Source organism: Megascapheus bottae, chromosome 5 (genome assembly GCF_031878675.1).
Source record: "Megascapheus bottae isolate mThoBot1 chromosome 5, mThoBot2.hap1, whole genome shotgun sequence".
Taxonomy (NCBI): Eukaryota; Metazoa; Chordata; class Mammalia; order Rodentia; family Geomyidae; genus Megascapheus; species Megascapheus bottae.
The window spans coordinates 26,577,451-26,865,808 of NC_143513.1; the positions used below are offsets into that span (position 1 = coordinate 26,577,451).

Below are 288,358 nucleotides of genomic sequence, written 5' to 3' on the forward strand. Positions count from 1 at the left end.
GGACTTACAGAAGAATTTGGAGAAGTGTGTTCAAGAAGATGGTCTATAGTTTGAAAGCGAGCACTGTTAGATAATATGCAGAGGTTGTCAATAACCACACAATGTCCAGGTACAGGGAACAAAGAAAGAAGTTTAATGGCCCAGGGAAGAGGGACCAGCAGGCCCTTCTCCCATATGGCGCACATGAGAAGAAGCACGGGCTATTGTCTAGGGTGACCTATATAACCTGCGTGGTTTAGGGGGTGGAGAAGATGTAGAAGATCCATCCTAGGATAGATGTGAGGCCTAGTGGCTTCATCATAGATGAATTACTAGGATTTATGGATACTGACCAAATGGCAGATATGGGATATCTGCTACTTTCCAGGCCTGAAGGTTAGCTGCCCCAGTGAAGGGCCATCTCAAGGTAAAGGGATGGAGGGTAGCTACTTACTGCCCTAATGAAAGGATCTAGTATTGCTCATGCAGGGAGCACAGAAAACTCTGGGAGACGAGGCCCTGGGACTACGGCATCACCATCAAGCACATAGAGAGGGAGGGAATAAGGGCCCTTCACATTATAGTACAAACCACTATGGATTGTTTCTTGCATAGACATATGGCTAGAGTACATTATTTAAATATATAACATTATGGCACTGTTAATTTGGGAGGCTTTCATTAAAACGTTGTAGAATGAGAGATGCAGGCTTAACTTCTCTTATTCACTTAAGTGAAAAAAAAAACCCATCTGTTGTAAATGACGTTTTTTCCCCTGGAACAATTTCAAAATATGTTTTGAGAACTTAAAACTTAAGGCACCCTGTCACACAGTATTATTTCTTATGTCAAAAAATACATTTTAAACTATTTTTCAGATTCACTTGCCCTTCATATCTTTGGAATAAGAATAAAAGAGTAGTCAGGTACCAGTGGCTCTCATCTGTAATACTAACTACAATGGAGACTGAGATTCAAAGGACTGAGGTTCAAACTCAGCCTAGACAGAAAAGTTCTTGGAGCCTGTTCTCCAAAATTACCAGCAAAATGTTGGGCTGGAAATGTGGACTCAAGTGGTAGAATGGCAGCCAAGCAAGCCAAGAGAAAAAGGGTTGTGAGTTGAAAACTCACAGCAATTGCCAAAACAATGCAAAACCAAAAAAAAAAAGTGGGATGGCATGGATCTCTGTTATAGAATGATGATTAAATGAATTGCATTAGATTCACAATCTAAAATCACAAAATGTAACTGGCTGCATTTTTTTTGCCAGTCCTGGGCTTGAGCTCGGGGCCTGAGCCCTGTCTTTAGGCTTTCTCATGGCTAGAGCTCTACTACTTGAGCCTCAACACCACTTCCATTTTTTTTTCTATGTATGTGGATACCAAGGACTCGAACCTGGGTCTTTGTGCATGCTAGGCCAGCACTCTACCACTAGGCCAAACTCCTAGCCCAGCTGTATTGTTAAAGGAAGTAGTAAAGCAGGAAAAAAAATCATCTGTTGAGAGACTAACTGAAGAAAACTAGAATGGGAAATTTATGAGTTAAGGAATGTCATTAAAATTTATATCTCTATTTCTGAGAAATGAAAATACAATTTTAACACATGTAATTATAAATTGTATAAATAGGAACTTAACACATTTATTGCTGGAAAAAAATCTCAGTTTGAAATTTTTTGTATAATTTGTGGCACTTTATGTGTTTATTTTCATTTCATTTTAAAGTGATATACGGAGTGGGGGTCACAGTTACATGATTTAGGGAATAAGTATATTTCCTTTTGAATAGTGTCACCCCCCCCCACCATGCCATTCTCTCCCAGTTTTTTCCCTCCTGACTTCCCTCCCCAGAATATATCAAAAAAATGTTAAATATATATACCTTATATATACCTAATTATATATATACATTATATATATAGAGAGAGAAAGAGAGATGCTTACCCAATTTTAAAAAGGGAGAAAGGTTCCTTTTTCAGAGCAAAGCCTTTCCACAACATCCAACATGCAAGTGACATGGATGGAGTTCACCAGATTGCAATTTATTTGAAGTTTCAGTTTTCATGTAGATCTTACTGCAGGATGCTTTCCCAGCAATATACAGCTTTCAAGCTCATATTAGAATGAAGTTGCTTCCTAGTTTATAGATTCATATTAGTTATATTTGGAAGCCTTATTTATTTATTCATTCATTCATTCATTCATTCATTCATTCATTTATACAAAGATGGCTTCCAATAAAATACATGGGCTACTTGGAATTGTAGCATCCAAGAGTGTAACCTTTTCCCACAGCTGCCATCTGGGCAAGCTCTCTTTGTAGCTACTGAGAACTATTGTTTTAGAGCTTTGTACATTTTCATGATGGCATAAATTTATAATGGCTAATGTCCAGGAATGTGCATTATTTGAATTATCTGTTTGGTGCTTAAGTTTTGCTTCTGAAGAGGTTAATTTGAATAGATTACGAGTGTAGTATAATTGATATCAGATTTATAAGAACAGGTTCCTCATACCAACTAGTTCTGCAAGAGTTTTATTTGTACAATGAAGGACCTAACTGAGGCCTTTCAATTTAGGAAAAAGATAGTGTCATTGTTTAAGTAAATTTTTAACATATATAACTATGTTAGCCTGAGTTCTTTGCGGGGTCCTGAGTGTGTGCCAAATAAACCACCATCTAGTGACAAGAGAAAGGACATGATTTTCCCAACATGTATAATAGAGATATCAAGTATAATAGAGATATCAAGCACCTACATCCTCTTCACATTAGTTCAGTGTTCTTTTTATGTTACCTCTTTGGAGGAGTCTATACCTAGAGAAATAACATCAAACAATTGTGTTGAGAGCACAGGAAATATTTGATTTCAAACCACAAGTATTAAGTAAGTCAGACACTGGTAAAACCTGCCTATAATCCTAGCTGTTCAGGAGGCTAAGATCTAAGTGAGTCTGAAATCATGGTTCAAAGCCAGCCAAGGCAAAAAAAAAAGTACATCAGATTCTTATCTCTGAAAAATCTGAAAGTGGCCACTCTAGCTCAATTGGTAGAGCACTAGCCATGAGCATAAAGAGGCTCAGTGGCAATCCCAGGCCCTGAATTCCAGTCATAGGTATATCTGCCACACAAAAAAAAGAAAAAGAAAAAGAGAAAGAAAAAACAAGTAAAAATATGGGAATTCATAAGGAAATAGAAATATAAAATGCACAACCTTACTCCTGCTTCTATACCTTCAAATTATGTTTGTGAAATTGATCCTATTTTCAAAATATTGCTCATAATATCTATCATATGATTTGCACACCCATGAGTGCATTACAGATCTCTTTTTTTTGGTTGAGAAGCACTTGTTTTTAATTATATGTGATTTTTTATACTCCTTGCAGGAATTCTTCATTGCTCTGTTTAGATAATTTTAGAGCTCTGCTTTGTTTATTTCTGGGTAGTTTCTGATAGTTCAACTTTCATAACACTTACTCACTGTTTTATGTGTTTTCTTCAGAAGTTACTTTCTTTTTTAGAACTAGATGTATTATGTAATTTTCTATTATCTTCTATTATTATAAATTATTTTCTAATTCGTTACCTTCCTGTTTTTCCTGTTTCTGAAAATTAATTTGATGCACTTAGTATTGTCTTAAGTAAATATCACTGATTAACTTTTCTCCAAGCTTAATTCTACATTTTAATTGATTCCAAATCCAATTTATTTAGTTAATTAAGATTTTCTTTTCAGTGTATTTTTTTCCTGTTTCTGCCTGCTCGGTATACCACACAGATACTCTAATCCCTTGGACAATAGATTAGAGCTCACCATTGGATAATTTGTAATTTTATGACGCAAGTATTTTCAAGTAAAAATGACATCATTTCAAATGACTACTATAACATTTGATTATTGTAATGTCTCATAAATTTATAAACATTATTTTATTCATCTGTAGTAGCGCATGTTTTAACAAAGGAACTTTGAAAGCTCCAGGGACAAAGAAGCAATTCATCCCAGAGCCCTAATAGGAATGTAGACTTATAAATGGATTCAAGATGACACTGTTAAATATTCCCCAACTCACCTTCATTTAATCACATAATAGAGAACTCATATAGGCTCAAAATGATTGAACAAATTGGGGAGAAAGGTTACAAATGTGTTTTTTAATTGTCTTATCTCTATGATTTTATCAAGAAAGGTCTTTTCCTGCTCATTATTGTTAGTGCTGTGACTACTTCATATTGTTTTCTGTTAATGGCTTCAGTCCAATAATTCTCCTTACCTCTCACTTTATCAGTCTCAAGATACTTTCACTATCTTGTATCTAGTAGTCTAGATTACAATGAGTTAGCAATCAACTGGTATATTTGATGACACTAAAGTGTTTCCAAATTAAGCTTTGTGTCACTCATAGAAACTATTAAACAAGCATCCTGTAAGTATGTTAGAAACATTAGCTAAGTAAGGCACATGTTACAGAAACATGCCCATTCTTTTTTTTTTTTTTTTTTTTTTTTGCCAGTCCTGGGTTTGAGCTCAGGGCCTGAGCACTGTCCTTGGACTTTCTCAAGGCTAGAGCTCTACCACTTGAGTCTCAGCACCACTTCCGGCTTTTTTCTATGTATGTGGTACCGAGGAATCGAACCCGGGTCTTCATGCATGCTAGGCAAGCACTTTAACCACTAGGCCAAACTCCTGGCCCACATGCCTATTCTTTAAAACAGCTTCTCATGTGAAATCCTGTATTCACTGAAAGCCTTTACCATAGTTAGAATGCCTCATGGCTCCACTGACTTTGAAGAATATTAGCAAAGGTAGCTGAAGGAAGGAAGGAGGGAAGGAAGGAAGGAAGGAAGGAAGGGAAGGAGAGAAGGCTGGACAGAGAAAAAGGAAGGAGGGGAAACAGGGAGTGAATGATAAAAGAAGGCAGGCTGGAGGGCAGGAAGGTAGCAAGGGAGAGCGTCTTTTCTCAATAGTCTCAAGATTGTTGTAAAATCAAAGAAGAATGCCTTGGTTCTTAACTTCAATGAGAATTATGAGAATGGGACTCCGTTTTCTAAATACTTGTCCATGTGAGGTCATCTTGTCATGTACTTTACCCAAAGCAACACACTAAAACTGAATAGAAAAGCAGGTGTGTCAATCCAACACTCTTCTACCAGCCCAGACCTTAGAGACTGGCACAGATGTGGCATTTCCCCTTTTTCACTTTAGGAAAATATGGTAATTTCCTGTAAATATGTTATTTGATGTTGGATTCTTACTTTTAAGAATTTAGTATTTTAAACCCTCTAATTTCTTGCAGTAAATTTCACCACACAGGACCAAAACATTTCTGTGGTCAAAAACATTTGTTTTGAGGTATCAAAGGACACTGAGGCAAAAATGAAAGGGTCAGTGGTAAAGAAATAAACTCAGGAAGGGACAGAAATAAGTTATTGATGAATTTACACATGCCTTACTACAAACATCCTAGAATTCCTATCTCCAAATACACTTGCCTCTTGAAATGAAGTCACAAATTCCTGAAGAAAGATATTAATAAACACCTGTGATATGAGAGTAAGTTAACTGAAAGTAGTTGTTCTGGGTACATTTATACAAGACAAAGTTTGTAGATAGGTAAGAATTAGTAGAACATAGTTGAGTAGAGGATGAACTATCTCTGTGAGCCTCAGAAACAGAGATAAGAAAATTAAATAAAGTGGAATTTGCTGAAGTCTCTCAATACAAGTGTTGTAATTTGCATTATATGGTGATATTTTCAGCTGGAGCTTTTAAATAGTTTGTCATGAGATACAGTTCATATTCATTGGGGGGGGTGCCAGTATTAGAGCCTGAACTCAGTATCTGCCTGAGTGCTCTCTCTCATACTCTAACACTTGAGCCACAGCTTCACTTCTGCCATTTTACTGGTTATTTGGTAAGAAGAATCTTCCCAGGCTGACTTGGAATTGCTATCTTCAGAATTCAACATCCTGAGAAACTAAGATTGCATATGTGAGTCACTGGTGCCTAGCCAGTGTGGCTAGTTTGTTCTGAGTGGCAAATGATTTAGACTGTGTTTCAGAGCTATTCCTAATTTTTCCTAAAACAACAATATCTGAGAGGTAGTACTAACCAGGAGTCTCATAAAAGAGCTGTCAGATCACATTTATTTATTATCTCTCAAATCTGTCATTTCACTGGCTTTGTCAGCTTCTGCTTACATGGGATTCTTCCTTCTCAGATATTTTCGGCATGTGGAATGCTACTGCAACATTAGAGATATGCTAGGCTCCCTTTCCTACAGAAACATCAATTCAGTCTATATCTTAACTTTCAGGAGAAAAATCTCATCTTTTTTTAGAAAAAAAAAAGGAGGAGCAAAAAATTCTCATCTTTTTTTCAGAAAAAAAGAGGAAATATATGAATGAGCACTCATCAGAATGCTAATATTGTTCATCTAAGACACTCAAAATATCTGTGTGCAGCTATAAGGAGAAGAGGGTTGATTTTAACTCTCATTTTCTCTGGACACATGGATGGAGGGATAGATAGATGGATGAATGGATTTACAGATGGATGGAGAGAAAAATATAATTAGGAACTATGACAGATAGATGGATGGACAGAGAGACAGACACAGAAAAAAATATGATAAGATACATGGATGGATGGATGGATGGATGGATGGATGGATGGATGGATGGGTGAGTTGGTAGATAGATGCTACATTAGGAAAAGGAGAGATTAGAGCAGATTATATCTTTCTACTCAGATTCCAACTTAAGTCTAGCATTCTCATATCTCTTATCCTTCTATTGCACCAGTAAGAGAAGATCAAAGTGGCTGGTGGCTCATGCCTATAATCCTAACAACTCAAGAGGCTGAGATCTGAAGATAGCTGGGTCCAAAGCTAGCCCACACAGAAATATTCTGTGAACCTCTTCCCTCTAATTAGCCATCGAAAAAGCTGGAAGTGGAGATGTGGCTTGATGTAGTACAGTTCCAGTCTTGAGCAAAATAGCTAAGGGACAGCATCCAAACCCTGAGCACAAGGCCCAGTACCCACACACAAACGTGAAGAGGAGGTCAAATATAAACTTAATCATGAAAAATTCTTCTAGAATGTGCTGGTGTTTGGGGCTGAGTCCCATCCTCATCTGTAGAAGTTAGATGTCAACCACACTTGCTCTTGAACCCCAATAGGGCTACAGCTGCCGTGACCAGCACGTGAGCACTGTCTTCATACATGCTGGCTAGGATGCCAATGGCTGAAACAGGAGTGAATATTGAATACAAGCTAGGAAAAATCAGTTTGTTCTTACAGTGACTTGGAAATGGGACAGGAAAACTATACTACCAGCCAATTAAATTAAATTATATAATACTTAATAATGCTTCTCAATTCACCTAGAAGATTAGTAAAGCATCATTCTTGATGGGTTGGGAGAGCATTTCTATAGACAGAAGAGGAAATATGAATCCAGAGACACCATTCTTCAGGCCGATGTCCTGAATGGATTGAAATGAGGGAAGGAGAGACACCTTAAGCATAGGCATACATGCTCTTGACCTTTGGTAAGGTTGCCTGTTGGGTGGAGAGAATCAGCTGTGAATTAGCATTCATCAGCCTGTGGTAGTCTCTCGAGGACCTGATTAAAATTTTTGAGACATGAGTTGGTAAGGAAGTATAGGTTTATGATTTTCCTAGCTGGATGGAAAAAGTAGGAGGTTGTGATATTTTATCCTAATTTTATTCTACATAATATGCTCTACTGAGAATTCTTTGAGGTTTAATGAACCTGCACAAATAAGTTATTTCATGGAGACTAATGCTGAAAACAATAAGAAAATCCCTTTTTTTCCCTCCTAACCTCTCATTTGAATCTTTGTTGGAGTTTGATCAATTCAGATATTTCTGTTCCTATTTGATCATTGTTATGTCAACAAATGTCTTTATGTTGCTTAATTTTAACAAATACATATAGTCAATTATGAAATTGTGGTTTCACAAAGGGAAGTTTAATGAAATTAGTTAAAGCCAAAAAACAAAAACTTAGATAATTAGCAAGCTTGCAGATCCTAACATTCAAACACAATCTAGCTTATGAAACTCTGACATTATTCTCTCTTATTCTTTCACTATCTGTTTTTAATTCCATTAAGTATATTAAAATTTTGATAGCAATTCTATTAAATCTATACATCATTTTTGTATTATGAATATTTTAACAATATTATTTAATTCATGATCACAAAATATATTCCCATTTATTTGTGTTTCCTTTAATTTATTTGATATGTATTTTATAGATTACTATAAGCAGATTTTTCCATCTCCTTGGTTAACTTCTTTCTTAGTACTTCATGTAGCTATTATAAATGAATTGTTTTCTTGATTATTCTCTCAGATCATTTACTGTTAATACAAAATTTTCTGTTGAACAAACATTTCCCCAGAGAATACATACAAATGGCCAATGGATATTTGAAAAAGTACCTAACATTCTGTTTTCACTAGAGAAATGTGCATGAAAACCACCATGGGATAACACTTTACACTTGTCAGAATGGTTGTTACTACAAAGATAAATGATTACAAGTGTTGGGGAGAATATGGGGATAAACAATTGTGTATTATACAGCCACTACCCAAAACTGTTGGAGGATCTTTATGAAATTAAGACTGGATGTATGGCTCAAGTGGTAGAGCACTAGCCATAAGCAACAAAGCCAAGTGAGTACATGGCACCCTGAGTTCAAGCCCATGTACTAGCAAAGACAAAGGCAGAAAAGGAAATAGAAGCAGAGACAGACCCAGTCAGATGGAGGAGAAGAGAAAGACATAAAAACTACAAATAATATTGCTTCCTGATGAGCAACAACATATTCTTGGGGCATATTCTTAAAGGATTTGAAATTATGCCAAAAAGATGTTTGTACTCCACATTTATTGAAGCAGTATTTACAATAGTCAAATTATGGGACAAGCATCATTCAACAGATGTACAACAATTGTGCTACGTGCATACAGACACAAAGACACAAATAAACATACATACATACGTACATACATACATACACAAACACATTCTCACACACACACTGAGACACTATTTAGCTTTACAAACAGAAAATATTATTTGTGCTAATACAGATAAACCTTGAAGTCATTATGTTGAATGAACTAAGTCTGATACAGATGGATAAAACTATATAATCACAATTTTACATAAATTTTAAGACAATTAAACCCACAGGTTCCAAAAGATCCTTTGAAAGAATCCTTTAGGAATAAGCAGAATCTAGTTACTAGAAGTGGTATAGGGAAGGTGGGTTTGAGCAGAATATAGAAATATAGTCAAAGATGGTGAAGGTTCAGTTAGACATGAAGAATAACCGGCAAGTATATCAGGAAGCAATATGCTCATTAGATTGATCCAATTATCTCACCATGTACACATTTATCATAATATCACTTTGTGTCTTATGAATATTCAATTTGTCAATATAAAAATAATTCAGAAAAAGAAGATCCAAGCAGTACATGATGGGTGATTCAATATTCAAGTACTCAAGGTCATTGACATTATCTTGAAGATATAAATATAACTACATAGACATATAAATCTATGATGGGATATAGACTCTATACACATAATGTTATATAGATTAATATTTACTGATGACATACACACTCTCAGCTTAGTTTTAATTTTGATCTTAAATTTATGTACCATTGATTGCAAATAGAAATTCCATTCTTGAATACATATTTGTCAAACTTGACATTTGAAATACTATGTAAAAAATCCATGTTAATAAAATCTTTAAAAAATAATAATTCAAAAAGAGCAGACAAGACTACCCTCGTTTATCTTTGTATACAAAAATTTCACTTACGATGTTTGGGAGCTTAAGGCTTCCACACACACATGAATTGTTTTCCCCACACAGTATTAACTAAGAGGCTGATGTTAATAATTTTCTCTGTTATGTTGGTGCCCAAATGTTTAGTATTCTAAACAGTACTTAAATGTGGATTAGATATTATTTGTGAAAAACAATCAGTGTAGTAGTCAACTTGCTTGGTCCTCTTCTCTGCAATCATAGTGGGGGCTCTTATGCTAATATCTGTGGAGAGCAGGAAGTGAGGGTGGGCCCAAATCTGATGATGTCATAGGTAACTAGAGGCACCAGTGGCTCATGCATGTAATCATAGTGACTCAGAGTAAGATCAAGAGGACCATGCTTAAGATCAGTCTGATAAGAAAAATTTAGCAGACCCCATCTCCAAAGTAAACATCCAACTTTGGGGCTAGATGTGTGTCTCAAGTGAAAAAGTTCCAGCCTAGCAAGTATGAAGCACCAAGTTCAAACCCCAGTGCTGCCAAGAAAAGTGATGAATAAGATATTTCTTTTTTTTGAGCTTTTTTATTGTGATTAATAGAAGGGATACATTATATTCACCAGATAAAAGGTGCATTACTTTACAAACATTGATACTCTTTCTCATGACATGGTCCTCATTTGAATAAGACATTTCTTAGAATCATTGAGACCACTCAATGAAATGACTATAATATGTATTTAATCTTAATTTAATGGTTTCTACACTGCTTTTTTTAAGCAGCTGACACATTGGTTTCTACACTGCCTTTTTAAGCAGCTGACATTCTCATACACACACCCCTCTCAAAAGTGATTGTATGAAAATCCATAGAATGCAGAATGGTAAGATGCAAACCCACTCTGGTTAAAAGAGGGAAAAGTCACTGCAGGATACAGTATTTCCCATTAAATTCAAGGTTCCAAAAAACAGCACACAAGGTGGTCGTTCAATAAAAAAAAGACTTCCATTCAGGATGGTTTCTAAGGTAACATTGTCATTGTTGTCTATCTAAAATGTTCTAGAGGCAGCTCAGTTAGATCCTGCTGGAGATTCATTTATATTTTCCTTTTGGTGCTCTCTCTGAATTTACATGATGTCAATGTCATTTCACACTGCCTTGAGCCTCATTGAAGGCTGGCACTGGTGATCAGCTTGACGTCTCCTGTTAATCCTGTTCTGATCTGATCAAGAGCACTGTAAAGGGAGATTTCCGTCTGCAAGTAATTTAAAAATCTGCCACTGATGGCGTAGAGGAAGGCAGTTGATTTTTGAGGGTTAATTTTATACACTGCTACCCTTCCAAGATTTTGAATCAACTCAAGGAGCTTGGGAGTAGAGTCTATAGGATTCTTCAAATACAGAATCATGTCATCCGAAAAGAGGGAAAGTTTCACTTCCTCTTTCCCTATTGGATCCCCTTTATGCTTGCTTCTTGCTTTATTGGACTGGCTAGGAATTCTAGTACTATGTTAAAGAGGAGTGGAGAGAGTGGGCATTCTTGTCTCCTTCCTGATTTTAGAGGGAATGGCTTTAGCTTTTCACCGTGAAGTATAATACTAGCTGTGGGTTTGTCATATACAGCTTTCATTATATAGAGGAATGTTCCATGGATTCCTAGTTTCTCCAGAGCTTTTAACATAAAGGGGTGTTGGATCTTGTCAAATGCCTTTTCTGCATGTATTGAGACAATCATGTGATTTTAGTTCCTGCTCCTATTGATGTGTTGAATTATATTAATTGATTTGCGTATGTTGAACCAGCTTTGCCTCGAGGAATGAGGCAACAATAAGGAAAGCAACTCCTTTCACAATAGCCTCAAAGAAAATAAAGTACCTAGGAATTACCTTAACTAAGAATGTAAAGGACCTTTCCAATGAAAACTTAAAACCTTGAAAAAGGAAATTAAAGCAGAACTGAGGAAATGGAAAAACCTCCCATGCTCCTGGATTGGAAGAATCAATATCATGAAAATGACAATCTTGCCAAGGGCTATCTACAAATTCAACGCAATACCCATCAATATCCCAATGTCATTCTTTAAAGAAATAAAAGAGGGAATCCAAAATTTCATATGAAATAATAAAAAACCCCGTATAGCAAAAACACTTCTTAGCAGAAAGAACAGCCCAGGAGGAATTTTAATACCAAACTTTAGACTCTATTACAGAGCTATAATTATCAAAACAGCTTGGTACTGGCACAGAACAGGCCTGAAGACCAATGGAATAGAACTGAAGACCCAGATATTAAACCACAGACCTATGGCCACCTAATCTCTGACAAGGGAGCCAAAAAAATAGAATGGAAGAAAGATAGCCTCTTCAACAAGTGGTGCTGGCAGAACTGGTTAAGCACCTGCAGAAAACTAAAGTTGGATCCTTCTTTGTCACCCTGCACTAGAATTAACTCCAAATGGATCAAAGACCTGGAGGTAAAAGCTGACACTCTGAAAACTTTACAAGAAGGAATAGGAGATACACTAGACCTCCTTGTCATAGGTTGAAACTTTCTTAATAAGGACCAAGAATCACAACAAATCAGAGAAAGGCTGGATAAGTGGGACTGCATTAAACTGCAGAGCTTTTGTACGGCAAATGACATAACTAGTAAACTAATTATGAAGCCTACAGAGTGGGAGAAGATCTTCACCAACCATACAACAGACAAAGGCCTCCTATCTAAAATATATCAACAGCTCTAAAAATTGAATCCCTCCAAAACTAATCTCCAAAGTAACAACCATCCCACTAAAAGATGGGCCAAAGACTTAAAGAGAGTCTTCTCTGAAGAAGAAATAAGAATGGCCTATAGACACATGAAGAAATGCTCAACATCTCTGGTCATAAAAGAAATGCAAATCAAAACAACTCTAAGATTTCACCTCACTCTAGTTAGAATGGCCAGGATCAAGAAAACTAATAACAACAGATGCTGGAGGGGATGTGGCCAGGAGGGATCACTACTACACTGTTGGTGGGAGTGCCAACTCGTTCAACCACTATGGAAAGCAGTATGGCAGTTCCTCAAAAGACTAAACATAGAGCTCCCCTATGACTCAGCAATTCCACTACTTGGCATTTACCCAACCATCCAGAAACAAGGACATACTAAATCCACCAGCACAACAATGTTCATTGCATCACTATTTACCATACCAAAGATATGGAACCAACCTAGATGTCCCTCAGTTGATGAGTGGATCAACAAGATGTGGTATTTGTACACAAAGGAATTCTATGCTGCTGTCAGAAAGAATGACATTGCCCCATTTGTTAGGAAATGGAAAGTCTTAGAAAAAATCATATTAAGTGAAGTAAGCCAGACTCAAAGGAACTTAGGCTCAATGGTTTCTCTCATTTGTCATAATCAGTAGAAACCTTGGGCTCTCCTACCAGAGATTTGCAATAGAGCAAAACCTTGATATAGAAGGCCATATAGTAGGACGCTAAATGAAAGGATCTCTAGGATATAGAAACAAAAGCCATATAATGAATGATTGTTGTTCTTAAGGTACTATGTTGAGGGTCCTATCAGAGTTTCATATTCAACTTTAGAAGTGTATTTGAAGAAACTGGGACAGTTAAATATCATTGGTGGGGGAAATAAATTTACTCAGGAAAGCCTGCAAAGGGCTCTGGACATCTACTGCTTCAAACACCCACTCAGGTGATTCCTGTAAAAGCAACATACTAAATGGTGTTTGTCCAAGAGAGCTAAGTCCTAGAAAAGCTTTTGCTTTACTTCATTATGTCGCTACACCTCTCCATCTTCACAGACATTGAGAAGGGGTCAGAGGTGACAAGAAAGGTCTATGTCTTCAGCAGGACTCATGACCCTCCACTTATTCTGCCTGTAATTTCAGAACATTGAATAAAGTCCATTGTCACCTCCTAACCTTGCATCTAACACTGCCTCCTGACACATAATTCTGTTCATTGCCACCTGGCTCCTCCATCTATTTCTCAACTTGTGGAATATCCATAAGCAGACAATAAAAGTGAATTCCCCCAAGATGGAAACATGGCTCCTTGGAGCAAAGAATATGAGGATGTGATCAGCTCTGTCTGCAGCAATCTCGAAGAAGGAATGGCAGAAACTATGGAGATGTTTCCCCAGAGGAGAAGCTGAAAGGACACAAGGACAACAAGAGGGCAATACTGACCCCTACAAGCCAAGCTGGGGGTGAAAGAAATCTACATTGCCTGATACATGGCATTGCACCATAGGAAGGCCAGAAGGAGACAAGGCCTCCTAAGAGCAGACCCAGAAGTTACCTTGAGCTCATCCAGTCTTCTTTCCAACATGGCTTCAAGGGTCAGCAGCATCCAGAGGCATCCCAAAGTAACTGATTAGGAGTAAGAATCAAGACAGCAGAATAAAGTTTCAGAAGAATTCACTCTGGTGTTCTGTAACCCAGTAGAGTAACTACTGGCTACAACAGTTCATATTACATTTTAAAATCACTAATAGAGTCTCCTAGCATACAGAATTGATAAATATTGAGGAGATAAACATCACTTTCATTTAATCATTGTGCATTGCCTATATGCATCAAATTTCTGTACCCCATCAATATGAATAAACATAGTTCAATTAAATTTGTAAAAAAATCTAAAAATATAAATAAGTAATATTTAACAATAGCTCCATAATCTTAGACATTTTTTCCATACATTTTTATTGTAATTAATAGAAGGGTTACATTATATTCACCAGATAGAAGGTGCATTACTTCACATACATTGATACCCTTTCTCATGTCTTGGTCCAATCTTAAACATTTTTATGCTTTACAATCCTAACAGTTCTGCCTATCATTTTCTTCAGTGTTTTTCCTTACATGATTTTTAATTTTTAAAGTTGAAATACATTACTAATGAGAAGGAATCAATACATACAATACATATGGTTAAAATACTACTTATTGGTTTGTGTCTTCTTTTTCTATTTTTGCAAAATGTGGAAGCTTTTCTTGTGATAGTTGTACAAGGGCATATTGCTTTTTCCTTTTAAATATTTGCTCGTGTTTATTTCAAGTGCTCTAGCTCTAAATTTCTGGTTTTGGCTAATATTTTAAAATTAGACATTTAGATTTTTCTATACATTTCAAAACTATGGAGCAGAGTATACTAAGTTTTCAAGTCATTTGGTAAATATGTAAACTTTTTCCACGTTACAAACAAAAAATTTTAAATTGAATATTTCTGTACTCTGCCCAAATTACAAAATTTATTCTGACTAATTTTATCACTAATTTGTAGATTATAAAGTATTTAGGAAAATAATATATTAGAATTCATTTTAAGTGATATATATTTAATCATATCAGAAATATTTTGACAATAATGTAAACTCCACTTTTTAAAAATATACAGTTATCAGTGCCCCATTTACCTCTATCATATGCTTGTTATTTTTATTTTCACTCATTCATTCAATAGCTATGGATATTTGCTTAAGACTGCAATTACAGCAATGAACCACAAAAAACTCTCATCCAAGCCATGTGCAATGGTTCATTCCTATAATACTAGCTATTGGAGAAACAGATCAGTGGATCACATTTCAAGACCAAACTTGGGATAAAAGTTCTTGAGATTCCTTTTCAACTAATGTCTTCTCATTGTGGCACACAACTGTTGTCCTAGCTATGGGAGAAGCACAATATCTGGATGCAATGCCTTTCATCCCCAGCAATATGCATAGAAGTATCATAGTCCAAGTGCATCTGAACATAGAGCAAGAATTTATCTCAAAAATAATCTAAACAAAAGAGGAATCAAGGCGTGCCCCACATGGCTATGAAAACAGAAGACCCTGAGTTCAAATCATTAGTACTGCTAAAAAATTAAACTAACAACAACAACAAAAGACCTCTCTCTCTCATCCTACTAGAGCTTGTATTCCACTGGGAAATACAGAAAATGAACAGGTAGACAAATGAATGTAAATACAAAATTCTGCATAGTAGTAATCTTGATTTTAAAACAAAGGTACAATATAGAAATTTAACCAAAGAGTACAGATTTGGGGTTCTCTGGAGCTAGATTTAAATCCTACATTGATTCCATGTTAAAGTTATGAGTGGGAAGTGTGCCACCAGAAGCAAGCCCTGAAACTCACCATAGCTCCTCCTCAGCTGTTTTTCTTCTTTGTTCATTTAATGTGTCTAGGAAACCGTGGTCCTACTGCCTTCTTCCTGGGATTAATGGAAGGACAAATGAAGTCATGGCTATAACTCCTGTTCTGTGGCTGGCCCATCAGAGATACTAAATTATTCTTGCTGCATTTCTTCCTGCTTAATCATACATCCAGATAATTTAAGTTTATGTAGCCAAGCTCTTTGCACAACCCAAGCACAGTCCATATGTCTTCCTGATCCCTTGACTCATGTATGACAGATCAATTTGAAGTTTATGACAGCCAAAGATTATCTAAGGGCCTTTTCATGAGTCAATCCTACCAGAAAAAAATTAGATGCCAAGAAGAATAGGACATAAAAAGACATTTTCTCCCAATAAAAGTATATTATAATATTTAGCCCCAGCAGACTGTTCCTGCTATAGGTAGATGCCAATGGTCTGAACAATTCTTCAAAATGGTTTTCCTGCTTTCTCTTTCAGCAATTACTTTACAAAACACCTGCTGCTAGAGTCCTAGGGATATAAATGACAAGTTACCATCAATTTCCAGAAATAAATTCTATGCAAAATGTTCTGCCCCATCGATATGAACAACATTAACAGCTCTCACTTCAGGGTAGCCAATCACAGAAGACAATATCCTGAGACTTCTTCCCCACAAAGTATTTATCAGCTTCCTGTTTTTCCTGCCGGTCTCCCACCCATCTTTACCAGGGTGATTCTGCACCCATACTTACACACATATACAAAGTCCCTAACAACTAGCAGAATGAGGCCTCACAACTGATAGGTCTTCATGTTTAAACATTATTTTTAAGTAGTTGTACAAAGGAGCTTCATTCAACATGTTAGTAAGTATAATGGATCTTGGTCAATGTCACTCTGTGCTCCATTCTCCCACCTCTCTTCTAACCCCACGTTACTTGATTCTACTTCCATGTGCACATGTATACACTGAATATTATGGCTATATTATCTCACCCTTCCTTTCTTCATTCTTCTATACCAGTCCTTCTGGCACTTCAAATTCTAGCTTCATGGTAATCATTTTGTTAAATTGTAAGTTACTTATCAGTGGAGTTCACTGTTGAACCATTTTAAGTGTATATCATACCTTGATTAATACATTTGTATGTATGTAGGTTTACACATATAGTTATAATTTAGACCCAATTAAGTATGTGTCCATGGTTCCTCTGAAACTGATTTACTTCTCTTAACGTGGTTTTTTCCCAAAGTCTGTCCATTTCACTGCAACCAACATAACATCATTCTTCCTAATGATGAGGGAACTTCCAAACTCCTTCCACAGTGGTCACAACAGCGCAGAGTTCCTTTCTCGCCACATCTATGCAAGCATCTGCTGTTTGTATTCTCTATGACAGCCAGTACTTACTGTGGTGAGTTGTAATCTTACTGTTGTTTGGATTTGCATTTCTTCAATGGCCAGAGACATTGAGCATTCCCTTACGTAGTTTCTAGCAATCAGCTTTTGAGTGTTGGCAGTGGCAGACACCATCCTCACAGCAGATTAAGTGTGTAAACCCATGCCCTGTCTCGGGGCTCAGCAGCTGAGCTTTCTGTAAAGCATGGCAGGCAGCAAACAAACTCCAGAACAGGTCATGTGCAGGCATGATTCCTGTCTCCTTCAGTTAATCAGTCCTTTAGAATGGGCTCAACGTAATTACCTTGAGCTTTACAAGTGGTGGTAGGATCTGATCCACAGAATAATTTTATTCCTTCTGTGATTTTCTCTTTCATGCATAGATACTGTACATTTGGCTCACTAGTCTTTTTCTTTCTTGGTAGTTACCTCTCCTCACCATTGTTTTGATTCAAGTGAAGCCTTTCTCTTCTCCTGATAATATTGCAAGGAAATCATTTCAGTCTTTTCATTTGGAAGAAATAACATGCAACTGAACTCTCTTAGGTCATAAGGGAACTTTATGGGCTCAATAATTGAACCATTTCAAGATTTGCAGCTTGATGTGCCTTCTGCTCAATACCACGCACACTAATGAGGGTATTCTCACACTATTTCTCTGTTGTTCTCTGAGCCCCAGAAGGATGTTATTTGTAGTACCAGGGCTTCAAGCTTCACAGCTGGGGAAACTATGTGCCCCTTCCAATAGTCCCTGTTTATAGGGACACGGGTTTCTGAGTCTTGAATCCAGGGCATTGAACATGCAAGTGTATACTCATCTCAACTTGCTCTTCCAGTAGTTTCTCTGTCTGTTCCTTTGCTTTCTGGCACTGTGACTTAAGCTCAAGTCCTCATACTTGCTTGGCTTTCTTGCTTGTTTGCTCATGGCTGATACTCTATCCCCTGATACATGCCTCTAGCTTTCCAAATGTGCTTTCTAATTGGAAATCGAATCTCTTTTCTGCCAGGTAGGCTTTAAACTATATGACACACCAGGCCTCAGCCTTCTGAATACATAGAATATTATTCGTGTCAGATCTATGTGCTATTGGTTCATGCCCTTTAACAAATCTCATCCACCAAACCACAGATTACAGGTGAAATTTGATCTGATTACAGACATGAACCCTCACTAGCTTGGGAAACCTTTCTACACAAACAAATATGACTGTAAGCATCATCTCATAAATTCCAGAGAAAAGCCAGGCACAAGTGGTTCACTTTTGCAATCCTAACAACTCAGAAGAGTGAGAACTGAACCCCAGGCAGGAAAATTCATGAGACATGGATTTCCATTAACCACAACAAAGCCAGAAGTGAAGCGGTGAGTAAAATCATGGAAAACCAGCCTTGAGCCACAAATCAAAAGGTGTATGCCCAATCCCCGAGTTCAAGTCCTAGTATCAGCACACTTCCACCAGCATAACGTCCTTGGCAAATCTAGACTTATCACTGGTAAGGAGACACTGCTTTATGGAAGAGGAAAAATTAGAGAGGAAAGACCAAGAGCAAGAGAATCATCACACTAGGCTTTAAAATTCAATCCTTTACCACTTACTTAAAAGGCATTTACATACAAAGCATCAGGAAAATTTTTAGTGATAGATATTAAGTTGTTACATTTTGATGAGAAAAAAATTATACTAAGACTGTGTAAAACAAACCAACCAAATCAAACATGTATAGGTGCTAGAGACAAAAGCACTTATGTTCATCTTCAAGAAAGGAAATATGTTTTTAATAGCAAAGGGAACCATGAAATTTTAGATTACAGCATTCTAAATAGAGATTCTAAATAAAAGAATAAGTTGCAACCTCTCAGTGAGAATGCTTTATCTAAGTGATAACCATTATATTTAGATAAAAGGGTTAATAGCTAATTCCTCAGATATTCAATATGGCATCTGCAACACTGACCTAGTCCATGATTAGCCCAGACAATGCTATTTCACACTCTGTTTGAAAATTTTATTCAACCTGTTAGGCCCCTGTAATGTACAATGATGTGCAGGAATATAGAAAATATTATACATAGACACACATATGTAGATATAGACATATCCAGTACAACAAACTTTTAAACTTTAAAAAGAAATAAAACTGCATCTCTAATTTTGAAGAATTCTCATTTTCATCAGTAAAGCTCCACCTACAGTACCATCAACCAACAAGACATGCCACAATTCTATTTTCCCCTCATGAAAACCTGGATCTCTGAGTTCTCCTTGGCTGAATTCCCAGGTGCTGGAAGCCTGAGGTTTATTACAAACCTTGCCCATTTTAATCTGATTCATTCTTGGTGATACATGAGCCTCTCTTTGCAGGGTAAGTTCATTCGAGTGCAGTGCTCTCATTTTAAATTAATCAGCTGCTTTCCACATTATCCAGATTGAAGTGTTGATTGTGTACTATTTATCTTCTTAATAACAAAAATTAATCTGCAAAGGAAAGATCAAAGGAGATGCTCTGTTCCTCAATGTGAGAAATAATGTTCTCTCAGAGAAGTGCCTTTGCCTTCCTATATTTATTTCTGGGTGGCCATTATTTTCTTTAAATGTGTTTTCTTTCTAGACTTTATATTTTTAACATTATTCTCAGAGTACCTATCAGAGTCATTTAAGGTCCCACTGAGGCCAAAGAATTGTGTTCTCAAGGGTCCTTCTAATATTAGTGTGTGTGTGTGTGTGTGTGTGTGTGTGTGTGTGTGTGTGCGCGCGTGTGTTCTTGCACTAAAGGCCTGGGTACTTTTCCTTAGCGTTGTTACCCAATGCTGCTGTTCTCTTTGAGCTACAACTCTATTTCTGGCTTTTTGTTGAGAGGAGATAGTTAATTGGAGATAAGGATTTCACAGATTTGCTTGCCTGGGCTGATTTTGAACCATAATCCTCAAATCTTAGTCTCCTGTGTAGCTAGGATTACAGGCATGAGAGAACAGAACGTGGCCTAATTTCCAGTTTTAAACCAATTCATATCCTCTCTAGAGCCAATATATACTATCTACACCCAAATCAAAAGCTTACAAGAGATATAAAGACCTACAAAGCATCCCTCCTTTCCAATTGGTCCATACAAGCTTCCTCCAACAGTCCCTGGCTTTGTTTCCACTTCATTCTTCACTGTGGTATGGAAAGAGGTGCTCAATCATAAAAGCAGAGAGAACCAAGGAAGACATCAACACACAATGTCTATCAAGTTAAATCAGCTGATCAGAACTGTGCCTCCTAAGATACCATGGCATTGTTTTACTGGAGAGCAGCAATATAGGGTCACTGCAGTGATAGGCTCTAATAGAAACATACATCCCTTCTATAAAGCTGTGTTGAAAAGAGTAAGTCAAGAGAGCAAGACCATGCCAGAAATATCAAACAGGATGCTGCAGTTGAGTCAGGGTCTATGTAATCACTTCAGTGAATTTTATCGTTATTTAACCAGTGTGTGCTAAGTACCTAAGAATGAGAGAATAAGCCATAAGGTCCCAGGCCTGCCCTCATGTATTTAAAGGACATGATCCATGAGAAAAATACAGGCTTTCAGAGATGGCTTGTTAGGTATGAGGCGTTCACTACTTGGTTCCCATAGATATAATTGTGGAGGTCACTGTTATTGTCTCGATTTTAGAGAAAGTAAGATAAGCACTAAGAGTCTACACAAGTTGTCCCAAAACACATGGCCAGCATGCTGCAGAGCCAGGCCTTGTGACAGGAAGTGGTAGTCCAGAGCCTGTCTTCAGAGCCTTCACTATCCATAAGCCTGCTTTCCACAGCACTAGGCCAATCCACACAATTGCAGACTCCTCTAGAGCTAGAAGTCAGAGGAGAGAATGTCCTATAGAAACTCTTATATCTGGGGAAAGGAGACTGGATCCAAAGTAGAGCTTCTGACAGGCTCTGAGACTCACATCTGTGCATATCATTTTGCCTTTCTTTCTCCCTCCTTTAAATTGATGTATGGCTGAGCACTGGTAGCATATTCTACTCAGAAGGCTGAGATCAGAGGATGGTCATTCAAAGCCACCAGGACAGAAAAGTCCTATCATGAGGCCCAATGAAGCACCAAGAAAACCAGAAGTGGAGCTATGGCCCCAAGTGGTAGAATCTGAGTCAATTCTTGAGCAAAGTAGCTCAGGGACAGTGTTCAGGCCCTGACGTACGTTGAAGCCCCAATACTGGAACAAAGATTAGATAGATGACAGATAGATAGACAGATAGATAGATAGATAGATAGATAGATAGATAGATAGATAGATAGACAGACAGACAGATAGAATCTATGGCCAACGTAGATCTGTGTCTGGTCCACAACCCTATGTGTAGTACAGGAGAAAGCTGGGAGTGGTGGGTCAGGGTTGGCGGGGGGGGGGGGGGGGTGGGGGGGCCGAGGAGTAACAAAATATTGACTGGATCAGTGTCTTCCATTTCTGTTTTTATAAACCTGAAGACCTTGTCTATGTAACTTAAAGCTGTACATACTTCTATTCAGGCCATCATGTGGCAAAAGAGCTTTTATTTTTCTTTGCTTAGATGTACCACAGATAAATCATAATTAGACTTCTGATGACTTGAGGAACATCAGGAAATCTCACAAATACTGATGCTATCTGAGAACAGCTAGATGGACATTTCCAACAGTGTCAAGCAATGGAACCAGCTAGGGTAGGACAGAGTGTGCGGTGATCAGAGATCTGGTAGAGAGATGCATGAATCTCAGCTCCACCACTGGTAGTTTTGGTTCTCTAGTGGTTTGCATGTTCTTACCTGAAAATAAGGATGCAAAGTGTATAGTCTCTGGAACACTGGCCATGTCTGAACAAGTGCTAACAAATAGATTGTCTACTATCACTCCATGAAATTTCACTGACAGAGGTTACTTGGATGTTTTCACTGGTGCTTTCCAGTGTTTGTGTTTTCTAGCATTCTTGATGTAAACTATAAAGTACTCAGGATCTGAGATCAAGTCTAAGTCTAAACCTTTAAGACACTTTTCTTCCTTTGCAGTTTTGGCAAGTCTCCTAATCGGTCCTGGCCTCACCAATACAAACATTAACTTTCCAGAACTCACTTGGGAAAAGCAGAGTAGCCACATCTCAAACACTTTGAATGCTTTGATAATTTTTATAAGGTAAGAGCTTGTGTTTTCATTCTTTCATTCTCTTTGAAATTTTTTTCTCTCATCTTTTGGAATGTACTGGGATTCAAACTCAGGAACTTTTTCACTTCCTTGCACTATCAATGGACATATAACCTCAGCCTGTTTTCTTTATTGTTCTTTTTCCAGATACAGTCTCATGTGTATGGCCAGGGAAGGCCTCCAATCATGATCCTCGTACTTATACTTCCCATATTCCTGGGACCACAAGCACATGACAACATGCCTCTCTTTGCACAGGCTGGGAAAATTATCTTATCTTCCGCCCCAAATCTGCTTTTTCAGTAGCTAGAATTATAGGTAGACACTACCATATACACTTGGCCATTTTTATTGTATTATTTTTTCACAAATGTCTGTTGCAGCAGGTAAGCAAAAGTTTTATTTATGTTTTTCATTGATTTCCCCCCAAGAAATAAATGTTTCTTACCAAAAGGATAAGAGTTTTACTTAAGGTAGCACTAAAGAATATGTGAAGATACATATTCTTTACACAGTCCCAGTGCTAGATAGAAAGATTCACTAAACAATTGTTTTGTCTCCCATCCAGGTGAAAGTCACAAAACCCTGCAGCTTAATACAGCCCTTCAAGACCTGGCTTTATAATGGATCATCTCTAGCCAACAGCCATGGTGTGAAGCAATGTGTATTTATGTCTGTAATTACTTGATTTGCATAGCTAATTGCCCTCTATTGCCTGTGCAGCCTACACTGTGCCAGTCATCTAGATGTGGCTGAGAGCCAACAACAGCCTAGTACAAGCACTCTTTCTGCAATTCATTTACTGAATGGCTCAGACAAATCATTTAGCACCTCCAAGTCTCAATTTTCCACTATCTTGTAAGCATGGCAGTGGTTTGTATTTATTTACTAATTAGTTGACTTTGTTAATAAATTTAAATTGCCTTGTGGATAGGTGATATTGAGTTTGAGGAAGTATTAATTATTGTGATTTGTGAACAGTTCTCAAATAGTGAGTCTTACATGCAAATGAAGCAATAACTGGCCTAATTTGGTGTGAAGAGAAAATAAATGCTAAGTAGGAGTTGTGTCGGCAAGTGCAAATGTTTACATGAAAGCAGAAAGGAAGAATTAGAAGATGTGTTGGTGGGAAATTGTCCTTGGACTGCCAAATTAATGGGTTGCTTGCCGAGTCTAAAAGAGATTGAGCGAGAGAATAGGTTGGCGAGAAACCTCAGGCAGGCTTGCTCTTTGGGGAAAGCAAGTAGAAATCTAAATGATTAGATCTGAGAAAAAATAATAAAAATAAAGACAATGACAAATTCTTTCCCTGATAGTAACCCATTAGCTGTAGTATACCTGAAATGATGTACATTACAGACATACCCTTTATTGGGTAAATGGTAGGAAGTGTGCAAATGAAGAGAGGTTTTTTTTTTTTCCAGCCTTTGATGAGCCCATAAAACCAGGGAGGTAGAGACTCATGTGCAGTCATCTAGATGTGGCTGAGAGTATTGTGCATTGTGTGTATAAGTGATTAAGCAGATTGAGTAGACATCTATCTAAGAAAATAGAGCAAAAACAAAACAAACAAACAAACAAACAAGAACAGGCCTGGGAGGGGTTCCAAAGTCCAAATTACCCCAAAAGAAATGAGTACCATTCAACTTTTATTCATTTATTTTTATTGTTTAATTATGTTTAAGCAGTTTCCATTCAGCATGTTAGTTTAGAGGTACAATGCATCTCCACCAAAGTCACCCTTTTGCTCATTTTTCCTCAATTCATCCCTATTCACAGGTTATGTAGTATAATTTTTATATACTGTACATTGAATATAATGATTTAACTTCCCAACCCCAACATTCTTCCTTCCATTTGTGTGTTAGCCTCTTGTTAGGCCTAGAATGCAAACATATACAAAAGCATATACATATACGCAAAAACAAATATATATACAATACAAATATGTATATACGGCATATTCACGGAAGAAGTCCATTTTCCCTTATGCTTTCTTATCTAGAGATTCAAATGTCTAGCTCATAACTAACTGCTCGCTTCAGAGATATCAAAAATTATTTTTAAAATCCCACATGATTATTTTTTAACATTCATTTAGAGAAATGATGATTGATATCAAAAGATTATAAAACAATGCTCAAAGTACATGTGATGTGTGTAGATAATAACATTTCCCAAATTCTTAACCCAGTATTTCAGAAACTGGTTGCCTGTACTAGTTATAATCTACATTTAACTTGGTCTTCTTTAATTCTTGTGAAAATATATTTAATCTTACTTGTCTCCTTTGGAAAAGCAACACAATTAATGCACTGACAGTGCCAAATAAAAAATAAATAAATAAAAGACCTTTCCATAGTTGAACAGGTGTTAAATTAACCACAAGAGGACTCTTGTGTTATTTCCCAAATGTAATACAATAGAATTACAGGGAATGCATCATTAAAGAGGAAAAGCTTGCTAAACTCCCATTCTCCAGTATAAATTAATAGCTAGTAGTTTCATTGGCTCCCAGAAGAAAACAAGCTGAATTTGTTTACTCCTCCATATGAATAATCATGTCCATCATGTCCCAGTAGAAGAAAACATGCAGAAATGATTAATGACTCTAGTTCTACAAAATAAACAGAAAACACAGTGAGAGGTAAGGAAGGAGATACTTAAAATGCAGCCCACACAATGGAGTTTGGATCTGCAGATAGACAACAATCCAAGAGCAAAGTTCAGCCTAGTTACAAGAACAGTGTTGCCCCTTCCATGGACCAGCAAGCAGTGAATAAGAAATACTGTCCTCCCTTGCAGTATTCAAGGTCTCTCTACATCTCAGCACAGTACGGAGTTCTATATCTAGAGAGCAGAAAGACTTTTGTAAAGAAAAATATTTAACCTATTTAGCAGATAATGCTGAACTGATTAACTTAGGCCCACAAATTATGTAAACACGGAAAATCTCTTTTGTCTTCTCTGCAAGTGTATCTGCTTTGGGGAGTGAAGAGGGAAGAGAGAAATGATGGGACAAAGTGTAAACAAATACAGCAGCAAAAGGCACTAGACACTATGTTGAAAATGAACTATACAAGCTGGGCGTGGTGGCTCACGCCTGTGATCCTCACTACTCAGGAGGCTGAAATCTGAGGATCATGGCTCAAAGCCAGCCTGCGCATAAAAGGATCTGAGACTCTTATCTCCAACAAACCTCTAGAAAATGGGAAGTGGACTTGGCTCAAGGATAGGGCCATAGCCTTGAGCTGAACAGCTCAGGGACAACAGGCAGGCCAAGTTCAAGCCCCATGACCCACAAAAAAGTAAAAAAGAAAAAACAAAACAAAACAGTAAACAAACTATACAATTTGATACAATTTGGAGCAGGGGAGGTCTTGGGAGGGAATAAAGGAGGAAACAAAGGAGGAGGTAACACTGTTCAAAAGGAAATGTACTCATTATGTAATCCTTCTGTATATCATCTTTACAGTAACAATAAATTTTAAAATGAATTAAAAATTAAAGCTAAAAATACTTCTATATTTTCCAATTCTATATTCTCCAATAAAAATTCTGAAGTTGTAGCATTCATACACAAGCTTAAATAGCTTCTGGGTGGTCAGGGGAGGGGTGGTTGGTTTCTTACATACAGGGTCATGTGACTCCCAGAGTCATTTCATAGCCCTCTGGTTACCAGCTTCCTGGGAAGAGTTAGTAGCTAAAAACAACATCACCCCAGGCAGTTAGACCAGCAATAAAGTGGTCTACAAGATCTATAAGCTTGTAGAAGTCACTGGATGGACGGAGGGGGTGGGGGGAGTTGGGGGTGGTTGAAGTGAAAAGAGGAGCAAAAGTGAAGTGAAGAGCAAAAGAAATTTGCTGCTTAGAATCACATTCTAGAATTTGTTTGTTGCTGTGCAACAAACAGTCTCAAAAATGTAAGGGATTCATATCCAGGAAGTTGCTGCCTATCACTTGTTCATAGCTCAGCTGGGTGACCCTTTTCCACTGGTCTGTTCTCCATGTAAGAGAGTGAAAGCAGTCTGACATCAATAGGTAGATTTGGGGAATTACTGACCAGTCATATTGAAATACTCCAAACATGTAAGCTTGTTTTAGTGAGATATGAGATAATCATTGGAGGCTGCATCAGTCCTTGAGATGCAGGATTGGGAAATAACTCTCTCTTGCTGAAAGATAGTTGGAATAGAAAACTTCCTTGCTGGCAGAGAGGATGGGTGGAATCCACATAACTGAATCAAGCAGATGACTTCTGTGATGTGGTGGTGAAGATCAGACTCTTGCAAGCACTATGATATATATCTTTTCCTGGAGTTCTCATTCACTTGTTAAAAAAAAGTACTAGGATTAGATCTCAAACTTAAAGGGATTGAACAAGTGTATCTTAACAAGCAAGGGTTTTATTTATTGTAGTTGTTTAAATTATCACCAAATTTTATGATGTACATTTCCATTCAGTAAACATGCCAAATTCTATTATTACCATCGTTAAATGAACATGAATTTGTTCACAGATCTGTATTAATCTTTGGAATATGCTCAACATAACAGAGTAGTATATTTGAAAACAAAACATTCTCTTTAAAAAGTTGAAATTTGGGCCAGGAGTTTGGCCTAGTGGTAGAGTGCTTGCCAAGCATGCACGAAGACCCAGGGTTCAATTCCTTGGTACCACATACTTAGAAAAAGGCAGAAGTGGTGCTGAGGCTCAAGTGGTAGAGGTCTAGCCTTGAGAAAAATCCAAGAACAGTCCTCAGGCCCTGAGCTTAAGCCCAGGACTGGCAAAAAAAAAAAAAAAAGTTGAAATTTGAAGTCACATGTATCTTATGTAACAGATTTTTTTTTTTAGTGAGGCCAAGTGGGACTAAAAAAAAAAAGAAACTATCACTACTTACCTTATAAAGAAATCATAAATATTAAATGATATGAATAACATAGACATTTGCTGGCCCTCTTCACAGATTTTGAGACAGATTAAGAATCCATTAAGATTGTCACAGTGATATGCGGCCCCTTCTAGAAAGATTTGGAAGCAGAGTGGATATAGATGGGACAGAGTTACACACCAATATCTCTCTTCATTCCTTTTTTGTGTGACTGTGGTCTTGAACTCAGGGTGTGAGTGCTGGTCCTGGATGTCTTTCCCTAAGGCTACTCTCTACCATTTGAGCCACAGTTCCACTTTTTGATGGTTCATTGAAGATAAGTGTTTCCAAAACTTCAGAAATGACTCCCACAATGGACAGGGACTCAACATATCATTGGAGGTTTGAAGAAAGAGCAATGGATCAGTTGGAAAATTCTTCAGATCGTATGCCCCATGAATTATTGATAGTCCATTTTTCATATAGGAAAATAGACATGGCACTAGTATCTACTACTGTCAGACTCTATTACAAATGCTTTGATAGATAGGCTTTTGTCTTTATTGTTTTGTTAAGTAAAAATGGATACAATTCTACAGCTCCTTCATTTTAACAAAAAGGAAAATGAGATTTGAAGAGATTTTTTTTTAAGGACCTGTCTAGAAAATAACTGAGAATATCAAAATTTGGACTAAACCATGGTAAGTCACGATTTACATTTAACTTTTTAGAAGGGTTTGTTTGTTTTACTTTATTATATGAAACTATCTTATACTACTGGTGTAGAAGTCATTTTGGCTAGCCACAATGTGAATTTGACTTATTTGGGACTTTTCCATTTGGGACTAATCGCATCCTCCTGTGAGTCAGAAAGGAGAGCAAATGGACTGTAGTCTTCGTAAAATCCTAGCTGGTAGCTTGGTAGGAGAGAATGAGAAAAGCAAAAGCTGTGTGAACAATTTTGAAGTCAAAAACAAAAGCCACAATACTCAAACATAGCTGGCACCTTGGTTGGCTCCCAGCACTTCTTAAATCAAGAAAATGGTGATATGTCAGAAAATAAGTGAAGCAACATGAAAAATAAAAGCATTGCAATTACACTCAAATCATCAAAGAACCTCTTCTGGGCTCCTAAATTGTCAGGACTTGTTGGAAGACAGAAATTCAAGTTCCTTGAGAAGTTTGGAGTTTGTATATTTATTGGGGAGAACTTTGAGCTTCCTAACATCTCTACTATAGAGTTCTTATTTCCTAGAATTGTCAAGAATCAGGGGAGGGAGTAAACAAGGAAGGAAGAATGTATGCTAAAGAAGAAACTTTCTTTGCCAAGCCAATAAGGAGACTGAGATCTGAGATTCACAGTTCCAAGCCAGCTCAGGCAGACAAATCCTTGCAATCCTTATTCACAATTAACAAGAAAAAAAAAAGCCAGAAGTGGAGATGCAGATTAAGTGGTAGAGCACCAGGCATGAACCAAATATAGTGAAAGCAGCACAGAGTCCTGAGTTCAAAACCTAGTACCATCATGAAAAAAAAGTTTTAAAAAAAATCAAAATGAGTCCACCATCAGGTAAAGGAAGCCTGAAAGAGTAGTCAACAAATACTAAGAGAACTAATGAGTTAAGGGGACAGGACAGTGCTGTCCTTCAGCTTTTTCAATCAAGATTGGCAATATACTACTTGCACCATGGCTCCATTCCCATATATTTTTGTGGCTAATTAGAGATAAGAGTCTCATAGACTTTCTTTTCCTTGAGCTGGCTTCTAACCTCAGTCCTCAGATCCCTGCTTCCTGCGTAGGTAGGATTACAAGAATATATCACTGGTGCTCAGCAAAATATGGTATTTTTAATTGAAATATTCCTCATATAGGTACAGAAAATTTTCCCATAGACTTGGGGATAACAATTTTTTCTAGAGAAATTGGCCATTTTCCTCTGATGAACCAATATCACCATTTACATCCTGTGAAAGGAAATATTAGGTCTTTCATACAATGGCGTCTCTGGAGAACACTGTCATACATACACAAAGTATGACTTCCTTGTTTATTTTTCCATGGTACTGAGGTTTAAACTCAGGACCTCATATTTGCAAAGTGGTGGTTCTACCATTTGAGCCATGTATCAATCCTATGTTAGTTATAATTCTATGCATTCTATATTTCTATTTAAAGTTTCACACTTTTTCCCTAGACCAGCCTTAGACTGAGATCTACTTGCCTCCATTTCCTGCATAGCTGTAATAACAGGTGTGTGCTCTAACACACCTACTGAAATCTGAAAATGTTTAGGCCATCAAAAAACACTATCAACACTGATGCAACAATATCATTGTGTCATTCATGGTCTTAAGCCAAATGGCTGGCTCCAATTCTCCTAGCTCCTGACTGTGTCATCCACAGCCTTGATTATAATCTTACCTCACCACCTCAGTCATCATGCTTTATGATGCTCTGCCAGACAGCATTCTCATTTCTCTCCTTGATGGTGTTTTGTGCTGCCCTGCTGTCTACCAGTCTTAAACTATGTCTCCATATCATCACTCTCTGTGTCCCACCCTTTCTTACAGAGGAGTCTGTCTCTGCAGCCTGGTGCTAATAATTCCTGTTGGTTGCCTTTTTATTATTATTATTATTTTGCCAGTCCTGGGGCTTGAACTCAGGACCTGGGCACTGAACTTGAACTCTTTTTGCTTAAAACAAGCACCCTGCCACTTGAGCCACAGCATCACTTCTGGCTTTTTCTGAATATGTGGTACCAAGGAATCGAACCCAGGGCTTTGTGCATGCTAGGCTAGCATTCTACCACTAGGCTACACTCTCAGCCCCATCAGTTGCCTTTTGACTGGAGTTCCTCAGAAAGGGTGCTGTAGGGATCCCAAGGGAGACATGGGAGGGACAGAAACCCCACATACAGCACCACAGTGAGGAACAAGAACCCATCTCTGGCTATAGCTCCAGCAGATAGAGCTATGGAAATTCCCCTTGTTGTGGGGTGACCTTACCTGCTGGGCTCCAAGCAACACTTTAGTTTACGACTGGGAATCATGGCTCTCTGGCCTTCCATTTCCCTTCTTTGCTTCACCATTCCATTTCATCTTCATAATCTGAGTAACCAAATCCCTGAGTTCAGTTCTTGCTGCTTCAAATGCTTAAGGCAACTTCTAGTTTCTGGTTTGGACCCTAATTAACAGTGTCAGTCTCACAAGAATAGAGTCCTACATGTTCTACAGGAGCTACTCTTAGCCTGTGATTGATTTACATGTTAACACTAAGTCTTTCAATCCAGTAGAATGGAACATTTATCTACTAATTTAGATCTTGTGTGACTTCTTTCAAAACAATTTGGCAGTTTTCTACATTAAGATTTGGTTTATGTTTTGTTAGAACTACTTTTAAATATTTCATTTTTGGTGCTATTTTATTGTTTGACCTCTAATTTTTCATTGCTGGTATTTAGAAAATTAACTGAATTTTTGTTAGTCTTGGGGCTTACACTCAGGCTTTTTCTGTGTATATGATACCGAGGAATAGAACCCAGGGATTCATAATGCTATGCAACAACTCTACCAGTAGGCCACACGCCTGGCCCTATTAACAGATTTTTGTATTGCACCTGTATTCTGCAACCATACAGTTTTAGTAAGTTTTGTTGATTTTACATTGACATATAATCATAAAGACTATTTTTCAATTTATATATTTTTCATTTCATTTTCCTATCTTATTGCACTGGGTAGGACTTACATTATAGTGTTGGGGGCAAAAGGTATGATGTACTTATTGCCTTCCCTCTAGGACACAGAAGTCAATAAACAGTTCACAGGATAACTTAAAATGCAAACCATTTAAAATTCTTTCTAAAATTCTCTCCAGTCTCTTTCTCAGCCATCGTCTTCATGCCTTTTCTATTAAAACTTTGATTAAATACAGGTATCTTTTCAATAATACATCATCCTTACCCCATCTTGTTTTCTAATAGTCAAAAGAGATTGAAAAAAATTAGAAGTGATGATTGAAAGAAACAAAATGATGATGAAATAAACAAAAGCACTTTCAGATACCGAACACATTTGGAATAGCCATAGTAATTTGAACAGGATGGACTCCAGAATCAAGAAGTGAAAGAGAATACAAAACAAAATGCAAAGTCACAGCAAAATCAAGATCCATACACTTCACATTTTACCTGGGTTGGAAAGTAGAAGATCAGGCTTACATCTCTGTGAAACGAACTTTACATCTCAGGGTAGTATAAAATCCTTTCTATGACTACTCTCACTTGTGACCTTGAACATATACTGAAACCATCTTTAACAGTTACTCTACGTAAAAATATAGGAGTTTAGGAATTATATAGTGAAGATGATCCCAAAAGAAACACAGTACTGACATGAGATGCTATTTAACTGAAAGGAGGAAGGGACAGCCATGAAAACACAGGTTTTTAAGCAATGAGGGTATTGGAAATGAAGGCTCAGGACAGTAGAATTTGTAGGACTCTCATCTATCTGTACAAAGGAAGGACCAGATGGTGGGACCCATCAAACTCTAGAAAATGATAGGTTTTTAATGAAACATCAAATAGTTTTGACAGAAAAATCAAGTTGTTTGCTGCTGGCTCATGACAGTCATTGTAGCTACTCAAGAGTCTGAAATCTGAGGATCATGGTTGGAAGCTAGCCAAGGCAGGAAAGTCTGTATGACTCCTACCTGCAATTAATTACCAAGAAGTCAGAATTAGAGCTCAAATGGTCAGAGCACTAAAAAAGCTCAGGGACATCACCCAGCCTCTCAGTTCAAAGCATGGGACTGGTACACCCCCACACACACACCCTCTGATTGTTTAGGTCTTCCAGATTGTCTACCGCTGCCCAGAGGGCAGGCACCAACAATACTCTGCAGGAAAATTCAATTGCCTAAGTAATTTATTCCTCATTACAAATGAATAAACTGGAATCTATTGTATAAAATAACTTTTTTGCATTTGGTTAATATAGGTCAATGGTCCTCAGACTTCATTACTTTACGTTTCTGAACATGATAGGGGTCTAGAGGCTCATGATCTGTGCCCAGCCTGCCCTGCTAAGGACCAAACATACTGCTTTCCTCAAATATCAGCAGGACAGAATGATCAATTCTGATGCAAATAAAACAAATGCTTACCCTGAGTCAGTTCTTTTTAGGGAGCAAAACATCCTCTCTAGCTTAGTCATTGTCCATCCCCCTCATCTGAGGCATCTAAGCCCCGCGCCCCACAATGCTCAGCCACCTCCAAGACATGAATAATGAAGAAAGTCCCTGGAGTTAATTAAGTTAACTACACAGTGCAATAAAAGTAGTGATGAGAAGGCTCTTGGATTGTTCCCTCCAAAGATATCTTGGGTTCCTTCTTGAGGAGCGTTATTGCCATAGAGTCAAACCTGAGAAGAATGGATGTGGCAAGAATCGAACAGAAAACCAGTGTTCCGGAAAGTAGACTGTCATTCATTCCTGCAGGAGGAGGAGCAACCTCAGAGGGGAGGGCATTTGATGTTGCTCTGCCTCCAGTCAGAGAGAACTCCTAATAGGATTGTTAGTCACGGCATATGTCTGTGAATGTGATGTCCATATGCCAATTTTTGAAGGGCAACTTTAAGTTATGCGTGCAGCCATGACATCACTTCTTGCAAAAAATTTTTTTTTAAATCACGTAAGAGTGATACGATTAATGGTGTAAGAGTGTGAGCTGCAGTCACTGTGGAAAAATATATATGGAAATCAGAAAATAAAATACATACGCAGCAATATTTTCTTTCTCCTTCTACGATATGTTATGAAATTGAATGTGGTCTAGGTACTTCAGAAGTCTACTGTCCTTGGGGAAAAAAAGATGCATTCTTGACATAGTAAAAACTGGTGAAGCCAGGCACCAGTGGCTTGCAACTGTAATCCTAACTACTCAGGAGGCTGAGCTTTCTCTTTTTCTTTTTTTCTGCCAGTTCTGGGCTTGGGCTCAGGGCCTGAGCACTGTCCTTGGACTTTCTCAAGGCTAGCACTCTACTACTTGAGCCTCAGCACCACTTCCCGCTTTTTGCTATGTTTGTGGTACCGAGGAATCGAACCCGGGTCTTTGTGCATGCTAGGCAAGCACTCTACCACTAGACCAAACGCCTGGCCCTGAGCTCTTTCTTGACAGCCCAGGCAAGAAAGTCCATGAGATTTTTATCTCCAATAAACTGCTCAGAAAAAGCCAGAAGTGACACTGGTTCAAGTGGTAGAGCGCTAGCTGAGCAAAAGAAGATCAGATACAGTGCCTACACACAGAGTTCAAGCCCCACGACTGGCAAATATAAATGTGTGCATAGGAAAGAGGTCCACACAATCCCCAGTCTATTAAATGGCTCAGCAATGTCCCTCGTTGAGCTAGGCCTTTTCAGAGGCTACCCGTTGAAAGGATAGTGGGATTCTCTGAACAGCATCTACTGTCCCCTGCATTTTCTTCTGATAATACTGACAAAGCTCAAAATAGGAGATCAGCTGGATTTTATTCATTGAATAATAACTAACGCAATGTGTTGTAGAACTCTGAGTAACTTCCATGGGTTAATCAGGAAAGGGGCCCATTCTAAAAAGAAGAAGCCTTGAGAATTGATTTGTACAAGGAGAATGAAGACTATAGCAATGACCTTTCTTCCAAAATCACAAGAATTCAAAATTAAAGGTAGGTGACTATCTCATCAGGTGCTAATACGTGGGTCAATATCTAAAATATTAAGAAGGAAGTTAGTAAAATATGATGTAAGAACAACTGAATCATAGGAAACTATGGCCATAATAAACCCAGGAATGTCTATGTAAAATGAAATGAGAGCTATTATTAGTTTTACTCTTTCATAGACCTCACATAAACAGAAATTCATGTAATATTTATGACTGGCTTGTTTTGTTTAGCATAATACCATCCAGGTTCAACTTTGTTGCATAAATGATTGGATTTCCTTCTCTTTCGAGAGTGAATACTCCTTTGCCTGTCTATCCTACATTCTCTTTATCCATTCATCTGTCAGAGTGGTTTCTATATGTTGGAGCTTGTGAATAATGCTGACATGAACATGAGAGTGCAATTATCTCCTTCAGAAAAACAGTACAGTGATTTCCAGGACATTGAGGTCTGGGGGAAGTAGAGAGTAATTCAATCACAGCTATAGAAAATGAGTTAGTTTTAGTACCTGCTATACAGCACCATGTCTACAGTCAACAATTTAGTGTAAGGCACTTCAATATTTGATCAGAGTGAAAATGTCATGTTAAAGTTTTCTTGCACTGTTGGGGGTCAAATGCTTGCTCTTAAACAAGCAAAGCAAACTATTCACTAAGCAAACTATTCACTACTGAACTGTTTCTATAATCTCACATGTTAAAAAATGTTGTCATGCTCTTGCACGCATGCCCACACACACTCACACACACATAAAACACATGCACACATACCACTTTTAATACTAAATAGATACAAAGAAACATCTGGAAGGAACTGATATATTTATATCTTGGTTGGTATCACAGATGTGTGCCTATTTTCAAACTCAACTTTTATACATTAAATTTGTGTTGGTATTTTAGTAGTTCAGTTATATTCTAATAAATCTGTAAAAGTGAAAGAAAAGCTACTAGAGGCAAAACACAAACTTGTATAAATCACACAAGAGAGGAAAATTCCTTGTTATTTGAAACTAAGCTAGAGTGACACAGAAAGGTAAACCAACTCTACAGACATGGATAAAAGAAAGGACCTGACGTAAAACTTTTAAAAAGAAAAATTAAACAACAAATGCTGGAGGGGATGTGGCCAGGAGGGATCACTACTACACTGTTGGTGGGAGTGCCAACTCGTTCAACCACTATGGAAAGCATATGGCAGTGCCTCAAAAGGCTAAACATAGAACTCCCCTATGACCCAGCAATTCCACTACTTGGCATTTACCCAACCATCCAGAAACAAGGACATACTAAACCCGCTAGCACAACAATGTTCATTGCAGCACTATTCACCATAGCAAAGATATGGAACCAACCTAGATGTCCCTCAGTTGATGAGTGGATCAACAAGATGTGGTATTTGTACACAATGGAATTCTATGCTGCTGTCAGAAAGAATGACATCGCCCCATTTGTTAGGAAATGGAAAGACTTAGAAAAAATCCTATTAAGTGAAGTAAGCCAGACTCAAAGGAACTTAGGCTCAATGGTTTCCTTCATTCATCATAATCAGTAGAAACTTTGGGCTCTACTAGCAGAGATTTGCAATAGAGCAAAACCTTGATACATAAGGCCATATAGTATGAAGCTAATTGAAAGGACCTCCAGGATATTGAAACAAAAGCCATATAATGAATGATTATTGTCCTTAATGTACTATGTTATCTCTCATCTCTTTTGCTGTCCCTTGGTTATACCATATTATAACAGTATCTCACTTTGTTATCTGATATATTGGATATATATGTATTTGGTTATTTGAAATTGGATAGGGAAGGGGGGAAAACCAAGATGGGGGGTGGGGGGATGTGTAATGGGGACCAAGACATGTGACAGGGTATCAATGTATGTGAATTAATGCACCTTCTATCTGGCAAATATCATGTAACCCTTTCATTAATTACAATAAAAATCTTATTAAAAAATAAATAAATAAAAAGAAAAATTAGGGGGTGTGGGGGGGGGAGGGAAATGGGGACCAAGACATGTGAAAGGGTATCAATGTATGTGAATTAATGCACCTTCTATCTGGCAAATATCATGTAACCCTTTTACTAATTACAATAAAAAAAAGAAAAAAAAAGAAAAATTAATGAATTTGTCTATATTAAAATAGAAGAGTAATGCATGCTGTTACTCTATCTGACTTTGTTACCTGGTATATTGTACATACACTTATTTGTTTATTTAAAATAGGGAAGGAAAGGGGGAGAAACAAGATAATTGGGAGGTAGTGGGGGGAGAACGGAGACAAAAACATGAGAAAGGGTATCAAAGCACATACTACCTGATGAATGTAACTGTAACCCCTCTATACATTATCCTGACAATAAAATTTTAAAATGAAAGTAGAACTCTTGAAAATATTTTGAAAAGTTCTACATGAATAAGAGTAATGAATAACAGAATGAAAAAGAGAAAAGAGGGAGGGAGGGAGAGAAGGATGGAGAGAGGGAGGGAGAGAGGGAGGGAGGGAGGAAGGAAGGAAGGAAGGAAGGAAGGAAGGAAGGAAGGAAGGAAAGAGGGAGGGAGGGAGGATGAGCATGTATCTGCATTATGCTAATAGACACACTGTGTTTGCTTTTCGTTATGTGGCTTTACTCTTTTGTTTTTTTAGTTGAATGATAATAAATGCATATGTACATTCCTCAGAAAAGATGATTTGTTGGTTTTGTGGGGGGGTTTTGCACTACCAATAACTGTGAATGCCCCATGTGCCACAGGTTTTGTCTGGAATTGGCTCAGTTCCTTACCAAATTTTACCCTGTCATAGAAAAGCCTCATTGGGATCCCCTGGGGCTGCAAAGAGCAGCCCAGGACAGAGCAAGAGATTTGTTCCAGGTTAGACTGGGCTCAGGAAAGAGTCAGGGTTTGAAGAGCAGGGAGAGATTTGCACAACTTGCCAGACATAGAACAATGGGGGTGATAGCTCCTGTACTGGTAGTGATAGTGCAGGAGAGGAATATATATTCATGGACACTTCTAAGGACACAAACACTGATGCAAATTTCTGGCATGATGTTAACCAGAAAATGGCTAAGTGTCTATTGTTTAGAGGAAACACCAGCAAAATTCAGAGCATGATTGATTTCAAGGCTTTGGAAAGCTCTTGGAAAGAGCTGACTGGGCAATTGCCAAGATCTATGGAAGAAGCTAACTGGAGAGTTCATGTCTTCAACCAGCAAGAATTCAAGGGGAGAAGTAGTGGCTGGGGGCTTCTCAGATTCAGCAAGAAAGACTGTAGAGAAGAAATTACTAGCAAGGTAATATTGTCCAATCAAGATAAGGACCATCAAAAATTTTCCTGGAAAAGATTTACTGGTAAATACTTCAGGATTCATGGGCCATACACTTTCTGATGCTGCTAATTGCCTTTTTAATTGTACCAAGGGCAAAAACAAGCCATAGCCAATGCATAAATGAACACAGGTGGTTTTATTCCAGTCACATTTCATTCACAAAGTCAAGTGGCTTGATTTATCTAATGAAGCAACTTGGTTAGAAGAACACTGTTGTGTTTATGGTTCATTCATTCTTCACATTAAAAGAAGTTGATCATCATTGTTCAAAATCACGGAAAAATAAAAAGGGTGAATAACTACTTCAAATCATCAATACATCACCATTCAGAGAACAACCGAAATAGTATGCTCTTTCTTCCAATTAATATTTTTGCTAACAATTTATACAAAATTGAAATCTGAATGTAGGAATGAACTTGCTGCTCTTTTTTTAGTGAACATGCTCTACAATTTTATAAAGATCTCATAAGTATTTGGATCACTAATGTTCTACCACATGGATAGAATAATTTTTACTTAGTCTATATAAATTAATAAGGAGGTGATTTCCACAATTTTTATATTATAAATGGTTTAGAGCCACTGATTTAATAGAAAAGTCTTTACCCATGGGTCTCTTTACATCCTTGTCTGTCAATTGTCTGAACAGAACATTAAGTACAGAAACTAGAAATGGCTCACTTCACGGAATTGCTGTGTACCTCACTACTTATTAGTACAGAGCAGAGAGCAACTGAAGAATTTTCTGCAGCTGATAATTCAATTATTGCCAATACGATAATTATCTTACCATTAAAATCACAACCACAAAATTGAGATGTAGCCATTAACTAGAAAACATAGCTATGTTAAATCATTTGATTCCAATGCATAAATATCCAATTTGAACACTGGGGAAAAATCTTAGAATTCAAGAAACCAAAACATATTTTGAAAATAATAATTACAGTAATAATTGACCCTCACAAAATGATTTCTTGACTTTATAAATCACTTTTGCAGGCTGGAGATGTGACTTAGTGGAAGAGTGCTTCTTTAGCATGCATGAAGTCCTGGGCTTGATTCTTAAGTATCACATAAACAGGAAAAGCCAGAAGTAGCACTGCGGCTCAAGTGGTAGAGTGCTAGCTTGACCAAAAGAAGCTCAGGGACAGTGCCTAGGCCCTAAGTTTAAACCCCAGGAGTGGAAAAAAAAATCAGTTTTGCACAAAAAAAAGTGGAATGAAATCACTTGTGCATATGTTGTATTATTTGCCTCTAGAATCAACACTTTCTTCAGATGTATATTTTATGATACAGCAATCCCATTTAAAGTTGAAGCATCCAACCAATATCACAAACTGAACTTAAATCTGTAGAGCCCAAGGTTTCTACTGATTATGACGAATGAGGGAAACCATTGAGCCTAAGTTCCTTTGAGTCTGGCTTACTTCACTTAATATGATTTTTTCTAAGTCTTTCCATTTCCTAACTAATGGGGCGATGTCGTTCTTTCTGACAGCAGCATAGAATTCCATTGTGTACAAATACCACAACTTGTCTTTAACAATATTTTAAAGGTCAAATTAGGGTCTTAATTAAATGACATTTAATACTACATAACACTTCTATTTACAAAGCTCCAAACAAATGTGAGAACATGTGCCATTAAGCACTAGTTTATGATTTTAATCTTAAAAGCAAGATGTTTCTTTTGCTTGTTACCATAAAAATTATAGTATTTTCTGCTCATGTTCCAAAGTATAATTTTGAAAATACGATTATGCAAAGTTGTATATAAAAGCTTTTCTAATTTGTATTTAGATTCACAGAGGCATAATTGTAACTCAGTAACCGAACACGATGTCAAATGATCCAACAATGGCATCTCAGATTTCCCTTTGTAAATTATTATAAAATAAAAATTATTACTGATTATTTTAAGCATGATTAAAAGAAAACAATAGGTACAGAAAAACAGTATTAGATCATTTTCAGAAAAATGACAGATGGACCTGAACAAAAATTATGTGAAGTGACATATCTCCAGAGATACAAGGGACACTTATTTTCTCTTATATGTAGAAGCTAGATTTAATTTATAAATTTACATGTAGGATATAAAATTAACCCTCAAAAATGAACTGCCTTCCTCTACGCCAACAGTGAGAGGAACGAGGCAACAATCAGGAAAGCAACTCCTTTCACAATAGCCTCAAAGAAAATAAAGTACCTAGGAGTTAGCTTAACTAAGAATGTAAAGTACCTTTTGGATGAAAACTTTAAAACCCTGAAAAAGGAAATTAAAGCAGAACTGAGGAAATGGAAAAACCTCCCATGCTCCTGGATTGGAAGAATCAACATCGTGAAAATGACAATATTGCCAAGGGCTATCTGCAAATTCAATGCAATACCCATCAATATCCCAATGTCATTCTTTAAAGAAATAGAAGAGGCAATCCAAAATTTCATATGGAATAATAAAAGACCCCATATAGCAAAAACACTTCTTAGAAAAAACAGCATTGGAGGAATTTCAATTCCAAACTTTAGACTCTATTACAGAGCTATAATTCTCAAAACAGCTTGGTACTGGCACAAGAACAGGCCTGAAGACCAATGGAATAGGACTGAGGACCCAGATATTAAACCACAGACCTATGGCCACCTAATCTTTGACAAGGGAGCCAAAAAAATAGAATGGAAGAAAGATAGCCTCTTCAACAAGTTGTGCTGGCAGAACTGGTTAAGCACCTGCAGAAAACTAAAGTTGAATCCTTTTTTGTCACCCTGCACTAGAATTAACTCCAAATGGATCAAAGACCTGGAGGTAAAAGCTGACACTCTGAAAACTTTACAAGAAGGAATAGGAGATACACTAGACCTCCTTGTCACAGGTTGAAACTTTCTTAATAAGGACCAAGAATCACAACAAATCAGAGAAAGGCTGGATAAGTGGGACTGCATTAAACTGCAGAGCTTTTGTATGGCAAAGGACATAGCTAGTAAATTAAATAGGAAGCCTACAAAGTGGGAGAAGATCTTCACCAACCATACAACAGACAAAGGCCTCATATATAAAATATATCAACAGCTAAAAAAATTGAATCACTTCAAAACTAATCTCCAAAGTAACAACCATCTTCTTCTCTGAAGAAGAAACAAAAACGGCCTATAGACACATGAAGAAATGCTCAACATCTCTGGTCATAAAAGAAATGCAAATCAAAACAACTCTAAGATTCCACCTCACTCCAGTTAGAATGGCCAGGATCAGGACAACTAATAACAACAGATGCTGGAGGGGATGTGGCCAGGAAGGATCACTACTACACTGTTGGTGGGAGTGCCAACTCGTTCAACCACTATGGAAAGCAGTATGGCAGTGCCTCAAAAGGCTAAACATAGAGCTCCCCTATGACCCAGCAATTCCACTACTTGGCATTTACCCAACCATCCAGAAACTAGGGCATACTAAATCCACCAGCACAACAATGTTCTTTGCAGCATTATTCACCATAGCAAAGATATGGAACCAACCTAGATGTCCCTCAGTTGATGAGTGGATCAACAAGATGTGGTATTTGTACACAATGGAATTCTATGCTGCTGTCAGAAAGAATGACATCGCCCCATTTGTTAGGAAATGGAAAGACTTAGAAAAAATCCTATTAAGTGAAGTAAGCCAGACTCAAAGGAACTTAGGCTCAATGGTTTCCCTCATTTGTCATAATCAGTAGAAACTTTGGGCTCTACTAGCAGAGATTTGCAATAGAGCAAAACCTTGATACATAAGGCCATATAGTATGAAGCTAATTGAAAGGACCTCCAGGATATTGAAACAAAAGCCATATAATGAATGATTGTTGTCCTTAATGTACTATGTTATCTCTCATCTCTTTTGCTTGTCCCTTGGTTATATCATATTATTACAGTATTTCACTTTGTTATCTGATATATTGGATATATGTGTATTTGGTTATTTGAAATTGGATAGGGAAGGGGGGAAAACCAAGATGGGGAGTTGGGGGATGGGTTATGGGGACCAAGACATGTGAAAGGGTATCAATGTATGTGAATTAATGAACCTTCTATCTGGCAAATATCATGTAACCCTTTTATTAATTACAATAAAAAATATTTTAAAAAATAAAATAAATATACATGTAAACATATGCATGATCCTTTGCCTATATACACAAATATAATAGCTAAAGCAGAGTCTATGCAAGGAAGAATTCTAATGGTGTAACTCTGATGACAACTAACTCATGGTCTAACATAATGAAGATAGAAAGCTGGATCTTGAGGTACTGGTGTGGAGAAGTGAGGTCATGGGCCTGCAGGATAGGTAAAAGGAGAGAGGAATGGTGGAATAAAACAGTTATAATACCCAACACAAACATGTGAACGTGGAATAAGGGTTGCAATAGGGTTCTGAGAGATGAAGAAAATGATGAAAAGGATGACATTGATCAAGATTCCTTGTACTCATATACTGACATGTTGAATTGAAACTCCCTTGTACAGCCACTTAATATTAACAAAAATGAAATTTAAAAAAGAAAAAAAATGGCACCATCCAACATGTTGCAGTTGATTTAATGAAGAGGTAGTGTAGAGAAGAATGTAAATTTTCCCTAGATCATTAGACCAAAATACAAATATCAAGAAAGAAATGATAAACTTGCACTGAGAAATAATTTGGTTGTTGTAAAATTTTAATAAGTCTGATAATACTTGAAAATCTCAAGAATCAAGTTATATTAAAATTTTTATATTACAAAATCTGAAGCCTACAGCAATCAAAACTCTCCAAACATTTCCAAATATTATTATGAGGCTTATATTATTAACTTTAATCTCTGTCTTAGAACTCTTGTTTCCAATTAAATGATTAATTTAATGAATGGTCTTCTGAAGATCCCACAGATCTCTGTACTTCTTACATTAATAGATCTCAGCTTGTATTTATGACCAAAGCAAACAAATTAAAATAGCATCTATACAAACTTGATTGAAATTTTTGTTGGAAGGGCAAAAGGACTTACATCCAAGCAACCTGAAAAAGTTCAACATAGAGTCTTTTTTCTTAAAAGTATTTCTGCAGGGAACAGATGTCGAAAGCTAGAACAAGCTCCAGTGTGACAGTCTAAAAGGTGAACTATGTTTAGAGGTGAGACACGAAAATCACACTTGAAGTTGCATGTTGCTTTAAAGGAAAAAAAAAACACCTCAGTTCTGAAAAACAGACAACAGGAAATATGTTTATAGCTGATAGCTGAATGAGAGAGTTTTCTTTCAAATTTCCCATACCCAATATAATGAAAGTTTATAGGAAGAATTTGCGTTACCTGTATTGCTTAAAAACTTCAGATATATATGTTGAATTGGTTAGAAGAATTAGAGCTGATTGATACAGCGTATTATTAGATATATTATTAGACCTTATAAGAAGGATTTACTATCTATAGAATATCCCTATATAGGGCCCATCTGTACCTAGGGATGTTGATTTCACAGGTTTGTCTACTTCTTATACTTTCTGACCCCTACACTGGCCACAGAGGTTCCACAAGGAGGCTCATTTTTCTAACAGACTGATTGACATTATTGTCCACTGTTTTCATCCACAAGGAAAAAAAATAGCAGCAAGAAGAATCAATGGACGATCTGCTTACAGAAATTGGTTAAGAAAAAGTTTTCCTTACCGGAAGTTTATTATTTTTAATTTAAAAGTTGCCCATTTGCGATAGAATAATCCAAGCGTAAACGTGGCCAACAATATGAAAGTCATGTGCACTGAAAACTATAAAATATTTTTGGTAGAAGATAAATAAAAGAATACCAAAATAAGGACCCATAGTTTAGCCTATTGGTAGACTGCTTGCCTAGCGTTGCACAAAGCCCAGGGTTTGATTCCTTTGTTACCACATACACAGAAAAAGCTAGAAGTGGTGCTGTGGCTCAAGTGGTAGAGCACTAGCTTTGAGAAGCCCAAGGACACTGAAAACTATAAAATATTTTTGGTAGAAGATAAATAAAAGAATACCAAAATAAGGACCCATAGTTTAGCCTATTGGTAGACTGCTTGCCTAGCGTTGCACAAAGCCCAGGGTTTGATTCCTTTGTTACCACATACACAGAAAAAGCTAGAAGTGGTGCTGTGGCTCAAGTGGTAGAGCACTAGCTTTGAGAAGCCCAAGGACAGTGCCCGGGCCCTGAATTCAAGCCCCAGGACAGGCAAAAAATAATTAAGTAGCTGTCCAGTGTTTATGGATTGAAGACATAATATTGTTAAAATAATACCATCAGAGGAATCTACAGATAGAATTATTGCAAGTAAAAATGCCCACTATTTCCTTTTCTATTTTATTTTTCATACAGTAGTTGCTCTTTAAATTCATAAAGGACCCCTGCAAAATAATCTCAAACAAGAAATAACAACAAAAGAAAACAGAGGATTCAAACTTAGTTTTATTACAAAGCTTAATAATCAAAGCAGAATAACATTAACATAAGTACAGACATAAAAACAATGGTATGCAATGAAATTCAGAATTAGAGCCATACATCCTAGGTAGCACAATGTTCAACTAGACTGCCAAGCTTATTCAGCAAGGAAAAACACTCCTCAACAAACAGAACTGAGAAGTTATACTTATATATATAACCAGAAAGAGTAAGATTCAACCCTTGCCTTGTACCATACGGTATTCCAAAATTAATTCAAAATGGAGCACTGTCCATTTACAACTTATGATGATGAAAAAAGGAATAGATGATAGGGCTAAATGTTCATGACCTGGATTCTTAAATTGTGCCACCAGAAGGACAAGCAATTTAAATAAAGTAAGAAACTGAATTGCACCAAATTAAAATTTTTTATGTGCATCAATGATTAGGAATGTGAAAACACATTCTATGAAATGGGAAAGATTTGCAAAACATATATCTGATGATGGTTTAATATTTGTAATATGCAACAAACCTTCAAATGGAAAACTGGCAAACACTCAAATTTTACACTCCACAATGGAATTGAACAGATATTTCCTCAAAACTGATGTAAAGCACAGAGCAGGTGACTCACACCTGTAATCCTAACTACTAAAGAAGCTGAGATCTGAGGATCTTGTTTAAAGCCAGACAGGAAGAAAAATCTATGAGCCTCATCTCCAATTAACTAGAAATAAAAAGCTGGAAGTGGAGCAATGATTATACTTATAGAGCACCAGCCTGAGCACAAAAGCTCCTGGGCCCTGAGTTCAAGCTCAGTACACACACACACACACACACACACACACACACACACACACGCGCGCGCGCGCGCGCACACACACACACACAAGAACAAACAATAACAACAACAGCAGATGTTAAAACAGCCAACAAGGATACAGGAAGATATTCAAGGCTGCTCCAGGCCTCCTGCACTTCATATTAATCATGTATTCCTTTTACTCTGAGCAGTGGAGCATACTTAATAGCTTTCCTCAATTAAAATTCAGCAAGCAAACTCATTGCATAACTACCTTTAGATATGCAAATCCATCATCAGAAAGAGTAGATGCATACATTCACAATATTTAAGCACTTCCCTGGAAGAAACACTGACCAATTAGAAATGGACATGTTCTATGAGTGATTGTTCCAGCTCTGCTGAACTGGACCAGCTGCACTGCAGCCCCAGGGCAAAGCAATTCTGTTCAGAAAGGCAGAGTGCTAACAAGGGAATGGGCCTCCCTCCAAGCTTAGACTTTTGGTGGTACCAAAATTATAAATCATGCAAAGTTCTAGTTTTACCCAAGGAGGATTTTGAGTGGTGTGATCAATTCAGGGTAAGTAGAATCAAGTTACCCAAGTAGACAACCAGAGTAGCTAGTTATTGTATAATTTCTGACTGTCTTGGTAGTATAGTCATTTGATATAATGAATATTCAACTCCACTTCTGAGTCATGCCCTCAATTCTCCTGTCACCCATTTCTATACTCCCATCTACCTCCTCCCACAGGCTATCATACACTTTACCACCATATCATACCATCCATACCTCACCATCACTTCATGTACTATATTAATAACAAAATTTCCCATTTATTTTTTGTCTATCATGGGACTTGAACTCTGGGCGTTGGCATTGTCCCTGAGCTATTCAGCTCAAGGCTACTGCCCTACCTCTTTAGCCACAGTACCACCTCCAGTTTTCTGGTGGTTCATTGGAGATAAGAGTCTCACAGACTTTAGTGCCAGGCTGGCTTTGAACCTTGATTCTCAAATCTGAGCCTCCTGAGTAGCTAGGATTACAGGTGTGAGCCATGGCACCCGGCTTCCAGTTATTTAATTTATTTATTTATTGCCAGTTCTGGAAACTGAACTCAGGGCCTGAGCATTGTCCTTGGGCATTCCTTAAGGTTAGCACTCTAACAGTTGAGCCACAGAACCACTTTCAGATTTTTCTATGTATGTGGTACCTAGGAATCAAACCAAAGTCTTCTTGCATGCTAGGCAAGCACTCTATCATTAGGCCAAATTCCCAATCCATATCCAGTTCTTTAATGTAGCCTTAAACCCATCTCATGTATATTGTCCAGAGAATTATTATTATTATCATCATCATCATCATCATCATCATCCCTAGTAATATTCATACTACCCAGAATAAATGTGAAATGTAATTTTTAATGCATAAAGCTTCATTCTCCAAAAGCACTAATAAAAGTATTTAAGTATGTTTGAAGAGTTTTAGGATTTTGCTTTTGTTTTTCCTTTTATTTACAGGGAAACAGAGAAAGGATATTTTACCATGATTCTAATGTGGTGATTGAGTAGGTATTACTCAGCTGTGGAAGAAAAACAATTTACAGTTTGCAGTAGTCTATAGAGTTGATGCTTTTCAGATGTCACGTAAGATTTGTAGATATCAGGATACAAATATAGAAAAATATCATGGTATAGCTTACTCATGAAGAAATTATGGCTTCAAGTTTCATTGACTCTGGGGTCTTAAAAGTTCAGAAATTGTAGTCTGCAAATTACCTAAATTGGCATTTTCAATTTATATTATGTAATTCGTGCTGAGGCAGACTGTTTTGAAATTATAGAGAAACTACAATTGAAAGATAACTCATGTGTACTAACAATATCTACAAGAGTAAAGGTCTTAGATGCCGGCTCCCTACAACTCATTTATAAATAATTAAGGTGAAATTAATGAATGCAACCAACATATTCATATTTTCTTTCTTGCTTCTCTGTAGCCTACTCTCTTTTTTTCTTTCCTTTTTTCTTTAAACCCCGTACTTGGGCTGCATCCTGCATATACCTCTACTTGCCAACTGCTTGTTTGCTATTTCTCTTCGAAGGAACTCAAGGTTTTAGATACTGGGTTGTTCTGAAATCTCAGCTCACTGAAGAAAAGAAGAAAACGGTAGATTTTGTAGGCTATCTGGTTTCCCCGTTGTTTCCAGAATTGAGTAAAATTTCCCAGCTTCTTACATTTTAATTTAAAGCCAGAGTGAGAGAATCCCTTTGAATTATTCTGTCATGTACTTCTCAGAAGGCTTCCAAACTAGCTCTGCGATGATTGTGTTGACTTTCTTCTTGTGGAACACCTGTGGCTTGATTTTCTGTTGGGCAGAACCCTTAACTTTCCAGTTTTTAATATTTTTAATGTCCACAGTTTCTTGACTTTATTTTGAAGTTGCATTCAAGTTTTTATTTAGACTCTCTTTCATACCCACATGCTCTTTTTCAAATTCATACCTACAAAATCAATGTGTTACCTGTTATGCCAGAGATAGCATATGTATGAATACATACCTAATCCTTATTAATAATTGTAAATGATCTGCAATTTTTATTTCATTATGTATCATATATATTAGTATACATCATGTATTATTTAAAGGTCCTTCTTTTATGAATGCAGTGGGTTGGAGAACATTCATTTTCATTTTAGGTGTATTTGCTTCTTCTAGTATATATTTTTTATCTCTTCCAAATTTTTATTTTATTTTACTTACTTCAAGAGGTCTCTTTCTTTGTAAGATCTTTCTTCAGATATAAGATTATACAGGCCTGTCTTCTCATAGTTGATACTAGGGGGGTGTACAGGTACGGTGGCTCATAGCTATAATCCTAACTGCATACGGGCTGAAATCTAGAAGCCCCAGGTTCAAAGCCAGCCCAGACAGAAAAGTTTGTAAGACTCCATCTTCTGATAAACCAACCAAAATCTTGCCTGGAGGCATAGCTTAAGTGGTAGAGCAACAATCTAGCAAGCATGTGACTCTGAGTTTAAACCCTGTTATTAAAAAACAAAATTAATAATAATAATGATAATAATAATAAATGTTTTAAAAGATCTTTGGAATTAACTATGTAGTTAAAGATACAGAGGAAGCACACCATAAACACAATACCAAAAAACAGGCAAAGGAAAAGAAAGAAAGGAAATGCTGAGAAGCTAGTTGGAAATTCTGAATATGTAGGTTGTTTTCATTAATTTTGACCTTAATTGTACTTGAAGTACTTGTGGGGCATCCACCAAGACTGTCTTGAGGATTTTTCAACAACTAGGTGATTGGGATAATCCAGGAAGTGTTTTTCTTTACCTCCCATAGAGAAGGACAGATCTGCCTTCCTTCACCACTCTGGCAATTCACTGAGGACATGGGCCATGAGGTCACCACTCTCAGCATTCAGTGCACACAGTTTCTGCCTGTTAAACACATGGCTGTGTCCTCTCATGATCCCTGCATTCTCACAGGCATCCACGGGCTTCTGTGAGTGAACAAAAAACAGAGCTCATAGAAGCATCTCAAGGAATCTCCATGGAGCACCATCTGTCATCCTACCTTAATGCAGTGCTCTGTATTTTTGCCTACCTCCAAGAGTATCCATAGTTTCCTGGGCACTGAAGCTTCCAGCTCATGTTCATTTGGGACATGTTAGTTCTCAGCTTAGATCCCTGCTTAGGGTTTGCCTTTGTAGGGTCCACTCAGCCAATCTCATGCATCTGATCCATGGCTTTGATGGTTTCTCTCTAGACTCCCTGGTTGCTGTGGCTTTATAGCTCTTCAAGTTGATCTTTATTTTATTTTGTTTTTCCTTTTATTGTCTGCCCTGGGGCTTGAACTCTGGGCCTGGGCACTGTACCTGAGCTCTTCAGCTCAAGGGTACTACTGCCCTACCCCTTGAAACACAGCACCACTTCCAGTTTTCTGGCGGTTAATTGGAGATTAGAAACTCATCTTAGTTCCCTGGGCTGGCTTTGAACCACTATTCTCAGATTTCATCCTCCTGAGTAGCTAGGATTATAGGCATGAGCCACCACTCCAGCTCACCATTTATAATATACATTCTGAAATGGAGATGATGAACAATCTGTATCACTCTTCACTGAAACATAAATTTATACTGAGAAATTTTAAATAAGCAATGAAGTAGAAGTTTTTTAATGGGCTTTAATGCATATAGAAACAATGTATTATTGTAATATTTCCAAAATTTCCAATTTGAATATGAAACTGAATGTACATGACTTAAAAGTTAAAGGATTTAGAAAGAGACAAAAATCCAAAACGAATGAGATCACCTATGTGATTCTACATTTAGTAATGTTGCTAGAGAGTAAAGATACATCTATATAATTTCACTCTTAACAGTGGCACTCTGAATGACATGAACTGAAAGGAGAAATAGGGGAATGCACAATTATAAATTGGTCCATTCTGACACTCATCTAAACTAGGGTCCTGCTCAACTGGGCTGTGGCTTTTATCCCTCAACTGTGGTACTATTATTGTAGTGGCAAGAAAGGTTGTTTATTACCTTTTATTGGAAGAAATGTGATTTTGACTTTAGATTATTAAGGCAGAAAAATTCCAAGGGGGGCTTAGTGCAGGAGTTTAGGAGTAGAAAACCACTGTTACCTGTGAGATGAATGATGATGCTGATAGTTCTAGACCACTGCTGATTCTGTCACTTGTGAAGGTGTTATTTAAATAAAGAATGGCAGCACTGCCTTAATTAGGCCACCTCAATGAATGGAGCAAGAAACTACTGCAAGAATTTACAAGAATGACAGGGAAGAGGTGAGTGTGTATCTTCTAAAGCCACTTTAAGAGGGCACTGCAGATAATGTGGCATGTCACTTACCTTAAGACACTAAGACATTTCTACTTGGGCGACTTCTTTTCTAAGAAAATCAGTGGTCAGGAGCACAGATTTCCCCGGCGTCCCCAAAGTACCTATCCATATATTGGTAAGTAAAAATTTCCCAGAATTAAAGTTTTGTTTAAATTAAAAACTCTTAGAAGTGACTACTGATTGCTTCCCAGGGTTGCATAAATTACAAAAGATAAAATTGATACCAACGCTTTTCTGATTCCATATTCAGGAGCCTCAAGGTTCATTTCATTCTGCACAATTCAAACTCCCCAGTGGGAGAATACATTACAGCCAGCTGTAAGAGATGGCAACAGCCAGGTGCCAATGGCTCACATCTGTAATCCATAACTACTCAGGAAGCTGAGAAGTGGAAAATAGAAGTTCAAGGCCAACCAGGACAGAAATTTCAATGAGATCGATCTTCTGGAAATGTTCATGTGTTAGCACCAACAACCAAGCAAGCAGACAAGCAGGAGGCCCTGGGTTCAAACCCTGATATTGGCAAGGAAAAAAACAAAACAAAACAAAACACAAGACATGGCAATAAATACAAAGTTCTGTAAAATGGTATGCCATAAAGCAATATTTTAGTAATTATCTGGTTATTTTCTGTTCAGAAAATGTAACTACTTTCTGTCCTATGTCAGCTATGTCCTAATTGTAAAACCTATCCACTTGCTAACATGGGGACATCTACACATTTTCAAAGGTCAGAGCTTGCTGGTTTTACAGTCTTTTTTTCTCCATATATTTTTATTGTAGTTAATAGAAGGGTTACATTATATTCACCAGACAGAAGGTGCATTACTTCACAAACATTGATATACTTTCTCATGCCTTGGTCCCCATTTCCTTCCCCCCATCCTCACCCCTCATCTTGTTTCCCCCCCCTTCCTTGAAATAGGATACTATTTCAAATAACCTATTGTGCATATATACATATATCAAATAACAAGGTGAAATACTGTAACAATATGAGATAACCAAGGGACAGAAAAAGAGATGAGAGATAACATAGTACATTAAGGACAATAATCACTAACTATATGGCTTTTGTTTCTATATATTGGAGGTCTTTTCATTTAGCGTCATACTATATGGCCTTATGTATCTAGGTTTTGTTCTACTGTAAATCTATGCTAGGAGAGGCCAAGGTTTCTACAGATTATGACAAATGAGGGAAACCATTGAGCCTGGCTTACTTCATTTAATATGATTTTTTCTAAGTCTTACCATTTCCTTAAAAATGGAGCAATGTCATTCTTTCTGACAGCAGCATAGAATTCCATTGTGTATAAATACCACATCTTGTTGATCCACTCTTCAATTGAGGGGCATCTGGGTTGGTTCCATATCTTCACTATGTTAAATAGTGCTTCAATGAACATCGTTGTCCTAATAGATTTAGTATGTCCTTGTTTCTGGACGATTGGGTAAGTGCCAAGTAGTGGAATTTCTGGGCCATAGGGGATCTCCATGTTTAGTCTTTTGAGGCAAGTCAATTAATATAATTCAACACATCAACAGAAGCAAGGACAAGAATCACATGATTGTCTCAATAGATGCAGAAAAGGCATTTGACAAGATCCAACACCCCTTTATGCTAAAAGCTCTGGAGAAACTAGGAATCCATGAAACATTCCTCAGTGTAATAAAGGTTGTATATGACAAACCCACAGCTAGCATTATACTTAATGGTGAAAAGCTAAAGCCATTTCCTCTAAAATCAGGAATGAGACAAGAATGCCCACTCTCTCTACTCTCTTTAACATAGTATTAGAATTCCTAGCCAGAGCAATAAGGCAAGAGGCAAGCATAAAGGGGATCCAAATAGAGAAAGAGGAAGTGAAACTTTCCCTCTTTGCAGATGACATGATTCTGTATTTAAAGAACCCTATAGACTCCACTCCCAAGCTGCTTGAGCTGATTTAAAACTTTGGAAAGGTAGCAGGGTATAAAATTAACCCTCAAAAATCAACCATCTTCGTATATGCCAACAATGAGCGGAATGAGTTAACAATGAGGAAAGTAACTCCTTTTGCAATAGCCTCAAAGAAAATAAAGTACCTAGGAATTAACTTAACTAAGAATGTAAAGGACCTTTCCAATGAAAACTTCAAAACCCTGAAAAAGGAAATTAAAGCAAAACTGAGAAAATGGGAAAAACCTCCCATGCTCCTGGATTGGAAGAATCAACATCATGAAAATGACAATCTTGTCAAGGGCTATCTACAAATTCAATGCAATACCCATCAATATCCCAATGTCATTGTTTAAAGAAATAGAAGAGGCAATCCAAAATTTCATATGGAATAATAAAAGACCCCGTATAGCAAAAGCACTTCTTAGCAGAAACAACAGCGCAGGAGGAATTTCAATACCAAACTTTAGACTCTATTGCAGAGCTAGAGTGACCAAAACAGCTTGGTACTGGCACAAGAACAGGCCTGAAAACCAATGGAATAGAACTGAGGACCCAGATATTAACCCACAGACCTATGGCCACCTAAGGGAACCAAAAGAATAGAATAGAAGAAAGACAGCCTCTTCAACAAGTGGTGCTGGTTAAGCACCTGCAGAAAACTAAAGTTGAATCCTTCTTTGTCACCCTGCACCAGGATTGACTCCAAATGGTTTTACAGTGTTAAATGTGGTATGATTATATCTTGTTGTTTTTAATGTATTTATTGGTGAAATGGAGACCTAAGATCTCTGCAGAACTTCATGTCAAGACTTCAGGTTCTTAAAAGGTAATGCTGAGAAGAGAAATGAAATGTTTTCAAATTCACAGCAACACTGCCCTCCTGGCCCCAGCTTCTGAGTATCCATGGCTTTTCTTCCATCACCATAGGGAAGTAGCTCCAGGTACCTTAGAAACACATGGATGCTAGTTATTGGGAAGTTTCCATTCTTTTCTTCACTGCAGTCATGGTATTTTGTTGTCTCTTTTCCTTTCTTTGTCTTTTCTGCAATCTTAAGAAATATTGACTCCTTGAGTAATACAAAACTCAGTCAGCAAACACAAAAACAAAGTTACACTATTTATTAGAAAAAAATCACAATACATTGGATTGCATCTTTCCAGGCTTGTATTTGATTCATGTAAATATTGTGCATGCACAAAATGGACAAATTTTCTAATATGCCTATATAAAATATAGACTATATCTTACAGTATGTCATTTTATATTTTAGCAATCTGCTCTTTTTTCCTCTTAGAACACAGGCTTCAATGTGAGAAAAATTAACATTATTGTCTTAAATTATCTCTGCTTTGAGTTTTGTACAACTTGCTCAAAGCTTTTTAGGCAGAGAATAGAGAAGAAACATTATCAGTAAGACAATTTTGAGTACATAAGATTACCAAATACTTCAGGAGATTGTATGGGCAAGAATTAATTTCACCGAAACCATTTAGAGGGAGTCCTGTGTGTGAGTGTGACCAACTTGTGGCTCTGTGAAGGAAATAAAGATGAATCATGGGTAGGCTCGGCCCTCATGGGGCCTCCTACACAAGAGGAAACTAGCTCCAATCCTCCAACAAGCATTTCCTTAGTCAGCTACTTAAGAAGCAAAAAAGAATACTAAGATGGCCTAAAGCAAGTACACAGAAAATATTATCTGTCACCTTGTCACTCCAAATAGAGTGACAAGGAGGCTTCATGGAAATGGTGTCAGTTTTTGAATGCTTCACAATAAGTCATGGGTTCAGCATTGAGTAGAAAAGCCCATATAGAAAACAATTTTTTTAAATATCTAGAGGGTCGGGAGTTTGGCTTAGTGGTAGAGTGATTGCCTAGTATGCGTGAGGACTTGAGTTCAATTCCTCAGTACCACATACATAGAAAAAAGGCAGAAATGGTGCTATGGCTCAAATGGTAGAGCTTTAGCCTCAAGAAAGCCCAAGAACAACGCTCAGGCCCTGAGTTCAAGCCCCAGGACTGGAAAAAACAAAAAAAAACCTAAACCGACCAAGAGAAAAGCAATACAAAATCTGCAAAACAGCTGAGAGGCTGGGAATTCCTGAGACAGGCACCAGTTTCAGCCTCACACGAGAGTTGGAGGTACTGCATACAAAGATGTCTAGGTTGTAAAACACAGGACTGAATCTTGCTCCTCAAACATTCAGAAAATAAAGAATACTGCAACCAAATAAAAGATGGTGGACAGGCATTCCACGTAGCCAAATCCAAACTTCCCAAGAGAGTTTCATCAGGGGAATAAAGAATCAAATCTTGTGTGATTGAGAAAATACATGCATGATATCACATTATTTTCAAAACTACGGTTATTGCTTTTGTTGGCTTTTTTTCTTTCTTTTGTGCTATGGGAGGGGTTGAACTCAGTACCTCACACTCGCCTTTGGATAATTTTTTCACTCAAGGCTAGTGCTTTACTATTTGAGATGCATCTACACTTCCAGGGCTTTTGGTTTGTTTGTTTGTTTTTGCTATTTAGTTAGAGATAGGAGTCTCACAGAGTTTTTTGCTTTAGCTGTCTTTGAACCATGATCCAAAGATCATAGCCACATAAGTACCTAGGATTATGGGCATGAACTGACAACACCTAACTCCCACCATTATTTTTTATGATGACAAGATCTGAACTCAGGGCCTTGTAGTTGGTTGGCTTGCTTTCTCAGCTGGCAGAACACTTGATCCATGCCTCTTGCTGTCCTTTTTGCTAATTATTTTGGAGATGGCATCTTGTGAGCTTTTCATTTTTTTGTTTTTTCCTTTTAACATTTTTTCTCTCACTTTTTTTTCTTTTTTAAATTACATTTGATAGCAGGGGTAACATATAGAGGAGTTACAGTTACATTTGTCAGATAGTGGGTAAATTACTTCTTGAACATTGATACCTCTTCTTATGGGATTTTTTTTCACTTTCCCTAGCTAACTTTAAACTGGTATCCTACAGATCTCAGTCTTTTGAGTAGCCAAAACAAAGCATTGGAGCACAGTAACAACCACCAATTTGAAGCAGACATTACTACTTCTATTTTTTGAATACCAAAAACTGAGATTCAGGGGCCTCAAACTTGTCCTGTGATTATAGAGTCGTATAGCAGGACCTGTTGTAAAATCAGGGGAATTTGATTTGAAAGACTTACACCTTCAATACCCCTCACCCTGAAAAGGATTACATGGAGACAGAGCCCTGAACAAACGTTTAAATGAAAAGCACGCCCCGAGTTTGTTGAAATAAGCAAGAAATGATGAAGGGAAGAGAGGCACAGAAAAATGATTTGACTGACTGACACAAAATACTAATTGATATTCTTCTCAGCTATACTACTTAGAAGGCAAACCCTACTGTGTCAATACTGACAAGAAAGAGTAAATATCCACTTCTACCTTTCACTGGCAAAGATTTTCAGCCCTTGACTATGTAAGATCAAGGATCACCAGAGTTCAGAAAGAATGGAATTCTGCCTACTTCACAGGTTTTGTTCTGAGGAAAACTGTGCCTCTGCAAATATGAGCTCCAAGACACAGTGGAGAAAGAAAGTAGGAAGACTGGGTTCGTAGCAGAATCCTGAGTGCATTAGCATGTATTTCTCATTCTAACATTCCTGAGTGTCTTGGCCTAACTCCCCCTGAAAGCTCCTCAGTGAATGATAGGATCCAACAGCGTCGCTGGCATTGCCCATATATATCACAATGAGATCTATTACAAGGTCCTTCCTCCCTTCAAGAGCTGTATGTGTGCTTGGAAGAACCATCTCTGAAGGCTGGAAGATATTCACAGCAAGGGAGGACAAGAAGCTCCTTTCTACATAAATGACAGGTACATAAATATTTATTTAGTGAATTGGGGATCAACTGAAGAAATATCTTTGCTTTTCCCTCCTCAAAGCAGTATTACTGGAAGTTTCGAAATCATTTGGATAGAAAAAAATTTAAATAGAAGTCAGGGCATCCTGCTAATCAAGACATTCACATTTTAAACTCCATCTGGGGCCCTGAGAGGGACCCTTTTGTAATGTTAATACTTTTTTTTAATGGTACTGAGAATTGCACCCAGGGGCTCAGGACTGCTAGGCAAACACTTTACAACAGAGCTATAGCCCCTGCATACATTCACGTTGGAAACAGGCTTTTAATTTCTGCCACGTAGCTCTTCAACCTCCATAATGGTTTGACTCATTTTCTCCTGATGGACTTTCCCAAAACCAAGAAATATATCCAGCAACCTGTCACATAAAGACATTGATTCATTCTATGAACTGAATTACTAGAAAAATTTTCTACCTATCAATCAACCATAAGACCACAGACTCCTAGTTTGACCTTACCAGTCCTGTTTATCATCACAGTGAAGATCTTGTACTTGGCAATTCATCTCCAAATGAGAGGAAATCAGATCTCTAGCTTGCTAAAATAGCCTAAACCTAGTTCCAGTGTCTCCCTGCCTTAGGTCAATCCTCAGCTATAGATGGATACCACCAAGATAAGCCTTGCCTATCTTGTCATGAATAGTAAAAACAGCTCTTCTGAGTGACTAAAGTCAACAATTGGCTGGGCTCAATCTGTATGTAGGACAAGAGGAGGATGATAAATAGAAGGATGAAGATTATGCGTATCCTTCCAAAAGCAAGAAGATCAGTGCAACACAGATCCTCAGAATTGCAGATTAAGTGCAAATGGAGGGATAGGGTTAATACATAAAATATATTTTATAAACTATTATAAAAAGCTTTTTCCTACAAATACAACCATGGTTTTTGTATGCTTGTTTGTTTGTTTTGTGTGTCATGGTGCTTGAACTCTGGGCCTGGGTGCTGTCCCTGAGCTCTTTAGCACAAGGCTACCACCTTACCCCTTGAGCCACAACCCCACTTCCCATTTCCTAGCAGTTAATTGGAGATAAGATTATCACATTCTTTAGTGCCCAGACTGGTTTTGTACTGTGATCCTCAGATCTCAGCCTCCTGAGTAGCTAGGATTACAGGTGTGAGCCACCAAACCCAGCATGTTTAATATTCGAGTATGAGATGCTTAGCCAATTGTCTTACACACACACACACACACACACACACACACACACACACACACACACACCTACCTTTCTTATACTTATATCCGACAAAAGAAGTACATTAAACTGCAAAAGAACCAAGCATCCCTGAATCGTAACTCAAACTCAGGAGACAGAGATTGGGAGAACCACACTTGAAAGCCCTATCTCAAATATATCCCAAGGAAAAAGGACTTTTGGATGTGACACATATAGTATAGCACCTGTCCAGCAAGTGAAAAATCACTAGTTAAAACCCCAGTATGAAAAATAAAAAGTAAAAGAGACTCTCTTGGTGGTCACATTATTAGTGACTATTTGTTATATGTTGTTATAATTTTTGAAATTATATGATCCTTAAATGAACAAATTTTATGAGTATTTTTGATGGCACTGGGGTTTGAATTAAGGGTCTTCCAAAGCATGTTTGCTTTGCTGACACATTTTTTGCTTGAACCACATCTCTATCCCTAAACTTTTCTGGTTATTTTGGAAATGTAATCTCATAGATTTTTCTGCCCAGGCTGGCTTCAAACTACAATTCTCCAGATCTCAACTTCCAGATCAGTCACAAGAGTGACTGGTACCTAGCATATATTATGTTTTGTATAATATTCTCTTTTGTGGGAGTTTTAATATCCACAAGAAAAATGTATCCTTTCCCTCAAGGAAACAATAATATAATAAAAGATACTTTGATTCCATGAATTATTACAGTTATTTTCTTGATGTCTAGAACCCAGGATCATAGAGTGATTCATTAACTCCTCTATAATAAAACCTTTCTCCACAAAGCTCTGCTTACATTTAAAAGTAGGTATTATTGCTTTTTGATTTAGAGAAAAGGGAAAGCTGTCATCATAATGTCTCACAGAAAGTCTTTGCATGAAAACAGTCAGCTTCATGCAATGGAAATAGGGTTGTCAGCATAGCAAGGGAAAGTGCAGAATGCCCCATTAAATTTGAATTACTAGCAAACAATCGACAGCATTTTTTTTAATACTGCTACATCCCATGCAGCATCTTATGTACTTTATCTGGCAGCCCCAAAAGGAAAGAATGCAGAATAATGAACATGGGAACATGCTTTGCGGCTCAGAAAACTGCCATAGCATTCAGGACTCAGACTTCAGTTTTTTGGGATCTCATGGAGAGGGCAGACACTTGATTATAGTCCTGAAAAGGGATGCTTACATTTTTCACTCCCTAAAGGTTATAATCAATCAAAACATTTTCCCCACAGGGGACCTGAGGAATTAGGAACATCTATTTTGAGATCTTCATATCGATTGTAAGATTTTTCTAAAGTTTCTTCTTCTTGGGGAATATAAGGCCAGGTCCCCTTTGGTTAGCATTGGGTACAATGTGAAAAATAAAAGCAATCTCATTTGATCAATTGAAAAAGAAATGACCCAGAAAAATGTTCCAAATTCATTCAAAGGGTGTGGATGCAAAAAGAAAATGAAATTCCAGAAGAGAAGTCCACCATGAATGAGTCAGGGCTGACCACCTTCTCAGCCATCTGAGATGGGGGCTGACAGGAAGGAGCCTGTGTCCACCAGAGAGAGCCAGGAGTAGACTAGGCTGTCATACCACAGATCAATGCATGGGCAGGGAGGTCAGCCTCCTACAAAGAATAGGTAACCCTGTTGCCCTGGGTTTTCTGGAGGTAGAAAAAGTCCAGATGGGTTGGGCTGTAGAATGCAAACATCAGCAGAAATGAATAATGCAATCTGAATCTCATACCCAGAGCTGTACATTTTGGAGACCTCCAAATCCACAGCACAGCAGACTTGAGATCTCGAAGGGGTAGAGAGGGGATCTGGAAGGGGTAGAGAGGACACACGTCTTCAATCCCAACATCCCAGAGTCCTACAAAGTATAGAGGTCTGAGATCATTAGCAAATCATTTGAAGTGACAAGAGATCCAAGTTAGACAGGGGCAAGTTAGACGAGTGATCCAGGCAGACTTGATCGGCTCTGTGTATGTGGCGTGTGTGTTTGTGTGTGTGTGTGTGTATGTGTGTGTGTGTGTATGCACATGCATAACAGAGAGAGAGAGAGAGAGAGAGAGAGAGAGAGAGAGAGAGAGAGAGAGAGAGAGAGAGAGAGAGAAATGCTTTTCAAATATTTTAACTACTGTTGCTTTTAGGCCAGTGACTAGGGGAGCCCATCACAGTAAGGAGTATGAGATAAAGCAGTTCAGATCACAACTGAGAAGGGTTGTGAGATATGGAAACAAAAGAAGAGGGATTGGATCCCATGACCCCCCTCAAAGCCACTCCCCTCAGTCCTCCCAAATGTTCCAACTCTCTTCAGGTTTCTACCACCTCCCAATAACACAAACGTGGGGACTGAGGACAACACAGGGACATTTAGGGGAGCTTTTAGATCAAGCTACAGTGCAACCCTAACTACTAGCAGAAGAGTATATCTTTTTCCTTATCTCTATCTACCTACCTAAATGCGCGCGCACACACACACACACACACACACACACACACACACACACAGATGATGGGTAAGAATGGATAAGAGAAATATCCATTAGTAGAAACAAACTGAGACTCAGATTTCAGAATCAGTAGCTATAGGCTTCAAAGTGACTATAACAGCATGTTCTTTTCCAGTTTATAAGAAACCCTAGGTAAAGGCAACATATTTCTGAAGACATAGGAAACTAAAATGACACACTAGAACCAATGCATGGAGCATCTGAAATAAAAATCCACTGCGTAGCATTACCAGAAAATTAAACATTGGACAATGAGAGGGATATGTCAGGAGAGGTCATGGAAATAGACCTGTTGCCTGAAAACAATATGTCTTAAGATACTCAGAAGCTGGCCAAGGTGGGACACACCTGTAATTCTAGCAGCTCAAGAAGCAAAGATCAGGAGCCTGAGCAAAATGTTTATGAGACACCATGTCGACCAGTGAAAAGCAGGAGGCAATGTTATTTGCCTTTCATCCCAGCCATGTGGGGAGAGGACATAGAAGCATCACCATCCAGACAAGACCCTACTAGTAAAATGCTGAAAGCAAAAGGAGCTGATCATTATACAAGTGATAGCATGCCTACCTACCAAATGTAAGGCCCTGAGTTCAAACGTGGTTTCAATGAAACAAAAGAAAACAAACAAAACAAGAATACAGTCTCAATGACCTAAGACCAGTGTCAAACATTCTGACATACATCATATAAAATACTGAAGACCAATATCTCTCATAAAAACACATATATAGAAAGATTAATTTAATATTAACAAACATCATGGGATAGTAAAGGTTTTCCCAAGTTGCAATGTAATGATCAACATTCAACACGAAGTCAATCTAATTCATATGCTAAAAAAAACTATATCATCAGATTAATAGTTGCAGAAAATAAACACACCTATTTAACACCTATTCATCAAAAAAAAACCCACTCGGCAAAGAATAAACAGAAATAAATTTCTTAGATCTAATAAAGAACAGTCACATAAAATCTAGCCAATGTAATATTTAATCATCAAGTTTGAATGCTTTCTATGTGTAGAAGTAAAGCTACTTCTTTTCTACCCTATTAAATTGGAAGCCAGTAAAGAATACAATATTCAGCAAAAATTTGAAGGAAAATTAAAGAGAATGTGAAACTCAACTGTCTTCTTTAAAATTCCTTAAGGAATATACATAACAATTATTACAACTAATAAAGCTGTTAAGTGAAGTAAGCCAGAACCAAAGAAACATAGACTCCATGGTTTCTCTCATTTGTAATATCTAGAATTTTCCTAGCAAACGAGCATAATAGCTCAACAGCTATGTGACCATATAAGATGAACACCAAGCAAAATGAACACCAAAATATGGAAACAAGAGGTTTTTCTTTGTGGTTGTTGTTTGTAATGTACTATGTGAAGTTGTTTCTTTTTTTCTTCTTTCTTTTTTTTTTTTGGTAGGTCATGGGGCTTGAACTTGGCCTGGGCATTGTCCCAGGCTACTGCCCTACCCTTGAGCCAAGCCCCACTTCCCGTTTTCTAGAGGTTAATTGGAGATAAGAGTCTCAGGTCCTTTTGTGCCCTGGCTGTGTTTTTTCTTCTTTTTTACCCTTGTGGTTTATTCCCTGTTGTCACTGCATGTGAATTTGGTACCTGGTATATTGTATATATATTTATTTGAAATAGGGGAGGAAAAGGGAACAACAGAATGATGAGACAAAGGACAAAGAGTAAACCATTGTAGCAGCAATACTCACAAGACAATATGTTGAAATCAACTTGACAACTTGGGGTGGGGGAAGGAAAATGACTGGGGAGAGGAAAAAATAGAAGAAAAACATGGGAGGGAGTAACAATGTTTGAGAAGAAACGTATGCACTACCTTATATATTACTGTAACATCACCCTGACAACAAAATTAAATTTTAAAAAACTGTGTTTAGATTATAGGGTATAAGATTAATAAACCAACCCAACCTCATTACTATATAACATCAATTAATAATTGGGAACTTTCAAGCTATCATTTTTAATAGCACCTAAGAACAAAAACTTGTTTGAAACAAGCAAATTTTGTGTTACCAAAATTAGCACAGAAATAAAAAGTAAAGAGAGATGCAATGTTCATGGATTAGAGTCAATATTATTCAAATGAGATTCCTCCTTTAGTGAATCTGCAAAATTGACACTATTTCTGAAAAAAATGACGTATAGATTTAACTACTCATGGAAATTCAAGAGGTAGAAAAGCTAACACAGTTCTTAAAAGGTTATAAGATTAACATTACCTGACTTCAAATTTTACCATAGAACTAGTTAACTAGGTATCATAGATGTTGACATAAGGTTGTATCTTTCTCTGGAATGAGAGAAATCCAGAAAAGAAACACACTGAATGAAATTGATAGAATTTCCATAAATTCTGAAGGGGAACTCATAAGAATACTTGATGTTAGAAAACCAGAAGATATTTATGTGGAAAATATAAATAAAATTTGACCATTAAATCTGGTAGTACCTAGTGTTTAGGTTTCAAATTGATCATACACCTAAACTTAAAAGGTAAACCAAGAAACACAAAGAAGAAAGACAGAAAAGACTGTTCCCAACCTCAGAAGAAGCAACAATATTTTAGAAAAGATTTTTTTTAATTTCCAATTAGGAAAACATGCATTTGTATTCTAATTGGATTGCTCTTTTGTGTTTAATTCTCGAGATTTTTGTATGGCCTGGATATTTGCCATCTGTTGAATGAAGAACACTGCTTTTTTTGTGGCTTGTCTCTTGTTTCTGGTTATTGGTATCTTTTTCTTTACAGTAACTTAAAATTTACTGCAGGACAACTTGCCATTGCTTTTTTATTTATTTTACTTTTATCTATCTGTTTACTTATTTATTTGTTGTGCTGATAATGGGCTTGATTCGCGGCCAGAGTATTGCTTCTTAGTTTTTTTTCTCAAGGCTGTCCCTCTACCACTTGAGCTACATTCTACCACCCTAGCATGTTACCATTTTCAGTTTTGTGGTAGACAATTGAAGATATCAGTCCTGTGGAGTTTCCTGCCCTGGCTAGCTTTGAACCATGATCCCTCATCCTAGCCTCTTGCATAGCTAGGTCTACAAACATGAGCCACCAAGACTCAGCTTCATTTGTCATGTTTGCTTTCCCTTAGCTTTTTTTTTTTTTTTGCCAGTCCTGGGCTTGAACTTGGGCCTGAGCACTGTCCTTGGGCTTTTTCCTCAAGGCTGGCACTCTGCCACTTGAGCCACAACACTATTTCTATGTATGTGGTACCGAGGAATCGAACTTGGGTCTTTGTGCATGCTAGGCAAGCATTCTACCACTAGGCCAAATTCCTGGTCTCCCTTAGCATTTTAACCTAAGGTTTATGCATGAGATTCAGCTCCACTTCTGGCTTTTTGATAATTAATCAAAGATAAGAGTTTGATGGAGTTTGCTTCCCCAGAAGGCTTTGAACTGTGATCCTTAGACCTCATTCTCCTGAGTAGTTAGGATTACAAGTGTCAGCTACTGGCACCACACGAACTAGCATTAATTTTTATTTTTATTTTTTTTTTGCCACTCCTGGGATTTGAACTCAGGGCCTGAGCACTATCCTTGGTCTTTTCTCATGGCTAGTGCTCTACCACTTAAGCCACAGCACCACTTCTGGCTTTTCTATGTATGTGGTACTAAGGAATCAACTTTAGCACTGACACAGCAATTCCACTTCTCAGAGAGAATTTAACCATACAATTGCTTGTGGAAAAAGTGCTCGATCAGATGTAATTTTCATAGTCAAAATGTAGAAATCACCCAAATATCAATTAGTATGTAAAAAGGAAAAACAAATGTTGAGGGCCATCAAATAGACACTAGATAATTCCACAGAAGTGCTATACTGATGAACCTCAAAAACATTATACCAAGAAAAAGCAGACACAAGAGGCACCCTATGTGATTCATTCATCCCTTCATAGGAAGTCTGAATAAAAAGTGGGCTTGGTGGGAGTTGATCTGGGGAAGGTAAGCTGGTCTTGACAAAAAGAAAAATAGGAAATTTCTTCAAGTGTAATAGTGTATACTTTTATTGTTGGGTTGGTTACATATATATGAACATTCGTCAAAAAACATTTAGTCAACTATCTTTGTTAAATGGTAACAATGACTTAAAGATAAAAAATAAAGTTATTTTGAAAATCTGGCAATAAACAACTACAAATTTGATTACATTGGTGCTTTCCTAATAAAGTTATTTTAAATGAGATGAGCATATTTTAGCTCCTCAGAGGACCACCTTATGTGAGTTTATTTTCCACCATTCAAAAATGTTCATTATTATGTTGATATGACATTTGGTACCATTTTAATGGTGGCAGACTCCATAAGAAACAGCAGTAAGTCTTCATAAAGTTGTATTTGTATTAAGTAGTGGCCAGTAAGCCCTGCTAATGAAGCACTGAAGAAGTTTAAACAGAGAAAAATGTTGGTAAATCCAAGCCCCCACTGGGCACACATCCTCTGCCAGTGGTAAGCTCAGAGGAACCAGGGTAATTAGAAATGTGGGTTTCCCATGCTGGGAGAAGCCTGAAGGCCAGGACTGTGGGGAGACTGCCTCCCTCTGACTACATACACTAGTCTGACTGGTTCCATTGCATGGTTTTATAGTTTATTTTTATATCTTGTCTGCAAATTTATTTTTTATAATTGTCTAAGAGCCAAGTACCCCAGGATGTGTAATGTTTTATGTCTGCATATGCATAAGTAAAAGTACAATAAAACGAAAATAAGTCATCATGTATGTGAACAGTATTCTACCCTATGTGAATTCATGCTTCTAAAAGAAAGGCATTTCTCCCTCCATTATTCAAAGCTAGAAAATGCTTGGTTTTTTTTAATGGTGTTAAAACTGGAAAAGATTCTGAAATCTTGATTGGATGATGGAGCTGCTAGAAAAATAATAATTGTGGCTGACTTGGCAGTGACCACTTTTTCAGCAACTCAAGACCAGTACTTCATCTAACCATACACAGGCAAATGTGATAGATGGCACAAGGAAAATTCTCCCATAGGAGAAAGCAGAAGATTAATTTGTGGATGACATTAAAAATAGGTCCCGTGCTTATCTACAGTGTCTTTGTTATGGTGGGATTTTGATTTTGGTAGTTAGGTTTGGTGACCACAACTGGAATTAGGATATAGTAGAATTTGGTTAATGGACTTAATGTATCATTTGATTCTTCTGGCATTTAAATAGGCAAGTGACAGAAAGTCCAATTCAAATCAGCATGAGGTAGGAAGGGTAGAAAGTAAAGTTGGTGAAGAGACATATAATAATTGGCAACTGCAAAGAACAAGAGTCAGAGATTTCTTTAAGTCTTGGAAAGACCTCAGATAACATGATCAGGATCGATTTATCTTCTTCTCTGGTCTGGATTTCCTCTGTCCTATCTTCTCTTCTTTCTACTATAAACTACTACTTGTGGTGTCCTTAGCTGATCAAAGCCTGAGTTTTTCTAGGATTCAGGACTAGGAAAGAGAAAAGGAAATTCATTTTCTGATGGGTCAAGGAAAAGTCCTAGTGCTGACTCTCATCATCTCAATGGGAACTATTTGACAAATCTCTGCAAGAGTGAAGTCGAACACAATTATATGCCACCAAAGCAATGTCTTGACAGATGACAGGTCCTGTGCACAATGGTAGTCCCACAAGACTAGAATAGAGTGGAATACCTGCTATCCTAGCTATTCAGGAGGCTGAGAGATCATTATAGTCATGGTTCCAATACCAGCACAGATAGAAAAATCTACGACCCTATATCCAATTAACGAGCAAAATGCCAGACAGGAAGTATGATTCAACTGGTAGAATAGAAGCCGTTAACAAGAATACTAAGTGCAAGTGAAAGAGGCCCTGAGTTTAAGTTGTGGTACCAGCAGGTACACAGAGAGAGAGAGAGAGAGAGAGAGAGAGAGAGAGAGAGAGAGAGGAGAGAGAGAGAGAGAGAGAGAGAGAGAGAGAGAGAGAGAGAGAGAGGGAGGGAGGGAGGGAGGGAGGGAGGGAGGGAGGGGAGGGAGGGAGGGAGGGAGGGAGGGAGAGAGAGAGAGAGAGAGAGAGAGAGAGAGAGAGAGAGAGAGAGAGAGAGGGAGGGAGGGAGGGAGAGAGAGAGGGAGAGAGAGAGAGAGAGAGAGAGAGAGAGATTATCATAAAAAAATCATATTGCTCACCAAACATACCCCTGAAGGTGAAGTCAAGAAGAGAAGAAACTACAGAAGAAAAAAAAGTAAAAACCAAGATATTCATAAAGAGTGCGTTAGTAGAAGGTTTTACAGACAACAAGAGCTCCTGAAAACCTTTTAAAGCATGGTCTTGAAGGTATTTATTAAAGAATGTGTAGAGCATTATCTCTTACAAGTAAATATGTATTGCAAAGGCAAACATCAAGCCCAGATCCTCCAGGAATAGGTCTATGGAAGGAGGTCTTCAGCAGGCATGTAGAGGAAGCCATTTTTCAGATCACTGTCCCTGAAATCTTGCAGGAACTGTGGAGGTAGAAAACAATACTGATGTTTGGGCCTGAGATAGATCTAGGCTATTATGTGTGTTTGTCTTATTAAGTATGTGTGTATTAGGGGGGAAACATTTGAAAAGTTTAAGAACTTAAAAAAAAAAACAAAGAAAGAAGTGTATAGCATTTTTTATATTTTTTAAAAGAAAATATATTTGTAAGGCTAGTCTTGAATTTTTCAGCCTTCCATGTTCAGGATTAAAAGTACACACCTCTTTGTGCAACAGAGTTTGTTAAAGCTAAGTGTCATCACCAACCATTGAGCCTAAGTTCCTTTGAGTCTGGCTTACTTCACTTAATATGATTTTTTCTAAGTCTTTCCATTTCCTAACAAATGGGGCAATGGAGTGAAGTGGAATCTTAGAGTTGTTTTGGTTTGCATGTCTTTTAAGACCAGAGATGTTGAGCATTTCTTCATGTGTCTATAGGCCAATTTTGTTTCTTCTTCAGAGAATACTCTCTTTAAGTCTTTGGCCCATCTTTTAATGGGATGGTTGTTTCTTTGGAGATTAGTTTTGGGGTAATTCAATTTTTTGAGCTGCAGATATATTTTAGATATGAGGCCTTTATCCATTCTGTGGTTGGTGAAGATCTTCTCCCATTCTGTAGGCTTCCTAATTAATTTACTACCTCTAGCCCTTTTTTACTTTAATTATTTTTAGAGTCTTGAATTCTTTGTCTGGAATAACCTCAGGGCCATGATCCTTGCATCTCTTCTTATTGAGCAGTTTTCGCTACACATATACAGCACTACTCCTGGATTGTTTGTTGAGATGGAGAGGGGTTGTATCTCATTAAGGTTTTTTTTGGGGGGGGTTGTCTTTGTTTTATTTTCCTGGCTGACCTCAAACTGCTTTCATCTCAATATCCACCTTTTGAGGAGCTGGGATCAAGTTCATGAACTATAAATCACTCTACCATAATTATTTTCAAAACAATTTTACCCCACCAAATACTAATTTAGTCACTCAATTAGGAAATGGTTTTATCACATGTTAATGGTAGATGTGTAAAAAAAAAAAAAACCCTTCTAAGAATCAAGCCTTTGCAACTGATTTTAGAAGAATATCTCTCTGGATCCTCCATTTGGTGATCTGAGCAGATGCTGCTGACTCTTGCTATCCTAGCAGAAGGGATGAGTCCCCGAGGTACATTGTAATCAACCAGCCTGGGCAGCAGCATGGCCCAGAGGACAGAAATTCTCAACCCCAGACATGCATCAAAAGGGTAAGCAATCACAGAACTGTGGCTCCTGCACTGGTTGTCTGCACCAGAACTGATCTTTAATTAGTGGCTCCTTTAACTACCAGGCCTGCCTGTATATACCCATAAAAATGCATAAAGATGCCACGTGAGTAGTGACAGTGGCTTCTCCTACTCATTATGGTGACTTCCTAATCAGCTTTCTTCCTGAACCACTATACTCACACACACTCACACACACTCACACACACTCATTCGCACACATACCTATATGTTTGTATATATGTATGTATGTATGAATCCAGCTGACTCTGATTTACAGGTAGAAGTGGCTTATATTCCCTCATGGACTTGACAAAGGACATTTACATTTCCCTCGTTGGTTGGTCCAAGTCCAGAACTCCTCAGATTGAATGTGGCTTTATCAAAGGTGTAAACTAAATTGAAAGTGCCTCATATTCATCTGTGCCCAGGATTGAGCAATCAGCAAGATAGAGTGAGGTGCTGCTATATGTGCTGCTGGCCAGGCGGCACCTCTAGATAGAGACATGCAGTCCCCGAGGCCCTGTTTCTCCTCTCAAACATCTCAGAAACTCCTCACCCATCATGACAGGCATACTTGCAGCATGCCAGGCCTCTCCACTGACACTCCTCTGCGAGCTCACCTCTGTGTCCCCCAGCAGCTAATTTCTTGACAATATTTATCTCTTGCCAAGAAAATGCACCATGTGCCTCCCCATCGTCCCCTACCCAGATCTGCTTTCCAGAATTCATACGGCATTGTTTCTCAGCCATCATTTTCAGCCACCTTACATTTATTTCAAAGTTTATTACCCAGCATCTCCCTTTTTACAAGCCACAAACACCTGCTGCCCTACAAGTCTATCCTTTCTGCATCCTTCTCTGAGCTCTCCTGAGCTTCCTTCCATCTCTCCTGCTTCACTTGTAAATTTGATTCTCTGGCCTACTACCCACCCCTACAGCATCTTATCTAGTTTCACCCTCCATGATGAGCCTGAACCCTTGGTTCCTCCTCTTCAGGTGTTGTTTCCCATCACGCTATCCTCTCTCCACCAGGCATCTTTTCTTTGTGTCTCCTATTCATTGGCAGCATAATCTGAACTCCTGTTAAGGGAAGGCATGAAGGTGAAGACATAGAAATGACACTAAGAAGGGTAGGTCTTGGGAACCCATCTCTAAGCATCCTCTCTAGGGCCACCATTGCTTCTCAGGACTCTCATGAATGTAAGTGCCAGGAGCCAAAGCTGTATAGTGTCTGCTGAATAGAGAAGCTAGGGAAAGCCAGATTAATTAAGTATAGTGAGTAATTAACACCAGAGGGTGCATCTAAACAGCAGCTGAACTGGGTAGGAACTCAGTTTAACTCTGTTAAAGTGGTTCTTTCCGTTAGCTGTGTTATTAGTCTTATCAACTCTCTTCAAAGTCCTTTCCTTCCCTTCTTTCTTCCACCTATCCTTCCTTCCTTCTATCCATCTCCCCTTCCTTCCTCTCTTCTACTTCCCTCCTCCCCTCCCTTCCTTCTATCCTCCTCTTTCTTTCTCTTCCTCCCTTCCTCCCTTCATGTGGTCCTGTGAGAACCCCTGTTCTAAGGACGAAAAGAATAAATCATGGCTCCAGCCTTTTAATAAGATACTGTTTTAAAGTTAAGAACAGATACCCCAGAGCTATGAAGACGGAGAGGTTATAAGGCCTATGACTGAAATGTAAACCATGCTCTCCTGAAAAAGAACTAAGATTGCTTGTCCCTAAGGGAACAGGAAAAGGGATTGACATTTCAAGGTGAAGCTGCATCCTTCTTGGAAACCATTTGATTTGCCATGTGCTTAGGTCTAGCCAGGAACTCAAGCACACACCCTTAGCTCGTCTGCAAGATAATTGTACTTGAGTTGACTGTTTGGTGGAGAAACACTATGTATTAGAATGGAGGTATGATGGCAGAATTGTATCATATTCCAAGAATACATTGGGATTCCTATCTATTTGGGAATTCTTTCTTGTTATGTTTGTTGTTGCTATTGTTGATTTTATTATAGGGTAGTACTGGGGGGTTGAACTCGAAGCTTTGTGCTTGCTGTGAAGGCAATCTATCTCGAGCTATTTCTTCAGCCTTTTTACTTTCCTTAGGTTTGAGGTCTGGCTTCCTTTGTAGGCACACATCTGGTCAATAATTGTCTTATTTTAATCATTGCCATTTTTGATGGAATGACAGGTGTATGCTACTGTGCCCGGTTATGAGTTAGGATAAAGATCTCCTGAAGGTTTATGCCTCTACTAGCCTTGAACCACAAATCCTCTCAGGTAGCTAGGATTTTGGAATTAGCCACCAACGCCCAGCTCTTTTTTTCCTTTTGGAGACAAGACAACAACCAAAGCCCTGTAACACTGATAGACTTGTTCAGTCTTGTAAAAATCAGTCCCTACGGGAATCTGGATGAGACTCATGTCATTTAATTCTCTTTGAGAACTTTTCCTGCTGCTGCTCTTTACTCTACAGTGTGAAAGACAAATAAGAAAGTAGAAGAGGAAAAGAAAAGAGAGAGGGGAAGGAAAAAAGATAGAACCAAGGAACAGAGGGAGGAAGTAGATAGGAATGTGATTGCATTGGCCATCAATGAATCATATACATCCTTCCAACACTAGCAAGTCCTCTATATTTGATTGTTACTGGGCTAATTTTGGGGTTATCCGTAGGTTATCCTCTTTTTCACAAAGGACAGAAGCCTTTGTGAAATGGCATTTCCCTTCATCTTGTCTGCTCTATCACACCATCGCTGGGAATATCTGACAGATGAACTTAGTTGGGACCCATGGTGGAATCATTCACCCTTAGTTTATCAGTCCTCTTTTTGCAAACATAAATATCTCCTTCTTGGATCTGTATTATAATCAGGAGACAGGGTAAAACCACAAGTCCCCTTCTGACTCAAAGGAGCCAGTAACTGAGGGGAGATCAATGAAAACATATCCCTCTTTCCCCAACTAGACCCTTAAGCAATTTTTTAGCTAGACTCACCTACACCATTATAGGTTACTTCATCTTTTCAGGCTTCTCCCTGATAACCAAAGGAGGAAAGAATATTTACTGGTAAAACAGAGCACACAGGAGATGCAATAACTGACTCAAAGTTAGCTAATCAATAAAATGAAAGGCAAAGGTTACCCTGATTTTATTTTAAAAAGCAAACAAACATATGATAATATCACAAATTATTTTGCTGAGACCCAGACCCAAATTCTATAGGACCATGCCCACCCACGCTCATTGCAACTGTGAAGGATGTAGAATTTGTATGAGACCTGTATAAAGACACAGATGCTATAGCTGATAGCAGTGTGCCCAAGGTACTAGGAAAGCAAGCAGGTGGGGGCAGGTGAAGCCAACAGAAGGTGGTCTTTCTCTTTTCTTGGGGGATACAGAAAAGAAAGACAGATGCTACCAAGGCCCAGGGCCCATAGAAACTGGGACACAGAAGCCCTCTCTCCAACACTGTTTAGAATTAGTTTGTTTGCATGTATGGTGTGTGTGTGTGTGTGTGTGTGTGTGTGTGTGTGTGTGTGCAAAAACAAAGAAAAAAATCTGCAGGGCAGAAAAGGGGGAAGCCCCTTCTTTATGACACTTCATTTATACCTAAGTTGATGGGTCAAAAAAAATCATTTGTGGTCTGGGAGTTTAGCCTAGTAGTAGAGTGCTTGCATGTATCACATACATAGAAAAAAAAAAGCAGAAGTGGCACTATGGCTCAAGTGGTAGAGCTCTATCCTTGAGAGAGCCCAAGGACAATGCTCAGGTCCTGAGTTCAAGCCCTCGGACTTACAAAACAAATATCATTTGTCCCAAACCCCATCCAACACTCCCAGCAGACTGAAAAGTTATCTGTGCTTTCTCCCTCATCTTCTGAGATTTTAAAATATAGTTATGGATTATGCCTTTGCTTGGAGAAGTGCATCTTTAAGAACATTTCATTTCAGAGGTGAATTTGAATAGATACCACTTTATCTTCAGAAACAAGCAAATTACATCATCAAAATCAAATTAGAAATACAAAACCAGACCACCGAGACCCAAGCTTAACAGTTGGCATTCTAGCAAATTATTTTTCTATAAGATTTAAGATTGTGGTAGGTGAGAGAGAATGCCACATGCTGTTTGGAATTATATAAGTTTCTAACTTTTCTATGTCTCTATTATGGGATTTCTGGTTGTAAAAAGGGGAGATAAACATAGGCTAAACCAGCCTTTTGATTCTAAACTGACAGGTTTTCTTTACATTTGTTTTTCACTGTAGTAAAAGCAAGCTGTCCCCAGAGAAAAGTCCAGAAGGGAGGCAGATTCGCGAGAAAGAAATTAAAGGAAAGAAAAGGGCAAAAATGAAAGGTCCAGTAGAGTGGCCAGGCAGGCTAATGGCAGCAGGGCAGGGCTGGCCGACTGCACCTGGAGCCAGGGAGCTGGGCGGGCTGCCAGGAGTGCGACTGACAGGTGGGCTGAGAGGCGGGAAGGATGTGTGTGGTGGGTGGGAGATGGGAGGCTGGAGACTGCGTCCCCTAAGCTGAGCAGGGACAGCCCCAGAGGAGGAAGCGGAGTGCAAGTCAACCAAGAGGCAGCTGCGATCAGAGGCGGGAGGCCAGAGGCAGATGTGGGCTCCTTGCCAGCCTGCACACTACTGGGCTGCGGCTTTGCCAGCCGGACGCACTCTGTGCTCCTCCTCTCTCTCCAAGGCTCGGCTGCTGCCCAGACATCCCTGCTGCTTGGTCTGGACACATCCTGAGTCCTCTCGCCAAGAAGAGCGAGACGGGACTCAGACTGGCCCCCAAGGCGTCCTTCGTGGCTGAGACGCAGGGACAACACCCGGAGATGGGCAGCGGAGCAACGCGTGGGCACTGATGCAAGTTGGAGCCAGATTACAGGCTGCCACCTTGGGATGAGCCAGCCTGGGCAGACGCCCTAGCCGGGTGCACGAGCCAGTGTTCTCCGTGGTCCGCTCTGCGTGGGTCTCCTACTGGCCAGAGAATGGACACTGGAGCCCTGGGGCGGCGCCCGGCGCGAGCCCTGCGTCCGGGCCGCGTCCTGCGCTCATGTATGTAGGCAAGGCGGCTGGGCTTCGGGGAGGAGGGTGCACGTTGGCTGTCCATGTCGCGCGCTCGAGTGGGGACGTCCCCCAGCCCGCATCATTCCACTGCGGGGGGCCATAGGGAAGCCCCTTGCCTCCAGCCCAAGTTTGTCAATAGGGGCGATTCTCCTGAGACTGATTGGCCGAACCCAGACAGGAGGGAGCACTGGACAGGCGGAACTGGAGTCCTCATCCAGAGAGTAGGGGGGGCAGAGATGGGGACAGATGCCCGCAGAGCCTTTGAATGGACGCCTGGGGAGCTGGGAGGTGGGGGGAGCCTGGCGCTGAGAGGCTGTGTCCAGACGCCTAGTGGTGTCTGAGACTGTAGGCTCATTTGAGCGGCAGAAACTTTGGGGTCTGGAAAGACTGCCAGGCATGTTTTTAGTGATATAAGGGGTCGCTGCCTCCTGCACTCCCCGCGCTCCCTGGAGACCCCACACTATGGCCCCCTCAATGCTGTCCAAGATTATTCTGCTTCTTCGTCGCCAAGACCCCTCTTAGGTAAAAGCAAGTCCAGGACTAAGCGCGATGGCTGGCCACCGGGCTGCAGTCCGGTCTCCCAGTGGCCCCGCGGAGGGCCCGGCGCCTAGGGCGGGGGGAGGAGCAAAGTCTCCAGAAAGGCCTGACCCCGCCATCCTGGGAGGGGCTGGGGGTTCCTTCCGGGCAGCGGGCCAGAGAAGGGAAAGGGCGTGGGTTCTCCGCAGTGGAGGCATCTAAGAAGTTACAAATGACTCACCCGGACTTAGGAGAACCCTTGCTATCTGCTAGCACAAATCCGGTGCCGAGCAGGAAGGGTTTTGCTTTGGTCTCTTTTACAATCTGTCTCTTCAACTCCACTGCGGAATTCGGCATTCTGTAACCTTAGGGAAATAAGGCCAGGACCTAGTGAGGGACAGCCCGGGTACCTGAATTTAAAGGATTTCGGGGCGAGCTTGCCAGCAGGGGCACAGGCCCGGCTCACCGCATTCGCCTGGCTGGCTGGCCTTTAGTGACCCTCTCCCACATGGGTGGTGACTGCAGGAGCCCCCCGCGATCCGTGTTTTACTTGGCTTTCCTTTGCAGTGTCTTCCACCCCACTGCGTGAGGTCCAGGGCCCTCGCCTGGGCCCCGCCACCGGGCAGGCTGCCCCCAACCCCTAGGCGTCCAGTTCGTTTATCCAGGGCGATGTCGGTGCTGGAGTCCGGGCGGCGCCAGGCCGGGTGGGGGCCGCGAGGGGCCTGGGCGCACGCGGGCCGCGGGGCTCAGTTGTGCCGCTGTTCTCTCCGCAGGGACGGCGGCTCCCGGCTGGCCGTGGCGCGCCCCCGGGCTGTGAATACGACTCGCCCCTCGTCCGCGCTCCCCGCCGGCCGGGACGTGGTAGGGGATGCCCAGCTCCGCTGCGATGGCAGTTGGCGCGCTCTCCCGTTCCTTCTTGGTCACCTGCTGCCTGATGGTGGCTCTGTGCAGTCCGAGCATCCCGCTGGAGAAGCTCGCCCAGGCACCGGAGCAGCCTGGCCAGGAGAAGCGCGAGCACGCCTCGCGGGACGGCCCGGGGCGGGTGAGCGAGCTCGGGCGCGCCGCGAGGGACGAGGGCGCCGGCGCCCGGGACTGGAAGAGCAAGAGCAGCCGTGCGTTCGGCAGCCGGGACGCGTGGAGCAAGCAGAAGCAGGCCTGGGCTGCCCAGGGCGGGGGCGCCAAGGCCGGGGACTTGCAGGCACGGCCTCGTGGGGACACCCCGCAGGAGGAAGCCCTGGCGGCAGCCGCCCAGGACGCGATCGGCCCAGACCTCGTCCCCACACCCGAGCTGCCAGAGGAGTATGTGTATCCAGACTACCGCGGGAAGGGCTGCGTGGACGAAAGTGGCTTCGTGTATGCGATCGGGGAGAAGTTCGCGCCGGGCCCTTCGGCCTGCCCGTGCATGTGTACCGAGGAGGGCCCGCTGTGCGCGCAGCCCGAGTGCCCGCGCCTGCACCCGCGCTGCATCCACGTCGACACTAGCCAGTGCTGCCCGCAGTGCAAGGAGAGGAAAAACTACTGCGAGTTCCGGGGCAAGACCTACCAGACTTTGGAGGAGTTCGTGGTAAGATGAGAACTCGCGTCTGCCTGGCGAGTTTACACCTTCCAGGATGACAGCGGCTTGGGTTCTGTGGGTTAGGGTTCGTGTCCTCCCCTTCCCTTCCCCCGCTTTGAAAAGGAGACCAGTCTGGTTCTCCCAGGGGCGGGGGAGTGCTTAGCTCTAGTCCTTTCACACCATTCCCCTCTTCTTTAGGTGCCTGGGGCAGTCCTTCCTACCTTTGGGTTCCTAATTCATTACAAAGGGGTTTGAACAGGCCCCCAGGGCAATGTAGAGAAAGGTTTCTAGTGACTGCTGGTACTTTGAACATGAATTTAGTGCTCTTAATCTGCAAGTGTTTCCGCTGCCTTCAGTCTGTTTTCAAAAAGCAGCGTAACAGCCTGGCATGGTGGCTCACCCCTGTAATCCTAGGAGACTGAGATCTGAGGATCCGGGTTCTGACACTAAAGAACCAAAGTCTCACTAGAAAACTGAAAGTGGGACTGTTGCTCAAGCAGTAGGGCAAATAGCCTTGAGCTGAAGAGCTCAGGGACAGTGTCCAGGCCCAGAGTTCAAGCCCCATGACTGACACAAACAAAATCATATATTGTTAACTATATTGTTAACTTGCTGGGGGTAGGGAGAGTCTATTCTTTAGCTATTGACTCTTTAAGGGAAATAACCCATAAACAACAGAGTTCCCTAGATCACATGTTTGGCCTGGGCAAAATGTTTCAGCTCATTAAGTGCTAAAACACAGTAGAAGACAAAATTAGAGGTTCAATTTATGGTTAAAAATTCACTTCAGATGAATAGTGCTCATATGTATACATCAATAATTTCCCTGAGTTTCTCTGTACAGAGCTCCAGGCGATGTTTTTCAAATCCCCTCATTAAGTTTAACCTCATACCATCTGGGAGATAGGTTATCTTCTCTCTGTGTCTCTCTGTGTGTCTCTGTCAGTCTGTCTGTGTGTCTCTGTGTGTGTGTGTCTCTGTCTCTCTCTGTCTCTGTCTCTTTGTCTGTCACTCTCTGTGTCTCTGTCTCCCCCCCCCACCAGGGGTCTGGGTGCTGTCCCTGTGCTTGCACAAGAACAGTGCTATACCACTTGAGCCATAACGCCACTTCCAGGTTTGTTCTGCTTTATTTTTCATTATTTTGGTGGAGGGGGGGCATTATTTGGGGGTAAGAATCATCTCACAGACTTTCCTGCCAGGGCTGGCTCTCAATGTGACTCTCAGTTCTCAGCCTCTTAAGAGCTGAGAGTCCTATCAGGATTTATTTATCTCCATTTCTTGAAAAATGGGAAATTGAGGCACAAAATGTTTTAATAACTTGGTAAAGGCAAGGAAGCTAGTAGGAAGCAGATGCATGTGTAACACTATGCAATTCCACTTTATAGTTTGTGCTTTGAACCCCAACAGCCACTTGAACTAAATGTCCATCCCTGTGCCAGGCATGGGTTTGCCTGAGGGTGCTAGCCTCTGGTAAAATCTTCTATGGAGCCAGAGACCTCAAGACTGCAAGGTTCAGCGGGTGTCAGAAATATTTTTTCTTGCCTGTAGAGGGCGTCCTGGAACGTGCTGTTTCTAAGGTGGCGTTTGGAAGGAAGTTGCCTTATTTTGGAATCTCTTGTGAGTTCAGATTCCTGGGTTCAGGATGCAAATGGCATACTAATGAGTTGTAGCAATCAATTACTCTATGCAAGAGAAATGCAAATCAGGAAGGACTGTCTACTGATCAAGTAAAAAAAAAAAGTGTGGCCAGACAGAGCTCTGAGATTTTCAGTCAGAAAAGGTTGGTTGGGTTCTCTCCAGGTGTGTGGTTTCAAGATAGGACATGTCCTCTCTGGGCTCTTTTTCTCTGTGAGTGAGGAACTAACTTATCTCAGGGTATATAGTCAAATGTACTTAATTATTCAGCCTTAGACAGCTAAGGTTGTTGTTGCGAATCTCATAAGAACCAATCCCAGGTGATACTTTAACCCGTAAACCCCATAAAAAATGACTCCCTAAAAATGCCTCCTGTCTATAGGGGACTGGCAAATGTCTCTCCAGATGTTTCTGGTATCTAGTAAAACATTTGTTTTGTAAGATAAATCATTCTAAGTTCAAAGATAAGCAATCATTTGTGAATTTGGTGTATGCATTTATAGAGTTCTGTAGGACTTTCTTAGAATAGCCCCATGGAGTAAAGAGAGAAATAATTACAGTTTTAATTCAAGGAGCTTGAACCTCTCAGAGTTGCCATCCATCTACCTGAAATTATAGACAGGAGGGAAGAATTCAAACTTGTGGTTTTGTAACTCTTTGTCACATATTGTAGCAGAAACTATGAATCTTCCTTTGCCTGTAAGCGTGGGGAATCTCTTACTTGATTCTAGTTTATAAAAAAAAAATCAGTAAGTCAATAAGAAAGAAGTGTTTTCAAACCCTGAAGCTGAGACATGATATTGACAAAAGGGTGATTGAAAAGATGACAGTCTTTGGAGAGCAGTAAAGCTTTGATAAGTATCAAATGCAAGTCTTTTCTCTTCAAATACCATTACCTTCTTAACATCCATGTGATCATTACAAGGTGTCAGGATACACAGAGCCTTGCATGTGGCAAAATTGCTAATAAATTTTAATTAGATGCTTTCTCATCTCATCTCATGAAGATTTTATTGTAGTGGTATCATGTTGGCTTGCTACTCTTATCTCAGACACATTTCTAATCACTCCACTAATGCAGTGTGGCTTAATGCAAACCATGTCTTTTTTTTTTTTTTTTGCCAGTCCTAAGCTTGGGCTTTCCTCAAAGCTAGCCCATGTCTTCTCACTTTTTATTTTCAAAAGAAGACCCAAGAGTTGGATGGGGTGGGTGTGGCTGAAGTACCCATATAAAAGATACAGAGTCAGCCTTGAATCCAAGAGGTTTGTGGGTTACATAGGTGGAGATAGGTTGTGTTGGTGAAACAAAGCCATAGTTCTCCCATTCTGGGTCTCAGAGAGAAAGAAATGATTGCTTGTAGTTTGTATAGCGTAAAGTACATGGCCAAAAGAGAAAGGAAAGGAAAGCAAAGGAAAGGAAAGCAAAGGAAAGGAAAGGAAAGGAAACATGTGTCTGAATTGTTTGGTGCTTCCCAAAGAAAAGGAAAATAATACAGATGGAGATTAGAACTGTATTTATGTTAGTGCAAAAGTTCTAAGATAAGTCCTAGGAGTTCTCTGATTCACTGGAGAGGAATTTACTAAGCATGTGGGCTAGCCCCACCTGGGGTATGCCTAGAGCTAGCAGCAGATAAAACTACAGAGCCAATGGGAGCCGGTTTTTCCCACCTGTTATCCTAGCTACTCTGGATGCTAAGATCTGAGGATAGTGTTTTGAAGCAAAAGAAGACAGGAAAGTGTATATGCCTCTCATGTCCAGTAAGCCAGCAAGAAGCCAGAAGTAGAGCTGTGGCTCTAGTCAGAAAGTTGAGCAAAAAATCCAGGGAAGAGTACTGAGTTCAAGTCCAGGAGTAACACACACACACACACACACACACACACACACACACACACAAACACACACATACACACACACAGGCACAAAAATTCCAGAGCTGCCAATGCTTGGCATTTGTCTATGGTGGGAAATTTTCTTCCGTCTTAGCTTTCTAGGCTTCCTGGTCCTTGGCACATGTTTTCTGGCTATCTTCAGCTTCCAGCCTTGTCTTCCTCCTCCCCCTTGGATTATTTTAACTCATCAAAACTCCTTTACCTCGCAGCTAGCTTAATCTTGACTACATGTCAGTAGAAGATTTCACTGACTGAACAAAATAAAATTCAATCCACTACTCAAGATAATGAGAACAATACCCCTGTTCCTGAAGAATGGATGTCATTTCATCTACCTGTCCAAATATAAATGAGAATCATCAATAGTAAAATGTTCTCCGTTGCTTCAAAAACTATACTACATGTCAAGTTAATGGTAGCAGACATCCAACTTTGAACAAGGAAACATCTATTGTAGATGCAGAGAGAAAGAAAGAGAGAGAGACAGAGAAAGAGAGAGAGAGAGAGAGAGAGAGAGAGAGAGAGAGAGAGAGAGAGAGAGAGAGAGAGAGAGAGAGAGGAGAATGAGCAAGTGTAAGTGAGTGAGAGAGAGACAGAGAGGAAAGAAGGGAGGGAGGGAGGGAGGGAGATAGCGAGGGAGGGAAAATACAAGAATACATTAGTCCACTAAGGCTCCAAATAAATACTGGATGACTTAACAGAAATGTATTTCTGCTCAGATCCGGAGACAGAAGGCTGATTCTTACTTAAGCTTGTCTCCTTGGCTTATAAGATGCTCATTTAGTCTCTGTGGCTTTATCTGTTGTTTTGTCTGGTTATGGAATGTCTGTGCTAAAGGTCCTGTTTGGTTTACCATTCTTTGGTGCTGGTGATTAAATCAAAGGTCGTGGGCATGCTAAGCAAACACTCTATCACTGAACTATATCCCTAACCCCCATTTTTCTCTTTGTACAAAGTCACCAGTCATATTAGATTGGAACCCACTCTCATGACATTTTTATCTAAATTATCTGTGGAACAGATCAGGTCTCCAAGGACAGTGTGTACTGACACATTGGGAGTGAAGACTTCACTGAAGACACACTTTAGCTCCTAACATAAGGTGTCCATTAATACATGGTGTTGCCTTGGATAAAAGGGTCTTGGGAAAAACTAGCAAAGAATGCATCAGCAAGTGCACTGGAAGGAAGCAATTGTTTCTAGCAAAAGCACAGATGGATGATAATATTCATTATGGAATAAATACCCTTAAATGGACCACAAGGCCCACTGGAGCACTAGTTAGAAGTTCTTTTATTACTTCTGTGAATGGATGCTTGTATCATATATAACTAGAAGCTGACTCTGAGAGCCATTGGTTGAACCATTTTAAATCCCTCCCAATGATTGCTATCTAGTCCAGAGGCAAATCAAACCTGAAAATCATACATTAAAAATAATTCTAGGGGCTGGTATAGTGCTTGCCTAGCATGCATACTTACCTAGCATGCACACTTGCCTAGCATGCACAAGGATCCAGGTTCAAATCTTTGGTACCACATATACAAAAAAAGCCAAAAATGGTGCTGTGGCTCAAGGGACAGAGTGTCAGCCTTGAGAAGGTCCAAGGACAGTGCCCAGACCCTGAATTCAAGCCCCAGGACTGGCAAAAAATAAAAATTTATTTTTTTCAATCAACAGGACAATTTGTTCCCATAAAGAGAGTTCTGGTCCCCTAGGGAACTGTGAGGTCCAAATGGGTGGCTGAAACTTGTCTGTGGGTTCTAGATCCAGTAGGATCCCTGTGACTCTCTGAAATAAGTCTATGCAGCATAACTAAGGCTCTCTATTCTTTTTTTCTTTTGATCTGGATGTTATCAATTCGAGTTATCATAGCTGTGCTTGGAAATTGTATTTGCCTTTGAAGTAAAAGAGAAAATGAATTATTAATAAGTGCTGCATACTAGACTATCTTTCCATGTTTGGAAACTATTGAGGGGGAGAGAACCAACTAAATAGGGGTTCCGTAGACAAATTGATCTGGGACTTGTTGCGCTCAGACCTCACCCGTGGCTTCAACATCTGACTTGCCATTAAACCTACTGCAAAATCTCACTTCTAGACCTTTATTCATGGAAAACCTATAGTCACATGACCACATGCAAGGAATATCTTCCTCTACATAGAGCTCGGTTGCAGTTTTGAGAGAGCCCCAGTTATCCCATCCAATGGGATAGCATCTGGTTTCTGCGGGTGAATATGATCTTGCCCCAAACATGGCTGTGCTCATTTCCCTTCACTCAGGAACACGAGTCAATTTCACAAAGTTTATATCTTTTTCTGTAAAAATGTGTTGTATCTGTTGTAACTGCCTCTGACTTTGTTTTGGTAAGAGATTTTTTTTTTCAAATTTGATAATTCTGTTTCTTTGCCTAGGGCACTTAAACCCAGGACTACCTTCTTGGGTGGCAGGCATTCTCCCATACAGCGCTATTTTCTTTAGTTATTGTTTAGGTGAGAGCACTAGAATTTCCCTATGGCCTGTGGCTAGCTCCAGACCACCATGTTCCTTGCTGTAGCACTCCCTAAAAAGCTTTGATCACATGGGCACATCACCAAGCCCAGATTCTTGACTGATATAAAGATCTTACTAAGTTTCTGCTAGGCTGCTCTTGAACCATGATCTCTTTATTTCTGCCTCTCCAGAAACTTGAGACATCACACCTGAGTGTTAGCAATGGCTGTGTGTGTGTGTGTGTGTGTGTGTGTGTATGTGTGTGGGTGTGAGTGTACTTATGCCAGTCTTGAGGGTTGAGATTTTTTTTTATTCAAGATTAGCACTCTACAACTTGTACATAGTTTCACTTCTAGCTTCTTTGGTGCTTAATTAGCAATAAGAGTCTCGCCACTTTCCTGACTTAGATGGCTTTGAACTATAATCCTCAGATCTCAGCCTCCTGAGTAGCCATGATTATTATATGCATATGTCTACCTCAGTAATGACTTTTAAAAGGAAAAAGCCATATCATTTCTTTGGACTTTGCAAATGTGTCCATAATACAGGTGTATAAGTGGGGGGGCAATCTGATATTTAAGATTCATATTTCCATATTCTAGGAAAAACTTGGTACTTAATTATAGTGGAACAAGCCAGAAGCAAAGATGTGGTTGAAATGATAGAGTGTCAACATTAAGCAGAAAATGCTAAGGGAAAGTGTTCAGATCCTGAGCTCAAGCCCAAGTACTGGCACACATAGCCCAAAAAAACCATTTTTTGGTGGTTCCATGAGCCTCCAGTATTTGCCCAATACATTATTTCTCAATGACATGTGTCCTGAGGCAGGAGGCAAGTGTCTTATTGAAAAGAAAAGTGTTTGTCCTAAATCAAACAATTTTGAGTTTGAGTGGAGGATGTAGTTTGTCGCCCTAGCCTGTAAGTCCTGTCACCATCCTTTTCTGACCATGGAGCTGAAAATCCTTCTTAATGATCATCCTTTCCAAGGCTGAGATCCAGCCATCTGGATCTCACTTCTCATTCTATTTCTGTCAGGCATTGGGGTGCAGCCAGGACATAGACTGCCTTTCAAATCTGCAGGGGAAAAAATCATGTCACACATTTGCCACTGGCCCTGTGAGTTCTCTCAGAAGCCCCTAGGCCTATGGCAAATCAGAAAGATGGAGAATTAAAATGACCTGTGGTTCCCCACACAGCAATGGCAGAAGTGATGCTGCTGCCAACATAAAAAGTATACTCCTTTCCTTGCAACATAGGAGATCATCTGAACACCCAAACACTTTTTACACATCTGTGAAATTCTGGATATTGTCCAAAATATGTCTATATTTGTCAATGGTCTGTGGCTATTACACAATTCCTGATGCATTTAGCTTATAAAAGAAAAAGATTCATTTTGGCTCTGACTTCCAGAAGTTCCTGTTATCACTTAGCCCTAATGTGCCAGGCCCGGGGGAAACCAACACATCATGGCAGAAATATCTGATGGAGCAAGTTTGCTTGTGTCATATACTAGGGAGCAAAAAGAGAGGGAAATCAGGGCGCTGGTGGCTCATGCCTGTAATCCTAGCTACTCAGTAAGCTGAGATCTGAGGTTCATGGTTCAGAGCCAGCTGTGACATGAAAGTCCGTGAGACTTGTATCTCCAAATAACCATCAGAAAACTGGAAGTGCCGCTGTGGCTCAAGTGTAAGAGCACTAGCCTTGAGCTGAAGAGCTCCAGCATAGCACCTAGGCCCAGAGTTCAAGCCCTATGACCCACCAAAGAACAAAAAGAGAGGGAAGGGCCCCATTCAAAGGCATACTCCCAGTGACTCAAGGGTCCTTCACCAGGTCCCAGTTCTTCTATCACAACAGAGGACCAAGCCTTATCCCTGTAGATATTTGGGGGACATTCAAGACCAAACTGTAGATACCTTTTGTAAGGTAGAGCTGAAATGGGATGAAGGTAAAGAATTAATTCCCAGAAGCAGAGGTTATATTATAATCCATAGAACACTGTCTGTATGAGGCATGCATCTGGGATTTTCCATTGGCCACTGCAATTTTCCCTCTGGTACTCAACTGGGCCAGGCTAGGACATGTAATGAGTCCAAATTCCATGTTCATAGACAAAGACCCATCAGGCTAGGGTCTCTCAAGGAGAGACCTACAAAGGGATAGCCTCTTGCCCTACAAAGAGATAGCCTGGATTCCTGGATGGGCCTCTGCCATGTGCAAAGGAGAGAGAGAGAGAAAGCAAGAGAGGAAGATATGCTTTCTTTGAGTATAAGCCTGTAGCTTGTATACCCTTATATGAGCACAGAAAACAATTCTTGGGGCCAGGAGTTTGGCCTAGTGGTAGAGTGCTTACCTAGCATGCACGACGGCCCAGGTTGGATTCCTCGGTACCACATACATAGAAAAAAGCCGGAAGTGGTGCTGAGGCTCAAGTGGTAGAGCTCTAGCCTTGAGAAAGTCCAAGGACAGGGCTCATGCCCTGAGACCAAGCCCAGGTCTGGCCAAAAAAAAAAAAGAAAATTCTTGTTTCTCTGTGTGATCTGAAAAATCCAGTGGAATCCACAGATATCTGACTTAGGAAACACAGAGACAGAGGATGGCACTTTGCACTTAGTGAAATTTCCTACAAACAGCTTGGTAGAGAATTGATCTCCAAACAAACATTACACACAAGAAGAATGTATATCATAAGCCAGTCAGGTGAGATTAAAAAGCAACTGAAACAGTCCCAGATATTGATGTAAAATGAATATATTGAATGTAAAGAAAATAATGAATGCTAGGATAAAATGTATGCACAAAGACATGTATCTCAAATGTCATTGTTAAAGAATTAAACATAACTTGTAGAACTGAGTAATATAACATAGGAATCAACATGTGCAAACTTCACCTAACCACAATAGATGATCTACTGATGGAGAATTAATTCAATGAGCTAAAAATAGATCTGAAGAAGTTAGCCAGTGAGGCAAATAGACATATGGATGGACATAGGACCGACACTTTCCACATATGGACACCTGATGCAAATTCCCATGGAGATAATAAAGATGGAAGAAATCTGATAGAATCAAAGAATTACCAGTTCAAAGACCTTTTGCTGACTCAGAAAATCCAGCAAATCCAAAAGAAAAAAAAAAGAAAAGAAAACACTTCTATACCTAGCCAAATCTTAGTGAGACCAGTGAGCATCTAAGACAGAAGAAAGATGCTCAAAAGCATCAAAAAACAACCAGAAGGGCCGCGAATGGCTGACCTCAGATACCTGGTCAATAGGAGAATATACCATGCAATAGGAGAACAAAGAAAGAATGTTAATCTATGTTATGTATCCAGCAAAACAGTCTTTCAGGAATGATCCTGAACAAAGATATAGTTGTAAATGATACTAAGTGGGCATAGGTGTGTACATGGAGGGAGCGGAGGACGTGTTTGCATGTAAAGGGGTGAGAGGTGTGGGCCTATGGTCCAGATACCTGCAAGGCTGAGGCAGGTAGATTACTTGAGCCCAGAAATTTCAAGCTAGCCCGAACAACAAAGGAATTCCCCTTTAAACTTTTCTCAGGGGGAATATTGGAAGAGAAGTTGGGCAGGCTTGGTGACTCATACCTGTAATGGTAGCTATTCAGGAGGCTGGGATCTGAGGGTCACAGTTCAAAGAGATCCTGGGCAGGAAAAGTGAGACTCTTATCTCCAACAACCTACTCATTAAAAGCTGGAAGTGGTGCTGGGCTCAAGTGGTAGTGCACAAGCCTTGAACTAAAGAAGCTCAGGAACAGGGCCTAAACCCTGAGTTCAATCCCAAAGACTGGCAAATACCAAATATTTCCCTTTACTGAAAAAAAACATCAAAGTGGAACTTACAAGATTATTTTCATAAGAAAGAACTTGGTTCCTTCAGTAGCAAAGTCACATCTACGGAATGCATAAAATCCAAGGTTTCCTAAACTGAAGAGTAGGAAGTGTCTTTAGTTGTCATGGTGAGGATGGTGAAGCAATGGATGATTCCTCTGGCATCAGTTGGTGGGAGCTGAAACCTGTTCTTGTGCAGAATGGCTTCATCCAAACTAATGTGCAGTACAGAGTTGAGCATAGATTCAAGAATGTAGACTGATGAATCATATCCTCGGGTAACTGTTTCTAGCAAATGTTGCTGGGCCTGGCAGGGGGTTTGCTTTGTTCTGGATTTAAGTTTGAAGTGGGAAATTTAAATAGAAAAGACCTATAAATGAAATCTTCAAGTATGCATCACAAATAGGTCCTGGAGGCCAGCTAAGATTGAGGCTACACCCAAACAATTGTAGACATGTTGAAAAGTCCCTCCTGTCATGCGAGCCACCTGCATGTCTCACTCAGCTTCACTTGATCATGCGTGCTTCTGGTCCCCCTTCATACTCAAATTCCATTTCCTCTGTGCACAGGGCAGCTGAGAAGATAATACTCCTGCCAGACACAAAGCAGTACAGACTCTCAACCAGAGAAACTGTGCTGTGTTCTGTGTGCGATTTCTTTGTGTGTTTGCTCTAATATAACAATGTAAGGCATTACAGTTTCCCAGTTGACCATGATTTCCACATTCCTTATCATAACTCCAGTTCACCAGCTCATTTTCTTATTTGACTCATCCATGAATTTGACTTTGAGAGAAGTAAACACCATGGCACATCCAGCTTCATAGAAGCCCACTCTTTGGAAGACCTTCGTGTTTAGCTGTTCAAGTATTAAGTAAAAACTAAATTCTCAATTTCATTCTCCCAAGGATTCCTTCACTTCAGGGAATTTGGTTTAAGGAATGAGAAAGAGAAAGATTTTTTGACAAAAGTTAGCAGACGGACTTCATTCTCAATGAAGGACTCATGTTCAAGTTATTTGTCATATACATATCTCTTAAGGGCTTTTAGTTTGAGAATTGGGGGAAGGGAGAGCAGATTATTAACAAAAGCAATTGTGGAAGAATCTCATCATCACCCAGGATCCCCCGAGTTGGGAAGCAAGAAGTCCTCCCTTACCAGGTCCACTGCCTCCGTGGAGCCTCAAATCTGACTGCCTATCACCCCATAGATGTGGCACCTGCCTACTTTCTCTCCCTTCTCCCACTGGCATGTCAGGGGGGAGAACAGAGCTGTCCATACTCATGCTCCTGTCAGCTTTGGAGTGCTGAAATGGAGGTGTGGCCCACACTGCATCTGTGAAGCCTGAGTATATCCTTTTTGACTGCAGACTGCATCTGTCAGGCCCTTAGCTTCCAGAGCAGGCCTCGAGGCTGGACCATCAACACACAGGGATCTCCCTCTGCTCCTTTAAGTTACTTAGTTCTTTGCCACCAAGTAAATAATGCCACATAAATACAGACTGTCCACCCACCACTACACACACACACACACACCACACATCACATGCAAATTCCCAAGCTAGTTCCTGTAGAATCTAGATTAATGTAATGGCAACATTCCAAAACAAACCTTAGCAGATGAGAGTCTTGACTCAGGCACAAACATGGCAACATGGCTGGTCCATGTCTCAGAAGAAGCTCGGCCTGTCATTGCCCAGTGTCAGACTGCCATTCCCTAAGTGAGATGTTTTCTTCCTGGCACTGTCTGACAGCTTCTAGGTACCGTTCTTAATTAAGTCCCTTTGTAACCAAATCAGTTTTTTGACAGAGCAGAAAAAGACAAAAAGTACTCTTTTCTGAAGGACACAGACATCCAGGCCCTCTTTGGCTATCTTTTCATTGCTTTTTGGTTGGTTTTAGGGTGTGTGTGTGTGTGTGTGTGTGTGTGTGTGTGTGTGTGTGTGTGTGTCCTGAGACTTGAACTCAGGGCCTGAGCTCTGTCCCTGAGCCCTTTTTTTTTTTTTTGCTCAAGGCTATCACTTTACCACTTGAGCCACAGCTCCATCTCCCACTTTTTTGGTGCTTAATGAGAGAAAAATGTCTCATAGACATTCCTTCTAGGGCTGGCTTTGAACCATGATTCTCGAATCTCAGCCTCGTGAGAAGCTAGGATTATAGGAAGACATAAGCCCAGCTCTGCAGCTTCTTATGATGGAAGTTTGGTCATCTGTAGAGGCAGTGGCAAGGAAGGCTTTTAGGACTGGTCCTGGTGGAGGAAGAAACCTTAGACTGAAGGTTTACCTGCTGGCCCTCAGGCCTTTGCAGACCCAGGTAGTGGGCAAGGAACTTTCCTGAGACAGGCATAGCTGCATGACTGGCCAAGTTCAGAGGGGAAAATGTGTGATTTTTTTGGAATACATAGACTGATACGACAATTTCAAAAGTTAAACAAAGCTAAGGAGAGATTTCACTCCAGTGATTATTATAAAGAAGGCAAAGGGCTGGGAGTTTGGCCTAGTGGTAGAGTGCTTGCCTAGTATGCATGAAAGACTGGGTTCAATTCCTCTGTACCACATACATAGAAAAAAGCTGCAAGTGTTTCTGAAGCTCAAGTGGTCGAATGCTAGCCTTGAGAAAGTCCAAGGACAGTGCTCAGGCCTTGTGCTCAAGCTCAGGACTGGCAAAAAAAAAAAAAAAAAAAAAAAAGAACAAGAAGAAGGCAAAGACAAGTGGGTTGCCTTACAGGTAAGTATATTAAAGTATATTACAGGTAGAAAGTACAGTGCCAGGGCCCTTGTTGTCCAGGATTCATGCAGATTCTGGCTTTGGGTAGTGAATTATTTTCTAACTATAGCTTACAGCTGGCCACACTGGTGAGTCACCAGACCTGTGGGTGCATTTTCTCTCTTTCACAACTGAGTCAAAAGGCCTCAGGTTTCACATTTCCCTAGAGCTTTGACACAACATAGTTCTAGGTTTATCAGATACTAAAGAAACATTGTCTGAATAGAAGGGGACTGGGTGACTTTCTGTACACTAGTTGACAGATTAAGCGCCTAGAAAGTACATTTGCGCCCCCTGGTGACAATATTCTGACAGTGACATTCAGATTAATCCTCTGGTCAGGTGGAGAGATCTTTTTAAAGTTCTTTTTGTTTAGTTTTTGCTCCTCCAAATAAGAACAAAACAGGGTAGAATAGATCATCACAGAATTTAGAAACATAGCGACTATTGAATTTTATTTCAGGGAATTTCTTTTGATTCCTGGCTCTCCAGCTCTACAGAAGGCTGAAGATTTTTGTGAAAGCTTTCTGAGTTTCTTTTGGAATTGCTAGTCTTTGGAGTATCCGGAGTTGCACTGCTTTGGGGATCATAGTAGGGTACTTCAGCAGTTTCTCCCTCTGCAGATATCCACAGTTTATTCATCCCAAGTAGAAATGACTCCATAGCTCCAGAGCATAGAGAAAGGCACCACATCTTTGTGACAGCTCCAGATTCTTGTCCCTTGTTACAATTTGACCCCCTAGTTTCCTTGGGATCACGGTATTAGCCCTTGTGGCTATGGGTGGTAGACTCTGCTGAACCAGGTATACATATTTTTACTCTATCCCAAATCCCTCAAGACTCTTGGTCCCCCAAGAATTCTATACACCAGACACGTTGGACTATACTGTCATCAATTAGAACATCTGCAGGACTTCTGCGCATGGTGGTTTCAGAATCAAGCTGAAAACCAGAGCCCATGTGCATATTCTCTCTCTCTCTCTCTCTCTCTCTCTCTCTCTCTCTCTCTATATATATATATATATATATATATATATATATATATATATATTTCTTTTCTCCCCTTCCCCCAAGAGTCCAGAGTACAAAGGGACGAAGTTCTCAGACCTCTCAATCATAGGGAATGTTTGCTCCCTCTAACAGCTCCTGATTGATCTTGACCTTGACCTTTGTTCTTCTTCCTCCCATTTCAGGTCCTTGTTTCCAAATCCAAAGGTGTTTCATCTTCCTTCTGATGTGGTTGCTAAGTCACAACTTTGTTCTTTTCACTAAAAATAGAAACTCCATACTTTTTGACAGTATTGGGGATTGAACTCCAGCCTTGTGCATGTTGGGCAGGTACTTTACCTCTTGAGCCACACTCCCACCCCTTTGGGTTTTATGGTTTTATTACTTTTCAATTCTTTGACTTTTTGGCAGCATGGGGGTTTGAACTCAGCATGTCTCACACTTGCTAGGTAAACATTTTAGCACTTGAGCCACACCCTGCCATTTAAGTTATTTTTCAAAAAGAAGCTTCTCCTTTATGCATTGGCCTGAATAGCTGGATTGACAGACGCATGCTACTATACCTAGCTACTACATAAGAGAAGATGTTATGACCTTTTCACCCAGGCTTTGCACTGTGATCCTCTCAATCTAGGCCTCGTAAGTATTTACGACTAAAGTTATAAGTCTCTGTGCCTATCTCGGATTTTGACTCTTGAGATGTGAAAATCCATCTTCAGATATATTAAAAGTGACCACTTCCCCTCTGGAAAGCCTCACTTGTAGAATTCTTAACCACCACACAGTTGAGTACTTATTTAACCTTGTGTCTGCCCTCTTGGAAACTAAAACTTTGGATTTCTGATGCAAGAATGAGAGGAGGTGGGGAGATGCTGATGGAATGGAAACATAGATTGGCATGGATGTAAATTCAGCCTTCTAGATCTATGGACTTGGCCTCTATGGAGGCCACCACTCTACACTGGAGTTTCTCAGAGAACCTGATAAATTTCTTCTGTGAAGTCTTTAAACAGCACAGTAGAACAATGACTCCCATAGCATTTATACTGTATTAGCTAGATGTGGTAGCACATACCTGTAATCCCAACACTCCAAGAGTTCTAGACTAGTATAGACTATGTGGGTCATGTCAAGGAGGGTTCTTAATTTACAAATAAGATACTTGATTTAAACAGTATTCATTTTTATGGATTTTGACTTACATTTAAGAATTATTTCAAGCTGGGCACAGTGGCTCATGCCTGTAATTGTAGCTACTCAGGCTGATATCTGAGGATTGTGGTTCAAAGCAAGCCCAGGCACCAGTCTCTGAGACTCTTATTTCCAATTAACCACAACAAAACTGGAAGTGACACTGTGGCTTAAGGTGTAGGGTGGTAGCCTTGAATGAAGGAGCTCAGAGACAATGCCCAGGCCCAGAGTCCAAGACCATGACCATATACCATATAAATAAATAAATATATATATGTATGTATCATGTTTAGGGTACATGCTCATTTCTACCTGTTTAGAAATGGGATCAATGTTTATTCTACAGTCCTTGATGTCTAAGTGCACATGATTATGAAATATATATACATATATATAATAATAATTATTGACCATCATAAGGGTCTAAACAATTATGGTTAGTTCCATTTCAATTACTGTTAAATGTGTATCATTAGTATCTTTTCTTCATGTGCATCATTTATGTTGTAAATAGTTCAGATTTATTTTTTCTTTTCACTTGTAGTGTGAATTCAGGTCCTGGGTGCTGTCCCTGAGCTGTTCTTTCTCAAGGCCAGTGCTCTACCACTTTGAACCACTTCCACTTTTCTGGTGGTCAATTGAAGGTAAGAGTCTCATGGACTTTCTTACCTGGACTGGCTTTGAACTTCAAACCTCAGATCTCAACCTCCTGTCAAAATTGTCATTTTAAACATTGTCTTGCTTTAGCAATGAAGGTACTTTTCTTAGCTCCATCAAGAACTGCTGGGTATAAGCAACAACTTAAACTTGTAAGTCACCATGTGAACCATGTGTGTCAATGTCAGCTAAGCTTATGCAAGCAGAAACCAGGGCCAGGATACATCACTTTGTTAATCATCCCTGTCACCTGCAGATCTCATATCTGTTTTAACCTTTCCAAAAGATGGGCTTAGGACTGTAGAAGAGAATAGAGAAGATCTTCATTCTCATTCTCAACTGAGAAAAATCATATTCTTTCATCCAACAATTTTCATCTGCTCCTTGAATGTAGCAGGTACCTTGAGGCCCAGAGCAGGACCCTGTGATGGAATAGTGGGTACTAAGGCTGAATTGGACCCAGAATTGTGAGAGAGGATGGCATACATCCCTCTGTATTGCTACCAGCTTCCCAGGACTCATGGCTTCAGGTTCAGTGACAACTTTTTATTGTTATTGTTGTTATTGTTGTTGTTGTTGTTGTTGTTATTCCTTTCCTGGGCCTGTGAGCTGTAACTCAGCAGTTTTTGTCCAAGGCTAGTACTCTACCACTTGAGCCATGGCACCTCTTCTGGGTTTTTTGGTGCTTATTTGGAGATAAGAACCTCATAGTCTTCCCTGCCCAGGGCTGGCTTTGAATTGTGTAGCAAGGATTACAGATGAGATCCACCAGCACCCAACTAGTGATTACTGTTGTTTTTGCATGTGTCAAGGTGAAGCTAAGCCTGCTTGCCTCTTCCTCTGGGAGTTGCCCATTCACACGGACAGCTGACTATTGTGTTTGTTTGATTGATTATATTTTTAACTTCACTACATGGTCTATGCCATATGAGGGCCACATGAGGCCTACGTACCTGTTCACAGCATGGCTTTGCAAAGGGACATCCCAGGCTCTGTCCATGGTAGTAACAAAGCTGGCTGCCCAGGGGAGCCTGTGTTTTAGCTAGATCTATATATTCTGTAGAGATTTAACTCATTAACATGAGCTTCACCAAGAAGATAGGTCAGCTGAAGGGAAACAGAGGAATGGTCAGGGAAAGTCGTGCTCTGTGGATTGTGTTAGTGAACTTTAGAGGCAGGACCTAGCCTTTTTGGCTCTGCCAGGACAAAGGCAGGCCTAGCTACTTGTATATGACTCAGCAAGTGATCAGGGCCTAACACAGGAGGAATCAAGTGGCGAGTGGAAGTTCTGAGCACAGGGGTGAGGCCTTACCAGGAGCCATGGGTTAGGACTGGGGTGTCCAGCTCCTGGGCTTGCACTGTGGGTCAAGAGACAGAACTATGGTGAAGGCAGATTCTGTTATGGGCCAAGAGTGCTGACAATGCCATTATTGGAAGAGAAGACTTGTGGAACAGAGGGCCTGTGATCATCAAGAGGACTTTTGCCAGGTTAGACTAGCAGGACACCGAGCTGGTATTTGAGGGATGGCAATCTCTGTCATTTGTTCTTTCCAGCCTTCCTGTAGAGAAGCTTGGAGGGTCTGAGCCTGGCATAGCAGTAGAGAGAAGAGAAATGCAAGAGCTGATGAAATCAGGGATCAGGGACCAGAGATAAAGGGGGCAGACCTAGGGTGAGTGTGATGTTAGATATCAACTAGGATTGTGGAGAAGGGATCTGGAACTACTTGAATCATAGTTTCTCTGTACTTCATGGCTCTCAAACACACTCCAGCAAGCTGGCATGTGAATGAACATGGACGTGAGCCAAGCTCTGAGGCCTAGGGACCCTAAGGTTTCCACTGGAAGAGGCAGGGGAAGGAGGAAGCAGTAAAGAAAGTCCTTTCTAGGTCAGCAGCCTTGGCCCCATTTGCCTAGCTAAGCCCATCATGGGGCTCTGTTGCTGGGTTGCCTCAGGCCTCCCATCCAGATACCTGGAGCCTTTTGACTTGTCATTGTACACATTGCTCTCCTTCCTGATGCCTTCCCTGGGGAAATGACACAGGGCTCCCATTCTGCTTCCTTTCCAATTTCCAACTGGTTAGGGGTGGTGCCTTGTCCCCATGGAGGACAGGCCCAGAGGCTAGGCTACCTGCTCAAGAACAGACCTCAGGAGGTAGCTATCAGACCTTCCTGCGCTTGGCTGATTCCACTGCCCTTAATGGAGGACTCTTTTCTCCTCCCCTCCTCTTCCTTCTCTTTCCTTGTACTCCTATCCCCTCCCCTGGGGCAGCCCAGTGGCCTGGCTTTATTGTTAATCCTCACCATCTGGGCTTCATGGCTTATGCTTGAAGTTCTTCCACCTGAAGGTTTGGGACAGGCACTAGACTGTGACTCTTGTCACTCAAGGTTTTCTAACTAAGAAATTTTGTATTTTTTTCTCATCCTGCAGGCTGAGAGGTGCTACAGTCTAAATGGGAAAAATTGTGGGACATGGAGGAAAATAAAACTGAAACAACAGTGTAATAGGATAACAAAAATACCCCAAAGCTCATTGTACCAAAATACTTTTTAAAAAGTCTTTGTCTAGCTGGGTGCAGTGCTTCACGTCTGTAATCCAGCCTACTCAGGAGGCTGAGATATGATAATTGCAATTCAAAGCCAGCTCTGGCATTAGTCTGACTCTTATCTCCAATTAACCACTAGAAAACCAGAAGTGGGGGTATGGCTCAAGGGGTAGGGAGGTGGCCTTGAGCTGAAGAGCTCAGGGACAACACCCAAGCCAAGAGTTCAAGCCCCATGACCAACAACCCTCTCCCTGCTCAGATCTCTCTCTCTCTCTCTCTCTCTCTCTCTCTCTCTCTCTCTCTCTCTCTATATATATATATATATATATATATATATATATATATATATATATATATATATATATATATATATCTTCTAGACACAGGAGTAGCCTATGCCTACAATCCCAGCATATTGTAGGCTGAAGAAAGAGGAATGAGTTCCAGCCACCCTGGGTTACATAAAGAGATTCTATCTCAAAACAAACAAAAAAAGCAAAACAAACCATGCCTTTATATTGCTGGAAGACTGACTTTACTTTAAAGGCTGCATTGCTAACCAGGTCATTATTATGCCCTGAGTTACTCTGGAGTTCTTCAAAGTTTTTTTTTTCTCTCTTTCCTTTCCCCTTCTTCATTTCCATTTATCTCTTTCCCTTATATCGTCTCCCTCTTTCTATTCCTTTCTGTCTTTTCACTTCCCCTTTCCTTTCTGCCAAGTGTGTACTCACAGAGATACTTCTCCCTCAATCCTTTCCCTTTATCCTGCTCCTTTCTTCTTTCCAGTTTCCCTTCCATTATCTCTACCTCTTCCCTCTCCCTTCTTTTTTCCTCTTCCCTTTTCCCTTTCCCTTCCCCATCTGCTTTTCCTCCCTTTCCCCTTCTCTCTTCTTCCCTCTTCTTCAGTCTCTTCTCTTTCTGTTCCCTTTTTTTCTCCCTTTCCCTTTCTTTTCCCCTCTATTCTCCCTTCCCTTCACCTTCTTCCCATTTCCCTCCATTCCTCTACCCTCCTACTTTTCCACCTTCCTCCCTTCTTCTCTTCACTCTTTTCATCTGTCCTCTTCTTTCTGCCAAGCGCATATACATAGGTGGACAAACATACCCCCTAAGTCCTTCCCCTTTATTCTCTTCTTTCCCCCTCCCCTTTCCTCTATTCTTTCTTTCCCCATTCTCCTTTTCTTCCCTTCTCTTCCTCTTTTCTTTCCTCTAAGTACCATACACCAGTAGACACAGTCATCTAAATCCTGGTGCCCAGACAGGTTGACTGTGGTCTGGTGCCTGGAAACATATATTTACTGTCAAATTGAGTCAGCAGTCATTTCTTTCCTCATTTCAAAGACAGGAAGTGCTGCTTGCACTTTTTTAAAATAATTTTTATTGTAATTAATAAAAGGGTTACATGATATTTGCCAGATAGAAGGTGCATTAATTCACATACATTGATACCCTTTCACATGTCTTGGTACCCATCACCCTTCCCCCCCACCCACCACCCACCCCCCGTCTTGGTTTTCCCCCCTTCCCTATCAAATTTCAAATAACCAAATACAAATAAATTCAATATATCAGATAACAAAGTGAGATACTGTAACAATATGAGATACCCAAGAGACAGCAAAGGAGATGAAAGATAACATAGTAGATTAAGGACAACAATCATTCATTATATGGCGTTTGTTTCAATATCCTGGAGGTCCTTTCAATTAGCTTCATACTATATGGCCTTATATATCAAGGTTTTGCTCTATTGCAGATCTCTGCTAGGAGAGCCCAAGGTTTCTACTGATTGTGATGAATGAGGGAAACCATTGAGCCTAAATTCCTTTGAGTCTGGCTTACTTCACTTAATATGATTTTTTCTAAGTCTTTCCATTTACCTGGCAAGTGGCATTCACATCAGGTTGTTGGGCACAAACCAGCTGGGGTCTCCCTGTTCCAGAGAAAGCAGGAAACCATATGACAACACCTCCCCCACCATTTCTGCTGCCTGTTAACTAGCAGATTTCCACTTTGCAGTTTTTGGCTGTGTATGATGGGAACGCATCTGTTGTTTATGCCTCGTACAGATCCGAAATCACCTCATGGGAAGTTTCCAGGAACAGAATTCCCCATACCACACCCTGCATGAAGTGCTGTGGGAGGGTGTAACTAATGGCATCCTGGCGTCCGTGCAATCTTTCTAAGAATGGTGGTGGTGGTGCTGGATTCAAAAGGTTCCAGAAGGCAGAGTTTGGCTAAGTTTGGAGGCTAATTAGAGCTTAAAACCTAAAGGGAATATGGTACCAGTGGCCAGGCCAAGCCTTGGAGGTGTGTGGAACAGTCACAGAACTACAGCAACACAGCTTATTTTCTTATGGAATATCGCTTGATGCCTCCTGATTTGATGCCTTAGGGAACATCATATAAATCCTTGATACCTCTCAGTTTCCATCCAGCAAATAGCTTGAATAAGGATTGTTTAGATTATTGAGGGAGTTCAAAGACAAAATAATCTCCATCTGGCAGAAAGAGCTAGGCTCTGACGGGGCTCAGTTTCCCCTTTCACCTTTTCTTGGCTTCTCTGTGCTAGCATCTTACCTGAAAACCCTAGGGAAAACACATGGTAGATTGGGTAGTAACATGGCTGGGCTATTGGAAAGCAATTGGAGTGGTTGGGGTAAGAAATCAGTAGTAATTTGCTATTTAAAAATGTAAAAAAAAATCCTTAAAAAATGAAGCTTATGATCCAAATGGTACAAGAGCAAGGACTGAATATTTGCATACCCACTGCTATGGACATGGTATTGGAAATATAAACACAACTACATAGACATAAAAATCTATGACTCTATAGAAATAATATTGTATTACATAGATTAATATGTATCTATGACATATTAAACCCTCAGCCTAATTTTAATTATGTTCTAAAATCTAAATGCCAGTGATTGTATATACAGATTCCCTTCTTGAATACTTGTTTGTTAAATAAGTCATTTGAAATCTGATGTAAAAATCAATGTTAATAAATTCTTTAATAAAAAATGAAGCTTATGGAGAGAGCTGGCTCTAGAGCTGCCCTGGTTAGAACTAGAAAGACAGCAGAGCCTTCTGTCCCCATGGACGATCTACACACCCAAGGCAGTCTACTAAACTCAGGATGCCTGGGTCTGTGCCGGGAAAACCACTGGCCACACCCACTTCTGCTTATTTCCCTAAAATACACACAAGGATATGAGGGGTTTGACCCTGACTGTGGCCCTGTGTTTCAGGTGTCTCCGTGTGAGCAGTGCCGCTGTGAAGCTAATGGAGAAGTGCTGTGCACAGTGTCAGCCTGTCCTCAGACAGAGTGTGTGGACCCTGTGTATGAGCCTGACCAGTGTTGCCCCATCTGCAAAAATGGTAGGTGGACTGACCATTGGGCAGGAGTGGCTTCCAGTCCCTCGGCCCATGGATCCTGGAATAGTGGATGGAACGTATGCAAGTTTAAATATCAATAATAGTTTTGCATGCTCTCTCTCTCAGTCTCTCTCTCTGTCTGTCTCTGTCTGTCTCTGTCTCTCTGTCTCTGTGTCTCTCTCTCTCTGTCTCTCTCTGTCTCTGTCTCTCTCTGTCTCTCTCTGCCTCTGTTTCTCTTTGTCTCTGTCTGTCTCTGTCTCTGTCTCTGTCTCTGTCTCTCTCTGTCTCTGTCTCTGTCTCTCTCTCTCTCTCTCTCTCTCTCTCTTTCTCTCTCTCTCTCTCTCTCTCTCTCACACACACACACACACACACACACACACACACACACACACACACACACAATCTTTAAGTCCTGATGTATAGTTAGGAATCGCTGTGAACCAAAGCAGTCTCTGCCTCATTGGCATCACCACTGCATTTTATAGATATTAAGTTCTTTGGAGAGAAATCTAATTTCCACCCTGGAGGAAAGTCACTTATTTTAATTTAATGCTGTTTGTTGTCTCAAAGCCGCTTCTGTCTTTCCAAGACAAATCAAACACAGTGGTTGACCTCATTTACTTTTCATTAGTAAGTGAATGGAACTTGGAGCATAACTGAATATTTTTTATAAGCAAATTAGGCGGGGGTAGGGTACCGTCTTATTTGCAACTGAGCATTAATGCTGAGTCAAGACCTGAATCCTTTCTTTTATGAAAAAAATGGCAGGAGTCCTGGATGCTTATTTGTCAAGGGAGATGAAGCATCTTCCCTACCGAGAGGCCAAGTGCCTTGCTGAACAGCACTTTCTAGGAGGTACTGAACCAAAGTGTTTCTGAGATGATATGGGCCTCATGTTTAGGGTCCTGAGATTAATTTGGCAAAGATGTTGAAAGTGCCTTGGGAAAAAAGAAAAGTCAGGAGACACAATCTCTGTCTCCCCTTATCTGAGTGTCTTTTCTCACAAGATAGATGTCAATCTATTTGCATGATGTTTGTTTCCAGTTGCACGTTGTAGAGCTAACTCATGATGCTAACTCTGAGTGAGCTGCTAACTTTGAGTTGCTAGATCCAGGCTCAAATGAGCCTGGTAACAGGCTTTGTAAATGATGATTTGGGTGGATCAGGGTAATGGTGGTATCCTCACTTGCAAAACTATGGAATAAGTAGAGTGGTAGTCATTCTGGCAAAATGTTGTGGACTCTGAGATACTAGGAACCCATACAAATGTGAGTAACCCTATTGAAATATACAAATGAAAGGAAGAAGGACATTTCTGTTGAATAGTTAGTTCTGAAAGAACAAGATCACTGTGCTATGGATGTTATCATTGGAGACATGGTGTGTGGAGTCCATAAATGTATAAGTGGACAGTGTCTAAGGTAAATGCAAAGATTTGGGTTTTGCAGGGGCTTCGCTGTGCATCTGATGTGTAAATCAATCAGTTGGCACTGGGAAACCTTTGAACATGAATTATGTTCTTTTTAAAGTTTAATGCTACAGTTGGCCATCACCAACTCACCAGTGCTGAGGTTTGAGGACAGTGGGTTGAAGCTAGCTTGGGCAGGAAAGTCCATGAGACCCTTTTTTCCTATTAATCAGCAGTATATAATTTGAGCAAAAATTCTGAGGGACAGGGCCCTGGGACTGCATTCAAGCTCTAGTACTAATACACACACATACACACATACACACACATACACACACACACACAATAGTACAATAATACAATACAAAAACACTCCTGTGTGTCAATACAGTTAAATTGGCTGGGAAAAATGGATAACTTGGGATACCAAGTATGTAGGGAGGCATCTCACTAGGTCAGTGCGGAAAGACTGTAACTCTGGATTGTCAGGAGATGGGAAAGGCCACATACAGAAGGTAGCTCCCCACCTGAGGAAGCATGAGTGGAGACCACGCTGTCATCTCATGATATTTAGTGAGTCACTCAAATAATGGCATTTGAAGTATTTAAACTCCTAAATATCTACAATGGTCCATGCTTCTGTGCTTCTCTTACCAGTTGTGATTAGGAGCATTGTACTGGTCTTAGCTATATGTCGAAAACTTTGAAGAACTCTGATGGGTGAGAAGTCAAGAATTCACTCCCTCAGTCTTTCTTTCTTGTATGTGTGTATGCGTGTGTGTATGTGAGTACTGGTATGGGACTAGAACTCAGGGCCTTGTACATTCACTTGGCTTTTATGTTCATTGACTAGTGCTCTGCTACTTGAGCTACCTCTCTACTTTGGGCTCTTTATTCATTCATTGGACATAATAATTTTTCAGATTTGCCTGTCCATGCTAACTTTGAATCAAGATACTCAGATCTCAGGTGCCCGAGTAGCTAGTATCACAGGCATGAGCCACTGGCATCCAGCTTGTAAGTTTTTCTTATATATCTTTTGCACTAGACAAATTTCAGATCAATTGAAAAATTGAGTTGTAGAAGAATCTGTTGCATACCTGCTCTAGATATTTTGTTATTTTGCTATATTTGTATTTGCTTTATATTTTTCATTCTTTGTCCTTCTTACAATCCAGTTCTGCGTGTATAAATTCATCTCCTCAGCATAATTACCCTATCATTCTTTTCCATGGTATGCCCAGAATAGCTTTTATTGTCCTACCACTAATGAGAAACTTACTGATCAGAGATCAAGATTTCTTGGCAATTCTCCCCCTCCTCTAATTACTATCAATAGCAGAAAAGGTGCAGATTTATGGAGCAGCTTTTAAAAGATATTGAAATATACTTTTATCATGGGGAGATATGTTACAATTATTTTTTGTTGGTTAATTTTATTGACATATTGATTTATAAAGATTTATTGTGGTATTTTTTCCTATTTGGAGTCAACCTTTTTGACTTTTGACATATAATTTCTAAATACTTTACCCCTACAATTATCAATAACTCAAGGAGAGAATGATTTTTGTGGTAATGTGGTAATGATTTTTCAAAAGGTGACTATTTTTAAAATATAGATATATATATTATAGAAGGATTTCAACTGATTGTATCAAAATATCAAGAACATCTTGTCTGGGTCACAACTAAAAATATATTGAGATATGTAGCTATTATGAAATTTTGTTTTATCACCTGAGAGAACTTGGCTTTTAGTTATCTCTTGTGGTACAGTGTTGTGTTTTGTTTGCTTTTTTACTGGTACTAGAGCTTGAACTCAAAGCCTCACACTCTTATTTGGGCTTGCTCATGGTTGGTACTCTACTACTTAACACATACCTTTGGTCTGGCATATTTTGTCAGTCCTAGGACTTGAACTCAGGACCTTAGTGCTGTCCCTGAATTTTCTGACTCAAGGTTAGTGCTCTACCCCTTTGAGCCACAGCACCACTTTTGCCTGGTGGCAATTAGAGACAAGAGTCTTACAAACTTTCCTACTTAGGCTGGCTTTGAATCACAGTCCTCAGATCTCAGCCTCCTGGGTAGCTAGGATTACAGTTGTAAGCCACCAGGGTCCATCTCAGTCTGGCAATTTTATAATTACTTGGAGGTGGAGTCTCATAGATTTTATTGTGGCTGGCTTTGAACCTCAGTGAGCTTCTGGACTTCAGCCTCTTGGATAGCTAGGAATGCAGGTATGAGCCACCAGTCCCAGGTAAGTTATAAAGTTTGCTGACTTTGACTGAACAAATTGGGTGTCACACTCTAAGGAAGAGATTTGCTTAAAAAAGGAAAATAATTTCTGGCAGAAAGAATGCTCTATAGAACTTGATGGAATTAATGGGTAGTTTAAAATAATCCATCCTGCCTTCCCTCCTAGAAATTCATATTTTTGTAAGAAAAAAACCTGCCTGATATATTTCTGAAGTTTTATATGAAATAGGAAGGTTTTTAATTTTTGATCTCAGAAGAACAGCCTGCTTTTTCACCCTGGCATTTCTTGACCTATCGCAATAACTAGCTCTTTCTCTCAACCCAAGAAAAATTACAGTTCACTTGCTAACTGCCAAAGTCACTTGAATCAAAGGAGTGAAAGTTGGAAACCAAGAGTACCTTGAATATAAATAAATGATCATAAATCAAATATGGTTTAATATATTCACTTTGTTGACGGGTAAAGATCAATCTCCCAAGGTTTTTCTTTTGATAACATGAATATTCTAAAGCACTTCCTTTCTTTCTTTTTTTTTCTTTCCCCACAATGGAACAGTGAGTGTTACATTGACTTTCAAGAATGAAAGTTTTCTCAAGTATTAGAGGTACTTCAGAAGTGCATAGCATCCTTTCTTGACATTCCTGGGTCGTGGACATGCTTGTCAGCATGAAACTCTCATTACTGATCACATCTCTGTTCTGCTGTCATCTTCTTCATGGAACATCAGTATAGAAACACAGGGGCCTTGGAGGATGAGCTGTGAGTCTCTAATGTAGAATTGGTATCCTAAGGGGAGAGAGGGCAGTATGGTGGGAAACAAGACACAAAGGCACTATATACAAAGTTTGTATATTCCCTGAAGTCTCCATGCTACTTGATGATACTTCTTTGAAATTTTATGTTCATAAGAAAATAAATATAGTCTACGGCCATACCACCCTGAATGCGCCCAATCTCGGCTGATCTCGAAAGCTAAGCAGGGTCGGGGACTTGGATGGGAGAAAATAAATATAGCTACTTAGAAAGAAAACCAACCAAACAAACAACATTTATAAAAGTTTAAGATAAACAAAGAAATTTCAGATAATTAGATATATTTTGATGGAAATATGTGAGAATTGGCTGGTTAGTAGACATCATTTTGTTAGGTTGCTTACTTGTGTATTTCAGAGTAGAACAAGATTGCAGTTAAAATTTATGGAGTGAGTTGGGCTAAACTGATTGATGTATGTGAGGACAGAGGATTTATGCCAAGATTCTCTCACAAAGAAAACTCTACTCCAACATGGCCTTCGCAGTGAATCCTTTCAAACCTTTTGACAGAGAAGTAATACCAATCTTATGGGAACCTTGTCATTATTTAAGGTAAAGTGGTTGTGATCCATAAAAATAAAGGAATTTCAAAGTATTTGAATAAATAGTTGCTTTTAAAGAGGTTATGCAACAAAAGCATGGTTTCAGAGTCTATTATTTCTATACATTATAAACAAATTGAAATGAAGTAACAACTGCAATTTCAAACAACATCATATGTAACAAATGTGTAAAAATAAATTTTGCTAAATTGTATCAGCTCTTTATACTAAAAAAAAAATCACAAAGCTTTATTGACAGAGGGCAAGAAAATAAGTAAATGGAGGAATTCAAAGTGTCCACAACAGTAGCCTCAATAATGTAAATATAACAGGCTGCTTCCAATTGAACTATTGAGTCAGCATAATTCTAGTATAAAACCTAATGATTTTCATGGAAGCTACCAAGTCGATTTTAAAATTCAAGTGGCAAGTCAAAAGTTAAAAACAGACAAGCACAGCAAAGTAATCCTAGCTATTCAAGAAGCTGAGATCTGAGGATCATAGTTCAAAGCCAGATTAGATAGGAAAGTCCATGCGACTCTTATGTCTAACTAACCAACATAACTAACTAACTAACTAAATAAATAAATAAATAAAATAGAAGTTAAGCTGTGGCTCAGTGGCTCAAGTGGTAGATCACTAGCCTTGAGTGCAAACGCCAAGCTACAGCGTAAGGCCCCTAAGTTTCATACTCTATTAGAGCTACATAAAGCAAGGACATGATGAAATATTGAGATTTATTGCATGTTATTGTCACGAATGTATTACCTATGATTCCAAATATAGATAGCTCACAAGTAGAACAGAATAGAGCAAGGAAACATAGTTTCATTAGATTAGCATCAGAAAGGCTAGAATACCAAGTGCAAGATTACACAAATATTTGAAATTACACAATTTTGCCTAGCAAGTGTGAGACTGTGAGGGAAAACTCCCATTGAACAAGTATTGATAGCACACATCTGTCACACTAACAACTCACATGGCTAAGACCTGGAGGATCAGGGTTCAACGCACTTTTTAGGTAGAAACATCTGAGAGACCCCATCTCCAATTAACCAGAAAAATGCTGGATTGAAGGCATGATTTGCATAGTAGAGTACTAGCTGTGAGCAAACCAAGCAAGAGCATGGGGCCCCAAGTCCAGCCCCCACTATTAGCAAAGAACTCCCACAAAGCCATAGGATATTCAATCTCATTAGACTTTTGGAAAATAAAAATTAAAGGCACCATTAGATACTGCTATATACTACAAAATAACAAGTAAGACAAATAAAACCAATGTTGCAAAAGATAGAGTAAAATTAGAATCCTCAGCATTGCTGACTGGTTTGTCAAATGCACAGTTTGATGTGTTCCTAAAAATGTAAACAAGATCCTACTAGATGTCCTAACAATTCTATCCTAGAATTCTGTTCAAGAAAATTTGAGAGCATACATTTATTCAACAACATATACACAAATGTTTGTTGCAGGCTTGTTCTCCATAGCCAAAGAATGGAGATAATGTCAATGCTCAATCACCAGTTGCTGGTTGGATTAAAACAAACAAACAAGCAACAGTATTCCATGGCTTATCTCTGTAATAGAAGTGTCCTCATACTTTTGAGCATTGAAATGCATTAATGGCATGCACTACAACATGAATAAACCTTGATGTCCAGCTGCAAAAGATCACATATTTTATGGCTCTATTCAGTTGAAATATCCCAAGAAGGAAAATGTATAAAAGGGGAAATTCCACTGGTAGTGGTCCATGGCTATGATCAGAGTATAATTAACTTCTACCAGACATGGTTGAATTTATTGATTATATGTCTGTGAGTTGTTGTGTCATTTTGCTGTGAAATAAGTTTACCAACAGTAAAAGGTCATATAGTTCCAATGAAGGAGTTTTATGTAAGGTCTGTGAGAATAAAGTTGCCAAAATAGTCTCCTACAAAGACAGAGGGAAATTTTTTTCATATATTTTTATTGTAATTAATAGAAGGGTTGCATTATATTTGCCAAATAGAAGGTGCCTTAATTCACATACATTGATACCCTTTCTCATGTCTTGGTCCCCATTTCCCTCCCCCACCCCCCACCTCTCATCTTGTTTTCCCCCCTTCCCTATCCAATTTCAAATAACCAAATACAAATATATCCAATATATCAGATAACAAAGTGAAATACTGTAACAATATGAGATAACCAAGGGACAGCAAAAGAGATGAGAGATAATATAGTACATTAAGGACAACAATCACTCATTATATGGCTTTTGTTAAAGAGGGAAATTTTGATAGTTTCCTTTGATTCCTAAAGATAGCCTTCTAGCTCCTTCACATCCATGGTTCCCACAATTAAGTGAGTGTCAGAAACATCTGAGGACTTGCAGCACACTGCTGGGCCCCACTTTAGTGGTGGACCTTCTCCTGAAGGTCCAAGCTGAGACCCAAGAGTTTGTCTGTTTATTCTCTTTATGCTCATGCTGGGGCTTGAACTCCATTTGTTAAACTGTACCAAATTGTACAGTTTTTTGTTGTTGGTGATCTGCCACTTGATCATTTCAGCCACAATTCTAGTCTGATTTTTTTTCTAGTTAAGGGAAGATGGAATTTTATAGATTGTTCAAACTGGCTTCAGATGGAGGTTCTCTGACCTCATCCCCTTGGAAAGGGAAGGTTGTACGTGTGAGCCACCAGCATCCAGGACGCCTGCAGAGTTCTCGTTTTTAATAAGCTCTAAAATTTGTTTGTTTTCTTTCTGCTGGGCTAGATCTCATCCTGTGAAGGCCTTTGTTTTTCCTCCCTGTTAGTTTTTTTTAATTTTTAAAGACTTATGGACATTTTATCCTGGTTAGGCTTAACATGGAATTGGATTGTTTGAACGCTTGAGTGTATTTCTAAGTACATCAAGTTACATTTGTCATTTTAACCAGAGATGTGAAAGTTTATAGAAATATATAATGTACTCATATTTTAAAATGTAGAAATTGTCAGAGCAAAGAGAAATTGATAGTTGAATACCAAATTAAGTCAGAAATAAGATAAAACAAAAATATGCTCTCACTTCTAAAGCAGAGAACCTACCTAGCAAACACAAGGTCATGTGTTCACACTTTGATACTTCAAATAAATAAATGAATTAATTAATTAATATGTTTTCTATTATCTATCTTGTACAATTAAGTATTGAATATAGGTATAAAATTTGATGGTTTCCAAGAGCAAAGAAGAAAATGAGAAATGTAATAAATCTTAGATACAAATAGAAATAGGCCATATTCTTCTTGGTATGAGGGCTTGTAAGAAATGATTCATTAGTGATCAGATGCCCTGAAACTGAAAAAACCAATTTTAAAATGTTTCAAAGCTTTTGGATTTTGGATTAGCATTTTAGAACAGAACTCAAACATGAAGTGCTATCATGCTTCCACACATCGTGATTTTGTTTTTGTGACAGTAATTATTCAGATGGCATTCCATTAATTCTCATATAGCCCAGTAAACAGCAATTATTTATTTTTATTTTTACTTAAAGAAGCACATGAATGCCTTGGCCTCTGTAATATACATTTTCATAAACTTTCTCACACTCCCCCAACTAACATGAATTCTGAACTTACTTTTGTCTTTTTCAAGCTCCATAGTCAGAATCAAAAAAGCTCTGTTAGAACATGGATATTCTTACAAGTGACAAACTAAGGGAGTGGGACAGATTTTTGTAGTTTGATCTCTTGAACTCAGGGCCTGGATGCTATTTCTAAGTTTTATGCACTCAAGGCTAGCGTTTTACCAACTTGAGCCATAGCACCACTTCAGGTTTCAATTGAAGATAGAGTCTCAGGGACTTTATTGTCAAGGATGACTCTGAAACATTATTCTCAGATCTCAGCCTCCTGACAGCTAGGATTATAGGTGGGAGCCACCAGCACGAGGTTGAATTTTATTTTCTACATAAGTAATTTTTTAAGACAGGTGGTTCTGATGTCATTACTACTAGCTTATTGAGAGAAAGTGATTTTGAGAATGGAGGGCCTGAGTACTGTCCTTGGGCTTTCTCAAGGCTAAAGCTCTACTACTTGAGCCACAGCACCACTTCTGGATTTGTATTTTTCTATGTATGTGGTACCTAGGAATTGAACCCAGGTCTTTGTGCATGTTAGGCCAAACTCCCAACCCCAGAACTGAACTTAAAAGCAACACTCAAGTTAGGGCCAGCCTGGACAACACAGTAAGACTCCATTAAATAAACAAATTTAATAACAAATAAACAAACATTCACTACGAAAATCTCTTCCAGCCAGCACCCCCTCCAGCTCCATCCCACAAATACTATGACAGTTTTCCCAGCCTCCTGCTGACCAAGTCTGTAGAAAAGTTTCCATTTTTAGCCATATTTTCAAGTCAAAGTCAACTTAGAGCAGATCCATTCATGTTCCTTCTCCATTATTCATCTGGTCAAAGCTGCTTGGTCATTAACACATTGGTCTAAAACCCCTCCAGCCTAAGTCTGAAGAAAAAGGGAAATCGATTGTCACCATACACAATAAAGCTATTCACCCCAAGGACAGCTAACTTTTCCACAACCACAGAATGATCAATGGTACCATTACCAGAGGTAACTTGAATTGCATCCAAAACACTTACACAGGACACATTGGGGTAGAAATGATGTGTCAGTGGTAGGCAGTGTGAAGACAAATAGGCCTGTGGATGCTTTGTCCAATCTGTCTCTGCAGGAGACTGAACCAATGAACATTCTTAGGCAGGGCTTTTCAATGGATGCTTCCAGGAAATGTAAAATACACTCTTTGTCAGAAAACACATTCTGCTCTTATCCCAACCACAAAACCCAAACAATGTATTTGTCTCTCAGAGAGATAAACTTAAGGTATAAATGAGTTTGTTAACCCAGGAGGTATCCATAAACTTCCTCTCCTGCAGATATCTCATGCCATCTAAAACAAATGCTTTTACTTAAGAGCTCTTGGGGTTTTGTTACTTCTGACAGCTGTGAACCAAATCTATTTTTAATCACATACTCAATGGATATCTTTGAAAGCACATCAGCTAGCACAGAGTAAAACATTATCATATGGGGGAAAAACAATGCCAATATTTTAACTGGAAATACTGGTTTTGTTAGATAATAAAGATTATATGTTTCTTAAATTAGTATGTATCTATACTATAATTTTCCTCTTCTATACTAGTTCAGGATAACATTTGCTTGCATAACTATGGTTATTCGAAGATCAGACTGAAGTACAAAAGAACACATGAGACTTCACTCCTACGGCCAGCCACTTCTGCTAGGCAATAAACTTAGTAAATTTAGGAAAACTTTGTAAAACTTGGGTAAACTTAGGAAAAGAGGCAAAAGAGAGCTAAGAATGAGAGGAAAGGAAAAAAGGAAACAAATTTGTAGTCACTTGCATTATGCCTCTGAAGTATCCAAAGGATGGAGGGGCAAATGCAGAGAAACATTTCTCCCAGAGTAGAACAGATGGTTTGAGTCTTTTAACACAATTTATTATTCTTTGAAACTAATGCATAAATATCACACTCATGATAATTCAGTAATCCATTTGGTATATGCATTTAGAATGATTGACTTTTCTACAGCTCACCAGTTTCATTGTTTATCTTCATCTGTGATACTCATCACCTTCCTCTAAAGTAGAAGGAAGGGTGGGGAGCTAGTAGCTCATGCCTATAAGCCTAGCTACTAAGGAGGCTGAGATTTGAGGATTGCGGTTCAAAGCCAGCCCGGGCACCAAAGTCTGTGAGACTCTTATCTCCAATTAACCACCAGAAAACCTGTTGCTGTGGCTGAAGAGCTCTGGGACAGTGCCTAGGCCCTGAGTTCAAGCCCCACAACCAACCAAACAACAACAAAAAACATAGAAGGAAAGGAAACACTAGGACACAAATCAGCCCAGAGAGAGAGAGACAGAGAGAGAGAGAGAGAGAGAGAGAGACAGAGAGACAGAGAGAGAGAGAGAGAGAGAGAGAGAGAGACAGAGAGAGAGAGAGACAGAGAGAGAGAGACAGAGAGAGAGAGAGAGAGAGAGAGAGAGAGAGAGAGAGACAGAGAGAGACAGAGAGAGACAGAGAAAGAGACAGAGAGAGGGGGGAGGGAGAGAGAAATAGAAAGAGAGAGAGACAGACAGACAGACAGACAGAGATAGACACAGAGAGAGGGGGGAGGGAGGGAGAAAAAGAAAGAGAGAGAGACAGAGACAGAGAGAGGAAAGAGCCTGTTACAGGGATGAGGGCCTGCCCTTGTGTTTATGGGGCTACCTGGGGTGCATGTGCTTCACTTTCTTCTTCTGCAAAGGGGATCAATAAGATAAGAGAAAATGAATGTGAATTTTCCCTAAGATTTTTCTTAAGGGTCTTTCAATGGAAGATGAATTCCTTCACAAGTAAATGTCATTAATGCCCATAAAAACTTATACATATGGGGCCCTAACCATGGCAAAATTTACTAATTTCACGACTAATTTTTAAAGTCCTTCCACTGGTCCTTGGAGAGATGGATCCTTGGTACACAAACAGCTTTCCATCTGACCTGCAGTTTCTTCTGTCACCAAGGCACCAACCTTTCCCCCGGTCTTGAATCAATATATCTCACCACATACAGATGATTTTTCTCAGTTTGCTCATTCTACCTAGAATGAGTTGAAGTCCCTCTGAAACAAATAAAATTCAGTTTGTTTCTGGTAGAAGAAATGTCCTCCTCTTCTGACTTTCAGTACTTTGCCCCATCCTCATGTTTGTGTTCACAGGAAGTGACTGTGTGATATCCACCAATCTCAAGTGTTGCCTGCATCCACTTGTTTTGTCTCCTATGAACTCTGAGGCCAGAAAGCTAATTTTCAGACCCCATCATCTACAGCCACACCCACCATATGAAGAACTATACACAGGGCATCAGATACAAAAGAGATTGACAATAACTAACCTATATACATGGAAACACCCAGATGATGAGTTCTCAGAGTTGTGGCTTTTAATTCTATTACAGAATTCTCAACAGAAACTAGGCCATTATTAGAAATGTGTCAAGACAAAAGGTGTAAAGTTTGAATCTCTGTAGGTGGCAATTTAGGAAGGTGAATAAGTCTAAGCTATTGACAAAGCTTACATTCCTCTAAGATCTTCTCCATGTTTGTAAAGATCTGTTTATCCATGGTCAGCTTTTGTCCTTTCTGATAGAGTTGTCCTGAAATATCTTTTGTCTGTCTCACTTTTAGGCAAAGAGAAGGGCAAAGAGCTCTCTTGCATCTGCTTCTTATTTTCTGGTCAATCGTCCTTCTGATTTAGGGGAGGGTTCCGATCTCTCCTAATATATTTCAAAGGTTTGAATCTCTTTTAAATGGAGTAAAGTGGGAAATAGCAAGCTTCTTATCTTCATCTTGGGAGAGATTTGCCCAAGACTATCACCCAAGACTCATGGAGGAAATTAGGCTTGTTTACTTATTTCATACAGCCTATGAACATTATATCTTGTAAGGCCTCTGGGACTCAGTCCAGATGGAGAGACAGAAACATCTCCCAAGTAAGCATGGCCACAGTCCAGGCTCTAGAGTACATGATCACCAAGACAGCTCAGCTTTCGTAATCTAAAAATCAGCATCAGAGTAATGAAGATAGCAGGACTCTTTCTTCAGCTTTCATGGAAAATGAATGTCTGAAGAAGGGCTCATTCATTCAGATTTGGTAAGCAAAGGTCAAATGAAAGGACATTTTCTTAAAAGAAATTCATTTCTCTTCAGCCTATTCTTACTCTAAAAGAACTTGGCTATGAATGTAAATTTATTTTTTAAATAATTATAATGAACCTCAGGTGCTGTAAATGAGTCTTTTAACTATTCCTGAATGGTTTCCTTAGTTAATAAATTCTAATCTAAAAATTCTAATCACCTGAAAAAACTTGATAGTTTTTGTAAAAGGTGTAAAAAAGTGATATTGCGTATACTGAAAATAAAAGTAAAGTACTCCTTGCTCTTATTGACAGTTCCCATTGGGTACTTTATACTGTCCTTGTAATTCCTCCATTGAACTAATAATTAGTCATCAGGAGACTCTTGCCAGAAACAAACAATCATACTCCAAAGCACATAACAATAGTGGCCAGAAGAAGCCACAGGGACTGGAGTCCTGGGGAAGGATGAGTAAGGAGACAGGAGCTGTCTTTTCATCTGCACCAAGGACCAGGTTAGACTAGAACCCTGAATTTGTGAAGCAGCAGAAGGCCTTCTCTTTTCTCTCTGAATTGTATATTTCTCTGGAAGAGTACATGATTTCTTTCCTACATGAGCCTCATTTACTCTCAACCACATGTTGTTTTAGTAGTTATACACAAAGTAAAACAATAGATTTTTAAATGTTGAAAAACAGGAGGGAAAATTAAATAATAATAAAGTTAAATTATATCAGTTTTATGTCAGTGTCTCACTTGCTTGAAATAAAAACTCACTTCAAAAAGTGAGTACCAGTGGCTCTCATCTATAATCCTAGCTATTCAAGATGCTAAGATCTGAGGATCAGCTTTGAAGCCAGCCCGGGCAAGAAAATCCATGAAACTCTTATCTCCAATTAATTATCAAAAAACAAAATCCAAGGCAGGTGCAGTGGCTCACACCTGCAATCCTAGCTAGTCAGGAGGCTGAGATATTAGGACTGAGGCTCAAAACCAGATGGTCCACAAAGGACCCGAGTCTCTTATCTCCAATTAACCTCTAGAAAACAGCAAGTGGGGCTTGGCTTAAGGATAAGGCATTAGCCTTGAGCTAAAGAGCTCAGGGACAGTGCCCAGGCCAAGTTCAAGCAATATGACCCCCACATACCCCCCAAAAAGAATCCATAAATGAACTCTAGCTCAAGCAGCAGAATACTAATCTTTAGCACAAAAGCTCAGGGATACTACGCTGGCCCAAAGCTTTAAGACACAAAACAGTCAAAAGAAAAAGTCAGTTGTACTTTCTATTTTAGTTTTATTTTTAATTCAACCCTTGGAACCAAAAATAATGTGGGTTTTTGTTTTGTTTTGTTTTTTGGATTTGTGTGTGTGTGTGTGTGTGTGTGTGTGTGTGTGTGTGTGTGTGTGTGTGTGTGTGTATGGGGGGGGGTCATGGGGCTTGAATTTGACCTGGGTGCTGTCCCTGTGCTTTTTAGCTCAAAGCTATGCCCCTACCTCTGGGTCTGGGAGTTGTCTCTGAGCTCTTTAGCTCAAGGCTACTGCCCTACCTTTGTCCCACTTCCCATTTTCTGGAGGTTAAATGGAGATAAGAGTCTCAGGTCCTTTTGTGTCCAGGCTGGCTTTGAACCTTGATCCTCAGATCTCAGCCTCCAGAGTAGCTAGGATTACAGGAATGAGCCTTCACGCCCGGCTTCAAAAATAATATTTTTTGACTCTAATTTGATTAAAGGTCAAATATCTAATTATATTACCAATTCTATATCTAATTCTATCTTTAATTATATTCTGTTCAAATATCCAATTCTATTAAGATCTAGCCAAAACTTATTTAAAAATTTCTAAATCAAAATTAAAATTACTTTTTGGTTGATATGGTTACTAACTTTTTGGCATAGCAAAAAGACATTGTAAAACAGCACAATCATTTTAAGTAAAAAATTCAGCAATGTAGAAATAAACTTGGATTTCAGTGTGTTTCACATGTTATTCCTAATGGTAAACAAATTGTTACTATAGAAACAAATATAGAAGCTATCATTCTCAACACTTAAAATCTTTTCAGGCCCATGCCTGATTTCCTAACTACAGAGACAGACCTGAGGATTGAGATTCAAAGCTATCCCTGGCAAGAATGTATGAGCCTTGTCTCCAATTAACCTTCAAAAAGCCAGAAGTAGACCTGTGGCTCAAATGATACAGTAACAGCCTTGGGTCAAAATGCTGAGGAAAAAAGCCCAAGTCTAGAATTCAAGTTTCAGCATTAGCAGGAAACAAAAACAATAAACCTTCAAGAGCCTATCTTCTGAAAAAAACAGGAAAATTGAGCTTGAGAATAATGGATGCTTTGTCATCAGCTCAGCTTTCCTTAGACCTGAGAACCTAAATGACAGGGTTTTTTTTTTTCATATATTTTTTCTTCTTGTAATTAATAGAAGGGTTACATTATATTCACCAGATAGAGGGTGCATTACTTCACATACATTGATACCCTTTCCCCATTTCCCTGTACCACCAATGCCCTTCATCTTGTTTTCCCCCCTTCCCTATCCAATTTCAAATAAACAAATACACATATATACAATATATCAGATAACAAGGTGAAATACTGTAACAATATGAGATAACCAAGGGAGAGCAAAAGAGATCAGAGATAACATAGTATATTAAGGACAACAATCACTGATTATATAGCTTTTGTTTCTATATCCTGGAGGTCCGTTCATTTAGCATCATCCTATATGGCCTTATATATCTAGGTTTTGTTCTATTATAAATATCTGCTTGGAGTGCCCAAGGTTTCTACTGATTAAGAAAAATGAGGGAAGCCATTGAGCCTAAGTTCCTTTGAGTCTGGCTTACTTCACTTAATATGATTTTTTCTAAGTCTTTCCATTTCCTTACAAATGGGACGATGTCTTTCTGACTGAAGCATAGAATTCCATTGTGTACAAATACCACATCTTGTTGATCCACTCATGAACTGAGGGGCATCTGGATTGGTTCCATATCTTTGCTATGGTAAATAGTGGTGCAATGAACATCGTTGTGCTAGTGGATTTGGTATGTCCTTGTTTCTAGACAATTAGGTAAATGCCAAGTAGTGGAATTGCTGGGTCATAGGGGAGTTCTATATTTAGTCTTTTGAGGAACTGCCATACTGCTTTCCAAAGTGGTTGAATGAGTTTGCACTCCCACCAACAATGTATTAGTGATCCCACCTGGCCACAGGTAAATGCCAAGTAATGGAATTGCTGGGTCATAGGGGAGTTTTGTGTTTAGTCTTTTTATACCCTGCTAGCTTTCCAAAGTTTTAAATCAGCTCAAGCAGCTTGGGAGTGGAGTCTATAGGGTTCTTTAAATACAGAATCATGTCATCTGCAAAGAGGGAAAGTTTCACTTCCTCTTTCTCTATTTGGATCCCCTTTATGCTTGCCTCTTGCCTTATTGCTCTGGCTAGGAATTCTAATACTATGTTAAAGAGAGTAGAGAGAGTGGGCATTCTTGTCTCATTCCTGATTTTAGAGGAAATGGCTTTAGCTTTTCACCATTAAGTATAATGCTAGCTGTGGGTTTGTCATACACAGCCTTTATTATAATGAGGAATGTTCCATGGATTTCTAGTTTCTCCAGAGTTTTTAGCATAAAGGGGTGTTGGATCTTATCAAATGCCTTTTCTGCATCTATTGAGACAATCATGTGATTCTTGTCCTTGCTCCTGTTGATGTGTTGAATTATTTTAATTGATTTCAGTATGTTGAACCAGCTTTGCATCCCTGTGATGAATCCTGTTTGATCATAGTGTATAATTATTTGATGAGTTGTTGTAGATGGTTGGCCAGTATTTTGTTGAGAAGTTTTACATCAATATTCATCAAAGAAATGGGTCTATAGTTCTCTTTCTTTTATGAATCTCTGTCTGGTTTGGAGATGTAGGTTATAGTGGCTTCATAGAATGAGTTTGGCAAAGAGCCTTTGTTTTCAATTTCATTGAAGAGCTTGAGGAGTATTGATGTGAGCTTTGCTTTGAAGACCTTATAGAATCCATCTGGCCCTGGGCTTTTCTTGAATGGAAAGTCTCTATTGCCATTTCTATTTCAGTGCTTGAAATAGGTCTGTTTGACAATGTTTTTAACTGTTGTTTTTCAAACGGTATTTCACACAGTTTGAACAAATGGTTCTTTCAAAATCAATTGGAAATCCTCATTCACAGTACTCAACAAATAGAAAAAGATTCCACCTTTTCAGAAAGTTTCTGGAAGTTGCTATTATTGGACCCATTATAAATTATCATATAGAACTTGTATTAGACCAATTATAGGTTATCATATAGAATTTGTAAGGTATTTTAGTCCCTTGTCTAAATCAAACATATTGAGTTATGAATTATATGTAATAAGAAGCTTCCCTTTTTACTGTGAACTTCCTTTCTCAGTCTTTCCTACCCTGTCACTTGCTGATCTGATTTCTCTCATGACAGGTCCTTTTTCACCTGCTTTTTCTAGAGTGCCGTATGGATAGAGAACAATTTAAGTCTTTGTGTCTTACTGTTCTCTTGTGTCTGTCAGCCCCTTCATTTTATTTATTTTTTTCTTTTTAAATTTTTTTCTTTTTTCTTTTTTCTTTATTTTTATTGTAATTAATAGAAGGATTACAGTTATATTCACCAGAGAGAAGGTGCATTAGTTCACACATATTTATACCCCTTTTCATGTTTTTGTCCCCATTTTCCTTCCTCCACCCCATTCCCCTCATCTTGTTTTTCCCATTTTCCTTTCCTATTTCAAATAAACAAATAATCATATATAAAATATACCAGATAACAAGGTAAGATACTGTAACAATATGAGAAATAACCAAGTGACAACAAAAGAGATGAGAAATAACATATTACATTAAGAACAACCACCACACATTATATGGCTCTTCTCTCCATATCCTGGAGGTCCTTTCATTTAGTCTCATCCTGTATGGCCTTGTGTATCTAGATTTTGAGCTATTGTAAACCTATCCTAGGAGAGTCCAAGGTTTGTACTAATTATTACAAATGAGGGAAACCATTGAACCTATGATCCTTTGAGTCTGGCTTACTTCACTTAATATGATCTTTTCAAAGTCTTTCCATTTCCTTTGGGGAAATGGACAGCAGCATAGAATTCCATTGTGGATAAATACCACATCTTGTTGATCGACTCATCTACTGAGGGGCATTTGGGTTGGTTCCATATCTTTGTCGTGGTAAATAGTGCTGCAATGAGCCCCTTCATTTTAGTCAGCAGAATTCCACTTTATGGATGCATCTGGCTTTAGCCATTGCTACACAATGTACATTTGAGTTGTTCACATTTTGGGGCTAGTGTTGATAACGTTGTTTTGGCCATCCATGAATAAGTTTTGGGGTAGAAATATGTGTTCATTTATCTTGAGTAGATTCCTAGAAATAGAACTATGGGGAATAGGGGGGAAATGCTTTATTTAGTAAGAAAAGGCCAAACAGTTTCCCCAAGTGTCAATTGTGTTTTGGATTCTCTTCATTACTATGTGAGCAATCTATTTGTATGATAAGTGCATCTTACTAGCTGTGTGGAGATGGGAGCAGAATATGGCACATCAGCACAAATAAGACAAGCTGTCACTTGGAGTTTCACATTGTGACAGAGTTACAGTAGGCTGGAACTATAGGCTGCATCTACAAATGGCAAATTGAGTATTGAGAATGTGATGGAGTTTGACTAATTCCATGTAAGGAAGAAATGTTCTGGTACTAGGTATGCTGGAGCCTCTGGCCAGCTGGGCACATGTGTATTGTAATCTCAGAAATTAGAATCTAGGAGGGCAAGTAGGTAGGGTGGAAGTTCAGCCAATTCTCTGGGAAGGGGATTGGGAGTTTGAAAGGCAACATCAAATCCAGGGAATACAGCATTTGTGAAATATTACATTTCCTAGGTACCCAACATTGGTAAAGAAGCTTGCTTTTGGAATTCTTAGTGAGCTACTAGATTTTCATTTGCATTTCCATGATGATTGATGATGGATATCTCTTTTTATGGTCCATGGCCAATTTGCACAGTTTATTTTGTAGTCTCTTCAGATCTTGACTCATTTTTATTGAATTGTTTGGTTCTTCTTATTGACTTGGTGAGGATAATACAAATTCCATGTCTTACGTGTGAGTGTGTGTGTGTGTGTGTGTGTGTGTGTGTGTGTGTGTGTGTGTGTCTGTCTGTCTGTCTGTCTGTCTATGAATGCGTGTGTGTGTGTATGTGTATGTATGTATGTGTGTATTATAAATACAATCAAGCAAAGAGTTTGCAGAGGCAAAAACCCATAAACAGAATCTAGGGATACTATAGTAAAATAAATATGATGCAGTATTTAAACAAATTTTTCTTTAGAACTGGAATGAGCCCAAGGGGCCGATGTTCTCCTGTAAGGGAAGTCCATGGCAGTTTTCTGTTTTAAGGCAGATGATGCATCTCAGTGTGCATTTGGAAAGCCATCTGTTCACTTTCAAGTCTGGTCTCCTTGCATGAAGCAAGTGCTGCTGGGGTCTTTCTCTGCAGTAGGCATGGCTGGAGCAAAACCTTCAATTTTCTCTGCATCAAATTATAGTAGTATGTTCACCATGCTGTAAAACTGTGCTTTTGAGGTATCATTTCTCTGAACCTGAATAACATCATCTCTGTACTATGTAACAGTATAGCTAGTCCTTTTCTGGTTTTGTTTCTATGTGGAATAGAACAGTAGCCATTTACTTTTTTGTACCAGATGGAAAGTTGTTAAATTATTTCTATACTTGAATTATGTTCAAAACAATTATTCCAGGTACTGGTAGCTCATGACTGCAATCCTAGCTTCTAAGATCTGAGGATGGAGATTTGCAGGTAGCCCAGTCAGAAAAGACTGTAAGACCCTTATCTTCAATGAGCTAGCAAAAATTCAGAAGTGGACATGAGTGGTAGAGTGGTAAAAAAAAAAAAGACAAATGAGATTTCGAGGCCCTAAGTTCAAGTCCCATTACCAGCAGATATAGTTGAGATGCTTTCTTTTCATGATTTTCTGCCAGTCTTAACATTATATCCCATTAGTAATAATTACTATTTAAGAGGTCTACTTCATAAAAAAAGAGCAATTCTAACCATATTCATTCCCTATTCATTCAATGCCCCACTGCCAACCCCTATCCTGGGGCAACTTCTGAAAACTGGGTTTTTGGATAGCTTGCATTGAATATTCTCCCGTACTTATTTAGTACTAATTCTAGGGTTTTGAACCCAGGATATTTCAAATGCAAAGATGCTGTTCTGTCAATATATCTTTTTCAAAATGAAATTTGTTTATTCTTATGAAGCCTTTCACGGAGGTATAATTCACATGTACTGAAGTGCACAGGTTACTTTGCTCTAGACACCATACTACATAATGCTATTGAACATATTTTCACTTATTTCATCCAACATAACATTAGTGAGATTCATCACTGTTGTGCTTATTTGTATTTTGGGTTCTTTTACTTATATTGCACAAAGTGACTGCAATTTGTAGATTATGTTTTCGTTGATGGACCTTTAGTTTCTTTCCAATTTGGATTGCTAATGAGTAAATTGTTATAAGCATATTTGTCTTTTAGTACTCTTAATTAAAGACTAAGAGGCACCAATCACATTCTAGGAATTTTTTAAGATTATATGTTACTGTCAATTTCTAAAGCATTGCTGGATATTTTCAGCAACATTTAGCAGTGTCAGGTCTTTTCTAGCAGATCTGTTGCAGAGCTGTGCTGAGCTGGGCTTTGTTAAGGCTTAGTTTATTTTTGATTATTTTATTTCTTTTTCTAATCTTTAATCGTACAAAGGAGTTACCATTTACTGTTTGACAACTTATCTTGGTCAATGTCATCCCTTTCTACCTTAGTTTGTTTTAGCTCTGTATTTCTCATGTTATTTTCTTAAACTCATGCTTTGTTTTCTGAGGACTTCCTTGCTAATCTGGAGGGAATGTACTTCTGGTGTTCCAAGAGATAGGAAAGAACTTGTTCATGATTGTATTGCTCAGTTACAAACCAATCAATCCAAGGCACAAACCTCTCAGCCCCTCTACACTGGGTCTTCACAATCATGATCTCTGTTCATATTTGCCTACAGCAGAAAACCAGATGACCAGCTTCTCCCCCACCAATGGAATTCAAACTGACCAGTTTATACTGCTCTCCCTCCCCATTCCTTCACATGAAAACCACATCAAGGGATTCTCTCCTACATTGCTCCCTCTTATAACCCTCTTATAACCTTCCCATTGTGGGCCCCAGGGGAGGCAAAGCCCCTCAGCTCAGGAACTGGGAACAGTGAACTATCTTTACAGGAAGATATGTCTCCTAATCTATTAGCCTTGTTTTGCCCCCAAGCTTCTATCAATACACTGTGTGCATGTGGTTGTGCGTGCATGCGTGCGTGCGCATGCGCGCGCACGCGCGCGCGTGTGTGTGTGTGTGTGTGTGTGTGTGTGTGTGTGTGTGTGTGTGTATGTGTGCCAGTCCTGGAGCTTGAACTCAGAGCCTGAGCTTTGTTCCTGAGCTTTTCTTTCCAGGCTAGCTGTCTGCCACTTGAGCCACAGCTCTACTTCTGTCTCTTTGGTTGGTAGGTAATTGGAGATAAGAAACTCATGGACTTTCCTGGCCCAACTGAAATCAAACACATATCTACTTAGTCTGCTTAGGACCAGAATGTTGGAATTATATCTCTGGGTCATCCACTTTGATCATCGGCTGTACCCCTGTTGTTCTTAGGTTGGAGATGTCTGCTCTGCTTCCCTGCAAGACGGACATCACAGAACATGCAGTTAGGCTCCTCACAGTGTAGCAGGGTATCTGGATGTCCCTTACCATTCTCATATGCTCCCTGCTCATCTGAGGAAACTCATACAGGAGACAGAGCTGGTATCTGTGCTTGGGCTCACACCCTGGCATGTGTTCCTGTTGGATCTAAGCACCACACACATGTTCTGCATTCAAATTTTTATTCATCTGCTTTCTTGGTATTCCTGCCTGATAGCAGCCATTTTCCATCATTCTTTGGCAGTCAAGCAAGTGTGCATCTCGGTTCTCTCAGCAAAGCATTATCCCTTGCCCAGTTCCTGCTTGTCAGGATGGGGCTGACATTCCTTGGAGAGACTCTCTGTGTGCTAACTGGAAGTAAGATTTCATACTGTTTGATTTGTATACCATTACCTATTTATGGGATATTGTCATCTTCTTTAGTCAGTCTGCTCACCGATCACTATGGCTGCTAGTAATGAATTGGACAGCTGTGGGGCTGTGGTTACAGATCTTTCTCATTTCCTCCAGCTATTGAAGCTTTCTTCCTCAAAAAAAAAATATCAGCCTCACACAGTGCAGCAGTTGCAAGTGGTAACTGTCGGTCTTTTGACTCTGCAGAAAGATCTGCAGCTCAGGACTCCTTCAAAGTTTCCAGGACAAAGTCTGAGGCCTTTCCCTTATTCCTGTCCTTGGTATGTCACTGCATCATTCTGTAGTCTTTTTTTTCCCCCAGCACTAAGAGGCTTTGAATTCAGGGCTGTGTGCTTGCTAGGCTGGCACTCTTGAGCCTTACCAGTTCTGCTTCGTGCTGGGTTTTGCGTTTTTTGGGGCGAGAGATGGTATCTAGTGAACTTTTCTGACTGTACCGTCTTCAAAGTACAGTACTAGTTGACTAAATCATGTACCCACAGAAGGGTATTGAAATGGACTCTCAAAGACAATTTGTCAGTATTGGCAAGTTTTCTCTATGAGGCGTAATTGTGATTGGTTCTGTGGAAAATCTACATATGTATTTCATGTTAAAGACCTGACTTTAAATTTTCTCCCCGACATTTTGTGTGTGAAAGGATTGGGCAAGTTGACTTATGAACTATGGGAGTCAGTTTCCACATCTGTAAATTAGCACCTGCTCCCAGCTCTGAACATAATTAACTGTGTGTCAAAGCTGTTTTAAGCCCATAAACGTATATATTCAATTCCCAAATGGCATTCAAGGATATGCTTTTAGCAACATTTGTATTTGTTTCAGTGTGTCAATTAAAAGCCTCCTTGGAGCACCTTTGTGAGTGTAACCCAGTGCAGCTCCAGAAAGGGAATTAAGGCTCACGTTTCCTCACTGCTTTTCAGAAGCCTGAGTATTTATCCTATTTGAAGAATTTAACATGGTAATTTATACCTGTAGCTTTTTTCTTTCTGAGCTAGGGGATTGCACTCATCACATTAGTTTAGCAACTCATCCTTAGACAATGGTTTTGGTTAAGTAAGAAGGATGAAAATTATTCAAAACACAGCTGACCAGCAGCAGAACTTTTTCTTGTGGGTTTTTTTTTGCCAGACAATTCTTTCTGATTCTGACTCTACCTATTCATAAAGAGTTCTCCAATTTTTACCATTTCAAAAGAGAAGACTGAGGCAGTTAGTCTCTCCCTTATCTTCTATTCCAGTAACTTCACATTAGAAAGAAAGTATACCAAGAGAGGAGCTCATCTGCTTTTTCAGTGTACATCCTGGTTTTAACTTCTGAGTCTGACCTTTTTGATATTTATTTATAATAATATCGTTTTCCTATCTCCCCATCTATCTATGCTGCTTCATTTCCCCCCATAAATGACTAAAATACATTTTTATAAAGGATATAATATTAGACTTTTCTCATCACTATAAACAAATAAATGGCAGAAACAATGTTAAGAAGGAAAGATTTATTTTAATCATGGTTTAAGGTCTCGGTCTCTCCTAGACAGGAGGTCTTGGAGCATGGCAGACAGGAAATATATTGGAGCTATTACAGGAAGGGACCAAGCCAAGATACAGTTTCTGAAGATGTACCCTCAGTGACATAGCTCCTTCAATCAGGATTTCACTTTCCACAGTTCTGTCTCCTAATAGTCTAATTTTGAATCTATCAGGGACTTGAGATATCATAAGATCACAGCCCTAAATATCTAATCACATCTGGAACTATCCTCACAGACACACCCAGAGATTTGATTAATTAACCTCATAGATATCTTTCAAACCTATAAATTGATGATAAACATTAATTATTAGTCTCACTTTATTCTCCAGAGGTGAGATGAAGGCAGTGGTCAAACACATGCTATAAAGACTCAAATTCAAAATGGTTTTCAATAATGTAGTATAATGATTCAAAATAACATTCCAACAAACAGGTAGTTATCACTCCACATCAAGCAGCCATATGCAATAATAACTATAGGACTAAACTCAATGAAGACAGTGTGAGTTGGCTCACCAGTAGGCAGTCACTAAAAGGTACACATCCCTGCAGGGAGAGAGTTTGGCAGAAGAAACAAACTAGGATGGCAGGGAAAGCTCCATTAGGCTGGGGTGTAAAGCTTCGAGTTCACAGAGAACCCAGCTCTGATTGGAGCATCCACAGCTTGAGCCTTTAAGTCTTATTGTCTGGGTCATATCCAAGCCACCATGGTAACTATCAAGATCACCATCTAGCTACCTTATGGTTGGTTTATTAGCCTATCAGAGCCACCTCCTCACCACCTCATGATTGGCTCATTAGATTTACTAATCTTGTGAACGTCTTTCTAATGCATGTTTCTATTAGAAAGTTATTAATATTTTTATTTCCTTTTGTGCTAGGGAGATTTTAGTTATGCAAAAAAGAGAATGCCTGAGACAATAAAAAGAAAAGATAGTCTATATTTTAGCTCCCAGATATATTTTATGAGTGATGGGACCCATTTTTTTTTGAGCCAGTGCATCATGGTGGGACTGTGCCTCAGAGGAAGCTGTTCACCTCATGATAGCTAGGAAATAAGAGAGACAAAGGAAGGACCTAGAATCTCAATACCCCTTTCAAGGGCCTATTCCAACGGCTACATTTCCTCTTACAAGGTGACACTCTTAAAAGTTTCACCATTTTCAAATAACATCATAGACCTTTGACTAAGCATACCCAAAGTTTTTGGAGGACACTTATCCAAAGTATAACATCTTCTTTATATATTTTTTCTAACTAATTATAACTGTCCACATTATTATTTCGGGACAATATTGTGGCTTAAACTCAGGGCTTCACTCTTACTTTCTTTTCTTTTTTTTTTTTTTGCATAGGCTCTCCTTGAATTGTGTTCTTCCAAACCTCTACTTCCTAAACAGCCAGTTGACAAGCATGTGCCACTATGCTCATATATATATATATATATACATATATATATATATGTGTGTGTGTGTGTGTATATATTTGCCAGTCCTGGGGCTTGAACTCAGGGCTTGAGCACTGTCCTTAGGCTTCTCCTTGAAGCTAGCACTCTACCACTTGACTCACAGCACCACTTCCAGCTTTTTTCTATGTATGTATTACCAAGGAATCGAACCCATGTCTTCATGCATGCTAGGCAAGCACTCTACCGCTAGGCCAAACTCCCGGCCCTCATATATTTTTATACTACAAGAAATGAAGGTGGCTCAAGGCTGCACTCGTACCTACTCAGGAGGCTGAGATCTGAAAAATCTAAATTCTGCCCAGTTCAAAGAGAAATTGGGAAGAGCCATGAGACTGTGACACTCCCATCTCTACCAATAACTAGCAAAAAGCCAGGCTAAAGGCATGACTCAAGTGGTAGACTGCCAGCTATTTGGTAAGCTAGCTGTGCAAGGGCAGGCTTCCAAGTTCAATCCCCAGTACTGGTGCCTACAAACACACACACGTGTGTGCACCCCCCACTCACCCCCCCCCCGTACACAAATATTTGAAGTACACTGTTATGCAAAATACAGATAAAGGTAAGATTTTAGAAGAAAATACAGTGTCCTGGTTATCCATTTCTGGATGCAATTATTATTTTTTTGCAGATAATAAGGAATAGAAGCTAGGGGAAGAGGTCTAGGCAATATTTTTCATTCTGAGTTTAAATAAAAGTCTGATTTATTATCCCAGCTCTATACAAGCATGGTGAACCACACATAAAATTTGACTTAGATAGAATATTATAGGCAAAAATAAACAGAAGGAAAGAAGGAAGGAAGGAAAGAACGAAGGAAGAAAAGAAGGATGGAAGGAAGGAGAAAAAGAGAAATAGAAAGAGAACAAGAAAGAAAGAGAAAGAGTATGATTGATGGAGAAGAGGAAAGGAAAGAGGGAGAGAGAGAAGGAAGGAAAAAAAGAAAGAAATCTCAGTAACCTATTTTTCTCAAATAAAATGGAAAAACATTTTCTACCAAAATGAAGAATTAAATGTTTAGGTCTATGGATTTCCTCACTACTTTTTACACTCAAGGTTTTATCTATGATGTTTATATTCAAGCAGTAGGTTAATATGTACATATTTCTATGTGCATAAAATTTATACTAAAGTTTCTTGAGGCCTGGCAAAATCTTTCAGAGTTATTTCATATAAAGAATGTAGACACACTGACAGGCTGCCACGGCATACTTTGGCTATACACAGGGGCATCACACATTATCTTACAGACAGAATCCTTTCTGGAGGAGTTGGTCAAGCCAGAGTGTTACACCATCTTTGTCCTGACCTTGAACTACATGTCAAAGATCATGGGAATGCGTGCATCACTGACTTCTATGGTCCAATGTCACTAGATTCTTGTGCTTTTAATTTTTGCTGTATGGTATTCAAAGTTGAATTCATAAAAGATAATACATACAACTATTGAAATAGGTTGAGAACTTTCACAGAAATGATCCAGTTCTTTCCAGTCTTACTAAACATATTTCTTGGAGATATGGACAGTTTAAATTAAGAATTGCAACTGTTATAACCAACAAGGGATTGTTGCATCTAACCAGCATCTTGTGGGATCCAATGGGCCATGAAAACATTTCTCATACCAGCTAGACTAAGAGAATTTAATTACATTTAGACAGTCTCAGAGTAGTTGCGGAAAATTGGTTTACCTTTTGCAAAATAATATCATTAAAATGCAAAAGAAAAGAAAACAAAAACTAACCTAGATTATGTGCTTACTTTGGCACCTTAGCTAATTCTTCACTTCAGCTACTTGCTTTGAAATTTATTTTTCTTCCTTCCTTTCCTCCTTTCCTTCTTCCCTGCCTCCTTTCCCTCCCTCCTTCCTTCCTTCCTTACTCCCCCCATTCTTTTTGCCAATATTGGGGATTTGGTCTCATGCTCTCGCTCAGTACTTGAATCCTTAAGTCATGCTTTCAGCCACCTTATTGCTACTTTGGTGAGATGAAATCTCCTAGACTATTAAGCCCAGCTGACTTTTAACCTTGATTCTAAGATCTTATCTTCCAGAGTAGTTGGAATTACATTTATGCGCCACAAATGATAAGTTCTTGGAATTTCTTAATGCTGGAAGTGCTAGTAGAGAGACCCGGACCAAGAGTGTGGAACCTGCTGAGAGCACAATGACCATGGAAATTGCATGCCTTGAGAGGGATACTTTGAAGATCCAATTGGGAGTTATATGTGGAAACTGTTTTATCTAACTCATCCCACTTTATTTCAAGGAGGACTTGATAGACATGAAATACATTGAGCTTCAAAAATTTTAAAGCTAATGTAATCTGAGAGGGATAATAGAAAGATAAATCCAAATGCTTTAAAAGATTATTCAGATATATTAGAAATGAAATTAAAATTCCATTTTAATTGTTCCATAAATAGAGTCAGTTGCATGGCTCATCGTACAAATATAATGTTTAGGAAAAGCATATTTATTTCCAATTTTTAGATCTAGCAGAAGTTTTCAATTAGTTACTATGATATAATTTGATAAGATTATCTTTAGATCTCATCCTTAGAATATGAATGTGAAAAATCTATCTATACTGAATACAGTCATAGCAATCAATGTAAATATATGAACATGGAACTAAGAAAATTTAGGTGATGAGTAAGGTTAGAAGAGTTAGGAGAGAATGATGAAAGTGGTGACATTGATCAAGATGCATTGAATTTACAAGCTGACATGTTGAATTGAAACTCCTTTGTACAACTGCTTAAGGATAATTTCAAAAAATTAAATAAACATTTAAAAAATTGTCATAATGGAAATACAACCATATCTATATGGACATAAAAACCTATGACTCTATAGACATAATGTTTTATTTCATAAATTAATATGTTTCTATGACATACAAACCCTTAGCCTAATTGTGATTAAGTTCTAAATACTAACTCCCAGTGATTGTAAATAGAGATTCCCTCCTTGAACACTTGTATGTTAAACTTGTCATTTAAAATATGACGTAAAAATCAACGTTAATAAATTCTTTAAAAAAAATTGTCCATGGCAGTTCCTCAAAAGACTAAACATAGAACTCCCCTATGACCCAGCAATTCCACTACTTGGCATTTACCCAATCGTCCAGAAACAAGGACATACTAAATCCACTAGCACAGCGATGTTCATTGCAGCACTATTTACCATACCAAAGATATGGACCCAACCCAGATGTCCTTCAGTGATGAGTGGATCAACAAGATGTGGTATTTTTACACAATGGAATTCTATGCTGCTGTAAGAAAGAATGACATTGCCCCATTTGTAAGGAAATGGAAAGACTTAGAAAAAAATCATATTAAGTGAAGTAAGCCAGACTCAAAGGAACATAGGCCCAATAGTCTCCCTCATTTGTGATAATCAGTAGAAACCTTGGGCTCTCCTAGCACAGATTTACAAAAGAACAAAATCTACAGACATAAGTCCAAATAGTATGACACTAAATGTAAGCCTTCTATTAATTACAATTAAATAAAAGAAAAAATTGTCCATGGGGTTCTGCCATGTATTCTGATGAACAAGAATTTATGTAGGCCTGTGGGTGGAAATAGAAGAAAACAAGTCTCTAGTAGTCTAGCTAATCTAAGTAGAAATCCACAGTAGTTAGGAGACATAGGACCCAACATTGCACTCCCTTCCATATCTCCCACCAAAATGCTAGCCTCAAGATAAGAAATGGGAGGCAGAGGGAAGGGCATTAATCTCTGGTAAGCAAGTGCCATGAGCACTATAAAGGTGAAACACTTTACGAATGATAGATAGGCAGTTCTCAGCCATGAGGCTTACAGGATTACATGACTTAGAATGAGATTTATCTGTAAACTCTTTCTTAAGGGATTTTTTTCCCCAGAGGATTAGTCTGGGTTTTCATTTCCTGATGAAGAGCATCATCGGGGATTTTAAGGGGCATCTGCATGCTGACTAAGGAATGTCAATAAGAGCTGGATTTGGGAATGTATTTTGGCTGAATCCATCTCTGCAGACTGGGTGGAGGGAGGAGGAGCCAGTGGACTGCTGCTGCTGCTGCTGCTGCTGCTGCTGCTGCTGCTGCTGCTGCTGCTGCTGCTGCTGCTGCTGGAGGAAGAGGCAACTCCACCCAGGTTGGGATTGTTCCAGTGGTGAGAGGATCCCTTCTCCTACTCCTTCAGAGCATTCCGCCTTAGAAATTATGTTGACTGCTGTTACAGGAGACTTCCAGCAGGGAACAAGCACGGTTTTTTATTATTTCTTGCTTTTGTTTTGTGATTGTCCCGGAGGTTGAACTTGGGACCTGAACACTGTCTTCTAACTGTTTGACTCAAGGCTAGCATTCTACCATTTGAGTACCAGCTCTTCTTTGTCTGAGGGAGTTTCCTGCCCCCAGCAGGCTTTGAACTACAATCCACAGATCTCAGCCTCCTGAGTAGCTGGGGATACAGGCGTGATCTACCACTGTTGCCTGGCCTCAAACAGGTTTTTGAGTCAGGAATTAACCAACAGCTTCACGAAAACAATGTTCGCAGCAATATTTATAATTCACTTCTTAAGACAGAAGTTTCATGGATTTTTAATTTAAAAAGCAGGGTTTAGAAATGACATATATGTTGTCTAGAGCCACCCATGTTATTAAGAATGCCATGGGAAAATTAATAAACAGTATTTTTTTTAAAAGAATGCTATGGACCAAGTAATTCCCCAGCAATTTAATCCCAATTGTGACAGAATTCAGACAAAAAAGCCAAGCAGGAAGTCATCACGTTTAAATGCCATAATAAAGATGAGGCTGTCTGGCCTGTAAAAATGAGGTCCTGATGAGAGGCAGAGAAAGCCTGGACATTCCCTCTGTCCACAGGATGAAGGGAAACAAAGAGAAGGCATCTGACTTATAAGCCAGAAAGAACTCTCATACAGAAACAAACCCACCTGACCTGGATGGATCATGGCTATGTCAACAATAAATTACCATTGTTTGAACCATTCATTCTATGGCAGGTTGGCATCACAGCTCAACAGACCAATCCCAGAACTTGAAGGCAAATTCAAACTCTTTCTTTTTTACATTTATTTTTTATTGTAATTAATAGAAGGGTTACATTATATTTTCCAGAGAGAAGGTGCTTTACTTCACTCAAACTCTTTATCAGAGATAGACATCTCTGAGACATCTATGCTAGTGTATATTTTATGATACCTAATTGTACCTTTTTCAGAAATATCTATAAGGCCACCGAAGTTTGAGTTGTGTTTCAAGTTCTCATGACAGATGCCAAGAGAAATCAACAGAATAATTATAAAATACATGGAGAGCTTTTACTTATAGAGGATGTGAATGGAAGATAATCACTTTTGAGCAAGAATAACAACAAAAAAAATCTTTTCCTCAATGCCAAAGATCCGCTGTATGTGGAGCTTTGGGTTAGAGGGCAGGAACACACCAACACTGGGAATTTCCTGATGAGGATGAACTCCTCAGAAAAATAGAGTCACTTGACAAAGAATAGAACCTTTCACCTGGAGGTTTGCATCAAACTGTTGTGAATGCCGTGCTCTGATTAAGGTCCAAGGCATCCACAGATTGGGGTCTGTGATGGAGTTGGGTTGACATGTTTTCCCAGGTGAATGAGTTCCAGGACTGAATTGTGTTTCTGAAGTCAGCACCATGGTGGAGTCCTGGAAGCATGATGTCCTTCAGCATCACAGGGTTCCTCTTACTCTCCACATGGGCCATCCAGGCCCACATAGCTCTAGGGACTTCCTAAGCAGACATCTATTTCCTCCTCTTCTCATTACCTGAAAAAGAGATAGGCAAAGGGAAATCTATCAGCCTCCTGATTTCTATGCAAACCACAAGAAGTTGAGACCTACGAGGAAAAGAATTTTGAAGGAATTCCTAGAGCTTGGAAGGCCCCAGGAGAAATCCTCTATCTGGCCATTAAGGACTTGGATGGAGAAAGGGAGAGGGAGGGAGAGGGAGAGAGGGGAAGAGTATAAGACATCACAAAATTTTATTAGAATATCAGGCAAAGGAAAAACAGAGAGATAGTACACACCCAGGAATGGGTAAAGGCATATCTGATAAGAAGTAGGAATGCTTCAGTGTTGGGTATTAATGATGAAAAAAATGGGCTGGGGCTCAGCTCAAGTCTGCATCAGGATGAGTGCTCCTTTGTTCTGAATACCCAGTGCATTTTATCATCTTGTTATATTGTTTTGTCAGTTCATCCCAAAGATATAAAGGTTGGCCTGTTTATTTAACTTGACTCATAATGACATAGGTGTCTGAATATTTCTGAGTCTGAATAGTTTTGAGATAAATATTTTCCTTGAAAAAGCTACTTTTTGTGATAAAAAGAATTTTATTTTCTTTAAGATATCCATGCCCATCTTCCACAGGTAATAATTATTTGGGCAAGTGGGTAAGGTTAGAGACAAAGAAAGAGAGAGAAAAAGTCACCAATCTTTTTCTTTATTTCTCTAGCTCCCTTTTTTAAAATTGTATATTGCAGTTTAGTGAGTGAATATGAAGCTTAAAGCATATAAAAAAATCGTTTGTGTGTTTTTAATCAAACTGTTCATTAACACAATGTTTACCTCCAAATTTCTGGTTCCTGTTTTTCCAAGCTTCATTTTCATAGCTTCAAAAGATATTACAGAGAAGAGATTCTTACACAGTGGAAGATTATCAAAGATTCATTTAGCAGAACAGGGTAAAGTAGGGAGAAGTAGAAAAGGGGAGAATCTCCTGCTGTCACTTCACAGGAAATACGAGTGAAGAAGATACGGAATGGTGGCTCTTATCCAGGTGTCTTTTCATGTTCTGCTCTGGGGGAGCATGGAGACACAGCCATGATATCTAGCCACCTGGAATCACCGTGCTCCCTTTCCAAGCATGGAGACAATGGGTTTGGGTGGGTCTTATAATAACAGGGCAAAGTCAGGTCTTACCCTTATTCAAAATGCAGCCATATGTTTCATTTTTCTTTTTCTTCTGCATTCCAGGAGTTGGCAATTGATTTAAAAAATCTAAATGGAGGAAGCAGACATTTCTTTTATTTTGAGTCTCTCTCTTCTGATAATATCTAAAGGGAGAAGGAAAAAAATGAAGGCAGAAAAACTTGCTGTTTCTGCCTTTAATTCCTAAATCTGACCTTTTAAATAATTTTATTTAAAATTATCGTTTTTCATTTCGTGTCTCCCAGTCTTGCAGGCCATGATCTATATAAGGAGACTCGTTTTTGTTTTGTTTTGTTTTGTTTTGGTAGAAAATACCTAGGGACCAATTTCCTAAGATGGCTTGTAGAGGAACAAATGTTTCCTCATACATAAAACCATGATAACGATGATCAGACTCTAAAGCTACAAGGAAGGGAAGGGGACAGCAGGGTTCTTCCCACAGTGAGTGTGGAGAAACTTCTTATCATAGTGAGACCTGTGTCTACTAGCGGGATTGTGGCTCTCTTGTCAGGTCAGGTCTGCATTAGAAGCTGAACCTAGCTCAGAAGTACTGGACTCTGAATATGGCCATTTCCTTTACAGAAGGCCTGGGTTGGGTTGATCCTTTCATTGTGTAGTGAAACTCAAAGGCGGTGTGATAATATTTGATGGTGAAGGGAGAGAGGATGGAATGCTGAACCCCAAATCAGCGAGTTAGTTTCCAAGTCAGTAAATGTCTGGAAACTCCTTGGCTTTGATTTCTTTTGTGAAAAGCAGGAGACATTGCTATCTCTGTTTTTCCTTCTGAATCACAAGAAAATTGCGTTTGAATCATCAAGAGCTTTGTGTAGGGGGAAAAGTGCTTATTTCATGGCTTTATCAAACATTCAAGAAAACTCCAAAATTTTCACTTTACAGAGTAGAAGTATTTCAGATAGGTAAGGAGTCAAATCAGTCTTACATCTGGATTCTAACCCCAAATGCACAGTGTAGCACAGAAGCACCCAGGTTGACTGCACCTAAGTCCAAACTGGTCAGTGCTACAGCGAGTCATTGTGAATGAACTCTTGGGTATAAACACAAACTCAAGTGACAGCAGGAGGAGGCAAGAAAGGGCTAATGATGCATTCCTGTGGAGAGAGATCCATTCAGCCACACTATAAAAACCAGCATTTCCTGAAATAGGCCACAATGTTTACATAGTGCTTCTTATTTAAAGGGTATCAGGCAAAAGGAGGAAGCAAACTGTCAGCTCAAAGTGCAATCAACAAGGAAGTAATTTCTTTTTCAGAGTGGAGAAAAATTGAATGTTTTGATGGAATGGGAATTCATCGTTAAAATGTGCACATGAAATTATCACTCAAACACATCTGACCAAGTGTCAAGAATCTACCACATGGTCGTGCATTTTATTCATCTCTGAGAACAATGTCTGCAAAAAATGTGAGCATGGAACTTTTCAGACATTGCAGATGTTATATATGTAATACCTCAAAGATTCTGCTATAGAGTTATCTACCAGCTTTTTGTCTGATCCTTCATCCTATATATTATCCACACATTTGTCCGAATATTTCTTGAGACAGAACATTTCATGGAGACCCTTTTCAGTGACCCTTGTTTTAATAGCAGTCAAGGTTTGGCCCCTTTTAGTGCATATAGCTGTTACTGTAACTGAATGCCACAGGCTGAGGACTTTATGGGGAAAAAAAGTTTGTTCTGCTCATAACTCTAAGAACTAAGTTGAAGTTCTAAGTATAAGATGCTTAATTTTTCTGCAGAGTTCTGAGCTGTCTTAGTTCAGGTTTTGTGTGTATGTGCATGTATTGGAACTTGAACTCAGAGCCTTGCACTCTTGCTTTATTTCAGCCAAGACTGGTGTTCAACCACTTGAGCCACATCTCCACTTCCAGCTTTTTAGCAATTAATAAAAGTTTTAAAGGCTTTTCTGTTCCAGCTAGCTTGTATTTTGATCTTCAGATTTCAACCTACTACAGAGTTAAGATTATAGGTATGAGCCACCAGCACCCAGGTTAGGTCTCTCATCTTTTTTACATATCCACAGGACCACTGGATCAAGACTCCCATGATTAATATCTTCATTAAGCCTTAATAATACCTCTCAAATTTCTCATCTCCAAATGGCAATTACATTTCCATCTTCTTCATATCTCATGATGTGGATGAAACTTAACATGAGTTTCAGTGATGATATTCAAACTGTAGCAGAGTCTGTAAATTTCTGAGTGAAGACAACCTGTTAATGTGACCAAAAGCAGAACTTTTTTTTTTTTCTGGGAGCCGGGGTGGTCCTGGGGCTTGAACTCTGGGCCTGGGCACTGACCCTGAGCTCTTTAGCTCAAGGCTACCACCCTATCCATTCAGCCACGCCCCACTTCCCTTTTTCTAGTGGTTATTTGGAGATAAGAGTTCGTGTGCTTTAGTCTCCAGGCTGGCTTCAAGCAGTGTTCCTCAGATCTCAGCCTCCTGAGTAGCTAGGATTATAGATGTGAGCCACCGCACCCACTCCCCCAAAACAGTTCTTATAAGGAGACTAGTTAGGGAGGTGGGGGGAAGGGGAGAATATGCATATGGTGTTTGAACTCAGGGACTCATATTTGCTAGGCAGGTGCTCTACCACTTGAGACATGTTCCCAGTCCTTTTATTGGAATATTGTCTTGTGTTTTTGCCAATAATCCTTCTGTTGAGACTTCCTGTGTAGCTAGGATTACAGGCACACATCAGGACTCCCAGCTTACTTTTGAAATGGAACCTTGATCACTCTTTGCATGGGCCGATCTCTTGCTGGTGTCTTCTTGATGTCAGCCTTCTGATTCTTGGGGTTACAGGCATCAGTCACCATGAACAAATATCTTTTCTTTTTTTGAATGGCTCTACATGCCTATACACTCCTTGTATAGCTCTCGAGCTGTATAGCAGAGATAGCACAACCAAGATTCCAAAAAATGGAAGATTCACAGTTTAATGTATCACCAATTAATGAAGCAAAAACCTTTGGTGTTTCTTTTTGAAGCCATTTCTTATCACCCAACAGATAGGAGTTCTTCACTGGGGATCTGCCCAGATGTGGCCCAGCTCAGACCAGTGGTCCAGTTGACTTCTCTGACTCCATGGAACCAAGTACTTAAAAAAAACAAAACACTTGGAACTATGCTTCAATACATGACTTTATTTCATTAAACATAAAAAGGCTTTCAATTTGTAGCACCCACAATGTAGATAAAGGTTTCTATTGTAGCACCCACAATGTAGATAAAGGTTTCTATTTGTTTTAGTCGATTTACTTTCTTCCATATCACATCTATCACAGAGGTAAGCAGGGGCCTGTGATGGATCTGCAGTACTGGGTGAGGCTCCTGGTCAGACATTGCAAGTGAGCTGGTTGGTCTCAATCCTTCCCATGGATAACCCTGAAGATATAACATGATGAACTTCATAAAAGAGATCATTTGTTTTTAATCCAACTCAAGTAATTTTTGTTAAAAAAGAATAACATAAATTCCATGGAAGAAAGTCCTTTAATAGTGACAATTTCATGGATAAATTTAGATAGACATATACACAAGGGCAGGTTTCAGATTCCTTAGTGAAAAATCTCTAATGCTCAGTAGATTAAAAATCACAAGAGGACTTGTGAGTGCACACACATACACTACACACACACACACACACACACACACACACACACTGGCTCACAAATTCTTCCTTCCTGAACAGATATTAACTACTCTAACATGTTCACTCTTTGAGAACGTAATAAGACTCATCTTGGAGACATATCGTCATCTAACATGATATTCTGATATAGGAGGAGCTGTCTGGTTTCATTGTGTTAGAATCTTAAGAATGAAGGTCTGTCTTTAACATATCAGTAATAGCGGGTGCCAGTGGCTGATGCCTGTGATCTAAGTTACTCAGGAAGCTGAGTTCTGAAGATTTAAAGCCAGCCTAAGAAGGAAAGTCCATGAGATTCATAGTTCTAATTAATCATAAAAAAAATCCTTTAAGTGGCAATGTGGTTCAAGCAGTAAAGTGCTGGCCTTGAGTAAAGGAGCTCAGGGACAGTGCCCAGAGTCCAGAGTTCGAGCCCCCAGACCAACAAAAACAAAAAAAAACAGAAACATGAAGCATCACTAATAATTGGTACCTGAAGTTAGAGATGTCTTTTTTTTTTTTGTCAGTAGTGTGGCTTGAACTCTGAGCCTGGGCATTGCCCCTGAGCTTTTCTGATCAAGGCTACCACTCTACCACTTGAGCCACAACACTACTTCCAGTTTTCAGGTGGTTAATTGGAGGTAAGAGTCTCATGGACTGCAGTTGAGTGCCAGGGCTGGTTTTGAACTGCAGTCCTCAGATCTCAGCACCCGGCTTGAGATGTCTGTTTTAGAAAACTGAGCTCTATTTCATAGGAATTCTGCTTAGTTACACATCTTTGCTCACATCTGACTGATTTCATCCAGGCACCTTTCCTGTCTCTAGCTAGGATATTTTCCTGCACCATCCTATACTTCACTGGTCTACATTATTCTACATTCTTTTTTTTTTTGCCAGTCCTTGGCTTGAACTCAGGGCCTGAGCACTGTCCTTGGACTTTCTCAAGGCTAGAGCTCTACCACTTGAGCCTCAGCACTATTTCCGGCTTTTTTCTATATATGTGGTACCGAGGAATCGAACCCAGGTCTTTGTGCATGCTAGGCAAGCACTCTACCACTAGGCCAAACTCCCAGCCCCATTCTACATTCTTTTTATGGCTAAAGCATAAATTGCTATCCCACTAGTGTGTTGATAGCTATAATCACAAGTGCTGCTGTGGAAATTACTGGTTGTTTATGAATGCTTGTGCTTCTGTATAAACTGCAGTTAGTTGAAAATAGAGACCTAGAAATTCTGTCGTTTAATAATTTTCCTTAGGTGGCCATATAAATAGGAATAGAAGTGAAATACACAAGGTATAGCTAATGCTGCATGCTGGATCCATTGACCCCAAACCAGAGAATCTCAAATGCTATCACTCTTCCCTGATCACCTCCCTATTTTATAACTTACTTTCATGGCCTATTGCAAGTAGAAATTTATACTCAGCAATGTATATATAACTAATTGAGTAATGTGGGATAAATTGCCCAGAGAAGTATTTATAGGGCAATCTTAGAGATGTGTCCATATCTGTGTTAGGAAATTGCTGGATGAAAGCCCACTTGGCATGGCTTATCTTGAACTATGAAAATGGAGAGGTTAGTAACAACTTAATGAAACTTCCCCAATGTAAATATCACAGTGTTTTAAATGGCTTTAAAGGCCAAGTGACTAGGATGAATGCCTTCAAAGGACTCAGTTCATCATTAGCCCTATTGATAAACTGTCCCCATATCAACAATCTACAAGTCCAGGGTGAAATTCATGTCTGATTGCATCAGCTTCTCTGTTCAACAATCCCAGTGCATCACAGTCACCACTAATTTTTCTCCCTTTGGCAGCAAAAATAACCTCTAACTCCCTTTCCTGGCTGAATTATCATTCATCTACAGCAGACCCAGAAATCTTCACCAACATTGCTTTTCACATGCCTGCTTTCGTTTCCAAGAGGATAGATTTAGACTTAGATATCTCTCTCTCCCTCCCCCCACCCTTTCTCTCTCATCCAGAAGTATCTATCTGCCTGTTGTTTTGATCTTAGCATCCAGTTTCCTTTTTCCATAGATACTCACTACTTGGCTATCTGATTTCTAATAATACGTTATTTACTTCTCGAAGGTCAAACATTTCTCACATCTGCTTACATCCTTTCAGGGCAGCCTATATTCCCAGGCATACCTTGACACTCGTGACCTTTTGGTCTAGGGCATCTGGGACTAGAGACCTAGACCTCAGCAACCCTTGTTTCCCTGCTGCCCATATGTGGCTCCATCCCCAGCTTCCTGGTTTGGCTTTGATGCTAAAGTAAGGAGCACAAGCCAGACAGAGAGCCCTCTCTTTTCCTTTGTGTCACATGGTGGTGCTATTTTTGACTGGCTTATTTCCAGTGCTGAGCTGTAAGTACCCTGTAGACATTTTCACTTCAGTATCCACTGTGTTTATTATGAATAAGTCCCTGTACTTACACAAGGCCTGAATGAATTCACAATATCCAACATAGGAATGCATACATTTTTTTCTTCTTGATACATATGTAAATTTCCCCAAGCATCATTTGACAGCTAGAAGAAATAAGTTTTCTAATCACTCTGACACCTTGGCAGTTTAGCCTAGATGAGGTAAAATATTATGATACAAATATCCAATTGTTTTTCTTTGGAGAAATAATTAGCAGTTTGACAGCTTGCATATCTGAGTTATTCCGTGTGAGGCTGTAAATTTCCTACCTGCATAATTTAACTTTGGCTTACATAAAGTCTGTGTTCAAGCATGGATATCTTTGAAAATGTTGACTTGTTATTTGAAATGTGTCTTAAAATAATAGTAAGCTGCAGAGATGGCCTTGTTTCAAGAATAATACATCTTAGCTGGGTACTAGAGGCTCATGCTTGTAAATAATTCTCCCTATTCAAGAGATTGAGAGGATGGCAACTCAGAGAAGTCCATAAGACATTATGTCCAATTAGTGTAAGCAAAATCTGGGTTGTAATCATGGTTCAAATGGAAGAGAATCAACTGTGAGTAGAAAACAAAAATAGAACAAGAACAAAGCTCTGAGTATAGGCAAAAAAAAGTATTAAAAGGGCCACTGCTACTGGAATATAACATTGTAATTGTGAACATTTTATAATATAAGGACTGATTAGATTGTGAGTTCCTTATCTGATGAATGTCAAGTGTGACCTTGAACATATTGAAGTTGGCATAGTGGTATTGTCTGTGTTGCACAGCTGTTGCAGTGAAGGTCACAGTGAAGATCGCAGTGAAGGTCACACAGCAGGCATGAAGCTGCGGGTGGTCCCTGAAGTTCAGTGTCTTTACCATGCCCCATCCAAGGACTTCTGTAGAAAAAGGCAAGGCAAGTCAAAACCATCTCACCCAGGTCTAAAGGGCAAGCATCAAGCAAGCAAACAGTAACAAAGTTTGACAAGGGTGTAAAGGAGAGAGAAGGAAAGGAACCCTCATACACTAAAAATAGGAATGTAAGCCAGGTAACCACTAAGGTTGGAGGTTTCTCAGAAAATGCAAAGCAAATCTATTTTAACACCTAGTGAGACTGTTCTTGACTTATATCTGTCTGGGCATAAATCAATATACAAAAAATATTTGAGTGTAGACATGTTTATCAAAGCTATGTTCACAATAACCTAGCTTTGGAATCATTTGAGATACCCAATAACTGATTAATGGGCAAAAATTCCTATTATATATATATTTATAAGCCTGTGTGTTATATATGTTATATATTTATATTATATGCCGATGCTATATATGTATATATTAACATGTGATGCATGTGTATATGATATAAATGTGTGCATTTTATATACACATATATACAAACAAAATGGAATATTATTGATCTATAAAGAAAAATGAAATTATGACAATAACAGGAAAATGAATAGAGCTGAAGATCATCATGTTGAGTAAGATAAGTCAAGATTAAAAAGCCAAATTTCCTCACATTTCTCATATTGTAGAAGGTACACTTAAAATGATAATAATGAAGCTGTTAATAGTAATAACATGAGGATAGAAAGAATAAAAGGACAAAATCTAAAAGAAATTTCAATATTTGCATTCCCAATGCTATGGACATGGTATTGGAAATATAAACACAACTACATAGACATAAAAACCTATAGACATAATGTTTTATTACATAGATTAATATGTATCTATGATATACAAACCCTTAGCCTAATTTTGATTATGTTCTAAAAACTAAGTGCCAGTGATTGTATATAGAGATTCCCTACTTAAATACTTGTTTGTTAAACATGCCATTTGAAATATGATGTAAAAATCAATGTTAATAAATTCTTTAATAAAAAATATTTTGAAAAAGGCATGCAAGTGGGCCGGGAGTTTGGCCTAATGGTTAAAGTGCTTGCCTAGCATGCATGAAGACCCGGGTTTGATTCCTCGGTGCCACATACATAGAAAAAAGTTGGAAGTGGTGCTGAGGTTCAAGTGGTAGAGCTCTAGCCTTGAGAAAGTCCAAGGACAGAGCTCAGGCCCTGAGCTCAAGCCCCAGGACTGGCAAAAAAAAAAAAAAAAAAAAAAAAAAAAAAAAAAAAAAAAGGCATGCAAAAGAAGGAAGTCCATAGGGATCGGCAGGAAGGAGGAGGCAATAAAAAATAAGAAATAGACTTTGTCAGCATGGACTATGATAAGGCTGACAGCTCAAGACAGCAGACATGAAAAAGTAGTAAGTTTACCCCATGGAGAAGAGAGAGCCCACCTGATGACAGGACTGTAGGATCAAGAGGCAGAGGGAGATGAGGGCCCATAATCTTCATTATGTTTTCTGCAGGAAGGAATAAATGGGCACAGGAGGGCAGAGATTTTCCAGTCAGAATAATTTTAGCAGGTTCTGTAGCAGCATTTGACTGTTCCTATTCATGCAATACCTGGTCATGGAGTGATTGGGGCAGGTGGTGAGGGTTCCACATGGTAGAGGTAGGCATGGGTAAGACAGGCTGATTGGCATAAGAAAAATGGTGGCAAGTTGTTTGTGATCGCTAGGAACTGGCTAGTCCTACAAAGGCAAACCCTTTAAGTCAGCAAAGCAAGGCATCAGATGTCACAGCACCAAATAAACAACAACAACAAAAAGTCCAAAATCAAATAGCAGACTCTCTCTGTGCCTGGGGCCCCTGCTACTGATGTCAGCCACAGACCAGTCCTGGGGAGAGAAATCTGACCAGGGTCTGTTTTATGTGAGGTTTTCTGCCTGATCCATTAGTGCTGGTGAAACTTGTACACGGGGCCTAAGGGATTGAGGGGCACCTGAAATGAAGGAGGGTGTCTTGTGTCATAGCATTATTTACTAAGGGCCTGGGGTGCCCCTCTGTCTCCACTCAGACCATCCCATGGCCAGATCTCAAATTCTGCTGTTTCCATGTGGTGCATCCTGAGGCCTGCTTACTGGTAAGCAGCAGCAAGCAGGTGTTCTGAGGCCCCTTGGAACCAAGCCACAGACTCTGGAAAAGGCACTCAACTATGCCCTCTGTCCACACTGCCTGGTGAAGGCTGGGCAGGGATAATTAAAACACAATAAGGCTCAGATACTGGATTATATGCTCAATTTCCAATTTATCAGTCATCTTCTTTTTAGTTTCTTTTGGAAGCCATTGTCTGCCTCTTGCCCACTTGTAAAACCTTGCTAAAATCTCTGTACAACAGTCCTTCCTATCCATGAGTTCTGCATCTTCAGCTTCAGTCAACCATTGGTGGAAACAATGTGGGGGTAAAAATCCTGCAGAGACTAGACTTTTCTTCATAATTCCTAAACAACAGAGCACAAACAGCACTTGCCTGGCAAGTCAGTATTATGAGGAATCCAAGGATGAGTTTATAAACAATCTAAAGAGAGGAGGAAGGGCATGGTAAGGCACACTTAGGGGAATGCAAACATATTTTACACAAAGGACCTGAGCCTCCCTGAGTTTGTTAGCTACAGGGGTTTTTGCAGCTAGCACTTCACACCTTAGAATTGACTATTCTCATTCCTCTGTTCCTCAGATGTGGGAGGCCTCGAATCTTCTTTTTAGGAAGCACAGTTTGGTATGGATGTTTAATACATGTCAATGATATAAATGGACACGTTGGTAACTAATCACTGCTTCTTTTCATTATTTTCTCATGCTGTACATTAATAACATTAAAAATCTATAATCAAGAAAGTAATTATGTTTATGTCTAGATAAATATGCCACAAAAGAATCTAGATAAAATGTACTAATATACTAAATATAAATAAACTATATACTTAAAATATATTAATATATTCCACTAATTGTTCAGGACTTGGTTGGTATTTTATTTTTATTTTTTTCATATATTTTTTATTATAATTAATAGAAGGGTTACATGATATTTGCCAGATAGATGGTGCATTAATTCACATACATTGATACCCTTTCACATGTCTTGGTCCCCATTGCCCTCCCCCCCCCCACTCCCACCCCTCATCTTGTTTTCCCCTATTCCCTATCCAATTTCAAATAACCAAATACAAATATATCCGATATATCAGGTAACAAAGTGAGATACTGTAACAATGAGATATTGGTTGGTATTTTAATCTCTTATATTAGCATACAAATTTATCCAAAACTTTAGAAAACCTACATTGGTTACATCTGATTTGTTTGTCAATTGCTGATATTTCTCTTTTAGGTTCTGCTTGTGTTATAGATAACGAGTGGATAGATGTGTGGCCCTTGCAATTTCCTTTTCTATTATTCTGTGTTTTGAATTTGTAAGCTCATTGACATCTGCCAGTAACTCCTTACTGCACAAACCAGGGAGGAATGAGCTATATCCCTGAAGGTAGACATAGGTCCTACCTCATTAGCAAAAACACATCCAGTACTTTTATTAATTTTTGCTCACTGTGGGGCTTGAACTCTGTGCCTCAACTCTGACTCTGAGCTTCTTTGGCTGAAAGCTAACATTCTACCACTTGGGCTATAGGACCACTTCTAGCTTTTTCTGAGTAGTTTGTTGGATATAAAGAGTCTTCTTGAGATCCTTCATATTAGCACATCTGCAAAGACTCTTTCTGAAGAAGCCCTCAGTCACAAGCTCTAGTTGGGAATGAATTGGAAAGATCACTGTGACAGGGCCAGGTAGCAGCAGGCTCCGGGAACCAATACCACAATCAAAAGACCTGGTGCAGTGTGACCAGACCCCTGGGTTTCCTCTCCACACAAAGGAGGAGGGGTGGTTCCACTCACTCCCATTCTGATGAAGTCATGTGACATCCCCACTTCCTGGTGGTGACAGCTACAGGCCTGCAATAGAGAGCTAATCCCCGAAGACCAGGATTTCCCTGAACAGACAGGATGCATGGAGCAGACACAGGCCAGTGGACCTTCTGTCACCTATGCCTGTCTCCTCATTGGGTCGTCAGGACAGTTGCTGGTCTTTGTATGTTCGCTGATTCCCTTAATGGTGGTCACTGCTGTTTTGGCCTTTGTGAGAAGTGTGATATACAGCTCAGCACTTTAGGGAGATGGTTTGATTCCATCTTCCAACTCGAATTTTATAATTATGTCAACACTGAGAGGATGAATTGCTGAAGGCTATCCCTGGGCAGCTATTCTTTGTTTGCTTCTATTTTATGGTGTTTGAAAAATGATCATGTTAAGGTATGAGAAGCAATGAGATGGATGGTCTGCCTCCTCTATCACTTAGGCCAAGCCCTGCCATCCAGTGTGACTGGACACAGACATGCCTCAATCCCGTAGACTTACATCAGAGGGATTTTCTGTCTGGATTTCTGAAATCATGCCCCTACCTTGGCTTCAACTCCCAAGTTAGAGACTATTTGGACATGACTTTGACTGACATGCCACCTAGTGTCTTCATCTATAAACTACAGCCTGAAATCGAAGCCAGCATCTCTAAACCCTGGACCACTGTTGACTTAGTTAATGGAAAATGAAGGAGCAATTGAACACCCTTGCCTCCTCCTCCTTCTCCTCTCAATACAGTAAAAACCAAACCAAACAAACAAAAAGACAGAAGACCTCAATCTACCCGAAATCTTGCTCTTGTTCTGGGCTTGGCATCTAGGCTGACTAGGGTGTGCCACAAGGATGAGGTTTTTGGATAGAAGTAGCCACAAGGCTGCTTGGCATTCACTCTTGTGTGAGGATAAGGTCCCTCATCACCAGGTTTAAGTGTGGGGTCAAGTGGGCTTTTCTGCAGGCAGTGTTCCCCTGGGTTCTGCCAGAGTCCTTCCGGGGTAGATAACTGGCCCTGGCTACCAGTTCTACCCAAGGACATGCCATCCTAGTCCTCTCTAGAGCGTTTGGAGTCATGCTAAGAATCTAAAATGGCCACTATTATCAGAAGATGCTAGTGCCCTGTCTGCTCCATGCCGAGTGCTCTCTTGGGCCCAAATTCAGTCTCTGCCTTCAGGTTCTCTACAGCTCAAAGGAGAGAGTGAGTGATCAAAGCAGTCCTGGGGCATGAACTCAGGGCCTGGGTAGTGTCCTTGGACAGTGCTCAAGGCTATCACTCTGACACTTGAGCCACAGCACCACTTCTGACTTTTTCTGTCTATGTGCTACTAAGGAGTTAAATCCAGGGCTTCATGCATAGTAGGCAAGCATTCTACCATTAGGCCATGCTTCCAGTCCTCCTCCTCCTACTATTAACTGATGATACCAGGATTGGGACTCAGAGACCCACACTTGCTCATTTAGCTGGTACTCTACCACCTAAGCCATACCTCCAGCCTAGACTTGTCTGATTATTTTTGAGGGATGAAATCTTGCAGACTTTTCATCCTGGGCTGGCTTTGAGCCAGTATTCTTCTAGATCTCAACCTCCTGTGTAGTTCTATTACAGTTGTGAGCCACCAGCTCAGCTTTAGAGGGGTTACTGTTATTTTTCAAGTGGCTGAAGGATAAGGAAATATGGGAGTATTTTGATGGGTGCTGATTAGCTGAGCTTTGAAATCACATCAGCTTGGATTACATCATAGATTCTGTCCTAATCATTTAATAATCTTTGATAACTTAAGCTTTTAGCCCCCTCCTTTCTCAGTTGTATCTGGTGGCTTTGGCTTCTTAACCTCCTGCAAAACACATGATTTTAGTAACAATTATTTTATTTAGTTCTTGACTCTGTATGTGCAGGGAAGCTTATGCTTATGCTGGTAAAGGCTTTCTGTCATGTGATCCTTCATCTTCTAAATGACGAGCCCAAGGTATTTGGAAACTGGGTTCAGAGTGTCCCGATGTATCATGAGAAGTTATCTCAGTATGTAAATCTTTAAAAAAATTCTAGTGTGTGAATATGTATGTGTGTGTGTGTTTATGTGTGTGTGCATGCACTCATACTCATGCTGGGACATCAGGAGTCTCAGGGTTGGCAGCATGTAAGGATACAACAGAACAAAGCCCTTAAATTTCCCTTTTGGAATGAACAGTATGCTTTTATTAAAATTAAATGCTAATAATAGAAGAAAAGAACTCAGCAGATGATTTCCAAGGGGAGGAAAAGGACTTCTCTAAGTGCTCAATGGAGCCAAGGAGTTTTTATATCTCTAACTCCACACCCAAAGTTGTGCTCTCTGTCTTAAATTGTGATCAGACTGGGGTCTATCTACTGGAGCTAAGTTGCCCTCTGTGGATAATGGTGGGTTGATACCAGACAAAGTTTAAGGCAGCACGGACAGTCACAGATTGAAGGTCCATTTGTGCTAAGTGACATGGGAAACTTGGAGACTGAGGTCAGCTGAAATGCGGATTGCCTCTTCAGACATCAGCTACTGGTGGAAGAGGATTTTCTGCGCAAGCTGTGGTCAGACACACCTCATGATGCCAAAGTGCTTTCCCGTGGGTGGGGTTTTCCTCCTCTTCCTCTGGTGGAAGAGAGTCCGTGTCAGATACCGTGAACAGATCCAGGTTGGCTTCACCTTGTGGTGGCCCTTCATCTTCTGATACAGCTTCAGGAGAGTCTATCTCAGATGCCACTGACCAGAAATCCTCCTGATGCAGATCGGCTGCTTGTGGATCTTGAGCTGCCACCTTGCGTGCTGAGGGCAAAGGCACTGCAAGCACATTAACTGTACCCTGTGTTCTTTCTTCCTCCTCTGCCTCCAATGGAGTAGCGTCATCACATACCATAGGCCAAGCTGCTCTCCCTCGCTGTGGCTCTTCGGACCATGCCTCTGGTAGGGCTGGGACTGTCTCAGCCGCTGTGGACAGACCCACTGGCTGATTCATGTGGGTACATAGCTGTGGTGGTGGCTTTTCTACAGGCATGGCTGGACATTTATCTACTTGAGATGAGGTGGGCACTTCCATCCTGGCATGCACAGCATCTGGAACCCAGGCTGGTTCATCAGCGGCTGCCACAGCCCAACCCAAGTTCATCTTCAGAGGAGTGGGCACAGTGTATTGGGTATCCACCACAGTTGGCACCTGGGATTGGTGTGGAGGAGTCAGAGCAGTATCTGAATCCCTGCTGACCTGACCGGAGCCGCCAAGAGTCACCTGCTGGTCTCTCCATGTAAAGGGCCAAAATCTTCTTGTGGATCTAGTTTGGGATTGGGGTCTAGGTTGGGGGTTGATGCAGTGTCCACAGGTGTCCACTAGGCACTCTCTGCAGGATCTCCTGGAGTCTGAACCAGTGAAAGTCGGAGAGCAGCAGGAAAACATGGTGTTTTCTTTGCTATCTCAGGTTATTTACCAGTTGTTGCTGGCTCTGGTAGTTCTGTGGATTCCTGGGTTCCAAGTTCTCTCTGGTCTTTTGTCAAGGGTGAGGTCACTTCCTGGGGCCTTCTTACCTAAGTTCCTTCCTCCAACAAGACACCCACAATTACCCCTGGATGTCTGGCTGCTGCTCCTCATGAGACATTCGCTGTTTGCACAACCAGACACAGTTTTATCATTATACCCCACCATCCCAAAAAAATCCTGGTGCAGCCAATGCCTCAGTTTTCAGGAGACAGAAGTAGATTTGAACTATTTAATATCTCAGTCTTTGAATGCTGTCACTTGTACATGAGATACCAAGACTGGTGTTACTTTTAACTAATGCAAAACAGTAGAGATAAAATGACAACAGGAAATGATGCAATACGACAAAACTGTTAAAATTATCAGAAGCCTGTTGTCTCCTTGAGAGATAGAGCACTCACATTAGATCTTTCCTAGGTTTTAAGAATTAAAAAAAAATAACTTATACTCCATCTGATAGCCAACCAGCTAAATTATAAGGAAAATAGATTTATGTTGGCCCTGGTCCAAGGTTGAGAGACACAGCTGAGAGCCAAGTCACAAGTAGTGCCACTAATCCTATAGCAAAAGACAAAAGGCCAGAAAGATCTCTAGTCAAACTGAGTCTTTTGGCAGAACCACCTGTGATGTAACATTAACCCACTCATTCATTAATCCATTAATTCCATGAATAGAAGAATCCAATTGTGAAGTAAATGCCCTCTACATCTCTTAAATATCTCACCTGGCTCCATCTCTCAGCAGGTTAGTTACCAGGCAAAACAAATTTCAATCAGTTTGAGAAAAGACTCCATTCAAATCCAGATTACAGCCATATCTTTTTCACAAGGCCATTTCTTCCCTTGATGATCTTTTGCCACTTGCAGAGTATAGAAATGTGGAAGTTTAATTCTTCCACTTGGCCAGTCTGGGCTTTACCACGTTTCTTTAGATTCTGCTTCTAAGCCTATCAGCTCCTTCTTCTGCTTATCTCTGTCTTGCCAGTAGCATATCAGACACAGCTGGGGAAAGCCACTGACCCTGACTCAGATCCAGAAGTTCCTTGGTTTTCATTTTCTCTCAAGTTCCTCCAGAAGTAAGTTGTGCCAACTGCTCCACCACACAACAACTCTGGGAGCCATTTTCCTGTTCTGATCATGTTTCTATCCCCAACTTACTTGTCCAATGTTTGCTTACCACCCACTCCTAAAGCCAGTGCCATAAGCTGGCTCAGATTTCTTTTCTGTGACAGTGTCAGCATAACATGTACAGATAGAGAAGCACAAGCAGGAGCAAGCTGTGTGCCAGCCATTGCTTTGTATTTCATTACCCATGAACCATCGCTCAAGGAAAGTCCTGTAAAAAATATAAGTCCACAAGAGAAAACACTTGGTTATTTTACTTCTCAACACAGCCCATACCTGGCAGCATAATTGGCCTATGACTCATAAACTACAGTAAACAGTAAGTATCTGAAGGAGTATTAAGATATTTGTTGAAGAATAACATTGGCACATAAATAAGATCATAAACTTAACTGATAATCCTATACTGTATGAGGCAAATGGATATGGATGCTGTACATTTCTGTATCTTATAATAAATCAAAGTGGAATAAAGACAAGCCAAAGTCTTATAAAAAAAACTAAGTGAGATGAGTAACTTTCAAAATCAAAACATAAAGTTGCATTTTGAATTCTTAAAAATGTGTATTTCAGTGTTGTATTTAAGAAAAAATAAAAAGGCATAAAATATGATCTAATAAGTTGGTTTTAAAAAAGAAAAAAAACCCAAAAGATGGAAATAGAAACTAGTCTTCTGGACTGATAGGCAAGATCATATCAAAATGATATGATCAATTCCAGGGTCTCTTCCCCAGCCCCTGGTTGGTGAGGTTGTGGTAAATCATTGTGTCCTCATTTGTGAGAAGGAGCCAACATTAACAGGTACCGCTAGCTACATTTTTGGTTGGTGGGCATGGCATGCCAGAGCTGTCTGCACAGTGAGGTCAGCCCCTGTGGCACAGTGATCCCTATGTTTGAGCAGTTGGACTCACGTAGCCTGAGGCAGAAACACAGCTAAACAAGCCCCGGGGAACAGAAGCCAGAAACTAAGCCACCTTTTCCCTGAGGACAAGGAGGCCTAGGGATCCATTTGCATTCTCCCTTTGTCAAGAGGACAACTGTGAGACTTGCAAAGCAGAGCAGGTATCATCATGAGCTGAAGATAGTGTCTACCATCTCCTTAATGGACAGAAAGAGGGAGGAGGATAAGGAAGGTACAACACTTCTCCCCAGAACTTCTAAAAATGTGGGCTGGGAAACAGAGCATGTACAGAATAGAACGTGAATGAAACGTTTCCATCTTAGATTAAGTGCCTATGAAGAGATTTCGATTTGGTGATTCTTTCACACAATTCCACAGCAAAATAACCTTGGTCCATATTATCACTGCAAATGGACTTAATGAGTTTTCATTGCTGAAAATTTCTGACAATAAAGGAGTCATGGGACATCCAGAAGGGTGGTCTTGTCATTGGTCCACTCAGTGTCAGAACTGGCCATCCACCCAAACAGAAAGCGAAAACTATGGGAGTGAGGTGTGGATGTTCCCTGCTGGCTTATCATGGTTTCCCTCCCAACTTTTAGACTTTAGGTTGATGCAAAGATAGAATGAATTCAGAAGACGTTCCTGGAGATTCTGAATCTTGACCTTCTCCTAGGCTAGCCATACAAGCTTGTATCATACATCTCTGGAATAATGGGAAACAGCAGCAAACTCAGCCAGCCACACAATCATGAGGAAAAACAGTTCATACTATATAGTCCACTGTGCTGCCATCAGGTTTATGGAGATACATATACAAACAAAATATACAAGTATTGCAAATAAACAATACCAATATTCGATATATACTGCATTCATATATTCAATAGATATTCAATATATTCAAATATTTGAGTATGTGAATGTTACTATGTATTCATATACAATCAATGTATGCAATATATTCCATGGGGTAGTCATTCAAAGGAATCTTTAATGCCTAGCATAGTGGTTTCACTATGTTGGGCATCTCAGCATTTGCAAGGCCGAAGTGGGAAGTTTGCCAGCCTGGGCTACACAGTGAGACTCTATTTAAAAGGAGACCAGTTGGGTATAGTATCTCACCCTCGGAATGCTTGATACTCAGTATCAAAGGAACACCTTATTCAAAAATCACCAAAGGACTACTGAATTTGAATTGAGTTCAGACCCCAGTGCCACCAAACAGTAACAATGACAACAAAGCAAAAAAAGAAAAAAATCTTTATCTTAGATGACAAAATGTGTATGAATGCAAGTGATCTGATTAAATGTAAGTTAAACCTAGCTAAACTAGGGTGCTCAGTAGGAAAGATGTAGTCAGTGCACTTTTAATTTGGGATGTTTTCAGCATACTGCAGGCTTATTGGTATATAATCCCATCTTAAACTGAGGAGCACCTTTAATGGAAATCAATAAACATGTGTACCTGTGCATTTAAATTTAAGGAAAATGTTTGCATGCTAAATGGAGCATGTTGTATTTGTTCACATGGACTAGTCATGTTGCTACAAGATTACAAGATTGAATAGATCATTTAGGCCTCTGTAGGGTGCCAAGGTACTATGTTGTACTGGAAATACAAGGAAGGACTCAAACTTTTCTCAGTGTTTCAGGGCTGAAGTTATGCAAGAATTCTTTTTTTTTTTTTGGCCAATCGGGGCTTGAACTCAGGGCCTGAGCACTGCCCTTGGGCTTTCTCAATGCTAGAGCTCTATCACTTGAGCCACAGCACCACTTCTGGCTTTTTCTATATATGTAGTACTAAGGAATCGAACCTGGATCTTCATGCATACTAGGCCAAATTCCAGCCCCAGGAAGAATTCTTATCATAAGGCAGATTAGTCAATGCCAGGCACAGGTAGCTCACATTTGTAATCTTCACTACTCAAGGGGCTGAGATCTGAGCATCACAGTTGAAAGCCAGTCTGGGCAGATAAATTAGACTCTTATTCTGATCAGGCACCTAAAATGTGGAAGTGGTGGCATAAACTCAAATTTTAGAACATCAAGGATGAAGTGAAAAAGCTAAGCAAATATGTGCAGTACTGAGCTCAAGGCCCAGTACAGGAACAAAAACAGCACACCTGTAGTCAGCCACATAGAACATGGAGGGGGTGGGGCAGAATAATCCACAAAACACAAATTCAAGGGGATAAAGTAAAATGCCTGTCTCATGCTTCCAGGCTACCACTCCCCAAAGCTTCATATATTTTACTGAAGAAAAATAACATTATAAGCAAAAAAGACTCTACTATTGATCTGTTTTTCCCTACAACTATTCTTGGTTTGTAAGTAACATGAACAGTACTATCTCCCTGAAGTGTAGAAAAAGATTAAATTATATTTATAAGGAGCACATCATTTCTTTTACAGCAGAAACTTGCAATTTTTTTTGTTCCTCTTTGGATGAGCTAATTTTATGTAATGTTTCAGTGTCAATGGCTGACTCATTTTTTTGAATCACAAATCAGTTGAGAGGACATTTACAAGAGGAAACACTTCTAACTCCAAGCTACTGTGCCTATTTGGGGATTTTGTTTATGGTTTTTTTAGTCATCTGAATTATAGAGAAGTAGAGAAAATGTCTCAAGATAGTTGCACACGTGGCTTCTCATATGATTCTAGTAGATGTCCAATTTTCCAAAGCTTTAGCAATACTTTGTTAGCATTCATATGGGGTGCTTGTTAGCACCCCATTTCATTTTCTCCTGTCTTAAATGATTGTTTTATAGGAAAGGCATTGCCTGACTCAAATACATGAATGTTTCTCTGGACTCTTGTTGCCAAAAAGATAATCTATAAATTGAGAAAGCATAAGTTATACCAATATCAACATCGTTCTGAGTTGAAAGGAGTTCTGATAACTCCCTAAACAAAGGAGTTTGATAACTCTACAAATAAGGGGACATTCACAGTTGCAGCTACTTTTGTTTCCAAAGAATTCATGGATCACTAGCTGTGTGCCACCCGGCCCTACAAGGACTGGCTTTTATTCCTTTGTATGAATAAAACATGGTCTCCCATAGCTTCAGAGATGAAGCAGACATTGCCCGTAATTCCATACATGTAATTGTTCTAAATTAAGCATTTGCAAAATAGCTACGCAAGGAAGGAAAGCATTTCCTTCAGGAATCTAGAGAAGGGTAAAGGAAGGAAGATTGTGCAGGGTCTAGAAAGATGCATTCATTAAGTTGGAGTGGCCAAAGGTACAATGAAAGGGATTTATTCCCCAAAGATAAATGATGTTGACAAAGCAAGTCTGGCAACAGAGTAATGAAATACAGCTAAGAAAAGAAAATGATCTCTCATTCTGTAAAAGCAAGTTTGTGGTCACTGCACTATGCTGTTTGAAAATTTTAAGTATGTTGATTCATTGGCAAAATTTTAAAGCTTTATTTTGAGATGCTTGAATAAAAGTCATTAAAATAAATGATAGTCCCACACAGAAATATGTGATTCACATAAAGGTTAAAACTAGTAAGATCAACTGAGATAAAGAATGAAGAACATAAAGAGCTCTTATAACTTGTGGCAACCAAGTTAAATCTATACCCAGCCTAGCATTTCTACACCCAAGATGCACATTCAAGAGAAGAGGAGCACAAATCTACACAAAGACATTTCCCCAAAATGTGCCCATATTTTATTTGTAATAGATCCTGACTTGAAACTGTCCCAGCTACCATCAAGATAGGAGTCAATGAAGACATTGTGTCATATTCACATAGCAAAGAACTCCTCAGATGTCAAAACAAACAGAATACCTGTTATACACTTTAAACAAGGGTGCATAAGTCTCTTAAGTTCAAGTTCAAGCACAGGAAAACGAATCTGTGATGTTGTAAGTCAGAGTCATGGTAGTATTGGGAGAAGCAATGAGATACTTGCTAGGTTGAGAACTTCTCTGTGTCCTGATTGGGGTGAAATGTACCTGTGTGTGTGTGTGTGTGTGTGTGTGTGTGTGTGTGTGTGTGTGTGTGTGTGTGTGTGTGTGTAATACCAACCTACAAGAATGATTATTTCTTATATAGAACAATGAAGATTTTGAAAAATGAGTCACTGGGGGTGGTGATAGTCCTTTGGATAACTGAATATAAGGCCTTTTGTAATGGCCTGCACATCTGAGCTGAGGCCAAGACCCCATGTGTAGACAGAAGGATAAAAATAGGTTCTGATGGGGGCCAGGTGTTTGGCCTAGTGGTATTTGCCCAGCATGCACAAAGACCCAGGTTGGATTCCTTGGTACCAAATACATAGAAAACGCCAGGAGTGGTGCTGCGGATCAAGGGGTAAAGCTCTAACCTTGAGAAAGCCCAAGGAGAGTGCTCAGATCCTCAGTTCAAGCCCCAAGACCAGAAAAAAACAGGCTCTGATAGAGCAAACATTGACTACATAAGTTTATTCACTATAATCCTCAAAAGTTGTCTCTTGCCTGGGTTGTTCAAAATACTGTGATGCACCACAAACTTTGGCTACAAAAATGTTGTCAACAATAATATCTTTTTTACTAACCTTAGTGAGGTAAGCCACTATTTAAGATACTCTCCAAAAGTGTAGTCATAACAGGCAAGCTCCACGGAGCCCAGGCAAAGCACCAGAGAGCCTGTGCATGCCAGGATGTAAGTGGGACTCTCCTGAGAGAAATCTCCCTTACAGAAATGAATTGGGAATAAAAGTTGTTAAACAGCCAGGCATGGTGGTATCCACCTATAATCCAAGCACTCATAATAGTGGTGTAGGAGAATTAAGTGTCCGAAGCCAGTCAGGGATCTAGTGAGGTCTACAACTACCCAGACTATGTGATGGGCTCCTATCCTGTTAAAAAAAATCATTAAACCTATGTTTTTAATGTGAAGTCCTAAAAACATTCCACAGTCCATCAAATTGTGGATTACCTCCAAAAAAATTAGAAGCAGTGAACATTCCAAAACAGCAATTACAAAATATATAACATGGTCATGAGTGAAGAGGCAGATCGTGGGGACTCTGTGCAGTCTTGCTTTCACTGAAAATAATAAAAGGTGGGACACACAGAGGAATTTTATACTCTATAACAAGGTTCATTAAATATAATCAAAAGCTAAGCAAATGAGATTTCCCATGAAGACATCATCTCCTGCATACCACCACACCAGTTCCTTCTAACACCTTCCAAAAAAGAAGCCTTCTCAATTCACTCCCCGGCCCTCCAAAATAAAAATCAAAGCAAAGTGCATCTTCAAGGTAAATTGAAGACAGGCTACTCAGCCAAGTGCTCAAATGTACCATGCTTCCCTGATATCGGGCTCTATGATCACCACTTATGTGATTAGTGCATATATGTGGAACTTACTAAGGAAAGGAAGACTTTTCCATGGAAATGGTTTTCCTACCAGGTCTGTTGGGACAATATGGTAGCTTGTTGCGTTTCTTCTAATGGACCAAAAAGCCATAGGACAAGGGATTCTCAGAATTAATCCTTTGACAGAAGGGTCACACACAGGTGTGAAAATCACTGTGAGAAGACCAGAAGGGCCCTTTAATTTCCTATATCACCTATGTCATGTGTTTTTTTTTTCTATCTTTTATGGAATCTGCTATTGGGCCTCACTCTATCTCCTTTGCTATTACATTCTCATCTAAGATGACAAAGAAATTACTACCCAATTTATATAAAAATTTGGGGAACAAAATGAATAATAGCTGTCGTTAGTATCGTAATGAAATTTCTTAGTCTTTCATGCAGACAACTGACCAGTAGTGCCTAAAATTGAAATCTCATCTGCTTTCCAACCCAACCCTGATATTTTTGGAACCATGACTCAATTAAAATCCCAGAAGAGGAAAGCACATTCCTTGCTTGTCTTTTTGGATAGCATTTGTTGTAATAAAAGAAAAATGTGAAATTATGATAAATATCTGGATGAAGAAAAGCTGTCTTACGTTAACATGAGATAACGTGCTGTCATGAAAGGATTGGCTTTTCTGTAGATGAATCATCTCAATGAGATTGTCATGCGTGTATTTTGTCATTGTTGTTTGGTTTTTGTATTTCTGAAGTACTGGGATTTGAACGAAAGGCCTCCCATCTACTAAGCAGGTTCTTTACCAATTGAACCACACTCCAATCTCTTTTCTACTTTAAATATTTGTGCTTTTTCCCTTGACTGGTCTCCAACTATGATCCTGCTATCTATAACCAGCCACTGTGTAGCTGAGACCACATTGTGTGCCACCACACCCAGCTTATTGATTGAGATAGAATATCTTCTGCACAGGCTGGCTTTTAATCACAATCACCCTATCTTTGCCTCCTTCGTAGCTGGGATTGCAGGCATGCAATATTGTACGTGATCTTTATGATGTGTTTTTAACTAGAAAAAATAAGTATGAAAAAAATGTTGATGCAGTATCTTGTTTTCCTACAAGCACTGGAAAGAAATGCAATCCAAATGACTGTTCTTTCTTTGGTGATGTGAAAATGAAATGATGGGCAGGAAATTTGTGTCTAGTAAGGGAAAAAAGTAGCAAATAATTGGTGTTTTTTAAAATTAAATTGTCCTCAGAAAATGACATGCATTGTATAATGAGATCTGCAAGAGAGAACCCACTCAATCAGGCATAAGCATGTTCGTGAGAGCGGAACAATGGAGGGAAAGAACAATGGAAGGAGACAAAAACAACAACAAAACCATGTGCAGAAATGAAGAATAAAAAAAAAAGCAATCCTTAACCAGGTGGCAGTGGCTCACATTAATCTAATCCTAGCTATTCAGGAGGCTCAGATCTGAGGATAGCAACTCAAAGCCAGCCCAGGCACATAAGTCCTTGAGACTCCAATCTCCAATTAATCACCATGAAATTGAAAGTGGTGCTGTGGCTCAAAGTAGCAGAGTGGTAGACCTGAGCTGAAGAGCTCAGGCCTCAGAATTCAAGCCCCACAATTGACAAAAAGAAAAAGAAAAAAGCAAACCTAATACAAGTGGAAGATTGCCATTAAAATGAGAGTAGATTGAAACAAAAACAGAGAGGGTATGGAATAAAAAAAAACTTTAACAAATGAGAAGAATATTGTCACTGAAAATCAAAATCCAAATGATTAGTCACAATTAAATAGTGAATTCAGAAGCTGGTAGGGAACATTATTAAGAGACAGTGAATGGGGATATTTGAGAACTAAATAAACACAATGAAAGGCCTAGCAAGTATGAAGTTGGATATTTGGAGATTTGCCATATCCAGCGTCCTCATCATGAAATAATGTCCAGAGGGAAAAATCCAATCTCTATGAGGCTCCAGTAATTAGAGTAATATCATTTTGTCCTTCCACAGAAATAAAATAGAAACAAGTATTTGCATATTTGAAAGACCTAAGTTCTGCTGGTTCACATCTGCAAATCTCAAGTCTCATGAGGCTGGGATCTAGAGGATTGAGTTTTGAAGCCAGAAAGTCAAGATGTCTTTGAAACTCCATTTCCAAAATAACCATGACAAAGCAGGTCTGGAGTTGTGGCTCCATTGGTATATAACTCTAGCAGTGTGCAAGCAAGACAAGGGAGCGTGGGAAGGCCTGAGTTCAAACCTACTACACACAGAAACAAACATCATGAGAAAAAAATAATGGTGTGTTCTATTGTGCTTTAGTCATCTGCATTCTCATTTCTCAGTGTATAAAACTAGAGCACTTCAGTGCTGGAGATAAATTGCATTAAACAGCAAGAGATACCATTGCTCATAAGGAGAGGCAAAGCATGCTTAAAAGGAATCTACATACAACATTTATAAAGGCCTGGAAGGCACTGTTGCAATATTACCCCAGTAATGGCTCATTGGATACCTTGAGGCAGAGACCAGAGCAGAGGCTTCTGTAAAATCTAGAATAGCAAACATCAGGACTTCGTGCTCTGGGGGCCAGAAACTGTCAAGTTTAAAGAGTCACCCTGTCCTTTCCGTCCTTGCTCCCCCTCCCATCTCTGCTGGGCTCCTAATTGGGCAAAGCCCAATTTTGTAGTCATCACTTCCAGCATGGAACAAAAGGGTAAACAATTGAGTTTGTATATGGCTTTTATGTGTAACCAGAATCACTTTCTAAAGCAAATAACTTCTAATAACAAGTTGAGAGTTGATTGGGTCTTCAGAGGAAAGTTAATAACTTTCTTGTCTGTTCTTGAGGAGACACTAGAAGTTAAGTTTAATGCTAGCTAATTTTCTAACTGTTAGGAAATTCAAGGTTGGATTTGCAGAATGGTTAATAGGACTACTAGTAGAAGCAAATAAAAAATTGTAAGAAATCAGCTCCACATATAGAAAAAAAATTAGAAAACCTAATAACTAAATGGAAGTATGCTTTCCCCAAAACCAGGAAAATAAATTGGAAGATACTTTGTTACTATAAATTTAAATTTATCCTACAAACTAGAAAAAGGGCCTTAAATTGACCTAAATAAAATCTGTTTATGTTGACCCAAAAAAGATACCCTATTTATAATAAGAAACCTTCACAAATATTTCTACATGGACTAAGTTAAAAAGGAATCTAAGCCAGTGCACACAGCACACTATTTATGGGAAGACATAGCATTTGGTCCCCTTTGGGACAGGTGATGTGCTATTAGCACCAGCAGCTGTTTTGGAACATGTGTTATAGCTGAGCAAGAACACACAGATGTGGGGGAACAGAGTTACAGAACGAAGTGGGCCTTTGTCCTGGCTGCTGCCTCTGGACTTACTATCATGAAAGAACACAAGATCTAAGCCTGTTGTTTGTGGCAGGACAAGAAAGCACTAGTGCTTCATAATTGCTGCTGAGAAAACTGGGTTTCCATATGGGAATAAAACAAGCGAGACCTCTCTATCACTGTATAAACACAACGAACCCTAGGTGGTTTGTAAACCTTATGTAAAAAAGCAATGTACCAGAAGAATGATGCTGCTTCTGTTGTTACCACAGTACCCGTTTATGGAGCCCCTGGTTACTAGGAACTTTATATAAGAATACACTATTTATTCCCAGAGAAGATCATAAGTATTACTTTGTGATGGGTTTAAAGTGTTCTGGTGTCTAGCCCAGCATGGTCCAATAGTACTTTCTAGAATGATGGCAGCATTCTTGATCTCTGCTATCCAATGGAAACCATTCAGCTATATTGGTTATTGAGGTTTTGACTTGTGGCAAGAACAAATGAGGCAATGAAGTATTACTTACCTTCCCTTTATGTAAATATATATTTATATAGGCATCTCTAGCTACCAACAAGCCTAAGTTTATAGCTAGCAAAGATGAGAAGTAGGAATTTAATCCTACTGGCTGGCTCCAATTCATGCTTTGAAGATTCACAAGCATTGAGGGCACCCTGAAGGATGTTGTCATGTTTGCATCATTAGTGATTTTTGATTAGTGTGCTTTCCTGTACCTTCGTGGTCTATACTGGAAATCCAGTCTTTATGGACCATGCTACCTCTTTCGGACATTCTAACATTGGAATTCCCTGAATTAAATCCATTAAGCTAGTCAGAAGTGAAGGGAGAAAGTAAAATTAAAAGAAGTTTCTATTGATACTAGACATTTTCCATTTGTCTCTCCTTGGTGCTATCTGGTCTCAGGGATCTAACAATCTATGGACTGTTTTTTGTTTGTTTTTTTTTCATATATTTTTATTATAATTAATAGAAGGGTTACATTATATTTGCCAGATAGAAGGTGCATTACTTCACATACATTGATACCCTTTCTCATGTCTTGGTCTCCATTTCTCTCCCCCCCACCCCCACCCCTCATCTTGTTTCCCCCCCTTCCCTATCCAATTTCAAATAACCAAATACAAATATATCCAATATATCAGATAACAAAGTGCGATACTACAACAATATGAGATAACCAAGGGACAGCAAAAGAGATGAGAGATAACATAGTACATTAAGGAAACAATTACTCATTATATGGCTTTTGTTTCTATATCTTAGAGGTCCTTTCATTTAGCATCATACTATATGGCCTTATGTATCTAGGTTTTGCTCTACTGCAAATCTCTGCCAGGAGAGCCCAAGGTTTCTATTGATTATGACAAATGAGGGAAACCATTGAGCCTTTGTTTCTTTGAGTCTGGCTTACTTCACTTAATACGATCTTTTCTAAGTCTTTCCATTTCCTAACAAATGGGGCAATGTCATTCTTTCTGACAGCAGCATAGAATTCCATTGTGTATAAATACCACATCTTGTTGATCCACTCATCAACTGAGGGACATCTGGGTTGGTTCCATATCTTTGCTATGGTAAATAGTGCTGCAATGAACATCATTGTGCTAGTGGATTTAGAATGCCCTGGTTTCTGCATGGTTGGGTAAATGCCTAGTAGTGGAATTGCTGAGTCATAGGGGAGCTCTATGTTTAGCCTTTTGAGGCACTGCCATACTGCCTTCCATAGTGGTTGAACGAGTTTGCACTCCCACCAACAGTGTAGTAGTGATCCCTCCTGGCCACATCCCCTCCAGCATCTGTTGTTATTAGATTTCTTGATCATGGCCATTCTAACTGGAATGAGGTGGAATCTTAGAGTTGTTTTGATTTGCATTTCTTTTATGACCAGAGATGTTGAGCATTTCTTCATGTGTCTATAGGCCATTTTTATTTCTTCTTCAGAGAAGACTCTCTTTAAGTCTTTGGCCCATCTTTTAATGGGATGGTTGTTTCTTTGGAAATTAGTTTTGGAGTGATTCAATTTTTTGAGCTGCTGATATATTTTAGATATGAGGCCTTGTAGTATTATACTTAATGGCGAAAAGCTAAAGCCATTCCCTCTAAAATCAGGAACGAGACAAGGATGCCCACTCTCTCCACTCCTCTTTAACATAGTATTAAAATTCCTAGCCAGAGCAATAAGGCAAGAAGCAAGCATAAAGAGGATCCAAATAGGCAAAGAGGAAGTAAAATTTTCCCTCTTTGCAGATGACATGATTCTGTATTTAAAGAATCCTATAGACTCCATTCCCAAGCTCCTTTAGCTGATTCAAAACTTTGGAAAGGTAGCAGGGTATAAAATTAACCCTCAAAAATCAACTGCCTTACTCTATGCCAGCAGTGAGAGGAAGGAGGCAACAATCAGGAAAGCAACTCCTTTCGCAATAGCCTCAAAGAAAATAAAGTACCTAGGAATTACCTTAACTAAGAATGTAAAGGACCTTTTTGATGAAAACTTTAAAACCCTGAGAAAGGAAATTAAAGCAGAACTGAGGAAATGGAAAAACCTCTCATGCTCCTGGATTGGAAGAATCAACATCATGAAAATGACAATCTTGCCAAGGGCTATCTACAAATTCAACACAATACCCATCAATATCCCAATGTCATTGTTTAAAGAAATAGAAGAGGCAATCCAAAATTTCGTACGGAATAATAAAAGACCCCGTATAGCAAAAACACTTCTTAGCAGAAAGAACAGAGCCGGAGGAATTTCAATACCAAACCTTAGACTCTATTACAAAGCTATAATTATCAAAACAGCTTGATATTGGCACAAGAACAGGCTTGAAGACCAGTGGAATAGAACTGAGGACCCAGATATTAAACCACAGACCTATGGCCACCTAATCTTTGACAAGGGAGCCAAAAAAACAGAATGGAAGAAAGACAGTCTCTTCAATAAGTGGTGCTGGCAGAACTGGTTAAGCACTTGCAGAAAACTAAAGTTGGATCCTTCTTTGTCACCCTGCACTAGAATTAACTCCAAATGGATCAAAGATCTCGAGGTAAAAGCCGACACACTGAAAACTTTACAAGGAGGAACAGGAGATACACTAGGCCTCCTTGGCACAGGTCGAAACTTTCTTAATAAGGACCAAGAATCACAACAAATCAGAGAAAGGCTGGATAAGTGGGACTACATTAAACTGCAGAGATTTTGTATGGCAAAGGACATAGCTAGTAAATTAATTAGGAAACCTACAGAATGGGAGAGCTTCACCAACCATACAACGGACAAAGGCCTCATATCTATGGGCTTTGTTGCTTCCTGGTTTTGGAGATAGAATATCCAGTGGAAGGATCTAGCTGAAACTCTAAACTTCCTGTCATACTTCTCTTAGCTCTTCCTGCCAAACCACAACTTTGCAGTGCCATGAGATTCTGCTTGGGAACATGGTGGCTTCCCTTCTCACACCCCTGTTTTCCTCTCCCCCAGGGCAGGTAACAAGCTCCTTACTAGAGTCTTCCCTGACTACAGTGTGCTAGGTTCTCATGTTTTTTTTTTTTTGTCTTGCCAACATGTTTGTTACCTATCCATTTACTAAATTCTCTTCTTCAATTCCTTTTGACTGTATCATTACTTTCTTGCTGGTACTTTGATACACTAGTCAATGAATTTATTTGATAAATCTAAGGAATGGAATCTTTAGTTCACTTCTCAACAAATGTCAAATAAATGATCTGATACTTTTGTCCAGAAAAGATGAAACATATTGTAAACATTTTTTTATAGAAGAGAGACAAAGAAACATTTTCTGGAGGCTTAGACTTTATTTTTATACTAAAGGATCAATTCATTAACAGGCACATTTAGTGTGCCATTAATTTTTACTTTGAATAACTCGAGCAAAACTCATGTCTTCATCAGAAAAATTGTTTATACTACTTTTGTCATGAAGAACATTACATTGCCATTAAAAGATTGAGAAATACTTCCAAGAACCAAAATGACCAAGTATCTACAACTTTATTTCAAACAATACAAAGGATTAAACTCATGGCACTTCTAGATAGACACTTAACCACTTGAGTCGTGTCCCAGCCCTTTGCTTTCTCTCATTTTCCCCTCAGAGCTTGGTCCATGTACAATCTTCCTGCATAAGAATCCTGTGTAGCTAAGATTTTTGGTGTATGCTATCATACCAAGACCCCTCTATGACATATGACAGATTCTACATGTGATCTAACATTTCTAAAATCAAATGTAAATGCATATGTTGAAAAAAAAGCAATTAAATCTGTAGCTTATGAGGAGTCAAACTTTTGTTAAGATATAAGAAGAAAAGTACAAACTATAAACGTAAAAATCAATAATGAATTTTTACAATGAGATACAGTAAAGATCATGAAAAAAGCTGGGCACCACTGGCTCATGCTTGTAATCCTAGCTATTCGGGAGGCTGAGATCTACGGGTTGGGATTAAAAGCCAGCCTGGGCAAGAAAACCCATGAGACTTTTATCCCAAGTAATCACCAAAATGCTGTTGTGGCTCAAGTGGTAGAGTGCCAACCCTGAGCAAGAAAAGCTAAGAGACTATGCCCAGGTCCTGAGTTTGAGCCCCAGTACTGACAAAATAACAGATCATGAAGATAAGAATCTACCATCCAAATAAACAAAATTTTACGTCTATCAAGCCATATTTGAATAAGGAATAGGGAGAGAATCATGTATATTCATAAGAATTATGAAATAATATCCAACTTTCATAGTATAAAGGGAACTACAAAAAAATACATCAGAAATCCAGTTCTGATCCATTATTAGGAGGATAGGAGGAAGGGAAGAAGAAAGGAAGTAATTGGAGAACACAACTGATAGAAGCCACAGTCATTATTCTGTACGGTTCTGGAGACTACAGTGTGATGTCTGATTGGACTGGTGAGGCTTGTTCCCTTGTTAACACTTGATGCCTTCTTCCTGTGTCCTCCCTGGGCTACAAAGGAGTAACTCTGGGCTTCTTTGATGATGGCCCTCATCTCACCATAACTCACTCACTTCCTCAAAAGCCTCAGATATCATCACCTTGAGGTTGAAGATTGCAACCTAAAATTTTAGCAGAGACGTAGGCTTCAAAACCATTGAGCACCTACTGGTCAGGTGTGAAAAAGAAAATTTGCACACAGCTGGTTGGTTTGCACACAGGTAGTTGCCCACTGCTTTCCAAGAAAGGGACAACTTGGGAAAAGTTTTGACAGTGTATTTAAAGTAGGAAATGTGCCTGGAAGATAATTTACAGTAATTGCCATATGTGCTAGGCAGATAATGTACAGTAATTGCCAACTTTTGCTCCAGGGAAAATGGAGCAAAACTCTTCTGGGTTTTGTACCAGAAAATGTGAACATTAGTATTTGTTAAATTACTAAGGCTCACAATCCCTCTCTCTGTCTCTCTCTCCCTCTTCCTCCTCACCCCCTCCTCTCTTTGTCCCATTTCTCTTGTCCCTACCACGTGGTAATGGGGCTTAAACTCAGGGCCTTGCACTTGCTAGGCTATTCCTCTGTCACCTGCCCTCTGTCACTTGTCTCCAGGCCCTTTTATGCATTATTTTCAAGGTAGGGTCTCACTTTCTACCTGGGTCCAGCTGTTTAGGAATTCTTATATGTGTTTCCCTAGCGATTAGATATGTGTGCCACTATGCTCAGCTATTGGATAAGAAGGAATCTTAAGAATTTTTATGGCCAGGTTTATCTCAAACTGAATATTCCATTCCCAATTCCCACATAGCTAGAGATAGAGGCTTGAGCCAATGCACTGTTCTTAATTAAAACCAAACTAAGTAGCATCTGCTTGATATTCTATGAAGAACTGCCTTCAGGCTCTGGGCATAGCATGGGGAAGGAGAGAATTAAACGTTTTTAGCAAAGTCCCTCCCAGAGTAATCCATTAACCCACCAATCTATAGGTGTATTAATCTTCTCACATCTGACAGTTCCTACTTGCTAAAATACTTCACAAATGGGATTAAATTTCCACTGGAGTTTAGGTGGTGGCACTTAGAGGTTAACATGAAATTAATGTAGTACAATATGATTTACTGAAGATAAAAATCAAAACAACCTAAAAACAGTGCTGTGTGTGTGTGTGTGTGTGTGTATGTGTGTGTGTGTTCATTTAAGAAGGCAATATTCATCATTTACTTTGATAGACTAACTGGAGTGGATAGGAGTTTTGTGCATTGGACTCACTTTCTCTACCTGTTTTCATGAAAGACTCTTACAAAGTAAAACTACACTGGACATTGGTGGCTCATACCTATGACCCTAGTTACTTGGGTGGCTGAGATGTGAGGATTACATTCCCAAGCCAGCTGGAGCAAGAAAGACTATGAAATCTAATTAACTAGCAAAATTTAGCCTGAAGTATAAATGTGTTTCAAATGGTAGAGCCCCAGCCTTGAGCATAAAAATCAAGTATGAATACTAGGCCCTAAGTTCAAGCCCCAGTACCAGAAAAGAAAAAAAATTAAAAAACATAATCTAAGTAGATGCTAGATAAACACACACACACACACACACACACACACACACACATCCATTTTTTCAACTGCTGTCATTTTTAATACAGTATTTTTTCTTGAGATTAAAATTTCACTGTAAAAATTGTAAGTTCACTTGGATAAGGCTGTGTGGGCTAAGTTCTGTGTGGTGGCTACTAGAGCTAAGGCAGAGCTCTGATTCTGGGGAGTAAAACAGAACAGGCTACACCACCTGAGACACAGCTCCACTTCCAGCCCTTTAGTAGTCACTGGAAGGAAGAGTCTCTCAGATTTTTCTGCCTGGGCTAACTTCATACTGTGCTTCTTGGATCTCAGCCTCTTGAGTAGCTAGAGTTACAGGCATGAGCCACTAGTGCCTGATGAAAATTCCACTTTGAACACTCTAAAATTTCAGACTTTCAGTTTGGGATTTAGAGATAATCAGTTTGTAAAAGAGTGTTATGGGATGATTGCAGAATTTCAGTGGCGGGATGTATTTTTGGCACTCAAAACAGAACCCAGGCTAAACTAGCTCATCATGGTTTTAGGTGGACTGCTGCTTCCCTTAGAATCTGCAGCCCTTCTCGATGCCAGACTCAGTGTAGGATGGAACTGTGGTTGATTTCTCCCTGGCTAGTAAGTCCTTGTCACCCACACTCTATCTTACCATCGTAGATCCTTATTATGTAGTCACTGAAAGAAAAACAAAATAGAAGAAATCAATGTTAAATTTTGCTGACACATCTGTTCTGTGCTGTGAATATGAATCTGTAATATTCCTTAAAGCCCACTTGGCAAAGTAAATCAAGTATTAATGATGTTCAAAATTGATTGTGGCTAAGAGAGTGTAATTCTAGGAGCTCATCTAAGGAAAGAATTAAATGTGTGGGATAAGATTTACATAGAAGCTGTCTCAGCTTCTTAAGAACTTGGTAAATCCAAATGTGGATAGTTCATGCTGGTAATCCTAGCTACTCAGAATGCTGAGATGTGAGGTTTGAAGCCAGCCTGGACAGAAAAGTCCATGAGACGTCTATCTCTCAGTAAGAGGAAAAAAGTCAGTAGTAGAGCTGTGGCTCAAGTGCTTTGACCTGGTCTGTTAGACTCCCCAGAACCTTGAGTAGAAAAAGCTAAGGGACAGTGTTTTGAGTTCAAGCTCCAGTACCAACACACATGCATGTGCACACACATACACACAAGGAACTTGGTAAATATATAGAGATAGATAGATAGACGGATAGATAGAAAATTTTAAATATTAAATTTGATTCTGTTTTATAAATGGTTTAGTTATAAAGATGATGTACAGAGGGTTACAGTTACATAAGAGTACATTTATTTGATTTTTAAATTTTTTACATTTTTATTTTTATTGTCATGATAAGGTATAGAGGGGTTACAGTTACAATCGCCAGATAGTAGGTACATTACTTCTCACACATTGATACCCCTTCTCATGTTTTTGTTCCCACCCCCTCCCAATCAACTTGTTTTCCCCCCTCCCTTTCCTATTTCAAATAAACATATATACAATATATCAGGTAACAAAGTCAGATACAGTAACAATATGAGATTAACCAAAAGGCAAAATGTAGAGAAATAACACAGTACATTAAGTACAACAATCACACAAGATATAGCACTTGTTTCCATATCCTAGAGTTCCTTTCATTTTGGTCTCATCTTATATGACCTTATATACCTAGGTGCTGAGCTATTGTAATCCTCTATTTTATTTTTAATTGTTGCCAGTTCTGGAGCTTGAACTCAGGGCCTGAGCACTGTTCTTGGACTTTCTCAAGGCTTCAGCTCTACCATTTGAGCCACAGCACCATTTCCACCTTTTTTCTATGTGTATGGTACCAAGGAATCAAACCCAGGACTTTGTGCAGGCTAGGAAAGCACTCTACCACTAGGAAAACTCCCAGCTTCATAATAGTATATTTGGACAATGTCAACGCCTTCTTTACTCTCTCCCCATTTTTCACTTCCATTCCCACCTACACATTGTATAGTTCAGTTTCAACATGTCTAGTAGAGATCTGTGTATTAACAGAACAAAATGAAGATGGGCACAGGTGGCTCATATTAGATCAGGCTGAAAAGGCCACGAAACTTTTTTTTTGCATTTTTTTATTGTAATTAGTAAAAGGGTTACATGATATTTGCCAGATAGAAGGTGCATTAATTCACGTACATTGATACCCTTTCACCTGTCTTGGTACCCATTTCCCTCCCACCCCACACCCGTCTTGGTTTTCCCCCGTTCCCTATCAAATTTCAAATAACCAAATACAAATAAATTCAATATATCAGATAACAAAGTGAGATACTATAACAATATGAGATAACCAAGGGACAGCAGCCACGAAACTTTTATCTCCTATGAATCATCAAAAAGCAAGAAGTAGAGGTGAAACTCAAGTGGTAAAGTGCAAGCCTTAAGGAAAGAAGCCAAGTCAGAGCTCAAGGTCCCAAGTTCAAGCTGTTGTACAGAAGAAGATTAGAACAATCACAAGTTGACTAAATCATGTACCCACAGAAGGGTATTGAAATGGACTCTCAAAGACAATTTGTCAGTATTGGCAAGTTTTCTCTATGAGGCGTAATTGTGATTTTGGTTCTGTGGAAAATCTACATACATATTTCATGTTAAAGACCTGACTTTAAATTTTCTCCCCGACATTTTGTGTGTGAAAGGATTGGGCAAGTTGACTTATGAACTATGGGAGTCAGTTTCCACATCTGTAAATTAGCACCTGCTCCCAGCTCTGAACATAATTAACTGTGTGTCAAAGCTGTTTTAAGCCCATAAACATATATATTCAATTCCCAAATGGCATTCAAGGATATGCTTTTAGCAAAATTTGTATTTGTTTCAGTGTGTCAATTAAAAGCCTCCTTGGAGCACCTTTGTGAGTATAACCCAGTGCAGCTCCAGAAAGGGAATTAAGGCTCACGTTTCCTCACTGCTTTTCAGAAGCCTGAGTATTTATCCTATTTTAAGACTTTGTCCCTCCTCCTTTCTTCCTGACAGCCTGTATCTGCATTCAATCATTACTTGTCAACACAGTTTTATTTGGTATGAATAAATATGGCGTAATTAGCTTGGAAATGATTTTCTTAATTACAGTTGTAGAACTTCCTTATTTGTTCAGTCTTCATATCAGAAGATGATGACAGGGCCTGCCAGGACCACCTCAGACGCAAAGTCTAAATTTAGCCCTGCAATCCCCCCATGGGCTCCTGCTATTGTAGCTTGCCTGATTTTTCTTGACAGGTCTTCATAGGTTCAAATCCATTGGAGCATATTTCTTCCTCAGGACAAGCTAATGGGTGCAAGCCTTCCTACTTGACTGTCAATCTCTCCCAGAATTAAAGCTGACACCCCAAGAAATGGGAAAGACACATTCCACATCCACCAGCACAGTGAAAATGGATGGGAAGGCACACAGCGCTATCCTGGCATAGAGTTAGTATTCAGAAATATCCCATTTCGTTGCTTGTTTATTCTGGGTCTTCATTCTCTGTGGTCACTTCTGTGATGGAGGCCCTATGTCCATGCAGATAGACTCAGGCTGCTCTATAAATACTGTCATTTACCAGAGAAAGGTGCAGAACTCAAAGAACCCTTTGAGTCATGGCCCTTTGCTTCTATTTCTAATATTGTGATCTAGATAGTCATGACCATTTCTTTAGGTACAAAATGCTTTTCTTTAAGGTATCATATTCTCTTTTTTAATATTTTTATTGTAATTAATAAAAGGGTTACAAGATATTTGCCAGATAGAAGGTGCATTAATTCGCATACATTGATACCCTTTCACATGTCTTGGTCCCCATTACCCCCCCCACCCCCCATCTTGTTTTCCCCCCTTCCCTATCCAATTTCAAATAACCAAATACAAATATATCCGATGTATCAGATAACAAAGTGAGATAACCAAGGGACAGCAAAAGAGCTGAGAGATAACATAGTACCTTAAGGACAACAATCATTCATTATATGGCTTTTGTATTCTTTTTGGTGGGTAGCCATCTTCTAGGATACTCCGCGATTTTCTCCTCCACTGGTAAGGACCTCATACATCTAATCTGCTCTTAGATTTGAACTAACCACTCCAGATGAGATTGAAGAAGCATTCTCTGCTAGCTAGGTTTGGCATCTTACGTCATTAAAGGGAGATTTTCCATTCCTTCCTTGAGGCCTTTGGATGACTAGGAGAATTTTATTCAGCATTTCCCTTCCATGGCCTCACAAACATTGACATTTTTCTTAGTGAGTCTCTACAGTTCACTTATCTGCACCCAGTGCCATGGCTCAATGGGCGTATGAATTGGAGCTCTTGCCTACAGCCTGGGCAGTGGGAGTTCTGAGGGACTTCACTGCCAGAGATCTACTCCACAGCGTGTTGAGTTGATGCTGATGATCCACTGCTGTGCCTCACCCAGCTCCTTGCATGACATGTCTTCTGCCTCTAGAAGGCATTCATAATGTTCAGTGCACACACACGAAAATGCAGCTAGGTACATTGATGGGATGGGGAGTGGGGAGAGAGAGGCGAGCATGATGGGATGGATGATGTTGACCCTAATGCACTGTACTCATGAACTGACATGTTGAATTGAAACTCTTTTGTGCAACTACTTAGGATAATAATTGTAGTAGTATTAATAATAACCAACTATACAATAGTGGCTTATGCCTTTAACCCTAGCTACTCAGCAGACTAAAATCTAAGAATTGCGGTCTGAAGCCATCCAACACAGGAAAGTCTGTGAAACTCTTATCCCCACTAAGTTATAAACAAACAAATAAAATGGCCAGAAGTGAAGCTATGGCTCAAGAAGTAGAACACTGGCTTTGAGCAAAAGAAGCTCAAGGACAACAGCCATGTCCTGAGTTCAAGCCCCAGCACAGGCACCAAAATAAGTAAATAAATAAATAAATATGACAATGATATCTGCCACCAGGAAACAGTCATAATATTCAATGCATATATGTGAAAATGGAACCAGATAAGTTGAGGGGATGAGTGGGATTGGAGAGGTAGGGGAGCATGATGAAAGGGGTCACATTGATCAAGATATATTATACTCATAAAGTCGTTACTTTAAATCAAAACCTTTTATGACTACTTTAAGATTTTTTTAAAGAAGACCCCACAGCATTTGGTGAAGTTAAGAGTGCTGAATTTTCTTACTACTTAGTCACTTATTTCATTTTGTTCCTGCCATCCTTTTACCACATCTATACCTGACAGTTGAGATATTTTCTTTCAAGTCTATGAAGACATTTTATACTTTTCTGATATGCAGACATCAGCTTTTCTCAGTCTACTCTTTGATCCTTTGGGGATAATTTTACATTTTTTCCTCTAAATGCCATTAATATTTTACCTGTTTTCCTGTAGTTTCGTAATGGAATTCCAAGTTGTATTTATTGTCATTTAAAGTATTCCTCTTAGATTTTCTTGGAAAATCTTTGCTGTAATCTTTTTAGAATGGCTCATATCTCCTTTTTCCCCTCCTCTCCTGACAATGTAGTTTCACAAAGGTTAGCCAGCAACTGCAATTCCCTGGCCAAATTCAATCTCAGTGGTCTGTGTTTATAAATAAATTTCTATAGATGTATAGCAACCCTTACTATTTTGGGTATTGCATATGGCTGCTTTTGTTTTATAATGGCTGAGTTGAATTTACCTTAGAGCTTATAAGATCCAAAACAGCCTAGAATGTTTTCTCCACTATTTTATAGACGTGTTTCAAATCCTGGGTCAGAGCTTATCAATGTACCTTTTTCTGTCTCTTAGAAGTTTTCCATATTTCCTAATTTTTTCTCCCTTTGGATTTCATTTTGAATACTAAATATCTTCAAGCACACTCATTCTTACTTTTATCAAATCTGAAAATAAGGTATAGTATGTCTGGTTTCTAGCCATTGCCTTCTTAATGCTGGTTATTGTATTTTTATTATTATTGTCTTTAAATACTTGCACAAAGAGGTTCAGTTCAACAAGTCATTTTGTGAGTTCAATGCTCATGAGTCCACTTATAAGCAACTTCTCAATTTATGTGTACAGTAAGTACCTCATCAATGTCACTCACCCCTTCCATCTTCCCACCCACCCCCTTTGCTAAACCATCCCACCCATACCTTCCAGGTACTTGAATTTGTTTTCTCCTATGTACTTCAAGTATATATTTTTGGTTCTCTGCCTAAATTCTTCCTTGTGACATTTTTAAAAATCTTCTTAATTATAGTGAACAAAATTTGATTCCCACTCTATATCAGGGTATTCCAATATTTACAGAAATGATTTTATTATCTTATTCTTCTCTTTTGATATCATGTTTAGTACTTTTAAAATGACTTGGTAGGTGTTATTTTGCTGAAGTTATAAAGAATGACTGAAGAGGATGCTTACTCAAAAAAGGGATTTATATGTGAATTAACCAGGTTGCACTTCAGATCGCTTGGTGAAACTGAACCTTTGTCCTGGAGATAGCCTGTCTACTTCTGTTCTACCTTAGATATACAGGGTTCAGAAATCCTAGGTGCAGACCCAAAACTAGAGGTGTTCCTGGCCAACACTATCTCAGCCTTCATTGTAAGGCCTTGAAGTACAGTTTGGAAAACTATGACTTTCCATTCTACCTCACATTTGTACCTTTCTCTTCCATCCATATTCATTTATTTCAATAGCCATTTTATGTAGGTTCTTTGCTATCTTTTAAAACTTTCTTCTCAGAATTTTAGGGACAATTGTGATTGGCGGTGTACATTTTCTCCTTTTCTTTACCATGCATGTATTTTTAAGCCTTAGAAAGCTATTTGGGCATTCTAGGAATCCACTGTTCAATAGGATTCTTGGTCATCATTTTCCTGGTATTTTCGAAGTGATTTCATTCTCTCTGGTTTTCATTTCTACAGGCTTCAAGTTTAAAGAATGTAATGATGATTTTTTTTGAATTCCTGATTTTATTGCATAAGAGCTCCCCACCACCCCATCATCTGCAATAATGATTCCCATTAGATTTTGTTGAGTAGATTGTCTTTTAAGAACTTTTCTACCTTTGTAATGTTTTACTAAAAGCATCTGCTACAATTTATCAAATGCCTCTTAATTTCTTTCATATTTCAAGAGTTTTGTTTTTATATTTATTGATTAAAAACAAGCTGGTAAATACTGAACTATTTTACTTTGATTTCTCAATATATAATTCTGTATTTGAACATGTAGGGATGTTCTATGTATTTATATGTTCCTTTAAAATGTTTTGGTTATAATTAATGATGAATTTCTGGTTCATTCATGTAGTGATTTTTATCCTAGTCTTTATTGTTGTTTCCTTGACTTCATTATGTGACTGAGTTTGATTCTCAGCATCACCAAATAAACCAGTGAATAGATAGATAGTCCTAGGGTTAAAGCATTCATCATCCTTATCTACCGTCTTAGGTTTACTTACCTGTTGTTGATTGTGAACATTTTAATGGAGAATTCCAGAAATAAAAGAGTTTTAAATCTCTTGTCATTTGAGGTGACATGAGAAAGTGAAACACCATCCCAGTCATTCCCATCCACAATGTGAATCATCACTTTTCCCAGTGAGTCCATGCAATATATGCCACCTGTCCATTAGTCATTCAGAATCCTCCATTCAAGTTTTTTTTAATTTTCTTTAAATTGTTGTACAAAGGAGTTGCCATTTAACAAAGAAGCTTATGAATGTAATGATTGTCATGGTACAGTGTTTAAGTGACCCTTACTTTACTAAAAATGACTCAACAGTGTGAATCTAATGCTGGCATTTACAATTGGTTGGTTTTGTTCTCCATTATTATTGTTAATCTCTTCTATTACCTGATTAAAGTTTAACACTAGTGGTTAACAATAAAAGAACTTTTTGTTGGTTCAGGGGATTGGTTGCTCACAGCTGGTGATCTACTATTAGAGCTAGACCTTTATCATGGCACTTTGCTGCTTACTTGGAGATGGTATCTTGGGGACTTTTCTCCCTAGGCAGGCTTCTTACCACAATCCTCTAATCTCTGTAGCAAAGATTACAGGTATAAATCACTGGTACCTTAGTTTAAACTTTTATTGAATATGTGTGAATATAAAAATGCATATCATAGGGCCGAGAGTTTGGCCTAGCGGTAGAGTGCTTGCCTAGCATGCACGAAGACCCGGGTCCAATTCCACATACAAAGAAAAAAGCCGGAAGCTCAAGTGGTAGAGCTCTAGCCTGGAGGAAAGTCCAAGGACAGTGCTCAGACCCTGAGTTCAAGCCCGGACTCGCAAAAAAAATGCATATAGTATTAGTGGCATATGTTGGGAAAGAAGTGGTCGCTTCAACAAATAACATTGGGAAAACTGGATATGAACAGGTAGAAGAGTGAAGCTAGACCCTTTTTCTCACCCTAGACAAAAAAAATCAACTCAAAGTGGATCAAAGATCTTAAGAAATGACACCAGGAAAACACTTGAAGACATAGACTTGAGCAACATCTTTCTGAATAGGACTTGGGGAATAAGAACAAGAATTGATAAATGAGACTGTATCACATGAACAAGTTTTTGTACATCAAAGGAAACAGTCACCAGAATGAAGAGACAGTTTGTAGACTGAAAGAAAATATTTTTTGGCTATAAAGACTATTAGGCACAGTTTCTCATTCCTATGAATAGTAGCTAGTAGGGAGAGAGAATTCAAGAGGATAGTGATTCAAGGCCAACTTCAGACAAAAAGTATGTAAGACCCCCCATCTTAATTCACAAATTGGATGTGGTTATGCTCATTTGTAATTCCAGCTACATAGGAAGTATAAATAGGAGAATTTTAGCCTGGGCAGGACTAAACGTAAGTACAAAACCTGTTTTGAAATAAAACTAAAGCAAAAATGGCTGGAAGAATGTGGAAGCTCAAAAGGTATAGAGTCTGCCTCGTAATTGCCTCTTATTTCCTGTCTTTTCCTTCTATTTCTTTTGGTTTGCTTTCCTTTCTTTCCCCAACTGTTATTGTTGTTGCTGCTGCTGTTGTTTTCTGGATAAAAAACTCTTCAATCCCATGCTTCCCCTACTTTAGAGCTATCTTTTTTAAAATTTATTTACATGTAACCCTTGCATCATCATTCTTCCTCACACATGATCGCTCTACCTACAGGAAATCCACCCTATTCACCATCTCGCCATATACTTTACACTGTATCTCTTCCCTCATCTCCATTCTAGACACAGTTATTTTGGCCCAAGGGAACCAGACTTGATTTCACCTTAATTCATCTCTCTTGTCTGAAACAAAGTAACACAGAATTCCATCAGAATATATTTATTTCCTCTAAAAGTATTTGGTTCCATTATATTTAATAGAATGATAAGGCTCATCTGAAAGGCAGATTTTCCTTTGAAAATGTTTATTGAAATCATATTTTTCAATGTAACAACATTGGCTACAATAATGAATCATTTATGTACACATTATTGAACAGATATATTTCGAAGTTGAACTTAAAAAGTTCTTAGTACTTGATATACTCAATCTTCAGTTAAATAAAAATTTCATTTTCTGTGTTTAAATTTGTCTTGACAAACAAATTATATTTTCATAGCATTTTACAAACCCAAAATAAATGAAAACAACTTTTAGATGAGGATCCAAGTGCCATCTGCTCACTTATAAGATGAACACATTTTGTTTTGTTTCTTAAGATTAAAAAGAAGAGAATTATATATAAATATTTAAGAATAGGTTCACATGTGCCATAAAAATTGGGCAAATTGTTGATGCAATCATTTTTTTTGTTCTTAAGTTGACTTAACAGAAAATAAATGAGTGTAATGTTCTCATATATTGCACTTGTCTAAAGGTTGAGAATAAAGTACAAGGAGAGAGTTCTAAAAATTCTCTTTCCTCTTCTTAAGCCTGCTTCCCTCTGCTCTATAATGTTTGCACACATATAATATAAATATGAAGCAAATTAGAGCCAGGTGTTACTGGTTCACCCTATAATTCTAACAAGTCAGAAGGCTATGACCTGGTGGACTGCAGTTCCAAGCTAGTACGGAAAGAAAAGTAAATGAGATTCCATCTCCAAATAACCAGCAAAAGGTGAGCTGGTGGCTTGATTGAAGTAGGGGAACACCAACAGTTAGCAGGTAGTGCAAGAGGGCTCCAAGCCTCGTGTTTAAGTCCTGCTACTGGCATGTAAGTACACATGCGCGCGCACACACACACACACACACACACACACACACACACACACACACACACTTTTTTGATAGAAAAGAGACCTTACAATAAAAAAAATATATGAAAAACAAAGAAAAGAAAAGAAACCGTTTCAGGGAAAGTGCAAAGGTAGCATAGTACTATGTGAAAAACACAGAAATGTATTCAGGACACTGGAGACAACTAAATCTGACTTGGACACAGACTTGGACACAGACTTCTGGGAGATGGCCAAGTCTGAAGACCCAATCTAAGGTACATGTAAAGAAGCATTTGCTGTCCTGAATCTGGGCATTGTAACTGAGAAGAGGGAAATGAGTGGACCCAAGTAAGTTTCATTGCTACCCTGATTACTGAAATCATCTGTTGGCTGTGATTTGCCTGTAGGTAAAGCCCTTGCTATTAAGACATAAACACATTCCTACTTGGATACGGAAAATGTATTGTGTTAGCCTAACCACTACAATAGTACCTAAGATTTCTATAGCTACCTTTTTTGGTGGGGAGGTATTTTATTTTTATTGATTATTACCTTTAAGCAGTTTTGCCAAAGAGTTGACATTTAACAAAGCAGTTAATGCATCTTAACCAATATCACCCCTTTTCAACCTTCTCACCCCTCTGTTCCAATCCATTCTTTACCTCACTTTTATTCATTTTGTAAGATATACACTGCATTCTCTCCCACTAATCCTTTTCATTCACCTACCCTTCCCTATGAGATCTGACTCCATCCCTTTCATCCCTGGTCTTGTTCAAATGTTTACTTTGTCTTTATTCTACATGAATTCTCCCTTGTATCTGACATGTTTCGATTAACATATTTGTATACTACCCAATGTATTTGATATTATGTTTATAATCTAATTCTAGCTTCCTCATAGAAGGAGAAACATGCAAACTTTTGTATCTCTGTGCCTATCTTCACTTAACATAATTTTTTCCAGGTCTTTCCATTTTTTCCAAATGATGCAGTATCATTCTTGCTAATGGATGAGCATATATATTTTTTCTATGGCTTCTAAACCATCCTCTAATTTGCTTTATGTTAATATAGTTTTATTTGATATGAAAATTTTTCATACCACATGGATTTTTGTTTAAATATTTTATTCATATGCTTTTTGACAAATTAGCATTTAAAATGTTTTCTTTCCTTCATTATGCTTCAGTTTCATTGTTATTCTAAAATGCTCCTATTCATTTCTCATATGTTATGAATATGACATTGTTTTCTAAAATAAATGATGCATTACCTAAAAATTAATCTAAACTTTTCTGAATTTTTGTAACTCATTCTTGATAGTCAAATTTTGGTGCCCCCTTTTTAAAATCAAAATAATTGGGTTCAAGTAAATATGAAATTATATAAGCTCTAATCACAGGACCTGACAAGACTTCTAACTTTATGGATCATTTTTATTAAGTATCATTTTCTTTTTATGTTCATTTTGATGATTTTGATTACCTTTATTCTTTATGTTTAATATACAGATTTTTAAAGTATTTCTTTGCAGAAAATTTATTTAAAATCATCCCAATTTCTCTCTGAAATCTTTGCATACAAACATGAAATGAATTAAGTTATAAAATCCTTTATCAACAAGAACTTGGATATTTTAGCATCAGAAATGCTTTATAGTGGTTGATGAGAAATTAGATATGATGGTTTGAATTTTTATGCTAATTTCAATATTGCTGAATAGAAGCTAGATTTGTGGTCTGCCTCTAACCTACACTTATTCATCAATGGTTTTGTGTGAGATTGTGATAATTCATCAGCACTAATTTTGAATTGAAGATATCCTGCATCATTTAAAAGATTTGCAGTTGATTTGCTTTATGTTGCTTCCTTGGATGAGGATGACATTTTCTAGTCATCAAGAATGACTGACAAAGACATTGGCATCCTTTGGGACTAACTGATATGTGGTTAGAAGGGCCAGTTTCAATATTTCTTTTTTTTTGGGGGGTGGTCATGGGGCTTGAACTCTGGCCTGGGCACTATCCCTGAGCTCTTCAGCTCAAGGCTACCACCCTACTCTTGAGCCACAGCCCCACTTCCCCTTTCCTAGTGATTCATTGGAGATAAGAGTCTCTCAGCTTTGTATTGGCCCGGGCTGGCTCGATCCTCAGATCTCAGCCTCCTGAGTAGCTAGGATTACAGGTGTGAGCCACCACACTCGGCTGAAGACCACCTTTTCAAGCTTTCGTTAATGTATGTAATAAACAGTACATCATCATTAAAAAGTAAATTTGATGTGACTCATAAATAAACAGCCATTCACAATGCATCCATAAGAAACAGGAGACAAATTAGTCACTGGTGGCTAATGCCTGAAATCCTAACTATTCAGGGGGCTAAGATCTGAGGATTGCAGCTCAGGCAGGAAAGTCGATGAGACCTTTATCTCCAATAATCACAGAAAAAGTTAGAATGGTTCTGTAGCTCAAGTGGTAGAGCACTAGCCTTGAGCAAAATGAGCTTAGGGACAGCACCTATCTGCAAAGTTCAAAGTCCAGGACTTGGGTATGGGGAGAAACAATAGACAAACTTCCCATCTATGTCTGCTTGCACTTGGCACTTGAACTATACATTCAACCATACTCAGTTCACATCCCATAGCCAGTTTCAAGCATTCTGCTCTAAGCCAATGAATTCTCATCATACCTCCATCTATGCACCACACCTCCATCCATCATTCATTAGTTCATACATCTTCCATCTATCCATCCATCCATCCATCCATCATCCATCCACCCACCCATCCATCTATCCATTCATCCATCCATCCATCCCTGTCTAGCAAATTTGCTGGGCCGTCAGGCTGCCTGAGGCTTCAGAGAAGCCTTCTGTGGCCCCAGAAGCACTGAATAAAGCTGGAGCAATGAGCAATATCAGATTTCATTTAAGCAGACAGTCAGTGCTGGTGTTGTAATACCTATACTTGGAACTGTTGTGCCTCAAGTATGGAGTATGAATACAGAGAATTGAGGGGGAGCATAATATAACAAGCCTACGTGGGAGTGAGGACACTGAAGTGTGCCAGATGGAGAAGAGTCCAAACAGCAGGCACCAGTGGATCAGGTGCCAATGGAAGTTGAGGGAAAAAGAGCCTGGGGTGTGTGTGTGTGTGTGTGTGTGTGTGTGTGTGTGTGTGTGTGTGTGTGTGTGTGTGTGTGTGTGTGTGTGTGTGTGTGTGTGTGTGTGTGTGTGTGTGTGTGTGTGTATTGGTATTGAGGCTTGAACCACACCTCTACTTCTGGATTTATGGTGGTTAATAGAAGCCAGGAGTCTTGTGAGTTTTCCTGCCCTGGCTGGTCTGAACTACAATCCTTCATTGTCAGCTTTGACAATGTCAGCTGTCAGCCACTGGTGACTGGCTCACATTGAGCCATTGACAGTGACCACTAAAACTAATGAAAAAGAAATCTTAGGGGCTGGGAGTTTGGCCTAGTGGTTAAAGTGCTTGCCTGGCATGCACGAAAGCCCGGGTTCGATTCCTCAGTACCACATACATAGCAAAAAGCTGGAAGTGGTGCTGAGGCTCTAGTGGTAGAGCTCTAGCCTTGAGAAAATCCAAGGACAGGACTCAGGCCCTGAGCTCAAGCCCAGGACTGGCAAAAAAAAAAAAAAAAGAAATCTTAGTAGGAGTCATTGAACATGTTCTTAAAATCCTGATGAGCACATTTTAAAAATCCTGTTTGAATTCCAAAAGCCTCAGTTGTTCTTTAGCAAGAGCAAGGAGATGTCCCTATGTGCCCTCTTTCACACTCGAAACTTCAAAATGCTGAGACCATCTGGCACCTGACATCATATCAAAAAAGTCTGAGAGACAAATACATGATTAGCTAAAGAAATCAAATCCACTTCCAGCTCAAATCCCATATGGTTTTGGATTTCAGTTTTCCCATTTCAATATAAAGTGTGTAAAGTCGTCTGATATTTTGGGGCATGAGCATTACAAACCATAATCGCCCAACCTGGCAATTAAGCCCTATGCATCATCCTTAATAAACAAGGCCCAGCTGACCTCTGAGGTCTCAGCTGCGTAAATAGCACAGATGCAGTGAGATACTATGTGATAACTGTAGGTCAATTCCATTTGCTAGCAGCATTAACAGTCTGTTATTATGTGATTTATATTAAATCTGCTTGATAAATTCAGAGGGAGACTAGAGCTAGTTGAGAAACGATTTATGTAGGCAGGTGGGAAAAGAATATGAATGGAGAAGTACTTAATTAGAGCACATGTTATTTTGCTTTCAGAAGCCAATATGTTCATATACCTGTGGGCTAATATTTATACCCAGCTGTAGGATTATAACACTTTACCACTTTCTGCAGATTAACTTCTCATTTTCTTAAGGGTTATTTTAGATCAATCTCTTCTTTTTCCTTTTTTTTGGTCTGAGACCTGGAATTGGACATTGGACTCACTATCTGGCGCTTTAACCTGCTTGGCATGACCACTGTCATCTGAGCCATGCCTCCAATCCCAAATCTATCACTTCTCCCTTGTAAAGAAACACTAAATATATATGACAATGAAATTATAATCTCAAATTTGACTCGTGGCCTTGACAGAGTTGGTTATGAGCAACCTTCCCATTCTAGTGTAGACTGGTTTGTGCTAAGTTGGATAAATGCCCAGGAATTGAATTGTGGGGTCATAGGCCAGCACATCCATGTTCATTTAACATTATTTAGCATAGCCACGATATCGAATTGGCCTAGATGCCCCTCAGTGGATGAATGGATCAAGAAATTGCAGTATATATACGCAATAGAATTCTATGTTTCCATCAGAAAGAATTACATTTCCTCATTCATAAGGACACAGAGAGAGTTTGAAAAAATTGTATTAAATGAAATAAGACAAAGCCAAAGAAACATACATTGCATGTTTTCCTCATTTGGAGTAATTAGAATGTTGCCTAAAAATCTAGAAGTAAACACAATGGTTAGTAAGAGACAAAAAATTACACTTGGATATGATAAGTTAAACAGGACTCTAAACATTCACCTAGTGAGACTCAAGGAAGATATCCTTAGGACAGGATAAAAAGGCCCAAAAGTTATGTGCATATGATCACATAAAATGATGCTTCTTGAAATGAATTCCAAGAAATAGAAAACGAGGTTTTATGTTATTTTGACCCTTTAGTTTTTCTGCTTTGTCACTGTTTTGCATTTTTGTACCTTTTGTCTTGGAGGACAGTAAATGGGAACACAGAAATGGTGAGACAAAGGGTGAACTAATGCAGCCATAGTATTCACTAGAGACTGCTGGAAATGAACTGTATGACTTGTGGAGGAGTCAGGAGGAGAAAAACTTGTGAGAAAGGGAACGAGGGATGATAATGTTCAAAAAGAAATATATTTGTAATCTGACTTATGGGACTGTAACACTTCTGTATATCATCTTTACAATAAAAATTATAAAAATTAAATAAAAAGATAATTCTAAAGTATACACACTTCAAAAATTAGAAAAAATGAGTTAAAAGGTCTATATATACTACATTCTCTCTAATCTTGCACTGTGTCAATACGCCAAAAATAACTTGAAACTCTCCCAGTCAGCAAGCACAGGGTTAATTCTATAGTGGAACTGTAACTATGACCTTTACATGAACTGTACATTTCCTTTACAATAAAATTTAAAAATTTAAAAATAAGAAAAAAATAAAAAGGATAATGCCAAAGTGTATACACGTCAAAAAAAAAACAGAACAACAACAAAAACTAGTTAAAAGGGAAAACTAAATATCATCTGATTTTGTACCATGTCAATCGACCCAGAAGGCTTCTATGAACTCAAAAACCTTCCAGTCAGCAAGCACAGGGTTAATTCTATAGTAGATGCCAGCCAGTGTCTTCTAATGCAATTCGGTTATTACACTATGTATCTGGAGATATTGTCAAGTCTCACAGGTGGAGGGCTTAGACTCTAAGCCTGCTCTCACTCTGCACTTGTGTTTCTGGCCTATAAATCAAGGTTTTCATGATATTCCCTGCTATTGAAGGATTGTAAAATCTCAGGGAAACATGCGTTGATTTAATGACAATGGGTTATAGAGCAGAAGGAGAGATGTGGGAAGGGTGGCTTCCCCCTTCAGGGACCACCATGTTGTTCAGTTTTCTGGAAGGTATTTGGACCCTATCCTCTTGATTTCATACAGCATTCTTTATTCAGACATGACTGACTAAATCACTGGCAAATGGTGATCAACCTTACCCTTCGGCCACTTTCCCCTCTCTAAATGTTTCAGTTGTAAGTGGACAGTGGCACTGAAAATTTTCTCAAGTCTTACCTTGCTCTTTCCTGTGACCAGTTCCCATCTAATAATTACCTATGATTTGCCATCCATCATTCATTCAACTCATTGATATGCAGAAAAGACCTTTTATCAGTCTAAGGATTCCAAGGATATCAGTTTTGTTCTGGCAAATGTGGTGGGGAGACCACAAATATGCCCATGGTATCAGAAGGCATCAGAGAAAAATGGATTTAGATGTCTGCCTCAGAGAATGGCAGATGCTCTAAGATAAGCCCCATAGGTATTCACACCCTCATTGTTTTTCCTTGAGGGCATTCACCAAATTCATCTGTTCAAAGACATTACTTATCCAGCTGAAAGCAGCCAGCCTTGGCTGGCAGCATCTTCACAGAGCTGACATAGTAGGTTTGTATTGGAGTTTTTTAGGGAAATTGAAACCTGAGGAGCCTAAGTTACAGACCCTGGGGTGTATGCAGAAAGAAAGTCAGAATTCTGCAGGGAAATTTCTTTCAAGGAAGGGAAATTTCTTTCAAGGAAACTTAAAATTTGCATGTGTACAAAGAAAGGCCCAGCAGAGGCCCAGCAGGAAACAATAGCTGGTGACTAAAGACTGGAACAGAGGTGCTGTCATGTCCCAGGACCGAGGAGCAAAACAGAGCTCAAGGCCCTGCAAGGTGCAAGTGACCAGAATGTATTGAGGTTGTCAGCTACCTTCACAGGGCTGTACCCTAATGGTGCAGGAACTCTGAGTCAGAGGAACCCTAACCAAAATCTCCATGGCTTGCAGCCATGAGTGTCATTTTAGCACCTTTTCCTTTTTAGCTCTTAGAAGTGCCAGGAAACAAAGGCCATATAACAAGTGATTGTTGTCCTTAATGTACTATGTTATCTCTCATCTCTTTTGCTGTCCCTTGGTTATCTCATATTGTTACAGTATTTCACCTTGTTATCTGATATATTGTAGATATGCGTATTTGGTTATTTGAAATCAGACAGGGAAGGGAGGAAACAAGATGGGGGGGCGGGGGTTGGAGGAGGGAAATGGGGACCAAGACATGAGAAAGGGTATCAATGTATGTGAAGTAATGCACCTTCTATCTGGTGAATATAATGTAACCCTTCTATTAATTACAATATATGGGGGAAAAAGTGCCAGGAAACCAAGAAATAAGACCTTAGGTCCTGGAACCAAGAAAAAAAATCTAAACAAAAAAATAAAATAAGCAGGCCTTCAATTTATAGCGACATGGTAAATGTCACAGTTTTTAAAATAGCTGATGAACAAATTGAGAAATGTGAGCATTTCACTGAGTACTGGAATGTACTAGAAAATACCAGAGGTGAAAAATGTAATAACTGAAATCAAGAGTTCAATAGAAGGGCTGATGAAAGACTTGAAAAGCAGATCCAGTAGAAATCAAAATAACTTTAGGCAATTATTTGAAAAGAAAAGTCATGTAGCTGTGTAACTTGGACCTCAGAAATTGTACTATAAGAATGGGACAGAAGCAAATCTGGAGGAAAATAGGTCAAGGCATATTTGCAGAGATTCAAAGTCACAACTCTAAGAAGCCTAATGTATTTTAAAAAGCCAGGTGCAGTGGCTCACACCTGTAATCCTAGCTAGCCAGGAAGCTGAGATCTGAGGATCAAGGTTCAAAGTTAGCTCAGGCACAAAAGGACCTGAGACTCTTTCCTCCAATTAACATCAAGAAAAAGGGGAACTGGGGCTTGGCTCAAGGGTAGGGTGGTAGCATTGAGCTGAAGAGCTCAGGGACAACACCCAGGCCCAGGGGTATGGTGGTAGCCTTGAGCTGAAGAGTTCAGAGACAGTGCCCAGTCCAAATTCAAGCCCCCGGACCCACAAAAAAAAAAAAAAAGAAAGAAAAAGAAAAAGAAAAAAGAAAACAGAGGCAAAATAAATCACTCCAACATAAATCATAGTAACGCTGGGAAATCCAATAACAAATAAAAACCTTAAAAGCAAACAGAAACAAACAACTAAAAAAAAAGGATCACATTATCTTCAAAAATAACAAAATACCTTTTACCTGGTTATTCAACACAAATGGTGGGTACTATGGAAAGGATGCCACTTTAGTATCTATGGTACTGCCATTCCAAGGAGACCCACATTAAGGTGAAACTGTGCATGCTCACGATGCTTAGAAAACAGCCTGTACACAGATGCTCAATCCCTTCCCCATAATACATCCCAACTTCCACTACGGACAAAGTGCCTCTCTGCCATGCACCTCAATCAATAGCTCCTCCATTGTATGTGGAAGTTTGTCTAAGATCACACATTACATGGGGCTCGTCCAGCATATATGAACATTTCCACCTATGGCACCTATCTGATACCTCTGCCTGAGGCCCAGTCATCAGGTGAAGGAGTGAACAAGTGCTAGTTGTTAACCAAAAGGCCAAGCTATCTGTCTTTGTCATTTCATTCAGCAAGAAAAAAATGTAGGCAAATTTATCAGGAGAGGAATGAATCTGCAATAGATTGGTAGCAAAAGGACACAGCTTCACCCTGTCCTCAGAAAATGTAGACAGAGGGCTTTATTTTGTAAACAGGAGTTTAAGCCCTATTGTGGCATCCAGTACCCTGACCATTGGCTTCCTTGTCTCCAGAATGTGAGAAATGAATTTTTATCATTTATCTGAGAGACAGAGAGAGAGACAGACAGACAGACAGAGAGAGAGCGAGAGAGAGCGAGAGAGAGAGAGAGAGAGAGAGATGAAAAGAAAGAGAGAGAGAAAGAGAAAGGAAGAAAGAAAGAAAGAAAGAAAGAAAGAAAGAAAGGAAGGAAGGAAGGAAGGAAGGAAGGAAGGAAGGAAGGAAGGAAAGAAAGAAAGAAAGAAGGAAAGAAAAGAAGGAAAGAAGGAAAGGAATCGAGGGAGGGAAGGAATAAAAGGAAGAAGGATGTAGGAAGGAAGAGAGGGAGGGAGGAAGAAAGGAAGGCAGGTCAGTCTTGACAACCTAGTATAAAGCAATAACAACATGTATTCTTTAGAATTTAACTTGAAATGGCACACACCGAAAGAGCATATGGAAAGAATTAGTCATCGGGGAAATGCAAATTAAAACTGTTATCATTCAGTACTATCACACATCTGCCACAGTGTATAAAATATAGCTGAATAACTGGCAATACCAAAAAGAAGGCTTTCCATCAAGGGAACTCATTAAACTGATTCTGGATGAAAGTGTACAACTGCTTTGGGAAACACTCATTGATTTCTACTCCAGCTTCAACAATAATGCCATTAATAGGATATGGACACCAAGATTCTGTATAAGAATATTCATTGGTAGATCTGTTTTATGTTTCAAAAATATAGGATGTATGGGCCAGGAGTTTGGCCTAGTGGTAGAGTGCTTGCCTAACATGCACGAAGACCCGGGTTCAATTCCTCGGTACCACATATACATAGAAAAAAGCTGGAAGTGATGCTGAGGCTCAAGTGATAGAGTGCTAGGACTTGAGAAAGTCCAAGGACAGTGCTCAGGCCCTGAGCCCAAGCCCAGGACTGGCAAAAAAAAAAAATAGGATGTACTTTCAAACTACCATAGCTTTGTAGTGCTAGTAGATGTTTGGAAGTTAAAAAAAGGAAGTAAATAAATTGGGATACAATGACAAATGGAACAGTATACAACAATGGAAAGTACCAACATACCAATGTGAATGTCACAAACATGACACTGGGGACCAGTAGCCCATCACACAGGGATAAATACATGAGGAGGCTCCTTTCTAAAGAAGCCTAAGTAGCTAACGTCTTCTACTCTATTAAACCCAAACATTCTAGGTCATGTGCACTGTAAGCTTAATCAACAGACTTGCCAGGCTGCACAGGTCCCCAGGGTTCAGCTCTGAAGATGCCATGCAAACACACTGATTACACATTTTACACAGATTTAATTGGCCAAATCTATGAAATACAAATATTCATCAGATGCTAAGAACTGTTGGGAAAGATTCTTGTTTAGCAAATGCTGCACTCCAGACCTGTTGCTAAGGTTCTTAGTATATCTCGACAGTTAAGGTTCTGAAAAGATTTCATTGAAATTGTTAAGGGCAAGCTGTCTGAACTTTATTTCACAGTTTGCACTTAGGAAATAAAAACAGGATTCTGGAAAACATATATTATTTCTATGAGTGGAAAATATTGTGTGTGGGGGGTGAGGGAGTGCGCTTGTGTGTGCATACACGTGTATGTTTGTGCTAGTTTAGGGGTTTGTACTCAGAGCACTGTCCCTTAGCATTTTCGCTCAAGGTACACATGAGCCACACTTCTCCTTCCAGCTTTTTGCTAGCTAACAGGATATAAGTGTTTCATGTACTTTTCTGCTCAGGCTGGCTTCAAATCTTGATCCTCAGATACCAGCTTCCTGAATAACTAAAATTATAGGTGTGAGCCACCAATGCCAACCTGGAAGTATTGTTTAGACAGAGGATTTAGGGTGTAGAAGTGCTTATAACCTTTGAAGATGATAATGAACTTCATACTGGAACTTGGGTAGAGACTTGGAGACTGGTGACTTATGATAAATTATGTCTCCCTGAAAGGACTGGAATGACAGTGCTAAAGAGCTGTGCACTAGATGCCAGGAATCTAGGATAGGATGTATGGGACAGAAGTGTGAATCAAAAGAGGAACCCATTCTCACTGAGAGACTCCAGAAAGAGAGGAAGTGAATTTTCTGAGGTAGTTTTCTGACACACGTTTTCTCTTGACAGAGATTGCTTCTTCCACAGAAACCAAAGTAGCTTCATTTTCTCACTTATTTTGCTATCAGTTGTGATTTTCATTCATTTTAATTGTTTTTTTTAAATTTTTTATTGTAATTAATAAAAGGGTTACATGATATTTGCCAGATAGAAGGTGCATTAATTCACATACATTGATACCCTTTCACCCATCACCCTCCTCCCCACCCCCCCCACCCGTCTTGGTTTTCCCCCATTCCCTGTCAAATTTCAAATAACCAAATACAAATAAATTCAATATATCAGATAACAAAGTGAGATACTGTAACAACACTCATTTTAATTGTTGTAATTAAAAATTACTTGGGGCTAGGTGCTGGTGGATATGCCTATAAACCTAGCTACTCAAGAGGCTGAGATTCAAGGATCATGGGGTAAAGCCAGCCAAGGCAGGAAATCTGTGAGATGTTTACTTCCAATTAACCATCGAAAAGCCAGAAATGGAGCTGTGATTCAAGTGGTAGAGCACACTCTAACTTTCAGCAAAAACTCATGGACAGTGCACAGGTAATGAGTTCGAGTCTCTAGACCGGCCCACACCTAAAAGAAGATTTGGAGCTGGCATTGGTGGATCACATCTGTAATCCTACGTGAGGCTGAGATCTGAAGATCATAATTTGAAGCCATCTGGGCAAAAGAGTCCACGAGCTTCTTCCAGTTAACCCCCAGAAAAGAAAAAAAAAGAAAAAGCAGAAAGTGGTTCTGCAGCCCAAGAGACAGAGCCATGACGCTATAGCTAAGGGTCAGTACTCAGGTCTGAGTTCAAGTCACAGCAATCACACACACACACACACACACACACACACACACACACACACACTTGATTTTGTACTAGGTGGTCACATAACAGCAAAGCATGTTGGTACACAGACATAGGAACATACTTTTAATTTCTTCATTTCTTTTAAATGTGAAAGAAAAATCTATCTTAAACATCTCTCCTGTAGATACCAGTGTTCTGTGAATCTAAGTTTATAAAGTATATAAATATATAAGCATACAAAATAAGAAACTAAAATACAAGAGGTAGTGCTTTGTGCAAATATCAGTGGGGATCTGGGTAGTGCTGAGGCACAGAGGAAGACAGAGAAATAACAGCTATTTCAAAACAGATCTGGGATGTGCAGTTCTGTATCGGTGGCAATTATTTTGTTCTAACTTCATTATTCCAAGGGAACACTCAACCAACAATCCCGTCCCTAAAATAGAAAGTATGTTCCCACAAATGAACGCTGCCTGCCCTCTCCCCCTGGGGCTCCTAAACAGCCTGGAGGTCCTACTGTTCTGTGGTGCCGGAGCATTTCTCAAGGTTTAGTACTGGGTGGAAGGAGAGGCGATAGGACCCTAAGAACATATTTGAGTCTTTGTGAATGACTGCTCGGTTTTCTATGGCTGATCAGTCCCTGTGGTAAAAAGCTTAAAATACCCATCAAAGCTGTAGTTTGTGGTTAGTTTATATCAGTGGGTCAATTAATCATGTCATTTAAAAATGTTGACTCAGTCCAGTATATCCTCAGGCCCAGCACTGTGCTATGTAGTTACTTGACCCCCGAGGTGAAGTTGCAGTGTCTTTATGGGTTCTGCCTCAGAGGGTTGCAAATCACAGGATAGCTTAAGTGGCCACCATTGATGTGAATTCAGTGATGCCAAGGGCTGTGAATTTGAAGGGCAGTTCTGGTGGACATGGGCAGTGGCTAGGAGGCAGAGTTGCCCAACTCCGTGGGAAGTTTCAGGCTGACTTGAAGTTTGTGAACCTTACTCAATTTATCTTCTCCAGCTGGGCACCAGGCGGCTTTCACGTGTAACGGAATCTTGGCTACAGAGGAAGCTGAGATCTGAGGATAGTAGTTTGAAACCAGACAAAGTTCACAAGATTCTTACCTCCCATTCACCAGCAAAAAGCTAGAAGTGGTGGTTTGGCTCAAGTTACAGAGCAGCATCCTTGAATAAAAACGATAAGGAAGAGACAGTGCCCATACTTTGAGTTCAAGCCCTAGTAATGGCACAAACTAAAGCAACAATAATGACAACAATTCATCTTTTAGTACACAATAAGTCAAAGGATCCTTCATGACTGCATTGCCCTGGAAGTTAGGGTGGCATGGGGTGGTACAGGGGGCACAGACTATTATTCAAGGAGACACTGGGGAGAATCTTCAAAGGTTATAAAGTGGCTCCTGTCTGCACATATCCCTCTTTCCCGAAGGAAGATCAGCCAGGAAAAGGGCAGTAGTGCCATGTTTACCCAGTGTCCCTGCAGAAAGGAAAGCATTATCATCATATGCAGTAATCTTTCTGAAATTAGCCTTTTTTTTAACTGAACAGAGGCCAGATCAACATAATGCAACATCAATAATGATTAGCCATGTGTCTTGGACTAATGTTATTCTCTCTGAATCTTATTTTCCATGTTTATAGAATTGTTCTGCCGGTTAGATAGCATATGAGTTAGGAGCTTGCAGCTATAATTAATTAATTAGGCTTATAAATTGTTTTCTTCTATTCCCCTACTTACTGATGCAGCTCATCTATGGAGATGTATTTGTCTTTCATTGACAACCGTAGCAGATCCCTTCCTCATTTATTTTATGTTATTTTTATTATTTTTTGTCAGTTCTGGAGTTTGAATCAGGATTTGGGTCCTGCATTTTTTAGGCAAGTATGCTACCACTTATCTCATGGTCACAGCTCTTCATAATTTCCTTAGTTACATTTGATAGAGAGAGACAGAGACAGAGGCAGAGAGAGAGACAGAGACAGAGACAGAGACACAGAGAGAGACAGAGAGAGAGACTCTTGTTAAGACAAGGGCCAGCCTTGGTCTGTGATCCTCTACCTATTTTTCCTGCATACCTGGATGACAGGCATGTACCTCCATGCCTATCCTTCTGATTGCGATGAGAGTTTCACTAACTTTTTTCCCCAAGTTGGTTTTATGACGCAATCTTCTTGCTATTCTTTTCCCAAATAGCTGGGATTGCAAGTGTGAGCTGCTACCTATGTTCAACCTGGAGAGCCCTTTTTGTTGTTGCTACTGCTGGATTTTGAGACAGGGTGTTGTTAGGTAGACCAAGCTGGCCTTGAAATCCCCATCTTCCTGCTTTCAGCTTCGTAAGTGCTGGAATTACAAGTATGTGTCCATATGTCCATTTTATACATTAAGATTACTCACTTAAGTGATGTTGTATATTATAGTCCTCTAAGTAATTGTGAGTGATATTTCCCCTAGGCTTCCAGTATCCTGATGTACTAGAAATAAATATAGCACATTGCAAATATATTTCATAGTACACAATCTTCTTTATCCATTTACTTTCAATCTCTGTCTTTAGCTCTAATGTGGGTTATTATTCGCAACAAACAGATGTGCATTTTTGTGAGCTACTCTGACAATCTTTATCTTGACCTATTTAGATCATAGACATTCAAAGTGATTATTGATTCATTTTGAATAATATCTACCATATTGACACTATTTTCTACTGCTGCTTTTTTCTTTTTTCTTTTTCAATTGTTATTATTAAGTATTGTAGAAAGGGGTTATAATTCCATAAGTCAGGTTATGAGTACAATGCTTCATGACGATGTCACCCTATCCTTCCGCCTGTGTTCATTGCACATATTTTGGTCTGACCTTTTTTTCCTGCCTTTGTAATTTTAATCAGACATTTTATGGTTCTTTTTTTCTGTTTTGTTAGCATATTTTCCTTTCTTTTTCCTTTAAACTTTTCTTAATGAGTGCCCTAAAATTTGCAGGACACATTTACAATGAGGGTATTAAATATTGATAAAAGGAGTCAATTCTCCAAAAAGAAAGTAGTCTTCTTCCTATAACTATAACATCAAAATATAGGTTTCAAAATCATGTAGAACAGTTCATTGTCTGTGTCTCATGCTTGTGATCTTAGCTACTCAGAAGGTTGAGATCTGGAGATAGTGGTTTGAAAGCAGCCCAGGCAAGAATCTGTGAGTCTCGTATCTCTATTAAACAGCCAAAAGTTGGAAATGGAGTTGTGGCTCAAGTGGTACAGAGCTGGCATTGAGAGGAAAAGCTAAGAGACAGTGTCTAGGCCATATGCTAGTTCAAGTCCCTGTACTGTTATACAACAAAAACCAATATAGAATTTGAAGAAGAAATCAGTAAGTCAACTACTATTCTTTGATACTCCAACAATTCATGTACATACCAGGCAAAAGCAGCAAGTTTGGGTTGACTGGAATTGCATCAGCAGTCACAGGGGTACCACTGGCCTGTGTTGATGATGCTTCCTAGTAGCTGCATGAAACAAAGATGTGCATTCATTCTCACTAGCCATATTGAACATTCACAAAGACAGATCAGATACTTGGACATAAAATACACTTTTGCAACCTTAAAACAATGAATGTTATACAATATATGCTCTCTAACCGATATAAAATAAAATAAACACAGCAGTAAAATCCCAAAATACAAGGAAATTAAATACCACACTCCTAAATGACATATGAATAGCACGTGAAATCTCAAGAGATGTTTAATGAATTTTTAAGTAACTGAAAATGAAAACATTTATCAAAACGTGGGTATAGTAAACAGTAAAAGCAGAGCTTTGTAGAGAGCTCCTAGTGTTGACGATGTACATTAGAAAAGGAGAAATTTGAAATCTAAGCTTTTACTTCAGGAACTGAGGAAGCGAAGAACAAGTTAAATCCATAATAAGCAGAAGAAAATACAAGAAAAATGGTAGTCTTTCAAAAAAAACGGTGCTGGAAAATTATCTTAAAATAGTGCACAGATTATACCATAATCTATAATATTCTCATAAGATAACTTAGTATGAAGTCTTCAAAAGCTCAATGTATTTACTTATGAGTTTGTAAGTTAAATCTAACTTCTACGTATAAAATATATTGATTTCAAAAACTTTTCATTTTGAAATTATAGATTTAAATCAAACCAAGAAATTGCAAAGGCAAGGGAGAGAAGACCCATGCTAGGAGCTCCATCATGCACAATTACAAAGCAATATAAAAGACCAAACCTACAAGATACAATGTATATTCATGTCTGTCTTACTTCCTCACATAACATAGTTCTGTTTAATCTGCCACAACCAAAATCAGAACTTTCCCATCCCCACAAATGTCTTCCTCATGCCTTTTTTATAGACACACTTACTCTGCTCCACACCCTGGTATCTTTACTCCCTCAGAATCATTAAAATGGGAACCATTATATAAATGGACTAACACAGTAAATTGGAGCTTGCCTTATCTGTTGTGCTATCAGCAGTTCAGTTCTTAGCAGAAAATTGTATGACATGGTACAGATACTTACCCATCCATCTATTTAAGAATGTTTCTTTTTTCTGCTATTTTGGAGCTATAATGAATAAAAAGGTTGTAAGCATTCCCCTGCATGCTTTTGGTGAACATGGTCTTCCTATCTCTAGGGTGAAAGCTTCAGAGTGCAATTGGTGGATGGAGGAAGGTGGTAATTACCTTTACAAGAAATTCTCAACTAAATCCATTTTCTGAAGAGGTTGTAAAAATTTCATTTCAGTGGATACACGTGGCGAGGACCTGGGTGCTGCCCCTGAACTTTTGCCTTCGAGACTGGTACTCTACCACTTTGAGCCACAGCATCACTTCCCATTTTTCTGGTGGCTAATTGGACTCTTATGTGCTTTCCTACTTAAGCTGCCTTCTACCCACAATCCTCATATCTCAGCCTCCTGAGCAGCTATGATTACAGGCATGAGCCACCAATGCCTGGGTGTATGGTTTAGGACTTTATAAAATGTCTCTGTGTATCGTGATTTGCCTAACTAGAGAGGGAGTGGAAGCAATATATCAGGCCAGTATAATCAGAATATGCACTACAGTCTCAATACATTTCTATCAACTGGAATCACGTCCCCTGGTGAAAAAGGACAGTTAAGCAAAAGTTAAAGATTGTGTTGAAAGGACATAAGAAGTTTGATATTCAGTCATTCTAGAAGCCAAGTTTGGGTAATTTGAACATAAAAAATAGAAAGACTTAGTCCAGGAGTTTGGCCTAGTGGTAGAGTGCTTGCCTAGCACTTGGTACCATACACATAGAAAAAAGCCAGAAGTGATGCTATGGGTCAAGTGGTAAAGCCTTGAGAAAAACTCAAGGACAGTGCTCAGGCCCTGAGCCCAAGCCCAGGATTGGCAAAAAAAAAAAAAGAAAAAAAGAAAGAAACACTCCAATGAAACCGTGGAAAATGAAGATTCCCCACATCTGACCATTCTATGAAAAATAAATGAGATACTTAAAATTTTTTCTGACATTTTTATGTCATTGACTTTTTTCTAAGGAAGGAAGTGTAGCTGTGACACCCTGGTTTACTGGGAAGTGTCATAGTTGAGTTTATGGGGTGAGAATTATGGTCATCATGCTTCTCAAAGTATGGAACCTAACCCAGCAATATCCATGTTTCCTGGGAACTTTCCAGATCCTAGGCCCTGAAACTTCAGAAGCTGGAACTTCTGGGTGTTCAACAGCACTTCCCATGAATATATGTGATAATATCAGAAAGTTTCCACTGGATGATGGTGCTACTCCAGGCCACTTACTTCTTGATTCTCTTTGCTTAAAAATGTTACTGAGGGTCATACTGATTCCCCAAAGGTACTCTTTATCCATGCTTTTCCTATAATTACTAGTGTGAGTTAAATCAAACGATTACCAAATTGCCTTTTGCATAAATCTCAGTGTTTTCACTCATAACACCACAGGTTTTGTTTCAGAAAAAATGTGGGTGTACTTCATTTACTGAAATTATCACTTCTCTACTGTCCCGTATAAGAGGAAATAAAGCGGAATCCACTGCTCACTGCCTGATTATGCACATTATATATTTATGCACACACATAATAGAAAACACTCTTGTCTGCATTTCAGGTCCCAACTGCTTTGCAGAGACTGCTGTCATTCCAGCTGGCCGAGAAGTAAAGACTGACGAATGCACCATATGCCATTGCACTTACGAGGAAGGCACGTGGAGAATCGAACGGCAAGCCATGTGCACAAGACATGAATGCAGGCAAATGTAAACCCTTGAACATACAAAAACTCACTTTGTTTTTCTAGAACATCACCCTGATGTGACCCTGTAGATGACTCTGGGAAACATACTCAGAAGAATGCTTTTGATGGAAATTCGTGGAAAACAGTTGATCCTTTTGTTTTTCTTGATTACGGTTACTGCAAGAGAAGGAAATGAATTTATTTCAGAGCCTCAAGAATTCTGGGTGTAAAGACCCTCTCTAAATAAATGTGCTATTTTCACAGTAAGTACGCTAAAGTACACTGTTATATATTAAATGTATTTCTATAATCCCTCTACTAGAGAGCTTATATAAATGTTTTCTATAGATACAGATTAAAATGCTGTCTTGTCCACCGTCCTCACTGTGTATCCGCATATCTTTGTTACTTCTGATTGCATTGCAGGGATGCTACCGGCTGTCACTCTCTTCCCCTCACATCTGCCCATGGAATAATGCGACCATTAATCCACCATAAGATGACAGGACTGATTTCTACTGAAACCTCATCCAAATTCTGTTTAATTACAGACACGTACCTGATGTTTACTTCTCCATATAAATGTAATGCTTCTTTCTTATGCGAACATAACTGCTTTCATGAGTTATTCTCACTCATTTGGAAAATGCACGCAGAAAGATCACTGAGGCACCTTTTCCCATTCTTACAGCTTTCTGATGTTATGGACCGTAAATAAAAGCATATGTATAATTTAATTTACATTATCCTCTCTTTGAAAAGTGACTTGAATTCAGCCCCTAAAGTGAGTGAGTAACGAGACAAGATGGAAAATTTGTATAATTGTTCCACGAAAGCAGAAGCATGCTATAAAAGAGAGGGAGAGCTTGGTTCTCTGGAAGAGAGTTGAGGAAACAAACTCCCCAACATGCTTATATCTGAAATTCAAATATAGTACAGACATCTCAGCTCTCAGTTTTTTGTGGCCATATTTACTAATTGGGCTGAGTTACCTGTCCTCAGTCAACAGAATGCAATCCTGATTGAGAGCTCTGTGTCCATCTCCTATCAGAGGGAAGAAGCCGTTCTACTAATTCACCTGTATGAACCAAGCAAAGATGAAGGCCAAAGGCACTCTGTGACTTCACATCATCCCAAGCCAACTATTCTCATTTGTACAGGTAGTAAGAGACCACTGTTAAGTCCTGCCATTCTGAATGATGCCTGTGGAATAGTTGCACTTCTAGGGATTACAGAAATAATTGGCTCATGATGAAAGAGGTTGTCATGTCTTGAGCAGTACAGGGTGAAAACACAAAATTAAAACACAAAATTATATTAAAATACATGAGCCACTTCCATACATTTATTTATTTCACATTTTGCAAATTAATACCTACTAAGTACAAACTATTATGCCATCAGAAAAGGAACAAGGGATGGTACCTTGACTATAATATATTTTAGGTCTTTAAGAGGAAGAACAGATTACAATGTATTTATATGAGGAGCCAACAAGAGACCAGGAAAGGCTCCCTAAAAGAGCACACAAACACAACCAATAAAGATTGAATAATAGTTAAGGAAATTGATAACATTTGCCATCATTGAAAAGGAGTAACATTATAGCCCTTTATCAATATAAGACCACCATTAATGTCACATCATCAGGACAGACCCATATATTCTTGCTTAATTTTATAAGTTTTTAAAAAATAATTTTATAAAGACTATCTTGGGCTAAGAGGACTAATTGAAATACTCAGGGGATTTGTTAGCTAGTTGCTCTCAGGTGTAATCAGCTACCCCAAACTTAATTTTAATATTAAAGACTGTTAGGCATTAGCTATTGTTCCATTATTCAAGAGTAGACTTATTGTGACAGGTTATATAAAGTGATCTGTCATTTTGATATGTCCCTATCCCACTCAGGCAAGTGGGCCTTTTAGGTTTTTCTAAAAGCACAGATAGCCTTCTTACCAGATGTGAAGTAAGTAGAGCTTCAGTCTACTCTGTAAGGCTATATTTTCCTAGCAGAATGGACAATGGGCTCTGAAATCATTACAGTGGTATGAATCTTAAATGCTGTGAACACTTCAGGACACTTGGTTATTTCCCTGCAGAGAAAGTGAGCATGGTATCTGGGAAAAGAACTTTTGCTTGATTTAAACCAGTGTGACTTACACTTTGACAGGCATATTCTTAGGAGATGGAACTTGGTGGCTGATACTATAGTGAAGTAACTTGCTTCCAGCATCCCATTTCAACACCTAACCCATTCATTCCTCCTTATAGAAAACAATGAACCCAACATAGCTGAATCTGGATAAATAAACCTGTATACAATCAGTAATAATGAAACAATTTCCATTATTGTTAAACACTGGCTTTTCTTCTTGCAGATCAGTTAGACTTTTACATCTGAAGCTGACTCAGGTAGACATTTTCTTCCATTCTGTTCCCCCAGAACTTTTTGCTGAGATTTCCACATGAAAAATCTCATGAGTTTTACTCAACTAGCACAAAAACCTCAATAATTGCACAAAAAGCACAACAGCAAGAGTCCAAGTTCTCTTTGTTATGCTTTAAAAATACATTATTGTAAAAGCTATAGAAGTTGTTGAAAAGTTGTAATTCTTTAAAATTCTGATACGCTTGTTTTAAAACTAACAAATAAACATTTAGTCAAAAAAGGTAATGAGGCTTACAAATGTATTGCTTAAATATATTTTAAAACTTTCAATGTGTATTTAGATCTGAAAATATGGAGCTACATGTGTAAGCCATAAAGGGTCCTGAAGATAATCTAATATGATATCTCAGACATTTTCAAGTTAGACTCATTCTTTCAGTTCGAAATTACTTCCTTGTTGGATAGATTCTTCTGTGCTTGACATTTACACCTCACAGAAGTAAAAAAGTAATGTCAGAATTTGTATAACATTATATGCGCCGTAGTCCTGTGTTAGGACCTGACTGTCCTGAAGTGGTTCCAATCAGATGCCAGGGTCTGTAACTGTTCAAGGAGTTTGCACACCTTGAAATGACTTTATGTTTGATTATACTACTTTTAATCTTTTCACCATTGTAGTATCACTTGCTTCATTAATAAAACATGCTAGGAGATGAGCTCTCATATATTCTGAGATGACAGTATCACTAGTACTGTAAATTTAAGTGACTCTCCACTTTCCCAACTTAAATATTGATGTATATAATGTTCAAGTCCTCAAGTTTTCAGAGAATTTGGTATTTTCAATTTTGTGTTCATTTTGAACACCAACACAATGGGATGAGAAAATATCCACATGCCATCCCACCTGTAAACTAGGCAATCTACTAACAAAAAGGTACTTACTATCCTTGTTTAATGTAGACATAAAGTGAAAAGCTCCAACTCTTTGATTATTTGCAGGTTCTGCTGACTTTTGCTTTCTCGGTTTACTATTAAATTTCAGATATCCAAAACATAGAAACCTGGAACAGACCAAATACCTCACTGTTAGAATTACTTTGGATAAATTTGGGTATCTATTGCCATTTCTGATGTAAATCAGGAGGAAAATGCTTTTAATGCCACCAAAGTTCTGATGCTGGAGAAAATTTCTTATAATGAAAATTCACAGTTCTTAGTATAAAATGAGTTCACAGTTTTGCTACTTCCTTGATTATTTCAGCTTGCACATACAAATTTCTTATTTCATACTTTATTTTACAGTTTTGAATATTTCTACATATTTTCGTCTTCTTGTCTAACACCACCTTAGGCACTTAGGGAATTGATAACATAAATCAGAACCCAGTTGCCTGAGAAGTACAGTAGTTTATACATACTGTTGGAAAGTTCAAAAGTGATGCTGGTCTAGATTTCATTAGTATCAAATGTAACTCAGTTCTATAAAGCACCTGCTATTTTAGCTTTAATACAGAAATATGAAGAAAATGTTGAAGTCCAAATGTCTAATGTTTTATGTCTATGTACCAGTACTAAATATTTTTGGTCAGTTGTGGGGCTTGAACTCTGAGCCTGGGTGCTGTTCCTGAGCTCTTCAGCTCAAGGCTACCACCCTAACCCTGGGCCTGAGCATTGACCCTGAGCTCTTCAATTTAAGGGTACCATGCTACCCTTTGAGCTTCAGCCACACTTCCATTTTCTAGTGATTAATTGGAGATAAGAGTCTCATGGACTTTAGTGCCAGTGATGGCTTTGAATTGTGATCCTCAGATCTCAGCCTCCTGAGTAGCTAGGATTATAGGCATGAGCCACCACACCCAGTGGTGGTTAGAGCCTTGACAATCTCCTATAGTTTTTTGCTCAAGGTTAGTGTTCTGTCACTTCAGGCACAGCTCTACTTTCAGCTTTTGGCTAGTGAATTGTAAATCAGAGTCTCATGAACTTTCCTGCTTAGGGTGGCTTTGAACTGTGACCCTCAGATCTTAGCCTCCAGTGTAGCTAGGTTTACAGGTATGAGTCACTAGAACCTAGCTCTTGAATGTCCAGTTTTTAATGGTATACATCCCACTGAATACTAAAAAGCACTGACAATCAGCTTGAGTAGTGCACTAAAAGTTTCAATAATGAGAAAATTTCAGTGAATGCGTGTTAAAAATGCTTGGCCCATGGGCAGTCTGTGATGGAAAAAGTTGACACTGCTTTACTCCAACCTCCTGGGTCATGAGAAGTCCAGGAAATCCATGGTCAAAAATTGCAAAGGAACAGAACTGTCAATAGCCATCAATGAACATACCCGAAGCAACTTCAGTACTGTACTGACACAGCATGATGACTAAATCCAATTTTTAAGTATTACTATTTTAGTTTTAAGTTTGATTTTCAGGCAGTAGAAACACATTTTGGTTTTCTAAGTATATATTTTTTATTTTGACAATTAATATTAAGTACTCATATTAAATAGCCTACTTTTGCTCCTAGGTTTTAAATATTAGAAGAACTGTTTCCAGATACATGTATGGGAATATTCATTTCCTATTCCTTTTGTTGTATTTACATTATGCGAAGAAGTATAATTATGTTTGTCTTCTATTTGATTTGTTAGTATTTTCTATCTAAGCATAAGTTTCACCACTGAAATGGGAAAAAAGGTGAAAAGTATCTAAGAAATAATATCTTTGAAACTACTATTTTGTATAAAAACTGAGTTTAATTCATTTAAAAAATCCACTTAGGCAATAAATGAATATCACCTATGAAGTTACATAAGGTTCATGACTTACTATATTAATATTTACAGCTCCTTCAAACAGTGGGTAACATGATTATGCAGAAAGATAAATGGGGGCTTAGAGAAGTTCAGAAACTGCCTCCTGACTCAGCCTAGAGAATCACAGATAAGAGCTCAATTTTTTATTATAGCAGAACCTGTGGACTGATGTTTCATCATTTGCTTTTAGATCGGGGACCTCTGAATTTCCAGAAGCTCTTCCATCCTAGGTCCCAGAAACAAAATAGTTTCCTAATCCCATCATAGCAATTTTTGACATTCCCCAAAAGGCAGCTCCTCCCCCAAATATTGCTGATCTCCCTAACTCTACACATTTGTCATATATTTTTATTTCTAATTAAAATATATCTAAGTCATTTGTTAAAATAGTTGAGAAGCAGCAGTAATTATGGCCTTTTTGGTTCTTGTATAGAAAATTACAAAAATTACCACTCATGACACTTCATTGATTTTTTGGTCTTTTCCATACATCTGACCATTCTGTGTCATTCATAACTCTATTTTATGTTGTAACTAACCTTTAAGCACATGTACAAAGGGGTTTCAAGTTCATGTGTCGATTCATGAGTACAATGACAAACTATTTAGTGGAGGAAGGATTTGTAGATTTTCAGATGTTCATGTTTGGACTGAAAACACCTTTGACTCTGAAAACAGTCAGGTGCCTTTGCACCTGGGTACACTACTATGAACTAAAGTTCCAAGGTTGAACTTGGTAACAAGGAAGCAGAGACAGAGAAAAATGGACTAGGAACCAGATACAACCTTCCAAAGCACTGCCCTCCTTCCTACTTCCTCCTTCCTAGAATTCCCTCCAAAAATTCCACCAACTCCCCAGCACATTAATTCAAAGGTCCAACACCTGAACCTATGAGAAATGTTTTATTTTCAAACCATAAAAGACCTTTATTAGATTCTTTGAAGTAAGACGCAAACTCATTTCTTGGGTGACAATCATATGGCAAACATTATGTTAAATATTGAATTATCTCTTTGCAAATGTCCACATGTATTCAGTTCCTTTTTCACATTTCAGTAATTATACTGAAGCCTAGTCTGTCTGGTTCCCAAGCCCAAAACACTCCTCAACCTCTTGGGATGCAGTCTAGGTGTTAATGCATTAAACTGCGTTTATTCAACCATTCTTCCAGGAGAGCAGGCTCTAACCACAGTCAGCCATTTATTTCATTTAAAGATAATGTGTTTAATGCCTTTCATTTGGTTAATCTAGTTAAGGCTTGTATGATTAAGTAATAGACATACAGTTTTAAGTCCATACAGCTCTTGGTCTAGTATCCACTCAGGTCCTTAGACCAGTGATAGCAGCATTGGTATCACATGTCATTTTTGTCCCTGTTGTGGGGCTTAAATTCAGGCCTGTGTGTTGTCCCTGAACTTTTTTGTGCTCAAGGCTAGCACTCTACAACTTGACCCACATCCCCATTAACAGTTTTTGAGTGGTTTAATGGAGATAAGAGTCTTACAGGAACTTGTCTGCCTGGGCTGTCTTCAAACCCTGATTCTAAGATCTCAGTCTCCTGAGTAGCTAGGATTACAGGTGTGACCCACTCACACCCGGCTCACATGTCATTTTGAACTTTTGCATTAGTCATAATAATTTTAAAGAAAATGTTGCTGTCTTCTGGGACAGGGAGTTTGGCCTAGTGGTAGAGCGCTTGCCTAGCATGCACGAAGACTCAGGTTTGATTTCTCAGTATCACATACATAGAAAAAAATCCAGAAGTGCTGCTCAAGTGGTAGAGCTCTAGTCTTGAGAAAAACCCAAAGACAGTGCTCAGGCCCTGAACATAAGCCCAGGACTGGCAAAAAAAAATGTTGCTGTCTTCTGATATAGAACAGCTAATGATAAAATTGGGTGTTGATGTTTAGTGGAACTAATGTTGTTAAGAAAATTAAGTGCCTACTAAATAAAACCTATGTATATTGTTTTAATTTAATCCTCAGAAATTTCTCTCAATTAATATAATTATAAAAGCAATCTGCATAGAACATACTGTAAACATTTATGGAAATGCAACAATGAAATCTCCCTCTGTATAACATAAACTACTTTAAAAAAAGGATTCTGCTCAAGTCATGTAATAAATAAGTTTGTGATTTAATAGTATATGTTATTTTTCAAAGCAAAGTTGGGCTGACTCCAATCAAAACCCACAAGTGGATGGAAGACTGAGAGAATGCCTCCAAGTTCTTGTGGCTGGATCACCCAGCTGTGCCTACTCACCCTTATTTCGTCCCAAGGCAAACTTTCCCATTTTAAAACAGGCATCAGTGCTTGCTGAACATGCATGAAGCCCTGGATTCGATTACTCTGTACCACATTCACAGAAAAAAAAAAAACAGAATTGGTGCTGTGGCTCAAGTGGTAGAGCATTAGCCTTGAGAAAGTTCAAGGACAGTGCTCAAGCCCCAGTACTAGTCAAAAGAACAACAACAAACACCAACAGCAGCAAGAACAAAAATGCATCGTTGCAATAAAGGTGCATGGTACAAGAATATTATTTGCTAAAATATCTTTTCCTAGGTTGTAGATAGATTATGGACAATTATGGATTATTGTCACTTTAAGTCTACACATGCATATATATATATATATATATATATATACTTATATGTGTTTATACATATACATCAAAACTTAAGTGGGTCTCAGAAAGGGCCAAATCAAGAAATGAAATTTTATTAAAAGATACATTATGGACATTCATTATAAAATAAAAAGTGTAACAAGAAAAATAAATCATATGCAATGAGAGAAAAGGGAGGTGATTATTTTGTAAATGAATATTTTGAAATTTAGAGTAACTCATATTCTCAGTGTGTTCAAAATCTAAACTTTTGACAAGGATGAGAAAAATTCAGAAATATTAATATATACATTTTAAAGGAAACGGTAAAAGAATAAAGATAGTGGTTGAGACAATTTCCCTTTGACTTTATGATTTCCTATGAATTCCTCATACTTATTTAAATGTGTCATCTGCAAAAGATTGGTTATTTCTTTTTATTTGTGGTGGGTTGTTGGGCTTGAATTTAGGACCTGCACACAGTCCCTAAGCTTTCTTGCTCAAGGATAGAGCTCTACCACTTTGAGCCACCATGCCACTTCTGGTTTTCTGGTGGTTAATTGGAGATAGTAGTATCACAGACTTTTCATGTCCAGGCTGGCTTTGATCCTTAGATCTCAGCCTCCTGAGTAGCTAGAATTACAGGTGTGAACAATCAGCATCTGGCCTACATTTTTATGCATGCCAATAGCCAAACAGTTACTCCTTGAATGCACTGAGATCTAAGAATTCGAAGCATAAGCAGGAACTGATCAAAACAAAAGATAAAAGAAGAAAAGATCATTCATTATCTAGAAATTACTTTTAGGTCAGACATCAAAGACGAAGATGAGCAATGAAGATGAGCAAGAAGAGGTAGAGCAAGTTATACTCTGGAATTTTCCACTCATGTAACCCTAGTTACACATTTATAACCTCAGTAAACATTTGTGGAAATGTTTATGGCTATAGCTATTTATATAGTTATAAATATCAAAATTTAAATATGTACATGTGAGGTTTACTATTTATAATTTGACTAATTTTAAAATGTTTTAGTATTCCAGAAACCCAGTATTTGAAGTCATTTTACATATTACCATTTATCAAATATGTATTGCTTTGAGATGGGTATCAAACATGGTATAGTATTTTCATTTTTAATGACTGTTTATAGGTAAACTATACCAAAAGGTTACATTATGAATCACATACAGTTCTTTGTTTTGAGACAAGGTCTTGCTGCATAGCTCTTAATCCTCTAGCTTTCACCTTTCACGTTGGGATCATAAGCTTATAGATGATTTTACATACACTGAGAACAATGGTATCTATTCATAAGTTCACTGGTGAAAGTTGGATTTTCAGTAAGTGTTCTTGTTCTGTACAAGTAAGTCAGATGATGTGTTGTTAACTATCAAGGGTGACAACAGATTGTCAAGCATAATTTTTACTGTGTATCTGATGGGTGGTGAACATGAAGTTCTTTGTTGAAGATATCAGAAGGAAATGGGGACCAAGACATGAGAAAGGGTATCAATGTTTGTGAAGTAATGCACCTTCTATCTGGTGAATATAATGTAACTCTTCTATTAATTACAATAAAAATATATGAAAAAAACTGATCTAAAGGGAATGGACATGACTTCAGAAAACCAGGGAAAGAACCTGCTGCTTAAAGGAGTAAGACTGGGGTTCAGGAGAGATGACAGGAGTTAGAAAAGGGCCAGAGAAGCATTTCAGTAATATTGCAAATATCTTAAATAAATATTGGCAATTTCCCTCATTTTTGTTACTTTTTATTAAAGAATTTGTTAACATTGATTTTTACATCATATTTCAAATGACGTGTTTAACAAACACGTATTCAAGAAGGGAATCAATATATACAATCACTGGCACTTAGATTTTAGAACATAATCAAAATTAGGCTGAGGGTTTGTATGTCATAGATACATATTAATCTATGTAATAAAACATTATAGAGTCATAAGTTTTTATGCCTATGTAGTTGTGTTCATATTTCCAGTACCATGTTCATAGCATTGGGTATGCAACTATTGAGTCCTCGCTCTTGTATTGTTTGGATCTAATAGCCACACATTAAGGATACCAAGCCCCTTTTGTCCCATTGGTCTTGACTTGTCTCATTCAACATGATTCGAATCTCCCTCATTTAATGTAACAGTCTCTTCACTCAGTTTATTACAAGCAGGTGTTCTGCTCTAACTCAGACTGCACATCAGTAAATGGCAGATAGGAGTACCAGCTCCTAAAATGACTAATCAGTGAATATTTGAAAATATAATGGGAGAGATATTTATAAATAAAAGATCTATGTCATAGTGCTTTCTACCCTATACATTGAGAATATGGAAATAAAAACATGATGAAGACTAAGTAAATATCAATAATTTTATTTAGGGCTTATTTTTTCTTATTCTGTTTTAAATTTAAAATATGATTTGTGTGAATGTTAGAGTTTGATATCAGATTATCTATTTAACCTTCCAGAAAAATGTTTTTGTAGTATAATCAATTTTATGTAGGGCTGAATTTATATAATCAGGCCCAATTTGAATGAGTTGTTGAATGGGTATGTATGTTGAGCTGATTTGTAAAATAGAACAATTATTTGAATAGGTTTTGCGTTTCCTGGTAAAGTCACATTTAGGAGAATCTTTTGAAATGTTTCTTAGTCATTTAAAGTACTTTAAATGAGGTCAATAAAACCTGTCATCAAAAATATTCAAAATGCCTCAAATATTTTGAATTCATCTGAATAAATTATACTTAAATATAATACTTGAGATATTGACCATATAAATTTATAGACCATAAGTTCTGTTTGTTATTTAAATGAAAGACCATGGGCTGGGTTTTAAAGTGAAGCAAATACAATCACATTCCACATAACTGTGATAATGGTTTTACTTAGTCACTTCTAAAAATGTGTGTAATATTTATTGAGCAATATGAACTAGAAACATAGACTAATATTAATATCTTAAATTCTGAAGATCTTATAGAAATATATTTCTGCTGATGTTACTCCTGCCTGCTGCTGCTGCTGGCCGTGTGTGTGTGTGTGTGTGTGTGTGTGTGTGTGTGTGTGTGTGTGTGTGTGTGTGTGTGTGTGTGTGTGTGTGTGTGTGTGTGTGTGTGTGTGTGTGTGTGTGTGTGTGTGTGTGTGTGTGTGTGTGTGTGTGTGTGTACTGATGTTGGGGCCTGAACGCAGGCCTTGGGCACTCTTCCTTTTTTTGCCCAAGGCTAGTATTCTACCATTTGAGCCACAGCTCCACTTCTGGCTTCTGGCTTCTTTTGTGGTTAATTGGAGATTATCTCTTGGCCTTCCCTGCTCAGGCTAGCTTTAAACTGCAATCCTCAGATTTCAGCCCCCTAAGTAGTTGGATTATAGGTATGAGCCATAGGCACCTGGCTTCTGGGGATTTTTGAATGTATATATGAACATATCTATCCAAAACACTTTTTTATTGTATTTTATTGTCAGGGTGATGTATAGAGGGGTTACGTTTACATTCGCCAGGTAATGTGTACTTTAGTTTTTGAACATTGATATCCCTTCCCATCAAAGCAGTTTTTAAACATTGAAATCAAAACAACTTTTCTTAGAGCTCAGAACTTAATATACTTGAATTAAAGGATTTGGTCATTTAACCAGCCAAAGGCAGCCAAAGGAAGTTACTCCTTGGTAACTTCCCATATGTTAGCTTGTGGCCTTACGGTGTCTGAGAGCAAATGTGTGTCCTCCTCTAAATGAGAGCCTTCCTCTGAATTACTGGCTTACCATGGAAAATCTCAACTGCTGAAACTAGGGGTTAAAGTGATCATAGGGTGTGGTATTGTGGACACCTTTCTAGAAGATGTCTCTGGTCCAAAATTGAAAATAAATAATTTTCAAGCACAATATCTTGTGTATTATCAAAACTAAAGGGGAACATTGGTTTATGAAGTAGTATGGAAAAAGCAGACATGAAAACCTGAAAAGAATCAAACAGGAGTTTTGGAAATGAGAAATATCTGAAACTGGAAGTTCACTTGAATAGACTTAGCTTAAAAATGAGTCAGTCAATTTGAAGACATCTTAAAAGATGCACAAATAGAAAATACATGATAAACAAAAGTCAGTATTTTGTTGAAGTTTCAGAAAGTAGAAAGGGAGGGAATAGAGGAGAAAAGCAACCACTGAAAATGGTTGATAATCTTCAAAAGATGATGAAAAAATCCCAAGAGGCGGCATTACAGTGAAAACTCAGGGGAAAATGAAAATCCTAGTTGACAAGAGGAAAATACATTTGAGTAAAAAAAGAAACATTAATTTTACAGCTAATACCAAAGGAAACCATAGAAGTCTACTGGCAATTAAAAGTTTGCTATGATGAAGGAAAAAAATTGTCAAATTCAAAATCCACTGGCATAGGCTGAATTCAGACAAACCTTTCAAGACTTTCCAGATTTCACCAGCCTAAAAATCAGATAAAAATACGGACACATCATGGAAAAAAGTCACACAGCAATGCAAGAACAGCACTTGGAATGAAACTTTGATAGGATATATAAAAAATATTCAAAGGTTGGGCTGGGAGTTTTGCCTAGTGGTAGAGTGCTTGCCTAGCATACATGAAGACCTGGGTTTGATTCATACAAGGGAAAAGCCAGAAGTAGTGCTGTGGCTCAAGTAGTAGAACTCTAGCCTTGAGAAAGCCCAAGAACAGAGCTCAGGCCCTGAGCTCAAGCCCAGGACTGGCAAAAAAAAAAAAAATATATATATATATATATATATATATTCTAAAGCTCTGTACACAAAATCTGTTGAAATAGTACTTGATCAGTAGGATTTTTATAAGCTTATTGGAACAGACTGAAGAGCTTTCCACTGACAAAGAAAACTAGAGGAAGAGTAGTTAAGTCAAAGGAAGAAGCTATAAAAAGACCATTAAGCAAGTTTACATCAAAGGAACTAACAATTTTTACTGGTGTCAGTAATAACACTATCAGCAATGGATGTTAGGAAAAACAGACATGAATTACGAGGGATCACGAGAGTCAATGGCTGGTGAAAAACAGACATGAATTATGAGGGATCATGAGAGTTAATGGCTGGTACAGGAAGCTCATACTTGCTGTAAAGAAATATACCCAACAGGAACAACAATCGATAGGCAAAAGTTGATACCTTTCTGAAGATTGCTGTACCTAGTAAACCATCAAGTGTCAACATCTGCAGTTATTCTTGAACTTCATTAGAAGGGACACTGATGATCACTGTGGTTTCCCCATCATCTAGCAACTAATCTTAGTTTTAGCATGTAGGTAAAAGTAAAGAAAAGGTATTTTTCAACTTTCAACCTATTATGAGTTTACTGGAACACAACCTCCCAATAACTGAGAAGTAACTATAGTGCCTCTTAGAAATTTAACTCACCAGTGATGGTCTTAGTGTTTGACTTCTAACAGTGGAATGTAACTCCAGAGTAGTTTTCAAAAGGTGGAATATAATGGCTAAAGAAATTATACAGATTAGAACAACGTACCAAAGAACACTATTGTCTACCTAGACGGTGACTGAGATGTTTCTCTTTCCTTTTACTTTGTAAGAGTTTGCCCTTCCCCCTCCTCATACATGTGACATTAAGTAGGTTAAAGCAAATCATCTATACTACAGAGACCTGGATCTACCTGTTTGTCATGATTCTGAAATTCCATCTGGATTCAGTATCTGGGTGAGAGTCTGAAGCAGATTTATGAATGTAAAAAGTGTGCATCAAAGCTGACTGGAGGGTGTGGCCCTCTTCACACCCACTCCAAGTCCAAAAGCTCTCATTCTTCTCTATGAATGAGAACCAAAACGAATGTACCTATTTCCAACCATTATTGTATTTTTCAATTTAACATGCCCATTTTGTGCAATGTGTCTCACTCAGTCACTCCTTTCATTATGCTTCCCCTTTTCTATCTATCCTATTTGTCAGTCTTCCAACTTCTAAATATGAAAATACACAGCTGGAAACATCTGTACACTCAGTATCATGATTGTATTCACCATCCTTTATAGTGTCAGGTAATCCTGAAGCTTGAAACACTATTCTATAAAAGTCTCATACATGGTTTTTCCCTTACTCCTCATCTGAATAAAAGGTAAATGAAGTGACCTGGGCCTAAAAGCACTGTAACCAGGAGAACATGAGGGCCCCTAGGGATGGAGGAGGAGTGGAGCCCAAAGGGCTCAAGGCACTGCTGAGCTGTCATAGCAGGCAGTACTGAAGTGGGGCTCAGTAATATGCAACCCAACCCAATCCTAGCTGACACCCATCTTCAACTACCTACATTGTATAAAGTAGGCAAATCAACTTGTGGAAGTTCTTAAATCATTTTCACTATTTTTTCATGAATTAAATGAGAATCGTAATCATAAACCCAGGTTAGGAAAATTAAATATGAAAATCTATATGAAAAGTTGTTTATGCTGGTTCTGATGGTTGAACTCCAGGCCTAGGCACTATCCCTGAGCTCCTTTTGCACTCCACAACTTGAGCCACAGTGACACTTCTAGCTTTTTCTGTGATTTAATTGGAAGTCTCATAGACTTCCCTGTCCAGGGTGACTTCAAACAGCAGTCCCCAGATCCTGGCCACCTGTATGGCTAAGATTACAGGCATGAGCCACTAGCATCTGGATATGTGAAAGGCTTTGTTGAAATCTTTTCATATAATAAACACTAGATATTCATGTCAACAACCACAGCACTTTTATATAAAGTTTAGCCTCAATTTAAAAAATGGGACACTTCACTTATCAAATTATTTATTTTTATCAGCACTGTAGCATATACTAAGAAGTCTCATGCTTGCTCAGCTGACACTCAATGCCACTTGAGCTACACCTCTAACCTACAGTTTTCTGGTTATTCTAGAGAAGGAGTCTGCTAGGAAGCAGGGATTTGGTAGGGGAGAGATGAGCAATAAAAGTCTTTGGTTAGCTGCTACTACTTTAATTTTTCAAAGTATGCTATTGCTACCAAGATTTTAAAAAGTAATTTATTTCAGTTAAGAAAATTTGGAGAACAGAAGGCATCAAAAACTCACACATGATCTTTTTACAGAGGAGAAACATTTGTAAACATTTTGGCACATTTAAAAATCTAAATAATACAGTTAACAATTTAATATGATATATATAAAAATATATAATTATATATAAAATAAACATAAATAGTCCCAATTCACTTCATTTCAAAATGTATTTTACTGGCTCACTAACATTTCATTATATGGAAGAATCATTTATTCAACTGTGTCTCAATTCCATTTTAAATATCACTGAATAGAATATTTTACCAGATCTCTCATCTAGTTCCATGGGATAATTTTACAATAACTGGAATTACTGGAGCAAACTTTTACATATTATCAAATAAATGCATACTATATAATTGAGATAAAATCCAATATAGATTAGAATCATATTTGCCTTTCAATTTCAGAAGTCAGTCAAAACTGTTTTGTTTTTATGGTACTGGAGCTTGAACTCAAGGCCTGTGCACTGTCCCTGAGCTTCTTTTCCTCATTGCTAATGCTTTACCACTTGAGCCACAGAGCTCCACTTCCAGCTTTTTTGGTAATTTATTGGAGATAAGAGTCCCATGAATTTTCCTGCTCATGTTGGCTTCCAACACGATCTTCAGATCTCAACCTTCTGAGCAGCTAGTTTTATAGGTATGAACCACTGGCACCTGGCTAATACTTAAAATTTTAAAAAAGCAAATTAGACATTATATAACTAAAATACTACTGTGGAGCAAACAATGAAAAACACTTAAAATGCTTCGTGATTTAGAATTATCATATCTATTTCCTTCACTTTCAATTGCATTCAACATCGTATACTCTACTATCTGTCATTATAACAGATATAATTTTTGTCTTAATTTTATTTTTGCTCTCAAGAGTTAATAATTTGGTAATTCATTACAAAAGTTTAAGCATCAAACTATGTTCTATAACGAAGCTATGAAACCAGCTTTAGTGCAACTGTGGGAACAAATATACAATAGCCAAAATAAATGTGGTAACTGATCAAATGGAACATTTTTTTCCCACTAAACACTCAGGCTTGAACTCAGGATCTCATACTCTTTATCCAGCTTTCTTGGACATGACTGATGCTCTACCACATGAGCCATGACTCTAACCATGTTTATTGCTTGTGAGATGGAGATGGAATCTCATGGATTCTTTCTGCCCGGGCTGACTTTGAACCAAGATCTGACATATTTTAGTCTCTTATGTAGTTAGGATTACAGGTGTGAGCCACCACTCTATGGCTAAAACAAAGAACATTTCATTACGGCAAACAAGAAAAAATATCTCCCTTCAGTATGTTCTGCTAAGTGTTTTTGGTGTACTCCTAGTTTTTCCTTATCTGTCTTTGGTGGTGTGTAGTTTCATTTGAAAGTCCACATTTACAAGCTAAGAATGAAGAACTGACTCTCGTCACCCTTCTATCATTTGTCTGCTCTAAGCACAGATTACCAGTGACTTCAGGAAAAATTCTGTTCTCCTGTACTTAGCATGGCAATATACTTCTACCTCTGTTTTCTCAGGCTGACTAACTTTTGACCTGATGCCTCAGAAAAACATATCCTAAGTTAGTCTAAAAAAAAAGAAGCCAAAGTTAAGGAGAAAAAAGAAAGAATATATTATATTATATACTTAAGAAATTTGGTTAGCTTTGGGAAATTCCTTCTTCATCTTGGAGATTCAAGTCTCACTAAAAAGATATGTGTTAATCACAAAGGAAATAACAATGGCTAATCCAAACAGTACAGTGTTCAGTGGGTTCCTTACCAGAGGGAAAGCAAGCACATGTGAAGCTTTTATAAAAGAAATGAAAAAATTATATTATTATGATTGATGATTAAAGAAGATTAAAAAAAGAAGACCCATTAGGGCTTACAACAAAATACAGCACTGGGTCACTTATATTGATTGTATATTCTGCAGGAGAATTCTGGAGTTATGATTGTTCACAGGATGAACAAATATGAGACTTATCTATTAACCAATCTATTTATAAAAAGTAATTCTAACTGTAAATCATATTACTTTCCAAGATGTTGTTCAGCTTCTGTTATATTTGGCTTTACAAATGTTTATGTCCTTTTAATAAAGAAAATATTAAGAGAAAAACAAGGAATGCTCTAGAAAATAAAAGTCATTATAAATCAGTCAATACTGGAAAAACTGACAAACTACTTACTTTGTTAATTACCCATGTGTTTAATTTTGCAAATAAATCCTTTGCTAATTTGTGAAAATGTATAATTATTCTAAAACGTTATAAAGGTATTTTAAGACATTAATTGAAAGTATAAGATAGTCACATAAAACTGGATACCAATGGCTCACACTTGTAACTCCAACTATTCAGGAGGCTCTGACCTGGAAGATTTCAAACCAAAGCCATCCTTAGTAGGAAAGTCCAAGAGAGCCATTTCCAGTTAACCAGCAAAATGTAGCTCAAGTGGCAGAACACCTGCTGAGCAGAGCAAGCTGAGAGAACTTGAAACCCTGAGTTCAAACCATAATACCACACAAAAAAGGCTAAACTAATTTATATTTAAAACCTTGAAACTAGTTTTGAAACGTCAAGATAGAATAACAAAAACTAAACTTTATAAAATTGAATCAAAGGTAAAATGGAGATTGTTATAAAAGAATAGAGTGCCCTAAATCTGGTGAATATATAAAGTGAAACTGGTTATTTTTTTTGAACTCCTGACAAAGTTTTTGGGCTAAGTTAATTCAATATATTTGAAATTGTCATTAACATGCAATGATACAGGAGATATTTTAGGGACATATAGGGCCTAGGATGAAAGGATAAAGATGACAAGATATTCATATAGTGTCTGATTAAAATGATGACACCATTTTTTGGTAAAATCTGATTATTTAATTTTGACATAATACTGATTATACTTTGATATTTCAAAATAGACTTTTGTGTTTAATAAACCACTTAGTAACAAAAGATTAATGCTATACACAGGCTTTTGCTCCATACACCAGGCTGCTGTTGCACTGAAGGCAGTGAGTTCCATCACGGGGATTGTAAGATCCAGGGCTGCAGATAACTGTGAATAAAAAAAATATGTTAGTAAGTAACATTACCAACTTTTACTTAAGTTAACTTTACAAGGATGGTAAGTTGTCACTGAAGATTCTTGTTTTAGGGGTTCTTAATTTTTTACTGAGGTAAAATATATGTAACAGAATTAACTACTTTACCACATTTTAAACGTTTTCTTCAGAATACTCAGCTATATAATCCATCTCCAGAACCATTTCATCGTGCAAAACTGCAATACTAAACCCATTAAACAACTCTCCAGTACTTTTGACCAGAGGGAATCATTCTTTCTGTTTCTATGGATCTGACTATCAACATTGCTCATGCAGTTAAAATCATATATAATTTTACTTAAAACAATTTTACTGATCTCATGTTGATGAGTTTAATGGCAGAAGGCATAAGTGATCAATACCAGAAGTACATCAAATGTGTTGGGATCAGCCCACAACAACCATACTCTATGTATAAAGGCAGCCTCAAATCTGGAAAGGGACTAGATCTTATTTCTAATAATCTTCCAGTTTCAAGTCCTGTTTCAACTACTTGTTAAATGTGAAAATTTAGAAAATTAACATAGCTCAGTTTAACTGTACCTCAAGTAAGGGCAATGCAAATAATATATACATGGCCACAGCTATTTCTGCATGATAGAAACAAAAGCAGAAATAAAACCAAGTTCAAATGATATTTAAGGATTAACTCAAGGATTCCAGGCAAAGCAATCAAGTCTCTTAAGTTCTATTTTACTCATCTGTAAAACAGGTAAAATAGTACACCCCTGGCATTATATTCAAAAGAACTGAATACAAGATCTCAGAAAGATACCTACACACTTCTGTTTCTATGTTCCCTATACCATTATTACAATAGTCAAGATATGGAAACAACTCATGTCCACTGATAAGATGAAAGACTGACCACATGTAAAATGCTACAGTATTCAGTCCTAAAAAGAAGGGAAATTTTGTCATATGCTACAGCATAAATAAGTATGTTAGGCAAAAAAAAATCACAAAAAATACAAATATTCTACTTAGAAGAGGTATCGGAACTGGTCAAACTCAGACAGAAAAATTGTCAGTTTTTAGGTGCGGGGCAGTGAGAAATGAGAAACTACTGGTGAAGAGATGTAATTTTTCATTTCTAAGTTCTGTTTGTATGTATGTATATATATATGTGTACATTTATATATACATATATACACAGTTCTAAAGGAATATTATGAAAATATTCATTTATAATATATAAAATACTGCATTTTGGAATAAATTTAACCAAGTTGGCCAATATTTATTTGCCAACCCCTCCCAAAGTTACTGAATTAGAAAAAATACAAATAGAAGGAAAATCATCCCTCAGGCATGGGTCTGAAAATGTAATACTGTAAAATGTCAACTTTATCCAAAGCTAACTGTATATTCAAGGCAATCAACATCAAATTTCAATGACCTAATTTTCAGAAATAGCAAAATGCATCCTAAAGTATGTTTACAATCTGATGTTTGTGTGTGTATGCATGTGTGTTCATTTCTTTGTTTTGTACTGGTACGGGTGCTGGAATTTAGGATACGTTTGCTGTCCTTGAGCTTTTGAGTGGTTAGTACTCTTTCACTTGAGCCACACAGCTCCACTTTAGCTTTTCTGGTGGTTAACTGCACTGTTCTTGCTGGCTTCAAACAGCATCATCAGATCTCAGCCTTCTGAGTAGCTAGGATTACAGGTGTGAGCCACTAGCACCTGGCTCCTTAATGTTAATTTAATTATTTGGCAAATTTTTAACATTCTTTAATGACTTAAGAACCAAAACAAGGCAGCATCTGGTCAGTTAAGAAAGGTATCTTGGTGAAAGTAATAGATACCGGTGTTACTGAGTGATCCCAGTCACAGGATATGAGGATGAAAAGGACAATCTTTGGATGATATAGCTTAGGATAGGACACTTGCTCATTTGTTTTTATGTTTTTATCACAGATCTGGGGATCACACCCAGGGCCTTGCAGCACATGCTGGCAAGTGTTCTGCCTCTCATCCACACCCCAGCCCTACTTCATTACAAATCGCTGCTTCACACACCAAGATGTGAGATGACTGCTGAGAGTTATGTCATGAGGGCAGGGGAACTAGTTAAGTCAGCCACAAGTCAGGGAAGCAGGAAGGAAGACAGTTCAGGGTCCTTGCTTAGGTAATAAAATTAGGACTACTACTCATTGATCTGCCCACATGACTCATATCCACATAATAGACAAAAATCCCAAAATGACCTACTTAGAGTGCCTTAAAGTGCTGAAGAAATGCTGATAAAGTTCCTTGGGAGTTTGGCCTAATGGTAGAGTGTTTGCCTAGCATGCACGAAGAACTCAGATTCCTCAGTACCACATACATTTATGCTGTGGCTCAAGTAGTAGAGTTCTAGCCTTGAAAAAGCCCAATGATAGTGCTCAGGCCCTGAGTTCAAGCCCCAAGACTGGCCAAAAAAACCCCAAAAAACAAAAACAAAAAATTCCTCCTTAGGCAAGACCAGCAGGAACCAAGTCCAAAACCAGAGCAAAAGCATCTGGCAGGCAAAGTTCTCTTACTTGGTGTACATGCACAAAAGGGTAGTAACAATGACGACAGAGAAATCTTTTGGCCCTATGGTGTTTGGTGTGAGAATACTCAGTATCTAAAGGGATTCTACACAATATTCCAACAAATCTGGACAGGGGCAGAAACAAATACCTGTCAATCAACCTGTCAATCAGAGTTCCAGACTAAGGAAGACCTTCTCACACTTATTCATGACTCATGCATCCCCAGCAACAAATGCTTCAATCCTCTGAAGCCTCACTCAAGCCTGCTATCTTTCAGTGTATCTCATTTTTCTATTTAATAACATTTTCTACCATTTTCATTATGCTTTGTGTCTTGCTTGAATTCTTTAAGAAGACAAAAAGATTAAAGATTATGCTGCATATATTTTCAATAAAATTTATGAGCATTAAGCTGTATCATCCCTGATAACAGGACAGAAATATTCCTACTTCCTAAAAAATTTTAAAACAATGCAAAGCTAGAATGACCAAAACAGCATAGCGTTAATATAAAGATAGGAAGGAAGAATAATGGGCCAGAACTGATAGCCCAGTAATAAATCATTGTATTCGATCAAATGAGGGGCTAGGAGTTTGGCCTAGTGGTAGAGTGCTTGCCTAGCATGCACGAAGACCCAGGTTCGATTCCTTGGTATAGAAAAAAGCCGGAAGTGGCGCTGAGGCTCAAGAGCTAGCCTTTAAAAAGTCCAAGGACAGTGCTCAGGCCCTGAGCCCAAGCCCAGGACTGGCCAAAAAAAAAAATTAGATCAAATGATTTTTTTCAGTAAGGGTTCCAGGATAGTCAATTAGGAAAGTACTTTTTCAGTATATCATGTTGTAAAAGCTAAATATTTACATGTAACTGAATGCAGTTATAATTATCTTACATCATTTATAATAATCAATTCACAATGAATCAAAGACCTAAACCTAAGAACTAAGCCTACAAATCAATATTAAGAAAAAATACAGAAAAAATTCTTCATAATACTGACTTTGAAATAATTTCTTTAATGTTATATTAAAAGCAGAGCAGCAACAATAAATACAATTGATTCATTCCAAACAAAAACCTTTTTTTGCATCCAACAACACAGTAATGTAATGAAAAGGTAACAGGGGAAAATTCTTGTAAATATTGTCTGATAAAGGGTTAATAGCAATGTGTATGCTTTAAAAACTGCCACAACTCAACAACAAAAGAAACAGACCAAAAACTTGACCAGTATTTCTCAAGATAAACCAATAACCAATACATACATAATTGATGTTCACCATTAGGGAGATGCAAACCTAAAATGCAACCGGAGACCATATCAAACATTAAGAATGACAATCAAATTAATGGAAAATAGCAACTGCTGATAAGGATGTTGAGAAATCTGGGAGTCTTGTGCTGGCTAATGGGAATGTAAAATGATGAAGCACTGTGTAAAACACAGATAGATGACTCCTCAAAAAGTTAAAAATAAATTTATGATACATCAATTCTACTTTGGCTTTTTATTTAAAAGAACTGAAAGTAGAATTTCAAAGAGAAATCTACATACCTTGTGATGTTAATGTTTGTATCTCCCACCAAATTGTTATGTTGAAGCCCAGGCCCCCACTGAGGCTGTATTTAGATAGTGCCTGAAAGACAGTGAACTTAAATGAGCTGAAAAGGGAAGATCATCTATAGATGGTCATCTAAGAAGAGGCACCAAAATTATTACAAATGAGGAAAAGCATACAGCCTACATTTCTTTGGGTCTAGCTTACTGTACTTAATATGATTTTTAGTAAGCCAGACCCAAAGAAACATAGGCTCCATGATTTCCCTCATTTGTAATAATTAGTATACTCCTAGGATAGTTCTCTCAGATGATCACTATAATAGCTCAATAGCTATATATGTAGGACCATATAAAATGATGCTACTGGGAATAAACTACAAGATATGGAAACAAGAATTTTGGTTTCAGTTTTGTTTTTTAAAGTACTGTTGGCAGTTCTTTCTTTATTTTGTTTTTCCCCTCTGGTTTATTCACTGTGGTCACTGTTTTTGATTTCAGTACCCATTGTCTTGTATATAAGTTTTATCTGATTTGGGAAGGAGAATCACAGAAATGGTGGAACATGGGATGAACCAATGCAACAGACATACTCACTAGACACTATGTTAGAAATGAACTTTAAAATAGGTGGGGGGAGTAGAAGAGAGCCTGGAGGAGGGAAAAAACCACAAACAAAAGCAAAAAGCCCAGATACTTTCACAAAGTAACTATTACAAAAAAGTCAAAGGCAATGCTCAGTTTCAGAGCCTACCAAGTATGAGAACCTGAGTTCAAGCCTCAGTATATGATTGGGAGGTGGTGGGGGGATTTAAAGGGGGACAAAAACATGAGGAGTATCAGTGTTCAAAAACTAATGCACCCACTACCTGACTAACTATACACTGCCCTGACACTAAAATTAAAAAAAATTAACTATATTAACTATATCAAAAATTTCAAATTAATCATGCTTTACTAAAAAAATGACAGGCACTTACCTATCCCACAAATAAGAAATTTAATAATGATTTACTAACAGCCAAAGTTGAGTAAAACAAAAAATGGAACCTTTTAAATATGTTTCAGTATAAGTATGACTATATTAATTTAACTATATTATTAACTGAATTACACTATTTCATAGGGTAAAAAGTAAAATTTAACAATTAATTAAATATTAAATGTTTCTCATACTTGTAAGTAAAATCTCCCTTACAAAGAAATAGAGAAATAGTCAAGCTTAAATATCTGCCATGGGCCAGTAGTTCATATCTATAGTTTTAGCTACTTAGATCTGAGATCTGAGGATCACAGTTATATTTCAGGCCAGAAAGGAAAGGCTATGACACATAGGTCCAATTAACAAGCAAAAAATTCAAACTGGAAGTGTGGCTTAAATGGTACAGTGTCAACTTTGTGCAAAAACAACTAAGGGAGAGTGCCTTGGCTGTGAGTTGAAACCCCAGTTCTGGAACACACAAACACACACACACACACACACACACACACACACACACACACACTCCAAAAAACAAAGTGGGAAGAAACCCAAAACAACAATAAATAAAAACCCCACAACTTACAATATTGCAGGAATTCAAACATGTATTAAAATAATTTATTTGCAGATGATAAAATCTGAACAAAACAAAAGGTACTGGACAGTAAATAAGAAGCAGAAGAGGATACTTAAGGCACATTAATGATAATTCTTTAAAGGAAGGTACTATATTGGGTTAATTATTGTCATGCATTTATACAAGTGGAAAATCATATTAAGTAAAGTAAGCCAGACCCAAAGAAACAGGATTCATGAGTTCCCTCATTTGTAATAATTAGTCTACATCTAGGATCCTCCTAGAAGAGGATCACAATAGCTCAAAAGATATGTATGAATGGCCATATAGGATGAGGCTAAGTGAAATGAACTCCAGGATAGGGAAACAAGAGGTTTATTTTCATGATTGTTCTTAATGCACTATGTAAAGTTATTTTCTTTCTTTCTTTTTTTTTTGCCTGTCGTGGGCTTGAGCTCAGGACCTGAGCACTGTCCTTGGATTTTCTCAAGGTTAGAGGTTTACCACTTGAGCCTCAGCACCATTTCTGGCTTTTTTCTACATATGTGGTACCGAGGAATCAAACCTGGGTCTTCGTGCATGCTAGGGCAAGCACTCTACCACTAGGCCAAACTCCAGGCTCCAAGTTATTTCTTTTCTCTTTTTTCCCCTTATGGCTTATCGCATGTTGTTACTGTATCTGACTTTGGTACCTGGTGTGTGTGTGTGTGTGTGTGTGTGTGTGTGTGTGTGTGTGTGTGTGTATTTTTTTAATGTATAGAAGGGTCACAGCTATATTCACCAGACAGAGGATACAGCACTTCTCACACACTGATACCCCTTCTCATGTTTTTGTCCCCATTTCTCTCCCCCAACCTCCTCCCAATCATCTTGTTTGCCCCTCTTCCCTTTCCTATTTCAAATAAATGTATATACAATATGCCAGGTAACAAAGTCAGATACTGTAACAATATGGGATTGATCAAAGGGCAACAAAAGAGAAGAGAAATAACACAATACATTAAGAACAACAATCACATAATATAAAGCTCTTGTTCCCATATCCTGGAGATCCTTTCATTTAGCCTTATCCTATATGGCCTTATGTATCTAGGTTTTGAGCTATTGTAATCCTCTGCTAGAGTCCTAGGTTTGTACTAATTATTACAAATGAGGGAAACCACTGAGCCTATGTTCCTTTGGGTCTGGCTTACTTCACTTAATATGATTTTTTTCAAGTCTTTCCATTTCCTTACAAATGGAGCAATGCCATTCTTTCTGATGGCAGTACCTGGTATATTGTATATATGTTTATTTGAAATAGGGAAGGAAAGATGATTGGGAGGAGGTGGGGAAGGAAGGGAGAATGGGAGAAAAACATGGGAACAATGTTCAAGAAGTAATGTATCTAATACCTGATGAATATAACTGTAACCGCTCTATACATCACCCAAACAATAAAATACAATAAAAAGTCACAATCAGATGTATCACTTACAAATATTATCTTCTATTATGTGGGGATTTTTTTTTTCAGTCTTGAAGTGCAGGCCCTGCTTCTGCCTCTTAAGCTTTGTACCTCTTAAGCCACATCCCTATTCCCTAACCCCTTTCTGCTTTTGTTTTGCTTTTAGTAATTTTTCAGGTAAGGTCTCAGATATTTTTGCAAAGGCCAGCCTTGACCACAATCCTCATACTTAGGATTTCTACAAAGATGAGAGGACACATCTTCCCCAAGCTTTTTTATTGAGATTTGGTTTCTCTAACTTCTTGTGTCATAGTCATCCTGATCTGGTGCTGAGGCTCAAGTAGTAGAGCTCTAGCCTTGAGAAAGTCCAAGGACAGCGCTCAGGCCCTGAGCGCAAGCCCAGGACTGGCCAAAAACAAACAAACAAGCAAACAAACTGGTTGTCATCTGGCTACTCTGGATTCTGTTTAGAAAATCCCAGTTATTTGAATCCTCATGTATATAAATGTTCATTTTCTCTACCCTGCTTTCCATTCAGATTTGATCATTTTAAAAAAAAAAACAGACCTTGGTCTTATATTCTCACTATATGGTGCAGGCTGACCATATGCTGGCATGAACAGTGGTATTCATTTATTGCTGAGTTCCTTGTTACTGCTTTCCTTTTTTTTTTCCAGACAATTATACCTTAGCCTAGACCTACTGATATGGGGATATATGAAGATATGAAGCCAAAACTTCCAAGTCTTTCCATTTCCTTATAAATGGGGAAATGTCATTCTTTCTGATGGCAGCATAGAATTCCCTTATGTGGTATAAATACCACATCTTCTAATGGACAAATTTCTAGCAATTATTGACATACTCACACGAAACCAAGAAGATCTAAACGAACTAAACAGACCCATTTCAAGTAGTGAAAAAGAAATGGCAGTAAGAGACCTCCCATCCAGAAAAGCTCAGGACCTGATGGATTCACAGCTGAATTCTACAAGGCCTTCAAAGCAGAATTCACACCAATACTCCTGAAACTCTTCAATAAAATTGAAAGTAAAAGTTCTCTACTATACTCATTCTAAGAAGCCAGCATAACCTTGACTGGGATTTAACATTCAGAACACACACAGAACTTCTAAAACTCAAAAAATTATCATATTAAAACTGGATAAAAGACAAATAGAAATATCTTCTGTAGAAGACAACACAAATGGCTAATAAACAAATGTAACCAAGATGTCATTCATTAGTCACTATGACAATACAAGCTAAGCCATAATTAAGTTTCATTTATTTCTCATTCATAGACATTAAAAACAAACACTAACCATGTTGATGAGGATACAGAAAAATCAGAACTGGTGTGCCTTGGTATCATTAAGATAAAACACACTTTCTGTTGGGCACTTACAGAATTATCACATGATCCAATAACTCCACTCTTAGGTATAGGTTGCCAGGATGTGAAAAGGGCTCAGAAAGATAACTCAGAGCAGCACTATTCACAATGACCAAAAAATAGAAACAACTAAATGTGCCTCAATTGATCCAATAGATCAACATGTTTAATACACATATTCAATCTTAAAAAGGACTTCATTTTTATGCATGCTGTTATAGGATAAAGCTTGAAAATACTTAAATTGAAATTAGCTAGATATATAGGACAAATATGGTATAATTTCATTTACATAAGTAACCTAGAATAGAAAAATTGATAGGAAGAAAGCTGAATAATTATTAGGAGGCAAGGTCACAGAAAATGGAGAATTATTGGTTAACTCACAAAGAATTTGTATTTTGAATAAAAAGGCTTTAAATAGATAACAATGATGGTTACATTTTACGCTATTAAATTTACACATATCAATTAGTTAAAACAATATGTTTAAAACACAGTATCTATAATATTAAAAAAGTATTGTTCCTTGGCAGATGTGACCAGAATTACTATGAAACAGAACTCACAGTATCACATGGTACCCATGGTCCCCTAAAATGAAAAGAAATGTTCAAAATGTAATATCTGGATTATTTTTGAATTATTATTCTGCTATTGAGTTGTTTGTGTTATTTATAGTTTTGGATATAATTTGCCTGTCAGAATAATATCTGACTAAGATTTTCTTGCTTTCTGTAGTTGATTTGAGACATAACTGCCTTCATCTCTTTCACTATTGCTTTACAAACACTGTGCCTGTCATTTCTGACTACCAGATACATTCCTTGTAATATTTCTTTTACAGTATGCTTATGACAAATTCTATTATATAATGTTGCTCTAATGTTTGTATTTTCCCACCAACTTTTGTCAGCTAATACCACTTTGTTAAGTACTCTTATGTTAACAACTGTTGATTTTAGCACATCAAATTGTCACCCTGCATACATACAATGGAAACTATCATTTAGTTCCACAGGTTCCTTCTTTTTTTTTTTTTTTTAGTGCTTTACCATTTACAGATCTTACACATACATTCTCATCTGAACCCTCACAACAACCCTGTGAGGTAAGCAGCACAGTCTTTTCACTTAACAGTTAAGGAAAGTGAATCTTAAGAGTTACTAACCAATGTGCCCAAGGTTAGAAACTAATTTGTATTAAATACCAGTCTTTGGCATAAAATTTAAACCCCCTGAATACCTCTCATTCTTGCCCTACCTACTTCACAGGGATAATGAAGATAAAATGAGTTTAAGGCGAGAAGAAAAACATTTTGAGAGAGGAAAAAAGCACTACAGAATTAAACTCACAAACTATAATTTTCCATGATATATGGCTCATTCCTATTCCCATCCCAGCTTGTGCCTGGACCCACAATTATATTAACTTTGTTTTGTGTTCAACATAGCAGTTAGGTAAGGCAGTCTATCAGTGTGATCATGTTTAAAGTTACATAAGCTGCAATCATGGTAACTGCATTATTAAGCAAACTGAAAACAAGGCTGGTATACAGCTAGAACTCACTAACGCACAGCAAAGGCATCATATGTGACAGGGCATGATTGCATAGAAGGGAAACGTGGTGTCAGAATTCACACTGACACACACAGTTCTCTAAGGCAAAGTGGTGGATCTTTGTTCTTGGAACAAATCCATCTGCCCTGATAGCTGTTTTACAAAGAATCCATAAATTTCATACATTCACTGACTCTTTTGGTGTACACTTGCTTTATGCTCCTTTATCATAGTCAGAACTTTCTTTTCTTTTTAAGATTTTGATCCAGGAAGTCTACTTTTTTTTGCTAGTTCTTCAATATTTGTGGCAGTTCATCAAATCTGTCAGGTGTGTTGTTCTTACTAGATGGCTGTATTGACTAAGCTAAGCAAACCTTTTAAAAATTATATTTTACTATCTTTTAGCTATACAAAGAAGTTATCATTCAACAAATTCTTTTATAAGTGCATGTATCTTTTTTTTTTTTTTGGTCAGGGTAATGGATAGGGAGGTTACAGTTACATTTACCAGGCAGTAGGTGCATTACTTCTCACACATTGATACCACTCCTCAGGTTTTTGCCCCCTTTTCCCTCCCTGCAATATCTCCCCCTCTCTTTCCTATTTCAAATAAACAAATAAAAGTATATACAATATACCAGATAATAAAGTCAGATACATGCATCTTGATCAATGGATCTCTATCACTCCTTTCATCATTCTTCCCTATCCCTCTACACTTAGTCCCTTCCTTAATTTTCTTAGTTTTACAGTATATCCACTGAATATAATAACTATATTTTTCCCATCAATCTGTTGACCTTCCCCATGCCACACAAGTGCTAATTTCCTGGTATTCATTTTGGTGGACTGAGAGTTAATTTATATCTTTTTAAAGAAAATTTGGGTAACCTATTTTAGTACTAATTGAGAGAAAAATCAATACTTTGACCACAATGTTTCATTAATTTAGGTTCCTTGGAAAGGAAATGACTCAAATTAAGAATGAGAGTTTTGTGGATCGGAAGAATGTTTTGTTTTTTTTTTCTCAGAGATCAAAGAATTTCTGAAGTACATCAAGTAAAAGAATGTCACATAAGAACATTTTTGCTGTTATTTCTAATCTTTTATTCTTACCAGTCCTGAGGTCTGAACTCAGGGCATGGGTACTGTCCATGGGCTTTCTCAAGGCTAGTTTTCTACCACTGAGCAACAGAACTTCCAGCTTTTTTTTTTTTTTTCTGGGTATGTGGTACCGAAGAATTGTACCCAGGGCTTCCTGCATACTAGGCAAGCACTCTACCACTAGACCACACTCCTGGCCCTGTTTCTGATCTTGTGACTTTAGAATTAAATCGCAGGTTCCTCAAGGTTGAATGTCTGAATAAGATACTAAATCCACTAGCACAATGATCTTCATTACAGCACTATTTACCATAGCAAAGATATGGAACCAACCCACAGGCCCCTCAGTTGATCAGTGGATCAACAAGATGTGGTTATTTATACACAATGGAATTCTATGCTGCTGCCCAAAAGAACGACATCACCCCATTTAAGGAAATGGAAAGACTTAGAAAAAATCATATTAAGTGAAGTAAGCTAGACTCAAAGGAACATAGGCTCAATGGTTTCCCTCATTTTTCATAATCAGTAGAAACCTTGGACTCTCCTAGCAGAAATTTACAATAGAGCAAAACCCAGACACACATGGTCATATAGTATAATGCTAAATGAAAGGACTTGCAGGATATAGAAACAAAAGCCATATAATTATAACTCTGTAATAGAGTCTAAAGTTTGGTATTCCTCCTGTGCTGTTCTTTCTGCTAAGAAGTGTTTTTGCTATGCGGGGTCTTTTATTATTCCATATGAAATTTTGGATTGCCTCTTCTATTTCTTTAAAGAATGACATTGGGATATTGATGGGTATTGCGTTGAATTTGTAGATAGCCCTTGGCAAGACTGTCATTTTCACGATGTTGATTCTTCCAATCCAGGAGCATGAGAGGTTTTTCCATTTCCTCAGTTCTGCTTTAATTTCCTTTCTCAGGGTTTTAAAGTTTTCATCAAAAAGGTCCTTTACATTCTTAGTTAAGGTAATTCCTAGGTATTTTATTTTCTTTGAGGCTATTGCAAAAGGAGTTGCTTTCCTGGTTGTTGCCTCATTCCTCTCACTGTTGGCGTAGAGGAAGGCAGTTGATTTTTGAGGGTTAATTTTATAGCCTGCTACCCTTCCAAAGTTTTGAATCAGCTCAAGGAGCTTGGGAGTAGTCTATAGGATGCTTTAAATACAGAATCATGTCATCTGCAAAGAGGGATAGTTTTACTTCCTCTTTCCCTATTATGCTTGTTTCTTGTCATATTGCACTGGCTAGGAATTCTAATACTATGTTAAAGAGGAGTGGAGAGAGTGGGCATCCTTGTCTCATTCCTGATTTTAGAGGGAATGGCTTTAGCTTTTCGCCATTAAATATAATACTAGCTGTGGGTTTGTCATACACAGCCTTTATTATATTGAGGAATGTTCCATGGATTCCTAGTTTCTCCAGAGCTTTTAACATAAAGGGGTTTTGGATCTTGTCAAATGCCTTTTCCGCATCTATTGAGACACAAGAACAGGCCTGAAGATCAATGGAATAGAACTGAGGACCCAGATATTAAACCACAGACCTATGGCCACCTAATCTTTTGACAAGGGAGCCAAAAAAAAAAATAGAATCGAAGAAAGATAGCCTCTTCAAGTTGTGCTGCCAGAACTGGTTAAGTACCTGCAAAAAACTAAAGTTGAATCCTTCTTTGTCACCCTGCACTAGAATTAACTCCAAATGGATCAAACACCTGGAGGTAAAACCTGACACACTGAAAACTTTACAAGTAGGAATAGGAGATACACTAGACCTCCTTGGCACAGGTAGAAACTTTCTTAATAAGGACCAAGAATCACAACAAATCAGAGAAAGGTTGGATAAGGGGGACTGCATTAAACTGCAGAGCTTTTCTATGGCAAAGGACATAGCTAGTAAATTAATTAGGAAACCTACAGAGTGGGAGAAGATCTTCACCAACCATACAAGGGACAAAGGCCTCATATCTAAAATATATCAACAGCTCAAATGTTGGATCACTCCAAAAGTAATCTCCAAAGTAACAACCATCCCATTAAAAGATGGGCCAAAGACTTAAAGAGAGTCTGCTCTGAAGAAGAAACAAAAATGGCCTATCGACATATGAAGAAATGCTCAACATCTCTGGTCATAAAAGAAATGCAAATCAAAACAACACTAAGATTCCACCTCACTCCAGTTAGAATGGCCAGGATCAAGAAAACGAATAACAACAGATGCTGGAGGGGATGTGGCTAGGAGGGATCACTACTACACTGTTGGTGGGAGTGCCAACTCGTTCAATCACTATGGAAAGCAGTATGGCAGTGCCTCAAAGGACTAAACATAGAGCTCCTCTATGACTCAGCAATTCCACTACTTGGCATTTACCCAACCATCCAGAAACTAGGACATACTAAATCCACCAGCACAACAATGTTCATTGCAGCACTATTTACCATAGCAAAGATATGGAACCAACCTAGATGTCCCTCAGTTGACGAGTGGATCAACAAGATGTGGTATTTGTACACAATGGAATTCTATGCTGCTGTCAGAAAAAACGACATCGACCCATTTGTTAGGAAATGGAAAGACTTAGAAAAAAGCCAGACTCAAAGGAACTTAGGCTCAATGGTTTCCCTCATTTGTCATAATCAGTAGAAACCTTGGGCTCTACTAGCAGAGATTTGCAATTCAGCAAACCCTTGATACATAAGGCCATATAGTATGAAGCTAATTGAAAGGACCTCTAGGTTGAAACAAAAGCCATATAGTGAATGATTGTTGTCCTTAAGGTACTACATTATCTCTCATCTCTTTTGCTGTCCCTTGGTTATCTCATATTGTTATCTGACTTTGTTATCTGATATATTGTATATATTTGTATTTGGTTATTTGAAATTGGATAGGGAAGGGGGAAAAACAAGATGGGGGGGAGGGAAATGAGGACCAAGACATGTGAAAGGGTATCAATGTATTAATGCACCTTCTATCTGGCAAATATCATGTTACCCTTTTATTAATTACAATAAAAATATCAAAAAAAGAAACAAAAGCCATATAATGAATGACTGCTGTCCTTAATGTATTGTTACCTCTCATCTGTTTTGCTCTCCCTTGGTTATTTCATATTGTTACAGTATTTCACCTTGTTATCTGATATATTGTATATATGCTCAGTTGGTTATTGGAAATTGGATAGGGAAGGGGGGAAAACAAGATGAGGGGAGGGGTGGGGGTAGGGAAATGGGGACCAAGACATGAAAAAGGGTATCAGTGTATGAAAAGTAATGCACCTTCTATCTGGTGAATATAATGTAACCCTTCTATTAATTACAATAATTATTTTTTACATAGATTAATATATATACATATATATGACATACAAACCCTCAGCCTAATTTTAATTATTTTTTAAAATCTAAGTGCCAGTGATTGTATATAGAGATTCCCTTCTTGAATACTTGTTTGTTAAATACGTCATTTGAAATATGTTATAAAAATCAATGTTAATACATTCTTTAAAAAATACATGGAGAAAAAAATTTATGTGTCTAAATACATTTTAAAACAACTTTATCTACTTAACAGTGGACATTTACTGCATACAATACTGTGTATTTCTAGGATTTCATTTTTATCAGTGTTCCACAAGTGATGTGCTTAGTTTCACATGATCAAAACTGTTACAAAATTGGTGTCTACAATTGTTTTGTTAAATATATACTGCATTTCCTAAGATAACATTTTCAGTATTTTGCCACATTTCACATATTTAAACAAAACCACAAAAAATTATAAAGCAGAATCTAGCCAAATAAAGGTACACAGAATATACTCAGTATTCAATTAATTCAAAGGCTTTTAATCTTTCTTAATAGAATAAAGGAAAATTCATCAGAGAAGGTGGAAAGAAAATGGTCAATTATGCTGCAAATAATTTAGAATTAAAATTTAGCCTTTTTTCTTTCTTTTTTTTGCTTCATTTGTTCTAGTTTTTTTATTGTTTTCTATAAGACATATTTGTATGTTGAAAATACTATTTATTCTAAAAAGACAAAAAGCTCAGATATAGCCTAAGTGCCCTATTCAATTCTTAATAACAAAAATGCTAATACGGAATCTACTGTTTGCATTTTAAACCAACTACCTCCATAGAAGTAATGATTTTCTACCAAAGCAAGAAGTTAAATGTATGACAGAGTGGCTCAGATCATGCAGTGCTATGGCCAAGGTGGGGTGTGGGGGAAACCTGCAACAAAACAACTCAAATACTTACTTCAAAGAAAAACAAAAAGTCACAAAGTTAGCTAAACTTACCAACAGCAGATGTGAAATGGTAAATTATAATTGTTTGTCTTGATGTAGGGAAAATGAATCAACTGCCACCTACCTATATCTATATTTCTTCCCTAACAACTGCCTAGCAACCATCTTTGCCACAATATCAATACCAAGACCAAAGACCAAAATGGAGCTAGCTTTTATATTTTTTTGTAATTTTTTTTTTTTTAAATCAGGGCCTGAGTGCTGTCCCTTAGCATTTTCCACTCAAGTCTAGTGATCTACCAAAGCTAAAATTCCACTTCCAGCTTTTTGCTGGTTAATTTAGGTTAAAAATCTTGTGAATTTTCCTGCCTGGGCTAGATTCAAACCATGATCCTCAGATCTCTATTTCCTGATTAAGTAGGATTACATGCCTGAGCCACCAACTCCTTACCAGTTTTAGTCTTTACATCTTTAGCCTAAAGTCTGCTTATACATTTCTTCAAATAGCTTTAAAATAATGTATACATTCACTTAGGCACAGTGAAAACATGAGCATTTTCATTCATACAAAACATGATGGCACAGTTCATTACATACCACAGCACTCAGGACATTTTGGATGCTTCAGGACATTCATTCCATACCCCGGAAAGCAGCGATTGATCCAAACCATTTGGAGAGTACCTTCAATATAGTATATTTCAGGCAATGGCTCTGAGCGTCTGCCAATAGCTTCTACTTGCTGATTAAAAAATCTTTCTATGAGAGTTTTAGCCTAAAACAGAAATCGAATTTGAAAAAAAGGCTTATTAACTACAAACAAATGTAAATTTAGAGTAAAGCAGAATCATCATACAACAAATTTCAAAGGCCTTTCTTGGTCTTATATCATAGAATATAAATATCACATTAAAATAAAAAATTGTCTATACCTAAGGTATTTCCAAATATACCTTTATATGGAATAGACGTACTCTGAATATACAGCAAAATATTTTGATCTCTTCAAATTTTGATAATATACAGACAGACAACTGATAGCTTCTTGAAATGAGATGTAACAGAGTACTGTTAAATACTGGCAACTACTGTTAACACAGTATAACAGAAAAGGTCTTTCAAAGATTTATTTTTCCTTTAAATGTGCAAATATTGGGATAGAAGAGCTATAACTCCCTTAAAGTTGCCAGATACTTACCCAACCACTTTATAACTCAAAGTATAAATCTGGCCTCAGCAAGTTAGCCCAACTGGATATTTGTCATTAAAAGCCTTATACTCATGACTATACTCATGACTCATCAGCCTGAATTATAAAGTATACAATTCAACAAACAGCCAGATTCAACCATAGATGATGGAATATTAACTATAAAAATGATATGAGAGACACTTACATTATATAGATATGAAAATGAAATAAGACCAAGAAGCATAGAGAACATATTTGAAAATTAACCTAAGAGAACTATATCTAGTAAATGGAATTAAATTAAAAAATCAATAGACAGCCGAACTAGAAAAATGAAATGCAATAAACATATAAAGAAATTAGAATGCAAAACATGAACAGAAAAATACTATAAGACTGAACAAGAAAAATAGGGAAATCAATAAAAAAATAAAAAATACAGTGAACTGAAATCCCAGAAAAGCAAATGAGAAATAGTACTTTCAAAAGGATTCTGGCTAAAAATATTCTTGATCTGATAAAAGCAATTAACTCCAGAAATTGGTAACCAAGGAAATTCTGAAAGGATAAATACAATAAAAAAAAGCAATCGTGATACAATAAAAGGAAAGAAAAGAAGTAGATAAAATTGTAGACTAATATAGCCATTGGCTTCCTGAAATAAACTTACCTAAATAAATATAACAAGATATAAAATGAAGCACAAATATAAAAGCAATTCATGAGAGCTTAATATCATGAGCTCTCGTATTTTTTAGGAAGGTAAGCTTCTCTTTCAGTAGTAATTTCAAGTATATATGTTAAAACTTAAGTCAAAACCACTTAAAACAACAAAGAAAAAATGAAAGCTAGGTGCTGTAATTCTAGCTACACAAGAAGATATGAGCATCAAGGTTCAAAGCCAGTCAGGGCAGAAATATCCTCTTATCCCCAGTTAACCACCATAAACCTGAAAGTGAAGCTGTGGTTCAAATGGTAGAGTACTTTCCATCAGCAAAAAAGCTCAGGGACAGCACCCAGACCTGAAGTTCAGGCCCCAGAACCAGCACCATCAATAACAGTGACAACAACAACAGAAGCCTGATGAGTTTAAATTTCTATTAAAAAATGAGGAAGAATGAAATCCTTCCTCAGAAGACAGAAATCTCAGAACAAAAATAACAAAGCAATTATGGAAGTTGAGTTTGAAAAGGCACAATCCAAAGAAGGCAGAGTAAAAGGTTAAAATTTAAAAACCAGAAGGATGTAAAGGAGTAACAAGATGCTAAGACTGAAACCAACCAACTTTATCCAAATATTGTTAACTGGATTTAAAAGGAGAGCTAAACTATATTCTATAACAAATGTTATTTTGTACACTAATGTAACTATTTTAAAGTATTTACAACTATACTAAATACAAAATTTACATAAAGTTTAGCAAATTGTGTATAAGATCTGATGTGGAAAAAGCTAAAACATAGCTTAGGAAAAATTTTTTTATTTTTTTTTTATTTTTTATTGTAATTGGTACAAGGGTTACATGATATTTGCCAGATAGAAGGTACATTAATTCACATACATTGAGGAAAATTTAAAATGACATAAATGACTGAAGAAATGTAATAAATTCACTGACTGGAAGGATAAATATGTTAAAAATACCAATTCTCATCCAAGCTATATTGTCTATTGTCTACACAATTACAATATAAATCCCAATAAATGTTTTATTGACTCTTGCAGGGTATTTACCTAAAAGTGGAAAGTGGTCAAAACAGAAACTTGACTGATCATGTAATAGTACCCAGTATAAACTAAAACAGAGCTGATATAATCCGGGCTTAGAGTGTCATGATTATCCGTTATATGAAGGCAGAGACTGGACAAAAAGTTAGCAAGAGCCTATCTCAAATATAACCAAGCTGGACCTGCTAGCACAAACCTGTAATTCTAGCTGTGCAAGAGCATAGATAGAAGGTCAATGTTTAAGAACCTGACCCTGGCAAAAATTAGAAACCTATCTGAAAATGAGCAAAATAAAAAAGGACTTGGATGTGGCTCAAGTAGCACATGGTAAAACAAGTTCAAGGAGAGAGTAAAAAAAGAGCAGTAACAACAAAAAACCTCAAAACAAACCGGTGAGGTGGCTCATGCTTATAATCCTAGCTACTCACGAGGCTAAGATCTGAGGATCATGTATAAAGCCAGCCCGGGCTAGCTCTTATCTCTAATAATTCACTAGAAAACAGGAAGTGGGGCTATGGCACAAGAGGTAGGACCGTAGCCTTGAGCTGAAGAGCTCAGGGAAAAGGTCTAGGCCAAGAGGTAAGGTAAAAATAAACATACAGATTCCATTTATTGTGAACAAATTTCAGTAAGGAAAGGTAAGACTTTTCAACTAACAAGACTAGATAAATATTCCCAGGGGAGAAAAAAGTCAATCTTTGTTGTTCTTCATAAAGTAAAAACAAATACAGTAACAATAATTTGCAAAAGTAATCATAAAAGCTGTAACTCAAAACCAGAACAAAAGGCAACTACTGATAGAGAAGAAATTTTAAAGCAGATCATATGATACACCCCCACAAAACAATAAATGACAGGATTCTTTCCACTACTGTGAAGACAAGTTGGTATAATATTCTTTATATCTTCACCTTAATATAATTTTAATAATGGTGGATATTACATAAGAGCAAACATAAAAAGACTCATATAGATGAAAAGTAAAAGTCTAGATAGAGATCTTATAATCAACAAAAGACATTATGATTTCCTTGAGTCTTCTTGACAACATTCAGCCAATAAGGGCATTTAAGACAACTGTTGATAATGTCTACAAAAGCAAATACCACAGAAAAAATGCAAGCTTTGAGATTCACTCTTATTAGCTTTTAAAGGCCTCACTACTTGTCACATTGGGGTGGTATAAGAAAAGGTCAAGTGGAAAGTAAATAGGGATTTCCATTCCTCCACTAAAGAGTGAACACACAGGTAGGTACCTAGTTCTTCAATCTGAGTCGGGTGGTACTCAAGTCTATCTCAATAGTTCTACAGTATCTGGAGAACACAGGGGAACCCAGAATTCATACTTGCTCTTCCCATTCAGTTGTTAATACACACTGTGGGTGCTATAGCTGAATCTCTAAAAGGATATAGCACTCTTTGGTCAAGTTACATATTCCAGGACAACCATTAGTATGGCACTCTGTCATGCTTCATTTTCAGTCAAGGGAGTTCAGGAGGGAAATGTGAAACACCATGTAGATAAAGCATTTTGTGGGGCTATGTGGAGCAGGTTCAGTAAAACCTATTCCTTAGCTGGGCACCAGAAGCGCATGTCTATAATCTTAACTTTCAGTAGGCTGAGACCTGAGGATCTTACTTTGAAGCTAGCACAGGCAGAAAAGTGCCCAAGAAACTCATCTCCAATAAAAAAGCTAGAAGTAGTACTATGGCTTCAGTGGTAGAGCTCTATCACTGAGCACAAAGAAGATCAGAGATAGAGCCCAGGTCCAGATTTCAAGTCATGGGGATGAGCAAAACAAAACAAAAACCTAAGGATAAATATTTCAGTAAGAAGAAAGGTGGAATCAGCATGGAAAGGTTCAATGTAAACAACCTGCCACTAGGTTGGTGAAGAATCACCTTAGATGAGGTGGCTCTTTATTGACTTTAGCAGCTGGTATACTAGGCACTTAGCAGTGGTCATGATCAGAATAGCCTTGATGAATGGAAGCCCATGTTATATACCCATGTACAACCCCTCTATCAGTGGCACAATGTTCATGAGCCCACTGACACTGACTGAAGTGGCACCCAAATGAAGACTGCCCAATTCTAAATCTTACCACTAAGTATGGAACTTCTATTTTTGGCTGTAGAGCTGCTTTCTATATTTGTTATAATCCATACCATTAGGACCCTGGATATTTCACTGAAGTAGAAGGCCCTCAAGTTTTTGCTTTTATCCCGAATTCTGATGTGCAAAATGCCTTGCCAAAGTCTAGAATCTATTAGCTATTTCTTACTAGGTTCATTTAGCACGAGATCATCAATACAAAGGACTAGTGTGACATCTTGTAGAAGAGAGTCACTCAAGATGCCTGTAAAGGGCCAGGAGTTTGGCCTAGTGGTAGAGTGCTTGCCTAGCACACACGAAGACCTGGGTTCAATTCCCTGGTATCACACATATATAGGAAAAGCTGGAAATGGTACTATGGCTCAAATGGTAGAGCTCTAGCCCTGAGAAAGACCAAGTACAGTGCTCAGGCCCTGAGTTCAAACCCCAGGACTGGCAAAAAAAAAAATCCCTGTGAAATAAATTATGACACAGTCCTAGAGATAAATACATATATATTTCTGAGGTATGACAGTGAAAGTGTATTATTGTTTTGGGTCAGCTGAAAGCAAAGTTCTTATAATGACCCCTATGAACAGGATAATGGAAAAAAGTCTAGACACTAGGTGGCCCACATCTATAAACCTAGCTACTACGAAGCCTGGAACCTAGAATATAAGGATGTGAAGGCAGTTTTGGCAGAAAAGTTTGCAATTACTCAGGAGGGAAAAAAAGCCAGACTAGAAGAGTGGCTCAAATGGTAAAATGAAATACCTGAACAAGAAAACTGAACTAAGCATGAGGCCTTCAGTTTAAGTTCCAGTACCAGCACAAGAAAGAAAAGAAAAGAAAAGGATAAATACCAAATCAATAACTACAGTCCAGGTATCTGGAATTTGCTTAAGCAGTAAAATCATATCAGGTACAGCAAGTGCAAGTGGAGTCACTATCACTACTGGGTTAAGTTTATGATACTTTTCTGCATTCCTCAAGATCTTCTGTGTAGGCCAGACAGGAGATGGAGATGCAGTAGGAATCGCAATCCTTTTAACTTTCTTTTAATAACAAATTTATTCTTAAATTATTTTTTAATATTTGTACAAAGTTGTTTTAAATTGAACATGTCAATTTATGAGTATATTTTTATTATCATTAGGTATTTGTACAACAAACTCATTCAACAAATGAGTTTATGAATGTAATGCATCATTCTTTCCTATTCCTGTCAACACTATCCATCCCCTAAATTTTCAAATTTTTTTAGGATATACATTAAATTTAATAAATGTGTTGTCTTCTATGTCATCTATTATGCTGCAGAAGCTTTCCACCTTTGTTTTTTTATTATTCTGCCTTCTGTTTGATTTTTCAGAATTTTTATCACTTTGGTGAAAGTTTTTTCCAAGTCCTGCACTGACTATTTTATTGACTTATCTGTGGCTTCTTTTTTTGTTTTCATAAGTGTTTTCAAAAGTTAACTTTTGGGGCCAGGAGTTTGGCCTAGTGGTAGAGTATTTGTCTAGAATGCAAAGACTCGGGTTCAATTCCTCAGTACCACATACATAGAAAAAGCCAGAAGTTGTGCCGTGGCTCAAGTGGTACAGGACCTGAGTTCAGTCCCCAGGACTAGCAAAAAAATATCTTTTAAGTGGTTGTATAAAGTATTTGCCATATAACAAGATAGTTTCTGAATACAATATCTTGACCAATGTCACCATTTCAACTTTTCTCATCCATCCTTCTACTACCTCCCTTTCCCTCACTCTTAACTTTATAGGTTATACACTGGATTCTTGACTTCATTCTCCCTCCTTTACTCTTAATTTGTCCACCCATTTCCCCTTGACCCTATCCCACTCTTTCCTAGTACCACTTCCCAGTACTTTTTTTTTAAATCTGCATGTTGCATTTATTAAATACATTAAAATCTGCAATGTAACAAAATGCTTTCTGCAAAACACCATTTTTTAAATGAACAAAAGCTGGCTCACTTCATTTCTTTTTTGTACAACTAGTGCACTGAACACTAGCTCAACCCCACCACCCACATGCTTGCTCTCTTTCACTGACATTGTTCACAGACTAGTACATACTACAATATGAGTGCTTCCCAGTACTTTTTTTTTGAACTTTTATTTTTGTCTTTCTAAGGAACTATACTATCTGAATTTCTTTTATCTCTTTTAGTTGTGCAGCTATTTCTTCATTGAACTCCTTTGCATTCTTTTGAAATTCATTTAACATTTTATCTTCTTCATTAATTCTTCTGTTATTCTTTGATTAGCTTCACTGCAATTACAAAATTCCATATGGAATTTATTTTTTCATCAAACAATTCTATCAGTAGTTCTTTGAGCCTAATATGTCATATTTGCACTATCATTCTGTTCCTTTGTTTCATGGTTCACAATCATTCTGTTTCTTTGTTGTTGTTTTCTAGTGGGTGTTTCATTTCCCTGATTCCTCATATTTCTTGTACTTCTGTGATAGGTTTTATTCTTTTGAAGATCATTTTAGTATTGACTTTCGAGTCCTGATATCTTCCTGTTGACTAGATGGTTGATGATGTTCCTGTACTGGAGTGGGGTGTTTGTCATCTCTAGTACCTTATTCTGCTTTAGAGACATTATTATCTTACATGCAGTAGAGTACCACTGTTTGCTTTATCTATTCCTCCAGTTTCACTATATGTTCAAAGAATTAGTTTCTTATTTTTTTAATGGTAAACATTAAGGGGCAAGAGATATGAGAGGTAAGTAATGAGATAGGGAATATACTCAGTGTTGGTACAGAGATCAGTTGTGATGGGGAGCAGTGATTGAGGGCTTAGCTATCAATAGGATTCAAAGGTAAGGAGGAACAGTTTGCCAGAAAGGTAAGGAGGAAAAGAAATGAAAATTAATAAATGAACAAAGGAGAAAATGAAACAGTAGAAAAATGAGAGAAAAAAGAGACACTAATCAAAGAACCAATCCCAATAAAAGTCTTTCTTTTGATTTACTGTTTTCTTAAGACCAAAACAGCATCAGTGGCATCAATCAACAGGGTTAAGAGATCTGTTATATCTATTTCGAGACCGACCTAAACCAAAACTTCATTACCTGATCTCTATAAGCCTTTACAGTGACTAGAAGAATACTGAAACAGTTTGAGTCCTCTGGAATCAACATCAACTTTGAGCAGGAATCAATTGTGTCAGAAAGGTCTGACTATTTCCTTTCCCCTCAATGAACAGTTACCTGATAAAGAGGACAACAAAGCTCCCTTTAAGAATGACAGAGAAAGAATAGCAGTAATCACATTCACAAGTATACTATGGTCCTCCCCAATGAGTCTCCCCTTCATTTGAGTGTGATGTGATTCTAAAAATGACTCACATGTAAAAAATAATTGAGGGGACTTGACTATATTCTTGGGATTTGAATTCAAGTTTTATTCATTTGATCTAGAATTTTCTATTTACTAATATGAAGGAATTTGAACACTTATTTCACCTAATACACCATGATTAACTCATAAATGCCAATATCTGTTTATGTCAGGCTGCTGTGATGCTTCTTCAACTATTGTTACTATATATGCATCCTGCTTTTAGCAATTCAGACTGCCAGTTGGCTTCTGCCAACAAGTTATGAAGGCAACACTTAAAAAGAACAAGCTAGCTGGGTACTGGTGGCTCATGCCTGTAATCCTAGCTATTCAGGCGGCTTGAGATCTGAGGACCGTGGTTCAAAGCCAGCCTGGGCACAAAAGTCCATCAGACTCTTATCTTCAATTAACCAGCAGCAAACCAGAAGTGGTGCTGTGGCTCAAAGTGTTACAGTACTAACCTTGAGGTCAGGGACAACACATAGGCCCAGAGTTCAAGCCCCACGAATACAATGAAAATTGCCTTAAATAGATACAATAATAATAACAGAAATAATAAAAGAAATGTTGGAGGTAAAAAAACGTACAATAATTGAAGTGAAAAATTTACTACTACAGGGATTCAGTAGCAGTACTAATAATGACGCAGAAGGCAAGAACGGTCTACATAAAAATAATTTGAAAGTAATTTTAGGGAGAGAAAAGAAAAAAGACATGTGAACAACAACTAAGAGATTTATGAAATACTGTATCCAACTTGAAGAGAAAGACAAAAGGACAAAGGATTTATTTAAAGAATAACTGCTGCAAACAATGCAAATTTAAGGAAATAATATAAATAAATATATGAGGCTCTAAGACCTCTCAATGGAATAAATTGAAAAGGACCCAAATCATGACACATGGCAATTAAATAATCAAAAGTCAAAGGCAATAATAAAATCTTGGAAGAAAAGAGGAGAAAAGTAATTTTATGCAAAGCCTATTCCATAAGGTTATTAGCAAATTTCTTAGTTAATATCATATAAGATAGAAGGATGTGGAATTTTACATTTAAAGTTAAAATATTAACATTATATTCATAGAAAATATCCTACAAACAATAAAGGAGAAATCTTTTCATTATCACTAGACTTTCCCAACAAGAAGTTGTAAATAATCTTAAATTAAAAACTAAAATCTCTCAATCATTATAATTTTAAGTCATTTTTACTTCTGACACAAATTTTTTTTAAAAAAATGTGTATTAATGAGTACATGGTACATACAGGTATAATTTGTGATATTAAAATTCAGTAAGAAGAAGTCATAGAAATAGATATTTCATATATACCAATAAAACAGAAAAGAAGAAATATAAACAACACCGAAGGCATTTATGCAATACTGTATCAAACTAAACAACATAACATTACACACACTATAGAAATTAAAAAAAAAGAGAAAAGGACAAAGAGTTTTTAAAAAATTAATTTATTTTTTAAGTTGTGATTAATAGGAGGGTTACATTATATTCACCAGATAGAAGGTGCATAACTTCACAAACACTGATACCCTTTCTCATGACATGGTCCCCATTTCCCTCCCACTCTCCCCCCAGGGTTTTGTTTTTTTTTTAAAGAATAACTACTGTAAACTACAAATTTAAAAATAGGTAGTTATAGTCTTAAGAGTCTAATATGCAATGTCCAAGCATTGGGTAAAGGAAATGAGAAAGCATGTGTTTACAAAATTCCAACTACACTCAAAGACATCAAGGAGAATAAATTACAAAAAATGTTATAATGCCTAGAAAAACAAACAGTATAAGCAACAAAATGACAAGTAATAAACTTTTCCCCATTAGTAATTACATTAAATGTGAGTAAACTAAACTCCATAACAACAGAAATTATGTTGTCTATGTACATAAATAACAGGATCAAACCACATACTATAGATCTGAGAACACATGTAGGGTGAAGTAAAAAGATCTTTCACTAAAATGATAATAAAAGGGAACATATTCAATATTATTAGAGAAAGCAGCCAAGTAGAAGGCTATTAAGAGACACAGAAAGGAATTATACATATATAAAGTATGTGAGGCAACTTTTAAGAGTTGAGAGACAGTAAGTCCATGATATTACCAGACTTCAATAATGGTTAGAGCAACCAGTAAAAAAACAGAGAAGCTGAGGGACACTATAGATCACCATGTCCTAAGAGATATACAGAGAATACTGTAGCCAACAACAGCACAATGCATTATTTTTCTTTGTAGTTCACAAATAATACTCTCTAAAAGAGAATACATGGGTATAAAAACCTTTTAAAATATAGGAGATAGATACATGACACAAAGTATATTTTTAGATCACAAAGAAATAAATCAGGGAATACAACAAGGAAACTAAAACTCTACATATTCTGACTAAACAACATACTCCTAAATAACTAAAAAGATGAAAATACAAGGGAAAGTTATAGGATATGGTAAGAACAGTCTTACAAGAAAATGTGAAGCTTAAATCAATAAATTAAAAAGAGTATCTCAAATAATGTACTTTTTACAACTGAAGGGAACTAGAAAAATAAAATCTATACCTAACAGAAGAAAGGAATATTTAAAACCAGCATACAGAGAATAGAAAAATACAAAAAAATCAACCAAAAAAAAGAATTACTTCTTTCATCACCACAATGTATAAACATTTAGCTTAAAAAAAATAGAAAATTCTCAAATAACTAAAGCAAGAAATATAACACAATATTCTAACCCATTTAATAGAAATGAGGGGATTTTAAGAGAATATAAAAACCAGTCTAAGCATCTTCCTTCTAAAATTCTATTACAACTTAATTATCTATATGATAATACTAAGAGATGATGTTTTCAAGTGGTGATTACAAAATTAGGTTTGTTTCCCTCATTTTTTGTAACTATGTGCCTATAAACCTGTAAGTAAACATACTAGATGGTAAAATATACTTGGACAGGATACAGGACTCTAGACACTCACACACTGAGAACAAGAGAATATACATATGAGAATATATATACATACATATATATATACATATATATATGGGGGTCATAGGGTTTGAACTTGATCTGGGTGCTGTCCCTGAGCTCTACAGCTCTAAGCTACCACCCTCCCCCTGGGCCTGGGTATTGTCCCTGAACTCTTCAGCTCAAGGCTACTACCCTACCCTTGAGACAAGTACCACTTCCCATTTTCTAGAGGTTAACTAGAGATAAGAGTCTCAGGTTCTTTTGTGCCAGGGCTGTCTTTGAACCTTGATCATCAGATCTCAGCCTCCTGAGTAGCTAGGATTACAGGCATGAGTCACCACACCCGGCTCAAAGGAGTATATTCTTAGGAAAGGATCACAAAGGACCAATAGCTATAAGTGTATGATCATATGAAATGAATTCTGAGAAATGCAAATGACTTTTTTGTTCTTTTGGGTTGCTGTTTTGGTTCTCTGTATATTTTGCCTTGTATGTATGGTTATCTGTTTTGGAGAAGGAATAGGGGAAGCACAGAAATGATGTGATAAAGGGTGAACAATTGCAGCAATAATACTGGACACTGATGAAAATCAACTAGACAACTTGTGGGGAAGGTTGGGAGAAAACCTGGGAGAAAACACAAGTATCCATTACCTGACTTATGAAATTCTAATCCTTCAGTACATCACCTTTAAAATAAATGAAACAAAAAACAAGGGAAAGGAAATTATAGGAGAGGCTTCATAATTAGGATTTGTACCCATATAAACATGGCCACCCAGTCAGAATGACTATTACTGAGAAACAATGAATGCTAGGGAAGGTAAATGTAAAAAAGAATCCTTAAAAAAAAATCCTTAGGGAGACGCTGCTGCTGCACAATCACGACCGGGAGCATCTGAGTAATAGCTCATCAAGTCTACAATTAAAAATGGCCTCTAACAAAACTACATTGCAAAAAATGGGAAAGAAACAAAACGGAAAGAATAAAAAAGTTGAAGAAGCAGAGCCTGAAGAATTTGTTGTGGAAAAAGTTCTGGATCGGCATGTAGTAAATGGGAAGGTAGAATATTTCCTGAAGTGGAAGGGATTTACAGATGCTGATGATACTTGGGAACCTGAAGAAAATTTAGATTGTCCAGAATTAATTGAAGCATTTCTTCATTCTCAAAAATCTGGTCAAGAAAAGGATGGTACAAAAAGAAAATCTTTATCAGACAGTGAATCTGATGACAGCAAATCAAAGAAAAAAAGAGATACTGCTGACAAACCAAGGGGCTAGACCCTGCTAGAGGTCTAGATCCTGAACGAATAATTGGTGCCACAGACAGCAGTGGAGAATTGATGTTTCTCATGAAATGGAAAGATTCAGATGAAGCTGACTTGGTGCTGGCAAAAGAGGCAAATATGAAGTGTCCTCAGATTGTAATTGCTTTTTATGAAGAGAGACTAACTTGGCATTCTTGTCCAGAAGATGAAGCTCAATAATTGTTTGCATTGTTTTTTATAGATATTTATACATATATATAAAATCTGAGTCTTAGTTTTTGAATTAATGGTGTGAAACAACTACTTTCTAATGAAAATCAAGTTTGATATGTTGGTTTTGAAAGTAGTATTGGGAGTTGTTGAGTTTGGTTTTTTTCCCCTCAATAGTACTGGTTACTTTGAGCAAATATAAGTAAGGCTTTCTGTAGTTGCTTCCTTTATCAGAAAAGAATATTTAATACCATGGTATATTTCCTCTGTATTAAGGAACAGATTTTTTTTTTAATAAGGCAACTTTTTCTGGCAATTACTTAATCAGAACAACTTGTCTTTAACTGCTATGTTGAAGGACCATCCTGAATTTTTTTGTGTGTCTGTGTGTGTGTAAACAAAATACTTACATGGGTAGATTTTGTTTCGGAGATTTTGCTTGTTTAGAGGTATTGGGCATCAGACCCACAGCCTTGCATATGTAGGCAAATGATGTATCACTGTGTTACATCCTGGCCCTTGTTTTATTTTGTTGTTGTTTAAAACAGGATCATTAGGCAGCTCAGGCTGGCCTTGAACTTAGTAGGTAGCCAGGCTAGCCTCAACTTTAGGTCCTCCAACCTCTGCCATAGATAGCAAATGCAATATGTTTACAAAATGTCTTGAAAGGAAAAGTGTCTTATCAATAGCTTCCCTCACCCAGATGAGACAACTAAGATAAATTTTGATTTCCTTTCATTAAAAGTTTGTGTAATGAGCATTCCTTTACAGAGTATTAGAATCTGTATACTAAAAGCTCATAGATCATGAGCTATCTAAGATTGCTCATGGAAATGTAAAATCAACTGGTTAGAGATTTCGACTATTTAGGACCTGCTGGCCTAAATGAGTAGACAAAATTTTATAATTGTTGACCTGCATGCTTTTTCTTTACCCTAACTCATTCCTAACATGTAGGCTCAATTTTTTTCAGTATTGGGTTACTGGTTCCACAAAAGCCAGAAAAACAACTTTGTAGTAATCAGAATGTTACCCAACTGTATATTGTTTACTTTATTGTAAATAATGGTGAACAGTGGTCAATAGTTTTATATTCAAAAAAATCCTTAATATACTACTAGTATTCAAAGAGGGTATTATAAATGTTAACTTATGCAGTTCTTATAGAAGTAGTAGGGATGTTCCTCAAAAACATAAAAAAATAGCAAAATATGATCTGGAAATACAACTCCTGATATAAATGGATGGGATCCAACAGAATCACTTTCACAGAAATGATTACTACAGTACTCTTCACCATGGTCAAACTATAAAATCAATATACATACCCTTTATGAATAACTAAAGAAAATTCTACACACTAAAAAATGTACACATATACAATAGAGAATCAGCCTCAAAGAAGGATGAAATTACGTTGTTAGCAGAAAAATGGATGGAACTGGAGTTCATCATGTTAACTCAAGTAAGCCAAATTCAGAAGGATGAAAGCTACATGTATTCTCTTGTATGAAAAATATATATGGAGATACCTTACACATACATACTATTCACACATCCATATAGTCACACACAGTCACATACACACACACATACACACATACACATACACACACACACACACACACACACACACACACACACACACAAATGTGAGACCATATGGAGAGGAGAGGGGACAAGGGAAAAAGAACGATGAGGCTGAAAAATACCAAAATACATTGTATATATACATGAAGGGACAAGGTAGCTTACTGAAAGAGAACAAGGGAAAAAAATGAGCAATAGTTGAGTGCAGTGGCTCACACGTGTAATCCTAACTACTCAGGAAGCTGAGATCTGAGGATCAAGGTTCAAAGCCAGCTAGGGCACAAAATGACCTGAGACTCTTTATCTCCAATTAACCTTTAGAAAACAGGTTGTGGGGCTTGTCTCAAAGGTAGGGCCATAGCCTTGAGCTCAAGAGCTCAGAGACAATGCCCAGGCTCAGGGATAGGGTGGTAGACTTGAGCTGAAGAGCTCAGGGACAGCCCCCCCAGGCCAAGTTCAAGCCTCATGACCTACAAAAAAAGGGGAGCAATAGAAGGTTTTAGTATGATCAATATATACATATATAAAGCACCACAGGGAAAACACTTTGTACAATTAATACACAGAAATTTTGAACATAAAAAGTTGAAAGGAGTAGTCTTGCCTTCTATATAAGGCTGCACTAAAGTGTACTATCTACTAAAACAGAGCAACCTTTCACAAGACACACAATCAGCTAGTGCCTTGAGCTTGAACTTTCACACCTCCACAACTACAAAAACACTAAATTATTCAAAGATATGTTCATTAAAACTTTAAGCATACTAAAACAAATTGTGTGCCAACAAATTGAATAACCTAAATGAATTGAGCAACAAACAAGGTCTGAATCAGAGGAAATAAAAAATCTGACACATCTATAACTAGAAAAGAAATTAACTTGGTAATGGAACACATCCCAGGAAATAAAAGTTCAAAACCAAGTGACTTCCCTGCTGACGGTTTTAAGTATCACTTACAGAATAAGTATCAAATTACTCTACTGTACCAAAGCTAAAAAGTAGGGAAAACTTTCAGACTCAGAAAAGCTAACACCCTGATATGAAAGCAAGACAAAACCAATGAGAACAGAAAATTATAAAAGAATACTCAAGCAATAATTATGCTAAAAAATAAAGAGAAAAATTCTATACTATAATAAAAGGGTTATATACTATGACTGAATGTGAATTTTTGCAATAGAATTTAAGGGTCGTTCAACAGATGGAAACAAATCACTGTAATGTATCACAATATAATGGGGAAAAATCTTTTTCTAAATTGATGCAGAAAAACATTTAAATTATACTTTTATTCCAAAACACTCAAAAAATCAGGATTTAAAGAATAGTAGTTCACTGGCTAACAGTGGCTCAAGACAGTAATCCTGGCTACTCAGGAGCTGAGATGTGAGGATCGTGGTTCAAAGACAGTCCAGGCACTACATCTGTGAGACTCTTATCTCCAATTAACCATAGAAAACCGAAAGTGGCACTGGGGTTCAAAGTAGTAGAGCACTAGCCTTTCAGCTCAGATAAAGTGCCCAGATCCAGAGTTCAAGTCCTATAACCAACAATAGCAAAAAAAAAAAAAAAAAAAAGGACAGTAGTTCAATATAATAAAGATCAAGTAAGAAAAGCCCACCTCTTTGCTGTCCCTTGGTTATCTCATATTGTTATAGTATCTCACTTTGTTATCTGATATATTGAATTTATTTGTATTTGGTTATTTGAAATTTGATAGGGAAGGGGGGAAAACCAAGACGGGTGGGGGGTGTGGGGGGGGGAGGGTAATGGGTACCAAGACATGTGAGAGGGTATCAATGTATGTGAATTAATGCATCTTCTATCTGGCAAATATCATGTAACCCTTTTACTAATTACAATAAAAAATAAATAAAAAAAGAAAAAAAAGCCCACCTTACTAAATACTGATATCTGTGATTTTTTACTCCATAACCAAAACTAAGACAATAACTCCAGGTTTTGCCTCTTCTTTTAAAAATAATACAGGAAAGCACAGCAACAAGGCAATTCAATGAAAATAAAACATCTGAAAAGAAAAAAAATCACAGTTCACAAATAACAGGATACATGTAGGAAACCTGTAAGATTACACACACACATACACACACACTACAGTAAATGAATTCAGCAAAGTCTTAGGATAGAAAATAAAAGTAAGCCTGGCATGGTTGCTCACGCCTTGTAATCCTAGCTACTCAGGACGCTACTCAGACTCTTATCTCCAATTAACCTCTAGAAAAATGCAAGCTCATGAAACTCTGTATAAGCCAAACAATCTTAATAATGGATAATAAAGTTAGAAAAATCATACTCTTAATTTCAAAATTTCAAAAGTATAGTAATCAAAACAATGTACGACTTGCATAAATACCTATAGACTAATGGAAAGCAACAGAAAACTGAAAGGTATTCATCATATATATGGTCAAAATACATAGAAAATCTTATTGTTGTTTTTTAAAGCTCATATTTCCTGACACTTCATATTGCCCATAAACAGGGTATAAGGTTACTCAGGAGGCCAGGTCCATCTCTGCTACAAGTATCATTCTTCCTTTCCTGTGACCGTGACCTAATGACCTTCCAATAATTAGTGGCATTCAAATGACACTCATGTCTTTTGCTTGTATACGGACCCATGATTTCTATTGAAGGTACATGCAGACAGATGTTGGCCCTCTGAACTCTTCTCTCTACCAGTTTAACTAAGCTTATGGAAACCTTTTCCATATTGCTTCTTCTAGGCCATCCATGCCTCCTATCTTTAGGGACTCTGACTATAAAATTGCCACAGACTTAGACTGAAAATGTAAAACTTTAAAAAAAATTAAAGAACTATGCAAAGAAAATGTAATTCAATATAGGAAAACATATATAATTAATCTCATAACAATTTTAAACTGTGAAAATACACAGTAAAAAATTATAAAGACAGCTTTGCAAATGACTATTACAAAAGTGCTATTATCTAAAATTTATAAAACTTTTAATTAAAAAATAAATGAAAGTAGAAAATTAGCAAAAAATTAATATACACTTAAAGTATACAGTGGCAAATAAACATGAAAAGAATAACTTGATTATCCTTTATAGAAATATAAGTTAAAAATCCTAAAGGAATTCTACTATACATTTTCTAAAGTCACTAGCATAAACAATACATAAATAACACCAAATGGCGAAATATGGAAAAACTGCTCACTCATACATGGCTCGGAGGATAGTAAAATCAATTATACTACAATACAAAATGAATAGCTCAAGTTTCTTTTCCATAAAAATATGTAAATTTACAGAAGCTTAAACACATCGGTCCTTCAACAGGTCAAACAACCGGTTATACTAATGAAAATCAACTATTAACAAATGATAAGTCTGTGTAAATCTCTAGGTAATTTTTTTGCCAGTTCTAGGGCTAGAACTCAGGGCCTGAGCACTGCTGTCCTTGGACTTTCTCAAGGCCAGAACTCTACCACTTGTGCCATAGCACCACTTTTGGCTTTTTTCTAGGTATATGGTATTTAGGAATCGAACCCAGGTCTTCATGCATGCTAGGCAAAGCACTCTAACAGTAGGCCAAACTCCCAACCCTCTAAGGAAATTTTTTTTCCCTCCTTTCTCTTTTTTCATATATTTTTTATATTAATTGTTACATTATATTCACCAGACAGAAGGTGCATTACGTTTTCTCATGTCTTAGTCACCATTTCCCTTCCTCCACCCTCGCCCCCATCTTATTTTCCCCTTTCCCAAATAAATATATATGTAATATATCAGATAACAAGGTAAAATACTGTAACAATATGAGATAACCAAGGGACAGCAAAAGAGATGAGAGATAACATAGTACATTAAGCACAACAATGACTCATTATGTGGTTTTGTTTCTATATCCTGGAGGTCCTTTCATTTAGTGTCATACTACATGGTCTTATGTATCCAGGTTTTGCTCTATTGTAAATCTGTGCTAGGAAGCCCAAGGTTTCTACTGATTATGACAAATGAGAAAAATCATTCAGCTTATTTTCCTTTGAGTTTGGCTTACTTCACTTAATATGTTTTTTTCTAAGTCTTTCCATTTCTCTAAGGAAATTTTTAAGCATCCAAATTTAGAAGTATAGTAAAGACTCATGAATCTCAGGCATTAGGAGTCTGTGGGAGAATATCAGGAAAGGAGGGCATGGCTATTAAAAAAACAAAGCATCACAAGGGATCTTGGTATATTGGGAATACAAGGCTGGATATATTATCCTACCATGTAATGAAATTGTGTAAAACACAAATGACACATACACAACACACAGTAAGTACAAGTAAATTGAGAAAAACTAAAAGAGAGCTTGCTAATATCAACATTCTAAGTTGTGTTGGACCATATGGCTGCAAGATGTACGATGAAATCTTCTGAATTACTCTTACAGTTATACATTAATCTAAAGTTATCTACATAATTTCTAATTAAAAATTCTGAAATAATTTACATATCAATATGTCCTTACAATTGTAGCAGTTTTAAAACAAGGCTACAGATTCTATAATATGTATTTCAAATAATACAAAGGATAAAGGGGCAATTATTCACTATAAAATTTTTTTACAGGGCCGGGAGTTTGGCCTAGTGGTAGAGTGCTTGCCTAGCATGCACGAAGGCCTGGGTTCAATTCCTCAGTACCACATATATAGGAAAAAGCTGGAATTGGTGCTGAGGCTCAAGTGGTAGAGCTCTAGCCTTGAGAAAGTCCAAGGACATTGCTCAGGCCCTGAGCTCAAGCCCAGGAGTAGCAAAAAAACCCAAAAACAACAACAAAAAAACTTTTTACAGTAATTGTATATAGAGAGTCTCATCTTAAATACTTGTTTGTTAAACACGGCATTTGAAATATGATGTAAAAATCAATGTTAATAAATTCTTTAATAAAAAAGTTTTTAATAAAACAAGAACAAATATAATTCAAATATATTGTCAATAAAATCAGAGAAAGCATTAGACAAAATTTACCACTAACTCAAAATATAAAGGAACAATAAAAGTGTTTTATCATTCTAATAAAAGGCATCTTGTTTGCACCCAGAGCTAACATCAAATATGATAGTCAAAAAATAAAGCAAACAAGGACATACTAAATCTACCAGCACAACAATGTTCATTGCAGCACTATTTACCATAGCAAAGACATGGAACCAACCTAGATGTCCCTCAGTTGATGAGTGGATCAACAAGATGTGGTATTTGTACACAATGGAATTCTATGCTGCTGTCAGAAAGAATGACATTGCCCCATTTGTTAGGAAATGGAAAGACTTAGAAAAAATCATATTAAGTGAAGTAAGCCAGACTCAAAGGAACTTAGGCTCAATGGTTTCCCTCATTTGTCATAATCAGTAGAAACCTCTACTAGCAGAGATTTGCAATAGAGCAAAACCTTGATACAAAAGGCCATATAGTAGGATGCTAAATGAAAGGATCTCTAGGCTATAGAAACATAAGCCATATAATGAATGATTGTTGTTCTTAAGGTACTATGTTATCTCTCATCTCTTTTGCTGTCCCTTGGTTATCTCATATTGTTACAGTATCTCACTTTGTTACCTGATATATCTGTATATATTTGTATTTGGTTATTTGAAATTGGATAGGGAAGGGGGGAAAACAAGATGAGGGGTGGAGGTGGGGGGGAGGGAAATGGGGACCAAGACATGTGAAAGGGTATCAATGTATGAGAATTAATGTACTATCTATCTGGCAAATATCATGTAACCCTTCTATTAATTACAATAAAAAATATATGAAAAAAAAGATTACAGACAAGAAAAAGATGTTCATTCTTATGACATCTATTCCACAGTATAGATAAAGAAATAAAAGGCACTTCAATTAGAAAGAAGTAATACTGTCTCTATTTGTAGATGCCATAAAGGTTCACATAAAAATCTTTGTCAAAAATCAATTAAACAACTGCTATAACTAATAAAAACCTTGACCAAATCGGTGATAAGATTAGTATAAGCGCGTCTATTAGAAATTACATGCATGATCTCTTCTGATTAATATAAATTAATGAGTAATAGCAAATAGCACCAAATAAATTCTTTTCCACACACTCAATTACAAAATAACAAGTTTGAAAGTACTAAGTATTTATTATATTAAGTTCTTTGTTGAGTGAACTTTTATATTTGAAATTCCTAATTCTGGGGGCTTATTTTACAAATAGCTAAGGTGCTTACTTACACACTGGGCATGTTCATTCAAGTCTTTTTTTCTTTCTCCAGTGATACCTAACATACCTTAGATAGTCTTCTGGAAGATTCACACTGATGGTCTGTACATGGCTTGGATCCTTTTTCAGTGTCTAAAGATGAAACTAAAAATATATATATTATATTTTCTCATGGGTCTAAACACTGCATCACAAATTTAAATTGGCTCTTGAACAAGGAAACATCTTGTGACTAATATGTCGTACTAAAAATATAAGCATTTTTTTTCTAGTGCTAAATAGCTTCAGGAAAATTCAAATGTTTGTTTTGTCTTTAAAAAATCTGGAAATGTCCACTTTTACAATAAACAATTAAATTTCTCAATTATTGCATGTCTCTATTGAGTTTGTGAAATATTTCAAGAATTAGTTTACCTTTTATAACACACATATATGTATGTGTATATTCATTAAATTCCCTATTTAGCTTTGTTCATACTCAAATCTCTATATACCAAGTGATAAACTATAGCAGATAAACTATGGTAACAACACTGAAATGGAAATGAGGCTGAACAATGGCAGTTGCCATGATAACTGATATGCTACACATTTTAATGCATGAATATTCACATTTATTTCATAATTTCTAGAAGAAAACTATGTACCAGGAATTATTCTAGATATTTATAATATGAAGTGCAAAAAATAAGAAACGAAGGATTTAACAATGAAGAAATGAGCAGTATCTCTAGAAGATCACCTGAGAAAATTTTCCATTGTACTCCTAAGACTTGAAAATCAGGAGTAAGAACCAAAATACAACTTCAAGGACTTCCATTAATAAATCCTTCTAAATTATAGCACCAAAATCATAACATAACTCAAAACTCGAATTAATTTCTATTGTTCACCAAATATAGAAAAAAGAAAGCTTACTTGCAGCCTTAAATTTATTACTAACAGGAGCATATATATTTAATATTCAATACTATCTTAAAATTTACTTTGTACTCTGAAACAACAGGCTGACTACTGTACGTCTTTATAAACTTTAATGCTTTGAGAATATGATTATAAGTATAAAGACTTCAGTCTAACAATCAAAAACATCTATTATTTTATTACTATTACCTACACTATTTTATTTCTACATAATTCTACCAATGTCTATATCTAACAATTGTTCCATATGTCCTACATCATCTTGAAGTATTCTATGTAAAAGACTTAAGTTGTACGTTTTTCACAGAATTCTTTCAAAGAACTAATAATTTCCATGAAACCACTTGATCTGTTGGGTTTGAAATCAAAAGCTTCCCACTTGCAAGGCAGATGTTCTGCTGCTTGAGTCACATCTCTAGCCCTTTTTTTCCTCTGGTCATTTCTGAGATAAAGTGTTGTTCCTTTTTCCCCAGGTCAACTTAGACTATCATTCTCCCATTTAAAATTCCTATTGTTCCTTAAGTTTTCTGAAGCATACTACCATATGCAGCTTCTTTTTCTGTAGAGATGGCATCTTGGGAACTTTCTTTCCTGGGTTGGACTTGAACCATGACTTATTCAATCTGAGCCTCATATATAGCTGGATAATAGCTGTGCATCACTGAGTTGAAGGAGGATTGAGATTTTAAGGTCAGTCTAAGCTATATTCTGAGTTCAAAGTCAGTCCCTCTTTTTATGTATAATGACATTCTTAGCCAGAGCATAAGGCAAGATAAAAACATAGAAGAGAACTAAATAGGGAAAGAAGAAGTGAAACTATACCTATTTGCAGATGATATGGCCTCTCTACTCAAAAAACCCTACAGATTGCATCCCCAAGGCTCCTAGAGTTGATATATACTTTGGGCTAAACAACAGACTATAAAAGCAAGCCACAGAAATGAGTAGCTTTTCTGTATACCACCATTGAGCTGATAAAGGGAAATCAGGAAAACCATTTTGTTTAAAATAACTTCAAAACACACTTAGAAATAAACCTACTCTATACAGTGAAAACTATAAAACTTTGAAGAAATAAAGACACCAAGGACCATGTTCAAGAATTAGCAGGATTAGCACAGTAAATATGAAAATATTGGCAAAGGCAATCTACAAATTCAATGTAATATTCATCAAAAATCTCAGTGGCATTCTTCACCAAGATAAGAGAAAAAAAATCTTATGGAATCACAATACCACCATGCTACCCTCCAAAAAGCCAAAGCAATCATAATCTTAGACTTCAAATTTCATAAGAGAGCTATAGTACTACAGTAATAAAAACTTGCTACTGACACAAAAACAGACCTGAAGAGAAAATAAACCCATATTCCTACAGCCCATCTGATATTTGACAAGAGGGTCAGCAATATATGTTGGAAAAAAGAGAGCCTTTTCAACAGTTTTGGGAAAATTGGTCATCCGTACACATGAGAATGAGTCTAGATTCCTGTCTGTCACCTTGTACTAAAACCAGTGAAAGATCTCAATGTAAAACCTGAAATGTATTTGTATAGGCAGGAACTGCCAGAGTAGAATTTCAGAGGCTCAGAAACTTGGAGCCAGAATCAATAAATGAGATTACACCAAGCTAAGAGTATCTGTTCAGCAAAGACCTTAGTTACTATAGAATGGGACATCTTTGCCAGCTATACATCTGAGAAGGGCCTAATATCCAGAATATGCAGAGTGAACAAGACACTAAATGCCAAAAGAATCAATGATTCAAATATTAAATGGAAAAAGGAGCTAGAGACTTCTCAGAAGAACTAAAAAATAGCCATTATACACATGAAGATATGCTCAGCATTCTGGCCATAAAGGGAATGAAAATCAAAACAACATTGAGATTCCATCTCACCCCTGTAAGAATGGCCATCATCAAGAACACAAACAAGTGCTAGCAAGCATAGAGGGAGAAATCCTATTATGCTGTTGATGTGAATATGAATGACTGAAACTACCATAGAAGGCAGTTTAGGGATACCTAAAATAAATGAACATAGAAAACTGTCCTATGATCCAACCATACTATTCTTTTTTCTTAGACACTTATCCAAAAATTACAAATCAGGATATAGTAAAGACACTTGCATAACCATGGTCACTGCTGCACTATTCACCACAGCCAAGTTATACATTCAGCCCAAATGCCCTTTACTGTGGTAAATATAAACAAAGGAATTTTACTAATCCATCAGGGAGAATTATCTTTTTGCAGCGAAATAGATGGACCTGAAAAAAATTTATATTAAGTGAAATAAGTAAGGGTCAGAGAGACAATGATATGAGTCCTGACTCATATGTTGAAGTTAGTTATAAATTATTAGCATATATGAAAAAATATATATGAGCATATATGTGTCTACAAATGTATACATATTGATTAAAGTAGGGTATATAATGGTATAACTCCTTTCAGCAACCTAAGGTTTAACAAAACAAATACCAGCAAACAGCAACATGTATTGTTGGATCAAGAGAAAGGAGGATAGATAAAGGTAAAAAGGAAAGGTGGATACAAACAGTGATCCTATTTAATGCACATATGTAAGAATGGAATCAGAAAACCTGAGAGGATACGTAGGGTTAGTAGACATGGAAGGGGTGACATTGGTTAAGAGTCACTGTATTTATAACTGACATGTTGGACTGAAACCCCTTTGATCATCAACACATAGAGGTAATAATAAAAATGTGAAAAGGGTCAGGCACCAGTGGCTCATGCCTATAATTCTCAACTGACATGTTGAACTGAAATCCCTTAGGATAGAGTTACTATAACAGAAAACAAAAAAGCTTATAGAATGAGAGAAAACATCTTGGATCTATTATAAGTGGGTTAATATTTAAAACAGATGATGAACTTACACAATTTGAAAAAAAGAAAAAAATAGTAACCCAACCAACAATCAAAAGATCTCCACAGACATTTCTCCAAAGAAATCATAAAAATGTTTAACATAAGGGTTGGAGTCAGTGGCTCAAGGCTCTAATCCTAGCTACTTAGGAGGCTGAGATCTCAGTATCATGGTTCATAGCAGGCCATCAAAAGATCTCCACAGACATTTCTCCAAAGAAGTCATAAAAATGTTTAACATAAGGGTTGGAGTCAGTGGCTCAAGGCTCTAATCCTAGCTACTTAGGAGGCTGAGATCTCAGTATCATGGTTCATAGCAGGCCCTGACAGGGAAGTCTCTGAGACTCCTATCTCCAATTAATTACCAAAACTCTGGAAGTGGAGGTGTATCTTAGTAAAAGAGTGCCAACCTTGAGGAAAAAAGTTTAAGAGCAGCACACAGCCCCAGAGTTCAAGCACCAGGATGGGCACACACATACACAAAAGTTTAACATACATGGTCAGAAGTCGGGCATAGTAGTAGAGTGCTTGCCTAGCATGCACACAACCCTGGGTTTGATTCCCTGGTACTACACACATAGAAAAGCCAGAAGTGGTACTGTGGCTCAAGTGGGAGAGTGCTGGCCTTGAGAAAGCCCAAGGACAGTGCCTAGGCCCTGAGATCAAGCCCTAGGATTAGTAAATAAATAAATAAAATGTTTAAACATACATGTGCAAACTTACCCAACATCTCTCTCCTTGGTAAATGCAAATCAAAATCACAATGAGATACTATACCAAACCTTCTATGTTACTATTATCAAAAAGATAAGACCAGGGTGGGGAGTTTGGCCTAGTGGTAGAGTGCTTGCTTAGCATACATGAATACCTGGGTGCAATTGCTCAGTACCACATACATAGAAAAGCCGGAAGTGGTGCTGTTGCTCAGGTGGTAGAGTGCTAGCCTTGAGGAAAAGCCTAATGACAGTGCTCAGGCCCTGAATTCAGTCCCCAGGACTAGCAAAACAAAAACAAAAACAAAGGACATTACAAGTATTATGGAATGTGTAGAATAAAGAAGACACATTATTTCAATTATTATGGGAAATAATTCAGAAATCTAAAGAAATTAAAAACCTAACTATAAGCAATTTTCCTTGCTAGTCATGTACCAAAAAAGTAATTAAATCATTTCTTTGCAAAGATATGCCACAAATTCAAAAACTCCTTCTTAACAATAAATCTAAGTGGAAAGAATTTACATGGTTAACTTAAAGGATCCTATTAAAATGTAGAGGTTGTTATAATGAGTAAAACCAAAGGATTTAATTGTATGATGTCTATAAGGGATTTTCAAAGATGTAGAATGCTAAAAAAATGAAAGGATAGAAAGCTATTTCATGTAAGTATTCATTCAAGACAGCTATGGTGGCTCTAAAATACTAAAAAGATTTCAAATTAAAACTTGTTACCACTTCCCAATTTCAAACTTTATTACAAAACTATTGTAGTAAAAAACCAATGTGGTACTTGCATAAAGGCAGAAATACAGAAGAAATTTAAATTCAGAGTCCAGAGCTAAGCCTATATATCAATGCTAATCAGTTCTCTGCAAGAGTATCAAAGTTGTTCAATGTGGAAATAAGTCTCTTCAACAAACTGTCCTTTGACAGACAACTCAATAGCTACCTGGTTTATATTGTGGGGTTGAGCCCTATCTCACTCTATATGCATAACTAGCTCAAAATAGATCTTTCCTAATATAAATACTTACAATATTTTCTAGATCAGGCCATATGCTTCTAGGAGATACTGTGTCACTTTCACCATGATCTGTATTGGCCACTAAAACCTTGGAGAGAATCAGGGTCACCACAGAAACTAGAAATGCTCAAAACAGGTCTCTTGGTCTGGTTGTTAAATATTCCACGTTATTTTGAGGAAGATGTACATTGTGTAGGAGGATGAATTATTCTGCAGTATCATTTGACTCTATTTGATAGATGATTGATAGATACTGATTTCAATGATATAATCGCTTATTTTCTTTCTCTGTGATCTATCAATTATGAACACAGGAGGATGTGTCTACAAACATCACCCTGAAAGAGTGGGCTTCATTGGATCTCTCCCAAAAGAAGCTTTATAGAAATGTGATGTTGGAAACCTTCAGAAGTCCGCCCTCTACAAGAACAAAATAGGAGGGCTGGGAGTTTGGCCTAGTGGTAGAGTGCTTGCCTAGCATGCAGGAAGACACAGGTTTGATTCCTCCGTACCACATACATAGAAAAAAGCCGAAAGTGCTGCTGTGGTTCAAGTGGTAGAGCTCTAGCCTTGAGAAAAGTCCAAGGACAAGGCTCAGTCCCTGAGTCCAAGCCCCATGACTGGCAAAAAAAAACAAAAAAACAGGGAAATCCAAATGGTTAATAGTGAATACAACTACAAATATCCCTAGAGATTCAGATTTTCTGTAAATGTGAACAAGATATTCAGTATGGAGAGTTCTATAAACAGACACTAGATCATATTGTAAACAAGAAAAATGTTCTTGGAGTAATTCCTTGTAAAACCCATGGGTATGGATAAATTATTACTGTAACCTGCTGTAAGCAAACTTTTTAGTGACCTTCAAAGGTATGAAAGATCTCTCACTGAAGAGAAACCGATATAAGCAATGTGGGAAAGGATTCACGGGTTCCAGTGGCCTTCAAACTCATGAAAAAAAATCACACTGGAGAGAACTATATGTATGTAAGCAATGTGGGAACCTTCAAATACATGAAAGTTCTCATTCTAAAGAGAAACCCTATAAATTTAAGGAGTGTGAGAAAGTCATTATTTATTAACACTCTATCAAAACATACGAAAAGAATCACACTAGACAGAAACTTCATGGATGTTAGCAACTGAGAAAGCCTTCTCTTAATTCCAGTCTCCTCGAAAACATGAAAAATCTTATACTAGAGAGAAAACTTATGGATGTAATCCATAAGTGGGAAAAGCACTCACTATTCATATCTTCAAGTGGAGGAAAGAACACTTTGGAGTGAAACTATACATGTATCAGCAATTTGAGAAGCCTTTAATTATGCTTCCACTGAAACACATGAACGGATTCATACTGTAAAGAAACCTTACAGATGGTAAACACTGTGGTTAAGTATTCACTTATTTTTCACAGCCTCCAAATACATGAAACAATTCACACTGGAGAGAAACTCATATAGAAGTACTCCATGAGGGAGAGCCTTCTGTCAATTAACTCCCTTTTACCATAGTAACTGCTCAATATCAGAAGAACAGTCCAAATTGCTCAGTGAGTAGAAGTTTCACTAATAAAAAGCATGTAGTTTTTATGGTAGCTCAGTTCAATCCATAGGTAATACAAAAAATAGCAAGAAGAGAAGCTTTGACTGAAGATAAAGAGGTACAATATTTTTGTTCCACAAATGCAAAGGCACAACATACTGGAGCCTGTCATTATAATGGGTACAGAAGTTTGTACACTGCAGCGCAGAGAACTGAGTCACAAATTAAAGGCTCATTTAAGCAATACTACAAGGGCAAGGGCAACCTGTACTACATAGGAAGACCCTGTCTCAACAACAACAAAAATCCCATCATCCTGAAACTATTAGTAATGCTCAGTGTTTTATCAAAACATGTCAAAGTAGAGTAAAAATTACTCATGCATACAGATGCTTATGGAAGTATGAATGGAGGTTAGTGGAGAATATACCCAAAATACAAAACCCAACAAAAATAAACCAAAACCAGTAAATATTTTAACTATTGTGTGCATGCATGTGTATGCCAGTCCTAGCATTTGAACTCAGCACATAGACATGGTCTCTGAGCTTTTTTACTCAAAGCTAGCATTCCACCAATTGAATCACAGCTTCACTTCTAGTTTTTGTGTAGTTAGTTGGAGATAAGAGGCTTATAGACTCCTGCCCAGGTTGACTTTGAACCATGATCCACAGATCATCAAGCCTATAATCTCAAGATTATATAGGCTTGAGCCACTGGCACCTGGCTTGCTTATTATTCTTATAAAACAACTGAGGTATGTATTTCTAATTCTTACTTCCTGAAAAGAAGCTTTTACACATGTCATGGTGATGACTATTAGCATTCTCAGCTGCATAGGAAACTGAACCAGGAGGATTGAAGCACGTAAACTGAAAACCAGCATGACTGTTAAAACAACAGCTCAATACAAAGAAATAGTGGATTAAAGCAAAATAACGTGTAAGTTTTCTTAAATCAACTATGAGTTTAATTATTAAGTATAGTAGCATCTGTAAAAATCAAATTAGTTAATAAGGTGATTCTACTTTCATTTAAAACTGCATTGAATTTGTCAATCATATAGTTTCGTTAGGTGTTTTAATTTTATGTAGCTTTTAAGTAAATATGAAAATATGTGGTTGTTAGCTGTTGGTGCTTTTATATGGATCTCATGTTGCAGGGTTATTTACATCTATTGCCTATTATGGCTTCCTTTTTTCTAGAATAAGTGACATTTGGTAGATAGATATCCTTTTTGATGTATATGTTTTATGTTTTATTGTTTAGTTTTGTTTTGCCAGTCCTGGGGCTTCTGCTCAGGGCCTGAGCACTGTCCTAGGGCTTTCTCAAAGCTAGAACTTGAGCCACAGCACCACATCCAGCTTTTTATGTAGGTAGCACACTGGTCTTTGTGCAAGCGAAACAAAGCACTCTACAACTAGGCAAAACTCCTGGCTCCATTTTATGGAGTTTTGTTTGCTTGTTTTTCTTTGGTACTTCTGGGCCTTGAATTCAGTGCCTTGTGCTCTTGCATAGTTTCACAGACTGACACAAGCTTTGCCATTAGCCTAGCTTCTTGCTGGTTAACTGGAGACTGGGTTTCTGCCCAGACTAACTTCAACTGTAAATACATACATACATACATACATACATACATACATACATATATATATATATATTTATATATTTATGGCCAGGCTCATCCTGTAATCCTAGCTACTTAGGAGGCTGAGATCTGAAGACTGCAGTTGAAAGCCAGCCCAGGCAGAAAAGTCCCTGTAAGACCTCCAATAAACTTAAGTTCATGATTTTTCCCTTTCAAGAGAAGCATGATAAAAGGGTAAATCTTGGTGACCTTGAATTTTAGATACCAACACCAAGACCATAAAAAGAAAAGAAAAATAAAGTGGATTTCATCAAAATAGTGAACAACTTTCCATGAATACTATTAAGTAATTTAAAAGATGACCTTCAATCAAAGATAGTTTTGTGTATCATACATCTAATAAGGATCTAGTATTCAAAATACATAAAGAACTCTCAACTAAGAAACAAAAGATACACAAAGTTGGTCATAGTGGCATATAATTATAATCACAAGTACTCTTTAGGCAAAGCCAGAAAAATGGAGGTTGAAGTCTTGTTCAGATAGGAGACCCTATCTGAAACACAAACCAAAAGAAAGAAGACATGGCTCAAAAGGTAGCACACTGGCTTAGCAAGCACAAGACCCCAATACCATAAAAGAAAATAAAAGGAGGGCCGGGAGTTTGGCCTAGTGGTTAAAGTGCTTGCTTAGCATGCACGAAGACCCGGGTTCGATTCCTTGGTACCACATACATACAAAAAAGCCGGAAGTGGTGCTGAGGCTCAAGTGGTAGAGCTCTAGCCTTGAGAAAGTCTAAGGACAGTGCTCAGGCCATGAGCTCAAGCCCAGGACTGCAAAAAAAAAAAAAAAAAAAAAAAAAGAAAAGAAAAAAAGAAAAAGATACACAACTCAATTTTTAAAAGAGCATATTTGTATCCATTTCTGGAAGAAAATGTATGGCTAAAGGGGTAAAACGTAATCCTTGAGAAAAAAACACAAGCAAGAACTTGAGGCTCTGGTTCAAGCCCGTGTACTAGCATAAAAATAACAAGGATATCATCTTTTCCATTGGATATCATTTCTTTTCTTTAGAGGTTCAAAAGTAATTGCAAGTTTGCTAAAGACTGGTTCACTTATTTAAAAAGACCACAGGAAGATTTTATGACTTGTATGAATTATTAATAATGGGCCTTTGTATATGAAATAAAAGAAATGATCTCTCAAAGTTTGTTTCAAAAGCTAATGGTGAAAGTCTCAATAATTTTCAGAAAGAAAAGACAAAGCTTCATGTCTCTAAATTATATTTCAGAATTTTTTATCATAAATGACCAAGAAGAAAAAGAGAACCAATAGAAGAGATAGAGAATAAAGAGAAATATAGAAAATTGGCAAATATAATCAAATACTGATATAAGACAAATTAAGAAAAACAAAGGAGGAGGCGGAAAGAATTGCATTTGAGATAAAATGGGAGGGGAGCCTCCAGTAGAACATGAATGGGTATTTTGAGATAGGCCGATTCTTTTCTAGAAAATAATGGCACTCCATTATATATTATTTAGAAAAGCCCACTAAGGGGGCTGGGAGTTTGGCCTAGTGGTAGAGTGCTTGCCTAACATGCAGGAAAACCCAGGGACTGGCAAAAAAAAAAAAAGAAAAAAGAAAAAGAAAAAGGAAAATGCTCAGTAAGTTGATTATTTTAGAGGATATAATATAATTATAACTAGATGCATTTACAAATAATAGCCTTATTAACTAAATAGTATACTTCCATTCCACAGTAAATCATCACAGCAAGGTCCTGAGAAAAAGGTTTTCCACTAAGTTTATGTCAGTAGGAATTTGACTGGAGAGTTAATACACTAAGCCAAGGTAAAGAACAGGATATTATTTTCTAAAACTGCTGTTGATAATTCATGACATATGTTTATGTTTAAAGATGTTCAACTTGTTTTTCTTTAAAATAATTTATATACTTACTTGAAAATGTAAAAAACAATTCATTTTGCAAACCAGCTCTTTGCATTTTAACACGATGGCATTCAGACTTAAGTAAAGCAATTTCACATGAAAGGTCAAGAACTAGCTTGCTTAAAATCTGAAGAAGTTTCTTCTCAAAAGAAATATTATAGATACTATTGCAGGGAGCAGCATGATATCGTACTGTGAACTGGTAATAAAAATGAGGCTCACGAAAAGCTATAAAAATAGAGAAAGATATAAATATGGTTAATCAAGGAATTCATATATATGTGTGTATCTCAATAATTCAAGAGATATAGTTATTTGGAATAAATAGCTCATGTTTTTATATCAGTAATGTTTTCTACATTTAACAAAGTTTATCTAGTAATATAGTACTTTAAGCACTTTACAGATACCAAGTTTTTATATTTTTTTGAAGATAGGCTTATTGTATCTATCATGAAGAAACTGACACCTAAGGCTTAGGTAACAGGCTCAAAGCCTATGTTTTTAACACTAAAATTCTAATCTAATGAACTTCATTATGTGCTCTTAACCATTATAATAATAAAACTATATTTAACAAGGTGTTAAAATTAAGTAATAAATCTTACAAGAAATTATAATTATAAAATTGCCAACAATGACTGAAAATACATGTTTATAATAAATCTATATTTTACTTATTTTCAGTCTACCAGCAATTGACAGCATGGATTTTTTTTCAAGCCCACCCCAAAACACTGCTAAAAAGATAGGAGAAATGTCTGCTGCTGTTTGTGTCAGCCAGTGTCTCCTTATCCCTTTTCATAGCTTACACTCAGAGAAAGAGAAGAAATCTCCACTCAAACTTAAATATTCATAATGTCCTCTAGTCTTATAAGTTAACAGTAAGTATACTCAAAAAGCTAATATCATCTTTGTAGTCAGAGTAGAAAGACACAGCCTCTAAGTGCTAAGAATATCCCTAAAAGTTTCTTTAAGAGCAAGAATGAAAACCACTAACTCCCCTCATTCCAACTTCAAGCAAACCTAAATTCATTTAAAGGGAAAAAAAAGTGCAAGAAAGTGAAGGTGATTAGGCCAAGTGCCTGGCATCTATAAATAATCTCAGTTTTTCAGGAGGTAGAAAGTGGAAAAAGGGCAAGACAAAAAGCTCTTGAGACTCCAATTTCAATCAATAAAACTTGGAGTGGCAGTGTGTGTCTGTCATTCCAGTTATATAATTAGTATAAATAGGAAGATGAGATAAACCTAGGCAAAAATAAAAGAGCATATTTAAACAATAACATAGGCTAGAAATGACTATAAGACATGGACCAAGCAGTAGAAAGAAAAGTGAGATTAAAAAAATAACCTAATTATGTACCTCAGGCTCTTAGAAAACCAAGGCCAAGCCAAACTCAAAATTAGCACACAGTGAAATTGATCAGGGAAATGAAATGGAGCGTAAAACTAAAAATCTTTGAAACAAAACTTGATTCTTTGAAAAGATAAAACAAGGGCAGAAACTGGCTGGTTTAGCAGAGAGCTCCCAGAAACTTCCAAACCCCAGGCCCTGAGCTGGGCCCCGCCCCTGGGAACAGGGAAGGAAAACTAGCCATCCACTGGCTAGCTGAGACCAAAGTACACAACTATATCCTATGGCCCAGTGTAGGGCCACTTGTTGGGCTGAGAGCTAGCTGTGCAGTGGCACACAACCTCTGGGAATAGACTAAACACCTGTAAAAGCTTCAAACTCTGACCTAGTCAGCAGTGGAACTAATCTGACTGAGAACCACACAAATACACAGATTCCCAGAACCACCAGTCCCAAACCAAGTAAAGACCGCCACCTACCAACCACAAAGTGAACCTACAACAACATTCTTTGGTGCTTCAGAAAGCACAATGATAAATTACGACATGAATAAATAATCAAAGTCCCACACAAAGCCCAAAAGGAAACAAGAGTGAAGGGATGAGAGAGATGTCACCATCCCAAGAAATGACACCTGAAGAGACATGAAATATAACTCTATTCAAGGAGATGATGATGGACATGACTAAAGAGATTAAAGCAGAATTCCAAAAACAATTCAAGGAATATAAACAGGAAATTATCAAGGAGCTCCTCGAATTCAAAAGAGAAATGGAAGAAAAGGTTACTATCCTCTCAGCAGACATGATCAGCTCAGTGTCCACAATTCAAACAAAAATGGAAGCATTAAGCAACAAATTGACTGAGATGGAGAATACGACATCAGGAACGGAAGATAAAATGCAAGAGCTGGAACACAGAATCACCAGTCTAGAGAAATCAGTCAGAATTCACCAAAGAGAACTCCAGGACCTTGCAGACGCATTCAGAAATCTAATCTTTTTATAATGGGGATCGATGAAGAGGTGGATTTTATCAATAAAGAAATGCAACCCTTATTCACCAAAATTATAGCAGAGAACTTCCCCAACCTCAAAAGGAAAAATACATTATTGAAGGCTTCAGAACTCCAAGCTAGCAAGATCCTAGAAGGAACTCGCCTAGACACATCATAATAAAAACACTAGACCCAAATACCAAGGAGCTGATCTTAAATGCTGCAAAAACAAAGAAAGAGCTATACTACAATGGAAAAAAAATTAGAATAACTGTAGACCTCTCCATGCAAACCCTAAATGCAAGAAAAGCTTGAAAAAATATCATTCATGCCCTGAAGACCAACAATTGCCAACCCAGACTGGTATATCCAGCAAAACCAGCATTTACATTTGAGGGAGAAACAAGAATATTTCATCCCAAAGAGAAGCTGTATGAACACATGCACACTAAACCAACATAACAAAAAATATTAAATAAGCAAGAACAAATTGCGGAACAACAAGAACCCCCATCAAGAAGCAATCACCTATAAATCACTAAACACAAAAGGGAAAAAGGGAGAAAGAAACTCAGAAGTAAAAATAAACAATGACAAAGGACACTGACCACTTCTTCATAATTTCCCTAAATGTGAATGGGCTGAACAATCAAAAGACGCAGAACAGCAGACTGGATTAAGAAACATGACCCATCCATATGTTGCCTCCAAGAAACCCACCTCACTGCCAAAGACAGAAACAAACTCCAAGTGAAAGGTGGAAAAGAATTTTCTACTCCAACGCATCGGGCAAAAAAGCAGGAGTAGCAATCTTTAATCTCTGAAAAAATTAACTTCTCAGTAAAATCAGTACATAAAAATAAAGATGGCCATTACATACTAGTAAAGAGTACAATCAATACCGACAATATTACACTTATAACATTTACTCTGGCCAGCATGGGAGCACCCAAATTCATCAAGCAGACTCTCTTGGAACTACAGAACAAGATAGACTCAAACAAAATCATAGTGGGAGACTTCAATATGCCACTCTCACCAAATAAGCAAAGACACCTTCGACTTAAACGACACCATAGCTCAGCTGGGCTTAACAGATATACAGTCTTCCTTCCATCGGCGAAACTTTATACATTTTTCTCCGCAGCACATGGAACACACTCCAAAATAGATCATATAATAGTTGATACAGAAAACTTAAGCAGATACAAGAGGATTGATATAATCCCATGCATTCTATCTGATCATAGTGGAGTCAGACTAGTTCTGAACAATGCAGTAAAAGTAAAAAAACAATCAACACTTGGAAGCTGAACAACACACTTCTGAATAACTCCTGGATTACAGATCAGACCAAAGAAGAAATTCAAAACTTTTTTGAATGAAATGACAATCAAGAAACATCACAAAGGAACTTATGGGACACAGCAAAGGCAGTTCTAAGCGGCAAATTTATCCCACAAGGAAGCACATACTAAAAAGACAGAAGACGAGCATGTAGCAGCTAGAGGAGCAAGAAAAAGTTAATTCTAAAACAACTAGAAGGACAGAAATAACAAAAATAAAATCAGAAATTTCAGAGAGTGAAATAAGATCCACTATACACAAAATTAATAAATCAAAAAGTTGGTTCTTTAAAAGAATCAACAAAATTGACAGATCCCTGGCAACATTAATTAAAAAAAGGAGAGGGGAGACTCAAATAAACAAGATCGCAGACCCCACGGGAACAATCACGACCAATATCCAAAAAATTCAGTCCATTATGAATAAGTGCAACCAGAGCCTATATTCAAAGAAACAAGAAAATCTAGTAGAAATGGATGATTTCTTAAATAAATATATGCTACTTGCATTGAAAAATGATGAAAACAAACTGAACAAATCAATTTCATACAATGAAATAGTGGAAGCAATGAGGGAAATGCCAACCAAAAAGAGCCCAGGTCCAGATAGTTTCACTGCAGAATTCTACAAGACATTTAAAGATGAAGTAACACCTACACTTTGAAACTCTTCTGAGAAATAGAAGCCGAAGGAGCAATACCAAACTCATTTTATAAAGCTAATATTACTTTCTTTTTTTGTTAGGAAAGACTCAACAAAAAAAGAAAACTACAGACGTATCTCTAATGAACAGACACAAAACTCCTCAATAAAATAGTAGCCAACAAAATCCAGAAACAAATTTAAAAAATTATACACTACAGTCAAGTAGGCTTCATCCCATAGATGCAAGGCTGGTTTAGCATTCACAAATCAATCAATGTAATATACCATATCAATAGAACTAAGGATAAGAATCTTATAATTTCTCCGGACACGGAGAAGGCATTTGACAAAATACAACATCCATTCACGTTGAAAGCACTAGAAAAAATAGGAATAAGAGGTACATTCCTTAAAATAATTAAAGCCATATATGACAAACCTACAGCCAGTATCACACTAAATGGTGAAAGACTGGAACCATTTACCCTAAAATCAGGAACTAGACAAGGATGCCCACTCTCTCCTCTTCTCTTCAATATAGTGCGGGAAACCTTAGCCAGAGCAATAAAGGCAAGAAAAGGACATCAAAGGGATCCACATAAGGAAAGAAGAAATTAAACTATCCCTATTTGCAGATGACATGATCCTCTACTTGAGTGACCCAATAAGCTCCATTCCCAAACTCCTAGAATTAATAAACCACTTTAGCAAAGTGGCAGGTTACAAAATTATCCTTCAAAAGTCAGTCGCCTTCTTATACACCAACAATACACAAACAGAAGGCCAAATCAAGAAAATGATCCCATTCGCAATAGCCCCCCAAAGAATAAAATATTTAGGAATTAACTTAACCAAAGATGTAAAGGAATTATTTAATGAAAACTATAAAAGCCTAACAAAAGAAACTGAAGAGGACACCAGGAAATGGAAAGAAATCCCATGCTCATGGGTAGGGAGAACCAACACAGTGAAAATAGCCATACTGCCAAAATTCAATGCAATCCCCATCAAAATCCCAAAGACATTCTTTACTGAAATAGAAGATACAATCCAAAGGTTCATATGAAACAAGAAAAGACCCAGAATAATCAAAACAATTCCAGGCAACAAGAGCAATTCAGGTGGTATTAAAATACCAGAGTTGAAGCTCTACTATAGAGTCATTATAACAAAAACAGCATGGTATTTACTGGCACAAAAATCAATGGAACAGAATAGAAGATCCAGAAATAAAACACATACCTATAGTCAAGTTGTATTTGATAAAGGAGCCAACGATATACAGTTGAACAAACACAGCCTATTCAATTACTGATGCTGGCAAAACTGGGCAGCCACATGCAGAAAACTAACAATTGACCCTAGCCTTTCGCCATCCACAAGCATTAACTCAAAATGCATCAAAGACCTCAATGTCAGACCTTGAAACTGCTTCACAATAGAGTTGGAGAGACACTGGAACTCACAGGCATAGGCAAAAGATTCCTGATCAGAATCCCAAGGTCACAACAAATTGGAGAGAGACTCGATAAGTAGGACTACCTAAAAATAAAAAGTTCCTGCACAAATAAAAGCAGTCACAAAGGTAGAGAGATAGTCAACCAACTGGGAAAAGATATTTACTAATAATACATCAGACAAATGCTCAATATCCGGTATCTACGGGAAACTCAAGAAACAAATGCCCCCCAAACCCAACAAACAATTCACTAAATGGGCAAGGGAACTAAAGAGAGACTTACCAAAAGAAGAGATTAAAATGGCAGAAAGGCATATAAGAAAATGTTCATCATCCATGGTCATAAAGGAAATGCATACAAAAACACCCCTCAGATACCACCTTACCCCAACAAGAATAGCCAAGATTGTGAACTCTGACAATGACAGAAGCTGGCGGGGTTGTGGAGAAAAAAGAACCCTACTCCACTGCTGGTGGGATTGTAAAACTAGTTCAGCCACTCTGGAAAGCAGAGTGGAGGTTTCTTAAAGAACTGAAAATTGACCTTCCCTACGATCCCACCATACCATTCCTGGGCATCTATCCTGAACACCATAATCCAAGATATGATAAGGACACCTGCTCAGCTATGTTTATCTCTGCACTATTCACAATAGCCAGGCGATGAAAACAATCCATCTGCCCTACTGCAGATGAATGGATACAGAAAATGTGACATACACACACACACACACAATGTAATTTTACATAGCCAACAGACAAGTAAAATAATGGCATTTGCAGGGAAGTGGATGAATCTAGAGCGAATCATGTTGAGTGAGACAAGTCAAGACCAAAGGAACAAAAGGCACATGATATCCTGAATATGTGGCTGTTAGATCCAAACAGTACAAGAGCAAGGACTCAATAGTTGCATACCCAATGCTATGGACATGGTACTGGAAATATAAACACAACTACATAGACATAAAAACTTATGACTCTATAGATATAATATTTTATTACATAGATTAATATGTATCTATGACATATAAACCCTCAGCCTAATATTATGTTCTAAAATCTAAGTGCCAGTAATTATATGTAGAGGTTCCTTTCTTGAATACTTGTTTGTTAAACACATCATTTGAAATATGATGTAAAAATCAATGTTAATAAATTCTTTAATAAAAATATACTTATGTGAAAAAATAAAAGAATGATGTTATCTTGCAGAGTATTTTAAAAAAAGATAAAACAAAATTACAAACATCAGCCAATCTATCAAAGCAAAAGAGGCAGAAGACTCAAATTAGTAAAATAGAAATGAAAAGGTAGATATCACAACAAATACAAGTGAAATTCACAAAGTCATCAGGGAACACTTTGAAAACTTATTTTCTAATAAGTGACAAAAATTGAAAAAAAATAGATTTTTATACACCATAACCTACTTGAATTGCCTTAGAAAAATAAGAAATTTACCCTCTAAGAAAACTCCACGACTTGTGAATTCCCTGCTGAATTCTACCAGATTTTTAAGAAATAAGATTAACGCTCCTCAAACTATTCCTCAAAATGGAGAAGATATTCTCTTAATTATACTCATCAATCAGTATTATATTACAAAATCGTATTATATTACAAAATTAGTATTATATTCCAAACTCATAAGGAAAAACATACCAAAACCATAAACCAGTTTCCTTAATGCATATAGGGACAAATTTGTATTAATACACTAGCAAACTGAATTCAACAACATTTTTAATCTCATACACTATCATCAAACTGTTTCAACCAAGGGATGCAAGGATGGTTCAACTAATGCAAATCAATAAATATAATAGAGCACATAAACAGAATCAAAAGAAAAATAGCATGTGACCATCTCACAGCATGCAGAAACAGTGCTCTGACATGACTGGGTATTTCTTCATGAGAAAAGCCTTGAACAAACTAAGAACTGAAGAAATGTAACTCAATATAATAAAGGCTGTATGTGACAAACCTAAACTAACATCATATTAAACGAAGGAAAACAAATTATTTCCCCTAAATCAGCACTGAGGCAAAGAGATATCTACTCCTCTTAATTTTTATTCAATCAGGTTCTTGATTTCCTACTCATAGGAATAATATAACAAGAAGGAAAAATAGGAAAGGAACTAGGAAGGAAAGAAGGCAATTATCCCTAGATTATGCAGATGCTATCATTACAAGACACTAAAGACTCCTTAAAAACTTCTTAGAAACTAAGAAAGTATCACTCATACTAAGAAAGTAATATCACTCATACTCTCAAAAAAAGGAAGAAAGGAAAGGATGGACATACAACTTATTATCACCATTAAAGAAAGAAAAGAGGTCCTGTCATGGAAAGAGAGTATCCTATTCATGAATGTCTCTACTTACCTATGGCTTTTTCCTTGCTGATACTACTATGTATTCTTTTACCTTACCTATTAATATATCTATCTTCTGAATCTCTTTTGTTCTTGCTGGGAATCATCAAACACATTGGTCATCCTGCACGTGCTTTCAAAAATAAAAGCCTCAGCCTAAAGTTTAGAAGAGACACATAAAACCTCGAATAACTGCACTTTGAAGAAAAACATAAAAGTCAATAGAGAAATGACATCCTATTAGAAAGAATAGTCTCAAAAGACTATTAGGTGATGCACACCTATAATCCCCAGAATTCAGAGAATTCTAAATGGCAGAGAAAGAAGAGCACAAGTTCAAGGACAGCGTGGGCTATGTAGTAAGACTCTGTATCAAATAAATAAATTGACATGTTATGTTATTTCTATCAATAAAATTCAAAAAAATAAATATTCACTAAAAATAAAAATACAAATATTAAGCTTTTCAGAGGGAATCAGAAAAAGGATTATTATCTATGATTGTTGTTCTAAATTCAATAAAACCCAGCTATGTCTTTTCTGCTTCTACATTTAAGCTGTTACAAACTTATTTGAAAACATAAAGAAAATATTTTTTCAGGAAGAATTGTGAACTAATCCTGTAATTCTAGCTATGAGAAGCAGAGGTCAGGGGATTGTGGCTTAAAGTCAGCCTGCACATAAAATTAGCTGTCGAGACTCAATCTTGACCAACAGCCTAACAGCTAGACATGGTGGCATGTGTCTGTCAACCCGGAGACTCCTGAGAGCACAAATAAAAATACCTCAGTCCAGGCCAGACTGAAATGAAGACTCCAACTTGAAAAATACCCAATACAGAAAGGAATGAAATAGCAGAGTATATCAAGTAGAATGCCTAAGATCCCAAGTTCAAAGCCCAGTAGAGCCAGTAAAAAATGGAAATTATTTCACACACACATACACACACACACACACACACACACGGTAGCATCTGAAACCATATTAATGTGGGTATTAACCATATTAATTAATTATTAGCATCTGACACTCTGAGCAAGTAACGCTTGGTAATCTTATGCAGAAACCATAAAAAAATTATTGGTCCAGCTTCTAAACGTTGTCAATTCCAATAGACAAAGTGATATGCTACTTTGTGATGCATTAGAAGTGATACTGTCAAATTCATATGGTTTCATATATGAAGAAGTTGACAAGTTTGTCATAGCACATATAAGGTTTCCAAAATTCTAACTTGCATTGAAAGCACGTTTATTTCATTGTCAACAGCTATTGCCAGAGATTTATCATAGTAAAGTCTGAAAAACCAGTGTGGCAGTTTTTTCCAGAAAAAAAAATGATACATTAAAACAAAACAAAACTGGGGTATACCTGAGAAACCACAGAAAACCTTATCTCAAGATCTCATCTTTCTTACACAGATATACTTCATGTGTGCTTCTCATTTTTCCAAAGACCATGAAAAATATATGTGATATTTAAAGGAATTTCTAAATAAGACCATGCCTACTTTTTAATAAAAATTGGCTTTGAAAAAAACTGGGCATTTTTTTTTAGTAAAGACTTAGTTTCTATTAGTGTATGCTTTGGGGTAGGAGTGCCAGTAGTTTTTCTACTATAATCTCAGCCAACAATATTTTAGTAGACTTTCATAAATTTTCACCTCACTAACCTCTTGAAAGTGCTTAAAGGAGCCTAGACCATAATTTGATAACTAGTGATCTAGGACACCTGATTCAAAATGTAATTAATAAGCAACAAGAGCCAGGAGTGGAGGTATATACCTCTAAAGCCAGCACTTAGAAGGCTGAGACCAACCTTGCCAAGTAGCAAGTTACTCTTGAAAATCAGAAAGAGGGGAAGGAAGAGAAAAGAAACTAATAAGGACACAATAAATTTAGAAAAACAGAAATATATAAATAGAAAACTCACAGAAGGAAAAATAAACATGTTAAAAGATGTCAGAGGTAACAGGATATTAAAACTATAGCAGGACAGCAAACTATAAGGGATGCACCATATTACACACACTATACAGATCATTTTGTGTGCTATTATGATAGAACATTATATAAATTTAATAACAAATCTTAAATTACAATAATAAGACTTAATATAATATCTCAAAATTTTAAAGAACGATATTAACAAAAAGATATTGTAAATAAAAAACCCAAATGAGGTGATTAAGGTCAGAACTACTGAAAATTATTTAAAAAAAAAACTAAGCTCTGATGCTTTGAAAACTAGATATATAGACACTGAAACACAATGAAAAAAAAACACCAGTATTAGAAAGTAAAATATTTTAGGTGAACAAACTAGTGTCAGTTACAACATATCTGAATAAAGATTTGATACCATAAGCATACATAAACTATACCAGATGTAATATATGTGAAGCAAATTTAAGGATATAAACCATAAAATTAAGGAGTACTAGCATTGTAAACAGATTTAATTAGTATCACAGAAATAAAGATTAAAACAATAGAGAAAGAATATTATTATGAAGGGAATGTGATAAAAACCTAGTGAAGTAAAAGTAAACAATGAAAATTTCTAAAATATCTTTAAATAAGTAAAACTCTAGTAATAAGTGTAAGTCACTTTAAATATGAGTAGATATTTAGAAATTACAATAGTAAACATAAAAATTATATTTACCTGACATAAATATAATGTGCTAACTATACAAATGAGTTAAGGATACAGCTCAAGTAATTACAAAACAATAATGTTAACATTAAAAAAAGAACAAAAGTAGACACAAGAAGAAATGAAGTAATAGAATATATTTCAAATTAAAATTAGGAAGTAGTGTCTATTGACCCATCTTAAAATATTAGGAAAAATAAAATAATAATTGACCAGAAGCATGACCACATGGTAGAGTGCAGGCCCAGCATGCACGAAGCCCTGGGTTCGAGTCCTAGGTACCACATATACAGAAAAAGCTAGAAGTGGTGCTGTGGCTCAAGGAGTAGAGCTCTAGCCTTAAGAAAGCCCAAGGACAGCACCCAAGTCTTGAGTTTAAGTCCCAGAACTGGCAATAAAATAAAATGAAGGGCTGGGAGTTTGGCCTAGTGGTAGAGTGATTGCCTGGCATGCATGAAGATCCCGATTCAATTCCTCAGTACCACATACATAGAAAAAAGCTGGAAGTGGTGCTGTGGCTAAAGTGGTAGAGCTCTAGCCTTGTGAAAGCCCAAGGACAGTGCTCAGGCCCTGTATTCAAGGCCCAGGACTGGCACTAAATAAATGAATAAATAATAAATTCAATGACAGAAAATATTAAAGGACTTAAGTACATAATACTATAAATATCTTCATCTCAACAAATTTCACACACTGGATCCAAGGTATTTCTGAAATGACCCCTAGAAGAGCTCTATAAACTTGCTCCCAGAAAACCAATAAATTAATTTTAAAGAATATATAAAAAATTGAAGAGATCAACTAAATTTAATAAGAACAGTGCATATGTAAATTGTATTTGGATCTAGACCTGACACACACTCCTACCCTCACTGTATTGGATATATATTACTATCATCATTCTTGTAAAATGGTTTTCATTTTAGGCATTTTTACCGTTGTTAGCTTCTGTGAATATACACTCAAGATAGATTTTCACATATATTTATGATAAACTGATTAAATAGTAAGATGGATATAATTGTAATGTAACAAAAAAGAAATGACTGAAAGATTCAAACCAATGAGTTGTTTGATAAAATTAACAGAATTTCTTACTAGAAAATAAAGTAGAATTGCGTTTTTTGAGTAAGATAAAATTATCAGGAAACCATTTATACCTGTGCTAGTTGTATGGCATATCAGCGACAAAAACAATGTCATACAGTTTCTCACTGCTACTATAACACTTTACCACAAATTTAGTGATTTCGAACATCTCATCTATTACCTTACAGTTCTGAAGAACAGATGTCAAGAGTCTTACTGGGCTAGAGCCAAGGCGCACTCCTTCTGGAAACCCCAACGGAAAATCCACTCATACCATTTCCTCTACTAGAGGTTGCTGACATTATTGGCTCATGGTCCTTTCTCCATCTTCAAAGAAAATCACTTAGACCTCTCATTTCTTCACATCTCCTTTTTCTGCCTTTGACCCTTTTGCTTCCCCACCCAGTACAGTTCAAATAATCTCTCTCTCTCCAACTCAAGAGTTCTAACTTAATGAATGTGGCAAAGTTCCTTTCCCCACTTAGGGTACATGTTAACGACTTCTGAAGATAAGACATGGACCATTTTGAGAGCCAGTATTCTGTCTACCACACATTTCCTCTGATGTATTAAAACTTGTTCAGACAATTCTGTCCACTCTCAAGCTAGTCCTCCCAAATATTATGTTTTGATAGCTCAAAATGCTATCATGGGATTTACAGTGGTGTTTCATGATCTTAATTTTGAGGATGGCTATATGCTAGACTTTATAAGTAGCATAATCATAAATTTATATGCTGAATTGAAATCCCTTTGTACAACTTTCTAACGATAATAAAAATAAATTAAAAAGTTAAAAGGCAATAAGAACTATAACATTGTGGATTTGCATAGATCTACACGGCTGTTTTCATTCATGAATCTAAATGGCGATGTATACATGCCACCATTCCCATGAAGAAAAATGACTATACCCTCTAAATAGGCTGTGCTTTCATTGTTGGAAAAAACACAACACAGTCATATTTTTGTTTGTTTTTGATTGGTCATGGGGGAGGGGGATTGAAATCAGGGCTGGGGCACTGTTCCTAAACTTTTCTACTCAAGTTTAGTACTCTTCCACTTTGAGCCATTGTGCCACTTCCCATTTTCTAGAGGTTAACTGGAAATAAGCATCTCAGAGACTTTCCTACCCTGCTGGCTTCAAACTGTGATCCTCAGATTTCAGCCTAACCTTAGTAGTTAGGTTTACAGGTGTGAGTCACAATTACTGGCCCGTTTTGTTCTTGTGGGTCTTGAACTGAGGGCCTAAACACTGTCCCTGAGGACTCTGCGCTCAAAGCTAGTGTTCTACCACTTGAACCATAGCACCATTTCCAGTTTTTGAATGGTGAATTGGAGATAGGATTAAAGGCATGCGCCACTTGGCACTCAGCACCAGCCTGTATTTTTAAGAGGCTAAAAAAAACAAAGCCTCTTTAAAACAAACCCATTAAAATATGAACCCTTTAAAATATAAATGTTAAAATACAATTAAATTCATTTCTTACCATATACAATATATTTTAGTTCAAGACTTTTAACAATTTCTTCCACAGTAGGTTTATACTCCAGGAAACATGTGTAAACTCCACTCATACTCTCATCAAAATTCTGGAATACAAGGCTTCCTGTGGATGTTACTTGTGCAGTGCTGTTTTCTAAGAAAGAAATAACACATAGTTGTTTAAATTACAGTAGAGAGATAAAGTACCAAAACATGTTCAAGCAGACTAAAACCTTTATCTTTAAGGTTACTGAAAGGAGTTGCTGGTTTAACCTCACAGTGTATCTGTTGCTTGTTGACAGAGCGTGCCAGGATGAACTTTTTAGTGTAAAATTTTCACTAACCAAAGTTAATCAATGTTGTATGTGTATGTGTGGATGAAAATATATGCACAAAACCTATCTATATAATATATATAATACAGAAGATACATATCATATAGTGTACATACATATATAACTTGGAAATTTTTATATTTTTTAATGATGAGTTAAAGGCTTCAGTAGTTTAAAGTATGTACATGTAACAGATAAAATTGCATACTTAGAATAAAGATTATTAGAAATAAAAAGGAAAAACTAGATATCCTGTATTATAACATAGGATTAAGGTTGCAAGCTCAAGGATTATAGGTGCAAAAAAAAAAAAGAAGATTAAATAATAAGACCTGCCCACATTTAACAAATCCTAAATATGGCAGTGTTGGAGTTAGAGACTTTTTTTTTCAACATACTTCTTTGAAGAAGACTCTGCTGTGATGTGGAAAATGAATCTACCTCCCCGACATTAAGACCCATGTTTTAAAATTACTATGATCCGTCACACACCACATAATTTTAGAATAACACTTCATCTTTCTGAAGTCCAGCTCCTTCATTTGTGCAGTGAAAATTTGTAATATATGACAGCTTATCTACAGGGTTGTTTATATAGAAAATACAAGAAACTCTAACGTATCTTTTTAGAAATCTATAAATCATGAAACATGTTATTCTTAATGCTCGTTACTACAGTTTTACATCTAAACATCATAAAATTTTTAAATATGCTTAAATGATTTAATCATAATTGAAAGGACTATTTCAGGAAATTATTATCTTTTTCTATTTGCATTAATGGTACAATGCTTAAAATTTAAATTTGAAATTGTCTTACAAGCTGAGACAAAAGCTACATCTTTTAGTAGTTAAATTTCATTATTGTTAAATATTTCAGTTTCTAGGACATACAATGCCCCATTTCATATATGAAGGAGAAATGAATATATTGATATACCCACCCTCAAGGAATTTATATAGAGCCTTATGCCTTGGGAATTCCCACTTCTATATCCTAGGGGAAGCTGAAATATGTGATATAAACTTAGAATATATTTCCATTATAGTGTCTATTTTTCCTGAATATCTTTTGATAAATGTTTATCTTGAGCTATTTTCTAAAACAAACTAGTGTCATCCAAATGTTTCCTATATACTTCAGCAAATAATGAATACCTCACAGTAATACAGAAAAGGTTACCATAAATTTTAAACAAATTTTAGAATATCATATTATCTATTTGCCATATACTTCGTGGCAATAACTTGAAATGAAAGCATCCCACACAAAAAGTACCACCAGTGGTGTGTCTATGTATGTGTGTTGTATCCAAATGTCTACTACAATGTTTAACATAAAGCTAGAAAGCTGAATAGCTTTCTACTTCCATGTACTTTTTTAGAAAGTACACTTTGGAAAAGTAACTAGAAAATTTCATACTGTCAATATGAGAACCCATTCTATAATATCACTTATCACTGATCATTTCCTAGATCTTTTCATTTTATAGATCATTTTATAGTTCCAACTCTGAATGGAGAGTCATAAAGCCAAGGGATACATACATGGCACAGGTATCAGAAAAAGTATCAAAAACTCCTACAATAAAGTTTATTAAAGCTGCTTTACTAAATTTTTACTTATTGTTTTGATTTTCTAAAAATCCACAGAGGTGGTAGTTCAACTAGATCTTTAAAAGCCTATGCCTTATAGCTCTCAAGTTGTATGACAAAAGGTAAGCATAACTTAATTATAATTTGTTTTTGGAAACGAGCTTAGTTCTTACAAATTTTAGCTCATGTATAGAAAGTGAATGAGTAACAGTTCCACCGTTATGAGAAAAAAAGCATAGGAAAAAACTTCCAAAAAACAATATTTCCTGAACTTACCAAGGACAGAAAAGCTGAGCATTTAGTTTAGTTACCATTATAAGTATGTAAAAAGTTCACCTTAAATCTCATGATAAATCGCTGAAAGCCAAGTACAGAGCACCTGCAGACCACAGAGTAAGGAGGAGTTGGCCCCTTAAAGTTCTTTCATTCACAAGTACCTTCAGACCCTTCTAAAAGAGATCAAGGAAGCACGAGCTTCCCATTAGTATAGCAACCTACCAAACTCCACTCACAGCCATTTCCCCCACAGGAACAGGAAGAGAGGATATAAAAACTGATACCTACTTCAAGCCCTACAATTGACCAAAAAAACAAAAACAAAAACAACTGATACCTAGTACCTAGTAGGGCACCAAGGGCTCACTCTGGTAGTCCTACTTACTTAGAAGGCTGAGACTAAGGATCATGGTTTGAAGCTTGTTCTGATAGAAATGATCGTTAAATTCCATTTCCAAATTAACAAACAAACAACAGGGCTAGACTATATGACCAAGGAGTAGAGCACCAGCCTTAAGCAAGCAAGTCTAGCAAGCTTGAGATCCTGAACTGAGTCCTGGTACCAACAACAACAAACACTTGTCATCTAGAATACTGAAGAAAAGTGTTGAAGCTCAGGCAGGAAATAGGTTTTTAAAAAGTGTGTCATTTACATGAAAGAATCAGGAAAAAAATGATAAGCTAGGACAAATTATAGCCAGGGGAGCAGCTCGAACTATTGTAAAAGCCAAATTCGAAGACCTAATGACACTGTCTGCCAAAGACTAAAGCTTAATGAGAATATCAGTGTCACTTTCTATTAAAAATAGCAGTGGAATAAAGTTGGTGTAGCTGTGGGGAGGGGGGGCGGGCAGACAGAAAGAAAGAGAGAAAGGCAAGTCAGTCTTTTAGGAGAAGCATCACAAAAGAAGAAACCAAACTAAGTAAAAAAAAAATATACACTAGAGGAAATAATCTAGTGGAACAGGCTGTACCAAAAACCATTTTAAGAGCCTTTGTATATTTTGATGTCCTTAACTATAATCACAGCAACAACTAGCACCAAAGTCAGAACAATCGACTAAATTAAGACAAAACCTCTACACTAAAGATTAGCAAGGGGAAAAAAGTATACCTAAAAGCAGATATAACGAATTACCTCAAAATATTTACTATCCCATTCAAGATGTTCAACATTACCCAAAAATATAAACTAAAAGACTCATAAAATACAAAAAATAAAGGTCGAGAAATATTCAAAACCAGACGATTAATCATTGGCATCAACTAAGTAATGTGATAAAATAAAGAAAATACAGAGGACATATAAAATTAGGTAAGTGGTTTTAACACAGAATTCCAACTATAGAAAAAAACATGAAAGCAACATTGAAAATAAAAACCAAAGAAAGAAAGAAAATATACTACATACAATACCATGCAAAAGATTCTATACAATACAAATGAAATATCCTGCAGTGGGTTCCTAAACAGACACATACATACAATGAGGAAATCAATGAATTTTAAGATGGTTCAAAAGAAATTATTAACCTAAAATACAAGGAGAAGAAAAAGGAAGAACAGTTCATGATCTATGTAATTATATTGAAAAGTATATGTAAATGTGATGGGTATCTCAAGGAATTTTATCAGGAGTGAAACAGAATGAGGTAGATAGAATACCTGATGAAATAAACAGTTGAAATTTCCAAAAATTAATGACATCAAACTACAGATCAAAATTCTTAGATAACACCAAGCAGAATGAATTTTAAAAACCAAATAAACATAAAATTCAAATTGCTGAAAAGGAAAAAAGCTTCATATAAGAAAGCTACATTTATTTAAAAAAACATAAGAAGGTCACGGTTTTACAGAGAGAAGAATCATAGCAGACTTGTTATTAAAAATTATGCTAACAAACATAATATACATTCAGGATGCTGAAAGATCCTAGTGCTATATGAAGGCCCTTAACTCAAACTCAAGCAAAACATACTCCTCTCTTTCCCTTTCCTTTGGAATTTGTTTTTAAATTGCCAATCTAGAACTCTAAAATCTGAAAACAAAAACCTGAACAAATTAAACACAAAGTAAACAAAACTAAGAAAACAATACCAATACAAGATATCAATAGTTAAAAACAGAAAAATCAATGAAAACAAAAGCTAGGCCTTTGAAAAAGGCTGATAAAACAGTTAAGCAGATAGTTAGAACTACAATAATAAGCACACAATCGGGCTAGAACTACAATAATAAGCACACAATCGGGCTGGGAGTTTGGCCTAGTGGTAGAGTGCTTGCCTAGCATGCACAAAGACCCAGGTTCGATTCCTTAGTACTACATACTTAGAAAAAGCCAGAAGTGGTGCTGAGGCTCAAGTGGTAAGAGTTCTAGCCTTGAGAAAAATCCAAGGACAGTCCTCAGGCCCTGAGCTTAAGCTCAAGACTAATCAAAAAAGGAATAAATAAATAAATAAATATCACAAGGAAATGAAGGCACATTACTACATAATCTAAACACACTAAAAAGATAAGAAAATATTAAATTATTTTACCCACATTAAAAAATCTACAAGCAGCTGGGCGAGGTGGTTCATGCCTGTAATCTTAGCTATTCTGGAGGCTGAGACCTGAGGATCAAGGTTCAAAGCCAGCCCAGGCACAAAAGGACCTGAGACTCTTATCTCCAATTAACTTCTAGAAAATGGGAAGTAGGGCTTGGCTCAACTTGAGCTGAAGAGCTCAGGAACAGCACCCAGGCCGAGTTCAAGCCTTATGACCCACAAAAAAAAAAAAAACAAAAACAAAAAAAACCCCATAGGATTATAATTTCATTGAGGTTTTGTGTTATCAAAGATAATGAAAATAACAGTCAAAATGGGGAATAATTAAAGCTACTTAATATAGTATTTAAAGTATCAAAACCCATGTTATTAGGTAGAAATTAAAACATTCAAGGAAGTAATCCAACTTGTAGAAATCTGAGGATCTTTGTGCTAAAACTATAAAAAGTGATGCTATGGGTAAAAACAAAGTATATGTATACTTATGTGCTTATATATGTTTATGTGAACATTTAGAAAAGTGTAAAACTGTATACACTGTGAAAACAATGTATTAATCAGAAAAGTGTTAGATTTGAAGTAAAAGACAAAACTTGCTACAATAAATGCATTATCTTTTGAATAAACAATACAGAGAAAAAGGCAAGACCAAGTCTAAGATTTATTATATATACTTTACATTTTAATAATGTATTTTTCCAAAGGAATATGCACACACATATGCTTTTTTCATCAAAATTTTACTCAAACTATCTTTGGCATACCAAAGTATAGAGCAATTATTCTCACCTAGGAACAATTACATTTTTAAATAAACATTATTTTCCCATTATGGAAGTAAATAAACTGCTGCTCCCATTTTTTTTCAGTTCAGGGATAAATTAAAGCACATATTATACTTCAAAATGTAAATAGCAAGACTTGGTATATATTTTTATGCGGGTTACTGGAGCTTGAATGCAGGAGCCTCAAGCTCATTACACTTACTCACAGCTGGTGATCTACCATTTGAATCATCTTCCAACCTTGCATTTAGCTAGTTACCTTGGAGATCGAATCTAGCAGACTTTCCTTTTCAGACTGGTTTCAAATCACAATACTCCAGATCTCAGCCTCTTGAGTAGTTAGCATTGAAAGCATAAACCAATGCCTGGCTCTGGTATGACATTTTAAATAAGGAAATGTCTCAAATTTCAATTTCCAAATCAAACAGCAACAAACACATCAGAAAAGTCCAATACTTAAGCATTCCTAGTATTTAGCTTACAGCAAGCTTTAATATATATACACAATTACAATCCTTCAATTACAATTATGTGTTGCTATGATAGCATAAAATAAAATTCAATTATATTTTAGTATTCAGTACTTTCACATCTGGACTATTTCATTGATTTATATTCGCTGCCCAAACTCAAGATTTCTTTCACTGACCTTTGTCAATTTCATGAGCACAGAGCACAATTGTTCTTAGTGTATCACAGTAGTTTGGTATAGACTATATCTTTTCATCTCTCACATAATCTAACACAATGCCATCTACCAAATAGTCACCAGCTAAGTAAGAATTGAGTAATTCACTTCAAAAGAACAAGTACCTGACCTAAAATATAGATTAGCTAGTTGACCTAAAATGTAGATTAACTAAAGTTTAAGATATGTAGAATCAACATAAATGCTATAAAATTTACAGCCCTCAACTCCAATAAAGACATAAATCAAAACATGTTCAGAATAAATATTCAATATATTTTTCTTTATCCAAGATTAACAAAGTCCACAGGAGTGAATAACCCATTAGTATTATCTCAAACTACCAAAAGTTTATCAAAAGAATCTTCCTCTAAAGGTTTATAAAGAAAACTTCCTCGAAGAAAAATGTCCCATTGAACAGAGCTTTAGGATTAAAATTCATTAATCTGTATTGCTAGCACATATAGGGGTATAAAACCAGCTAATTACTTTTTAAAATAAATCAGATTTTATGAAACTAAAATCTTTAACTAAAACAAAAGCGAAATATGTATTTCAAAATAAATAACTAGGTAAACAGAGACTAGAGCCTCCAATCAGTCGTATAAACAGTAACTTCTGTGTTAGATATAATTGTTATTTGGAACAGTGATGTTTAGAGAACTTTACGGAAGAGTTCAATCTTCTATCTCTATACTGACAATAAAACAAGATGAGGAAAAAATGCTAATACATCCACATTGGTACTCTTGAAGGAGATTGAAAAGGAAAGAATTGAAGAAATGAATACATTCATGAGATACAAATAGTCTTTTACTTCTGAACACATTTCAGATGCATCTATTTAATTATGATAAGTGAAATGAAATCCTACCTGAAATAATCTTTCCTTTTGGCCCATGCCATTGGAATGATGGGTCTATCAGTTCAGCATTTCGTAGTCGCTTGGTTACACATAGCACATGTGGACTCTTTTGATGAAGCATGACATATACACTCACTGAAAATACAATATTAAAATATTCCAATAGTAGTTTATGCTCATCATTTCTATATAATTCCTTACATTTTTGCAGTTTGGGTTACATTTTTGTGCAGAATTTCTTTGGATTCTTATTTAGAAGTTTGATAGCTAAACTTGTTACATATAAGTAACTAACACTAAACAAATACAATGTATTTTATTTGTCCGTGTGTGTGTGTGTGTGTGTGTGTGTGTGTGTGTGTGTGTGTGTGTGTGTATGTATGTGCATGGGTGGATTTGTAAGTATCTGTAAGTATTTGTAAGTATCTGAAGATAATATGTTGGTTCTTTTTATTCAAAGACTCACATATTATTCTGAGAGTGTGATTACAATTAGAGTATTAAGATAATTCTATTTCTAGATTTTATCTGCTTTCAAAGACATCGTACAGATCTCATAGGTAAGTTTAGATTAGAGGAACACATACATTACTTATAGTGAAAATAACATGAAATACTGGATGAAAATAAAAATGTGATTAAAAAGTCAATAAATATATACTTTATCTTAAATATTAAGAATGTTCTCTGTGTCAACATTTAAGCCAAAGTAGCATACTATATATTGTATATATGCTTATTTGTTTATTTGCAATAGAGAAGGGAAGGGGGAAAACAGGGGTGGAGGAAGGGAAAGGAAGACAAAAACATGAGAAGGGATATTAAGGTTCAAGAAGTAATGCACCCATTATCTGACTCTATACATTACACATTATACATTACCCCTATAATAAAATACAATAAAAAATAAAAATGGTAAAGATTCAATTGTTTTGAGTTTACTTATAAGTAAGCTTTCAGTACCAACAATTTTAGAACCTACATGTTCACAATTCTTCACTAACTCACTCTATACAAATATTTTTTAAAAAGTAGTAAAATAAAAAGGGTTTGAGAATCAAATTCTGCTAAACAAATTAATGCATTACCTGTAAAGTTTTACTATAGAGGATAAAGATTAGTGACATACTTTTTAATAGCCATATCCTTCCATGATTTCCCCTCTATTGTTGTTTTTTGTAATCATCAAATGTTAGTACATTTTAACTATTTTTTCTATCTTGGTTGAGACAATCATTTGAATTTTTCTTCTTGCATTTTTAATTGAATATCTGAGATAAACTGATAGACTTTCTAATAGGTTTCTAATAGGTCCTTCTTCTTTACTTAATTATAGTTGGATTCAATCGCAAATTTCCTCATGATCCTTAAAACTATGTTCATAAATGTAACTATATATAATTTTCCACTGCTACCCTTTGTATTAACCATGTCAAGTGTTTAATACTATTATATATTCAATATTCATTATTTAGTACTTCATATTTATATGAAATACTCCAGTAGGCTCCCATGTTGAACACTGGGGTCCTCAGATACTGGTGCTATATTCAGAGATTCTGGACACTTTGGAAAGTGGGACTAGATTAAGGTAGTAGGTCCCTGGAGTATGTCCTTCATGTCTTCTTCCTCACCACCATGAAGTGAAGAGCCTCTGTCAAATACTGTGACCTCTAGGGTAGTTGTGCAATACACTGAATATAGGCTCAGAAACGTGGAACCCAAATGGTTATGGACTGAACCCTCTCAATCCATGAGCTAAAATAAATCTTTCCTCCTTTAAGCTGCTCTTCCAGGGATTTTGCTCACAGCTATATCAAAGTAACAGGTAGATACCTAAAGTTCTCACTGAAACATGAAAAGACCAAGAAATTTTTCTAAATACACTGTACTTATAAACAGATTTGTTGGATGGTAACTCCTTTGTATAACTACTTAAAGATAATAAAAATATAATTAAAAATAAATTTCTCTAAAAGAGTACATAGTTCACTTTACTGGCTATGTCTTTTTAATTAACACCAATTCATTGCACAAAGGCATTTCATTTTTCAACATGTTTCATTTGTATACACAACATCTTTTCCTCATTTTCTCTCATCCTTACTCTCCCCTTTCCAAAGCAATTCAAATTGTCTCCCTGTTCCACTTTCACACATGTATATAGCATATTTTGACTGTATTAACCTTCCCCCACCTCCATTCATGGCAAAGAAAAGGAAAACAAAATTTGGATTACCAGTAATGTCAAGTTTAATTGGTTACCAGCTTACTAAGTAATTTACTTTCAAAATGTGTATTATAGGAGCTATTCAAATTTATTATTAAGATTTTCAGATTATGGTTTTATTTTCCTGCTAACTTATAATACACTTTTGTACTTTCATCATTTTCTCATGAAAACATTTGCCAAATATTTATGTATTGTTTCAAGAATAGCATTTGATATTCAGTACTCTATTGCTCGATGGTTTTTTTTAAAACAAGGGCTTAAAGTCAGAGGCCTTATACTCACTTGGCATGCTTCCTCATATTAGTTCTCAGTCACTTGAACCACCCCTGCAGCCCAGTTTTCTGCAATTAGAATTAGAATCAAGGAGAATTTTTTTGCTCAGACTAGTGGGAAACTGAAATCCTCCAGTCCTCAGCTTCCTGATTAGATAAGATTTCTGAGTGAGCCGCCAGTGTTCAGCTCTATAACTCTTTTGTGATCTCTTTCATTAATTCATACTCTTCTTTTTCTTATATCTACTTGACTTTCCTTAGTTCAACCTTTAGTTCTAACTTCCTTAAGAAATGTCTCTTTAATAAATTTTCATCTCCTAGTATGTACCTGATTTGGCCTCTCCCCTGATCTGAGTATGATTTTCACATTCTCTGCCCAAACCAAGTCAATAGCACTGTCATTCCTTTGTGATTGTGATTTTCACTTGTATAGCTCATTAACATAGCACTATAATGGTAATATACAGTTAAACAATTTTAAATGCCAACATATCATATTTATGTATATTAATAAAGTTATAAGTAAAGCCACAAAAGTGTTTCAAAAAACACTGTGTACAGATTTTAAAATGTATTTGGAAGGTTAGAACTTTAAACATATAACAATTCTCCAAAAGAAAAGGATAACAATACAAATTATTGAAATGCTACAAACCTACACTAGATAAAATACAGTAGTATGGTATATGAACAAAAACTAATATATTTACTTTGAGGAAAACTAAATATGAAACACTGATATATGAGAGATCTTTATTCCCTAGAGGAAATACAGATTTATTAGTAACATGATGAAATTTTATTTCAATATACATGCAAGTTAAACTTAAATTTAAATATCATATAATATACAAAAATATAATTCCAAATAAACTAAAGGCCTTAAGGTAAGCTGTTATTGAAATAAATATAGAATACCTTAAAATTATTTAATACTAAAAACACAAGCATAAAAATATAAAACTAAACTCCTTAACTATGACCAATTTTTGTTCTGTCCTAGACAATATAAGCCAAATTAAGATTTCAATTTGAGAAGGTACTTGCTATAATGATGAATAATTATTACAATATAAATGATACAAAAGTAACTTCTTTAAAAAATTCAAGGCTGGGAGTCTGGCCAAGTGGGAGAGTGTGTGCCTAACATGTACAAAGACCCGGGTTCGATTCCTTGGTACATACATAGACAAAAGCCGGAAATGGTGCTGAGTCTCAGGTGGTAGAGCTCTAGCCTTGAGAAAGTCCAAGGACAATGCTCAGGCCCTGAGCTCAAGACCAGGACAGTCAAAAAAAAAAAAAAAAATCCAAGAAACACAAAGAAGTACAGTGGTAACCTAGCAGCATAAATACAAATTTTTATGTGTGTATGTATATATATATATGTGTGTGTATGTGTAAATATATGTATATATTTATATATGTGTGCATATACATATACATATATATTTAATATATATACATGGGATACATATATAGTGCATGGGGTGGTAGGGATGGATTGGAGCTTAAACTCAGTTCCTCTTGCTCTCACTGGGCTTTTTCTCTCAAGACTGGTGCTCTACCACTTGGGCCATACCTCACTTCTGTCTTTTTGCTGGTTAAGTGAAGATTTAAGAATCTGTGTTAGCTTCAAACCTGATGCTCAGATCTCAGTTTTCTAAGTATGTAGAATTACAGGTATGAACCACTGGTTCCCAGCTATTAATCTATATTTACTGTTTGGACTAAAGCTACCATTTTGTGCTAGTCAGGGTGTGGAAGAATTGGCGCACTCAATTTCAGCTGCAAAACTTCAGCTATGACCTGGTACAGACACTTAAAGCATTATTTTGGGGAGCTTAAAAACAACTCTGGTCCTATAAGGCTGAACTTCTACTCCTGTATTTAAAAGACCCATAAAACTTTTGAGCAGGTTCAAAAAAAGATATGTGAATTGGTATTCATCATACACAAACCAAAAATTAAGTAAACTAAGAGTGTAACAAACCTCTGAAGAAACAACACTGAATAAATTGTTCTGAGAATAAATAAAAACAGAAAACTAAACTAAAAGAAATCAAGTAAAAAGTGAAAAAGTTAAAGAACAGATCACAGAACAGAAAAATAGTCAATATAGAGGATAAATGCTAGTACCTTGTATAGCAGAAAAAAACTAATGAAACTCTAGGCACAAAAGAAAATAAGTTAAAGTAAATTGAAATCAGCCAGATGGTGCTAATGAAATAACAATCTAAAAATTAAAAGTAATCTGCATATTATAAACACTGCCTGATGGATTAAAATATTAAATGTTTTACAAGTAAATCTAATATTATCCATTATGATAAAGCAATAAAAAGATAAAGCAATGTCAAAGTTTAAAGGGTATAGTTGAGAAAATCAGTGAAAACAATAGGTTAAAATACTCCAAAAATTATATCTTAGGTAAAAGTAATATGCATAAGCATTTTCAAAATTCTACAAATTAAGGAGACTTTCATCAATCATGGAATTGAGTGCCAGTATAAGTGGGTTGAACTCTTCCCTCTCCTACCCCATTCACATATTTAAGTCCTAATCCCTAATACGTCAGAATGTGAATTTCTTTGGAGATGCCTTTCTAAAGAAGTCAAAGTGTAACTGAGTTATTAGTCTTGGTCCCAATCCAATATGACTGATGTCTTTGTAAAATAGACAAATACACAAATACAGAAAGAAAGACAATATCAATACATGTAAGGAGAAAATGGCCTTCTGCAACAGGATCTTTCTCTCATAGCCTTCAGGGTAATCAGTTCTGTCAAGCCCCTACACTTTGGACACAGGTTCCAGAACTGTGAGACATTTCTTCTGGATTGTTAGAGAAATCTTATCAAGCTAATATACTTGGTAAGAACAGTAACCTTGTAGCATTTCTTAAACTTTCCTCATTACTATACACTCTTCCCAGCTCTAATCGTCCTTGAACAGTAATAATCTGAAGTTATAAGGAGGTTCATTAGCCTGGAAGTTACTGGAGAGAGGAAGGCAAGATTAAAATGTCCTTAAGCCTTCCTTCTCAAGAACTGCCATTACTGGACATGTCAAGCACTTTCCTAAATGATCCTATTCTCTAGCTGCTTTAATTGACTTGAAGACAGCCTGATACAATGGGTATATTGGGGAAAGCATTAAGTTAACTAAAAACCTTAAGAGAAAAAAATCTGGTGAATGACATTCTCACATAACGCCATTTCCACATTTCTGACCCATTCCTACAGAATATTACATAGAATGCTCTGACATATTCCTAAGAAAACCAAAGCTTTCCTGTATACATAGAACTGTCTGCATATCCAGGACAGTGTTTATGCTCAAAAAACAACAGGAAGTCTCAAGTTATCACCTCTGACTGGAAATGAAGTTCTACACACAGCACAAAGCTAATGCTAAGGAAGAACCATTAACTCCCTGGACACAAAGTAAACATATGCCAAAACATGTACACAGCATAAATAAAGGACTAGCTAGGCGCAGTGGCTCACATCTGTAATCCTAGCTACTAAGGAAGCTGAGATCTGAGGATCAATGTTCAAAACCAGCCCAGGCACAAAAGAACCTGACACTCTTATCTCCAATTAATCTCTAGAAAACAGGAAGTGGGGCTTGGCTTAAGAATAAGGCATAGAAAGAACTATTTACCATAGCAAAGATATGGAACCAACCCACATGCCCCTCAGTTGATGAGTGGATCAACTAGATGTGGTATTTATACACAATGGAATTCTATGCTGCTGTTAGAAAGAACGGCATCACCCCATTTGTAAGGAAATGGAAAGAGAAAACATCATATTAAGTGAAGTAAGCCAGACTCAAAGTAACATAAGCTCAATGGTTTCCCTCATTTTTCACAATCAGTAGAAACCTTGGGCTCTCCTAGAAGAGATTTACAATAGAACAAAACCTAGATACACAAGGCCATATAGAATAAGGCTAAATGAAAGGACCTCCAGGATATAGAAACATAAGCTATATAATGAGTGATTGTTGTCCTTAATATACTATGTTATCTCTCATCTCTTTTGCTGTCTCTTGGTTATCTCATATTGTTACAGTATTTCACCTGGTTATCTGATATACTGTATATATACGTATTTGGTTATTTGAATTCGGATAGGGAAGGGAGGAAAACAAGATGAGGGGTGTGGGTGGCGGAGGGAAATGGGGACCAAGACATGAGAAAGGTATCAATGTTTGTGAAGTAACGCGCCTTCTATCTGGTGAATATAATGTAACCCTTCTATTAATTACAATAAAAAATATATGGAAAAAAGAAAAAAAGAATAAGGCATAAAAAATGGGAAGTAGGGATTGGCTCAAGGGTAGGGCAGTAGCCTTGAGCTGAAGAGCTCAGGGACAGTGTATAGGCCAAGTTCAAGCCTCATGACCCATGAAAAAAATAAATAAATAAAATAAAGGACTGACTAATCATTGCCAGATGTTTACTGAAATTTCCATGTAAACATTAGCTTAACTAAGTATAGCTTCAGAGGTTCAACATGATAAAGAATACATAGTTTAAGGAATTAAATCAGAAGAACTCACTAACAAATAATCACAACATTCTAATGGAAAGGAACCATTATTTATAGCCACTATTTAAAATATCCAATTTCCAACTTAAAAAAAAAACAAAGTATGCAAAGATAATGGAATCAAAAATGACCATTTGAAACCAACCCTACCGAATACATTAAATTAGCTAATTTAAAAATGGCCCAAGAAAATTATAACAAAATTACCTACGAAGTACATGATGATAATCTCTCATAAGATTTAATTAATTAAGAGATACAGAAGGAACCAGAAAGAAATTCTAGTTTCAAAAACACAATAATTTTAAACAACAATTAGGTAGGCAGAAAACATGTAGATTTAGGCAGGTGATAAATCATTCGGTGATTATCCAGTGAAAGAGGGAAATCATCAAGCAAATGAGTATACACATAATGAGAGTTGTGGGAAAAAATGGGGGCACAAAAATTAACGAGAAAAACTTCCCCAAATTGATGAAAATTTGAATCTACAAGAACAAGAAACTCAGTAATTTTCCACTAAGAATAAATTCAAAAAGGTCTTTCTCAGACACATTATGATTAGGCAAATCCCATAATGAAAGATTTGGGGCCACCACAGAAAGAAGAAAATAATCACAATGATCATCAACTAATAAGATTTCTAAATGTGTTAAAAATGAAACTTAAGATGAGAAAATAAATTAGTATTCAAAACAATTTGCAAAACGTTTTAGCAACATATAAATTCACTGGTGAAATCTACCAAACAAAAAAAAAGCATTAATATAATTCTTCGCAACTCTTTCAAAATAGAGACAGGAAATGATTTCAAATTGATCTATGAAGTGAATTTTACCCTAAAACCATAATTAAACACCACACAATACCAATAGATTTCCCTTATAAATGGTCATAAAAATTCCCAAAAGCTACTAACCAAATCCAGTAAATCTATGGATTCTAGTCAACTGTGATTTACCCCAAGAATACAGTGTTAAGAATATAGAAATAAATCCAAACATGGCATATTAAAAGAAAAATGGACAAAGACAAAACAATCATTTCTATCCACACAGAAAAAGCATTTGACAAAATCTTATTTTCGAGTCATAATAAAAACAAGGAACTTCTTCAACCTGATTAAGAACATTGTTGTAAAAGCCAGGTATAGTGGCTCAATCTAATCTAGCTATTTGGGTAACTGACATAGGTCAGGGAATAATGGTTAGAGGCCAACCTGGGCAAGAAAAATTCACAGGATTCCATGACCAATGGGTGAGTAAGGTATATTACGTATCATTCCAGTTACACATGGAAGTAAAATGACAAGTTAATGTTAGAGACCAGTCTGGGCATAGATCAACACCCTACTTCAAAAAGTAACAAACACATAAAAGGACAATTGAGTGGCTCAAACTGTAGAGCACTTGCCTAGCAAGCACACAGCACTGAGTACAAATGTCAGTACCCTACATAAAGCTACATGTAAAATACTAATATGCTCATAGTTCACATCATACTTATGATCTTCTAAGGTCAGGAGCAAAACTCATTTTTGCTATCATCCATACTAAACTGGAGATCCTAGCTGAAGCAACTGGCAAGAAAAAAAGAATTAAGATTGGAAATTAAGAAACATAACTGTAATTTCAGGTGTCACAACCTTCTTTATATAAAAAATTTTAGGAAAATTGGGGCTGGTAGCTCAAATCTATAATTCTTGCTACTTAGGTGGCTGAGATCTGAGGTGATCTGGGCTGATTTCCAGCCCAGGCAGGAAAGTCCATAAGACTCTTTAATTCATCACCAAAAAAAAAAAAAAAAAAAAAAATGGAAGTGGGGCTGTGACTCAAATGATACAGCATTAGCTTTCAACAAAAAAGTTCAGGAGCAGAGTATACGTCCTGAGTTCAAGCCCTAGGACACACACACACAAACATCTTAGGGGCCGGGAGTTTAGCTTAGTAGTAGAGTGCTTCGCTAGCATGCATGAAGACCGGGGTATTACATACATGGAAAAAAAAGCCAAAAATGGTGCTGTGGCTCAAATGGTAGAGCTCTAGCCTTGAGAAAGCCCAAGGACAGTGCCTAGGCCCTGAGTTCAAGGCCCAGGACTGGCAAAAAAAAAAATGTCTTAGGAAATCCCCTTCAAAAATTAGAACAAATGCATAAACAAAGTAGCAGCTTATGACATCAACATGAAAACATTAATTTATAAAATAGCAACAAACAATTCAACATTACATATAATCTATGATAGCATCAAAATAATATTTAGGAATAAACTTAAGGAAAAAATAAAATATGTATACTGAAAACTATAAAGCATCATGAAGATAAATTGGACTTAAATAGACATTTCATGTTTACAGAATGGAAAGCTTAATACTCTTGAAGATACCAAAATCTGATCTACAGATTCAATGCAATTCCTACTAGAGACCCAGTGATTTTTTTTTTTGCAAAAACAGACACTCCTATTTCTAGAATAAACAAACACAAAAGGTCTATATACCAGTCATAACAATTGTGAAAAGAATAAACTAAAGAACTCACATTTAATCATTTCAGAACTTAGTATAAAGCAACAAGATATTAACATAGAAATAAACATACAGACTCTTACAATAAAATGTTCCATACATAGCCTAAAAAATTGTCTCTAATTGGGGGGATTTTGTTTTTGTTTTTTCTTTTGCCATTCTTAGGTCTTGAACTCAAAGCCTAGGGACTGTTCCTTAGCTTTTATACTCCAGGCCAGCCCTCTACCACTTGAGTAATAGCTCCACTTCTGGCTTTGTTACTATATAATTAGAGAGGAGAGTCTCATGTACTTTCCTGCCTGGGCAGGTATCAAACTTGGATATTCAGATTTCAGCCTCTTGAGTAGCTAGGATTACAGGCATGAGCCACTGGTTCCAGCGATAAACTGCTTTCTAACAAGGGTACCAAGACAATTCAAGAACAGAACAGTGCCTTCAATAAGAAGCACTAGAACAAATAAATAACCAAATACTAAAGAATGAGTTTGAGCATAACCAAAAATTAAATCAAACAGATCAAAGACCAAAATGTAAAAATTAAAATTATGTCACTCTTACAAGAAAACAAAAGGATATAAACTGCAACTATTTCTTACACTTTATAAATAAAATTAGGTTTTATCAAAGAGTAAATTGTGTGTTTCAAAAGAAATACTAAGTAAAAAATTCAATGGGTATGGTATCACAGCTGTAATACCAGCACCGAGGGGAAGGCAGAGTTGTGAGTTTGAAAATCAAACTGTATTCCACAGAATGAAAGAACATTTGCAAATCATAAATCTGGTAAGAAGCTATCATGTAGAATTCACAAAGTACTCTACAACTCAAGGAAAACAACAAAGTATTAAGAAAGGCACACAAGTTGAATAAGCAAATTTTTCTGCCCTTCCCACCAAAGGAAATCCACATACCCCAAAAACTATAAAGCTCACAAGTAGTTATTAGGGAAATGCAATTTAAAGCCACAACAAAATACACACACACACACACACACACACACACACACACACACACATGACTATAATTTTAAAAGAAAAGAAAATGTAAATGTACATGTAAGAAAATTTGACCCTACATACATTGTTTGTATGAATACAAACAGTACTTTAAACTCTTTAAAAGTTACTTTGTCATTTCTGGAAAAGTGTTAAAACCACAATTATCATTTTATCCATAATTTTTACTTCTAACTACATATCTAGGAGAAGTGAAAGCAATCACATGCAAAAGAACAATATTCAGCCATAAACATGAATACTTATAGCATGGATAAGCTTCAACATTATACTAAATGAAACAAGACAGACACAAAAGGCCACACAGTGTATGATTCTAGTTTTACCCAAGACACCCATTTCTAAACAGAGAGTAGATATGTGGTTTCCAGAGCTTAGATAGTGACTCCTTAATGACTGTAGTGCTTCTATTGACAATGATTAAAAAATGTGAAATTAGATAGTTCTTTCTATTGCCTATGTTTGTCAAGACTAAAACAATTGAACTGTATATGTTAAAGGAGGCATTTTACAGCAAATACATTTAACCTAATAAAAACCAAAAATGTTGCTGGGCACTGCTCACACATGTAATCCAAGCTACTCAGGAGTTTAAAATCTAAGGATCACAATTCGAAGCCAGCCCAGAGAGAAAAGCTCTTACCTGCAATAAACTCCCAAATAAATAAATAAATAAATAAATAAATAAGTGACGCTGTAGATCCAATGACAAAGCATTAGCCTTGAGTAAAACAAAAAGGCTCAGGGACAAAACCCAGGCCCTGAGTTCAAGCCACAGGACTGGCATCAAAAAATAAAAATAAATAAAAAATAAAAATTGAAAATGTAGTTGCTAGTCTTCACTATCTGATTTCATAAATTCAAAATCTCTATGATATGTAGATCCTATCTTTCAAACACAATATATATCCAACTGCCTACATTTAACATCATAGCTCAAATTTTATAATAAGGAAAAACATGATAGGGAACTTTAACAAATAATATCCTTCCCAAACTTAAGCAGTTATAGCACACTGATTTAGACCCAGATGACTGATATGAAACAACTTTAATTCACTTCATTTTGTGTATGTAGGTTTTTGAGATAGGGTTATAGCTTGTGGTAGCTAATGCTGGTCTGGAACTCAAGATCTGCCTGCCTCAGCCTGCTGAGCACTAGGATTATAGGCATACACTGCCAGCCTCTGCTTTTAATTCTTTTCTGCAGAAGAAAAAGGGCCTTAGGAGACTAGAACATGTAGAGATAACTAAACACTAATAAATTTCTCAAAATTATTGAAATAAAATTTACAATACCTGGACTATATGGTGATCCCACTATTTTCACTGTTTCCTGGGTCAAGCGAAAACCTCTTGGTAACCGAACAAAATATTCAACTATGAAAAACAAAAACAAATGATCAAAAATTTGCCTCAAACAAACTCCAAAGTATTAAAGTGGTGTCATATTATAGTATATGAAAGAATCATAAATCAGTCTCCTTAAACATCTCTTTTCTGTCTCAGCACAATGTCCCTTCACACATTTTAATGGATCTACCTACACTGTCTCCCTATTCTATTTCACACCTGGATTTTTACTGAATCTGCTCACACTTTTTCTTTTACATGTCCAAATCTTCCACCCTTCAAGATCCAATTTACAATCCCTCCTCCTTCAGACCTCACTTACTCTTATTTTTCACCTGTCATAGTAGAGCAGTACCAACTCTCTTCTACTGCTCCTACATTGTAGTACATATTTGTGCACATAAATCATTGGTTCATTAATGATAAATTTCATTGATGGATGTATAGTGTGTCAATTTATCAAATATCACTACAAAGCACTACAGCTTGCATATAAAAGCTATCAAAGATTATGAAATATATTCTGACATTCTCCATTCACTGTCAAATATACATACATATAAATAAATACATATATATTTATATATATATGTATATATATATATATATAGGTGGGCAGAATGTTGTGAACAGAACATCATACAAGTGCAACACTGCAAGGCACTGTTTCCAAGTAACAGCAGCTAGTTAGTAAAGTTTAAGAATGTAGAATGAAACACTACAAGACTTGAGTTTAAGCGCAAATTTTGCCACATACAGGCTTTCGAGTCACTTGAAACCCTAACAGCTTCATTTTTCTCAACTAAAAGAATGGAACTGACAATAATCCAAGCCCTACAATGCTAGTGCAGAAAATGGGTGGAATACTGTATGCACTAGGAAATGCTACACAATATCAAGCTTTTACTACTGGTAGTGCACACTGCCTGATTATGCTCCTTCTTACATTCTCATGGATCTCATCTTGTTATTAGAAAAAAAAATATTTTAAAATGAAAATCTCCCACCAAGAGGATAATTAAAGGGTATTCTCTTAGAACATTCTGCCTGAAGTTTGTTCCTACTGTAATCTCCATTAACTCCACTTCTGTACTTTCTCCATCGTAACCCATGATTCTCTTTACATTCATTCCACTTTTATATTCCATTTTTTTGCACCAGTCCTAGGGCTTGAACTCAGGGCCTGGGCACTGTCCTTGAGCTTTCTCAAGAATGCCTGAGCACTGTCCCTGAGCTTTCTCAAGGTTAGCGCTCTACCCTTGTGCCACAGCATCACTTCTGGCTTTTTCTGTGTATATGGTACCAAGGAATAAAACGCAGGGCTTCGTGCATGTTAGGCAAGCACTCTACCACCAGGCCACATTCCCGGCCCACACATTTATATTCTTACATGATTTCCTTTTCTCCCGATGCGGCTAAGTTTTAGCATTCAAAGTCCTTTGTATCCCTACACAATCTGGGATTTTGTATTCGCAATCAATGTGCAGTTTCCTTTTCTAGAACGTAAGTACAAAATAAATAGATATAGATATAGATAGTATAGATGCGCTCCACACATTTCCAGGTTAAATAACAATCCCATGAAGTTCTCAGTTCCTTCTGAAGCGCCTATCTGAGAATTAACACACGTGAACTTGGAAAAGTACTTCAGTACTTCAACTTGTCAAAACCAGAAAGAAAAAAATAAATAAATAAATCCCTGCAAGATGCTGCATTTTGCAACAGGCAGCAACAGAGGGCGATCTCGCACCACAGATGCTCTCGCACCTTGACAGCAACGGGATGCCTGCAGGTTTGGAAACACAGGGCAAACTGCACACGACCCATCATCATCCCTCCCCACTCACTGAAATACCGGACCACGGAGCGGGCCGGCCAGCCACCGGTGTCCTCGGGACCCCTGGACGCGTGGCTGTCTCGGGCGGTCTCTGAAAACGCCCGCCAGCGATCCTCAGTGCGAACGTGGTCGTGCGGCACGACCCGTGCGGCCAAGGAAGCTGCGTGACCCGGGAAGGAGGCCTCGCGTGCCGCCCGCCCCGGGGGTGGGAGGGGGGCGCCCGCCCTCACCTGACCGGGACGACCTCATGAGGAAGACGGACAGGAGGAGGAGGATGGCGGCCGGAGTGACCCCGGAGCCCGCCACGCGGGCCCGCCGTCGGCCCCGCCACGCCCGGCCGGGGGCCGAGGCCTCCATCCACACACGCCGCCGCCGCCACCTGCCGACGCTCGGCGCAGAAGGTCGTTGCCAGGCGCGCGCCCACCCGCCGCCGGAAGTTGGCGGGCGGTAGACCGGAAGGACGGACCTGAGGGACACACCTCCACTTCCGCCCGGGATGCACGATGGGGTGGAGGTGTGCTGCTTGTGGACCTAGCTGAGGGTGACCGACGCCCGGGCCCTGGGGAAGCGCGCGGCGTGTGCAGAGTGTCTGGCGAGTCTCGGCGTCAACACCCGGTGCTCTGGGAATCTTCCAGAACATAAGTGAGTGGTCGAAGATTCTGGAGCTTCGAGAACCTTCCTTCCCAAATCTGCCGCTCTCCCGTTTGAATGGCGTTTCTACAATTCTCAGCCTAGGAGGTCATCCCATCGCTTCAGACAAAACATTCAACACAGAATAAAGGGCAAGAGAAGGTGGCTCATAATCCTAGATACAAGGATCCGGGGGTCCGAGCCATCCCAGGCAGGAAACTCATCAACAGTTAATCACAAAGGCCTGAAGTGGAGCTGTGGTTGAAGTGGTAGAGAGCTAGCCTTGAGCAGAAGAGCTCAGGGTCAGCACCCAGGCCCTGAGTTCAAGGCCCAGCCCAACACACGCACGCCAAATACTATCCTCTTCAGGTTTTACACTGAAAAGCTACTAGGCCCCTGGTGCTTCTGGGTTTACTTCAACACCACCATAATAGAAATGTTGTATTCAGTTAATGTAAAAACATTGATGAAGTCTCAACCCTAAATATGATGGTATTTTGTCATCTTTAATAGGAATAAATGAGTGATACTGAGTTCAAGCCCCAGGACCAACACATGCCTGTGTGTGACTGTGTGGTGTGTGCAGACACACACACACACACACACACACACACACAAACTACTTTCCACTTCACAGGTTTTAAACTGAAAGAAAATTATGCCTCTTATTTACACTTCTAGAAGGGTTTACTTATTGCTAACAACGTTATACTAGGGCGAAAAAAAGTAATGCAGTTATCGCAAAAACAGTGAACGACTAGTTCTCAGCAACTAAAAACAGGATAGGGTTTTGTCACTTATTTATAAGAATAAATGAATGATATTGAATGGACTGAAAATCATGCGTGTGTGTTTTGAATATACTATGTTAAGAATTTCAAACAGACATCCTAGGATTTCATTCTCATGAGCATTCAGACAGCTCCACTGCTTGTTGTAATTGGCCTGATATATTTATTACATGCATGGCTCCTTTGAGCATTGTTCTCAGATTCTAATGTTTAAAAATTTTTTTGCTAGTTTCAAATTGACAGGTTGAAAAGTATTTAAGTGAACTGGTATGTTATTTAATGAGGCCTTACTTTCTGTATAAGCTGAGTGATGACCTGTTGTTTCTATTGAAATGAATTTAGAACCACTAATTGTGCATGTCGGAATAGCATAAGGAATTAAGAATAATTTAGGGACATGTGATCAATCTTTACGATTTGTGAATTTCTTTCCTTAAAACACAGATACACAACTTTAGTTTAATACAGTGTATCTAAATTGGAACACGTATTTAAATATC

General features: G+C 37.7%; 2 protein-coding genes and 1 pseudogene across 3 annotated transcripts; 2 read left to right on the plus strand and 1 right to left on the minus strand.

The window, feature by feature from the left end:
- The first annotated feature begins 73,312 nt into the window (after window positions 1-73,312).
- Vwc2 (von Willebrand factor C domain containing 2) lies at window positions 73,313-188,530 on the plus strand. 2 transcript variants are annotated; one of them, XR_016535405.1, is made up of 4 exons: window positions 73,313-74,078; window positions 95,358-95,487; window positions 187,295-187,683; window positions 187,847-188,530. XR_016535405.1 is itself a non-coding variant. In XM_090332322.1 (3 exons), the coding sequence occupies exons 1-3, from the start codon at window positions 73,383-73,385 to the stop codon at window positions 187,444-187,446; spliced, it is 978 nt and encodes a 325-aa protein (XP_090188448.1). In that variant the 5' UTR covers window positions 73,313-73,382; the 3' UTR covers window positions 187,447-188,530. The 2 variants fall into 2 exon arrangements, 1 of the variants encoding a protein (XP_090188448.1); XM_090332322.1 differs by having other exon boundaries at window positions 187,295-188,530.
- Window positions 188,531-205,189: 16,659 nt separating this feature from the next.
- Window positions 205,190-287,042, minus strand: Zpbp (zona pellucida binding protein; the record flags this gene model as incomplete). The annotated part of the gene is given in 9 exon segments (XM_090332217.1): window positions 205,190-205,365; window positions 221,404-221,581; window positions 241,548-241,624; window positions 252,142-252,360; window positions 265,556-265,705; window positions 272,655-272,780; window positions 284,547-284,627; window positions 286,668-286,800; window positions 286,803-287,042. Coding segments are annotated over 9 exon segments (1,299 nt in total), but the record flags the coding sequence as incomplete, so codon positions are not given.
- On the plus strand, window positions 233,039-233,824 carry LOC150063151 (chromobox protein homolog 3 pseudogene; annotated as a pseudogene).
- Window positions 287,043-288,358: the final 1,316 nt, after the last annotated feature.

What these genes read in the sequence shown, in the direction of transcription:
- Vwc2 (XM_090332322.1), top strand. Translation starts at nt 73,383, where the DNA reads ATGCCCAGCTCCGCTGCGATGGCAGTTGGCGCGCTCTCCCGTTCCTTC. An exon ending in AGACTTTGGAGGAGTTCGTG is followed by an intron (nt 74,079 to 95,357) that starts GTAAGATGAGAA and finishes CCTGTGTTTCAG; the next exon opens with GTGTCTCCGTGTGAGCAGTG. An exon ending in TTGCCCCATCTGCAAAAATG is followed by an intron (nt 95,488 to 187,294) that starts GTAGGTGGACTG and finishes TCTGCATTTCAG; the next exon opens with GTCCCAACTGCTTTGCAGAG.